The following is a 288,358-nucleotide window of genomic DNA, read 5'->3' on the forward strand; positions in this document are numbered from 1 at the left end:
TACAGAAACAGACACTGACTCAACCTTAAGAACATTTTAATATTAAATATATAATAAATAATTCCATATGAAAGCAATGAGGGGATGATTACTAAGATAATTGGCATAGTAGTTCTGAAGATTTTTCTACCATGAAAGCAGATGATGATACAACATACTCCCCTAGGAATGCCCAGACAGGTTAAGCTGTTGGTATGTGAAGTTCTTAAAGCAATATAACTTCATCCCCTTCCTATTCAACAAAACAAATGAAAATATGATTGAATATGAGAGTTGTTTTTACAGATCTGCTTTAGATCTGCTCTAAGTGATTTTTTTAAGTAAATCAACTGTGAAATTTTGCATTATTCATAATAAACTTCACCACCAATTATAACAAAACAAGCAAGTAGTGCTTATTTTTATAAACCACTAGTCTATGTTTTTGGCTTCCCTAGTGGCTCAGTGGTAAAGAATCTGTCTGCCAGTGCAGGAGACTCGGGTTTGATCCCTGGGTTGGGAAGATCCCCTGGAGAAGGAAATGTCAACTCACTCCAGTATTCTTGCCTGGGAAATCCCATGGACAAAGGAACCTGGTGGACTATATAATCCATGGGGTTGCAAAACAGTTTAGTGACTAAACGACAAACAACAACAATCCTAATAACTTATGAAGTAGATACAACGTGCACTGTCTCCATTCATAGATTTAAAAAAAAAAAGGCCTTAACAGGAAAAGATATCACACCAAATTCTATATTCTTTCAACTCTAAATTCATTGCTTTTTCAATTACTGCAAATGAACTGGCATGTAATCATTCCTAATGTGCTGTTTAATCAGCTGTTGTTGAGCCCTAATGTGTGTAGAAACTGCAAACTATTTATTCATTTTCTTTCAATGTATTTAGCTTAGGGAAAATGTTTAATTTCTACAGTAAAATTAGTTCTTTACCCCCTAGCAAATGTCTTGATAAGTTTGAGTGCAGTCAAATGCATAATAAAATGATTTGTTTTAAATTAAAGGACAATTCTACAAACAATCTGGAAAGCTAAAAATTAGGGCCCTTTAACTATAGGCAAGGAAACTGCATTGCTGAACAGTATATAGATGTCGAAGTGATCTGATTTCTATGAAGTAGTCTTCTGACTTTTATGAAGATTGACTGTAAATGTTAACTAGAACTTTTATTATTTACTTTATTTTTCTACTACTTACACAAAAGTAACTATGGTTATGAACATACCCTTGCATAGAATATTTAGTGTGGCTGTGTGTGTGTGTGTGTGTGTGTTTGCAGGCACTCATGACTAGTTTTAAAATAGTCCTTATATTTAAGTAACATGTCATTTCACTATTTACTCATAAGTTATCATACACTATGAGAAGTGTTTAATGTTTTAAAACATTAGATCTTACTGTTTAGTCATGCTGTAGGCTCTTAGCTCCAATTAAATGTTACATAAAAAGAAGTAAATTATAATTTTATGAGTAGAAGCAAGCACTTGTGTCTGAGTTCTGTTAGTCAATGAATTTAATATTGTTTTGTTTTGGTGTAGAAACTGGCTGACTTTTTTAAATTACTCTGCTATAAAACTTAGAATTTTGGATGATCTTCTTTTAACTATGACCCAGGGATCGAACTCAGGTCTTCCACATTGCAGGCAGGATTCTTTACCAGCTGAGCCACAAGGGAAGCCCAAGAATACTGGAGTGGGTATGAAAGGTTGTTGCTGAGCCATGAAAGATGCCAAGATTCTTGGCCTCCAAAGGAGAGGAATTCAATCCAGGGCCAGTGACAAGGCTTGACCACTCAGAGCTTTTGTGTAACAAAATTTTCAGTTCAGTTCAGTTCAGTCGCTCAGTCATGTCCGACTCTTTGCGACCCGATGAATCACAGCATGCCAGGCCTCCCTGTCCATCACCATCTCCCGGAGTTCACTCAGACTCACATCCATCGAGTCAGTGATGCCATCCAGCCATCTCATCCTCTTGTCGTCCCCTTCTTCTCCTGCCCCCAATCCCTCCCAGCATCAGAGTCTTTTCCGATGAGTCAACTCTTCTCATGAGGTGGCCAAAATACTGGAGTTTCAGCTTCAGCATCATTCCTTCCAAAGAACACCCAGGGCTGATCTCCTTTAGAATGGACTGGTTGGATCTCCTTGCAGTCCAAGGGGCTCTCAAGAGTCTTCTCCAACACCACAGTTCAAAAGCATCAATTCTTCGGTGCTCAGGTTTCTTCCCAGTCCAACTCTCGCACCCATACATGACCACTGGAAAACCCATAACCTTGACTAGATGAACCTTTGTTGGCAAAGTAATGTCTCTGCTTTTCAATATGCTATCTAGGTTGGTCATAAATTTTCTTCCAAGGAGCAAGCGTCTTTTAATAAAGTTTTAATAAAGTATAAAAGAGATAGACAAAATTTCTGACAGACATCAGAAGGGGGCAGAAAGGGTGCCCCCCTGCTAGTCTTTAGCAAGATGTTTTATGTCTGTTCAGTTCAGTTCAGTTCAGTCACTCAGTCGTTTCCGACTCTTTGCGACCCCATGGACCACAGCACGCCAGGCCTCCCTGTCCATCACCAATTCCTGGAGTTTACCCAAACTCATGTCCATTGAGTCGGTGATGCCATCCAGCCATCTCATCCTCTGTCGTGCCCTTCTCCTCCTGCCCCCAATCCCTCCCAGCATCAGGGTCTTTTCCAATGAGTCAGCTCTTCCCATCAGGTGGCCAAAGTATTGGAGTTTCAGCTTCAACATCAGTCCTTTCAATGAACACTCGGGACTATCTCCTTTAGGATGGACTGGTTGGATCTCCTTGCAGTCCAAGGGACTCTCAAGAGTCTTCTCCAACACCACAGTTCCAAAGCATCAATTCTTCAGCACTCAGCTTTCTTTATAGTCCAACTTTCACATCCATGCATGACTACTGGAAAAACTTGGCTAGACAGACCTTTGTTGGCAAAGTAATATCTCTGCTTTTTAATATGCTGTCTAGTTTGGTCATAACTTTCCTTCCAAGGAGTGTGCATCTTTTAATTTCATGGCTGTTAGAAAGCTATTAATCAGATAAGAGGGACAGCTCAAGGCTGAGGGAGTTTCACTAGGCCCCTCTCCCACAATATGCATTTTTGAGATAGGATGGCAAGAGGTGTGTCATACCCCAGCCATAAAACAATTGATATGAATACTGGTTTGCTGAACTATTATCAGCCCAAGGTTTGAGAAAAGAAAAAAAGTTAGGTAGAACCATTTTGAAGAAAGGCAAATTCTAAAGCAAATACGTAGTTTCATTAACATAGCTTAAGAAAAACATTTCCATAAGAAAAACGCATTGGTTAGCTCAAGGTTTGAGAAAAGTTAAGTTCAGGTGTCGTCGTCATGGCAACACAGAATTTTAAGAAAAACCTTTTAATTTTGTATAGAGAAGGGAAAATAATCTGACGCTTTGTAGTTTGTTTCCTCCTATGGCTTACTGCTACTGCTAAGTCACTTCAGTCGTGTCCGACTCTGTGCGACCCCATAGATGGCAGCCCACCAGGCTCCCCCGTCCCTGGGATTCTCCAGGCAAGAACACTGGAGTGGGTTGCCATCTCCTTCTCCAATGCATGAAAGTGAAAAGTGAAAGTGAAGTCGCTCAGTCGTGTCGGACCCTCAGCGACCCCATGGACTGCAGCCTTCCAGGTTCCTCCACCCATGGGATTTTCCAGGCAAGAGTACTGGAGTGGGGTGCCATTGCCTTCTCTTGATTGAGCTTAGGTGTTTTTAAATGGTTTATATGTGGGATTTAGAATGAAATTTGTACTGTCAACTCTGAGACTCTGTGAATTTAATGTATACATAAAACTGTCTTTGGGGACAAGGGCAAAATTTCCCCTTCTACGCCTCCTGAGTTCTTATGGCTGAACTAATAATAAAATTTACACACGAGAAATAACAGTAGAAAAAGCAACTTAATTTCATGCACACAGATCATAAAATGATGCTCTGAGTAACCCAGAGCAGGGAGTTTTTGTATGTCTTTTACATGAAAATTTCTGAGGATTTGACAGGACAAACTCAGGCTTAGGTTCTTAATTAGTAAGGAATTTAAGCAAAGTTTAGACTTGGATAGTAAGTTAGTAAAGAAGTAACAAGGTTTATTTATACAAGCTGTGGGCCCTGAACTCCCTGTCTTTCTGCCTCCGGGTACAAGGAGGGCACATTTAACATGGGAAATTTATTTCCTACCTTCAGAGAAACAGAGGAGAGGTCAATGTGTCCCTCTTGCATTGCTCATTTTTATAAGTAACTTTAATTCAAAATAGTCAATATGCCATTGAAGCATATTTTATGATGGCCCCAACACCAGATAAACATACATAGATACATACAAGTAAAACTACAACATATACGTCTCATATAATTGTAGCAATTTAATACTGTGGTCTGTAGCATTCAGGACACTATGTCAAACTTCTATCCTCCAAAAACAAATGGCCTAACTTAAAGTTAGTGGCAAAGGTGCAAGTGTACAATTACAAAAACTTGAAAAAGAAAGCTAATCTAGATAACATATACAACTGGTAGGATAGGATACTTTGGAATATATTTTTTTAGTTAGCTGGAAGTCAATCAGATTTGTTTTCTACATTTTGAGAAAGCTATTATTAAATGTATTGACATACTTTCCTGTTTTAGTGATCAGAGTAAATGAAAATTTTTATTTTCAACGATTTATAGTGCCTGAGGTGACAGTTATGCATGATTTACAATTTTAAAGAAATATAGCCAAGAGAACTGTATAGTTCAGTTCAGTCGCTCAGTCGTGTCTGACTCTTTGTGACCCCGTGAAGCACAGCATGCCAGGCCTCCCTGTCCATCATCAACTCCCAGAGTTTACCCAAACTCATGTTCATTGAGTCGGTGATGCCATCTAACCATCTCATCTTCTGTCGTCCCCTTCTCCTCCTGCCTTCAATCTTGCCCAACATCAGGGTCTTTTCAAATGAGTCAGCTCTTCGCATCAGGTGGCCAAAATATTAAGAGTTTCAGCTTCAACATCAGTCCTTCCAATGAACACCCAGGACTGATTTCCTTTAGGCTGGACTGGTTGGATTTCCTTGCAGTCCAAGGAACTCTCAAGAAAGAGTCTTCTCCAACACCACACTTCAAAGGCTTCAATTCTTCTGCACTCAGCTTTCTTTATAGTTCAACTCTCACACCCATACATGACCACTGGAAAAACCATAGCCTTGAATAGACAGACCTTTGCTGACAAAGTAATGTCTCTGCTTTTGAATATGCTGTCTAGGTTGGTCATAACTTTCCTTCCAAGGAGTAAGTGCCTTTTAATTTCATGGCTGCAGTCACCATCTGCAGTGATTTTGGAGCCCCCAAAAATAAAGTCTGACACTGTTTCCACTGTTTCCCCATCTATTTGCCATGAAGTGATGGGACCGGTCGGGAGCCACGTTAGGCATTACTGACAAAATGGAGGCACGGCCCCAACCACCTCTCCTCATCTCACAGGTAGGGTCCCAGGATGAAGGAGTTAGGCCTTGTGATTCTGGCTTGTTCTTTCCTTTCTTCAGTTGAGTTGGCTGGGAAGAATGTTAAGGTGCTTGAGAGAAGCATGATAAAGCACAAAGCCTTCTGCAGTTGTGCCCAGAAAATAATCTATAAAATAACCATTGACATTTGTTCAAGGATCTTTACAAAGAATGTCCCAGGATGAGCACGTAGGCCACAGCTTGAGGCCATGTGAAGCATTGTTTTCTGAGACCTGTTTGTGAGGGAAATATTTATGGCAAAAGAAGTTTGCTGAGTTTAGAGTTTAGGAATAATTAAGAATAGCTAGAAGCCTTTTTTTCACTCTCCTCTTTCACTTTCAAGAGGCTTTTTAGTTCCTCTTCACTTTCTGCCATAAGGGTGGTTTCATCTGCATATCTGAGGTTATTGATATTTCTTCCTGCAATCTTGATTCCAGCTTCTTCCAGACCAGGATGTCTCATGATGTACTCTGCATATAAGTTAAATAAGCAGGGTGACAATATACAGCCTTGATGTACTCCTTTTCCTATTTGGAACCAGTCTGTTGTTCCATGTCCAGTTCTAACTGTTGCTTCTTGACCTGCATATAGGTTTCTCAAGAGGCAGGTTAAGTGGTCTGGTATTCCCATCTCTTTCAGAATTTTCCACAGTTTGTGGTGATCCACATAGACAAAGGCTTTGGCATAGTCAATAAAGCAGAAATAGATGTTTTTCTGGAACTCTCTTGCTTTTTCCATGATCCAGCGAATGTTGGCAATTTGATCTCTGGTTCCTCTGCCTTTTCTAAAACCAGCTTGAACATCAGGAAATTCACGGTTCACGTATTGCTGAAGTCTGGCTTGGAGAATTTTGAGCATTACTTTACTAGTGTGTGAGATGAGTGCAATTGTGCAGTAGTTTGATGAAAGTGAAAGAGTAGAGTGAAAAAAATTGGCTTAAAGCTCAACATTCAGAAAACGAAGATCATGGCATCTGGTCCCAGCACTTCATGGGAAATAGATGTGGAAACAGTGGAAACAGTGTCAGACTTTATTTTTCTGGGCTCCAAAATCACTACAGATGGTGACTGCAGCCATGAAATTAAAAGACACTTACTCCTTGGAAGGAAAGTTATGACCAACCTAGATAGCATATTCAAAAGCAGAGACATTACTTTGCCAACAAAGGTTCGTCTAGTCAAGGCTATGGTTTTTCCTGTGGTCATGTATGGATGTGAGAGTTGGACTGTGAAGAAAGCCAAGCGCCAAAGAATTGATGCTTTTGAACTGTGGTGTTGGAGAAGACTCTTGAGAGTCCCTTGGACTGCAAGGAGGCACAACCAGTCCATTCAGATCAGCCCTGGTGTTCTTTGGAAGGACTGATGCTAAAGCTGAAACTCCAATACTTTGGCCACCTGATGCGACGAGATGACTCATTGGAAAAGACTCTGATGCTGGGAGGGATTGGGGGCAGGAGGAGAAGGGCACGACAGAGGATGAGATGGCTGGATGGCATCACCGACTCGATGGACGTGAGTTTGAGTGAACTCCGGGAGTTGGTGATGGACAGGGAGGCCTGGCGTGCTGCGATTCATGGGGTCACAAAGAGTCGGACACAACTGTGTGACTGACCTGAACTGAACTGAGAAGCCTTTTTATGAGATAGTGATCTTAAGATGCTAGGGGCAAACAGGATTTAGAAAGATAAGAAATAAACTGCGGAATGTAGCATGAGCTACAATGTAATCACAAGTTAAGTATAGGACACATAAGAGAAAGCAGATAATAGATAGTAAAGCCAATTCTGAGAGAATCGCTGAAACAGGAACTCTGTTTGTAGGGCAACAATGATTTCTGGAGACAGTAAATCTGGGTGGGGGAAACTAAAACTGTCAAACCTCTGACCTAATGCTTTTGTCAAAGTATAAAAGAAAACCGGAAGCTTGAAATAAACATGTAGTTCTGTACTATGAGTCAGAGGCTACATCATCGTCTGCTGACACCGCTCACCCCTTCAGGCTGATTCCCTGGCTGCTGGAGCTGGACTCTGGCAGGGACCGGATGCCATGATCTTAGTTTTCTGAATATTGAGCTTTAAGCCAACTTTGTCACTCTCCTCTTTCACTTTCATCAAGAGGCTCTTTAGTTCTTCTTCACTTTCTGCCATAAAGGTGGTGTCATCTGTATATCTAAAGTTATTGATATTTCTCCTGGCAATCTTGATTCCCACTTGTGCTTCATCCAGCCCAGTGTTTCTCATGAGGTACTCTGCATATAAGTTAAATAAGCAGGGTGACAATATACAGCCTTGATGTACTCCTTTTCCTATTTGGAAGCAGTCTGTTGTTCCATGCCAAGTTCTAACCATTGCTTCCTGACCTTGCATACAGGTTTCTCAAGAGGCAGGTCAGGTGGCCTGGTATTCCCATCTCTTTCAGAATTTTCCACAGTTTGTGGTGATCCACACAGTCATAGGCTTTGGCATAGTCAATAAAGCAGAAATAGATGTTTTTCTGGAACTCTCTTGCTTTTTCAATGACCCAACAGATGTTGGCAATTTGATCTCTGGTTCCTCTGCCTTTCCTAAAACCAGCTTGAACATCAGGAAGTTCACGGTTCACGTATTGCTGAAGTCTGGCTTGGAGAATTTTGAGCATTACTTTACTAGCGTGTGAGATGAGTGCAATTGTGCGGTAGTTTGAGCATTCTTTGGCATTGCCTTTCTTTGGGACTGGAGTGAAAACTGACCTTTTCCAGTCCTGTGGCCACTGCTGAGTTTTCCAAATTTGCTGGCATATTGAGGGCAGCACTTCCACAGCATCATCTTTCAGGATTTGAAATAGCTCAACTGGAATTCCATCACTTACATTAGCTTTGTCCATAGTGATACTTCCTAAGGCCCACTTGACTTCACATTCCAGGATGTCTGGCTCTAGGTGAGTGATCACACCATCGTGATTATCTGGGTCGTGAAGATCTTTTTTGTACAGTTCTTTTTGTATTCTTGCCAACTCTTCTTAATATTTTCTGCTTCTGTTAGGTCCATACCATTTCTATCCTTTATCAAGCCCATCTTTGCATGAAATGTTCCCTTGGTATCTCTAATTTTCTTGAAGAGATCGCTAGTCTTTCCTAATTCTATTGTTTTCCTCTATTTCTTTGCATTGATTGCTGAGGAAGGCTTTCTTATCTCTCCTTGCTATTCTTTGGAACTCTGCATTCAAATGTTTATATCTTTCCTTTTCTCCTTGCTTTTCGCTTCTCTTCTTTTCACAGCTATTTGTAAGCCCTCCTCAGACAGCTATTTTGCTTTTTTGCATTTCTTTTTCTTGGGGATGTTCTTGATCCCTGTGTAGAATGTGATCTAAATTGAAGACATAACCTTGAAAGTTGCTTATGACCAAGATTATTAATTTGTGCTTTTGTCTTCTGGATTGCGTTTTGTGTGTGTTCCTTCAATAACTATGATGCTTAAATAATTTTTCAAGGTAGGTGTAGGTGCTATTATTTTTCAAGTATAGTAAACCGAAGCATACTATATTATTATATTAAGGTTTGAATGAAGGTATCTTTATATTTATGGAAGTAGAACTAAAACTTCTAACTTCCCTGGTGGCTCAGACGGTAAAGAATCTGCCTGCAATGGGAGACCTGGGTAAACTAAGTAAAACTAAAGTCCAAATATCTGTCAGTGTTCACAAGCTAGGCCATTGTTAACTCTCAAAACGATTGGCTATGAAAATGAAGCCATATAATGTCATCCTTTAATAGTTTGTTATTTAAAGTTTTAAATGTCTGCTTATTCTTTTTAAGACTTAGTTTTAACTAATATTGACATTATCAAGAATTTAGACAACAGCTGCAACAGACTTCAGAAGGAGTGAAGACTTTCTAGTATCATGGAACTGTTTTAATACAGTGCTATTTCCAGACTTTTTTCCAATATATTGTAAGAAGAGTGGAAATATGTACATATCACATGAATATTTCAGTCACTTCAGTACTTAGAAGAGACAACATCATAAGCTATTAAAGATAATAAATGTCAAGCTTACTTTTTAAAGAGTATTATTTTCATGCAGGAAACAAAAGTAAAAACTTAGGTTGTGGTTAGATGTTTTGAAACTCAAAAACACCTTTAAAAAGTGAGGTATTTGTTTCTACTATTCAATCCTATATAATTTTGATCATTTATTTTCAATTATATTCAAAAATCAATACGGAATACTATTGTGAGCCTAGATGGGAAAAATCAGATGAAAACAAAGCACATTATTGGTATCCAAAGTAATGTTATTTATGTATGTGTTTGTGTTGCTTAGTGGTGTACAACTTTTTGCGAACACATGGACTGTAGCCCCCCAGGATCCTCTGTCCATGGAATTCTCCAGGCAGCAATCCTGGAGTGGGTTGCCATTCCCTTCTCCAGGGGATCTTCCTGACCCAGGGATCAAACCCAGGTCTCCACATTGCAGGCAGATTCTTTACCATCTGACCCACCAGTGAAGCCCAGTTGGTTATAAAGAAGCTTGAATTCCCTTGCTACATCATAAATGTTTAAGTTATTTTGTCTTGAGATCAGTTATTGATCTCAATAAATAAAATAAAACAGTTATTTTTAATAAAAAAATACTGTTTTATTTCCCACTGAATTTTATAATTTTATTATGTTTATGAGTCTTTTCATGATATTTGTGGGGGAAAGAACAAAAATGACTTTTAGAAAAATAACAAAATCAATCTACTCTACTAAATGAAGGTATAAATTATGTAAAAATATTAAAAACTTAAAAATTTTTAAAAATTAATGCTATTCCTCTGATATATTGGGTTGGCCAAAAACTTCCTTTAGTTTTTAGATAAAAATAAAAGACATATTTTTCATTTTCACCAAGAACCTATTGAACAACATATTCACCATTTTATTCCACTATCTTCTGCCATATTTCAGGCAACTTCATAATTCCATCTTTCTAAAACTTTATATTTTTGAGCAAAGAACTGTTCCAGGTGTCTTTTATAGTTTTCCAGGGAATTGAAATTTTTTCCATTAAGAGGATTCTGTAAAGACCAAAATAAATGGAAATCTGAAGGTGCAGTATCTGGTGAACACAGCAGAGAAATCAGAACTTCTCCAGCAAGTTGTAACAGTTTTTGCCTGGTCATCAAAGAAACATGTGGTCTTGAATTATCCTGATAGAAGACTATTCATTTTCTGTTGACTAATTCTGGATGCTTTTCACTGAGTGCTGCTTTCAGTTAGTCTAATTGGGAGCAGTACTTTTTAGAATTAATTGTTTGGTTTTCTGGAAGGAGCTCATAATCAGGACTCCCTTTCAATCCCACCATATACACAATATCAACTTCTTTGGATGAAGACCAGCCTTTGGTGTGGTTGTTGGTGGTTCATTTTGCATGCCCAACAATTTTTTTGTTTCACATTATTGTACAGGATCCACTTTTCATCACCTGTCACATGTGTTTTCAAAATGGAATGTTTTCATTACATTTAAGTAGAGAATTGCACTGTGGAAATGTGGTCAAGAGGTTTTATTTTATTTAACTTATGTGGAAACCAAACATCAAAGTGATTAACATAACCAAGGTGGCACAAATGATTTCCAGTGCTTGCTTTGGCTATTTTGAGTATGTTGGCTATCTCCGAGTTGTATAACATTGACTGTTCTCAGTTAATAGCTCAACTTGATAACTATCAACTTCAGCTGGTCTACCTGACCATGAAGCAGCATCCGCTGAGAAATCTCTGGCATGAAAGTTCATTTTTGACACATTTGATCAGTCACAGTACTTTCTCCATACACTGCACAAATCTTTTTTAGGGTTTCAATTGTGTTTTTACCTTTTGTGAAATAATGAAGCATAATATGTCAAAAAATTTAGTTTTTTTCCTTCTATCTTCAATATTAAAATAGTTACACAAAAATTCACCAATTTTTAATAAGTTCCTTTTTAAATGCACAATGATATGACAGTTATCACAATACAATGTAACAACAAAATTATTTTGAATGAAATTAGACAACCAAGCACTACTAGAGCCATCTTACAGAAAAAAGCTAATTTTCTGGCCAACCCAATAAATTCGCTTATATGTTTGGATATGTGATTGAGCTTACTATAGCTAAATGGCCTATGTGTTAAAGAATTAAGCACATGAGTAATGTTATAGCAGAGAATAGAAGATATACACTAAGAAAATAATGATATAAATAAAACTGTCCAGCTACATTGCTGCTGCTGCTGCTGCTGCTAAGTCGCTTCAGTCGTGTCTGACTCTGTGCGACCCCATAGACGGCAGCCCACTAGGTTCCTCTGTCCCTGGGATTCTCCAGGAAAGAGCACTGGAGCGGGTTGCCATTTCCTTCTCCAATGCATGAACGTGAAAAGTGAAAGTAAAGTCGCTCAGTCATGCCCGACTCTTAGCGACCTCATGGACTGCAGCCTACCAGACTCCTTCGTCCATGGGATTTTCCAGGCAAGACTACTGGAGTAAGGTGCCATTGCCTTCTCTGGATCACTTGGATCACTTCTATTTCATGACATCATAGTTTTATTATTCTATTTATAAAAGATGTACACATCAACATTTTAGAAACCAATCAGTTACATACAATCTCTTATCAAATTTTCAGATGATCAGACTATACTACAAAGCTATAGTAATCAAAACAGTATGGTACTGACATAAAGACAGACACAAAGATCAATGGAACAGAATAAGGAGCCCAGAAATAAACCCACATACAATGGTCAACTAATTTACAACAAAGGAGGTAAGAATATACAGTGTAGAAAAGATAGTCTTTTCAGTAAATGGTGCTGGGACAACTGGACTCTCTTTAGTTGCTAAGTTATGTCCGACTCTTGCAACCCCATGGACTATAGCCGACCAGGCTCCTCTATCGTGGTGTTCTCCAGGCAAGAATACTTGGGTGGGTTGCTGTTTCCTTCTCCAGGGGATCTTTCCAACCCAGGAATAAAACCCAGGTCTCCTGCACTGCAGGCAAATTCTTTACCAACTAAGCTATGATGGAAGCCCAGGGACAATTGGACAGCTACATGTAAAACAATGAAATTAGGGCATTTCCTCACATTAAAAAACAAACAAACAAACTCAAAATTGATTACAGACATAAATGTAAGACCTGAAAACATAAAACTCCCAGAAGAGAATAAAGGTGGAACACGCTGATGTATATTGTAGTGATATTTTTTGAATCTGTTTCCTAACACAAAAGAAATAAAGGTAAAAATAAACAAATGGGGCCTAATTAAAGTTTTTGCACAGCAAAGGAAACAACAAAATGAAAAATTTGTGAAATTAGAGAAAGTATTTGCAAATGATATGACCAATAAGAGGTTAATATCCAAAATATATAAACAGCTCCAATATAAAAAAAAAACCTAACATAATTAAAATATGGCCAAAAACCTAGGTAGACATTTTTCCAAAGAAGACATATGGATAGCCAAAAGACATATGAAAAAATGTTCAATATCACTAATCATCAGAGAAATGCAAATCAAAATCACAATAAGATATCACCTCATACCTGTCAAAATGGCAATATCAGGAAGTCTAAATATAAAAAATTAGATGAGGACATGGAGAAAATGAAACCCTAGTACACAGTTGTTGGGACTGTAAATTGTAGTCACTATGGAAAATGGTATGGAGTTTCCTCAAAGAATTAAAAGTAGAAGCTTCACTACTGGGTATATATCCAAAGAAAACAAAAATACTAATTTGAAAGGATATATTCACCCCAATGTTCAAGGCAGCATTATTTATATAGCTGCTGCTAAGTCACTTCAGTTGTGTCCGACTCTGTGCAACCCCATAGACGGCAGCCCACCAGGCTCCCCCGTCCCTGGGATTCTCCAGGCAAGAACAGTGGAGTGGGTTGCCATTTCCTTCTCCAATGCATGAAAGTGAAAAGTGAAAGTGAAGTTGCTCAGTCATGTCCGACTCTTCGCGACCCCATGGACTGCAGCCTACCAGGCTCCTCTGTCCACGGGATTTTCCAGGCAAGAGTACTGGAGTGGGGTGCCATCACCTTCTCCGATTTATATAGCTAATATGTTCTAATTAGCTATTATAAATAGCTAATTATTTATAATAGCTAATATGCTTCCACAACCTAAGTACCCATCAACAGACGGATGGAAAAAAAAAGATATGGGAATTTAAGGAATTCTAATTCCTTGTTTCTTACATTGCTATGGACAAAAAAGTTTTATTCTGCACAAAAAGAAAAGTGAGATTAGAACTAAGAGTCAACACAGAAGTTCCTGGCTCCCATCAAGAATCATACTGACTCCCCAGATAGAGATAACTGAATCATATATCTGGTTTTTCTCAGATGAAGCAGAAAATGCCAGAATTTAACATTTGCACACAATTTTTCCTGTATCTTCCATAAAGCATTTCAATCATTTTTTCAACCCACTGTTGAAAAGAATTTCTAATCAGGTTCATATTTATAGATGTTTGTTTCTAATCAGAGTATATAATTTTCCCCTGCATTCAAAAGACTGTGTGACATAATAAGAAATATATTTAGTCTTTCTCTCTGGCTCCTGTCATAAAGCTCCTAAAACCCTTGGAACTTCCTGAGTAATAGGAGTGTCTTTTGTCATTCATAAAGAGCCCCTTTAGAGCACCACAGAGTTTATACTAACAGATTACTTGGAGCTGAGTCCTGGATAGTTTACACTAATGAGATAACTTAAGGTGATGACCTAGGAACTGGTCACCAGAAAGACCAAGTAATTAGTTAGAGTTGGAACTTTCAAATCCATCTGCAACTTCTGGGAGAGAAAGACAAGTGAGCGTTGGAGATTAAAGATCTACAACAATGCTTTAACAATGAGGGTTTGATGAGCTTCCAGGTTAGTAAACACTTCCATGTGGTGGGAGGGTAATGCCACCCAGATCCATGAGACAGAATCTCCTGTGTTTGGGACCCTTCTGGACCCCACTCCATGTACCTCTTCATCTGTATCCTTTATAATGTCTCTCATAATGAACTGGCGAACATAAATGTTTCTGAGTTTTGTGAGCCACTCTCGCAAATTGATCAGTCCTGACGAGAGGGTTGTGGGAACCTCCAGTTTATAGGCAGTGGATCAGAAGCACAGGTAACAACCTGAAATAACAATTGGTGTTTAAAGTGAACACCCTTACCCTGTGGCACCTGATACCATCTCCAGAAAGATAGTGTCAGAAATGATTTCAATTTCTAGGACATCTAGTCAGTGTCTCCAGACAGAAATGCTTGGTGGTATGGGGGAAACAAACATATTGAAATGTGTGAAGAATACTGAAAGCTATCCAAATACCACAGTAATAATTATTGCTGATAAAAATCATCTATGGATACTAAAATTAGTAGATGGCAGAACAAATTTGTATATTTGAATGGTCTCTAAGAATTTCCCCACAAGATGCTTTTTCATTATAAATAGAAAAATAGAACCTTTATTGTAGAAAAACCTCGTAAACACCACTTTAAGTGGTCAGAGTTAACATCACCAACAATAAGATATGTCAATATCCTGATATGATACACTAATAAGGGTACAACATCAGCTCTGTGATATTCTTGCCAAAAATATATAACCTGATCATGAGAAAATATCAGAAAAACCCGAACTAAGAGATGGTCTATATATAAATGATCAATAACTCTTCAAAAAGGTCAAGGGTGTGGAATGACAAAAACTGGAGAACTGTCACAGATTGAATGAAACTAAGGAGACACAACTAAGTGTAATATGTGGGTTCTGGATTGGGTTTTGGACGAGAAAAACGACGTTAATGGGAAAACTGGTGAAATCTGATCAAGTCTGTAGGTTAGTTAACAGTATCATTATTGATTGCTCAGTTTCAATTATTCTGTTGTGTAAAATGTTAACTTTAGGGGAAGCTGAATGAAAAGAAATACATTATTTCTGCAACTTTACTGTATTTTTAAAATTATTCCTTTAAAAAAATAATTAGAAATCTGAAATATAAATTTTGAACAATGTTGCTGCTGCTGCTGCTGCTAAGTCGCTTCAGTCGTGTCCGACTCTGTGTGACCCCATGGACTGCAGCCCACCAGGCTCCTCTGTCCATGGGATTCTCCAGGCTAGAACAATGGAGTGGGCTGCCACTTCCTCCTCCAATGCATGAAAGTGAAAAGTCAAAGTGAAGTCGCTCAGTCGTGTCCGACTCTTAGCGACCCCATGGACTGCAGCCTACCAGGCTCCTCCGTCCATGGGATTTTCCAGGCAAGAGTACTGGAGTGGGGTGCCATTGCCTTCTCCATTGGACAATGTTACTAACTCTTAATTATCATTTTATTGATGCTTTATGTGTAGGAGTAAAACTATAATTAAGCCAAATTACCACTGTATTTCACACATTCTTCATGAAATTGGGGGTTCAGGAAGGTCTTAGGGATCTTCTGAATTTTATTTTCATATCAGAATCAACAAGTAATATAGTTTATTTCAAAATATGCCTTCCTTTCATGAGAACTTAACTCATTATGAAGTCATGATATTTTGAAAAAAACTGATTAGCAATTTTTGGTAAGGAAATTTAACCACTCTATTCAGGGAACTGAAATAAGTACAATTATACAATAAAAAACTTTATAATTACAAAAAGAAGATTTTTTATTATAAAAGAAGCACTATTTTGGGGGTTTTTTGTTTCAAGGTTTTACTCTACTAATTAATTGAACTAAAAAATCTATAAAGTAGTACTAGAACAAAAACCAAACTATGTCTTAGCTACAAAGATGAGAAATTAGTTAGTGACATAGCTTAGAAGAAGTGGTAATTGTGGAGGAGACAGTTAGTTACCACTCAGCATCTGTTCTGTCATTCTCCTTTAGTAGAAGAACTCATTATTAGAGAGGCATAGTGCTTCTCCTGCGTTAAGGGTGACTATTTGTTTTGGCCAGTGACATACATGGGCTAGTGTTGTATGGAAACTTCCTGAAAGTCTCCTTAAAAAGGAAAACAGTATCCCTTTCGTCCATCCTGTGGTATAGAATAAGAATATGATGGAAGAGCTCTAGCTGGATAAGGAGAGAAAAGACCATAGGGAGGATGGCATAATAAAATGGATGGACCCACCAGCCCATGTTCAGTGCAGCTCAGTTCAATCGCTCAGTCATGTCTGACTCTTTGTGACCCCGTGGATTGCAGCACGCCCGGCTTCCCTGTCCATCACCAACTCCCAGAACTTGCTCAAAATCATGTCCATGGAGTCAGTAATGTTATCCAACCATCTCATCCTCTGTCATCCCCTTCTCCTCCCTGCTTCAATCTTTCCCAGCATCAGGGTCTTTTCCAACGAGTCAGCTCTTCGCATCAAGTAGCCAAAGTACTGGAGTTTCAGCTTCAGCATCAGTCCTTCCAATGAATATTCAGGACTGATTTCCTTTAGGATTGACTGGTTTGATCTCCTTGCTGTCTAAGGGATTTTCAAGGGTCTTCTCCCAACACCACAGTTCAAAAGCATCAATTCTTCAGCATTCAGCTTTCTTTATGGTCCAACTTTCACATCCACACACTTCTACTGGAAAAACCATAGCTTTGACTAGACAGACCTTTGTCGGCAAAGTAATGTCTGCCATACTAACCCTGGAACACCTAAACCCAGATCTATTCTATATGGCAGAGAAATAAATTGATACTTTATTAAACCACTGTCACTATGATTTATCTGTTACATGAAGTTCAACCTATTCCTAACTGATTCAGGAACATTACCAGAAAAGAGATGCTAAGAACTTTTATATTAAATTTTAGCAGACAAATATGACTCAGTGATAATTGAGAAAGAAAGCAAAGAAGAAATGTAGATCTTAGGGAAGAGCATAAAATGGAGGATAAAAAATAAAGGCAGGAACTGGTTTTGAATAAGTTATATTAGAAGGTCACTGCAAAGTCCTTTAATATCAGTATAATGGGGGAGAGGGCATAGAAGAATAATCTCTAGAATTTCAATCTATTAAATAAGATGAAAAAGGAATCATCCTTAAATTCACCACTTTAAATTCTCTACCGTACATGGGGTTGCAAAGAGTCTGACATGACTGAGCAACTAAGCACAGCATATGTATGGATGTGAGAGTTGGACCATAAAGACAGCTGAGCACTGAAGAATTGAAGAATTGATGCTTTTGAACTGTGGTGTTGGAGAAGACTCTTGAGAGTCCCTTGGACTGCAAGGAGATCAAACCAGTCAACCTTAAAGGAAATCAGTTCTCAACATTCATTGGAAGGACTGATGCTGAAGCTGAAGCTCTAATACTTTGGCCACCTGATGTGAAGAACTTACTCATTGGAAAAGACCCTGATGCTGGGAAAGATTAAAGGCAGGAGAAGAAGGGAGTGACAGAGGATGAGATGGTTGGATGGCATCACTGACTCAATAGACATGATTTTGAGCAAGCTCTGGGAGTTTGTGATGGACAGGGAACCCTGGTGTGCTGCAATCCATGGGTTGCAAAGAGTAGGACACGACTGAGCAACTGAACTGACTGAACATACTATAAAGTGGGTATAGTAGACTATGAGCATTATTCCTTTTGTCTACCCAGGTAATTCCTTCCCCCCACCCCTTTCTTCAGATTCCTTTGGGAACTGCTCCTTGACTCTATGTGTTACTACTGGGACTGCTGATCATAGGGGTGGGCACACAGGACCTGAAATTGAGATACAGACCATGAGAGAGAGCTCTTTATTTCCTCCACAACAATTGCTTAACCACGAGGATGTGAGTCTGAAGCCTCTGAAGGTATTTGTCTGCCACTAGGAGAAAATCCCCACTCCAGTACTCTTGTCTGGAAAATCCCATGGACGGAGGAGCGTGGTAGGCTGCAGTCCATGGGGTCGTGAAGAATCGGACACGACTGAGCGACTTTACTTTCACTTTTCACTTTCATGCATTGGAGAAGGAAATGGCAACCCACTCCAGTGTTCTTGCCTGGAAAATCCCAGGAACGGGGGAGCCTGGTGGGCTGCCATCTATGGGGTCGCACAGAGTCGGACACGACTGAAGTGACTTAAGCAGCAGCAGCAGCAGCAGGAGAAAATCTATTTGAAGAATAAAATAAAGCAAACCAAGAGACGGATAAAGTCTTGACAGTGGTATTTGAGTCTCTGGTTGCAGTCTTTCCTTAAGATCTACCCTGGGACTTCTCAATTACATAAGCCAATAAATCTTTTTGAAAGTGAATAAGTGAAAGTGAAAGTCACTCAGTTATGCATGACTCTTTGTGACTCCATGGACCGCAGTCCACCAGGCTCCTCTCACCATGGAATTCTCCAGGCAAGAATACTGGAGTGGGTAGCCATTCTCTTCTCCACGGGTTCTTCCCAAGCCAGGGATCAAATCTGGGTCTCTTGCATTGAAGTAGGATTTTTTACCTTCTAAGCCACCAGGGAAGTCCAATAAATCCTTTTAGGGGGTTCAATTTCTCTCATTTGCAATCAGAAGTGTCCCGAGCGTAATGCAAAAGATCTAGAAGATAATATTGTCTCTATTTTGAGTCCTACAAAGAAAGTAATTTGGAAAAATATAATTCCCTCTCTTCCTATCAGGGAAGTAGAAAGGATATTTGGGCACCAATTCATAAAAGATGAAGCACTAAAAAAAAGTTCAAAAAGTAGTTTAGTTTTAAAAGTAAAGGAAATGCATCTTCTCTAAGCATCAAAGGAACTACGCTTGCGAAAAGTTGTGAAGTTAACAATTGCTTGAATAAGTCAAAAGCAGAAGTAAAGACTTAGATTTAAGCTATACCATAGGAAATTCATGTCTCATATAAGAATTTCCTGGGTTTCCCAGGTGGCACTAGTGGTAAAGAACCCACTGGCACCAAGACAGAAATATAGATCAATGGAACAAAATAGAAAGCCCAGAGATAAGTCCACGCACATATGGACACCTTATCTTTGACAAAGGAGGCAAGAATATACAATGGATTAAAGACAATCTCTTTAACAAGTGGTGCTGGGAAAACTGGTCAACCTCTTGTAAAAGAATGAAACTAGAACACTTTCTAACACCATACACAAAAATAAACTCAAAATGGATTAAAGATCTAAACATAAGACCAGAAACTATAAAACTCCTAGAGGAGAACATAGGCAAAACACTCTCCGACATACATCACAGCAGGATCCTCTATGACCCACCTCCCAGAATATTGGAAATAAAAGCAAAAATAAACAAATGGGACCTAATTAAACTTAAAAGCTTCTGCACAACAAAGGAAACTATAAGCAAGGTAAAAAGACAGCCTTCAGAATGGGAGAAAATAATAGCAAATGAAGCAACTGACAAACAACTAATCTCAAAAATATACAAGCAACTCCTACAGCTCAATTCCAGAAAAATAAATGACCCGATCAAAAAATGGGCCAAAGAACTAAATAGACAATTCTCCAAAGAAGACATACAGATGGCTAACAAACACATGAAAAGATGCTCAACATCACTCATTATCAGAGAAATGCAAATCAAAACCACTATGAGGTACCATTTCACACCAGTCAGAATGGCTGCTATCCAAAAGTCTACAAGCAATAAATGCTGGAGAGGGTGTGGAGAAAAGGGAGCCCTCTTACACTGTTGGTGGGAATGCAAACTAGTACAGCCACTATGGAGAACAGTGTGGAGATTCCTTAAAAAACTGGAAATAGAAGTGCCTTATGACCCAGCAAAGAATGCCAAGAATGCTCAAACTACCACACAATTGCACTCATCTCACACGCTAGTAAAGTAATGCTCAAAATTCTCCAAGCCAGGCTTCAGCAATATATGAACCGTGAACTTCCTGATGTTCAAGCTGGTTTTATAGAAGGCAGAGGAACCAGAGATCAAATTGCCAATATCCGCTGGATCATCGAAAAAGCAAGAGAGTTCCAGAAAAGCATCTATTTCTGCTTTATTGACTATGCCAAAGCCTTTGACTGTGTGGATCACAATCAACTGTGGAAAATTCTGAAAGAGATGGGAATACCAGACCACCTGATCTGCCTCTTGAGAAATCTGTATGCAGGTCAGGAAGCAACAGTTAGAACTGGACATGGAACAACAGACTGGTTCCAAATAGGAAAAGGAGTTCATCAAGGCTGTATATTTTCACCCTGTTTATTTAACTTATATGCAGAGTACATCATGAGAAATGCTGGACTGAAAAAAACACAAGCTGGAATCAAGATTGCTGGGAGAAATATCAATAACCTCAGATATGCAGATGAAACCACCCTTATGGCAGAAAGTGAAGAGGAACTAAAAAGCCTCTTGATGAAAGTGAAAGTGGAGAGTGAAAAAGTTGGCTTAAAGCTCAACATTCAGAAAACGAAGATCATGGCATCCGGTCCCATCACTTCATGGGAAATAGATGGGGAAACAGTGGAAACAGTGTCAGACTTTATTTTTCTGGGCTCCAAAATCACTACAGATGGTGGCTGCAGCCATGAAATTAAAATACACTTGCTCCTTGGAAGGAAAGTTATGACCAACCTAGATAGCATATTCAAAAGCAGAGACATTACTTAGCCAACAAAGGTTCATCTAGTCAAGGCTATGGTTTTTCCTGTGGTCATGTATGGATGTGAGAGTTGGACTGTGAAGAAGGCTGAGCGCCAAAGAATTGATGCTTTTGAACTGTGGTGTTGGAGATGACTCTTGAGAGTCCCTTGGACTGCAAGGAGATCCAACCAGTCGATTCTGAAGGAGATCAGCCCTGGGATTTCTTTGGAAGGAATGATGCTAAAGCTGAAACTCCAGTACTTTGGCCACCTCATGCAAAGAGTTGACTCATTGGAAAAGACTCTGATACTGGGAGGGACTGGGGGCAGGAGGAGAAGGGGACAACAGAGGATGAGATGGCTGGATGGCATCACTGACTTGATGGATGTGAGTCTCAGTGAACTCCAGGAGTTGGTGATGGACAGGGAGGCCTGGCGTGCTGCAATTCATGGGGTCGAAAAGAGTCAGACACGACTGAGCGACTGATCTGATCTATGACCCAGCAATCCCACTGCTGGGCATACACACTGAGGAAACCAGAATTGAAAGAGACACATGTACCCCAATGTTCATCGCAGCACTGTTTATAATAGCCAGGACATGGAAGCAACCTAGATGTCCATCAGCAGATGAATGGATAAGAAAGCTGTGGTACATATACACAATGGAGTATTACTCAGCCATTAAAAAGAATACATTTGAATCAGTTCTAATGAGGTGGATGAAACTGGAGCCTATTATACAGAGTGAAGTAAGCCAGAAAGAAAAACACCAATACAGTATACTAACGCATATATATGGAATTTAGAAAGATGGTAACAATAACCCTGTAACGAGACAGCAAAAGAGACATTGATGTATAGAACAGTCTTTTGGACTCTGTGGGAGAGGGAGAGGGTGGGATGATTTGGGAGAATGGCATTGAAATATGTATAATATCATATATAAAACGAGTCACCAGTCCAGGTTCGATGCACGATACTGGATGCTTGGGGCTGGTGCACTGGGACGACCCAGAGGGATGGTATGGGGAGGGAGGAGGGAGGAGAGTTCAAGATGGGGAACACATGTATACCTGTGGCGGATTCATTTCGATATATGGCAAAACCAATACAATATTGTAAAGTTTAAAAAAAAAAAAAAAAAAAAAAGAACCCACCTGCCAAAGCAGGAGACAAAAGGGACTCAGGTTCAATCCCTGGGTTGGGAAGATCCACTGGAGGAAGGCATGGCAATCCATTCCAGTATTCTTGCCTGGAAAATCCCATGGACAGAGGAGCCTGGTGGGCTACAGTCCATGGGGTTGCAAAGCGTCAAACACGATTGGAGTGACTTAGCACACAGCACATAGGAAATTCATGTTTGATGTAAGAATTTCCTAGTAGAAAATAAACAATTGAATGTTTCATAAGATTAATTTTTTAAAAAAAGATTAGAATCTGGCTTGCTTGACATAGTATAAAGTTTAAATAACATTGTAATAAAAGTAAAGAATCAGACACAACTGAAGTGACTTAGCACAGCACAAAAAGTAAAGGCATCCATTCTAGTCATGTTGGTCATTATCTATCTATATGATATTAAGTTCTCTGTACCCCTGGTTTTTCACCTCTAACACAAGAATCTCTTTCACCTCTAAAATTGTAACTGAGCATTCAAAGCTCATTTTGGACTCACAATTACATTTTTGTAAACTACCAACATATATGCACTTAGAAAATTATGACAAATAAGCAGGATAGATTTCAAATCATTAATTTGAGAATAATACTGAGTAGAATTTGGTGATGATCATTTTAAAAATTGTTTTTCCAACTACATTATGCACTTCATTTTTTTATTGTCATGTACTCTTAAATCTACTAACTCTACAAACTAACTCTCTTTTCAACTTCAGACACATATCTAGGAATCCATTCATAATTTGAGACCACTTCTTAAAAAGTTTTCATTGTAGTAGAATATACAACATGAAATTTACCATTTTAACCATTTTTATTTTTTAATTGTGGTGAAAAATACATAAAATTTACCATCTGAACCATATTTACTTGTACAGTGCCAGTGGCATTAAGTATGCTTACAGTGCTGCACAACCATCTATCTAGAACTCTTTTCACCTTGCAAAACTGATATTCCATTGTAATAATATTCCATTTTAATTATAGAACATATTTTGCCTATCCATTCATCTATTGATGGACATTTGGTTTGTTTCTACCTTCTGACTATTGTGAAATAATGCTGTTATGAACACCATTGTAAAAGTATCTGTTCAAGTCCCTGTCTTCAATTATTTTGGGACTACACCCAGAAATAGAATTTCTGAATCATATGGTAATTCCAAATTTAATTTTTCTGAGGAACCACCATATTGTTTTCCACAGCAGCTGCACCATTTTATATTCCAATCATCAATGCACAAGGGCTCCAGCTTGGGAATACTTTTATACATTAAAGTATTAATTATTTTTTAAATAATATACAGTGCTTCCAAAACAAATATCGAAATGATCATCTAAAACACCACCATGCTAATACAACTATCATTTAAAAAAATCCAAGTGTTTTCTCACTTGTATATTTTTACAGAATTACACTTTACATAACTTTTGTTTTCACATTATAAATCTAAGCATTTTCCATATTAGAGCACAATTAACATTTTAATGTTTGAATTATATTCAACTAAAGAGAAATATTTTCTTAATCATACCTTTGAATATTCAAATTGATTCCAATTTTATATCACAAGAAATATGCAATAAACACATACAGATATAAATCCTTTTTCTTCTGTTGAATATTTTCCATACTGCTGCTGCTGCTGCTAAGTCACTTCAGTCGTGTCCGACTCTGTGCAACCCCATAGACGGCAGCCCACCAGGCTCCCCCACCCCTGGGATTCTCCAGGCAAGAACACTGGAGTGGGTTGCCATTTCGTTCTCCAATGCATGAAAGTGAAAAGTGAAAGTGAAGTCACTCAGTCATCCCCGACTCTTCGTGACCCCATGGACTGCAGCCTACCAGGCTCCTCTGTCCATGGGATTTTCCAGGCAAGAGTACTGGAGTGGGGTGCCATTGCCTTCTCTGGAATATTTTCCATAGGAAGGTATTAATCAGCTAAAAGTTATGTACTTTTTATAGAAGTGTTGATAAATATCACTAATTTTTTTTTTTTACAAATTTTTTTTTTATACTTCTGCATTACCCCAGCACTCTCACCAGAAGGAGCTGTGATGGGTGGTATTGTTATCCTTCTTTGTATCACCAATTCTCTAACATTTATCACCTTATAAACACATAATACATGTTTACTAATGGCATTCATGAATAAATGAATGAGAATGCCATTTAATTGAATCCTATCTCTGAATCTTATTTTGTTTGTTAATTTAAGAGAAACCCCTTGTGGCTCAGCTGGTAAAGAATCCGCCTGCAATGTGGGAGACCTGGGTTCCTTCCCTGGGTTGGGAAGATCCCCTGGAGAAGGGAAAGGCTACCCATTCCAGTATTCTGGCCTGGAGAATTCCATGGACTATATAATTCATGGGCTCGCAAAGAGTTGGACACGACTGAGCGACTTTCACTTTACACTAGTACATTTTGGACTGGTTTAAACTATTTTAACACAATTAAAAATTCAGCCTTCAAGTCAGGAGGTCCATAAAAAATGACAATATGTAGCCCTTCTTGGCATTTAAACATTTTTCTATGCATTTCCAATATGTAAGTCGTCTTGGTATTTAAACATTTTCCTATACATTTCTAAATGTAATATAATTCCACTCAATTATAACCTTTCTTTTTAAACATAAAATATTATTGTGGGACCACTTTCCTAACTTCCCACAGTTTATAGTATTAGGTAGAAATAGATTCTATTTCAGCATTTATGTATAAGAAAATGAAACAGTATCAACCACACTCACCTTATCATGACCAAAATGTAATCGGCTCCAAGTTTTGTTTGTTCTTTGGTCTTGTGAATTTTCTATTGATTAAACGGTTGAGTCCTTTGACATTAAATGTGCTTCTTTCTATCTTTCTATCTGCAAAACTGACTAGCACAAAAAAGGATCTGCACATAGTAGGTATCAGTAAAAATTCTGGTATATTTATTATGCTACATATTTTCTACTTGATCTAATTGAGAATAGTTTTAAAGAATCAAGATAAAAATAAATTATATATGCATTAAAAATACACATGACAAAGATCCCCTCTTTATGTTAAAGTAGTAGAATAAAATTATCAGATGAAAAGGAAGCTTTAAACTCTCCTGACGCTCAAGGTAGTATTCAATTCTTCTTCATAGATTGTAAATTATAATGGGAATGTTACTAGAACTGTCAAATTCTTCCCAAAGCAATCTTCAAGCTAATCAACATAGACAATCACCCTTTTCATTTCTATAGCAATAAGAAAATGTTAAGCAATATCTTTTGACTATCTTGAAAATGGCTTAGTTGGAGGCTTTATTTTTAAATGCAATAAGCCTGAAATATTTAACATAATTTGCAATACAACCTAGAGAAAGAATGAAACATTCGGTAAATTTTTCCTAATTGTTTCTGATTGCTGCCTGGGTAGCTCCAGCACTTCTCCTTCTTGCAAATCACCTCTGAGGATTTCAAATCTTTTGACCACTGCTTTTAATCAAAGAGGCTAAACATAAAATAATTGGACTATTATGTGGCAAAAATCCTAACAACACTGGCTTTCACATTTTTATTTAATTGACCCTAAAGAGATATTCCTCAGAAAGTAAATTGTTGGCACTTAATGAACTCTGATAAAGGTGACATGTTACCTGATGTTAACATTGACAGAAATCTCTCTTTCAGGAAAAGTGGTCAATAATGAAGTTTTCCAATGATAATTTAGTTTAGTTTAGTTTTCCAATGATAACTGTTTGCTTAGGTCCACTTAACAATAAATAAAACTTGCTCTTTTGTTAAAGCATTGTTACCTACAAAACTCATATAGCTTAAAACAAAATGCACACACAAAATTATCATCGCCTGTCTTTATTTCCACCCATACCATGAGACTTTTAACACATAAATAACACAAAAGCAGAAATACAGAATTAAATGGAAATTTAAGAGATGCAGCCCAGTCTCTTAAAAGGAGGAAAGTGAAGTCTGGAGAGTTTATATGTCTTGTTCAATGTCAAGTTATTGAGTTTCTCACAGAGAGTGAATTATAATTCAGATCTCATTATTTCTGATTAAATATGCTTTCTATAGTTCATGAAAATCACTGGCCTTGCCCTTCACACTAAGAGCACTGTTTTCTTAATTTTCCACTATTTTAATCTGTAATAAAGTTCCCACATCCATTTATCCAACATGGAAGAAGAAAGCAGATATTGAGTTCATGCTTTGGTTAGGAGTAAGGAAAATATTGCTTTAGTAAATGGAGGTTATGAAAAGAGGGAAAAATATTTCAGAATGTTGTCAGGTAGAGCTGCTTTTATTTCTGAATAGAAGGAGTCATACTCTTTGGGAGGAGACAGTAATGGATGGAATATTGGTGCTATAATTGAAAGGAGGAGAAAACCAGCTCAACACCCTCCTCATTGTTCTTAAAGACTGTTCAGTCTAATAAGGCTAACCTATTCACTGTATGCATCAGGAGAAAAAGGAATAAATTCTCCTTCTGGAAGAATCCATATTACCTTCAGGTTTGTATTTTTAATATGTACTATAATTTTAAAGAAAAGGTATACTGGAGAAAAGAGACATATATGAACAAAGGAAGTCTTTATAGAGTAAATGTAACTTTGGGCATATCAACATACAGAAACAAGTGGCCAAGGGATCCTGGATTGTGGAATTCAGAGTGGATGCCTCTACACTAACTGGGCCATTCAGGGGAAAAAAAATGTTTCATTTAATTTTTTTTAGTAGAGAGTATGAGTATTTGCTTGGTTTTACTACATGTGTTAGGAAGGGCATATATGCATTTAAAAGAAAGCTTATCTCTAAAATTTTATTCATTATTGTTGCCTGGAGAAAACGTTATAAGGAAAAAATCCATAGTCTAGTTTTATATAAAAACCACAAATAAAAATGATTGTTCCTTAATAAATGGTTATTTCCACAAGTAAATGCATCTCTTTCTTGCATGCTGCTATTTACTGACATAGACATTTCTCACTAATTACAAAGTCTTTTAGGAGAAAAATTTCTATGTAAAAACATGAATCTAGTATTTGGCTTGAAAATTATAGACAGAATTTTTTAATAATTGTTCTTATATTCATTTCTATACACTTGGTTTTCATTTAAACCAAGAACCTAAAAAGCAGATCTAATAATATTTTAATGATTAGCATAAATTTTATTAAAAATTGTTATGTTTAAAATAATATTGCTAAAGACAACACATATGAAAGTTTCTTCCATTAATACCTAGTCATTGCTGGTTCAATAAAATAGGATTCCCATGTATTTTATTTTATAAGTTATATACAACATATACTTTTGATATATAAGTATTTTACATCTATATCTGTATGTATACACTAATATATGTATATTTTATGTATATACTAAAATTAGGATTTTATATCTAACATTATAAAGAAATCCTAATAATCTTGAGCATGTATTCATAAATTCAGTAAATATTCTCATTTAGCATAAAATGAACTAACTTTAAGGATTCCTATTGATATAATACCAAAATGGTCAATATTCTAGGCAGTCTCTGGGTATCAGAGCTCAAAATTTACCAGTATACCAAATGACTTATTGTAACTTTTAACTGTAATATAACACTAAAAACTAATATAGCTTTTCTCCCTAGGAAAGCATCATTGCTGTAATTTATTCACAGAAACTAGTAACTATATTTTTTAATTATTCTCTGGATAAAAGTGTTATTATAAAAACAAAAATCCACTATGCCAGTTTTCTAGTTATATAGCAGCTTGATGGGTTTGAGGGAGGGTATTTTTGATTGTCAATTTATTTTTGTTTGCTGGCTATTTTATTAAGATTATCAAAGCTACACATATTGATTAAAAATATATTACCAGCACAAGAGTAATGGTAAAAAGTAAAAGTCCCCTTCCTATCAAACCCCAGTTAGCCTCTTTAGAGGTTGCATTCTATCAGTTTCCTATGTGTCTATTAAAGGTAAGTATATACAAAGCATGCTCATGCATACATTTACTTTTTATATAAGATCACAGTAATTTAAAAAATTTTACTTAGAAGTTGGACATGCCAAAAATGTACATTCTTTTAAATTTATTTAAAACTATCCCCTATTTAAGAATGTTTTGCATTTTGCTATTGCAAATGTTCTAAGTACATCTTTGTACAAATATCATTACATACTTAGGTGAGATATCTGTAAAGGAAGATATCTGTAAGGTATTTCTATAGATAAAACTTTTATCAAAGGGAACTGCATTTAAAATTTTGCTTGATAAGGCCAAGTTTCATATGTACCTCTAAAATGCCATCCCACCAAAGTTGATTATTGTTGATATTGTTATTTATATTTGATGTACAACTGTATTTGCCAAATATGGTTTCATTTCCCCTAAATTATTTATCTGTGCTGCTAAGTCACTTCAGTCGTGTTCGACTCTGTGCGACCCCTTAGACGGCAGCCCACCAGGCTCCCCAGTCCTGGGATTCTCCAGGCAAGAACACTGGAGTGGGTTGCCATTTCCTTCTCCAATGCATGAAAGTGAAAAGTGAAAGTGAAGTCTCTCAGTTGTGTCCGACTCTAGCGACCCCATGGACTGCAGCCTACCAGGCTCCTCCGTCCATGGGATTTTCCAGGCAAGAGTACTGGAGTGGGCTGCCATTGCCTTCTCCAATGAGTAACCTCCAATTTTCATGTTTTAAATATGAAGAGGGCATATTTTAAACCTGAAGAGGGCATCACAATGCAAGCTCTAGGAAATAATTCTAATCAGTGGACATTTCCATTCAACAGCAATAGTATCATGAGTCTGGAGACACTATGCGAGGGTATATTACCTTTACGCAAATTATACCCAGTCTCCCCCACTGTCACATTCTTACTTAATTACAACTTCAAATGGAAATTTTATCAGAGAATTTATTTACTGCATTTCCTTACACTACATTCATTCTAGGAAACTGAAAATAATGTTCACACAATTCTAAACAATTGGTTCACTTATAAGCAAAAAAGTTAGCAGGCAAATGCCAGGAAAAGGACACTTATTTGAGGCTACCAACTTCAGTTCTAGCTTTAGAAATTAATATTACTAATAAGACATTGTAATTGTTGGTAAAACTGTCAATAGAAGAAGTTAACTAATGTTCCAAACTTAATACAGGAGACCAGGGATAAAGATTTTGAAATCTGCACAGTCAACACTTAATTATATATGCCAAAATTAAGGAAAATCATTATTAATTCATGTGGAATGTAATTTAATTTTCATAAAGAGTAAAATTGTAAATATGCCCATCGATATTTACACAGAGTTTGGTTACTCTTAAAATTTGATCTTTCAGTGAAGTTATATTCACAAACTTCTACAAAATGTAACAACTTGAAAACACTTTTAAATACTTCAATTTAGTGATTTTTCAGGCTACCAAAAATTGTTCTCTTTTTAAATGACTCTAAAGTAAGTTCCAGTGGTGATAGCTTTTTAAAATAATATTAATTGAAAAGTTCTAAAATTTAAAAAATCTAAGCTATGAAGTTACTGATGTGAAATAATTAAATTTAAAAACTGCATAATAAAATTCAAAATTCTTCATCAAAATCAAAACCTGAGAAATTTTATCTATTCACCCTACACTTCTCACAAGAATTACTGTAAGATTTTCAGAACTATAATTTAAAATGCATTGTCTTTTATAACAAAGCATAAAACCAATTAATGGCAAAGCTATGATTACATTATATATTATTTGATGATTCTACTTATAAATACTTATGTGGTCTGAGACTTTTTTCTAGAACAAAGGAAGTTTCAGTAGGAAACTGCAGCTAACTATTGGTTACTCCCTGTCTTTAATGTTGCCTAACCCACATGCCTGTAAATATGCCAGAACATTAAAATTTCTACCGATCACATAAACCCATTCACTTAGCCTTTGTATACATTTACATGCATATCATTATCTGTGATACAAAACCAATGAGATGAATTTCAACGGAAATCCATCATTTTATAGTCCCTTTCTTCTTCTCTCCTGATGCTTTTCTTTGCAGTCAATAATATCCAAACCTTGGCATTCTCTTCCAATCTTGTGATTTCAACTCTATTTTAAATGTAGAATACTCCCAAATCTCTATGTGTCTGTCTCTATGACCTCACTCCCAAAGTCCAATCATATGTTTCTAACAAGACATATCTCATAAGCCTATCAATCACATGTCTCAAAATGGATTATCTTCCTCTGTGCTTTACCTGAGTTGTTATTGCTATTTAGTTGCTACTCTTTGCAACCCCTAATCTGCAGCACACCAGGCTTCCCTGTCCCTCACTATCTCCCTGAGTTTGCTCAAACTCATTTCCATTGAGTCAGTGATGCCATCCAACCATCTCATCCTCTGTTGCCCTCTTCTCCTCTGGCCTTCAATCTTTCCCAGCATCAGGGTCTTTTCCAAAGTCGGCTCTTCCCATCAGGTTACCAGAGTATTGGAGCTTCAGCTTCTGCATTAGTCCTTCCAATGAATGTTTAGGACTGATTTTCTTTAGAATGGACTGGTTGAATCTCCTTGCAGTCCAAGGGACTCTCAAGAGTCTTTTCCAGCACCACAGTTCCAAAGCATCAACTCTTTGGCATTCAGCCTTTTTTATGGACCAGCTCTCACATCTTTACATGACTGCCAGAAAACCAGTAACTTTGACTATATGGGTCTTTGTCAGCAAAGTGATGTCTCTGCTATTAAATATGCTACCTAGGTTTATCATAGCTTTTCTTCCAAGGAGCAAGCATCTTTTATTTTCGTGGCTGCAGTCAATATCTACAGTGATTTTTGAGCCCAAGAAAATAAAATCTGTCATTGTTCCCACGTTTTCCCATTTTTTTACCATTAAGTGATGTGACCAGATGCCATGATCTTCGTTTTTTCAATGTTGAATTTTAAGCCAGCTTTTTTGCTCTCTTCTTTCACCTTCACCAAGAAGCTCTTTAGATCTTTCTTGCTTTCTTCCATTAAAGTGGTATCATCTGCATTTCTGAGGTTGTTGATATTTCTCCTGGCAATCACGATTCCAGGTTGTCAGTCATCCAACTTGGCATTTTGCACGATGAACTCTGCATATACATTAAATAGGCAGGGTGACAATATACAGCTTTGATGTATTCCTTTCTCAATTTTGAATCAGTCTGTTGTTCCATGTCCAGTTCTACTTCTTGACCTGCATACAGGAGGCAGGGAAGGTGGTCTGGTATTCCCATCTCTTGAAGAATTTTCCACAGTTTATTGTGATCCACACAATCAAAGGCTTTAGCATAGTCAATGAAGCATATATTTTTCAGAATTCCTTTGCTTTTTCTATGATCCTGTGGATGTTGGAAATTTGATCTCTGGTTCCTTTGCTTTTTCTAAATCCAGCTTGAACATCTGGAAGTTCTTGGATCACATACTGCTGAAGCCTAGTTTGAAGGATTTTGAGCATGACCTTGCTAGCATGTGAAATGAGTGCAAATGTACAGCAATTTGAACATTCTATGGCATTGCCTTTCTTTGGGATTGGAATGAAAACTGACCTTTTTCAATCTGTGGCCACCGCTGAGTTATCTGAATTTGCTGGCATATTGAGTGCAGCACTTTCACAGCATCATCTTTTAGGGTTTGAAATAGCTCAGCTGGAATTCCATCAGCTCCACTAGCTTTGTTCATAGTAATGCTTCCTAAAGTCCACTTGACTTCACACTCCAGGATGTCTAGCCTTAGGTGATTGACCACACCATTGTGGTTATCTAGGTCATTAAAACATTTTTTGTACAGTTCTTCTGTGTATTCTTGCCACCTCTTCTTAATATCTTCTGCTTATGTTAGGTCCATACCATTTTTGTCCTTTATTGTGCCCATCTTTGCATGAAATGTCCCCTTGGTATCTCTTATTTTCTTGAAGATATCTCTAGTCTTTCCCATTCTATTGTTTTCCTTTATGTCTTTGCACTGTTCAATAAGAAGGCTTTCTCATCTCTCCTTGCTATTTTCTGGAACTCTGCATTCAGTTGGGTATTATCTTTCCCTTTCTCCTTTGCCTTTTGCTTCTCTTCCCAGCTACTTATAAGGCCTTCTCAGACAACCACTTTGTCTTCTTGCATTTTTCTTGGGAATAGTTTTGGACACCACCGACTGTACCATGTTACAAACCTCCATCCATAGTTCTGCATGCACTCTATCAGATCTAATCCCTTGAATCTGTTTGTCACCTCCACTGCACAAGCATAATGGATTTGATTTAGGTTATATCTGAATTGCCTAGTGATTTTCCCTACTTTTTTCAATTTGAGCCTGAATTTTGCAATAAGGAGCTGAACATCTGAGCTCCAGGTCCTGTTTTTGCTGACTGTATAGAGCTTCTCCATCTTTGGCTATAAAGAATATAATCAAACTGATTTCAGTATTGACCATCTGGTGATATCCCTGTACAGAGTTGTCTGTGTGTTGTTGGAAGAGGGTGTTTGCTATGACCAGTGCATTCTCTTGGCAAAACTGTTAGCCTTTGCCCTACTTCATTTTGTACTCCATGGCCAAACTTGTCTGTTATTCCAGGTATCTCTTGACTTCCTACTTTTGCATTCCAGTCCCCTATGACAAAAGGACATCTTTTTTGCTGTTAGTTCTATAAAAAGTCTTGTAGGTCTTCATAGGACTGTTCAACTTCATCTTCTTTGGCGTTAGTAGTTGGGGCATAGACTTGGATCACTGTGATGTTGAATGGTTTGCCTTGGAAATGAATGGAGATCATTCTGTCGTTTTGAGATTGCATCCAAGTTCTGTATTTCAGACTCTTTTGTTGACTATGAGGGCTACTCCATTTCTTCTAAGGGATTCTTGACCACAGTAGTAGATATAATGGTCATCTGAATTAAATTTGCCCATTCCCATCCATTATTTACTTTAGAATACTTTATGGTCAGACTTTGTAGTCACCCAGTTTCAAAGCTGGGTTCATCATATTTTTTTTTTGGTCTCCTTACCACTGCACCCCATTCTTAGCCGAATGCAACCCTTTAACAAATTTTAGTATTCTATCCGTCTGCCCTGAAAGTTCAACTTTATAATTCCCAAGGCCATTTCACCTTCTCTTTAACCTGTGCTGCAGCCCTGCATGGTTTTTTCATACCCATGGTCAGGTCACGGTCAGAGATCTCTGGGAAATGGGGAAGAGTTAGGGGTTTATGTGTGGTAGCTTCCCCCCCACCCCGACTTTTAGGCAAGAGGAGTGACTTGGGTATAAACTGCTTTACACAGGCAATATCATCACACAAAAAAATGTATGCCATGATAATATATGGATAAACATCTTCTCTGGCTAAAGAAGCAGCTCCATATTGTTAATGTTTCATTTTATGTGAATCAGCAGAATAATAGAAAAAATATGGATCTTGGAGACATGCACATATGTGCCCAGTTCCAGATCTTAACTGTATTTTACTTTTCTGAAGCTTGGATTGCTTATTTAAAATGAAAAAAGCAATAAGCTACCTCATAAGGTAAAGACTAAATAAAGCACTTGTGTACCTGGCTCTATGTATGATTTCAATATTTGTTGAATGGAAACATGAATATATCCCTACCTGGGTCACCTCTGCCACACCTTCATCCAGCTAATTTCTACTTATCTTTTGAAACTCAACTGCATTCATCTCAATTTCCCCAGAATGATTTCTGTATTTCTGTAGCTCAGGTACATATCCGCTTATCATACCCTTTGTAATTACTGATGTCCTTATTGGTTTCCCAAGTCATATTTTGGTAAATTCCTTGAGGACAGGGGTAATTTTTATTTGACTTTGTATTTGCAGCAATCAGTGTTGTTTCTGGAAAATAGCATCCACTATTTCAACAAATACTGAATCAATATATACAAGTAACCAAAGACCTTGTACCATAAGTTTTACTAATTTTATTCTAAAAAAGTAAAATGTACAAATATATTGGGAAAAAAATTAACCACCAACTATCTAGAGCAGGTATTTCAACAACAAAAATGTTCATTCTGGTTGCACACATGCTGAGTCACTTCAGTCATGTTGATTCCTTGTGACCACATGTACTATAGCCCTCTAGGCTCTCCTGTCCATGGGATTATCCAGGCAAGAATACTGGAGTGGGTTGCCATTTCCTTCTCCAGAGGATCTTTCCAACCCAGGGATTGAACCCACATCACTTTGGGTCATATGTAATTTGGGTGACAAAAAATGGGAATTATAAATACAGCCTTTGTGCATCTAGACAATTGTCCATCAACTCAGTGATGCCATCCAACCATCTCATCCTTTGTCATCTCCTTCTCCTCCTGCCTTTAGTCTTTCCCAGCATCAGGGTCTTTTCTCATGAGTCGGCTCTTCACATCAAGTAGCCAAAGTATTGGAGCTTCATCTTCAGCATCAGTCCTTCCAATGATTATTCAGGACTGATTTCCTTTAGAACTAACTGGTTGGATCTCCTTGCAGTCCAAGCGACTCTCAAGAGTCTTCTTTGACACCACAATTCAAAAGCATCAATCCTTTGGTGCTCAGCTTTATGGAACAACTCTCACATCTATTTATGACTACTGGAAAAACCATAGCTTTGACTAGATGGAACTTTTTTGGCAAAGTAATGTCTCTGTATTTTAATATGCTGTCTAGGTGGGTCATAACTTTTCTTCCAAGGAGCAAGCGTCTTTTAATTTCATGGCTGCAGTCACCATTTGCAGTGATTTTGGAGCCCAAGAAAATAAAGTCTCTCACTGTTTCCATTGCTTCCCAATCTATTTGCCATGAAGTGATGGGACCAAATGCCATGATTTTAGTTTTCTGAATGCTGAGTTTTAAAACAACTTTTTCACTCTCCTCTTTCACTTTCATCAAGAGGCTCTTTAGTTCTTCTTCACTTTCTGCCACAAGGGTGGTGTCATCTGCATATCTGAAGTTATTGATATTTCTCCCGGCAATCTTGATTCCAGCTTGTACCACATCCAGCCCGGCATTTCACATGATATACTCTGCATATAAGTTAAATAATAAGGGTGACAATAAAGGAGACTTGACGTACTCCTTTTCTGATTTGGAACCACTCTCTTGTTCCATGTCCAGTTCTAACTGTTGCTTCTTGACCTGCATATAGATTTCTGAGAAGGCAGATAAGGTGGTCTGGTATTCCCATTTCTTTAAGAATTTTCCACAGTTTGTTGTGATCCACAGAATCAAAGGCTTTAGCATAGTCAATGAAGCAGAAATAGACTTTTTTCTGGAACTCTCTTGCTTTTTCAATGATCCAATAGATGATGGCAATTCGATCTCTGGTTCCTCTGCCTTTTCTAAAACCAGCTTGAACATCTGGAAGTTCATGGTTCACATACTGTTGAAGCCTGGCTTGGAGAATTTTGAGCATTACTTTGCTAGCATGTGAGATGAGTGCAATTGTGTGGTAGTTTGAACATTCTTTGGCATTGCCTTTCTTTGAGATTGAAATGAAGACTTTTCCAGTCCTGTGGCCACTGCTGAGTTTTCCAAATTTGCTGGACCTATTGAGTGCAACACTTTCACAGCATCATCCTTCAGGATTTGAAATAGCTCAACTGGAATTCCATCACCTCCACTAGCTTTCTCACAGTGATGCTTTCTAAGGCCCACTTGACTTCGTATTCCAGGATGTCTGGCTCGAAGTGAGTGATCACACCATCATGGTTATCAGGGTCATGAAGATTTTTTTGTATACTTCTGTGTATTCTTGCCACCTCTTCTTAATATCTTATGCTTCTATTAGGTCCATACCATTTCTGGCCTTTATTGTGCCCATCTTTGCATGAAATGTTACCTTGGTATCTTGAATTTTCTTGAAGAGATTTCTTCTTTTCCTTATTTCTTTGCATTGTTCACTGAGGAAGGCTTTCTTACCTCTCTTTGCTATTCTTTGGAACTCTGCATTCATATGGGTATATCTTTCCTTTTCTCCTTTGCCTTTCCCTTCTCTTCTTTTCTCAGCTATTTGTAAGACCTCCTCAGACAACCATTTTCTGTTTTTGCATTTCTTTTTCTTGGGGATGGTCTTGATCACTGCCTTCTATACAATGTCACAAACCTCTATCCATAGTTTTTCAGGCACTCTGTCTATCAGATCTAATCCCTTGAATCTACTTGTCACTTCCACTGTATAATCATAAGGGATTTGATTTAGGTCATACCTGAATGGTTGAGTGGTTTTCCCTACTTTCTTCAATTTAAGTCTGAACTTGGCAATAAGGAGTTCATGATCTGACCCACAGTCAGCTCTGGGTTCGAGGTAGGTAGTAAGTTAAATAACAAGTTTTGTTTATACAGATTTCTCTGCCTGTCTCTAGTGATAAGGATGTCTTTCTACTTTCTAGTACAGGGAGGGTACCTTTCACATGGGAGCTTTAGTTACTGGTTTCAGGGACACTGAGAGGAGGTTCAAAGGTCCCTCTGGCACCCACCACTCCTTTAGTAACTTTAATTCAAAATAATCAATATGACACTGGGGCATATTTTGAGGTGGCCTGCCCAAGGTCCAAGTAGTTTTAACTCAGGTTTCTGGATTGCAGAGCATCTACTCTTTACCACTCTATACTGACTTCCTAGGAGTAGCTGATGTGCTTCAAAGATGCTTAATGTGGTACCATGACCCATGATGACTGAACTTATATCTTCCCCAAAAGACTGTAAAAGATTAGGGATGAACCAAATACATACTTCCTCTTCAAAACAAACTAGGAAAAGTTCTATTTCCAAATTATATCCTTGAAAGCAAGTATGTATGTATGTTATTGAAATGGGAACTGAGTTCTTGCCCTCAGATCCGAAGAAGGAAATCCACAAACACTCACAGTAGCAAGTGAATAGGATTTTTTAAAGAGGAAGAAAGTACAAAGCTCTCAGCATCGACATTGAGATGGGGTAAAGAGTCCCCCACAAGGCCAGACTTACAGTAGTTTTTATATCCTTCCTTAAATCATGTTATTTCTAACCAATCAAGTTAAAGGTCAAGATACTTAACAACTTTGTGACTTCTCTTTATCCTCCACTGGGGAAACAATGGAAACAGTGACAGACTTTATTTTAGGGGGGCTCCAAAATCACTGCAGATGGTGACTGCAGCCATGAAATTAAAAGATGCTTGCTCCTTGGAAGAAAAGCTATGACCAATCTAGGCAGCATATTAAAAAGCAGAGACATCACTTTATCTACAAAGGTCCTATAGTCAAAGCTATGGTTTTTCCAGTAGTCATGTATGGATGTTAAGAGTTGGATGATAAAGAAAGCTGCGTACCAAAGAATTGATGTTTTTGAGCTGTGGTGTTGGAGAAGACTCCTGAGAGTCGCTTGGACTGCAAGGAGATCCAACCAGTTAGTCCTAAAGGAAATCAGTCCTAAATAATCATTGGAAGGACTGATGCTGAAGCTGAAACTTCAATACTTTGGATGAGAAGAACTGACTCATTGGAAAAGACCCTGATGCTGGGAAAGATTTAAGGCAGGATGGGAAAGATACAACAGAGGGTGAGATGGTTGGATGACATCACTGAGTCAAGGGACATGAGTTTGGGCAAGCTCTGGAAGTTCGTGAGAGACGGGGAAGCCTGGTGTGCTGCAATCCATGGAGTAGCAAAGAGTCATACAGGACTGAGCAACTTAACTGATCCTTGGATTAAGTCACCACTCTTTTTCATGCCTCCTGGCCATTTTACAATGGACCAGATGTATGGGTTTAAGATGAACAATCACCAGTTGCTTTTCCCTCACACATATGGAACAGAAGCTAATTACTGCCCTCCCTTGTGACTCAGCTAGTGAAGAATCCGCCTGCAATGTGGGAGACCTGGGTTCCGATCCCTGGGTTGGGAAGGTTCCCTGGAGAAGGGAACTGGCTACCCACTCCAGTATTCTGGCCTGGAGAAGTCCATGGACGGTACAGTCCATGGGGTCGCAGAGAGTCCAGCACGACTGAGTGACTTTCACTTTCCCTGGATCTGGATGTTGATAATTGATCAGACCAAAGACACATTCCAGAAATTCAGGACAATGGAGCAGGACGTTTATTGAAAAAAAGTCCAGAGGCCTCACAGTGCTACACTGACTGCCTAGTAACTTCTACCTCATTATCGCCATGGATGCTGCAAAGGGATTTCTTCCACAAGATTTCAATAAACTACACTATTCCTCTGGATAGATTTGTATCTTTTTTTTTATTAGCCTTGGCTTTCTTTTCAGTTCAGTCACTCAGTCCTGTCCGACTTTGCCACTCCATGGACTGCAGCACGCCAGGCTTCCCCATCCATCACCAACTCCCAAGCTTGTTCAAACTCATGTCCATGGAGTTGGTGATGCCATCCAAACATCTCGTCTTCTGTCCTCTCCTCCTCTTGCCTTCAATCTTTCCCAGCATCACTTCAGTCGTGTCCGACTCTGTGCGACCCCATAGACGGCAGCCCCCCAGGCTCCGCCGTCCCTTGTATTCTCCAGGCAAGAACACTGGAGTGGGTTGCCATTTCCTTCTCCAATACATGAAAGTGAAAAGTGAAAGTGAAGTCGCTCAGTCGTGTCTGACTCCTAGCGACCCCATGGACTGCAGCCCACCAGGCCGCTCCGTCCATGGGATTTTCCAGGCAAGAGTACTGGAGTCGGGTGCCATTGCCTTCTCCGAGCAGCAATAATAGTCCGCCATTATTTAAAAAATAGCTTTTTTAAAAAGATGGAAAACGGTAACTTTGGCTGACTTTATTAATAAACTGATACCTTGGTGGCATGTTTCACTTATGGGTACTTTGGTTCATAGTATTTAAAATGCAGTCACAAATCCACTCTTGGGGGAAAAATGCAATAAAGAGGCAACAGCGAACACGTATATGAAGTATCACTTAAACGCATTTATTACCGTCAGTGTATTGGGTGGCGACGGCCAAAGTGAGGCTGTGGTTAACGTAGGTCGCGGGACCCTGAGCGGTTGAAGTCTCTCTACACCCAGACTCGTCAGTCAGACCTCTTACCGCTACACGCTCTCAAAATGGCGCCGGCTCTTAAAATCTATCAGCCTGAGCGCTCTACTCTCCGGAGGAACGTCGCGTCACCAGGGCAACGACGCTCTTGCGTAGAGGCGCGACGCGGGTGAAAGTTCAGAGCTAGAGCCGCGATCCCCCACCGCCGTTTCTGGGCTCTAGGCGAGGTTCGAGCCCACGCAAGTCCCATAGTCTCGGATCACGCGAGCGTTGGCCCAGAGCTGGAGCGATCCGAGCGCGCCTCTCCCCACTCTCGGCCTTGCCTGGTCAGGCTGAGGCCCAGACGTAACCTCAGGCCGAGGGGCGGGACGAGCCGAGCGCGCGGCCCGCCCCCGAGGTCCGTTCCGCGGTCGGGGGCGCCTGCTGGAGTTGACGTTAGCCATGGAAACGAGGTGCCGGTCGCGACGCCACCGCGGTGAGCTGGTTGCCGTGGCCGCCACAGTTCCTCTGCCTTGGCGTTCGGACCGCAGGCAGCCTTCCGGCGGGATCGCGCACCCCGGGTATATCTGCGAAAGTGCCCTCACCGGGATGCCTTCGCTTCGCCTCTTCCCTCAGGTGACTCCAGGTACGTTAGATCCCTGATACCCACCTTGGCCGCCTTAATTTCCAAGCCTGTGCAGAGTGATGATTGCATTTTTTAAGACATGAGATGAGCTCTGTCTCTAGAGTTCATCAATCTGGTGTGCTTTTAACTTTCTTTCGTAAGGCTTCTTTAGACTGTTGAATTTTAGTATTTTATTTTTGAGAGATATTTGGGAAATGGAAAATGGCCCTTTCAGTCTTGGTTTAGGAATGGGCTTGTTATCCAACTAAAGATTATGAACTATGGCCCTTACTACTGTATTAATTTTCTCCTTTTCTCCACTTTTGCCCTAAATCAGTCAAATCACGGACTCCTCAATAGGAACAACTCTTTCCCCACCGATCTACACTGTCTCTCCACAATCCTGTGTTTATCAAGGACCAACATTTACTTCAGTGAAGTCTACTCCGCCAGAAGTTACTTATCAGGCCTCTGAATTGTTTTTTTCTCTTATTCAGCTGTATAATCTTAGGTGGGTTTTTTTTCTCATTTCTGCAATTAGAGCAGAGCCCATCCTTTATATTATTGGATGTCTACCATCACCCATGCCAAATCTTCACATCTTTATCATAGCATCCAAAGCCAGTTCAGATGTTGCCATTTTAGTCGTTTAATTGTTTGGACACCTGACCATCACTTTATTTAATTTCCGACTTAAAGAACTGCCTACTAGTTATTAGCTGCCACAGAAAGTACCAGGTGGGGGACCTTTTCTGTTTCTTTTTCTTTTGTAAGAAAGAACTTTATTGAGATTAAAATTCACATTCCATACAATTCAAATTTAAAACATTTTCATCACGCCCCCCAAAAGCTCTGTATCCTTTAGCAGCCATTCTCCCTGTCCCCACCAGCCCTAGGCAAACCCTAATCTGTTTTCTGTCCTTATAGATTTGCTCTGGATGTTTCATATAAATGGAATTGTACAGTATGTGGCCTTTTGTGATTGGCTTCTTCCACTTAGCATTCTGTTTTTAGGGTTCATTCATGTTGTATTAATAGCGTGCATCAGTATTTCACTGTTGTTTGTAGTCTTATTAATATTCCAATGTATGGCTATATCTGGAGAAGGAAATGGCAACCCACTCCAGTGTTCTTGCCCGAAGAATCCCATGGACAGAGGAGCTTGGCAGGCTGCAGTCCATGGGGTCACAGGGAGTCGGACACGACTGAAGCGACTGGGCATGCACCTATGGATATATCACATTTTATTTCATCTGTTGATGGCCATTTATGTTGTTTGCATTTGAGGCTATTAATAATATTTCTTCTATGAATGTTCATGTACAAATACTTGTGTAGACTAATGTTTTCTTTTCTCATGGGTAAGTACCTAGGAATGAAACTGCTAGGTCATATGGTGTGTGTGTGTGTGTGTGTGTGTGTGTGTTAGTCACTCAGTTGTGTCCAACTTGTTGAGACCCCATGGACTGTGGCCTGCCAGGCTTTTCTGTCCATGGAATTCTGCAGGCAAGAAGACTGGAGTGGAATATGATAACTCTATGTTTAGCCTTTTAAGGAACTGCCAGACTGTTTCCAAAGCAGCTGTACCATTTTACATTATCATTTGAGTGTTCTGATTTCTCTATAACTTTGGCAGTACTTGTTACTGTTTGTCTTTTAGATAGCCAGTCAAGTGGATTTGAAGATATCTCATTGTGGTTTTGGTTTGCACTTCCCCAATGAGTAATGTTGTTGAACATCATTTCGTATGCTTATGTTGGCCATTTGTATATTATCTATGGAGAAATGTCTATTCAGATCTTTTGGCCAGTTTTAAATTATTTGTATTTTCATTAAGTTGTAAGACATTTTTCTATATTTTCTACAAGTCCCATAATGAATATATAATTTGCAGAAATTTTCTCCCATTCTATGAATGGTTTTGCCTTTTTTCCATTACCTTTTACTTTTTATTTTATTCTACTTTTCTTTAGTTGGGTTATAGTTGCTTTATACTGCTGTGTCAGTTTCTGCTGTACAGCAAAGGGTATCGTCCATATATAGACATATGCCTCCTCTTTTTCGGATTTCCTTCCCATGTAGGTCACCGCAGAGCACAGAGCAGAGTTCCCTGGGCCATACAGTAGGTTCTCATTTGTTATCTGTTTTATATATAGTAGTGTATATATGTGAATCCCAGTCTCCCAATTCATCCTACCCCCACCCCTGCCTTGTTTTCACTTTCTTGATAGTGAGAACTTTTTCTTTTAGACACTTTCCCCTCTTGTATGTGTTTGTCTTATCAAGTAGTCCTACCTGCCATTGCCATGCTGGCTTAGGTAACAAAAGCTTCCTATTTTGACATTTGTAGATTTCTCTCAGGCCCACCCTTCTCTGAAAACCCCTTTTCCAAATTTATCCTTCTGTTTCTCAATTCATGCACAAAAAACCTCCAAAACTTCCATTTCATATGTCAGTAGCTTGGTGTGATTGAAAAACTCTTAGATGTAGGCCATTTTGTTTTCCCAACATGAAGTTTATTTTTTTTATTGAAAGATAATTTCTTTACAGAATTTTGTTGCTTTCTGTCAAACCTCAACATGAATCAGCCATAGGTATACATATATCTCCTCCCTTTCAACTTCCCTCCCATCTCCCTCCCCATCCCACCCTTCTAGGTTGATACAGAGCCCCTGAGCCTCTGTTTGAGTTTCCTGAGCCATACAGCAAATTCCCTTTGGCTATCTATTTTACATATGGTAATGTAAGTTTCCATGTTACTCTTTCCATACATCTCACCCTCTCCTCCCCTCTCCCCATGTCCATAAGTCTATTCTCTATGTCTGTTTCTCCATTGTTGCCCTGTAAATAAATTCTTCAGAACCATTTTTCTAGATTCTGTATATGTGCATTAGAAACAATATTTATCTTTCTCTTTCTGACTCACTTCACTCTGTATAATAGGTTCTAGGTTCATCCACCTCATCAGAACTGACTCAAATGCATTCCTTTTTATGGCTGAGTAATAGTCCATTGTGTATATGTACCACAACTTCATTATCCATTCATCTGTCAGTGGGCGTCTAGGTTGCTTCCATGTTCTAGCTGTTGTAAATAGTGCTTCAGTGAACAATGTGATACATGTGTCTTTTTTAATCCTGGTTTTCTCATGGTATATGCCTAGGAGTGGGATTGCTGGGTCATATGGTGATTTTATTCCTAGTTTTTAAGGAATCTCCATACTGTCTTCCATAGTGGCTGTATCAGTTTACATTCCAACCAACAGTGCAAGAGCATTCCCTTTTCTCCACACCCTCTCCAGCATTTATTGTTTGTAGACTTTTTGGTGATGGCCATTCTGACCAGTTTGAGGTGATATATCTCATTGTGGTTTTGATTTGCATTTCTCTAACAATGAGCAATGCTGAGCATCTTTTCCTGTGTTTGTTAGCCATCTGTATGTCTCCTTTGGAGAAATGTCTGTTTAGGTCTTTTTCACACTTTTTGATTGGGTTGTTTGTTTTTCTGGTATTGAGTTGTATGAGCTGCTTGTATATTTTGGAAATTAGTCCTTTGTCAGTTGTTTCATTTGCTATTATTTTCTCCCATTCCAAGGGTTGTCTTTTCACCTTGCTTATAGTTTCCTTTGCTGTGCAAAAGCTTTTTACGTTTAATCAGGTCCCACTTGTTTACTTTTGTTTTTATTTCCATTACTCTAGGAGGTGGGTCATAGAGGATCTTATTTTGATTTCTGTCATCAAGTGTTCTGCCTATGTTTTCCTCTAAGAGTTTTATAGCTTCTGGCCTTATATTTAGGTCATTAATCCATTTTGAGTTTATCTTTGTGTATGGTGTTAGGAAGTGTTCTAATTTCATTCTTCTACACGTAAATGTCCAATTTTCCCAGTACCATTTATTTAATAGGCTGTCTTCACCCCATTGTATCTTCTTGCCTCCTTTGTCAAAAATAAGGTACCCATAAGTACATGGGTTTATTTCTGGGCTTTCTATCTTGTTCCATTGGTCTATATTTCTGTTTTTGTGCCAGTACCATACTGTCGTGATGACTGTAGCTTTGTAGTATAATCTGAAGTCAGGAAGGTGGATTCCTCCAACTGCATTCTTCTTTCTTAAGACTTCTTTGGCTATTCAGGGTCTTTTGTGTTTCCATATGAATTGTGAAATTTTTTGTTCTGGTTCTGTGAAAAATGCCATGGGTAATTTGATAGGGATCACATTGAATCGGTAGATTGTGTTTGGTAGTATAGTCGTTTTCACAAAATTGATTCTTCGTACCCAGGAACATGAAATACCTCTCCATCTGTTTATGTTGTCTTTGATTTCTTTCATTAGTGTCTTATAATTTTCTGTGTACAGTTCTTTTTCCTAACATGAATTTTTTTGTCTTCCGAATTAGTAAAGGTGATTATGCTTAGAAATGTAGAACTTTTGTATATTTCCTTTCATATTTTAAAAATAATTTAATTTGTTTATTTTGGCCGTGCTGGGTCTTTCTTGCTGCACAGGCTTTTCTCTAGTTGCAGAGAGCTGGGGCAGCTCTCAAGTTGTGGTGCACAGGCTGCTCATTGCCGTGACTCCTCTTGTTGTGGAGCACAAGCTCTAGGGTGCCCAGGTTTTTGTAGTTGCCACACGTGGGCTTACTAGTTGCAGCTTCTGGGCTCTGGAGCACAGACTGAATGGTTGAGGCGTACAGGTTTAGTTGCTTCCCAGCATATGGGATCTTTCCAGACCAGGGATTGAACCTGTGTCTCCACTGGCAGGTGGATTCTTCACCACTTAATCACCAGGGAAGCCCCTCCTTTCAAATTTCAAAAAAAATACTTTTTTGGAAAATGGATGGGCACATTCTATTCATTATTGACAAAATTTGTGTAAGCATTTTAAAATATAACAGGAATTTCTTCTTCTTGACAAATTTAATTTTTTTAATATTTTTACTTGTAAACTAACTTTCTGTTCTTTGCTTACTCTGTGTTCTTGATAATGAAAATTAAAATAATTCCAGAGTTGCTTTTAACAGTAACAATTATTTGGGAGGAAAATTATCTCTCTTCTACTTGGTTGTAAACTCCTTTGAGTCAGACAGCAGTCTTTGTACCATCACCTAACACGTTGTAGATCATCAAAAGTTATTCCAGTGTTTCAGTTCAGTTCAGCTCAGTCACTAGTCGTGTCCGACTCTTTGCGACCCCATGAATCACAGCACGCCAGGCCTCCCTGTCCATCACCAACTCCCAGAGTTCACTCAAACTCACGTCCATCGAGTCGGTGATGCCATCCAGCCATCTCATCCTCTGTTATCCCCTTCTCCTCCTGCCCCCAATCCCTCCCAGCATCAGAGTCTTTTCCAATGAGTCAACTCTTCCCATGAGGTGGCCAAAGCACTGGAGTTTCAGCTTTAGCATCATTCCTTCCAAAGAAATCCTAGGGCTGATCTCCTTCAGAATGGACTGGTTGGATCTCCTTGCAGTCCAAGGGACTCTCAAGGGTCTTCTCCAACACCACAGTTCAAAAGCATCAATTGTTCGGCACTCAGCATTCTTCACAGTCCAACTCTCACATCCATACATGACCACTGGAAAAAACGATAGCCTTGACTAGACAGACCTTTGTTGGCAAAGTAATGTCTCTGATTTTGAACATGCTATCTAGGTTGGTCATAACTTTCCTTCCAAGGAGTAAGCATCTTTTAATTTCATGGCTGCAGTCACCATCTGCAGTGATTTTGGAGCCCAGAAAAATAAAGTCTGACACTGTTTCCACTGTTTCCCCATCTATTTCCCATGAAGTGATGGGACCGGATGCCATGATCTTCATTTTCTGAATGTTGAGCTTTAAGCCAACTTTTTCACTCTCCACTTTCACTTTCATCAAGAGGCTTTTTAGTTCCTCTTCACTTTCTGCCATAAGGGTGGTGTCATCTGCATAGCTGAGGTTATTGATATTTCTCCTGGCAATCTTGATTCCAGCTTGTGCTTCTTCCAGCCCAGGGTTTCTCATGATGTACTCTGCATAGAAGGTAAATAAGCAGGGTGACAATATACAGCCTTGACGAACTCCTTTTCCTATTTGGAACCAGTCTGTTGTTCCATGTCCAGTTCTAACTGTTGCTTCCTGACCTGCATACAGATTTCTCTAGAGGCAGGTCAGGTGGTCTGATATTCCTATCTCTTGAAGAATTTTCCACAGTTTATTGTGATCCACACAAAGGCTTTGGCATAGACAATAAAGCAGAAATAGATGTTTTTCTGGAACTCTCTTGCTTTTTCCATGATCCAGCAAATGTTGGAAATTTGATATCTGGTTCCTCTGCCTTTTCTAAAACCAGCTTGAACATCTGGAAGTTCACTGTTCACATATTGCTGAAGCCTTGGTTGGAGAATTTTGAGCATGACTTTACTAGCGTGTGAGATGAGTGCAATTGTGTGGTAGTTTGAGCATTCTTTGGCATTGCCTTTCTTTGGGATTGAAATGAAAACTAACCTTTTCCAGTCCTGTGGCCACTGCTGAGTTTTCCAAATTGGCTGGCATATTGAGTGCAGCACTTTCACAGCATCATCTTTCAGGATTTGGAATAGCTCAACTGGAATTCCATCATCTCCACTAGCTTTGTTCGTAGTGATGTTTTCTAAGGCCCACTTGACCTCACATTCCAGGATGTCTGGCTCTAGGTGAGTGATCACACCATCGTGATTATCTGGGTCGTGAATATCTTTTCTGTACAGTTCTTCTGTGTATTCTTGCCACCTCTTCTTAATATCTTCTGCTTCTGTTAGGTCCATACCATTTCTGTCCTTTATTGAGCTCATCTTTGCGTGAAATGTTCCCTTGGTATCTCTAATTTTCTTGAAGAGATCCCTAGTCTTTCCCATTCTATTGTTTTCCTCTATTACTTTGCATTGATCGCTGAGGAAGGCTTTCTTATCTCTTCTTGCTATTCTTTGGAACTCTGCATTCAGATGTTTATATCTTTCCTTTTCTCCTTTGCTTTTCACTTCTCTTCTTTTCACAGCTATTTGTAAGGCCTCTTCAGACAGCCATTTTGCTTTTTTGCATTTCTTTTCCATTGGGATGGTTAATCCCTGTCTCCTGTACAGTGTCATGAACCTCAGTCCATAGTTCATCAGGCACTCTATCTATCAGATCTAGGCCCTTAAATCTATTTCTCACTTCCACTGTATAATCATAAGGGATTTGATTTAGGTCATACCTGAATGGTCTAGTGGTTTTCCCTACTTTCTTCAGTTTAAGTCTGAATTTGGTAATAATGAGTTCATGATCTGAGCCACAGTCAGCTCCTGGTCTTGTTTTTGTTGACTGTATAGAGCTTCTCCATCTTTGGCTGCAAAGAATATAATCAATCTAATTCGGTGTTAACCATCTGGTGATGTCCATGTATAGAGACTTCTCTTGTGTTGTTGGAAGAGGGTGTTTGCTATCACCAGTGCATTTTCTTGGCAAAACTCTATTAGTCTTTGCCCTGCTTCATTCCGTATTCCAAGGCCAAATTTGCCTGTTACTCCAGGTGTTTCCTGACTTCCTACTCTTGCATTCCAGTCCCTTATATTGAACAGAACATCTTTTTTGGATGTTAGTTCTAAAAGGTCTTGTAGGTCTTCATAGAACCGTTCAACTTCAGCTTCTTCAGTGTTACTGGTTGGGGCATAGATTTGGATTACTGTGATATTGAATAGCTTGCCTTGGAAACGAACAGAGATCATTCTGTCGTTTTTGAGATTGCATCTAAGTACTGCATTTCGGACTCTTTTGTTGACCATGATGGCTACTCCATTTCTTCTGAGGGATTCCTGCCCACAGTAGTAGATATAATGGTCATCTGAGTTAAATTCACCCATTCCAGTCCATTTTAGTTTGCTGATTCCTAAAATGTCGATGTTCACCCTGCCATCTCTTGTTTGACCACTTCCAATTTGCCTTGATTCATGGACCTGACATTCCAGGTTCCTATGCAATATTGGTCTTTACAGCATCGGACCTTGCTTCTATCACCAGTCACATCCACAACTGGGTATTGTTTTTGGTTTGGCTCCATCCCTTCATTCTTTCTGGAGTTATTTTTCTACTGATCTCCAGTAGCATATTGGGCACCTACTGACCTGGGGAGTTCCTCTTTCAGTATCCTATCATTTTGCCTTTTCATACTGTTCATGGGGTTCTCAAGGCAAGAATACTGAAGTGGTTCGCCATTCCCTTCTCCAGTGGACCACATTCTGTCAGACCTCTCCACCGTGACCCGCCTGTCTTGGGTGGCCCCACGGGCATGGCTTAGTTCATTGAGTTAGACAAGGCTGTGGTCCTAGTGTGATTAGATTGACCGTCTTACTGGGATTTCTCTTACCTTGGACGTGGGGTATCTTCACGGCTGCTCCAGCAAAGCACAGCCGCTGCTCCTTACCTTGGACGAGGAGTATCTCCTCACCGCCGCCTCTCCTGACTTTGAACGTCCACATTGTTTACATTTGTGGAAAGTACTAATTTATCATTTAGCTGTTTCTCTGTGAAAGGAAGAATTTAGTCTAACAGCTATTAAAATGTAATGGTTAATCCTTGCCAGCATCTTCTAACAGTGCTTCAAGAGTAAGTTAACATAATGGGGGGAAAGGGTTGTAACATAAGTCACAGTTAATATCCTTCATATATAAAAAGTTTTTTAAAATAAGAAAAATGAATACTTCAGTTGAAAAGAGGCCAAGGACATGAGGCAATTACAAAAAATATGTGACATTTACCTATACACACAACATATATGCATATATGTAATGAATATTCTCAGAGAGATAGAGCATATTCATAAAATAATAATAGTATTCTATAAAAAGCAATATTTAGGGATGAAAAAGTGCTTTTAGAAGTTAAAAATAGGAGAGCAAAGATTTACTGTAACTTGATGTTCCTCAAAGTACAACAAAACTTTAGTAGAGGTACAGTGAACAAGTGCTCCTTGGATATCACCTCATACCTGTTAGGATAGCTGTTAAAAAAAAGATAGCAAGTGTTGGGGAGGATGTGGAGAAATTGGAACCGTCCCACTGTTAGTGGGAATACAAAATGGCACATTGCACAAAAGTAGTACAGTGCTACTGAAAACATTTTATGAAGAGTCCTTGAAAAATTAAAAATGGAACTGCCATGTGATCCAGTAATTCCATTTCTGGGTATTTATCCAAATGAATTGAAAGCAGGGTCTTTCAATATATTTGCACTTTCTTGTTTACTGAAGCATTATTCATAATAGCCAAAAAGTGGAGGCAAACCAAGTGTCCATCATCTGATGAATGGATAAAGAGCATGTGATATGTACATAAAGTGGAATATTAATAAGCCCTAAAAAAGAAATCCTGCCAGATGTGACAACATGGATGAGCCTTAAAGACATGATAAATTATATAAGCAAGTCACAGAAAGGCAAATACTACATGATTCCACTTACATAAGGTATCTAAAATCGTCAAAGTCCTAGAAACAGGGAATAGAATGATATGCCAGGCACTTGGGGGAGGAATAAATGGAAAGTTACTATTTAGCAAGTTTTAGTTACACAAGATGAATAAGTTCTAGAGACTTACTGTACAACATTACCTTGGTAGTTAACAATGCTGCATTGTACGCTTAAAAATCTAAGAGGGTAGATCTTATGTTAGTATCTTTTTCATTAAGAAAAAATTCTAATCTAGTAGAAAATAAATGTGTGGATTCAGTGAATGAAACCAACAATAAAAACAGTATGCTAGATTTTTTTTTTTTTTAAGTAACCTTTGCTAACCAAAATCAGGCAATTGCTAAAACTTCTATTTCTAGGAATTCTTTTTGCCAAATATAGAGAACTATGAATTCAGAATAATCCCCCCAAACTGCCACTTTTTGTTATCTCTTTCTTTGTTTTAAAGGATTTTCAGGCTGATATCTTGCATGATTACCAAAGTTAAGATTTTGGTAACTAAGTACTCCCATCTGTACCATTGCCAAATTGATCTCTGTTTCCTATTGGGTAACGGGTAAAAAATGTGACTCAGATTCCAAATAAAGCAACCTATTTATGGCTGTTTTGTCGGCCTGCTTTCAGAGTAGCATATGAAGAAAGCATAAGGCTTAAATCATTGTTGTGGCAACCATCTTTATCCCTTAGCTTCTCTTTTCACAGCTTTTACATTTTTTTCCCCTGAAGCCTTGAGCCATTATTCATTTTAACATATTGTAAGTAGCAGCCATATAAATACATTAGTCTGTCTTTAACAGTCTCTCAGAGTGTGCCAAATTTTCATTTAGGGAGTTAGTTTTAATCTGATTCTATTTTTCATGCTAGTAATCCAGATTAGGATTTAGAAAATCTGTCTATATAAATGTAACTGTCGTTTCATACAAAGATGTTTTTAAAGTAATCCAGGATCTGTAATAAAGTAAAAGCCAAACAGTACTAATTTATCATAATTTTTGCCTAAATGAATTTACAGCATTTGTCATGTAATACTCTTTTATTCTTACGGTATGAGAAAAAAACAACCTGATGTACTTGCTGCCTATGAAATTTCTATTTATTTATTTTTTCTTGTGTACCTTCATTCATGACATTCTTCTTTAAATGGTATATCTTTTTTAACTCCACCTGGCTAAATATTTAAGGTTCCAACTGAAGCCCAGGCCAATATTTCTGAAAGCAATTTCCATAAAACACTGCACACATGATCCGTTATTAGATATCAAGGGGAAAATAGGTTCCAAGGTCCAAATTTCCAAGTTTTCCACATAAGTTTGGAAAACTTAAATGATATATTTTAAGCAGATTTGAAATGGTGTTTTGTTTTGTTTTTAACTCGAAGATGTCTCAGAATCTTTGGTCTGCTGATATCCATTATGACTCTTCAAGATGACAGTCTGGTATAATAGTTTCTCAAACTTTAACCATAGACATCTGTTTAAGAAACATTCTGTAGGGCAAACAGTCCTGTATCTTTCAGCCTTTCTTTTTATATCCCTTTAAAATAAAGCGCCATCCCAGTGTCCTCCCCGTGCTTTAAGGCTTCTTGAGGGAACTTGTGCTCTTCATACTTTTTGGTCTGTCCTCACTTCAGCATCACTCCGGCCTTATTTTGTCCGTTGTGCCTGCTTGCTGTTCTTCCTCCGTTTTTCTCTCCCAGTAAGAACTAACTCCTCTTTCCTGATAATGAAGGAGATTAAAGTATATCATTAGACATGTAGCGAATTAAGACTTCTGACGTGTTAAAATTCTCTGGCCATTCCCTTCTCCATGGAAGAAACCCAGCCATATTTCTCCTTCAGGCTCATTCTGTTCCAGTATTACTGGGATACTACACTGCTCGAGGCAAAATCTTCTCTGAGCTGGTAGTACTATCATTAGATGCCATTATTTAGTCCGTAAGAGAAGTAAATGAAGATACTTCCAAACATTTAAAAACTTGAAATAAAGAGTTTATGGGTTTACTATTTTGAATGGGGCAGGATATGCTGGAAGAAGTTTTCAGAAACAATAAACAACATCCAACTTCCCTTTCAAACAGCAATATTTAATTTTCTTCAGTTTTAATCATCTTAGTTGAGCTATGCCATTAATGTACTACATGCCTTTCTGTGCCAGGGTATTTTACTAAATATTATAGAGACTCAGAAGTATCTCAAGATTTGGCCCTTACCCACAAATAATTTATTAATAGAGAAAAATATTTTTGAAAAGATAACATGTAAATACAAGAAATGCCCCCAGTTGATACATGCTACAAGATGAGTATATTATAAATAAGCCGTGTTTTGAGTATACAGAGAAGAGAGAGGCACAGTTTGGTCTAAGTGCTCTGCAAAATTTCAGAAAGGATTAGACTGAATCTTGAAAGTTGACTAAGATTACTGTGAAAGGAAGGGGAAGATAACCTGCTCAAAGGAGAGGGTATGAGCATGGCCACTTAGAGGCCGCAAGATGTGTTTGCAGGGCATGGGTTGAGAGTCCTATAGGATATTTGCTAACTTGAAGAGGTGTCACAACGTTGTATGTGAAATACAAAGGAAGCCTAGTGTTTGTATACTTACACACGTGGAATAACCATGTATACCTGGAAGTGTGCATACTTTTTTTTTCTATTACAAATGGGATCATCAATGTGTTTATTTTACTTTGCAATATATTGTGGGCATCTTTCCAAGTTTCCAAGTCAACAATAGATCTTCTTTAGACTATTCCACTCTTTGGAATATAATCACAGAATATTCAACCAAATAGGCGAGAACATTTAAATTTACAGAAGACTCAAAAGTACTAAAAGGTAATTGAATATGGGCAGTAACATGCAGCTAGATAATCTAGTTTATAAGGTATTTTCAATTTCTGGCTTCCTTTCCCGGCAAGTCATCTCACATTGTTCCTGACTTCCCTTAGTGGAGAAGGAGGGGTCAGCTTTTAAATGCCCAAGCCAGTCATCCAAGCTCGTTTTCCTATCTGAGAGCATCATCCATAGGTAGCTGAAATTAGAATCTTTGCCCACCTGCCCATGGTTCTGCTGAACAAGCATATCAGAACACAGTACACTGACATCAGTATGCAGGAGATACGCTCGTTCAGAGGGCGAGGAGGCAGTCTGCATTTTCTGAGGTTAAACTATCAACGAATAAGGTTCCCTCTGGCCCTCTGGTTCTGTTATTTTGTGAGTACTTGCAGGGCTGTGATGTGATTAAAAGCTATGACCTTCTGTGCAGAACTAAGACCAGTAGCTGGAAGATATAAGACAATAGGTGTTTACAGGATAAAGAACTTCCCAGCTTCCCGAGATGTGCTGTAAGGTCATAATTCTCAATGGTGACCCAAGAGCTCTCTCCAGGGCTGATACTGGTTGGGTAGGAGGAACTTTCAGAAAGACTCTCTTAAACTGATGGGAAGAAAAGTTACTTTAAGATGGCTTTAAGTTTTTTGTGTGTGGTAAAAATACATAGAACATAAAATGTACCATCTTCACCATTTCTAAGTGTACAGTTCAGTGGTGCTCTGTACAGTCACATTGTTGTGCCATGAATTGAGTCATGAAGTGGTTTGCATGTGGTAACCTAGGTAATAATATGCATGTAAACTGACCCTTAGAGTCTTTGGTTTCCAGTTCTTTCTACTACATGTTGAGTTGCAAATGGCTTTTTACTGAAATGCTACTATTTTAGCAGAATTTGACTTTTTAAATTAGCAGAAAACCTTAATTTACTATAATTGTTAAGAGATGCGACTACTAACAGTATCTCTATTTTCTCCCTCTATTTCCATTTCACTTCAAGGGAATTACAGAGAATATCCTTATTTCATAGAGCAGAGGTTGGCAAACTGTGGCCCACAGGCTCATCTGGCCCACAGCCTGTTTGGGTAAAGACTGTAAAGATATATTGAAACATGACTACTAATATCCACTTATGTATATATTATCTATGGTTGCTTTTCTGCAACAACAGCTGGGTTGAGTCACTGAAACAGAGACCATATGGTCCACAAAGCCTAAAATATTTACTATTTGACCCTTTATAGAAAAACTTTGCTCACCCTTGTAATAGAAAAGTATAAAAGAACAAACAACAGAAACACTCAAGGAAATAATCGGTTAAACCACTAGCAGATTTGAGTTGAGAGTACTGACTTTTTGAACTTGCCTTTGACCTTAGAATCTCAAAATGTGAGTTACTTAAGAAATTCTAAGTTTATCTAAGTTCTGTGTAAATTAATAGTGAATATTTTTTTTTCATAGTCACTTAAAAAGCACTTGGCAACTGTTTGTTTTGTGCCAAGTATGTGTCAGGCAATGGAAAGGAGATAGAGAAGTGAAGATACAAATCCTGCCCTAAGGAACTAACTAATGGAAATGTGGATTTTTTTCTCCCTTATGTTTTAAGTATGATGTTTTCAAATAGTGATTTTTTTCTTTTTCTTAGTGACTGCTGTGTTACAGAAAAGAAAGTGACTTTGAGAATAATCTGAGTGAGAAGGATGAGTCCAGATGTGCCTCTGCTGAACGATTACAAACAGGACTTCTTCCTGAAGCGCTTTCCACAGACTGTTCTTGGAGGCCCTCGACTCAAACTGGGCTATTGTGCCCCTCCTTACATATATGTTCATCAGATTGTCCTTTTTTTGGTACCATGGGTTTTAGGCGGAATAGGAACACTTTTGTACCAATTAGGCATCCTGGAAGACTATCACACAGCAGCACTTTCAGGTGGACTGATGCTTTTCACTGCATTTGTCATCCAGGTCACAAGTTTATACGCCAGAAACAAATCAGTAACAGTGGAGAGAATGCTAACCACAGACATCTTAGCAGAGGAAGATGAGCATGAGTTTACAGGTTGTGCTGGTGCTGAGACCATCAAATTTCTGATTCCTGGCAAAAAACATACAGCCAACACAGTTTTTCATTCTGTTCTTGCTGGATTACTGTGTGGTCTTGGAACATGGTATTTGCTCCCGCATAGAATAACCCTGCTGTATGGCAGTGCAGGAGGCACTGTTCTACTCTTTGTCTTTGGATGGATGACGCTGTGTATAGGAGAATATTCATTAATTGTAAACACACCTACAGAGTCTGCAACTTTCCAAACCCAGGATGCTTATGAAATCACTCCTCTTATGAGACCTGTTTATATTTTTTTCTTCGTTTCTGTAGATCTTGCACACAGGTAATAAACTGTCAAACACTTTATAACTTTCTTTATTTTTAAGCAATGTCCTTAGTATTAAAAAAAAAAAAGAATCTATGAATTAAGTCACCAAACCATTGAGAGATAAGTTGTTTTGATAATTAATCTCATAGGACTAATCTTTGTTAACAGTCATTCTAAAGCAGTAGTTAAATCTTATTGAAGAGTAAAAAGAAAATCCTTTATAAGTAAAGTTTAATTCCTGTATTTTACTTTAAATAAGGAGCCATGAATCTGTAACATAGCCTGGCTAAAACCTGTGAAAAGAGAACTTTCCTGTGAGGGGAAACAGAAATTTAAAATTGATACTGATAAATGTTATACATAGATTGAATGGATTTAAAATGGATAGAATAACTTACTTAATTTTGTTGTAACTATAGAAACTAATTGCTTTTTTAAACTCAATTTACTGTGGAAGAAAAAGAGAAAATAGCAATTTTAAACACAATTATTTGACCTCTTTTGCTTGCCTTTTCTAAATCTGACATTTCTTTCTATAGTTTGTAGTTTTCTCTTTCACCAATAGAAATGTAGAGGCACCACTTATGGCACCACTGAATGTTTGTGCCCGTCCATTCATATGTTGGAGAAGGAAATGGCAACTGACTCCAGTATTCTTATCTGGAAAATGCCGTGGACAGAGGAGCCTTGTGGGCTACAGTTCATGGGGTCTCAAAGAGTTGGACACGACTGAGTGACTGAGCACATTCATATGTTAAATCCCTAACCTGTATTGTGGTGGTATTTTGAGATGGAGTTTTTGGAAGCTGATTAGGACAATAAGGGTGGGGCCCTAGTGGGATGGGATTTGTACCCTTATAGGAAGAGACACCAGAGAGTCTGATTTCTCCCTTTAACATATGAAGGTAAAGGGAGAAGGCAGCTGCCTGCAAGCCAGAAAGAGTTTTCACCATACCTTAATCTTGGTGGCACTCTGATCTCAGACTTTAAGATCTGTAAGAAATAAATTTCAGTTGTTTAAGCCATTCAGACTATAGTATTTCTTTAGGAGCTAACTAAGATTTTGATACCAGGAAGCTGGGGTGAAAGTGAAAGTGTTAGATGCTCAGTCATGTCCGACTCTGATCTCATGGACTGTAGCCTGACAGACTCCTCTGTCCATGGAATTCTCCAGGCAAGAATACTGGAGTGAATTGTCATTTCCTTCTCCAGGGACCTTTCTGACCCAGGGATTGAACCCAGGTTTCCTGCAATGTGGGCAGATTCTTTACCATTTGAGCCACTAAAGATTCTTTTAGAAGATGGTGTACTCCAATAACAAATACCTTAAAGTATAGAAGCAGCTTTGGAACTGGATAATGGGTAGAGGCTAGAAGAGTTTTGAAGTGAGTGCTAGAAATATGGACATTAAAGGCAATTCTGGTGAGCTCTTAAGACAGCAGTGAGAACAGGTTATTGGAAACTAGAGGAAAGGGCAGTCCTTGTTAGAAAGTCACAAAGAATTTGTAAAGAACTTAGCTGAACCATTTTCTGAAGTTTTGTGAAAGGTATAACTTGAGAGTAATAAATTAGGTCACATAGCCAAGGAGATATCTAAGCAAAGTGTTGAATGAACAGCTTGTTTTCTCCTGACTGCTTATAATAAAATATAAAGAAGAGAGATGAATTGAAGTAGGAATTGCTAAGCAAAATGGAACCAGAGGTTGAAGGTTTAGGAAACTGTCAGCCTGTCCATATTGCAAAAAATGAGAAAGCATATTCTGAAGGGAACACCAAAGGTGTGGCCAGACTGTCACTCATTGAATTTAATGAGTTTCTGGGATTATGTGAGTAGAAACACGGAAACAAAGATATAATGAACGAAGGCTGTTCGGCTTCTTAAATTTGACAGGACAGGGATATTAGAGTTATTTGGCTGTGAACATGTGTTTTTCTTTAAGAAGAGAGAAAAGTGACCTCAAAAGTGATTCTGAGATTATCAGGTTTCAGCAGGCTAGAAGGTCTCTGCTGGAAGCGTTGGGTCTGGTACTGATCTGTAGAGCTATAGTGCATAGGACCCACACCTAGAGCTCTTTGGGTCACATGCCACTCTGGGGACCTGGACAGCAGAGTATGAAACCAAGGAGGATTATTCTCCAACCTTTAAATATAATGAAATTTGCCTTGCCAGATGTTGGACTTCTTTAGGACCAAACACCCCTTCTTTCTTTCCTGTTTCTCCCTTTGGGAATGGGAATGTCCATCTTTTGCCTGTCCCACCACTGGGTTTTGGAAGCACATGACTTGTCTGGTTTCATAGGTTCACACTGGAGAGGATTTTGCCTCAGGATAAGTCATACCTCAAGTCTTACCTGTATATGATTTAGATGATATTTAGATATAACTTTGGACTTTAGAGTTGATGCTGGAATGAGTTAAGAATTTTGTGGCTGTCGAGAAGGAATGAATATATTTTTCAGATAAGAAGAACATGAATTTGGGAGACTGGGGTGGGATGTTACAGACTGACTGTATGTCTCTTCAAAACTCATATGTTGAAGCCCTAACCCCCCAGTGTAGTGATATTTTGTGAGGGTCTTTGGGAGGTAGGTAGTTGGGGTAGTCCTAGTCCCTAATGGAATTGGTGCCCCTGTGGAGACACTAGAGAGTTTCATCTCTTTCTACCACATGAGGATGCAGTGAGAAATTGGCTTCCTGAAGCCAGAAAGAGAGTTCTCATTAGAACCCAATCATAATGGCATTCTGATCTCAGACTGTGAGAAATCAATTTCTATTGTTTGAGCTACTTGTCTTAGGATACTTTGTTATGTACCAGAACTGTGAGAAGTAAGTTTCTATTGTTTGAGCCATCTAGTCTATCCTACTTTGTTATGGTAGCCTAAAAGAAAACAAGGCATTTAAAAATGTGTAGCCAGTTTGTGTACTGAAACTGACTGATTCTTAGATGTCTGATGTTCCTTAGCTCTTAATCTTTTCTAATTGTGTTACATTGATGGACCAGAGGACACTATAAGAGCTTTATAGTTATTCAGCTAATCATATATGTAAAGAGAGAATTTATGGAAATTCTGTTATAATTGATTTCTGAGTACCACTAGAATTTCTAACTATAAAATATATTATGTTAATTGCTTGATTTTGAGAAGTTAACAAAATCAAGTTTACATGTATATTTATACATTTGACCCTTTTTAAAAGATTTTAAGTTTATAAGATTATTATTTTCAGAATGTAAATTATTGAGTTACTATCTCACTGTAGGTGAGATAACTGCAGATAAATACTATATGAAATGTGTATTCAAGTTTGGAGAGTTGTCAGATATGTCAAGTTGTATCTTAATTTCCTTTCAGAGAATATTAAAGTTTAAGAGATAAGCCATACAGTGTAGTAAATTTCTCTTTCTTCATCCTTTATTCTACCTAGTATAGTTGTATATTAATAATTTTTAAATGATTTCTTCTATACATTTTATTAAAGACAAATGTTAAACCTACAATTCTTAATTCATAGATTCTCAGGAACTGTTTGAATGAATGATACATATTTATATCATCTTATTCACTATGTATTAAGAACATCTTTTTCTAGGTACGTGGATTGTGAGTGAGTGTACAGAATTTGAAATATTTTTATGGTTGTTAGAAAAACAGGTTTTTTTCTTGCAGGCTTGGATTTTTTTTTTTTTCCTCTAGAAAATTCCTGTTACGTTATCAGAAACTTTAATATTTAAACATTTTTCTGTATAAAAGAACCACATTAATCATCTGTTTGATTATCCTGAATCATACACATAGGAAAGTAATCACAATGTTTGGTTACTTCAATTATGTGTTCTTATTTATTTGTGATATATTTATACCTTCTGTACTATTGCTTGTTGTTTACTTTAAGGACAAAAACAGATTGGAGGGGCAGGAATAGAACTTGGGTAAATAGTTCCTGAGTATACATTATTTTTATACAAATTATCCTTTCTTTGAATATGTTAGCAAGGGAACTGTTGTATTTTTTTAAAAAGAACAAAAATAGCTGTACAAATCTACACGTTTTCCTTGACCTTCTACGGCATATTGTTTGTGGTTTGATTTTCTTTTTTTGTTACTGGCGTGTTTTCATCTCAGAATGAAATGAATTTTATTTTAAAACTACACTACAGCAAGTATTATCCTCTAATGTAGCATCACATTGTTAATTAATTGTGTTCATTAATTCTCTCTGCTTATAAAAATTTGAAGGACATACATTATGAAGCAGAGTACATTAGCTTGCATCATCCTGGTATTTGTGTGAGGAAGCACATTTATACCATTATTATTATCGTAGTTGCTATGCATTTATTTCTGGGCTGTTAATTTAGACTAAAGTGGATAATTACTGAAGTTGCCTTTCTGCGTGACTTTGGTTCCTAGCAGCTCAGATATTCAAGTACAATTACTATTCTATAAGTTTTGAGATTTAGTTTTCTCTTCTGAAAATTGTCTTTGGAACTCTGTAAGTACTACAGCATTGTTGGTTTCCAGGCAAGGTGTTTGGTTAACTTTATTCCAAAAACTTAACAACATATAGATAATGTTTATTCTTCTGTGATTTGAAGTTTTTATCAAATTATTTGAAGCAATTTAATGGTAAGTGCTGTACCAAAAACCAGTTTCTCCACTTAAGATAGAAGACTTCACTCATTAATGAGATTGTGCTGTACAAGTTTCTGTTCCCAAATCTGTACCACTGTTTATTCAAAATAGAAATAGTGTATGCTGGTTAAGTTCCCAGGCTAAACCACAGAGATGTGTTCATAACCTCAGGTTGCTGACCTCTGATATTGAAGGATACTGACTTGAAATTCTAGGACCTGGGAGCAAGACAGTACAGGAAAGAGTAGGAGGAAAAGAAGAGCTTTCTCTCTTTGCTAGCTGCTAATGTATGAACCCTAGAAAGTCTTTGGCTTTTCTAGAGTTGCCTGCAATTTTAAATTAAAAAATTTTTAACTGTAAAAACTCATTAGTGGAATTGTAGCCAATGTAATTGGAGCCATATTTAAACATTTAAGGGAGAAGTATTTTTGCCATGGGCTCAGTTTAGTTTTACAAATCCCTAAACTCAGTTTTATTTAGTTCATTACTTAGTCCTTCTTTTCACATTTTAATACATATATTTTCTAAGTACTACACTTGTATACAATTGACTACTTGCTGGTATAGGAGAAGGACAGTGAGCACAGTTTGTGTTTTTGATCTTTTGCAGTTTGGTACTAGGACCTTTTTGTAAATGTATTTCTTGTTTCAGGGTGGAGGTAGGGTGTAGGGGAAAATGTATGTATGTATTGTTTTTCCTGGAAAGATCTTCTATTTATTGTTTTGTATGATTTAAATACTTTCTTTTTATTGTAGGTTTATGGTAAATATGCCAGCTCTAGAACAGATGAATCAGATTTTACACATCTTGTTTATATTTTTACCCTTTTTTTGGGCACTCGGGACCCTACCCCCACCTGATGCACTTTTCTTATGGGCAATGGAGCAGGTTTTAGAGTTCGGCCTTGGAGGCTCATCTATGTCAACTCACCTACGGTAATTATTTTCAGTATTAAAGCGATAGTGTAATTTATTCTCAAGGAACATTTTTTTTTCTTTTCAAGCAGATCTTTTTTTTCTTTCCCCCCTCTGCAGGTTGTTAATAATGTTCATCATTTCTGCTGGAACAGCTGTAGCATCTTATTTCATTCCCAGCACTGTTGGTGTGGTTCTTTTCATGACTGGACTTGGGTTCTTACTGAGTCTTAACCTAAGTGAGATGGTTCTTGTCTTCAAACACAGTGTGACCAGACACAGAGTTGGAACCAAATCTAATTCTTTATCCAGTGGTTCAGAAATCCAGTTTACTTGGAGGGAATACCTTTTCTACGGCGTTGTATTAGTCTTGGCCCTCTTAGAAACTGGTTTGTTGCATCACTTTGCTAGTTTCTCACAGATTTCCAAAAACAGTCCTCAGGCTGTTGTTGGCTATACTTTGATGATATTATTTATAATACTGTGGATACTTAAAGAAATTCAAAGTATCTATATCTTTGGAATTTTCCGGAACCCTTTCTATCCAAAGGATGTGCAAACTGTGACTTTATTCCTAGAGAAGCAGACAAAGCTTATGAAGATTGGTGTTGTCAGACGGATTTTAATAAATCTAGGTAGGCAGATAAAACATAATAAACTTGCATTATATCTAGGAAGTATACAAAAATATTACAGAATTCCTGTATTTGTATAATGTTATATTGCATATAGATATTCCTTTATGTTTTGGTTTGTTTGCTTATTCTTTTTTAATTAATTACTTGAATGTGCTCATAAAAATTCAGGCCAAAATTAAATATGGTAAAAGATTATTTTGCCTTCATTAAATTTGTCTCTTTTTTGTCTTAGTGTCACCTTTGGCTATGATAGCATTTCTTTCATTGGACAGTTCCTTACAAAGGCTTCACTCTGTATCTGTCTCCATTGGATTCACAAGAGCTTTTAGAATGGTAATACTAATATGCACTTAATAGTATGTTCCTGTTCCCAAATTATGATTTTGTTTAGCAGTTTACTTAAATTATCAAATTCTGCCTAGTAAAATGGTTAATTTGTGTACTGCAGGTATGGCAAAATACAGAAAATGCTTTATTGGAGACAGTCATTGTATCAGCAGTGCACTTGCTGATCTCCAATACAGACCTATGGTGGAGCAGAAGCCTGGATACAGGAATCAAACTCTTACTGGTGAATATGTTTTTTTAACCTCTTTAATGAGATATATTTCATATACCATAAAATCATTCACCTAAAGTCTGAGGTTCTGTGGTATATATTCAGAACTTTGCAGCCATCACCACAATCTAATTTTAGATAATTTTCAACATCCCAGAAAGAAACCTCATACACATTAATAGTCATTTCCATTCCACTCTCCATCCATTCTACTACTCCAGCCCCAGCAACTATTAATCTACTGTCTCCAAGGACTTTCTGGTTCTGGACATTTCACATGATCAAAATTATCTAGTATGTTGTCTTTTGCATTTGGCAAAAGACACCCAACAGTTGTCTTACTTTTTCACTACAGGATTTTCATTAATGTGAACTCTATTTTTGTGATTTTGATAGTGCATTTCTCTGAATGCTAATGGTTCATCTTTATGCATATTTATTGGCCATTTATGTATGTTTTTGAAGCAAATGTCTATTCAAATTCTTTGCCCATTTTTACCCGGGTTATTTGCCTTTTTACTGTTAAGTTTAATAAGAGTTCTTCATATATTCTGCATAAGTTCCTTGACAGATATATGATCAGGAAAAATTTTCTCCCATTCTGTAGGTTTTCTTTAGCTTACTTGATAATGTCCTTTGAAGCAAAAAAGTTTTAATTTTTATGAAGTTCTATTTATTTCTCTTGTTGCTTGTATTTTTTTGGTGTCATATCTAATAAACACTGCTTTCAAGATCATAAAGATTTACTGTGTCTTCCAGTTCTTACACTTGATTCTGTGATCTACTTGGAATTAATTTTTGTATATGTTATGAGGTAAATTTCCAAATCCATTCTTTTGTATATGGATGTACAGTGGTTTCAGTATCATTTATTCAAAAAGCTATTTTTCCCTCAGTGACTTCTCTTGGCACCTTGTTGAAAGTCAAGCAACAAATATAAGGGTTCATTTCTAGACACTCATTCTCTTTTCCATTCGTCTATATATCTGTCCTTATGCCAGTGCAACACTGTCTTGATTACAATACTAGCTTTGTAGTAGTTTTAAAATTGGAAGTGTGGATCTTATGACTTTGTGGGTTTTTTTCAACATTGTTTGACTATATTAATAATTCTTAAATGTTTATAGTATTCAGTATGTATCTTATTTTGTACTATGTAGTATTTTGTAGTATTGAAGCTATCAGCTTTTCTCTTTGGGAAGCTTTTAAATTACTAATTCAGTTTCTCTACTTGTTATATGTATATTCAGATTTTCTGTTTTTTCTTGAATCAGTTTTGGTAATTTATGTCTTTTTCTTAGAAGTTGTCAGTTTTATCTAAGTGACCTAATTTGTTGGCATATGGTTTTTCATAATATTCTCTTATTTTTTTTCTGTAAGAGAAAAAACAGTTTTTTGCTGGTAATGTTATCTGTTTCATTCCTGATTTTAGTAATTTACATCTTCTATGTATTTTTCTTGGTCAGTCTGGCTAAAAGTTTGTCAGTTTTGTTGATCTCCTCAAAAAAACAAAAAACAGCTTTTGGTTTCATTGATTTTATCTATAATTTTTCTATCCTCTATTTTATTAATTTCTACTCTAGTCTTTATTATTTCTCTACCTCTGCTTACTTGAGATTTAGTTGCTATTTGTTCTCTAGTGTCCTAAGATGGAAGATTAAGTTACTGGTTTAAGATACTTCTGTTCTTTTAATATATACAGTTGTAACTATAAATTTCCCTCTGAGGATTATTTTTGCTATGTCACAAGTTTTGATTTGTGTTTCATTCATCTGAAAATGTTTTGTTATTTATCTTGTGATTTCTTCTTTGACCTGTTGTTTATTTAGGAATATGTCTTTTAATGTCCACATTTCATTCTGTTGTTGATTTAATTCAGTTTTGATTGAAGAACATACTTTTATGATTGTATAAATATATTTAGTATGATTTCAGTCAGTTGAGATTTGTCATATGGCATGATGTATAATTAAGATTAAGATTTCTTAATCTGTAAAGTATTCTCTAAAATAAGGATAAATTAAGTATAGTTGCTTAGCTATTTACTACTTCTAGTTCTTATGACTTAACAAGCATGTAACACAGAGCTTAATCAACCATAAGATAGATGTAGCACTCTGTCATTTCTCTTTAGTACTACTTGTTTTTAAGAGAGTCTAAACTTTTAAAAATATAGTCTCATTTGCTAATTGTGGGAATCAATAAAATTATAACAGAGAATCTTACATTAGGGCAATCCTCTCAAAAATCTTGGGGCAATGATAAAATTATATTTATTGTGTTTCTTATATGATCTTGAAAATTCATGATAAGTATTTAAGAATAAAAAAGTCATTTTTATATCTCTCCAGGTTGGTATCATGCGTGATCGTCTGATTCAGTTCATCGCTAAACTGCAGTTTGCTGTGACTGTGTTTGTGGCATCATGGACAGAGAAAAAACGTAGAAAATCAGCCACCACTTTGGGTGTACTCAACATTGTCTTCTCTCCATTCGTGTTGGTCTTCATAGTTTTTTCTACACTACTCTCTTCTCCCTTACTCCCCCTCTTTACCCTTCCTTTGTTCTTGGTGGGGTTTCCTCGACCTGTTCAGAGTTGGCCAGGAGTAGTGGGCACCACAGCCTGTGTGTGTGCAGATACAGTGTACTATTGCCAGATGGTCCCGGGTTTAACCACTGCGCTGCAGTCTGCAATGGCAGCTGGGAGTTTAGGTAAGTGAATGGGTTGTACTTAAGACATCGTCAGTAATATATTTGAAGTATAGGAAAATGAACACACAGAAAAACAGTATTTTGATCCAGCTATTATACAGATTCTAATACTTTGATGTGCAGGCAGACAGACTAAATATGAAGAAGTATATCTTCTTGTTTTGAGGTAAATAAAGTCATAAAATAAAAATACTGAGTGAAAATTTCATTAACACCTTAATTTTGACAATTTTTAAGAAACATTTTCTTGACTCAAATCAGGTTATAGTCCCACCATGACGCATGAAAACACCTTATTTTCCAAAATGTTCATGAATTTATGATGAGTTCATGTCAGGTAGAAGTAACAGCTTAAGCCCATAGAGTGAAAACCAGTTTTATATATCAAATTGAAGAACTTAAAGAAGTGTGCTTGTGTCTTACTAGTTACTATAACCAGTATTACGTATCAAATTGAAGAACTTAAAGAAGTGTGCTGTGTCTTACTAGTTACTATCTACCAACTTCAGCAGTCTGACAAGGCTAGAGGCAAGGTAACATAAAAGCTTTGGTCCGTGATCCATAGCCTTCCAAAATGAAGTGCTGTATGAATATTAGCAAGATTTTTGATGAGAATGGACTAATATTATAATCATAATTTTGTGATAGCTTTCTAATTTCATCATACACTATGTAAGTTCAACTATTTTATATTTCTCAAGGTTGGCTTTAGAGAAGGTACAAACTGATGACAATAGTTCGTTGTCTCCTGCCATATACCTTAGCCATATATTTCGTTTAAATATGGCCAGTGACTTCCTAGCACACTGACTCCGCTAGCAAAGAACAGCAATTTAAAATTGAAATTGTTATGTTTACTTGGGTTGAGTTTTTAACATTATCTATTAAGTGAGAAAATTTAGTAAAAACTTTTTGTAATACAAATTTTTCATGAATAGTCATTTTCCTTTCTTATAGGAAATATTCTACACTTTAAATACTTTATCCAGTTCCAATTAATTTTTATTATTTAGTGCAGTGCCACTTTTTAAAATGCCTGTAAGGTTAAACTCACATCTGAAATAATAAATACCTTATACCTTATTATCAAATCAATTATATTCATCCAGTAAGTGTGTTTTAAGTATTTCCTGGAGAAAAAGCAAACAAACAACAGTGAGATAACATTTCACACACATCTGATTGGCAAAATGTAAAAAAAAAAAAGGCCTGGTATTAACAAGTGTTAGCTATGGAGTGGAAATAGGAACTCTCAAACCTTGCTGGAAGGGAATGTGTAAATTCATACAGCTATCTTGACGAGTAAATTTAACAGTCTGTAGTAATGATGTACATATCTCATGACCTAAGGATTCCAGTTTTAGATTTTATGGTCCAGTGATTCCAGTTCTAGAGAAACTCTTGCATATGTGTTTTGGGGGTCCCAGGTTTGATGATTTTCTAGGACACATAGGACTCAGCATACAGTTGTGCTCATAGCTAAGATTTAATATAGCAAAAGGATGCAAAACAAATACAGCAAAGGAAAATCACATAGGGTGAAAAGACTGGAAAGCTTCCAGGCATCCTCTCCCAGTGGGGTTACACAGAACGTGTTTAATTTCCCAGCAACTTGTTGTGACAGTATGTGTGATATGTTGACTACTGGGGAAGCTTATTTGAGACTCAGTGCCTAAACCTTATATTGAGGGGTGGTCGTGTAGGTCCCTCTGCCTACCACATGCCAAAATTCCAGCCTCCCAAAAGGAAAGCAAGTGTTCAGTATAAACTGTATTCTTTGCACAAACAGTTTAGGCCCAAAGAGAGACTGTTTATCAGTTAGGGTAGTGAAATACAAGTTTCCAAGGCCAACTTTGTAAGCAGGCCTTTTATTTGATAGCAGTACAAACAGATTTGTACAAAGTAATTTATACAGCATTATTTATAATAGGGAAAAATTGGAAAACATGAAGTGTTGATTACCAGGGAAATGAATATTTAAATTTAGCTACATTCATACAATGAAGTCTCAGTGCTGTTACAGTGAATGCGCATTGTAGTCAATAAAATATCTCAGAGACATAATGTTAAGAGAAAAACTAAGTTTTAAGAGTATTTGTATTATAGTCTGGTAGGTAGCATTTTATGTAAGTTTTTAACAGCACAAATCACTTTTATAGGCATGTATAAAAATGTCCAAAATATATTTGTTTTCCTAATATATTTAGCATGTATTTAGAATTTTATGTAAGAGGTTCTCATTGTTGTTTTTATGGAAAATATATTCTTAAATTCTTATTAATTATCACCTATAGTTTTCTCTTCCAACTGTTCCTGTAAAAAGCTTAATTTCTCCTGATATGCAATGGATAGTCATTTGTATTTTTGACATAAAAAGAGGGTAGAAAGAGTTATGAATTAGTTCCTAGTGTTTTATCAATTTTTTAAAGATTCACATGGCAAAATAAAACAAGCTTGAACAATTACTTACTTTTTTTTCTAATTTGTTTTAGGTCTCCTCTTACCTGGGTCTCATTACTTGGGCCGTTTTCAGGATCGTTTAATATGGATAATGATTCTAGAATGTGGCTATACTTATTGCTGTGTTAACATTAAGGTCATTGTGCATTTGAAATCTCTTTTACAAGTTAAAATTTTTGTTAAGCACACATCAGAGACTTAATAGCTCACTTTGAAAGAGTATCTTTTAATTATTTGTGAAACACCTAGGATTTTTAAAGTATATTTCAGTATGCACATATTGATAGACTAGTGTTGACTATATGATAGAGCATAATAACAAAGTATACTTGCCCCTTTTTTATCCAGTCTTATTCTTTTTATCCTTATCTGGTTGAGCATCTCAAAAAGGTGACTGAGTAATATTTTCTTCACTCCTATATCATATAAGCATTCTCAACTTAATAAAAACCTTCTTTTGACCCCACTTCCCTTGCCTGCTAACACTCTGTTTTTCTCCTTTCAGAGCAAAATGCTTTATTAGAATTGCTTATCATCATGTCTCCAATTTTCATTTCTCCCATTTTCTTTTCAATTACCCTAGTTTTTGACCCTTTCTATTACGCTACTGAAAAACCACTAACGTCAAGGTCTCCAATGACTGAGGATTGCTTAATCCAATGATCAGTTCTTACACCTGGTCTTATTTGACCTGTCAGAAGCATTTGACACAGTTGATCTCTTCACTTGTTTCATGGATTAATCCTTGACAGTCTCTTCTGATGGTACCTTCCCTCTTCCTTGACTTCTTAATATCAGACTGGCCCAGTTCTTGCTGACAATTCCATCCTTCAGCTCAAAAACATTTGGGCTTTAGTCTAGTGATATTTGATTCCTTGTTTATTTCTATACCCCACATCCAATCCAGTAAGAAATCTTATTGGCTCCGCCTTTGTCATCCTGTATCCCACTACTTCTCACCACCCCACCCTCAGCCCCTTTCATCCTTTTCATGGGTAACTGCAATTGCTTCCTAATTGAGTCTCTGCTTCTACTTCTGGTCCCACAACTAGCCTATTACCACCCAGAACGATCTTTAAAATCTAAGTCAGATCATGCCACCTCTCTACTCAAAATTCTACAGAGGATTTCTTCTTTTGTTGAGAGTAAAAGCCAAGGCCCTAAATGGTCAAGCTCCCTGTTTTCTGTTTTGTCTCATCTGCTGCTTTAACTGTCTAACTCCACTCCAGCATACTGGCTGTTCCTTCTGCCTGGAACACCCTTCTTTCAGGTAGCCACACAGCTAACTCTCTCATCAGCTTTAAGGCTTTGCTCAAATGGCACCTCAGTAAGGTCTACTATGACTATTCTGTTTAAAATTGTATACCCATTCCCATCCTGACTGCACCAATCCTCCTGGCTTGCTTTACTTTTTCTCTGTTTTTATAGCTCTTATACCTTCTAACAAATTGTGTAATTTACTTATTAATTTTATTGTTGATTACCTGTGTCCCCCCAATTTTCTAACATAAAAGTCACAAGACCAAGGATCTTTGTTTTTATTTGGAGACTATATCCTAAGCCCCTGGAACAGTGCCTGGCATATAGTAGGCCCTTACTAAGTATTTGTTGAATGAATAGTGAATGAATGAATTTTTTTTGTCTTAGCACAGATTGGATAAAATTTCTATGATTAGAAAGCTGTTCCTTTAGTCCAGTGGTTCTCAAAATCCAGTTCTTGGGATTAGTAATTTTAACATCTCCTTGGAACTTATTAGAAATGCAGTTTTGAGGCCTCAACCCAGACCTACTGAATCAGAAACTCTGGGTCAGTGCCCAGCAGTCTGTTTTAACAAGCCTCCCAGTGTTTCTGACTCACCTAAAGTTTGAGAACTAGCTTTCTAGTCTAACATGTACAAGTAGGAGAAGGCAAAAAATCATGCAAAATATGGAGGATATTTTCATTGCTTAGTTTAGTTCTATTTTTTAAATGGTATGGTTTTAAAATATCTAATTATGCAGGTCCTTTTATAATCTTTTGTGCTCCATGTAACACTTTAAAAATTTGACAAAGCACTTTCATTACTTAATTTAATCTTCACAGTCCTATATGCCAGGGCTATTTTTCTTTGAAGGAGAAGCAAAAGGAATCTCAGAGGTTAGTGACCTACTCAGGATTATGTACTAGCATCTGAGCAGAGCCATTATTTAAAAGTAGTTTCTAATGTCACATTCCATGTTCTTTCCCTGGATCACAGTACAACCTGCCAGCATTGCCTTTTATTAAAAACACTGGTAGTTTTGAGAAAATGTATAAATAAGTAAGCAATAATTACAATAATAATAGTAAAGAGTGACCTGATGTATCCTCTTCAGGTGATTCATTTTAGGGAGGTAATCAAAATGTGTTTAAAATTTATATAGGAATATATTCAAAGTATTCATTCTTTCAGTATATATTTGTTGCATACCTTCTGTGTGCCAGACACTGCTTTAGGCACTGAGGATATAGGAGTAACCAAAAGAGAGATGATTTATGGAGTTTATATTGTAGTTGGAGGAGATAGAAAATAATCAAATACATAAATCTATATTATTATCTTTATGTTATTATAATTTTAAAAAACTTGAACAGGGTACTGGTTAAATTATGACATCTATACAGTAGAATAATGCTCTTATATAAAGTAGAATGGAAAGGATACAAAATTATGTGCATACTGTATATTTCCAATTTTGCTCCTTCCCAAATCTTTATAGTTTAAAAAAGTTTTTAATAAGTGTGATTCAATTTTGACCTACAGTCTTAAAATTATGGTCATACTCATTAAAATTGTTTTGCCAATTTCTATTGGAATTTCTATAATGTCTTTAAAAATGCAGCATTATTTTTCATTTCCTTATCCAATATAAAGTGTGTCATTGAGTTTGATTTAAGATGTAGCTATCAGATTAAATAATTTTTTTTCATTTTACATATTTTTATTATGAGAATGCAGTCCATGAACAGTTATAAAACTGGTTACTTTTCTTTTTGTAAGAAGTGATCATAACCTCAAGTACTTTTTAATTTCCTCTTTAGGGGTTAGAATTGCAAGAGACATCCTGTCACACTGCTGAAGCTCGAAGAGTTGACGAAGTTTTTGAAAGTGCCTTTGAACAAGAAGAATATGTAAAACTATGTTCCGTTAATGAACACTTTGGAAATGTTTTGACACCCTGTACTGTTTTGCCTGTGAAACTCTATTCTGATGCCAGGAATGTCCTGTCTGGCATAATTGATTCTCATGATAACTTAAAAGAATTTAAATGTGACCTTGTTAAAGTACTTGTATGGATACTTGTTCAGTACTGTTCTAGAAGGTCTAACATGCTGGAGAATGTTCACAAAACTGAAAATAAAGGAAAAGCATCTCTAATAATCCTGCCTGCTTTGAATACTGAACCACAAACTGAATCTCCAGAAGACACAGATAGTTTAAACTCAGAAAATTTGGATGATTGGTCTGATGATGTTTTTGGTGAAGAGCCAACTATCAAAAAAGGAAAAGATGAAAAAGATCAGTTGAAAGTATTGCCAGGTATAAATTTGCCTATTCCCGGATCAGTAGAATCACAGAATGTTGATAGTCATTCTACAAACACTGAAAAGAGTCTTTACCAAGCAGTTGCACTTGGATACCCTGCCATTGACAAAGGAAAACAGGAGGCCATGGCATATATCCCTCTCATGGAGTTCAGTTGTTCTCATTCTCACTTATTAAGCTTACCTGAAGAGTGGATGTCTAACTGTTTGCCTAATTCCAAAATGAAGGAGATGAGTTCATTATTTCCAGAAGACTGGTACCAGTTTATTTTAAGCCAGTTGAAATGTTTTCCTTCAAAAGAAAATGCCTCAAATGTAGTGGAAGAAATTGCAAAGGACAGAGTTCTAAAAGACTTTTATGTTCATGCAGTAATGACTTGTTACTTTAGTTTGTTTGGGGTAGACAATATGATTCCTAGTCCTGGTCATATATTGAGAGTTTACAGTGGTGTTTTGCCTTGGTCTCTTGCCTTGGATTGGCTCACAGAAAAACCAGACCTGTTCCAACTAGCCCTGAAAGCTTTCAGGTAATTTATTTTGATTACATACAAGTTTTAATATTGGCGGGAAAATGTTGATTTTTTTAAAAAATAACTTAGAAGGAGATGCTCTTCCATTTTTAATTTTAAAAAATGATCACTTTCCTAAAAATGAGAAAAAAATGCTTTGTATGTACTATGATTATATCAGGAATACACTTAAACATTATATATTACTTTTTTTTTATGTGGAGCATCTATGTTTTGTATGGCTTTCTGGATTTTTTTGCTTTAACTCTTATCATGTCTCTTTTTCTCTGAAATATGTATAATTGTAATTTAATATCTTAAAAATATTGATCAAACTTAAAATTCTTTGTGTCTCCATTTTTTAAGGTACACTCTGAAACTAATGATCGATAAAGCAAGTTTGGGTCCAATAGAAGACTTTAAAGAGTTGATTAACTGCCTTGAAGAATATGAAAGTGACTGGTACATAGGTTTGGTATCTGATGAAAAGTGGAAGGAAGCAGTTTTACAAGAAAAACCATACTTGTTTTCTCTGGGATATGATCCTAATATGGTAAGGTTAAAAATGTGTTCTTAAACATTTTTGTATATAAATCTTAAAGAATAGAAATCAGTTATAAAGTATTGAACCTCAGTGATGGAGATAACATTCTAGGTATAAATATATCGATTATATTGGGACTTCCCTGTTGGTCAGGTGGTTAAGACTCTATACTCCCAATGTAGGCAGCACAGGTTCGACCCTGGTTGGGGAACTAAAATCCTACATGCCACACAGTACAACCAAAAATTAAAAGAATAAATAATCAACAGCCTAAAAGAAAGGGCAGATTCTTAGAAAGGTACAATCTCCCAAGACTGAACCAGAAATACAAACTATGAACTGAGATTGAAACTGTGATTTTAAAATGCACAAGAAACAAAAGTCCAAGACCGGATAGCTTCACAAGTAAATTCTGTCAAACATTTAGAGAAGAGGTCACACCTATCCATCTGAAAGTCTTCCAGAAAATTGCAGAGGAAGGAACACTGCTAAGCTCATTCTGTGAGGCCACCACCTGATACCCAAACCAGACAAAGATACCATTAAAAAAAAAAAAAAAAAAAAACAGGCCAGAATAAAAACTCTAGATTCCTGGTTGGTGACCTCATCAATGCACTGGAAGGATAAGGCACCTTGACTCCATAGGGAGAGGGCTTGGAAGCTCTGCAGAACCTCCCAGACCTCACCCAAAACTACAAGTGTCTTTAACAAGATTCTCCCTCTTCCAGTGGTAATGACTGGGACACCTTAACAAGGAGGAACCTCCACAATAAAGAAGAACCACAATAAAGAAGAACCACAAACTTCCAGCATACAGAAAGGCCACCCCAAACACAGCAACCTAAATAAGATGAAAAGGCAGAGAAATATTCAGCAGGTAAAGGAACATGATCAAATCCCACCAAACCAAACCAAAGAGGAGGAGATAGGGAGTCCAACTGAAAAAGAATTCAGAATATTGATAGTAAAAATGATGCAAAATTTTGAAAACAAAATAGAGTTACAGGTAAATAGTCTGGAGACAAGGATTGAGAAGATGCAAGAAAAGTTTAACAAGGACCTAGAAGAAATAAAAAATAGTCAGTAATGAATAATGCAGTAACTGAGATCAAAAGCACTCTGGAGGGAACCAACAGTAGAATAACTGAGGCAGAAGATAGGATAAGTGAGGTGGAAGATAGAATGGTAGAAATAAATGAAGCAGAGAGGAAAAAAGAAAGAATTAAATGAGGACAACCTCAGAGACCTCTGGCACAATGTTAAATGCCCCAACATTCGAATCATAGGAGTCCCAGGAGAAGACGACAAAAAGAAAGGCCATGAGAAAATACTTGAGGAGATAATAGTTGAAAACTTCCCTAAAATGAAGAAGGAAATAGCCACCCAAGTCCAAGAAACCCAGAGAGTCCCAAAGAGGATAAACCCAAGGTGAAACACCCCAAGACATATTAATCAAGTTAACAAAGATCAAACACAACAAATATTAAAAGCAGGAAGGGAAAAGCAACAAATAACCCACAAGGGGATTCCCATAAGGATAACACCTGATCTTTCAATAGAAACTCTTCAAGCCAGAAGGGAATAGCAGGACATACTCAAAGTGATGAAAGAGAAAAACTTACAAACCAGATTACTGTACCCAGCAAGGGTCTCATTCACATATGAAGGAGAGATCAAAAGCTTTACGGATAAGCAAAAGCTCAGAGAATTCAGCACCACCAAACCAGCTCTTCAACAAATGCTAAAGGATCTTCTCTAGACAGGAAACACAGAAAAGGTTTATAAACTCGAACCCAAAACAACAAAGTAAATGACAATAGGATCATACTTATCAATAATTACCTTAAACGCAAATGGGTTGAATGCCCCAACCAAAAGACAAAGACTGGCTGAATGGATACAAAAACAAGACCCCTATATATGCTGTCTACAAGAGACCCACCTCAAACCTAGGGACACATACAGACTTAAAGTGAAGGGCTAGAAAAAGATATTTCATGCAAATGGAGACCAAAAGAAAGCAGGAGTAGCAATACTCATATCAGATAAAATAGACTTTGAAATAAAGGCCGTGAAAAGAGACAAAGAAGGACACTACATAATGATCAAAGGATCAATCCAAGAAGATATAACAATTATAAATACATATGCACCCAACATAGGAGCACCACAATATGTAAGGCAAATGCTAACAAATATGAAAGGGAAAATTAACAGTAACACAATAATAGTGGGAGACTTTAATACCCCACTCACACCTATGGATAGATCAACTAAACAGAAAATTAGCAAGGAAACACAAACTTTAAATAATACAGTGGACCAATTAGACCTAATTGATATCTATAGGACATTTCACCCTAAAACAATGAATTTCACCTTTTTCTCAAGTGCACACGGAACCTTCTCCAGGATCACATCCTGGGCCATAAATCTAACCTTGGTAAATTCAAAAAAATTGAAATCATCTCAAACATCTTTTCTGTTCACCATGTGGTCAGATTAGATGTCAACTACAGGAAAAAAAAAAAAATGATTAAAAATACAAACATATGGATCTAAACAACACACTTCTGAATAACCAACAAATCACAGAAGAAATCAAAATATGCATAGAAACGAATGAAAATGAAAACACAACAACCCAAAACCTATGGCATTCAGTAAAAGCAGTGCTAAGGGGAAGGTTCATAGCAATACAAGCCTACCTCAAGGAACAGGAGAGAAAACAAAATAACCTAACTCTACACTTAAAGCAACTAGAAAAGGAAGAAATGAAGAACCCCAGGGTTAGTAGAAGGAAAGAAATCACAAAGATTAGGGCATAAATAAATGCAAAAGAAACAAAAGAGACCATAGCAAAAATCAACAAAACTAAAAGCTGGTTCTTTGAGAAGTTAAACAGACAAACCATTAGCCAGACTCATCAAGAAACAAAGGGAGAAGAATCAAATCAACAAACTTACAAATGAAAATGGAGAAATCACGACAACACAGAAATACAAAGGATCATAAGAGACTACTATCAGCAACTATATGCCAATAAAATGGACAACTTCAAAGAAATGGACAAATTCTTAGAAAACTATAACTTTCCAAAACTGAACCAGGAAGAATTAGAAAATCTTAACAGACCCACCACAAGGACAGAAATCGAAACAGTAATCAGAAATCTTCCAGCAAACAAAAGCCTAGGACCAGATGGCTTCACAGCTGAATCCTGCCAAAAATTTAGAGAAGAGCTAACACCTATCCTACTCAAACTCTTCCAGAAAATTGCAGAGGAAGGTAAACTTCCAAACTCATTCTATGAGGCCACCATCACCCTAATACCAAAACCAGACAAAGAGGCCACAAAAAAAGAAAACTACAGGTCAATATCACCGATGAACATAGATGCAAAAATCCTTAACAAAATTCTAGCAAACAGAATCCAACAACATATTAAAAAGATCATACATCATGAACCAAGTGGGCTTTATCCCAGGGATGCAAGGATTCTTCAATATTCACAAATCAATCAAACCACATTAACAGAAGATAAAAACCATATGATTATCTCAATAGATGCAGAGAAAGCCTTTGACAAAATTCAACATCCAAAAAAAAAAAAAAAAAATTCAACATCCATTTATGATAAAAACCCTCCAGAAAGTGGGCATAGAAGGAACATACCTCAACATATAAAAGCCATACATATGATAAACCTACAGCAAACATTTCCCCTAAAGTCTGAACAAGACAAGGATGCCCACTCTCACCACTACTATTCAACATAGTTTTGGAAGTTTTGGCCACAGCAATCAGGGCAGAAAAAGAAATAAAAGGAATCCAGATTGGAAAAGAAGAAGTAAAACTCGCACTGTTTGCAGATGACATGATCCTCTGCAGAGAAAATCCTAAAGACTCCACCAGAAAATTACTAGAGCTAATCAATGAATACAGTAAAGTTGCAGGATATAAAATTAACACACAGAAATCCCTTGCATTCCTATACACTAACAATGAGAAAACAGAAATTAAGGAAACAGTTCCATTCACCATTGCAATGAAAAGAATAAAATACTTAGGAATAAATCTACCTAAAGAAACAAAAGACCTATCTATACAAAACTATAAAACACTGATGAAAGAAATCAAAGATGACACAGATAGATGGAGAAATATACCATGTTCATGAATTGAAAGAATCAATATAGTGAAAATGAGTATACTACCCAAAGCAATCTATAGATTCAGTACAATCCCTATCAACCTACCAATGGGATTTTTCAGAGAATTAGAACAAATAATTTCACAATTTCTATGGAATTACAAAAAACCTCGAATAGCCAAAGCAATCTTGAGAAAGAAGAATGGAAGTGGAGGAATCAATCTGCCTGACCTCAGGCTATACTACAAAGCCACAGTCATCAAGACAGTATGGTACTGGCACAAAGACAGAAACATAGATCAATGGAACAAAATAGAAAGCCCAGAGATAAATCCACGCACCTATGGACACCTTATCTTTGACAAAGGAGGCAAGCATATACAATGGAGAAAAGACAATCTCTAACAAGTGGTGCTGGGGAAACTGGTCAACCACTTGTAGAAGAATGAAACTAGAACACTTTCTAACAGCATACACAAAAATAAACTAAAAATGGATGAAAGATCTAAATGTAAGACCAGAAACTATAAAACTCCTAGAGGAAAACATATGCAAAACACTCTGACATAAATCATAGCAGGATTCTCTATGACCCACCTCCCAGAGTAATGGAAATAAAAGCAAAAATAAATAAATGGGACCTAATTAATCTTAAATGCTTTTGCACAACAAAGGAAACTATAAGCAAGGTGAAAAGATAGCCTTCAGAATGGGAGAAAATAATAGCAAATGAAGCAACTGACAAAGAATTAATCTCAAAAATATACAAGCAACTCCTGAAGCTCAATTCCAGAAAAATAAGTGACCCAATCCAAAAATGGGCCAAAGAACTAAACAGACATTTCTCCAAAGAAGAGATACAAATGGCTAACACATGAAAAGAGGATACTCAACATCACTCATTATCAGAGAAATGCAAATCAAAACCACAATGAGGTACCATCTCATGCTGGACAGCATGGCAGCTATCAAAAAGTCTACAAATAACAAATGCTGGAGAGGGTGCGGAGAAAAAGAACCCTCTTACACTGTTGGTGGGAATGCAAACTAGTACAGCCACTATGGAGAACTGTGTGGAGATTTCTTAAAAAACTGGAAATAGAACTGCCATACGACCCACAATCCCACTGCTGGGCATACACACCAAGGAAACCAGAATTGAAAGAGACACGTGTACCCCCAATGTTCATTGCAGCACTGTTTACAATAGCCAGGACATGGAAGCAACCTAGATGTCCATCGGCATATGAATGGATAAGAAAGTTGTAGTACCAAAAAAAAGAAAGCTGTGGTACATATACACAATGGAATATTACTCAACTGTTAAAAAGAATGCATTTGAATCAGTTCTAATGAGGTGGATGTAACTGGAACCTATTATACAGAGTGAAGTAAGTCAGAAAGAAAAGCACCAAAACAGTATATTAACTCATATATATGGAATTTAGAAAGATGGTAATGATGACCCTATATGCGAGACACAGATGTAAAGAACAGACTATTGGACTTTGTAGGAGAAGGTGAGGGTGGGATGATTTGAGAGAGTAGCATTGAAACATGAATATTATCATATGTGAAATAGATCACCAGTCCAGGTTTGATGCATGAGGCAGGTGCTCAGGGTTGGTGCACTGGGATAACCCTGAGGGATGGGATGGGAAGAGAGTGGGAGGGAGGGTCAGGATGGGGAACACATGTACACCAATGGCTGATTCATGTCAATGTATGGCAAAAACCACCACAGTATTGTAAAGTAATTAGCCTCCAAAAAAATAAAACAGGCCAGTATCAATGATGAATATAGATGTAAAAATTTTCATTGAAATACTAGTCCACTTATCCCAACAATACATTTAGAAGATCATATACCATGATCAAGTGGGATTTTTCTGAGGAATGCAAGGATTCTTTAATATCCACAAAAAATAAATGTGATACACTACATTAACAAATTAAAATATTTGATAATCTCAATAAATGCAGAAAAGGGTTTTGACGAAATTCACCATCCATTTATGGTAAATACTTTCCAGAAGGTAGGGGTATAGAGGGAACATACCTCAACGTAATAAAGGCCACATATGACACTCAGAGCTAACATCATACTCATGGTATCAGGGAACATGAAAAATGTTCAGTATCGCCAGTTACTAGAGAAACACAAATCAAAACTGCAATGAGATATCACCTCAGACCAGTCAAAATAGCAAATATCAAAAAAATCCACAAACAGTAAATGCTGGAGAGAGTGTAGAGAGTTCAAGGAACCCTCTTATATTGTTGGTGGGGAGGTAAATAGGTACAGCCACTATGGAGAGCAATACAAAAGTTCCTTAAAGAGCTAAAAATAGTTACCATATGATCCAATAATCCCAGTCCTGGACATATATCTGAAAGAAGACAAAAACTCTAATCAAGAAGATCCATGCACCCTAGTGTTATAGCAGCACTCTTTACCAATAGCCAAGACATGGAAGCAACGTAAATATCCACTGACAGCTGAATGGATAAAGATGTACGCACACACACACATGAATACTACTCAACCATTAGTGGTTGCTTATGACTGGGGGAATTAGGGATAGGAGGGTGATAGCTTAAGAGTACAGAGTTCTTTTTGAGGTCCTGAAAATATCCAGAAATTGTGGAGATAGTTATACATATCTGAATATACTAAAAAGCCATTAAATTATTTGGAATATGAAATATATCTCAATAATTAGATGATTGTTCACTGACTAATATTTATGACTTACATTTTGCTGAGGCCACATGGAGTGAGGGAATAGAGAAGAAAGTAAGAAGTGAGTACAATGTCTGTCAGGAAATTTTTTTATTTCACGCTTAGTCGGAGAGCAACCAAATAGAAGTGATTCTTGATTTTGAAGACAAGCAACTCGTGTACATTTTGATATACTACTTTCTATTTAAGTTTGCTTAACTACAATGGAGTTTTTCTCTAAGTTTATAAATAAAGGCCTGAATATAATCTTCTCTTCTTTTTCTTTGCCTCCAACCTCCTTTCTTCTTTACAGGGAGTTTACACTGGGAGAGTACTTACCCTTCAAGAATTATTGATCCATGTTGGGAAGTTAAATGCTGAAGCTGTTAGAGGTCAGTGGGCCAATCTTTCATGGGAATTGCTTTATGCCACAAATGATGATGAGGAACGTTATAGTATACAAGCTCATCCACTACTTTTAAGAAACCTTACAGTACAAGCAGCTGATCCTCCCCTGGGATATCCAATTTATTCTTCAAAACCTCTCCATATACATTTGGTTTAGAGGCCATTTGACTTGTAAATGTATTGTGAGCAAATGAGATGTGTTTATTTTTTCATTCTAGAAAAGTTATCATTGTGATTCCTTGTACTTCACTGGACTTCCCTCTCTCCTCCCACAAGTCAGATGCCTGAGAAAAGCTAAGCTCTATAAAGTTGATTTTCTTAGATAACTTAGTGGTATAAAACAACAACTTTATGTATAACATAAAAGTTAGAATTAGTTGGCCAATATTTGTGCCCTATGGATTGTGGTAGGCTTTGGTAAATATAAAACATTTGTATAAGATTATAAAATGAATTTTTTAATGCTTTCTTTAATGTGTGATAGGTGACTTGCCTTAGAGTAGTCAACAACTATGTAATTTTTACATGCTTAAAAGATATACATATCAGTGTTTTTTACATAATAATAATGATCCTACTGAAGGTTACAAAATGTATATATATTTATTTGAAATATATTAAATTTTATAGTATTTTCAAACTTTGTGCTATTTATTTTAACATTTAACATGCTCTGAATGTTTTCATATAATCTATTCAGTTTCTTTTCATATACTTCAATTCAGAAACCTTAAAAACTTTGAATAAAATCTCTTCCAAAAATTTTTTTAATTTTTTTCCCATATATCCTTTTGATATATTTAAAAGGAAAAGGGTTCATCCCATTCATCATGTGAATACTTAGCAGAATTAGCAACATTAAGGTAATCTGATTATGACTGTTAGAGGCCATTCTGTAGATCTGGCTTATTGTGCATTTCTTTTCCACTGAATATACTGATTCTGAAGAATGACTTGCCCAATACGACTACCAGTTACTATTGTCTTAAGTTGTTTGAACTCAAGCCAAAAACAGATAAGAGAAAAATTTTCATAATGTGATCAGGGTTTTATTTTCATTCTTTTGCTGCTTAGGAACTTTTTACAGGAACTTATAAGGAGGATAAATAATGAATCTGCATCATTTGAGATGAATTTTCTCTACACCTTTTATTTTCCTCTATGTTGTTGTTGTTCAATCTCTTAGTCGTGTCCAACTCTTTGTGACCCCATGGATTGCAGCATACCAGGCTTCCCTGTCCTTTAAAAACTCCCAGAGCTTGCTCAAACTCATGTCCATTGAGTTGGTGATGGCATCCAACCATCTAATTCTCTGTCATCCCCTTCTCCTCCTGCCTTCAGTTTTTCCCAGCGTTAGGGTCTTTTCTCATCAGTCGGCTCTTCACATCAGATGGCCAAAGTATTGGAGCTTCAGCTTCAGCATCAGTCCTTCCAATGAATATTCAGGACTGATTTCCTTTAGGATGGACTGGTTGGATCTCCTTGCAGTCCAAGGGACTCTCAAGAGTCTTCTCCAACACCACAGTTCAAAAACATCAATTCTTTGGCACTCAGCCTTCTTTATGGTCCAACTCTGGAAAAACCATAGCTTTGACTATATGGACCTTTGTTGGCAGAGTAATGTCTCTGCTTTTTAATATACTGTCATATTTTTAATATGGTGGTCATAGCTTTTCTTTCAAGGAGCAAGCATTTTTTTAATTTCATGGCTGCAGTCACCATCTGCAGTGATTTTTGAGCCCAAGAAAATAAAGTCTCTCACTGTTTCAGTTGTTTCCCCATCTATTTGCCATGAAGTGATGGGACCAGATGCCATGAGCTTAGTTTTCTGAATGTTGAGTTTTAAGCCAACTTTTTCACTGTCCTTTCACCTTCATCAAGAGGCTCTTTAGTTCCTCTTCACTTTCTGCCGTAAGAGTGGTGTCATCTGCAGTTCTGAGGTTATTGATATTTCTCCTGGCAATCTTGATTCCAGCTGTGCTTCATCCAGCCCAGCATTTTGTATGATGTACTCTGCATATAAGTTAAATAAGCAGGGTGACAATATACAGCCTTGACGTATTCCTTTCCCAATTTGGAACCAGTCCATTGTTCCATGTCTGGTTCTAGCTGTTACTTCTTGACCTGCATACAGATTTCTCAGGATGCAAGTAAGGCAGTCTGGTATTCCCATCTCTTTAAGAATTTTCCACAGTTTGTTGAGATCCACACAGTCAAAGGCTTTAGCGTAATCAAAGATGCAGATGTTTTCCTGAAATTCTCTTGCTTTTTCTATAATCCAACGAATGTGGCAATTTGATCTCTGGTTCCTCTGCCTTTCTAAATCCAGCTTGAACATCAGGAAGTTCTTGGTTCACGTACTGTTGAAGCCTAGCTTGGGGAATTTTGAGCATTACTTTACTAGTATGTGAAATGAATGCAATTGTGCAGGAGTTTGAACATTCTTTGGCATTGCCTTTCTTTGAGATTGGAATGAAAACTGACCTTTTCCAGTCCTGTGGCTGTTGCTGAGTTTTCCAAATTTGCTGGCATATTCAGTGCAGCACTTTCACAGTAGCATCATAGGATTTGAAATAGCTCAGCTGGAATTCCATCACCTCTACTAGCTTTGTTTGTAGTGATGCTTCCTAAGGCCCACTTGACTTTGCATTCCAGAATGTCTGGCTCTAGGTGAGTGATCACACCATCGTGGTTATCTGGGTCATTAAGATATCTTTTGCATAGTTGGTCTGTGTATTCTTGCCACCTTTTCTTAATATCTTCTGCTTCTGTTAGGCCCATACTGTTTCTGTCCTTTATTGTGCCTTTATTCTACCTTTATTCTGTCCTTTATTATTTTCATCTATAGTACCCTTTATTTAGTCTGTAGTAGCCTCTTGGCTTGGGAGTACAATAATACATTGTCTATAGTAAAGACTGAAATTATTTGAAATGTACCAATTAGATTTTTATTACTCTTATTCCTTTATTATGTGGAACAGTTCAGTACAGCAATGTTAAAGGATACTTTTTTGGACTAATTTCAGTTAATGAATTCACAAGATTTGTGTGTTAGTCATCTTGGGGAAAGCAATATAGTATAGTTATTAAAATGGGATTTGGTGTTACATCTGAGTTTGGATCTCAGGCTTATGATTTATGTAATTGAGATGTATTAGCTGGAAAAAAAATACATATATATACATATAGACAGAGAAGTCTGGCGGGCTACAGTCCATGGAGTTGCAAAAGTTGAACACGACTTAGTAACTAAACAGCAACAGTACATACATACACACACACATATATTTATTATGTATATATCTTTTTTGTCACTGACGGAAATTTTCTCATATCATTAAGAAACACTAATTATCCGTTTTAGTGATCATATAACTTTGATAGATATAAATAACAGAGTATTAGAGTATCCCTCAAATAATAGGCATTTTAAGTTGTTTAAAGATTTACACTATTATAATAGTGCCATGCCATGCTTTCCCTTTACCATGGATTCTTCTCAAACTGCCACAATGTCTCCATTCATTCATGGCCAAGTTTTCTCACCTTCATTCACTTATCAAAGTGTTCCTGTTTGGGTTCCATTTCTACTGTTCCCCCAAAATAAAGTTTTTATTAAAGTCATTATTTACTTTCATATTATCAAACCAACTACAGTTGACCCTTGAACAACGTAGGTTTGAACTGTGCAGGTTCACTTGTACATGGATTCTTTTCATTAGTAAATGCTAAGCTACTACAGGTCTGAAATCGTTTTCATGGAAACATAGGGCCTACTATAAATTATATACATATTAAAACCCCAGCACTGTTCAAGGGTCCACTATAGTTACTTTTATGTTCCTGTCTTATTTGGCAACCCACTCCAGTATTCTTGCCTGGGAAAAACCCATGGACGGAGGATCCTGGTAGGCTGCAGTCCATGGGGTCACAAAGAGTCTGATATGACTGAGCAACTTCACTTTCTTAAGCAGCACTTGACACTTTTGACAACTGCTTGAGTCACCTTCTTTATTTCTTTTGGACTTCCCTGACACCACATGATCTTTATTTTCTTCTTGTCTCCCTGACTACTCCTCAGTCGCTTTTGCTGCTTTTCCTTTTCTGTCTGACCTCTGTCTGAATTTTGGAATTTCTTCATAAATGGCTCAGGCCACCTCTTCTTATTCTACATTTCATCATAGACAATCGCATTCACTCCCAAAACCTTACATATCATCAATAAATGAATGATGTTCAAATACATGTACTCAACCTCTCTTAGCACTGCATCTGTGTATGTAACCATTTATCTCCATCTGATACAATCAAAATAGCTTGACCTTATTGAACTTGCCCTAAAACCAGCTTCTCTGACTTCCACTTTTAGTAGTGCACACATAATTCACATCAAACTTCTCACAGAGAACTGTGGAAGCTGTGCAAAAAATTTTTAAATCTGTGTCAAAAGTATCAGTGAATCAAGAAGACAGTGAAGGATTATATCACCAAGACCCAAGGTAGAATGAAACTTCAAGACCTGAGCTCAGCATTTGAGCTGCTTTTCTTCTAGGAACATTGGCTGATTCAGGAGGAGGTGGCTGGGAAGACAACTAACACTTTTGGCAGACTTCCTACTAAGTTAAAGCATTAAAGATGGAGTCCGGGGCTCTCCAAAGAAGGAGGGTAAAAAAAAATAGATCAATTTTGAATCTTTGCAATCTTGTCAAGGGGGCTTCCCTGGTAGCTCACCTGGTAAAGAATCTGCCTGCAATGCAGGAGACCCTGGTTTGATTCTGGATCGGGAAGACCTCCTAGAGAAGGAAATGGCAGCCCACTCCAGTATTATTGCCTGGAAAATCCCAAGGACAGAGGAGCCTGGTGGGCTCCAGTCTATTGGGTCGCAAAGAGTCAGACACAACTGAACAACTAAGCCCAAATCTTTTCAAAACTGGATTAAGGTGATCCTGGATTTGTACTGTACCTAGCTACTACCCTGAGCAAATATAAATCTTCTCTGGACCTTTTAATTATTTTTATAATTTTTCATATTTATGTTGGAAAATCTAAAATAAAACACCTGAGAAGATAAGACAACATGATCAAAATCCAAGAAAAACAACAGACAATAGGAACAAGCCCACAGGGGTTTATAACTAGAGGTTTGTACCTCTGAATCCCCTTCACCTATTTTGCCCCCTCCCATCAGTCACCTGTTTGTTGTCTGTGGCTATGTGTCTGTTGTTTTGTTTTGTTTTTTAGATTACACATATAAGTGAGATTATGTGGTAGTTTTCTTTGTCTGACACATTTCACTTAGCATAATACCCCTCTAGATCCATCCATGTTGTCTCAAGTGGCAAGATTTTGTTAATGGCCGAGTTATTGCATTGTATCAATATTTATATACCACATTTTCTTTATCCATCAATGGACACAGGTTGCTGCTGAAATTCTCCATCTTGTGTTTCAAAATCTTTAAATAAACCAAACATAGTTTTCCAGCCTGTGTCTAATCCCATTATCTGGGATTCCCTGTGGGCAAAATGAGCACTATCTTCTATGCACATAAATTTAAGTGTATCTAAACAGAATTGTGTTATAGTTCATCATTTGCTTTCTTCACTCATCACTGTGCTCTAGGATGTTGCCATGTGTGCCTTTATTCCATTGCTTTTACTTGCTTTATGTTGTACCCCATGCTGTACTCCATGGTGTCACTCTACCATTTACACGTTCCACATTTCCCAGTGGTAGCCACCAGGGTGGCTTCCAGCCTCTCCAACAACTATTCCAGTTATTTTATGGTGTTAATCAAGATTGCTGGGAGAAATATCAATAACCTCAGATATGCAAATGACACCACGCTTATGACAGAAAGTGAAGAAGAACTAAAGAGCCTCTTGATGAAAGTGAAAAACTCAACATTCAGAAAACTAAGATCATGGCATCCGGTCCCATTACTTCATGGCAAATAGATGGGGAAACAATGGAAACAGTGTCAGACTTTATTTTGGGGGGGGCTCCAAAATCATTGCAGATGGTGACTGTAGCCATGAACTTAAAAAACGCTTGATCCTTGGAAGGAAAGTTGTGACCAACCTAGTAGTGGTGGTGGTTTAGTCGCTAAGTTGTGTCCGACTCTAGTGACCCCATGGATTGTAGCCTGCCAGGCTCCTCTGTCCATGGGATTCTCCAGGCAAGAAGACTAGAGTGGGCTGCCATTTCGTTCTCCAGGGGATCGTCCCATCCCAAGGATTGAACCCAGGTCTCCTGCATTGCAGTCAGATTCTTCACCAACCTAGACAGCATATTAAAAAGCAGAAACATTACTTTGCCAACAATAGTCATGTATGAATGTGAGAGTTGGACCATAAAGAAACCTGGGTGCCAAAGAATTGATACTTTTAAACCGTGGTGTTGGAGAAGACCCTTGAGAGTCCCTTGGACTGCTAGGAGATCCAACCTTAGGATTTAGTCAATCCTAAAGGAAATCAGTCCTGAATATTCATTGGAAGGACTGATGGCTCCGGGACTTTGGCCACCTGATGCGAAGAACTGACTCATTGGAAAAGACCCTGGTGCTGGGAAAGATTGAAGGCAGGAGGAGAAGGGGTGACAGGGGATGAGATGGTTGGATGGCATCACCGACTTGATGGATATGAGTTTGAACAAGCTCTGGGAATTGGTGATGGACAGGGAAGCCTGGCGTGCTGCAGTGTGTGGGATCACAAAGAGTCGGACACTACTGAGTGACTGAACTGAACTGAACCTTGTCTATAACTAAAATGTGAACCACTTATCAGTGAGAACCATGTTTTTCTTCCCCTGTTCTTCTCCCTTGATAGTAAATAGTCAAGGAACGTTTGTTGGTTTTCTCTTGTAGCCTATGCATGTTTTCTACTGTAAGACACTAAAGGTTAAAGTAAAATTAACAATAATAACTAAAGAAAGTCACCAATGGAATCTTCCTGAGCTGAGTTTAACCCAGTCTTTACCCATTACTAGCTCTGTGACCTTGGGAAAGTAGCATCTACTTGCTTTGGGCATTTCTTTCTTCATCTACAAAGGTGGATAATACCACCTACCTTAGAGGGCTGTTATGAGGAATAAGTTAATTAACTAATTACAAAGCACCTCAGTACAGTAAATGACATATAACAGGTTTTTAAAAATAATGGCTGCTATGAGTCCTACCTACGGTGTCAAATTCCAGTCATTTGTACCTGTGAATTCTTCCAAGAGAGTGTAAGCACCTTGGAGGCAGGACCTTTTCAGACACTTCTTTGTATCTGCCCGCTATCCACACTCTGCTTCATATAATAGCCCATGCATTTATGGTAAATGGATTACTGTAATTCTTGGGTTAGCATTCTGCTAACCTAGATTTTAAGCATATATACTAGAGTATGTTACCCAGAAATGTAATATGTGTTAACATATTTATTGAAAGACTCCTGTCATTCTTGTTATTACATATTGAAAGGAAAGTTGTGTCTATTAAGAAATAAAATGACAAATTATTCTTCAATGTGTAAGAAGATCACTGTTTTTCGTATTTTCCATTTCTCTTTCCAGTGGCTTGAAAAATGCAAATACTCCTTCAGTCATGTTTTTTTTTCACGCTTCTAAAATAAGAGGAATCTGCATCCTGTAAAAGAATAACAGAAACATGAATCAGTTTCTTCTACCCCAGGTTTTGACAATTAATTCCTTCTGTTTTGAGGAGCTATATCATTATGATTCACTGGAGAATCCTTATAAATCCTTGGAAAAATACTTAAATAGGAATAAAAATCATAGCCAAAATTCTCAAGCTACGCAAAATATCTCTAAGGGGCTTAGCAACATTATTTCCCTGTCATTTGTTAACATCTGAGTATGCCATTTCATAAATGCTGAAATTTCTACTATTACTCTTCTGATCAGCATGTTATACCTACACTGGCTTGCTTTAATAAATACAAAGAGTCTTTAGAATTAAAATACTTGAAAGATAACTCCAAAATCATTTGTGAACTTTTAGTATATTGCTTAAAGAGTAAAACAAGGCAATTCAATAATTTTTAAGAGGTGACATTTCATCTGGGAAGATGCCCATTTACCACTCTCAAGAATATATACTAAATAAGACAAAAGCAAATTATAACACAAAATTGAATGATGTTATTGTTTTTGATGCCTAAAATTAATAACAATTCATCAAAACAAAGTTCCAGACATACTGTTCCTAGCCTAAAGAACAGAAACAAATTTGTGCCTAGACAACCTCATGGACAGTATGAAAAGGCAAAAAGATAGGACACCAGAAAATGGGCCCCCTAAGGTCACAGAGGCTTCCCTGGTGGCTCAGACAGTAAAGCGTCTGCCTACAATGCGGGAGACCCGGGTTCAATCCCTGGGTTGGGGAGATCTGGAGAAGGCAATGGCACCCCACTCTAGTATCCTTGCCTGGAAAATCCCATGGACAGAGGAGCCTGGTAGGCTACAGTCCATGGGGTCGCAAAGAGTCGGACATGACTGAGCAACTTCACTTCATTTCAGGGTCACAGGGTGTCCACTATGCTATTGGGGAAGAGCAAAGGGCAATTACTAATAGCTCCATAAAGAATTAAGTGGCTGGGCCAAAGTGGGAACAACATTCAGTTGTGGATGTGTCTGGTGGTGAAAGTAAAGTCTAATGCTGTAAAGAACAATATTGTATAGGAACCTGGAACGTTAGATCCATGAATCAAGGTAAATGGAATGTGGTCAAGCAGGAGATGACAAGAAAACAACAGAATGATCTTGGTTCATTTGGCGATGCCAAAGAATGTTCAAACTACTGTACAACTGTGCTCATTTCATGTGCCAGCAAGGGTATGCTCAAAATCCTTCAAGCTAGGCTTCAGCAGTATGCAAACCAAGAACTTCCAGATGTACAAGCTGGGTTTCAAAGAGGCAGAGGAACCAGAGATCAAATTGCCAACATTTGTTTTATCATCGAGAAAGCAAGGGAATTCCAGAAAAACATCTATTTCTGCTTTACTGACTACACTAAAGCCTTTGTGTGGATCACAGCAAACTGCAGAAAATTCTTTAAGAGACCACCTTACCTGTCTCCTAAGAAAGCTGGATGTGGGTCAAGACGAAACAGAACTGGATGTTGAACACCTGGTTCCAAATTGGGGAAGGAGTACAACACGGCTGTATATTGTTTATTTAACATCTAAGCAGAGTACATCATGTAAAATGCTGGGCTGGATGAATCACTAGCCAAAATCAAGATTGCTGAGAGAAATATCAACAATCCCAGATATGTAGATGATACCATTCTAATGGCAGAAAGTAAAAAGGAACTAAAGAGCCTCTTGGTAAAGGTGAAAGAGAAGAGTGAAGAAACTGGCTTAAAACTCAGCATTCAAAGAACTAAGATCATGGGATCTGGTCCCATCACTTCATGGCAAATAGAAGGGGAAAAAGTGGAAGCACTGACACATGTTCTTTTCTTGGGCTCCAAAATCACTGTGGACGGTGACTGCAGTCATGAAATTAAAAGACTTGCTCCTTGGAAGGAAAGCTATGATGAACCTAGACAATGTATTAAAAAGCAGAGACATCACTTTGCCAACAAAGGTCCATATAGTCAAGTCATAGTTTTTCCAGTAGTCATGTATGGATTTGAGAGGTGGATCATGAAGAAGGTTGAACACCAAAGAATGGATGCTTTCAAATTGTGGTGCTGGAGAAGACTTTTGAGAGTCGTGTGGACTGCAAGGAGATCAATCCAATCAATCCTGAAGGAAAGCGACCCTTAATATTCATTGGGAGGACTGATGTTAAGGCTGCAGCTCCAAGACTTTGGCCACCTGATGAGAAGAGCTGACTCATTGGGAAAGACCCTGATGCTAGGAAATATTGAAAGCAAAAGGAAAAGGGGGCAACAGAGGATGAGATGGTTAGATAGCACCACCGACTCAATGAACATGGATATGAGCAAACTCCAGGAGATAGTGAAGGACAGAAAAGCCTGGGGAGCTATAATCCATGAGATCATAGAGTCAGACACAACTTAGTGACTGAATAACAACAACAACGTTTAGTTTGGGAATAGTAGTGGCATTCTCTTAACTGAGATTCTTACAAACAAATTTCAATAAGGAGATGAATATACACAATACAAAATAACAGTAGGGAGGAAAGAGCAATGAGGAGAGAAGTAAAAAAAATGAACAACTTTTTGAAGTTTCTAGGGTTTTGTGTAAAGAATAAGATATATCTCAGAATGATTTGGGGAGATGAATGGATGCCCAGTTTATCATAAAGTGATAAAGCAGTGAGACCATGTAATAAGCAATAGTTCAAATATGTTGGTAGGAAGAGAGAAGTCATGATTTTTAGCAAATGTTAGATGTAATGCAATGCCTATATTTACACTGCTGTTTAGTTGCTAACTCATGTCTGACATTTTTTGCCAGGGTCCAGCCCCGGCTGATCCAGGGTATTTGAAGGGGAGACGGTGCCAGTGACTATTTATTTATTTATTCATCAAAGATATAAAGAGTAATAGAATGAGGATAGCTCAGTAGGAAAATTCAGTGGAGAAAAGAGGCTGAGTAGCTTGGTTTACGCGGAAAATCAATATAACCTGTGACACCAGGTTAGCTCTCACCACGGAGGCCGCAGGCGCCCTCTCGAATAGCGGAAGGTGCCCCACCTTAGACACCTTCTCAAGTGGGTCTTAGAAGCCCAGGCAAATAAATGGTCGCAGAGGACCTCTGTGCTCCAGATGGAGACTCAGCTGGAAGTTAAGGAGAAAAATGACATGGGGAGACCAAGCTTTGGTGAGCAAGGCCAGTAGCTTTATTTTCAACAGGGGTTTTTATACCCTAAGTTACACATAGAGGATAATAGGGGATGCAAAGTCAGCAGTCTTTGATCCTTATCAAAAACCAGGGTTTCTTTCCTGCAAACTTATCATATACAAATGGTTTAGGTGATTTACATCATCTTCTGGCCAGAAGGCCTATTAACATTTTATGACTCTTGACAAAGACTTATTCTCTAAGAGTAATTATTCTAAGGTTTGGCGCCATCTTCCGAAGGTGTTAGATAAAATTGCATCCCTATAGGGCAGATGTGTAATGGGTCTACAACAAAGGAAAGAATTTATTACCTTAAGGGTCTAAAGTTGCTAACACTAAGGCCACTACTTATTTTTTCTACATACCAACTATATTAATACACATTAAAGTATACAATTCAGGGGATGTGGAAACTTGGCAGCAAGCATTGGCTCATCAATGAAATCTTTTACTAGTTTTATTCTGACAGTTTCTAACTCTCTGAGAGGCTCTAAGCTATTTGAATATCTTAAGCTTCCCGTGCCTCTCGAGGCTGGGAGACTGTAAAAAATCATATGCATAGCTGTAGGAGACCGGGTAAACTTGTCAGACGAGTTAGAGAGCTATCTGAGGGGTTTGGATTTAAACACTCCAAATTGCCCAGGAACTTTATTAATTGGAGCTGTAAGTTAACTCTTTGACAGAGCGAGATGGTGGTGGGGGACAGCCCCCAGTAAAGTCAGAGGTGAGAGCACAAAGCAATAAAGTAGGCAGACTCTGGTTTTTTGGGGGTAGATGCTCAAGAATATCCAGGGGGACTCCTGGTTCGATCCTACCTTTGCATATGCCAAGCCTCCTTCCTCATGACCTTTGTCACGAGTGGAATGCCTCACCGGCTCCCGGCAATTTTTGTTACCCCATGGTATATAGCCCATCAGGCTCTGCTGTCCATGGGATTTCCCAGGCAAGAATACTGGAGTGGGTTGCCATTTCCTTCTCCAGGTGATCTTCCTGACCCAGGTATCAAACCTGCATCTTCCACCTTGGCAGGTGGATTCTTTACTGAGGCACTAGGGAAGCCCAAGATTTACATTAGGTATTCTGTTGGTATTCTGTAAACAAAACAAAATAACCTTCTTATGAACAACTGCTACAATGGGAATGAAACTCTAGCCCCTAATCCTTCTTTCCCCTCGGAAACAGTGATTTCTATAATGCATTCTCCCTCTGCCATATTATTTAATTCTTTAATCTTTACTGTCTGTTTGCTAAATATCCTCCTGCCATCAAAACAAAAGCAGTAACAGCTAATACTTAATGAGTATAACACACCATGGTATGTTTTAAGAGCTTTCCACATACTAACTCATTTAATCCCCATAACAATCCTATGACTAGGTGCTACTATCAACAGTAATCTTCCATTTTGTAGATGGTTCAGTTCAGGTCAGTTCACTCGGTCGGGTCCGACTCTTTGCAACCCCATGGACTGCAGCACACCAGGCTTCCCTGTCCATCACCAATTCCCAGCTTGCTCAAACTTATGTCCATTAAGTCGGTGATGCCATCCAACCATCTCATCCTCTGTCATCCCCTTCTCCTGCCTTCAGTCTTTCCCAGCATCAGGGTCTTTTCCAATGAGTCAGTTCTTCACATCAGGTGGCCAAAGTATTATAGATGAGGAGATTGAGATATAGAGAAATAACCTACCTGGGATCATATGATGAGTACGGGGTAGAGCTGGGATTTCAGCCTAGGTAGCCCAGCATCGTGCTCCATGCTTTTAACCAGAATGTTGGTTCACCTCTTTAGTAAGGTGGCCTTTCCCCTCAACTCTTATCTATCACTGGGCACAGTGCCACTTTATCTGCTGTCCTCTAAATTTCAGACTCTGATGCAATATTTGATGAAGCTCTACCTTTAAAACCACCCCACAGTACCAAGTTCCAGCATTATGAAATCACTTATAAATGTTTTGACCCAAAACAAACTGGTTAGTATAAAATGAATAGCCCTCTTCCTGATTTTTCAAGTTTTAAACATGTTAGTGCATATTGAAAGTTTTATAACCTTTAAGTCTCTTTAAGTATTTTGTTTGGGTTTTTGGGTTTTTGCTTCTTTTTTCACCAGTTCATTTAACGTTCCTCACTTTTCTGGAAAAATGAGTGCTGAAAGAATAAGCTATCAGCAAGTTTTCCTAAACACCGACACAGGCACATTTCAGATGTGCAAACTGACCTTCTAGAACAAAGTCGAAGGAACCAGTACTACAGGTGAGACTACATCTCTTAATAGTGTGGAAGTGCTTTGACAGAGGGCTGACGTGCACCTAGTCCTGGGGAGAAATGGGGCGGGTGGGGAAGCCAGGTATTAACCCAAGGAGGTAACACAGAATGTAGAGACTTGCAGGATGCGTTGGAGTTTGTGGGAAGACATGGTGGAGAAAAAGCATTTTGGCACATACACTGGCCAGACAGCAACATAGAAGAAAAAAATGGCAATCTTTGATTTAATTTTTACCTTGTAGAAAACTTTCCCCAAGACAAGTAGTAATTTACAGTAAACCAACAGATATGCATTGGGGATGGAAAACTTTTTATATCTTTTGTATTTATTTTTTTGTATGTATGTATTATTTTGTATGTATGTACATATATGTATGTATGTATTATTTTGTATTTATTAATATATCATGAGATTGGCAGACAGAAAATTTTTAAGTATTGGAAAATTTCATGCTTTCCTACAAGATTGATATGAATTCAGAAATGTATAAATTGGACTTACCACACCACTCTTGAAGTTCTCAATCCTTCTTTTTGCTGCTTTGTTGGTTAACCACCAGGCCAAAGTTGGCATATATTGCCACAAATAGATCATTAGCAAAAAAGGCTGATCAGCGATCCAAACTTCCTTCAAATCATTGGCCATGGCGACTAACGTCAGCCGCACACAACGACTGGTTGCCATCTTGTAGGACTGGTCTGCAGTGCTGCCTGTAGACTAAGAAAATTTTGAAAAATTCATGAGTGATAAGTATTTATCTAGAGTATCTCACAGAACTTTTAGGAGACATCCAGTTGAATGATTCCCTTACTGTGACCGCATGCCCCTCAGGAGTCCCCATAGGCACTAAGGGGTGCCTGTAAACTATTTATGGGCTTCCTAGGTGGCACAGGACCTGCCTGCCATTGAAAGCAATGCAAGAGATGTGGGTTCGATCCCTAGGTCTGGAAGATGCCCTGAAGGAGGAAATGGCAACCCACCTCAGTAATCTTGCCTGGAAAATTACATGAACAGAGGAGCCTAGTGAGCTTCAGTCCATGGGGTCGCAGAGTCAGACCTGACTAAGCATGCACACATAAGCTATATATTTCAGAAAACCTAATGGAATTCATATATTTAACCAGATAAGTGTGCAGGCTAACTAAAAGATAACAGTTATTCACTTTTAGTTAGTATTGTACCATCTTAAAGTACTTAATGATAACTCTATGTCATTTTAATAATAAAAATTTTAAAACAAATTATTAATACATACATTTAGCAAATGAAGTTCTATAAAACATGAAGCCCGTGAGGATGAAATAGAGAAAGAAGATAAAAGTGGTTTTTTGATATCGAAAAAATTTGGAACTGCTACTCTAGTTAACCCACTACTGTTTTACGAATAAACTGAGGCCCAGAAATACAGTAACTTTTATCTGTGCTCACACAGACCATTTAGTAGTAACCAGTTCTATATTCTAGGTCCCCTGATTCCTGTAACATTGTGCTCATTCTATTTTACTATAGTGCCTCCATAGAAAATGCAAAATATAAATTGTATATGTAAACATTTACATGGAAACATATAGATTTATATCTCAGTAGAAATATTAGTGGAGAAGAAGGAGATTTTCATGGTCTTTAAAGAGTTTTTTATATTATGGAGTGATACTGGATTCTTCATGAGACATTTATTATTCATTTGGTAGATTAATTACTTGTAATCTATGAGCTGAGGGAAGCACAGGCCTGGGTGAGGCCAACCTAAAACTATTACATCTCAACAGGGGGGTTTTTGCTAAGTTCCTTCACCATAATCCCTTTTAAAATCCCAGTAAAGTTTAATTTACTAAAATTCAGCCACACAGAACTTTCGACATTGCTATGATTTGTGAATTGATTAAAACTGGGTTTTTAAAATATTGATAGCCCACATAATAGTGGATCACTTATAAGCAGTATCTTAGTAATTTCTTTAGCTATTACTAAAGCTGGATCCCAAAGCACTATCAACTAACCTTAACAATTTTCCTAATGCTGAGTTATGTAAATAATTCATAAGGGATTCTAACATGAAAATCTTGAGGCATAGTGATGTAAGGCCAGGGTATGACTACTAAAGCATTCAAATCATTTCCCAACTAGAAATTTTACCTTTGTGACTTCTTCAGTTAGGGCATTTTTCACAATATTTGATTGCACAGGTCCCGGGCAAATGTTAGAAATTGTTATACCTGGGTAGGTGGTAAGTTCACTTCGGAGGGTATTAAAAAATCCCTAATAGACAAAAATAAATAAATAAATAAATACAGACACATATCTCATGTTTAATAGTACAAAATTACTTTTCTTCTACTTTTTATGAAGGACAATAGCAGCACATTATCAAAATGTGTTCTGAAATGCCTGAGTAAAGGACAGGGAATGTAATTACACAAGATGAGGCATTTTTAAACATAAGACCACAGGCAATCTATAACAGGCATTCTTAACTCCTGCCAGGTATGAGTGGTTCATCCCCCTGATGGCAGTGGTTTAGCTTGTTCCATCAGTGATTTTGCACCGGTTTAGTGAGAGACTACCCTTGAAGAGTCTGATATCCAGTCGCCAGCTCCCCACTCCAAAAGGGTTGCATGTTCACTGAGCATCATTGAGGCTGGATTTCTTTTGATGATCCCTCAAAGTGGCCTAAAGTACAGATGGTAGGGCAACAGGGAGCAAGTTGGAATTAATACTTAAAGGAAACTATCATAGAGGAACAGTTCCATTTTTTCAATTACTATCTGAAGAGACTATTAGTTTCAGCAAAAATTTTTATTTTAGGTGTAGTAAGAGAGTACACGGCTAGTTAAAAATGTAATATGATTGCTTACTCAGTGACTTTTGTAAAAACAACCTAGACCCTCTAGACTTAAAAGATATTGCCCATTTCTAAACCAAATAGGAAGTAAACATCTACTTCTCCTCATCGCTTCTCCTAAATCAGGAAATATCCCAAGACTACATTGTGATAACCGAGTTAACTTTGAAAAGCCTAAGCAGCCAACATAGGTACATTTATTTATGATCCAATAACATTAAACAGTTACCAGCCTTTAATGCTGATGCCTAACAAACACAAGGCCTTTGAGGGTTTGTGCTGTCTGAGACTAATGCAGTGCCTGACTCAGATGGACAGGAAAAAGGCTTTGTAAATGGATGCATGAACTTTAACCTTCTGCCCCTCTATAGCAAAAGAGGGGAGAGGACACCATGAAAGCCAATACTCCAGACACTAAAACCTCTCCTTGCTTGAAATCACATCTAGTATAGTGTCTGGCCTTTTCAACAAGTAAGTTCACTCTCTAGCTTGCTGAGTATCAGGGAAGGAAATGTGCCCTTCAAAAAGAGACTCCTGGTTTCAGTGTTCGGCTACTGGTATAAGTAGATCTCAACTTGACACATGGTATCAGACAATCAAATCCAGTACAAAACAGTATTGGAGGGCAGGCCAGACAACTTCTACTGTGTTTGAAAGTATCCTGCATGTCTTATGGGATACTGGGTACCAAACAGAGGGGGTGGCCACCTTCCCTCATGTGCCTGCCTGAGAGTTGTCCAACTGACACCCTATTACCAAATATGAGAAAATCATCAGTGCAGTATTTCATTTCATCACTCACTGCAATTGTCTGCTCTTCACAGCAGAAAGAGGATCCTATGGAACCAAAGCTTCAAATTTTCATGAAACTGATGACCATTCAGCTATTGCATCTTATTATTCCAATGGTGAAACATTCTACGTAAACTGACCTTCAGTGGCATTAATTATATATCACATGTCTCTATTAATCATTTTCCTCCTATTGGCCTTACAATTTAATTTGCTCCATGTTATAGTGTATATAGTTACAGTTTCTTCTTATCCATTCTTATGCCAACATTAAAAATTTATTCATTTCTAGTACTCATATCTCATAAGTTACACAAGCCAAATTAAACTTTCTCCTAGACTCTGCCTTAACTAGATTTTCTTCTTCTAATGAAGTCAGAGTAAACAGAATCAAGGCTAGACCCAGTAAGGATTTGACACTCAGGGCTAATCACCCAGTGGGAAGTTGCTATTTCTGACAGGCATGTACATTTAGAAATTCAGGTAAAATAAACACCAACAACAAAGGGGAAGGAAACAAAGTCACAGAAATGAGAAGGACAAGTAAATGTATGTAGAATCCTGAAATGTGTGTAGAAGAAACAGGGTAGACCCCAAATTTGCCATTAAGATGTGGTAGAAATGAGGACAAGGTAAAGGGTGACATGTCAGCTAGACTATACAGTTAGTAAGGGCAGGGATCATATCATCTTTATACTCCCAGGATATGTTGCAGTGTATGACACAGTGTAGGTACTCATTGCATATGTGCAGAATTAGGAAGAGGCAGGTGGGCTCAAGTCTTTTTAGCATCTTCTGGGTGAGTCTTCTACCCAAGATCTTCTTAGGTCTCTCTGTCTCCAAACATGACTACCTAGTTCCAATGATCTCTTGCAGTAAATGTTCCATACACACGTTCAGGTCAGTTCTATCAGAGTTAAGTTTTGACAGCCTTACCCGAAGAGCATGTTTGCTGGCACAGTATCCAGTAGAAAGGGGTGCAGCTATAATTCCCACCATGCTATTCACAGTAACAATTTTTCCTTGCTTCCTCTCAATCATGTGAGGCAGAACACACTTTGTCAAGGACACCGTCCCTAAGTAGTTAAGCTCTATTAGCTCCTTGAAGACATCCAGGCTGGTGTCCACACACAAAGCACGCTGGGATACTCCACCATTGTTGACCAGAATGTCGATCTAAGTAAAGAAAATCAGAAAGGGGGTACTTTAGGGATGACTTAGATGGATTGTTGGAATTCCTAGGGATGGTTGGTTATATTGTTAACTTGATGAATCAATGGAACAGGACAGTACATTTCCAGAGGTCAGCAATGGAAAAGATAAAACCAAAATTCACCTATGGAATTAAATTCCCACCTTAAGTTACTTTTTATGGAAAATAATGTAACAGAAATAAAAGGCACAGTGAATCTTTAGCTTCTTTTGTTCTACATGGAGGAGTTAATTTATTAAGGTAGGAAAAATTCCAATTATTAATACATGAAACCACAGATTCAGAGATTAAGAGACCCAGCTGGGCCCTTGAGATGAAGTGAGATGCTTCATGAACCCATTTGCCTACAGCACCACAGATGGGAATCTCTTTTACAGCTACTTCAGAGCAAGATTCATGCACTCAAAATGCTACTTACTCTGCCAAACTCCTGGAGAACTGCTTTGGTAGCCATTTCATGGGAACTTCTGTTAGTCAGGTCAAGGGGCAAAATGAGTATATCTTTTTCTTTCAAATTACCATTCTCTAAATAAAGACACTTAAAGTTAATATGGAAGTCATGTGCTATTCACATTACATTTAACACCCACCCTACAACCACACTTAGCAATGAGCTCATTTCTGGGTGAAGCCCTGTGGATGAGGTTCTCTTTAAGGACCAACAAGTGGATTGACAGGGATATGGGCAACATCTTATCAAACAAAAAACTGGCTGGGTACACAGGAAACAGAATTCCTCTCTTCTACTTAAATATATACAGCCTAACATTGGACCAGGCTTCCATGACAGCTCATTTGGTTGGTAAAGAGATCACCTGCAGTGCAGGAGACTCCGGTTCGATTCCTGGGTCAGGAAGATCTGCTGGAGAAGGGATAGGCTACCCATTTCAGTATTGGAACAGCCTCTAGAAGCAATCAAGATTATACTACAAACTAAAAAAAGCAAACATTTTAGATCAATTCCTTTAGAGGTACACAGTTATTTCTATACATCTGTTATATGATAGGTTCACGGCTTGATTTTTAAACACAATTTTAAAAAATTTATGCTGAAAATCAATGAGAATTTGGGTCTTCCAGTCATGTGACACAGAAAAGATTCCTTTCAGAGGCTAAGGATTCCAGGAGGTGAATAAGGAAAAGGACACAATTCTGAAATTCCCAACCAAGAAACACATTGGGCTGTAATGGCCTCTCTATTTCTGTTATCAAAAGAACAGTTCAAACTAATTTCCTTGAATTCTAGCCCTGAAATGCAACAAAGTTGTGTTTTGGTGAGAAAAACAAGTAAGTGGAGAAGAGGTGAAAAGGCTTTATGGGCACAGGAGTAAATTGTGAAATATTAACTGTTTTCCAAAAGCAATAGAAAAGTCTGCACCCATGATATGACAGATAAAAGGAAAACAATCTTACTCAAGCTAAGAAACACTGTTACGCTTCATTTCTTCCCGTGCAAGTCTCAACAGCAGAGGAGCAACCGTCAAAAGAAGTGGCCCAGTGGAAAAACACAAGAGGCCTTTAAGAGCAATATCGTGAAAGAGGGCTTGTGGCCTTATCAGCTAACTCCATATCTGGGTGATTAGTTCCATCAGCAAAGTGAAAGAAAGATTTTTAAAGAATGACAAGTAGATGACAAAAAAAAAAAAAGATCTTCTGGAAATTTCAAAATTATTTCAGTGTAGATATTAAATTTCCTATGAGAAATAATAACTGTATTACTTGAGACTGCTTTTACTGTGAACTACACCAAAACCCAAACAGATAAACAAAAACACCATTGTCCTGTATATATGAAAAATATTATATCAAGTTGCATTTCTCAAACTTAATTCTACTCTGGGATTTCCCTGGTGGTCCAGTGGTTAAGACTCCACACTTCCACTGCAGGGGCCCTGGTTCAATCCCTGGTCAGGGAACTAAGATCCCACATGCTGCACAGAACGTGCAGAAAAAAAATTTAATTCCACTCCTGTTTTTTTGTCCTTTACAACAAAAATCTTATATTATTTCATATGACTTTAATATCGGACATTTTAACAAAATATCAATTAAATTTCTATGGTAACATATATGTATGCCATTCATAAGAACCAAATTGTTCTTTGTCTAAGATAAAAATGTAAGACATTCATGTGGTCACTAAAAATCCAAACCAGCATTTGAGAGAACTGATGATCAATCCCTAATGCTAAGAATTAGTGTAAAAAAAAAAAAGGTAGAAAGATGGCAGAAAAAGAAGAAAAAGGTCAGGCCAGCTAACGCAGAAGTGACAAAAGGAGTTGGATCAAAGCACTCAGCATTTGGAACCAGAGTCTACTGCCCATGAAAATCCCCCTCTTCCCTCTAAAATTCCCAAATTTTGACTCTGGGCTCTGATTTACTTCTAGGCAGCACTGCTGGTATTTTAGATTTACTCACCAAGGCACTTTCTTTTCACCCTTTCCAACTCATGCACTCTTCTGGCTGACAGCACAAGAGAAACTCCTAGTTTGGACAGCTGGTAAGCCAGTTCCTCTCCAATCCCACTTGATGCTCCAGTCACCCACACCACCATATCAGTCAGCTCCCATTCTATTGAAAAGGGGGTGGGGATTGAGGGGGGAAAATAAGCTATGGGTTACATCCATAAATCAAAGATTGACCAAAGGAAAAAAATAGTTTTAAACAATATGAAGACATAATATGTGGAACTTAAAAATTTAAGTATCCTGTTTACAGCCCTGATTGTGGTGATGATCTCACAGGTGTATACTTACCCCAGACTCATCTAGTTGTGTACCTTGAATATGGACGGTTTCTCATATGACAATCATACCTCAATAAAGTGGTTTTAAAATGCTTTAAATTAAATATCTTAAGGAAACACTTTCTACCTAGTGTTAGAAATCATATTAGTAACAGTTTATTACTAACTATTATTTTGTGTATTCTAGACTCTTTGAGAGTTTTCCAGACTTTACTTCAAGGTAAGCCTTACAACTCCATGGTCTGACTCTAAGGCTCTATTTATCTTCATATTTGATCATGAAAAGTAAGGGTAAGTAGATAGAAAGTATCTGGACTCATTTTCTCACCTTCCTTATTCATAAATGAGGGCTTCAGATAAGATGATCACTTATAGTTCCATCCAGTTTTCTATTCTATTATTCTAATTGCTCACATTGGTGGTATTGATGATAAATCTGAGTATACCAAGTTCTACTCTATGGTATGGTAGAATCACCCTGAATTTTTGAAGTCATGTTTTCCCCATTTGTCAATCATAATCTGATGCCTAGCAACTAACTAAAGGTCATTTTGTAGAAGAGCTTTCCAAATGCCTGAGCCTTCATCTTAGAAGAATCTAGTAGTTCACCCAAGATGAAATACATATGAGAGTGAGATGAAATGTTATACTCTGCTTGCCAGGTATCATCTTGTTAAAGATTGTAAAAATGTGAAATAAAGCACTGACAAGTGGTTTATTCTCCAACGAAAAACTTATTTGTACTGCAGCACACGATAGCCACTGTCCATCTGAATCCATCGAGTCAGGGCAGTGCAATGCTCCTGTGTACCTTATTAAAATGTGTTATTTGTCAAAAATAGGAGACAAGGTATTATTTAAGATACACATTGCTGATTTTGGATCAGAAAAGTTAAAATCAGGAAGCCAGTTGACTGTTTTAGTCAAACAATTCTCAAGTCTAAGTGTTGGTGAGTCAGTATGTGCTCTGGTGGTTTTAACTCCCAGGGTTCAAGCGCCAGCTGTGTCACACACAGCGGTGAAATTCTCCCATGTGGGAACTCAATGCCTTCACTTTCCAAAAGTGGAAAATTGAATTAATAGTAAAACCTCCTTCATAGAATTGTTGAGAGAAATGAGTTAAAACATGTAAAGCACTCAGAACAGTGACTGACACACGTGTGGGAGTGTGAGCTAAGTTGCTTTAGTCATGTCCAACTTGTTGCCATCCATGGACTGTAGCCCGCCAGGCTCCTCTGTCCGTGGGATTTTCAAGATAAGAACACTGGAATGGGTTGCCATGCCCTCCTCCAGGGGACTCAGTGCATAATAAAATGTCAACTCTAACTGTTGCAAAATTATTTAACAAATGGATTTTGGCAGCAAAACATTGAATGTTCTAATTTCTCCAGCCAGGGTCAATGGGTTTACTAACTTCAATGGCTTAACATTTTTCCATTGCTTCCTATGTGCTTAAACATATTACCTTATTAAAATCTTCACAAGAACTTTATGAAACAGGAATTATCTCAGTTTTACAAGAAAGGAAACTGAGGTTTACAGAGATTGATTTACACCACTAGACTGTAAATTTCCTTAAGGCTGGGACCCTGTCTCCTTTATTCATTGCTCTGTCCTCAGTGCCTAGCACAGAAACTCGCTTAGAGAAAGGACTCCACCCAAGAATCCTGGCAGAGCTAGGATATTTTTCGAGGTATGTCTGACCTCTAGCCTAAGCTGCCACATTTTAATATGGTCAATATTGTAGACCCAACTATCTTAGCCATTCGAGAAAATATCCTCAGGAAAGCGATTTCATGTAAATATCTAAACAAAGGACAGAAACATCCCAAATACTGTGTCTGGGCTACAGTGCTTTCCTATCATCTATTGCACTATGTATTTTGTTTGTTTTTTAGCTTGTGAGATTTCAGTTTCCTGACCAGGAATTGAACCCAAGCCACAGTAGTCAAAGCTCTGAGTCCTAACCACTAAACTACCAGGGAACTCCTAAATCTGATGCACTTTTATGGAAAGGCTCAACTGAGCAACTCTGCAGATTTTTTGGGAAATTGTTGTTCAGTAGCTAAGTTATCTCTGACTCTTTGCGACCCCATGGACTGCAGCACACCAAGTGTCTCTGTCCTTCACTGTCTCACTGAGTTTGCTCAAACTCATGTCCGTTGAGTCAGTGATGCCATCGAACCATCTCATCCTCTGTCACCCCCTTCTCCTCTTGCCCTCAATCTTTCCTAGCATCAGGGTCGTTTCCAATGAGTTGGCTCTTTGCATCAGGTGACCAAAGTATTGGAGCTTCAACATCAGTCTTTCCAGTGAATATTCAGAGTTGATTTCCTTCAGGATTGACTTGTTTGATCAACCCCCAACCCAGGTTAAGAATTCTCCCCTCAAGCTATTGACCATTTAACTCCCTCACAGGATGAGTAATCTAGTTACCTCTGAGGCACCAGCTCATTTGGGAGGGGTAAGTCTAATCATTGAGTTAGACATTGAGTTAGAGTTAGACATTGAGTTAGAGTTAGACAAGGCTGTGGTCCTAGTGTGATTAGATTGACTAGTTTTCTGTGAGTATGGTTTCAGTGTGTCTGCCCTCTGATGCCCTCTTGCAACACCTACTGTCTTACTTGGGTTTCTCTACCTTGGACGTGGGGTAGCTCTTCAAGGCTACTCCAGCAAAGCGCAGCCGCTGCTCTTTACCTTGGAGGAGGGGAATCTCCTCACCGCCGCCCCTTCTGACCTTGAATGTGAAATAGCTCCTCTAGGCCCACCTGTGCCCGCGAAGCCACCGATCCTTGGAGGTGGGGTTGCTCCTCCCGGCCTCCGCCCCTGACCTTGGATGCAGGGTAGCTCCTCCCGGCCACCGCCCCTGGCCTTGGATGTGGGGTAGCTCCTCTCCGCCGTTCCTGCGCCGTCACAGCCTGGCACTCTCGGCCACTGCCCCTGACCTCGGACGTGGGGTAACTCCTCTTGGCCGCCTCCCCTCGGGCATGCGGTCCTCCCAGCTTCCGCCCCTGACCTCGGACGTGGGGTAGCTCCTCTGGGCCGCGCTAAGTGCGCGGGTCACAGCCACCCACGCAAAAAATTAGTCAATCTAATCACACTAGGACCACAGCCTTGTCTAACTCAATGAAACTAAGCCATGCCCATGGGGCCACCCAAGACGGGCAGGTCATGGTGGAGAGGTCTGACAGAATGTGGTCCACTGGAGAAGGGAATGGCAAACCACTTCAGTATTCTTGCCTTAAGAACCCATGAACAGTATGAAAAGGCAAAATGATAGGATACTGAAAGAGGAACTCCCCAGGTCAGTAGGTACCCAATATGCTACTGGAGATCAGTGGAGAAATAACTCCAGAAAGAATGAAGGGATGGAGCCAAAGCAAAAAGAATACCCAGCTGTGGATGTGACTGGTGATAGAAGCAAGGTCCGATGCTGTAAAGACCAATATTGCATAGGAACCTGGAATGTCAGGTCCATGAATCAAGGCAAATTGGAAGTGGTCAAACAAGAGATGGCAGGGTGAACATTGACATTCTAGGAATCAGCGAACTAAAATGGACTGGAATGGGTGAATTTAACTCAGATGACCATTATATCTACTACTGTGGGCAGGAATCCCTCAGAAGAAATGGAGTAGCCATCATGGTCAACAAAAGAGTCTGAAATGCAGTACTTGGATGCAATCTCAAAAACGACAGAATGATCTCTGTTCATTTCCAAGGCAAACCATTCAATATCACAGTAATCCAAGTCTGTGCCCCAACCAGTAATGCTGAAGATGCCGAAGTTGAACGGTTCTATGAAGACCTACAAGACCTTTTAGAACTAACACCCAAAAAGGATGTCCTTTTCCTTATAGGGGACTGGAATGCAAAAGTAGGAAGTCAAGAAACACCTGGAGTAACAGGCAAATATGGCCTTGGAATATGGAATGAAGTTGGGCAAAGACTAATAGAGTTTTGCCAAGAGGAATACACTGGTCATAGCAAACACCCTCTTCCAACAACACAAGAGAAGACTCTACACATGGACATCACCAGATGGTCAACACCGAAATCAGACTGATTATATTCTTTTCAGCCAAAGATGGAGAAGCTCTATACAGTCAACAAAAACAAGACCAGGAGCTGACTGTGGCTCAGATCATGAACTCCTTATTGCCAAATTCAGACTAAAACTGAAGAAAGTAGGGAAAACCACTAGACCATTCAGGTATGACCTAAATCAAATCCCTTACAATTATACAATGGAAGTGAGAAATAGATTTAAGGGACTATATCTGATAGATAGAATGCCTGATGAAGTATGGACTGAGGTTCGTGATATTGTACAGGAGACAGGGATCAAGACCATCCCCATGGAAAAGAAATGCAAAAAAGCAAAATGGCTGTCTGGGGAGGCCTTACAAATAGCTGTGAAAAGAAGAGAAGTGAAAAGCAAAGGAGAAAAGGAAAGATATAAGCATCTGAATGCAGTGTTCCAAAGAATAGCAAGAAGAGATAAGAAAGCCTTCCTCAGCGATCAATGCTAAGAAATAGAGGAAAACAACAGAATGGGAAAGACTAGAGATCTCTTCAAGAAAATCAGAGATACCAAGGGAACATTTCATGCAAAGATGGGCACAATAAAGGACAGAAATGGTATGGAGCTAACAGAAGCAGAAGATATTAAGAACAGATAGTAAGAATACACAGAATTGTACAAAAAAGATCTTCATGACCAAGATAACCACGATGGTGTGGTCACTCACCTAGAGCCAGATATCCTGGAATGTGAAGTCAAGTGGGCCTTAGAAAGCATCACTACAAGCAAAGCTAGTGGAGGTGATGGAATTCCAGTTGAGCTATTTCAAATCCTGAAAGATGATGCTGTGAAAGTGCTGCACTCAATATGCCAGCAAATTTGGAAAACTCAGCAGTGGCCACAGGTCTGGAAAAGGTCAGTTTTCATTCCAATCCCAAAGAAAGGCAATGCCAAAGAATGCTCAAACTATCACACAATTGCACTCATCTCACACGCTAGTAAAGTAATGCTCAAAATTCTCCAACCAAGGCTTCAGCAATACGTGAACCGTGAGCTTCCAGATGTTCAAGCTAGTTTTAGAAAAGGCAGAGGAACCAGAGACCAAATTGCCAACATCCGCTGGATCATGGAAAAAGCAAGAGAGTTCCAGAAAAACATCTATTTCTGCTTTATTGACTATGCCAAAGCCTTTGACTGTGTGGATCACAATAAACCATGAAAAATTCTGAAAGAGATGGGAATACCAGACCGCCTGACCTGCCTCTTGAGAAATTTGTATGCAGGTCAGGAAGCAACAGTTAGAACTGGACATGGAACAACTGGTTCCAAATATGAAAAGGAGTACGTCAAGGATGTATATTGTCATCCTGCTTATTTAACTTATATGCAGAGTACATCATGAGAAACGCTGGACTGGAAGAAACACAAGCTGGAATCAAGATTGCTGGGAGAATTATCAATCACCTTAGATATGCAGATGACACCACCCTTATGGCAGAAAGTGAAGAGGAACTAAAAAGCCTCTTGATGAAAGTGAAAGAGGAGAGTGAAAAAGTTGGCTTAAAACTCAACATTCAGAAAATGAAGATCATGGCATCTGGTCCCATCACTTCATGGGAAATAGATGGGGAAACAGTGGAAACAGTGTCAGTCTTTATTTTTGGGGGCTCCAAAATCACTGCAGATGGTGACTGCAGCCATGAAATTAAAAGACGCTTACTCCTTGGAAGGAAAGTTATGACCAACCTAGATAGCATATTCAAAAGCAGAGACATTACTTTGCTAACTAAGGTCCATTAGTCAAGGCTATGGTTTTCCCAGTGGTCATGTATAGATGTGAGAGTTGGACTGTGAGGAAAGCTGAGCGCCGAAGAATTGATGCTTCTGAACTGTGGTGTTGGAGAAGACTCTTGAGAGTCCCTTGGACTGCAAGATCCAACCAGTCCATTCTGAAGGAGATCAGCCCTGGGATTTCTTTGGAAATGATGCTAAAGCTGAAACTCCAGTACTTTGGCCACCTAATGGGAAGAGTTGACTCATTGGAAAAGACCTTGATGCTGGGAGGGATTGGGGGCAGAAGGGGACAACAGAGGATGAGATGGCTGGATGGTATCACTGACTCCATGGACGTGAGTCTGGGTGAACTCTGGGAGTTGGTGATGGACAGGGAGGCCTGGCGTGCTGCGATTCATGAGGTCGCAAAGAGTCGGACACGACTGAGCGACTGAACTGAACTGAAGTCTAATCATTCAAGATGAGTTTCCCGGATGGCTCAGGGTAAAGAATCCACCGGTGATGCAGAAGACACAGGAGACCCAGGTTCTATCCCTGGGTTGGGAAGATCCCCTGGAGGAGGGTATGACCTCCCACTCCAGTATTCTTGCCTGGAAAATCCCATGGACAGCGGAGCTTGGCAGGCTACAGTCCATAGGGTCACAAAGAGTCAGGCATGACTGAAGCGACTGAGCAGTGAGCACAATCATTCAAGGGCTTCAGGAATTTTCTTATACTGATACCTTTAACTTCTACAGACCAGCAGCAGCTGGCAGCAGTTCTGCCTTGTGGTATCAGGAAGGATAAATCAGGCCTGTCTTGCACATGACAGTGTCTCATCTGTTTGAAGCCTCTGTCCTCCCTAAGTCCTTTCATCTCTTGCTTCTCTAAGGCTAAATAAACACCTCCAATTTCTGCTACTTTCCCTCAGATGACACGACATCTGGTTTTGTCACCCTTCTTCTCACACCCTCTGTACAAGCTCCCACTGGTCAATGTTCTATTGAAAGGAGCTGGCCAGAGCAGGATACAGGATTCCCAGGGGTCTAAACAGCTCCAAGTAGGGTGACTTGACTAAACCACTTCCCTTGTCTTTCAGAAGGGACATGCCATGAAGACCCAGACAGTGGCTGGCTCAGTCACTGCTGTGTCCCCAGTGCCCAGCACAGAGGCCAACACAAGCAGGTATTCAGAAAACATCTTTTGTTGTTTGCAGTTTGTTCCATAAGACACGAAACAGCTCCAACAAGGTTGCCTAATCTTTCCTGGCACTGCACAGTTGACCCTCATTGAGGTCACTGTAAAATAAGAGCTGTTTTCCTCACATATGTTCTGCTGTTGAGACTTTTCCTACTCTGGACTGGTGCTATGGATTTTTCTAGATCTATGTGCAATACCTAAAATTAGTCACTCTGAAATTTTACCATGTGAGATACATGCTTGGAGACACAGAAGGTATCTCTAGATGGATACATAAAAGGCAGGAAATGGTGGTTGCCTCCAAAAAGGCACACTGGGCAGCTGGGAGACAAGGGTGAGAGAGAGCTTTACTTGTCACCATGTATCCTTTTGTATTTTTAAAAGTTGCCTTATGTGAGTATATTGTCAACTTTTTAAAGTGACACTTCATGGCAAATAGATGGGGAAAAAGTGGAAACGGTGACAGATTTTATTTTCTTGGGCTCCAAAATCACTGTGGACAGTGACTGCAGCCATGAAATTAAGATGTTTGCTCCTTGGAAGAAAAGCTATTTGTTGGCAAAGACATTGCTTTGCCAACAGAGGTCCATAGAGTCAAAGCTATGGTTTTTCCAGTAGTCATGCTTGGGTGTGAGAGCTGGACCATAAAGAAGGCTGAGTGCTGAAGAATTAATGCTTTCAAACTGTGGTGTTAGAGTCCCTTGGACTGCAAGGAGGTCAAACCAGTCAATCCTACAAGATATCAACCCTGAATATTCACTGGAAGGACTGATGCTGAAGCTGAAGTTCCAGTACTTTGGCCACTTGATGCAAAGAGCCGATTCACTGGAAAAGACCCTGATGCTGGGAAAGATTGAGGGCAAGAGGAGAAGGGGGCAACAGAAGATGAGATGTTGGATGGCATCACTGATTCAATGGACATGAATTTAAGCAAACTCAGGGAAATAGCGAAAGGCAGGGAAGCCTAGCATGCTGCAGTCCAGGGGGTTGTAGAGAGTTGGACATGACTTCACAACTGAACAACAACAACATAAAAATGAAAAAGAGGATAATTTTTTTTTAAACCTTAATAGAGTCTGCCCATCTTTCCAATCTGAGCTGTTTTTGGAACTTGAATCTATCTTCATGTTCCTTTAACGCTATTTCATTATCTCCCTCACCTCCCTTCCAACTCTCTCACCCCCTAATATCCCCCTCCCGGAGCCCCTAGAAGTCTTTTTAGTCATTTTTCCTAATAACATCCCTATAACATTTTAATTTCACAAATATACTGCATATCTGTTTATGTATCTTCATATATCTGCGTGCCAAGTTGCTTCAGTCATATCCAACTCTTTGCGACCCTATGGACCATAGCCTGCCAGTCTCCTTTGTCCATGGGATTCTCCAGGCAAGAATATTGGAGTGGGTTGCCATACCATCCTCCAAGGATCTTGCCCATCCAGGGATAGAACCTGCAAGACATTGGCAGGCAGGTTCTTTACCACTAGTGCCACCTGGGAAGCCCTTACATGTATGTATCTATGCTTTAGACATAAAAGGAGTTCTATAAAGTTTATTCTTCAGTAAGTGCAGGTTTAAGCATGGTGAAATTGAAAAGTTAAAAGTTAAATTAAAATTTAAAAGCTATTAACATTTAACTTTACAACTGTAAATTTACAAAAGTTATTTTACTGAATAACATGTATTTACATGAACTGCAATGTATCATATTACATTTGTAAATCAGCAAATTATATAACTACATGATAATAATAGCAAAGTAATTAAATGTTTAAAAATCCTTCAAAACTGATATTTTTCCAGCAAAAGTAAAACACTGAAAACACCAAATGAATTTCTTCACAGTTATCTTTAGTCACCTTAACTTTTTGCTTGATATGTGAAAATAACTTTTCATTTAACTAGCTGCTAGATATTGTCAACGTTTTTTCTCTTTAGCACTTGACATCAGTTGAGTAACTTTTGTAGAACAGTAAAATATAAAGTATTTTTATGTAATTCTCAAAGTCCAAGTTAACACTAAGCACAAATAAGATCAAACACTAAAGTCAACCAAGCAGCCAACAGGTGCATGCATTCCATCTGCTGAGATGGGCCAATGACCAAGAGAAAGTCTGCCAATCACAGCCATCTATTTGCCATAGTTTTGTAACCCTGATCTTGCACATGTTTTACATATTTTCCGTGAACTCAGTGTAAGTGCTACACCCCCCTCCAAGAAAAGAAACAAGAAAAATTAAATACTAAGGAATAATACTTTGTCAGTTAGGGTTGAGCTTAGGAGGGGCATAAAACATTTTTCCATCTAAGATTTTTTTCAGTCCCCAAGAACCAATTTTCACCCCCATGTAAGTGATAGGGCTCCCCTTCCCTCTCTGGCTCCATTTTTAAAGTTATCACTTCCAGGGCTTCTCTGGTGGCTCAGACAGTAAAGAATCTGCCTGCAGTGCAGATCAGGAGTTTGATCCCTGGGTTGGGAAGAGACTCTGGAGGAGGGAAGGGCAACCCACTGCAGGATTCTTGCCTGGAGAATTCCATGGGCAGAGGAGCCTGACGGGCTACAGTCCATGAGGTCCCAAAGAGTTGGAAGCGACTGAGCAACTAACACTTTCACTTTTTCACTTAATCACTTCCAAGCAAACCTCCTCACAAGATTTAGATATTTTCATGCAGGGAAACTAGGTCCAGGGAAACCCCACTTCCTGCTGGCCCTTGTAGACCCAAAGCCTAGGTCTGGACAGCCCACTGAACTTCTCTGAGTATTATGAAAATAAGATTAATAATGCCTACTTTATAAGAGTCATTGTAAAGGTGAACAGTCACAAATGAAAAGGACCTAGTGCACTGCTTAGCACATAGAATGTGTTTAGTAAACGACCATCAAATATTAAGCTGAGCATAGATAAAAGGTAGAATGTCTTTTAGTATGCCAATAACGTGTGTGTGTCTTTTAGTATGCCAATAATGTGCTTTTCCTTCAGGCAAAGCACCCAATCCAGTTCTTTATTTTTATCCCAATGGGTAGGCAGCTTTGTAGGTGACTGTATTATCTCAAATTCCATTTCATTACTCTTGAGTAGAGTGAGAGATGGCAGATAAACAACTTCAGGAAGTAGCCTCAAAAGGACACTCCTTTACAAGCGCACAGTTTCTCCAAGTACTGCCCTCCCACGCTGCTTCAGAATCCCTGGGAGCCAGGCAGAGAACTCAGAGACCTGAAGGCGCTCCCGCCGATTCCAAGGCTCTTTTACTTCAGCAAGTAAAAGGCAAGTCCGTAGGGACCAGGACGGAAGACAAAAGGCCCCGGCCCCTTCCACCCCGAACCAGAGCCCTTGAGAAAGGCGCAGCCTCGCCGCCCGGAAGCTCCACGCCACCCGGAGGAACGCAGGGGCAGCGGAAATCCGACCGCACGGAACCCGGGCTCCCAGTGCAGAGAGGCGGCAGCAGGTCCTCACCTGGTCGTCGCCCCTGCCACTCGGCCCACAGCAGGGTGAGGTCCGCGTCGGCCCGTAGGAAGCGCAGTAGCTGCACCACGAGCGCCAGCAGCGCGCAGAGCACCAGCAACCAGAACAGCAGCTCCCAGCTCATCGCGCCCTGCTCCAAGGGAGGAAGATAGACCGACCCCCCAACTCCAGACTGCGCCTAGGCCGCCTGACAGCGATCTCGCGTCCGCACCACCGCCCTCCTCGCGGCCCCGGCCAGCCCAGAGAGCAGGCAGGAGGGAGGAGCCGCAAGGCGCGCCCCGAACCCCGCCTCGGGGAGCCCTCCCCCGTTCTGCCCGCGATGGGCGTGGGGCGCCCAGCTCGGAGATCGCTGCCCAGGTCTTGTCCGCCTGGGCGCCCAGTAAGAGGTTGCAGTGGGAACAAACGGCGTCGGTCACTTAAGCACTTGGAGATATTCCTATTCGTAAGGTAGTCACAGCATTTGTAATCTCAAAACCGATTCTTTTACAGTTGTTTTGAGATGCAAATAGTTTTCGAAGCTCAAGAAGAGTACAGATATTCCAGCCTATGAATTCGGGCTCCTCCTCTCCCTTCTTATCTTTAACCACAGGGACCTAACAGACCACCCGTGTTTTTGTTTTGTTTTGTTTTCCACCCCGCGCTATCGCCACTCCCTCACCAAATTAACCAAGTATACGAGTAGGATTGGCCCTGTGTCTACCAACATTTGGAAAGCACCTTGCAAGTGATTCTAGTGTGATTGTTGAATAGGAAAGTGCAGCTTGGGCAACACTTGCCCTTGAGCCTAGTGCCAGGAGCCTTTTCTGAGGACTTCAGTTCAGTTCAGTTCAGTCGCTCAGTCGTGTCCGACTCTTCGCGACCCCATGAATCGCAGCACGCAGGGCCTCCCTGTCCATCACCAACTCCCGGAGTTCACTCAAACTCACGTCCATCGAGTCAGTGATGCCATCCAGCCATCTCATCCTCTGTCGTCCCCTTCTCCTCCTGCCCCCAATCCCTCCCAGCATCAGAGTCTTTTCCAATGAGTCAACTCTTCCCATGAGGTGGCCAATGTACTGGAGTTTCAGCATTAGCATCATTCCTTCCAAAGAAATCCCAGGGCTGATCTCCTTTAAAATGGACTGGTTGGATCTCCTTGCAGTCCAAGGGACTCTCAAGAGTCTTCTCCAACACCACAGTTCAAAAGCATCAATTCTTTGGCACTCAGCTTTCTTTATAGTCCAACTCTCATATCCATACATAACCACTGGAAAAACCATAGCTTTGACTAGAGGGACCTTTGTTGGCAAAGTAATGTCTCTGCTTTTGAATATGCTGTCTAGGTTGGTCATAACTTTCCTTCCAAGGAGTAAGTGTCTTTTAATTTCATGGCTACAGTCACCATCTGCAGGGATTTTGGAGCCCAGAAAAATAAAGTCTGACACTGTTTCCACTGTTTCCCCATCTATTTCCCATGAAGTGATGGGACCGGATGCCATGATCTTCGTTTTCTGAATGTTGAGCTTTAAGCCAACTTTTTCACTCTCCACTTTCACTTTCATCAAGAGGCTTTTTAGTTCCTCTTCACTTTCTGGCATAAGGGTGGTGTCATCTGCACATCTGAGGTTATTGATATTTCTCCTGGCAATCTTGATTCCAGCTTGTGAAGTCTGAGGACTTCAGCCAACTCCAACTAGGTTGGAGTCCAGGTAGCCCAGCCCTCAGTGACCCTAATTTTTTTCCTTATCTGTACCCACGAAGAATATATAATTTAAATGAAAAAAAAAAAAAAAAGCCTGTGAAGGGCACAGTGGCTCATACACAGTAATAATATTTGTTTTTTCTTTTGTAGTTCTTAGAATTAATTAGTATTATTTATTATTTCTATTATAAATATCATTTTGAGAGAGTCAACTCTTAGGTAGGTTGATAAGAAGTCCAGTGCCCCAAGGAGGAGAAAGGGGTTTGGGGCTCTTGAGGAGAAAAGGACAAACTTTTTTCTACATTGCTTTCTCTTAGTCACATAAAACATTTTGTTTTTGTTTGTTTTTTTTCTTTAAGCCCAAAGCTAATGATTACACAACAAAACAACTCATTTTAAACTCTGTTCAATTCAGTTCAGTTGCTCAGTTGTGTCTGACTCTTTGCAACCCCATGCACTGCAGCACGCCAGGCGTCCCTGTCCATCACCAACACCCAGAGCTTGCTCAAACTCATGTCCATCAAGTTGGTGATGCCATCCAACCATCTCATCTTCTGTCATCCCCTTATTCTCCTGCCTTCAATCCTTCCCAGAATCAGGCAGAATCAGGGTCTTTTCCAATGAGTCAATTCTTTGCATCAAGTGGCCAAAGTATTGGAGTTCCAGCTTCAGCATCAGCCCTTCCAATGAACACCCAGGACTGATTTCCTTTAAGATGGACTGGTTGGATCTCCTTGCAGTCCAGGCGACTCTCAAGAGTCTTCTCCAGCACCACAGTTCAAAAGCATCAGTTCTTTGGCTCTCAGCTTTCTTTATTGTCCAGCTCTCACATCCATATATGACTACTGGAAAAACCATAGCTTTAACTAGATGGACCTTTGTCGGCATAGTAACGTCTCTGCTTTTTAATATGCTGTCTAGGTTGGTCATAGTTTTTCTTCCAAGGAGCAAGTGTCTTTTAATTTCATGGCTGCAGTCACCATCTATAGTGATTCTGGAGCCCCCAAAAATAAAGTCTCATTGTTTCCACTGTTCCCCATCTATTTGTCATGAAGTGATGGGACCAGATGGCATGATCTTAGTTTTCTTAATGTTTTCACTCTCCTCTTTTATGTTCATCAAGAGGCTCTTTAATTCTTCTTTGCTTTCTGCCGTAAGTGTGGTGTCATCTGCATATCTGAGGTTATTGATATTTCTCCCAGCAATCTTGATTCCAGCTTGTGCTTCATCCAGCCTGGCATTTCTCATGATGTACTCTGCATATAAGTTAAATAAGCAGGGTGACAATATACAGCCTTGATGTACTCCTTTCCCAATTTGGAACCAGTCTGTTGTTCCGTGTCCAGTTCTAACTGTTGCTTCTTGACCTGCATACAGATTTCTCAGGAGGCAGTTCAGGTGGTGTGGTATTCCCAACTCTTTCAGAATTTTCCACAGTTTTTTGTGATTCACACAAAGCCTTTGGCATAGTCAATAAAGCAGAAATAGACATTTTTCTGGAACTCTCTTGCTTTTTCTGTGATCCAATGGATGATCCAATGGATCTCGTGTTTGACCACTTCCAACTTGCCTTGATTCATGGACCTAACATTCCAGGTTCCTATGCAACATTGTTCTTTACAGTATCTGACTTTGTTTCCATCACCAGACACATCCACAACTGGGTGTTGTTTTCACTTTGGCTCAGCCTCTTCATTCTTTCCTGAGCTATTGTCTGCTCCTCTCCAGTAGCATATTGGGCACCTACCGACCTGGGGAGTTCATCTTTCAGTGTCATATCTTTTTGCCTTTTCATACTATTCATGAGGTTCTCAAGGCAAGAATACTAAAGTGGTTTGCCATTCCCTTCTCCACTGTAAACTCTGTACTAAGGTTTATATAACAACAAAGTATCCTGCTTTAGAACTTGTTTCTCCTTCTTAAGAACCTTCTGACTAATCTGTTATCTTAAAATGTGTATTATGGGAGTGGGTGTAGTAAGGTCTTTCTATTGTTAGTTCTAATCCCATTGTCTTAAAATGTAAATTGTGGGAGTGGTTCTGGTAAGACCTTTACAACCTTGAGACATTCTTTTGATTTACTGTAATAACCAATTGAAAAACTAAGATTAGCAAATTAAGCACTCTCCGTCCCCCTTCTGATGTCTGTGTCAGAAGCTTTCTCTGTCCCTTTTCACTGTAATAAAACTTCTGCTACACAAGAGACCTGAGCCTGGTCCCTGATCCTGAAGCTAAATCTTCTTCTTTAGAGATTACGAATCATTCACTGTAAGTTATAAATTTCTTAGACTCCAACATGAAAGGCAGGGGCTTTGTTTATAAACTCTATATCGTGCACCTAGAGTTACACCCTTACACCTGAAAGCCATAAAAATGTTTACACTGTGTGAATCAGAAATTGTATATTATTCTGTGTTCCTGGAGAAAGCTGTGCCCTACTTAGCTAAACCTTGACCCTGACTGATGGTTTATCCCAGTCACAACTTGGAATAATGTTGCTCAAGAGTTACCCTTATTGCCTTGTCACCTTTGCAATATAGGTGTTCTTTTCCTTATGATAAATGTAAATGATTTTTCAAATAAGGTGCTTTAAAATACTATTGCCAGCTGGAGCTGGAACCAAACTGAGGTTTAACTACTCCTGCTCAGAGTTGGTAGAAATAGGTGCTTTATTCAGGAAGCCAGTAACCTGGGGAGATGGTAGACTAGCACTCCCCAAACCATCTCCCAGTTGTCAGTTAGAGGGAAAGGGTTTTAAAGGGAAAAGGGGGAAGTTTCAGGAGTGTGCAGAACAGCAGTCAACTCCAACAATTCTCTTGAAACTGGTCATGTGATAGTCTGGTCAGTGTCATCTTGATTGTTGTAAGTGCAGTTGATCTTCAGTTCCAGAGTTGGTTTGTCCCCTTTTCCTTGAAGTCAGTTCTTGGAATTGTGCAAGATGGATAAGCTTATGTCACAGCTATAGTCCAGTCATCATGCAGTTAGCTTTTTCTATGTGGTGGTGGTTTTAGTATCCTGCAAAAAACAACTCAGGAATAGACATCAGGCGCTATTATCTATGTCCTTCAGAGAGGAACTAAAGATTCTGTGATACTATCACCCTAACCACAAACTGCTTGAGCCTGCTTTTTTGTGACTCAGTGAGGCCAGGGAGACTACAGCTTTACCACAAGTAAGAAACAGGGAACATGGAGGCTTTATTGTACCTGGGAGGGCCCCACCGAGTCCTGTTCTGTTTCAGTACTACACTGAGTCTCACTACTGTGAACAAATTCTAGTCAAGTTTCCTCTGTGCCTTTTCCCCTTCTGTAAAATGAAAGGCTTGAGTTAGACTTAGTGTCCCCAGCTAGATCATCCCATGGATGGGTACACTCTATTCTCCATCCCAAACTCCAGCTGTGGGAGTGGTTGTGAAAGGGGATAGATCTGCAAATGGCAATTGGATTGGGAGCTGGGACAGCAGGCCCAGGATTGGGAAAACTGGCCCAAAGAATATAATCTCTGTCCATTCCTGGAGAATATGAAGTCTACATGAGCTCTGAACATCTAAGTCTCAAAAAATATGTCTTTGTCTTTTTTCATGGAAGAGCATTTTATTTTAAATATAGCAGGGTGCGCATGTTAATCCCAAACTCTCAATCTATCCCTATGTCTTTGTCTCTTAATTTGATGATTTGGTCTAATGTGAATATCTTGTTCATTCCAGGGTATGTACTTGTAAACTTGTGTACATTTATTATCTGACAAGATATAATGGTTAACTTTATGTGTTGACTTGGCTAGGCCATGGTGCCCAGTTTCTGGTTAAGCATTCAGCTAGATATTGCTATGAAGGGATTTTTTTCTTGGTACACTTTATATAAAGCAGACTAGCCTCCATAACATGGCTGGGTCTCATCTAATAAGTTAAAGACCTTAAGTGAAAAAAGACAGAGGTCCCAAGAAGAGAGAATTCTAACTCCAGAGTGCCTTTGAACTTGGGCACTGTCAACTCTTCCCTGAGTCTCCAGCCTGCCAGTCTGCCCTGCAAATTTCATACTTAGTCCCCAAAATTGTGAGTTATTTCCTTAAAATAAATCTCTCTCTCTCTGTCTCTCTGTATATGCATAGGTATGTGTATATATACTAGATTGGCCAAAAAGTTCATTTGGGTTTTTCCATAACCATTTACCAAAAAAAAGCAAACAAAAGTTTTGGCCAAAGCAATGTGTGTGTGTGTATCTCTTATTGGTTCTGTTTTTATGGAGAACACTAACTAACACACAGGTATAATAAAACCACATAGTCATGTCATCTCACCAGCAGTTCTTGCATTGGAAAATGAAAACAACAAATTAATGTACAACTTTCCATATCAGAAATTTTATTTTACCTAAACAGAAGTATTTTTAGAATTCAACTATACGTATAAAGATTCAGTTAGCCATCATCAGAAAAAATAACTATTATAACTAACATCTTTGCAGTATAAAATGTCCTCATCTGTTCTATTCTCCAGTGAGAAAAATCTACTTTCAGAATCTTCTACCTCAGTAAAGATACTCAGCAAGTTCTTCTCATAAATAACATCCATTCCAGTTGCCTCTTCCCATTGTACAGAATTTACCTTAAAACTTGGAGCCAAAGCATTCAAAGCAAATGAAGGACAGATGAACAGATGAAGGCATTCTTCTGAGACCAGTGGGGGATAGAGTCAGAGCAGTGGAAATCTGGCCTCTCCTGAAGCAGCCCATCCATGAGCTGACCAAATTTCAACCATTGAAATATAATATTCCAATAGTGTTTTTAAAAAATCTTATTTAAATATAAGCTGATGAAGCACAAGCTGGAATCAAGATTGCCAGGAGAAATATCAGTAACCTCAGATACGCAGATGACACCACCCTTATGGCAGAAAGTGAAGAACTAAAGAACCTCTTGATGAAAGTAAAAGAGGAGAGGGAAAAAGTTGGCTTAAAACTCAACATTCAGGAAACTAAGATCATGGCATCTGGTCCCATCACTTCCTGGCAGATAGATGGGGAAACAGTGGCTGACTTTATTTTTCTGGGCTCCAAAATCACTGCAGATGGTGACTGCAGCCATGAAATTAAAAGATGCTTACTCCTTGGAAGAAAAGCTATGACCAAACTAGAAGCATATTAAAAAGCAGAGACATTACTTTGCCGACAAAGGTCCATCTAGTCAAATCTATGGTTTTTCCAATATTTGTGTATGGATGTGAGAGTTGGACTATAAAGAAAGCTAAGCACTAAAGAATTGATGCTTTTTAACTGTGGTGTTGGAGAAGACTCTTGAGAGTCCCTTGGACTGCAAGAAGATCCAATCAGTCAATCCCAAAGGAAATCAGTCCTGAATATTCATTGGAAGGACTGATGCTGAAGCTGAAACTCCAATACTTTGGCTACCTGATGCAAAGAACTGTCTCATTGGAAAAGACCCTGCTGCTGGGAAAGATTGAAGGTGGGAAGAGAAGGGGATGACAGAGGATGAGATGGTTGGATAGCATCACCGACTCGATGGACATGAGTTTGAGTAAGCTCTGAGAGTTGGTGATGGACAGGGAAGACTGGTGTGTTGCAGTGCATGGGGATGCAAAGAGTCAGACACAACTGAGCAACTGAACTGAAACATAAGCTGCATTATTTCCTCTATGAACACAGCAACTTAAACAATTGCCGAGAGACAAAGAAAGTATTACTGTCACTTCAGACCCCTTTCCATCCCCATTTTGGAAGAGCAGTGGCTGCTCCTTTTCTCAAGTCTCAGTATAGTCTTATGAGGCCAGGACAATGCTGCTGAGTGGTAAGTGCAGGACAGTGCTGCTGAGTGTTAAGTCCAAGCCAAGGCAATGGTCCTTCAAATAGGTCAGGGACCTTTCAGGATTAAAGAAAAAAGAGTGAAGCCATATACTATATTTCAGCACCTTACAACATGATTCTGCAAACACTAACTTGCTCTCGGCCAAAGTATCTGTTTCGGCAAATAAATCCTATTTGGTACTAAATCATCCCCTACTTCATGTCCTCAAGTACATGATTCATGTACTCTATGATTCATGTCCTAGAGTACACAGTGCAGTGAAAACAAAGTAATCAAAATACCACTGTCTAATTCACAAAGCATTAAAATACTGTTCTTGATTAATTTGTACTAGGAATATGCTTCAAAGCATTTAATTGTTTCTTCCTAAACACCTACATCGGAGAAGGCAATGGCACCCCACTCCAGTACTCTTGCCTGGAAAATCCCATGGATGGAGGAGCCTGGTAGGCTGCAGTCCATGGAATCGCGAAGAGTCGGACACGACTGAGCGACTTCACTTTCACTTTTCACTTTCATGCATTGGAGAAGGAAATGGCAACCCACTCCAGTGTTCTTGCCTGGAGAATCCCAGGGACGGGGAGCCTGGTGGGCTGCCGTCTCTGGGGTCGCACAGGGTCAGACACGACTGAAGCGACTTAGTAGCAGCAGCAGCAAACACCTACATAGGGCTTCCCAGATGGCTCAAGTGGTAAAGAATCCACCTGTCAATGAAAGAGATGCAAGACACTTGGGTTTGATTCCTGGGTCAGGAAAATGCCCTGGAGGAGGAAATGACAACCCACTCCAGTATTCTTGCCTGGGAAATCCCATGGACTGAGGAGCCTGGTGGGCTTCAGTCCATGGGGTTGCAAAGAGTTGGACAGGACTGAGCATGCAAACATACACAAACCCAGATACCTACAAGTGTTAGACAAGCAACAGCAGGAACTTTCTTATTCTTATGCATTTAAAAGCAAAAGAGTTTGCAATTCACAAGCCACATGAAGACCCAGTTCTGGTGCAGAGAAACAAGGTTATAGGCGATGACAGTAGTCAAATGGAGAATATTCCAGGCATGGATACAACAGAACTTCCATTCTCTCTAACTTCTGCAATGCGTTGTATTCTCTGACATCAAAGGCTGCTCTTCGGTAGGAGCCAAATATAACTTTAAAAGAACCACAAAAGTGAGATTGTGGCTTCCCTCCTCAAGGTTTCATTTTCCAATTACAAAACTTCCTTTTCTTTCCTCTTGAAATAGTTTGAAGAATGTTGCTTGTAATAATTAAATTTCCTTAAACAGCTCTTTCTTCTCACTTTCCAGTCCCATTGCAAACGTCCTCCACCAACCCCTCGCACTTCAGTCTTCCTCTTGAAAGTTTTTTCTGGTTGGAGCCACATCACCTCCTCCCTAGTCTTACCTCTCTTTACAATTACTTCTGATGGGGACTGTGTCTGATAGCTCAAGTTTTTTGTGGGGTTAATATAGTATTGCCTCAACAAAACTTTAAGTTCCTTGAGATAAAGTAACAAAGCCAATGTTTCTTTTGAAGGATCTATGATATTTAGCTATGATAACAAATGATAAACTCAAATTGAATTAAAATTTCCTTTCTTTGAAAGTTAGACCTCCATGAAATTCTCAGGTCAGGTCTCTGAGTGTCATTAACATGCTTTGAATAACATTTCAAACCAGGCCTTTTGTATAATCTGTAACCTTAGTTTTCACTCCAGCTGTGGTAGAATGATACCCAACCTTCCCTCCTTTTAGTAATGATCACTTTTGACGGTATGTGGTCAGGACCAGTCAACATAGATCAGCCAAGATGGAAGCAGTGGTATATAAGAAAATTGTCTCCTTTCATAATAAAAGCATATATTAAAAATAACTTAGAAAATCCAGATCATCCAAGATTGGCAGTCTCTGGGAGAACAGAAGGTCAGGAAAGGCGGCGGTGAGGAGATACTCCTCGTCCAACGTAAGGAGCAATGGCTGCGCTTTGCTGGAGCAGCTGTGAAGAGATACCCCACGCCCAGGGTAAGAGAAACCCAAGTAAGACGGTAGGTGTTGCAAGAGGGCATCAGAGGGCAAACACACTGAAACCATACTCACAGAAAACTAGTCAATCTAATCACACTAGGACTACAGCCTTGTCTAACTCAATGAAACTAAGCCATGCCCGTGGGGCAACCCAAGATGGGCGGGTCATGTTGGAGAGATCTGACAGAATGTGGTCCACTGGAGAAGGGAATGGCAAACCACTTCAGTATTCTTGCCTTGAGAACCCCATGAACAGTATGAGAAGGCAAAATGATAGAATACTGAAAGAGAAACTCCCCAGGTCAGTAGGTGTCCAATATGCTACTGGAGATCAGTGGAGAAATAACTCCAGAAAGAATGAAGGGATGGAGCCAAAGCAAAAAGAATACCCAGCTGTGGATGTGACTGGTGATAGAAGCAAGGTCCGATGCTGTAAAGACGAATATTGTATAGGAACCTGGAATGTCAGGTCCATGAATCAAGGCAAATTGCAAGTGGTCAAACAAGAGATGGCAAGAGTGAATGTCGACATTCTAGGAATCAGCGAACTGAAATGGACTGGAATGGGTGCATTTAACTCAGATGACCATTATATCTACTACTGGGGGCAGGAATCCCTCAGAAGAAATGGAATGGCCATCATGGTCAACAAAAGAGTCCGAAATGCAGTACTTGGATGCAATCTCAAAAACAACAGAATGATCTCTGTTCGTTTCCAAGGCAAACCATTCAATATCACAGTAATCCCAAGTCTGTGCCCCAACCAGTAATGCTGAAGAAGCTGAAGTTGAACGGTTCTATGAAGACCTACAAGACCTTTTAGAACTAACACCCAAAAAAGATGTCCTTTTCATTATAGGGGACTGGAATGCAAAAGTAGGAAGTCAAGAAACACCTGGAGTAACAGGCAAATTTGGCCTTGGAATATGGAATGAAGCAGGGCAAAGACTAATAGAGTTTTGCCAAGAAAATGCACTGGTCATAAACACTCTCTTCCAACAACACGAGAGAAGACTCTATACATGGATATCACCAGATGGTCAATACCAAAATCAGATTGATTATATTCTTTGCAGCCAAAGATGGAGAAGCTCTATACAGTCAGCAAAAACAAGACCAGGAGCTGAGTATGGCTCAGATCATGAACTCCTTATTGCCAAATTCAGACTTAAATTGAAGAAAGTAGGGAAAACCACTAGACCATTCAGGTATGACCTAAATCAACTCCCTTATGATTATACAGTGGAAGTGAGAAATAGATTTAAGGGCCTAGATCTGATAGATAGAGTGCCTGATGAACTATGGAATGAGGTTCATGACATTGTACAGAAGACAGAGATCAAGACCATCCCCATGGAAAAGAAATGCAAAAAAGCAAAATGGCTGTCTGGGGAGGCCTTACAAATAGCTGTGAAAAGAAGAGAAGTGAAAAGCAAAGGAGAAAAGGAAAGATATAAACATCTGAATGCAGAGTGCCAAAGAATAGCAAGAAGAGATAAGAAAGCCTTCTTCAGCGATCAATGCAAAAAAATAGAGGAAAACAACAGAATGGGAAAGACTAGGGATCTCTTCAAGAAAATCAGAGATACCAAAGGAACATTTCATGCAAAGATGGGCACAATAAAGGACAGAAATGGTATGGACCTAACAGAAGCAGAAGATATTAAGAACAGATAGCAAGAATACACAGAAGAACTATACAAAAAAGATCTCCACGACCCAGATAATCACGATGGTGTGATCACTGACCTAGAGCCAGACATCCTGGAATGTGAAGTCAAGTGGGCCTTAGAAAGCATCATTACGAACAAAGCTAGTGGAGGTGATGGAATTCCAGTTGAGCTATTCCAAATCCTGAAAGATGATGCTGTGAAAGTGCTGCACTCAATATGCCAGCAAATTTGGAAAACTCAGCAGTGGCCGCAGGACTGGAAAAGGTCAGTTTTCATTCCAATCCCAAAGAAAGGCAATGCCAAAGAATGCTCAAACTACCGCACAATTGCACTCATCTCACACGCTAGTAAAGTAATGCTCAAAATTCTCCAACCGAGGCTTTAGCAATATGTGAACCATGAACTTCCTGATGTTCAAGCTGGTTTTAGAAAAGGCAGAGGAACCAGAGATCAAATTGCCAACATCCGCTGGATCATGGAAAAAGCAAGAGAGTTCCAGAAAAACATCTATTTCTGCTTTATTGACTATGCCAAAGCCTTTGACTGTGTGGATCACAATAAACTGTGGAAAATTCTGAAAGAGATGGGAATACCAGACCACCTGATCTGCCTCTTGAGAAATTTGTATGCAGGTCAGGAAGCGACAGTTAGAACTGGAAATGGAACAACAGACTGGTTCCAAATAGGAAAAGGAATTCATCAAGGCTGTATATTGTCACCCTGCTTCTTTAACTTCTATGCAGAGTACATCATGAGAAATGCTGGACTGGAAGAAACACAAGCTGGAATCAAGATTGCCGGGAGAAATATCAATGACCTCAGATATGTAGATGACACCACCCTTATGGCAGAAAGTGAAGAGGAACTCAAAAGCCTCTTGATGAAAGTGAAAGTGGAGAGTGAAAAAGTTGGCTTAGAGCTCAACATTCAGAAAATGAAGATCACGGCATCCAGTCCCATCACTTTATGGGAAATAGGTGGGGAAACAGTGGAAACAGTGTCAGACTTTATTTTTCTGGGCTCCAAAATCACTACAGATGGTGACTGCAGCCATGAAATTAAAAGACGCTTACTCCTTGGAAGGAAAGTTATGACCAACCTAGATAGCATATTCAAAAGCAGAGACATTACTTTGCCAACAAGGTTTGTCTTGTCAAGGCTGTGGTTTTTCCTGTGGTCATGTATGGGTGTGAGAGTTGGACTGTGAAGAAGGCTGAGCGCCAAAGAATTGATGCTTTTGAACTGTGGTGTTGGAGAAGACTCTTGAGAGTCCCTTGGACTGCAAGGAGATCCAACCAGTCCATTCTGTTTGAGATCAGTCCTGGGTGTTCTTTGGAAGGAATGATGCTAAAGCTGAAACTCCAGTACTTTGGCTACCTGATGCGAAGAGTTGACTCATTGGAAAAGACTCTGATGCTGGGAGGGATTGGGGGCAAGAGGAGAAGGGGACGACAGAGGTTGAGATGGCTGGATGGCATCACTGACTCAATGGACGTGAGTCTGAGTGAACTCCAGGAGTTGGTGATGGACAGGGAGGCCTGGAGTGCTGCGATTCATAGGGTCGCAAAGAGTCGGACACAACTGAGCGACTGATCTGTTCTGATCTGGGAGAATAGAAAAGAAAGGTAGACAATATGAATGAAAACAGAGACTGAGGAAGTCTAGGGAGAGAATATTCTTCCTCAAGAACAAGAAGGGATTTGTGGCTTTTGATTGACGACATGATTACAATACCCTGGATACTTTTGGAAATGTGTTGGATATGCTTTGCTTTCATAGTGCCTGGTGGCCACGGATCAGGTGTGCTAAAATCTGGGCAGCATGTAAAGGCAAACCTAATAAAGAGTTGTCTGGGCCCAAATGCCCACAGTTCCTGTCCAGAAATACTACAGCCTGACTGTGGTGGAGAGAGGTTTCATGGTCTATTCCCTGCTTAAGGGAAGGATTCCTGCATACTCTCCGCATCTGTGGGCCATATTGCATGTACAGTTCAGTTCAGTTCAGTTGCTCAGTTATGTCTGACTCTTTGAAACCCCATGGCCTGCAGCATGCCAGGCTTCCCTGTCCATCACCAATTCCCAGAGCTTACTCAAACTCATGTCCATCAAGTCGGTGATGCCATCCAACCATCTCATCCTCTGTCATTCCCTTCTCCTTCCACCTTCAATCTTTCCCAGCAGCAGGGTCTTTTCCAATGAGACAGTTCTTCACATCAGGTGCCCAAAGTATTGGAGTTTCAGCTTCAGCATCAGTCCTTTCAATGAATATTCAGGACTGATGTCCTTTAGGATGGAGTGGTTGGATCTCCTTGCAGTCCAAGGAACTCACAAGAGTCTTCTCCAACACCACAGTTCAAAAGCATCAATTCTTTGGCACTCAGATTACTTTATAGTCCAACTCTCACATCCATACATGACTACTGGAAAAACCATAGCTTTGAATGGATGGACCTTTGTTGGCAAAGTAATGTCTCTGCTTTTTTAATATGCTGTCTAGGTTGATCATAACTTTTCTTCCAAGGAGCAAGCGTCTTTTAATTTCATGGCTACAGTCACCATCTGCAATGATTTTAGAGCCCCCAAAAATAAAGTCTCTCACTGTTTCCACTGTTTCCCCATCTATTTGCCATGAAGTAATGGGACTAGATGCTATGATCTTAGTTTTCTCAATGTTGAGTTTTAAGCCAACTTTTTCATTCTCCTCTTTTACTTTCATCAAGAGGCTCTTTAGTTCTTCTTCAGTTTCTGCCATAGTGTGGTATCATCTACTTATCTAAGGTTACTGATATTTCTCCTGGAAATCTTGATTCCAGCTTGTACTTCATCCAGCCTGGCATTTCTCATGATGTACTCTGCATATAAGTTAAATAAGCAGGGTGACAATATACAGCCTTGATGTACTCCTTTCCCAATTTGGAACCAGTCTGTTTTTCCGTGTCTAGTTCTAACTGTTGCTTCTTGACCTGCATACAGATTTCTCAGGAGGCAGGTCAGGTGGTCTGCTATTCTCATCTCTTTCAGTATTTCTCACAGTTTCTTGTGATCCACACAGTCAGAATCTTCAGTGTAGTCAATAAAGCAGAAGTAGATGTTTTTCTGGAACTCTCTTGCTTTTTCAATGATCCAATGGATGTTGGCAATTTGATCTCTGGTTCCTCTGCCTTTTCTAAATCCAGCTTGAACATCTAGAAGTTCATGCTTCACGTTCTGTTGAAGCCTGGCTTAGAGAATTTTGAGCATTACTTGGCTAGCTTGTGAGATGAGTGCAATTGTATGATAGTTTGAGCATTCTTTGGGATTGGAAGGAAAATTGACCTTTTCCAGTCCTGTGGCTGCTGTTGATTTTTCCAAATTTGCTGGCTTATTGAGTGCAGCACTTTCACAGCATCATCTTTCAGGATTTGAAATGGCTCAACTGGAATTCCATCACCTCCACTAGCTTTGTTCATAGTGATGCTTCCTAAGGCCCACTTGACCTCGCATTCCAGGATGACTGGCTCTAGGTGAGTGATCACACTATTGTGATTATCTGGGTCATGAAGATCTTTTTTGTACAGTTCTTCTGTGTATTCTTACCACCTCTTCTTAATGTCCTCTGCTTCTGTTAGGTCCATACCATTTCTGTCCTTTATTGTGCCCATCTTTGCATGAAATGTTCCCCTGGTTTCTCTAATTTTCTTGAAGATGTCCCATGTCCAAGGGCAAAGAAGAAGCCCCGCAAGATGGTAAGAGGGACAAAATTGCTTTTAGACTCAAACCCCATACCTGTCAGAGATACTCAGAGGACTCAAACAAACCTGTGCACACCAGGACCCAGAGACCCCACAGAGACTTACACAGAATTATGTTTGAGTGTCTCCTGTGGAGGTACGGGTCAGCAGTGGACTGCTGCAGGGGCAGGGGCTCTGGGTGCAGTAGACCTGGGTATGGCATAAACCCTTTTGGAGGAGGTTGCCATTAACCCCACAGTAGAGCTGCCAGAACTTACACAGGACTGGGGAAACAGACTCTTGGAGGGCACAAACAAAACTTTGTGCACACCAGGACCCAGGAGAAAGGAGCAGTGACCCCACAAGAGAGTGACCCAGACTTCCCTGTGAGTGTCCAGGAGTCTCTGGTGGAGGCATGGGTTGGTGGTGGCCTGCTGCAGGGTTGGGGGCACTGAGTGCAGCAGTGTGTGCAGGGGACCTTTTGAAGGAAGTTGCCATTATCTTCATTATCTCCACCATAGTTTGGCCTCAGGTCAAATAACGGAGGGAAAACAGCTCTGCCTATCAACAAAATTGGATTAAAGATTGCATGCACAAGCATTGGGTACTGTTGAGGATCCTTATATTCTACAGACAGACAACATCTTACCTGAAGAGTCTTGGATCTCTTATATAAGTTGCCTCCTTCTCTTTAATAATTTCAAGGGATTCCTCAATAGGAACTTCTCACTGCATTGCTGGCCACGTGTTGTTCTGCATATCAGTGCACTAACTGTTTCTTTGGGTTAGCTGATTTCAACATTATCTTGAGTCTCTGAAACATGAAAAGTTCACCATATGGTTGGTTCCCTCTGTCTGTTTCTCTTTCTCTTTCACGCTCTCTCTCATTGAATGCCTCATTTCAAACTTCTTTTTACATATCTCAGTAAATGATTTAGTCAGTGGTGCTGGTTACTCAAATATACCCATGTGGTAAAATTATATAGAACTACGTATGTATGCCTGAACACACATACACACTTGCATATATGTTAAGCTGGTGAAATCTGAATAAAGTCCCTGGATTGTACAAATATCCGTTTGCTGGCTCAGTTATTGTTCTGAAATTATGTAGAATGTTACCAGTAGGGAAAAACGGGTTGATGAAGTGTTGTATACAGAACTTCTATTTCATTTTTTTCAACTTACTGTGAATCTATAATCATATTAAAGCAAAGTAGGAATATTTTGTAGTTATAAGGTGTTTGCCCTACAGTACAGTGTTATTTGAAGATAGACTTGGATTGATTATAAATGTGTATTGCAAATTATAGGGCAACTACTTTAAAAAGTTGTTTTTTTTTAAGTCATATAATTGATATGCTAATAAAGGAGAGAGCATTAGGCAGTTCTCCAGAGAAACAGAGCCAACGAGATGTGTGTGTGTAACAGGAAATTTATAATGAGAATTGGCTCATGCAAATGGAAACCAAGAATTCCCATGATCTGCCAGCTGCAAACTGGAGAACCATGAAAGCCAGTGGCATAATTCAGTCTTCGCCAGAGGCCTGAAAACCAGAGGAGCAGATGGTGTAAGTCCGCATCCAAGTCCAAATGCCCAAGAGCACTGATATCTGAGAACAGGAGAAGATGAATGTCTCAGCTCAAGCAGAGAGCAAATTCACCCTTCCTCTACTTTTTTGTTCTGTTTAGGCCTTCAATGGATTGGATGATGCCTACCCATATTGGAGAGAGTGATCCTTACTCAGTCTACTCATTCAAATGCAATCTCTTCCAGAAACAGCCTTACAGACACACCTAGAAATAATGTTTTATGAGCTATGTGGGCATCCCCTTTAGCCCAGTAAAGTTGATACATAAAATTAACCATCACAGAGGGAAAATAAACTTGTATAAAATGCTTAGTTAAAAAAGGCAGAAATGGTGTGGGAGACAAAATTAGGAAAAAAAGTACAAGTTTTTGTTACTTACTAACAATAAGTAAGGCAATAAACAGTAACAGAACAGATATGGTGGATATTAATCCAATTATATCAGTAAGCACTCTCAGTGGTCTAAAAACAAAAATTAAAAGTCACAGATTGAGGATATTTGCATCTATGTTTGTTAATGATATTGGCCTGTAATTTTCTTTCTTGGTGGCATCTATATCTGCTTTTGGTATACATTTCTGTGTGTAAAATAGATAGCTGGGGGAATTTGCTGTATGATGCAGGGAGCTCAAATCGGGTGCCCTGTGACTACTTAGAGGGGTAGGATGGTGTGGGAGATGGGAGGGAGGTTCAGGAGGGAGGGATATATGTATGCCTATGGCTGATTCATGTTGATGCATGGCAGAAACCAACACAATATTATAAAGCAATTATCCTCCAATTAAAAGTAAATTTTAAAAAAGTCACAGATTGTCAGAGGAGATCAAAAAACAAGACCCAGTTAAATGTTATCTAAAAGAAACTCACTAAATTTAAAGACACAGTAGATTAAAAGTAAGAGGATGGATTTGACAATGTTTTTTTGGATATGACACCAAAAGTACAGGAAACAAAAGCAAAAATAGACAAATGAGATGGCATCAAACTGAAAGGCTACATGGCAAAGGAAACCACTGAAAAAATGAAGTCAACCTATGGAATGGGAGAAAATATTTACAAAGCCCTATCTCTGATAAGAGGTTAAAATATACAAAACAAATCCAAACCAGTTAAGAATTCGTATATCAAAAATATACAAACTAAACCCAAAACAATTAAGAAAATGACAATAAGACCACGCATATTGATGGTTGCTGCTGCTACTGCTAAGTCGCTTCAGTTGTGTCCGACTCTGTGCGACCCCATAGACGGCAACCCATCAGGCTCCGCCGTCCCTGGGATTCTCCAGGCAAGAACACTGGAATGGGCTGCCATTTCCTTCTCCAATGCATGAAAGTAAAAAGTGAAAGTGAAGTCGCTCAGTCGTGCCTGACTCTTAGCGACCCCATGGACTGCAGCCTACCAGGCTCCTTCATCCATGGGATTTTCCAGGCAAGAGTACTGGAGTGGGGTGCCATTGCCTTCTCGGTTGCAACAACCTACACATGGTTTATTTACATCCTGTTAAGTGTGATGAGTCGCCTAGAAACAATGTTGCGTATATGGGAGGATGTGCTCTACTGCTAAGCCACTTCAGTCGTGTCCGACTGTGCGACCCCATAGACGGCAACCCACTAGGCTCCTCTGTCCCTGGGATTCTCCAGGCAAGAATACTGGAGTGGGTTGCCATTTCCTTCTCCTATTGATGGTTACCCTAAGTGTAAATGGGTTAAATTCTCCATCCAAATGACATAGACTATCTGAATGAATACAAAAGCAAGACCTGTATATATACTGTCTACAGAAGACCTACTTCAAACCTAGGGACACATACAGACTGAAAGTGGGGGGATGGAAAAGGGTATTCCATGGAAATAGAGATCAAAAGAAAGTGAATCTTTTTCAATCTGTCTCCCAGAGTAATGGAAATAAAAGCAAAGGTAAACAAATGGGACCTAATTAAACTCAAAAACTTTTGCACAGCCAAGAAGACCATAAACACAACAAAAATACAATCCATAGAATGGGAGAAAATATTTGCAAATGATGTGACTGATAAAAGATTCGTCTCCAAAATTTATAAAAAGGTCGTGTGGCTTAATATCATCAAAACAAGCAACCCAATCCAAAAAATGGACAGAAGACTTATATGGACATTTTTCCAAAGAAAACATTCAGATGGCCAAGAGTCACATGAAAAAATGTTCAACATCACTAATTATTAGAGGAATGCAAATCAAAACTACAATATCACTTCCCACCAGTCAGAACAGATATCATCAAACAATTCACAAACTATAAATTCTGGAGAAGATTCAGGGAGAAGGGAACCTTTGTACACTGTTCACGGGAATGTAAATTGATACAGCCACTGTGGAGAATAGTTTGAATGTTCCTAAAAAAAACTAAAAATAGACTTGCCATATGATCCAGCATATCCACTCCTGGACATATACCCAGATAAAACTATAATTAAAAAGGTACATGCACCCCTATGTTCACTGCAGCACTATTTGCAATAGCCAAGACATGGAAACAACCTGAATGTCCATCTACAGATGAATGGGTAAAGAATATGGTATATATATACCACATCTTCTTCATTCAATGAAACATTACTCAGCCATTAAAAAGAATGGAAGCAACAACATGAATGGACCTAGAGATAATCAAACTAAGTGAAGTAAGTCAGAAAGAGAAAGACAAATACCATATGATATCACTTACATGTGGACTCTAAACTACAAAACAAATGAACATATCTATGAAACAGAAACAGATTCACAAGAGAGCAGGCTTGTGGTTTCCAAGGACAGGTCAGGGAAAGTGTGGAGTTTGGGATTAGCAGATGCAAACTATTATATACAGCAGCAGTCCTGCTCCACCAGTTTCCCTGGAGCACAGACTGCCTCACTCTCCACCTTGAATTCCCCTCAGTGGCTGAAGGTCAGCAGCTGCAGCAGTCACGGGACTAAATCTCTGAGAAGGCAGATGGCAAATGTCCTTGTCATTGTTGTTTAGCTGGCAATGCTCTTGGCAAGTGAAATTTGTAGTTGAATATATATATATATATATATATATATACACATACATATACATATACCTTATATATATATATATATAAGATGGAATGCAATTGAATGTTATTCAGCCATACAAAAGAAGGAAATCCTGCCATTTGCAATAATATGGATGAAACTTAAAGGGCTAAGTGAAAACAATCAGATAAAGAAATACAAATACTGTATGATCTCACTTATATGTGGAATCTAAAATAAAAAGAAACAAAAAGCAAACTCAGATACAGAGAACTGATTGGTAGTCACCAGAAGCAGGCAGCAGATAGTCAAAAATAGAAACTTCCACTTATAAAATAAATAAGTCATGAAGATGGAGTGTACTGTATGGAGACTATAGTTAGTAATACTGCTATATTTGTATATTTATAAGTTGCTAAGACTGTTGATCTTTAAAGCTCTTGTCAGAAGAATAAAAATTGTAACTGTGTGGTGATGGATGTGCATAGATTTATTGTGGTGATCATTTTGCAATATATATAAATGTTAACTTATAGAGGTGGACCATAAAGAAGGCTGAGTGCTGAAGAATTGTGGCTTTTGAGTTGTAGTCCTGGAGAAGACCCTTGAGAGTCCCTTGGACAGCAAGGACATCAAACCAGTCAATCCTAAAGGAAACCAACCCTGAATATTCATTGGAAGGACTGATCCTGAAGCTGAAGCTCCAATACTGTGGCCACTAGATGCAAACAGCCGACTCATTGGAAAAGACCGCGATGCAGGAAAGACTGAAAGCAAAAGAAGAGGGCAGCAGAGTATGAGATGGTTAGATAGCATCACTGACTCAATAGACGTGAATCTGAGCAAACTCCAGGAGATAGTGAAGGACAGGGAAGCCTGGCATCCTGCAGTCCACGGGGTCACAAAGAGTTGGACCTGACCTAGCCTCTGAACAACAACATCTGAAACTAATATAATTATATCTCAACTTGTTAAAAATATGATGAAATACTAATCCCCCAAAAGAAGCTATCTCTCACCTATAGTTGGGTGTCCCAAAGAAAGAGATTCACATGAACCCACAAAGCAGAGTGTCAGCAACAATTACAACTAATCTGCCCTCATCTTTTACCTCTATTCCCACTTGTCCTTAATGATTCTTGCAGGATGAATTGTGGAAACCTCACTGCTTCCACTCACCATTACAAGAACATCAGGTTTGGTATCCAGGCTTCTGTTTCCAAGGTTTCTATCTATAGGTTGCAAGACTCTCCCTGGTTTCCTGAAGAAGGAAGGAAAACATTTCCTCCCTCCCCCATGCCTTATGTACTGTTCTCTGTGCTCAGTCTCACAAAGCTAGCCTTTAAGTCTACCAGATCCTATCAGCCTCAAATCCTTCTCTCCATAGAAACTGGAACCTAGTCTGAGGACCAGTTAAAGACAGCAGATACCATTGCTACCCTGAATCATCTTCCCCAGCACAAGTCCCCAGCCAAAGTCTATGAAGGGACACTATTGGGGGCTAGGACTGGGGCGGGTCAGGGATGGGGGAACGTGGTGTCTACACCACATTGGTCTAGGCTCAACAGTCAGAAATGTACTTTTTCATCACTACCTGGGCTGAGTTCAGTTCAGTTCAGTCACTCAGTTGTGTCCAGCTCTCTGTGACCCAATGGACTGCAGCATGCCAGGCTTCCCTGTCCATCACCAACTCCTAGAGCTTATTCAAAGTCATGTACATCAAGTTGGTGATGCCATCCAACCATCTCATCCTCTGTCGTCCCCTTCTTCTCCTGCCTTCAATCTGTCCCAACATCAGGGTCTTTTTCAATGAGTCAGTTCTTCCATCAGGTGGCCAAAGTATTGGAGTTTCAGCTTCAGCATCAGTCCTTCCAATGATTATTCAGGACTGATTTCTGCCGGGAGCCGGCGAGAGACATTCCACTCGTGACAAAGGTCATGAGGAAGGGGGCTCGGCATACGCAAAGGCGGGATCGAGCCTCGGGAGTGCCCCCGGATATTCTCGAGCATCTACCCCCCAAAAAACCAGAGTCTGCCTACTTTATTGCTTTGTGCTCTCACCTCTGACTTTACTGGGGGCTGTCCCCCACCACCATCTCACTCTCCCTGTCAAAGAGTTAACTTATAGCTCCAATTAATAAAGTTCCTGGGCAATTAGGAGTGTTTAAATCCAAACCCCTCAGATGGCTCTCTAACTCGCCTGACAAGTTTACCCGGACACCTACAGCTATGCATACGATTGTTTACAGTCTCCCAGCCTCCAGAGGCACGGGAAGCTTAAGATATTCAAATAGCTTAGAGCCTCTCAGAGAATTAGAAACTGTCAGAATAAAACTAGTAAAAGATTTCATTGATGAGCCAATGTTTGTTGCCAAGTTTTCACATCCCTTGAATTGTATCCTTGAATATGCATTAATTAATATAGTTGGTATGTAGAAAAAATAAGTAGTGGCCTTGGTGTTAGTAACTTTAGACCCTTAAGGTAGTAAATTCTTTCCTTTGTAAACCCATTACACATCCACCCTATAGGAACGTAATCTTATCTTCGGAATATGGCGCCAAACCTTAAAATAATTACTCTTAGAGAAAATAAGTCTTTGTTGATAAGTGCTTGTCAAGAGTCATAAAATGTTAATAGGCCTCTGGCCAGAAGATGATGTAAATCACCTAAACCATTTGTATACGATAAATCTGCAGGAAAGAAACCCTGGTTTTTGATAAGCATCAAAGACTGCTGACTTTGCATCCCCTATTATCCTCTATGTGTAACTTAGGGTATAAAAGCCCCTGTTGAAAATAAAGCTATGGGCCTTGCTCATCAACGCTTGGTCTCCCCATGTCATTCTTCCCTTTAACTTCCAGCTGAGTGTCCATCTGGAGCGTGGATATCCTCTGCGACCATTTATTTGCCTGGGCTTCTAAGACCCACTCGAGAAGGTGTCTAAGGTGGGGCACCTTCCGCTATTCGAGAGGGCGCCTGCGGCCTCCGTGGTCAGAGCTAACCTGGTGTCACGGGTTATATTGATTTTCTGCGTAAACCAAGCCACTCAGCTTCTTTTCTCCACTGAATTTTCCTACTGAGCTATCCTCATTCTATTCCTCTTTATTATCTCTAATTAACATTTGAATAGGTCGCCTAGCCGTCTCTCCTTCGAATACCCTGGATCAGCTGGGGCTGGACCCCGGCAGATTTCCTTTAGAATGGACTGGCTGGATCTCCTTGCAGCCCAAGGGACTCTCAAGAGTCTTCTCCAACACCACAGTTCAAAAGCATCAGTTCTTCAGTGCTCAACTTTCTTTATAGTTCTACTCTAACATCCATACATGACTACTGGAAAAACCATAGCTTTGACTAGATGGACCTTTGTTGGCAAAGTAATGTCTCTGCTTTTTAATGTGCTGTCTAGGTTGCTCATAGCTTTTTTTCCTAGGAGCAAGCATCTTTTAATTTCATGGCTGCAGTCACCATCTGCAGTGATTCTGGAGCCCCCAAAAATAAAGTCTCTTGCTGTTTCCATTGTTTCCCCATATATTTGCCATGAAGTGATGGGACCAGATGCCGTGAGCTTAGTTTTCTGAAGGTTGCATTTTAAGCCAACTTTTTCATTCTCTTCTTTCACTTTCATCAAGAAGCTCTTCAGCTCTTCGCTTTCTGCCATAAGTGTGGTATCATCTGCATATCTAAGGTTATTGATAATTCTCCTGGCAATCTTGATTATAGCTTATGCTTCATCCAGCCTGGCATTTCTTGTGATGTACTCTGCATATAAGTTAAATAAGCAGGGTGACAATATACAGCCTTGATGTATTCCTTTCCCAATTGTCTGTTGTTCCATGTCCAGTTCTAACTGTTGCTTCTTGACCTGAATACAGATTTCTCAGGAGACAGGTCAGGTGGTCTGGTATTCCCATCTCTTCAAGAATTTTCCATAGTTTGTTGTGATCCACAGAGTCAAAGGCTTTGGTGTAGTCAATAAAGCAGAAGTAGATGTTTTTCTGGAACTCTCTTGCTTTTTTGATGATCCAATAGATGTTGGCAAGTTGATCTCTGGCTTTCTAAATCCAGCTTGAACATCTAGAAGTTCACAGTTCACATACTGTTGAAGCCTGGCTTGGAGAATTTTGAGCATTACTTTGGTAGTGTGTGAGATGAGTGCAATTGAGTGGCAGTTTGAACATTCTTTGGCATTGCCTCTCTTTGGGATTGAAATGAAAACTTACTTTTTCCAGTCCTGTGGCCGCTGCTGAGTTTTCCAAATTTTCTGGCATATTGAGGGCAGCACTTTCACACCATTATCTTTTAAGATTTGATATAGCTCAACTGGAATTCCATCACCTCCACTAGCTTTTTTCGTAGTGATGCTTCCTAAGGCTCACTTGACTTTGTATTCCAGGATGTCTGGCTCTAGGTGAGTGATCACACCATTGTGGTTATCTGGGTCATGAAGATATTTTTTGTATAGTTCTTCTGTGTATTCTTGCCACCTTTTCTTACTGTCTTCTGCTTCTATTAGGTCCATACCATTTCTGTCCTTTACTGTGCCCATCTTTGCGTGAAATGTTCCCTTGGTATCTCTAATTTTCTTGAAGAGATCTCTAGTCTTTCCCATTTTATTGTTTTCCTCTATATCTTTGCACTGATCACTGAGGAAGGCTTTCTTATCTCTCCTTGCTATACTTTGGAACTCTCCATTTATTGGGTATATCTTTCCTTTTCTCCTTTGCTTTTTTCTTCTCTTCTTTTCACAGCTATTTGTAAGGCCTCAGAGAACCATTTTGCCTTTTTGCATTTCTTTTTCTTGGGGATGTTCTTGATCACTGCCTCCTGTACAGTGTCACGAAACTCTATCCATAGTTCTTCAGGAACTCTGTCTATCAGATCTAATCCCTTGAATCTACTTGTCACTTCCACTGTATAATCATAAGAGATTTGATTTAGGTCATACCTGAATGGTCTAGTGGTTTCCCTACTTTCTTCAATTTAAGTCTGAATTTGGCAATAAAGAGTTCATGAACTGAGCCACACTCAGCTCCTGGCCTTGTTTTTGCTGACTGTATAGAGCTTCTCCATCTTTGGCTGCAAAGAATATAATCAATCTGATTTCAGTATTGACCACCTGGTGATGTCCATGTATAGAGTCTTCTCATGTGTTGTTGAAAGAGGGTGTTCATGGGCAGGAGCGATCCTCCATGCTAGGGTATTGGCAAGCCATTCTGTGTCTGTATATATTAGGAATGATTCTTAAAACACAATGTGGCTGGAATTTTTTAAAAAGTCATTTACAAATGTATGTAAATGTACGGTGGATGAAGATGGTGGTATAGAAAGACGTGTGCTCATCTTCTCCTGTGAGAACTCCAAAATTACAGCTTGCTGCTGAACAACCATAACAGGAGAATGTTCAGTTCAGTTCTGTCCAGTTGCTCTGTCATGTCCGACTCTTTGCGACCCCATGAATTGCAGCATGCCAGGCCTCCCTGTCCATCACCAACTCCCGGAGTTAATCCAAACTCATGTCCATTGAGTCGATGATGCCATCCAGCCATGTCATCCTCTGCCATCCCCTTCTCCTCCTACCCCCAATCCCTCCCAGCATCAGAGTCTTTTCCAATGAGTCAACTCTTCGCATCAGGTGGCCAAAGTACTGGAGTTTCAGCTTTAGTATCAGTCCTTCCAAAGAACACCCAGGACTGATCTCCTTTAGAATGGACTGGTTGGATCTTCTTGCAGTCTAAGGGACTCTCAAGAGTCTTCTCCAACACCACAGTTCAAAAGCATCAATTCTTCGGCGCTCAGCTTTCTTCACAGTCCAACTCTCACATCCATACATGACTACTGGAAAAACCATAGCCTTGACTAGACAGAACTTGGTTGGCAAAGTAATGTCTCTGCTTTTGAATATGCTATCTAGGTTGGTCATAATTTTCCTTCTAAGGAGTAAGTGTCTTTTAATTTCATGGCTGCAATCACCATCTGCAGTGATTTTGGAGCCCCCAAAAATAAAGTCTGACACTGTTTCCACTGTTTCCCCATCTATTTCCCATGAAGTGATGGGACCGGATGCCATGATCTTCGTTTTCTGAATGTTGAGCTTTAAGCCAACTTTTTCACTCTCCACTTTCACTTTCATCAAGAGGCTTTTGAGTTCCTCTTCACTTTCTGCCATAAGGGTGGTGTCATCTGCATATCTGAGGTGATTGATATTTCTCCTGGCAATCTTGATTCCAGCTTGTGCTTCTTCCAGCCCAGTGTTTCTCATGATGTACTCTGCAGTACATGATGCTTATTAAGTTAAATAAGCAGGGTGACAATATACAGCCTTGATGAATTCCTTTTCCTATTTGGAACCAGTCTGTTGTTCCATGTCCAGTTCTAAGTGTTGCTTCCTGACCTGCATATAGGTTTCTCAAGAGGCAGGTCAGGTGGTCTGGTATTTGATCCCACCAAATAAAGATATCCCACATCCAAGGGCAAAGAAAAAGCCTCAGCAAGATGGTAGGAGGGGTGAAATCGTGTTTAGAATCAAAACCTCTACTCACCAGAGGTGCTTGGAGGCTTCAAGGAAACCTTGTGCAAACCAGGACACAGAGACCCCACAGAGACTAAGCCAGAACTGTATTCGAGTATCCCCAGTGGAGGTGCAGGTCAGCAGTGGTGTGCTGCAGAGGCAGGGGCTCTGGGTGCAGTAGACCTGGATATGGCATAAGCCCTTTTGGAGGAGGTTGCCATTAACACCACAATAGAGCTGCCAGAACTTACACAGGACTGGGGAAACAGACTCTTGGAGGGCACAAACAAAACGTTGTGAGAAAGGAGCAGTGACCTCACAAGAAACTGACCCAGACTTGCCCCTGAGTGTCCAGGAGTCTCCAGCAGAGGCATGGGTTGGTGGTGGCCTGCTGCAGGGTCAGGGGCACTCAGTGCCGCAGTGCATGCATGGGATCTTCTGAAGGATGTTTCCATTATCTTCATTGCCTCCACCATAGTTTGGCCTCTGGTCAAAGAATAAGGAGGGAACACAGCCCCACCCATTAACAGAAAATTGGATTAAAGATTTACTGAGCATGGCCCAGCCCATCAGAATAAGACCCAGTTTCCCCTTTAGTCAGTCTCTCCCATCAGGAAGCTTCCATAAGCTTCTTATCCTTAGGGCCAACAGAATGAAAACCACAGTCATAGAAAACTAATCAAACTGATCACATGGATGACAGCCTTGCCTAACTCAGTGAAACTATGAGCCGTGCCATGTAGGACCACCCAAGACAGATGAGTCATGGTGGAGAGTTCTGACAAAATGTGGTCCACTGGAGAAGGGAATGGCAAACCACTTAAGTATTCTTGCCTTGAGAACAGTATGAAAAGGCAAACAGATAAGACACTGAAAGATGAACTCCCCAGGTCGGTAGGTGCCCAATACGCTACTGGAGATCAGTGGAGAAATAACTCCAGAAAGAATGAAAAGATGAATCCAAAGCAAAAACAATACCCAGTCGTGGATGTGACTGGTGATGGTAGTAAAGCCCAATGCTGTGAAGAACAATATTGCATAGGAACCTGGAATGTTAGGTCCATGAATCAAGGCAAATTGGAAGTGGTAAAAAAGGAGATGGCAAGAGTGAGCATCAACAATTTAGGAATCAGTGAACTAAAATGGACTGGAATGGGTGCATTTAACTCAGATGACCATTATATCTACTACTGTGGGCAAAAATCCCTTAGAAGAAATGGAGTAGCCATCATAGTTAACAAAAGAGTCTGACATGCAGTACTTGGATGCAATCTCAAAAAGAACAAAATGATCTCTGTTCATTTCCAAGGCAAACCATTCAATATCACAGTAATCCCAGTCTATGCCCCAACCAGTAATGCTGCTGAAGCTGAAGTTGAACAGTTCTATAAAGACCTACAAGATCTTCTGGAACTAACACCCAAAAAAGATGTCCTTTTCATTATAGGGGACTGGAATGCAAAAGTAGGAGGTCAAGAGATACCTAGAGTAACAGGCAAATTTGGCCTTGGACTACAAAATGAAGCAGGTCAAAGGCTAACAGAGTTTTGCCAAGAGAACACACTGGTCATAGCATACCTGGGCTGAGGTAGCCCAGAAACCTGGGTGTTCAGAGGGTAAAGCTGATGACCTTTCTTTTTCTTCCCAACAGAGGCATTTTTGCTGAAATCAATGCATATAAGGTAAAATTACCTATTGTCTATCAGGGAATTCCTTGGAAAAAAAAAAAAGGCTTTCATTATTACATTTTGTGTCTTCTGTCGAAGGTATCCATGGATAAGTCAGCACTGCCCTCTACTGGATAATCTGTTTACTACTCTACTGTGTCTGTGCTTAAGTTGCTCAGTCGTGTCTGACTCTTTCTGACGCCATGGACTGTAGCTCACCAGGCTCTTTTGTCCATGGGGATTCTTCATGCAAGAACACTGGAGTGGGTTGCCATGCCCTCCTCCAGGGGATATTCCCAATCCAGGGATGGAACCCAGATCTCCCACATTGCAGGTGGATTGGTTTAAATAGAATCTTTTATTTCTTCCTGGCCCCTGGCCCCTTCCCCCTCCACCACTGAATTTCAGAGAAAGATGCATGGAAACCAAGATGTTCAAGCTGTCTGGATATTCCTCCATGCTTATTAATATGGTCAGATAATATGTTTCTCAAAAGGGGGGCTTCCTTCTTTAATTTTGAGAATTGAAAGTTTAAAAAATTAATTCCAATCCATTAACATCAAAGAGAAAGAGTCAGAAAGACAGAGATAGAGATGAGGGAAAGAAACAGAGAGAGACAGGGAGGCAGAGACAGATAGAGAACCAGAGAATGAGAGCCAGTTCTCATCAGAGTAAATGAGTACTGGTTTCCTACTTTGGCAACCTCAAAAATAAACTCAAGTAAATGCTTTCTTTGTGACATCACCAGCTGCGGTTCTTATAATGTGTACACTAATTCTAGCTCATGAGATTAACATTTTATCTTCTTGAGACAAAATTTAAGTTGTGAGCTTGGTCAACTATAATGATCAGTTTTCCTGCTGTGAAAATGTTACACTTCTACCAAAACAGGTTAAATTACGGTTGATTGGGAGTCAGCCAGCAACCTGCTGTATCCGACATAGTAACAGCATGAAAAACAACTGATACTGAGTCCAAATTCAGATTTACACAAAAAATAGTAATTAAAAGATGCTACTACACAAATAGTTCTTACAAGGGGGAGAAAAAGGAAAAAGAAAAGAATACCTAATCAAATTACAATATATGCCTACATTATCCCAACAAGAACATCTGGATACAGCCTTAACAAGACAAATGCAAACCAGAATAAGCCATCATTTCTGGGTTAAAGATCCCAAACGAGGCTCTCCAACCCTGACCCCCATCATCTCTCCCAGAAGCAGTCTCAAATCCTGGAAGGATCATTGCTTTAGCCTAAAACACCTGGATTCAAATTCCAGCTCTGCCATTATGTGGCTTTGAGAAAGACCTTGTTTTCCTTATCTGCAAGGTGGAGGTAATAAGACATAAATCATAGAGTCTGAGGAAATTTAAATGAAATGAAACATGTAAATCACTTAGTATCTGGCATATATTTGGGTTTCAATAAAACTATGGTTTTCCCTTGTCCCTCTTCCTCCAAATTCTTTTAGCAACCAGGTTACTAGACAACTCTGGGTGCCACACAGGTCATCACTTGAAAGCGAAATGTCTAAAATTCTTCTCCCTCTATGTCTTCTTCCCTAATTGCTGCTACTGCTATTCACCTAGTTGTCCAAATGAAACACCTGAACATCACCCCAGGTGCTATGTTCTTGCTCACTTCCATATGTGTATTATAAAACTCCTCTGTCAGCTTCTCTGGAGGCTCAGTGGTAAAGAATCTGCCTGCCAGTGCAGGAGACACAAATTCCATCCCTGATCCAGGAATATGCCACATGCCACCGAACAGCTAGGCCCACGTGCTACAAGCATTGAGCCTGTGCTCTAGACCCCGGAAGCCGCAACAACTGAATCCATGTGCCACAACCACTGAAGCCCACATGCCCTAGAGCCCACCACGGTGAGAGAAGCTACCACAATGAGAAGCCTGAGCACCACAGTTAGAGAGTATCCCGGGCTCTCTGCAACTAGAGAAAAGCCCATGCAACAACGAAGACTCTGTACAGCCAAAAAGACACAAATAAATAAAATTATATAAATAAATAAAATAAAATTATATTAAAAAAATATCCTCTGCCTTCATGACTCAGTAGATGTTACCTCTCCAGGGAAAAGCCTGGATTTCTCTGATCCTCTCAGGCTAAGTTAAGTTCTTGATCTGGTCCCATGTTCCCATAGATATGTCTATTAGAGAATAGGTTTTAATATGTTGTGACTTGTTTCTCTTTTCCACTGGGCTGTGAGTACTCTTAGAGCAGAGATTGTGTCATTCAAAGTTTCACTCCCAGGTACTAACATTGAACTTGGCACGTGAAGATGCCAAAAACCATTTGTGGAATAAATGAATAGATTAATGAATATGTTCTTGGAGCTGCCAGAATGGTACCTCTTTCCCTTATGGAGCAACAGCATTAGGAGTCAGATGGAGAATGTCATAGGAACCCACAAGCCAGGATCAGGCTTCCTATTCCTCCCCCAAGTTTAGATTTCTAGACCCTGGAAGTCAGACAAGAGCAGACATCATCTCACAGGGGAAGTGGTCATCTGCCTCATGTCTATTACATGTAGAGTAGAGAGTCTGCTTCCAGAAGCTTGTCCATCAGCCTTGACCCGGGTGTGCTTTCCCACAGAATCCAGGGCAGAGGGAAATGTATGCTTTTTGCAGGGAGGCCAGTTCTAAAACTGAGAATGCATGTATTAGTGCAAGTTGTTGGTGCCAGCTGCGGAAGGCAGTGATGCTGAAATCCAGCTCATACTCTACTTGCTAAGCCGGGCACGGTAGCTTGAATCTGTGTTGAATGAAGATGCCATCTGCTTGGTGAGCCCTTTGTTTAGAGGGCTGTGTCCATCCAGAGTGGGACCTTTGTCTCATTTGCACAAAAGCTCTGTGTGGACACATGGGACCCTATTATATATCCTTTCCTCAAATCTCGCCAATCAGATGTATCTTTTCCCCTCCCTTGGAGAAGATGTTAACAGACAGAAGAAAGGGTGGAAACTCCCTTCTCAATGCTTCCAAAAGGATGGATGTCTTATTTTTTTATGAGTGAGGAGAGGAAGGGAAGAGTTCTCCCTAAGAAAAATAGGTGGGGAGAAGAGAATTAGCATTAAATGAACATCTACTATGTGCCAGATATTGGAGCACATGATTTGGATAAATCATTTCATATTCAAGCAAGTCTGTAAAGGGACTTCCCTGGTGGCCCAGTGGCTAAGACTCCATCTTCTCAATCCAGGGGGCCCAGGTTCCATCCCTGGTCAGGAAACTAGATCCCACATGCCTCAACTAAGAGTTCACATGCCACAACTAAGACCCAGTGCAGCCAAATAAACATTAAAGGGTCTGGGTTGGGGGAGGAGCAAGTCTGTAAAAACTGGTACCTCCAGATGATTGTCCTGAGGATTAGAGCCAGGAAGACCACATACCCAAAAGTGATGACAGTGGTCCCAAAGCCCACCATCTTACCCCAGCCCATGACCCTTCATCTTCAGACAGAGATCTTACTAGTAGAGACTCATTCCTAGTAGTTCAGGAGCTAAAGGGCATGAAGCTGAACAATGCAGACACCTATATTTTCCCAACGACCTGAACCAAGGAATGCCATTGAGGCAGCACCCAGTTTTCAAACAGGTACCTTCTAAAAGTTCATTCCAAGACTAAGACTTAACAAATACTTTTTCTAAGTTATAAATGAAGGTTAGATTCTTGGACTAGCTTACAGAACTGTTTTTAATATGGTTTGGAACCTGAAGCCCTGAAATAGAGCTTCTCTGGTCCTCTGTGAATGCAGAGGCCTGTGGGCACCCTTATGAGCTGGTAAGCTCCAAGATGGACTGACTGTTTATGTATAAAGGAGGTTTGTAAGGCAAGCAGCATAGAATGAAGGGCTTATGTAAAAAGTCCTACGAAGAATGTTTTGAACATCTTTATTGCAGGCTTTCTCCATCCCAGCACAATCAACATTTGGGCCATATAATTCTTTTTGTAGGGGAGCTGCTCAGGGCATTCCTCAATTGTTCAGGGAACTGTTCACATTTAGCAGTATCTCTGGCCTTAGCCCACTAGATGCCAGTAACAGCATCCGAGCACCAGTTTTCTGTTTACAGGCAAGGAACTGTCCCCTGAGGGACCAAAACCACTCTTCACCGAGGCTTTGGAATTCAGTGATCTCTGAATGATGGCTGACAACCACTTCAGTCCTCTGTAGCTCTCAAAGGCTAGAAACCCAGGCTTCTGTGGATAAACTACTAATGTGCAAAAACACATAACATTATTAAAGGAAAACACAATTTTAAGGGTAGTTGAGGATTATTTGCATTATCTTTAAAGCTTGAATACCTTTAAAGACCTAGGTATTTTAATACCCTGGAAAGATTTAACACCATTTTCTTAAATAAGGGATGTTTGAAAATTGCTTTTCAGTTTCAAATAAAATATACTGTTCCTCAGAAGAGTCTAAGACGTTTTAGGCGAATTATGATACATTTGTTTTCAGGTGCTGATTTGGCATCAACAATGGGCCTTTTCTTTGGCTGTAAACAGAAAAATGTGGGTGTGGGCATAATGAAGCAATTGTACCGTTGGAAATAGTGAATAACCCACATCCTTCATAGAGAGGATCATGCTACCTTTACAGCGCAGGCCAAGAAAATTCCCACGATGCCCAGTCACAGAGAAGAGTTTCAGATTCCACAAAATACTCTGAGTCCTGTATTCCACTATTCTCTGCTTTCAAAGGAATGAAAAGTGAAGTTTCCTTCACAGGTCCTCATGCTAATGCCCAACTGCCCCCTGGGGAGGGTTCACCCTCTCTTTTATATGAAAATTAAAATTCTTATGCGATCAACGTCAAAATCTCCATTCACAGATGACTACAGAGGCAGTGAGTTGCTCTCAAAAGGTTACCCAAAGCAGAGGAAGGAATCAAATTCCAGGACTTAGATCTCCCGACTCCTCTGTAGACATTATTATATAGTCTCCACCTGGACATTATTATATTTCCTCCACCTGGGGGCAGAATTCTGGGAGTTAGCTATCACCATTAACCTGACCCCACTCCTCTTCTGCATCCCTTACCACCAAGTTGAAACCATTCATAGTTTGTATACGAGCAGAGTGGATCAGTCAAGAGCAGGGATTCTGGAGCCAGATCTGGACCTGGATCCAGAAGTTCAGTTCTGTCACTTCCTGGCTCTGGAAGACCTTTCGTACCCTCACCTCAGCTTATGTGTGCCTGTTTCCTCATCTCTCCAACTGAGACCACAAAAATGCCTATTTCCTAAAGTGGTTATGAGACATAAATGAGCAAATATTTGTAAAGTGCATAGAACAGTGTCTTACATCTAGCAAGTGCTATGAAAATATTTGTTAGACAAAATTATAAAATAAATAAGGCAACATGAGGCTTTGGTTCCATTATTACAATCAGGCAATGCCCTACAAGAAAAATTCAGAAATATGCTTTTTGTCTCCTACTGTACGACCTTCTTTCAATCCCTTCTTCCTTTTTCTATGTTCATCTTGAGCCCCCTTTCCAGCTTCCTACCAGGGTGTTCAGTTCAGTTCAGTTCAGTTCAGTCACTCAGTCGTGTCCGACTCTTTGCAACCCCATGAATCGCAGCATGCCAGGCCTCCCTGTCCATCACCAACTCCCGGAGTTCACTCAAACTCATGTCCATCGAGTCTGTGATGCCATCCAGCCATCTCATCCTCTGTTGTCCTCTTCTCCTCCTGCCGCCAATCCCTCCCAGCATCAGAGTCTTTTCCAATGAGTCAACTCTTCGCATGAGGTGGCCAAAGTACTAGTTTCAGCTTTAGCATCATTCCTTCCAAAGAACACCCAGGGCTGATCTCCTTTAGAATGGACTGGTTGGATCTCCTTGCAGTCCAAGGGACTCTCAAGAGTCTTCTCCAACACCACAGTTCAAAAGCATCAATTCTTCGGCACTCAGCTTTCTTCACAGTACAACTCTCACATCCATACATGACCACTGGAAAAACCATGGCCTTGACTAGACGGACCTTTGTTGGCAAAGTAATGTCTTTGCTTTTTAATATGCTATCTAAGTTGTTAGCAGATGACAACTGGTAATGTTTGAAGGTGCCTTCAATGAAGAAGTCTAAGCTTCTTCTCGGAGAGACCTTTGAATTCTACAGAGACTATGAAAGGCTAAGAAGTTATCAGAGCTTAAAGAAATGAAGCTCCAACACTGACACATCAGTGAGGAGTTGTGTTTTCAGTACAGGAGATACTTCCTTTATCTGGTCTGTACACTCCTGAGGCTGTCCCTGGGGCAAATGGTAATGTAAGTTAATAGTTCTGTGCTTAAAAATTAAATTTTAAAAATAAACAGCCTCAAATTTCTGTATTCCAGCATATGGCAATTGTGGTACTGTCTGAAATGAGTCATCCTAAACCCAAGTTAGAAGCAAACATAAGTTTCCAGATGTTGAAAATGTTTTTATTTTTTACTAAATAAAAAAGCAAGATGAGTGTGTTTTTCATACTGCTTATTTTTACTAGCAGTTAATGTTTACTCACTTCTGATTTTCCTAAGATGATCCTCTTGTAAGCTGTGGCCTAAATGCATTTAAATTGCCTTTGAATATTCTAAGCAACCCTTACTACCATGGAAACAGAACCAAGGATATGCAAGATGTCTCCTCTGCAATGGAATTTGGTGCTTTAGATATTTTTGATTGGTTGCCCTTCTCTGAAATGCAGTCCTGTCAGTTGGATTTACTTTTATTATCCATGGGAGCACACAGTTCACCACATAGTGGAAAATGCCATTCATCTGATAATGCCTTCCAGAGACATTCCCAGTCATGGGCAGAACTAGTAGGGCCAAATCCACATGTGTCAGAAAACATGGGCAGGTCTAATCCAGAAAGATTTAGGCATTTGTCCAGTGGTCTATGAGGTAACCTGCACCTTCTGTACTTTTATTAGTAGAGGAGAAAAGATGATGTTCCAGGGCCCCAAAGAATGCTGTGTAATGCCCTGGCTCTTGAGGATGTGATTTGGCTGTTGTATAATTCTGTATAAAGGGCATATGAGATAGTAATAGTACAGGGTCAAAATTGAGAAAGAGACAATTTCTACCTCTGTTGATAAAGTGTTTATAAGCTTAATAAAATAATTTAGCTGTTCCTCCCATATGTAAAATGATTACTTATAGAGTGTAGACTTAGAGCTTGGGTTCAACTTGAGGTCAATGTTTGTAAACTAATGATCCTTTGGAGGAAAGATGAGACATAAAGAACAAAAAATATAGTTTCCTTTGTTTCATCAATCCATGATGAAGATGGGAGAAAAATGTCAAGGTAAAGTCTGTCTGGTTCAAAAAATACCACCTGAGACATGATTAGAATCCATCTCAGTTATTTAAACGCACAGTGTTCCCATGCCTCCTAGAATAACTAGATCCATGAAACGTGCAAAGGCTTAAAACAAATACTTGTGATTTTTTTATTCATTTTTTCTTCTCTTTCTAGAGTTACGTGGAATTCTCTGGACATGTATCAAGAGACTAGCTGTTTATTAGGCTAAATATCATGGCAATAAAAGGGCACAGAGGCCAAATAAGCCGAGTCTACCTGCCCTTTGCCCTGCATAGAAGTGATTGTGATGTTTAGATGTTGAAAGATGAAAACACTGACAAGAAAGGTTAATCACTATTGCATATAAAAGGCCTGGCGTGCTGCGATTCATGGGGTCGCAAAGAGTCGGACACGACTGAGCAACTGAACTAAATTGAACTGACACATCCATGAGAAATATATTAATAAATATATTCACAGGTTCTAAAAGACGAAGGTGCACAGATAGTTTATGTGAATGGATATAAAACTGGTGTATAGAAACTTGAAAGGAAATTTAATAAGTAACAATGGCATCCCACTCCTGTACTCTTCCCTGGAAAATTCTATGGATGGAGGAGCCTGGAAGGCTGCAGTCCATGGGGTCGCTGAGGGTCAGACACGACTGAACGACTTCACTTTCACTTTTCACTTTCAGTTTTCACTTTCATGCATTGGAGAAGGAAATGGCAACCCATTCCAGTGTTCTTGCCTGGAGAATCCCAGGGACGGGGGAGCCTGATAGGCTGCTGTCTATGGGGTCACACAGAGTTGGACACGACTGAAGTGACTTAGCAGCAGCAGTAGCAGCAACCCAATAAATGAAAAAAGAACTATTTTATAACTGATTACCAAAAGCAATTTAATTATCTAATGCTGGTAGTTATGGAAGGTAAGACATATTTTGTCTGTGGCCACCAGCATCTTCGGAACTATCTTTGTACATTAGAGGAAGTTGTCAAGTTCTAAGTCCTACCTCTTAAGGAAAAATACAGAACTCATTTCCCCAAGTTCCTTTGCAACAAAGATATAGACATGTAGCTTACAAATACATCCAATTAAGAATTTGATATAGAAGAGGAAATGTGTATCCATATATTCATCAATCCGTGATGGAGATGGGAGAAAAATGTCAAGATAAAGTCTGTCTCGTTCAAAAAACACCACCTAATACATGATTCATTTTCACAGAACTTACTTTCTGATGGAGATGACAGCAGAGGTGAACAGCTTTGAGGACAGCAGAGTTTCTATCAGCCAGTACACTGACTCAGCATGTGGGGTGCAGTGGTGTCTCCTGATCACAACAGAATCTCCTCTGGAACCGATGCATAGTGTGGTGTAGGGATCCTTCATGGCTGTGGAGCCTCCAAGACATATTCACTGAACCTCTGGAAGGGCCAATAAGTTCTTTAGTTTGCAACTAAAGACCTTGGTTAATGTAGTGTGTGCATCCATACATCCTTCATGCAAATGCAAATTGCAATGCCCCTTTTGTAAAGTGCGGTAGTATTGAATATCATTTATCAAGATCCATTAAAAACACTTATCCCTGACTCACTAACCCTCTTCTAAGTCTTTATGGTAAGGAAATAGCCCAAAGGAAGGAAAATGGCCCTGTGAATGGACATGATTTAAAATTTCAAAGGATTAGGAACAATCTGAAGGCTCAGCAACAGGGGACAATTGAGTTACAGTATACCCTTGGTAGTCAATAGAATCGCAGCATTGCTGCATGGTCAGGGCTTGTGATACACAATTTTGTTGGAGGGAGGTGAGGGGACTTAAAGCTGCATTTAGATAAAGTGTGTGCTCTTCTTCCTTTGACTGAATATTTATTTGAGGCTTTCTGTGGGAAATGAAGAATGAGATTTGTGCTTTTTGTGCTCAGTTGCTCAGTTGTGTCCAACTCTTTGCACCCCCATAGACTGTAGCCTGCCAGGCTCCTCTGTCCACAGGGATTCTCCAGGCAAGAATACTGGAGTGGGTGGCACTAAAACCTGCCTCATTATCTCCTCCAGAGCTGCCACTATTGGCAGATATTGCACAGTGAATAAAGTAATTGTTAGGAAGCTTATGTAGCAAGGTATGAAAAAATGCTCATGGTATCTTGTCAAGGGAATAGAGTAAAGCACAACATTATATCTATGTTGTGACCACAGTTATGTAAAAAAATGATAATAGTAAATCGACCCAGGTCTGGAAGGAAGCACAGAAAGACAGTAGGATTCACTGAGTGATAGAATTGTCAACAAATATTTTGTTCTTATTTTCTGTGAAGGCCATTTAATGCAACGAATATTTTTATGCTTTACAAAATTATCTTCTAAGTGTTAAAATTATATCTTCTCTTTGACCGCGTGTCCATGATGTCGTGTAGTACTGTCACCTGCTCAGTGAGGATGGCTTTGACACCTATTGTTTTTTGGCACAGTTAGATTCAATCTGGGCTCTGGGCAACCTGGCTACTTTTGATGTGCATGGATCCATAGGAGCAAAGGAAAAAGGCACCACTCTAGAAAATCACTAGCCACATAGGCTTTTCCATCAGAGCTCTAAAAATATAACTGCTCACATAAAATGATGGGGACTGCTGGTGAGAGAGGAAACTGGCAAATCTCTTTGGCATTATCTACTAAAGTTGGAGGTATCCTTACACTGTGACCCAGAAATTTCACTCCTCGTTACTTACTTTGGAGAAACTATTGGCACATTTGCAGCAGTAAATATGTACAAGAATCTTTATAGTGTATATTCCTATTCACTAAAACTGAAAAAAATGCCAGTGTTCATCAATGGTAAATGGGTAAAAAAAAATGAGTAAGTGCATAGCATCATCACATAGTACGGTATAGCAATGAATGTATACAAACTACATTTAGAGTCAACAAAATGAATGAAGCTCATAAACAAGCAAGATATGCAGTATGGCTGTTTATAAAGAGTTTAAAAGTAGGCAAAATTACTCTATGCTATTTAGGGATCCATACAAAATTGGTGAAACTCCAAAGTAAAGTAAGGAAAAAGATGGACTCAAATGTCAAGAGAGTGGTTCCTTCTGGGGAGGGCAAGGAGTTGTGTTTGGAAGGAGGCATAGCGGGGCTTCTGGCCTAGCAATGTTCTTCCCTGATTAGTGGTGTTTGGCAGATTTTTCACTCCTTAATTTCACATTAAGCAGTGGTACATTTGTGTTTTGCACTCCTTTCTTTATGTACAGGAAAGTTTATGTTTTGAAAACAGAAAGAGAGGAGACACTCATGTGTCAGTGAGGCGGTTATAAGAAGACATTTCTTCTAGAAACAGAAACCACTTTCAGTTCATCCAAGTAGAAATTAGAGAGTGGAGGAGTTTGTTGAGACCTTCATTAATGAAATGGAGCCACCCCCAGGATCTATTTATCTAGGAGCATGGTTCAGAAACAGTACTTAATGAATAAATGTAAGGTTTGAATTCCCCAAAGCAAGGTATTAGATGGACCACCAGGAACTGTGCCTTTGAAAAGCTCCAGGTAGTGGAAATGAGAGCCCTCTGGAGGCTGGTGCCCCAAGAGAAGGAGACCTCTTTAAGTTTCGGCCACGGCCTTCTCTGGACAACAGAGAAGTTGAGGTTGCAGCCTCTGGATCCGAATTAGGGTTGGGTTGTCCCTCACTGTCAGGGATGCAGGCATGTGTGTTAACTGACCGATCTCCATAGGGCTTGGTGGCCCATGAAATTGATCTGAGATGAAGGAGGAAAGGGTCTCAGGGACTGCTAGCCTGAAGGCAGGACATCAACAATTTTAAATGGAACCTAGAATGCCAGAACAGTAAGAAGAGAGTTTTCACTACATCTTTCCATAACCACTGAGGACACCTGGCTCACTGCCCTGCTTATAAACTTCTGCCCTGGAAAATTTAAGGGAAGTCTATCGAACCCTCCTCAAACTGACTTGGAAAGCAAATACTTAGCAATTTGCTCCTTGATAGGTCAACATCAACTGGAGGGTCTGCCCTAAACTAAACAATCTACTAAGAACCCCGAGTTTGTATTGATTACCTGTGCATTTGAAATCTATTGTCTGGGCTACTTACAAATCTGTAGGAATGGAGGTGAATTTATACATTCTTGTCTGGTGGAGATGCAAATAATTTCTATCTGGTGGAAAAGATAATCCCAAAGGTTATGGTATGGCCTTTTGGACATTAACCAGTTTTGTGTATAACCCAGAAATTTTACACTAGCATTGTCAAAAAAATACCTAGTTTCTTAAATGCTTCTTGTGCTCAGTTGCTCAGTCACATCTGTCTCTTTGCAACCCCATGGATTATAGCCTGCCAGGCTCCTCTGTCCATGGAATTTTCCAGGCAAGAATACTGGAAAGGGTTGCTATTTCTTCCTCCAGGGGATCTTCCCAATGGGGGATTGAACCTGTGTCACTTGTGGCTCCTGCATTGGCAGGCTGATTCTTTAACACTGCGCCACCTGGAAAGTCTCAAATGCTCTTTGGACAAGTTTTAAAATAAATCGGAGGTGAAAGTGAAAGTTACTCAGTCGTGTCCCACTCTTTGCGACTCCATGAACTATACAGTCCATGAAATTCTCCAGATCATAATACTGGACTGGGTAGCCCTTCCCTTCTCCAGGGGATCACCCAACCCAGGGATCAAACCCAGGTCTCCCGCATTGCAGGTGGATTCTTTACCAGCTGAGTCAGGAGGGAAGTCTAAGAATACTGGAGTGGGTAGACTCTGCCTTCTCCAGCAGATCTTCCTGACCCAGGAATCGAACTGGGGTCTCCTGCATTGCAGGCAGATTCTTTACCAAAGACAGCCTTCAGAATAGGAGAAAATAATAGCAAACAAAGCAACTGACAAAAAATTAATCTAAAAAATATACAAGCAACTCCTGCAGCTCAATTCCAGAAAAATAAATGACCCAATCAAAAAATGGGCCAAAGAACTAAACAGACAGTTCTCCAAAGAAGACATACGGATGGCTAACAAACACATGAAAAGATGCTCAACATCACTCACTATCAGAGAAATGCAAACGCAAATCAAAACCACTATGAGGTACCATCTCACGTCGGTCAGAATAGCTGCTATCAAAAAGTCTACAAACAATAAATGCTGGAGAGGGTGTGGAGAAAAGGAAACCCTCTTACACTGTTGGTGGGAATGCAAACTAGTACAGCCACTATGGAGAACAGTGTGGAGATTTCTTAAAAAACTGGGAATAGAACTGCCATATGACCCAGCAATCCCACTGCTGGACATACACACTGAGGAAACCAGAATTGAAAGAGACACGTGTGCCCTAATGTTCATCGCAGCACTGTTTATAATAGCCAGGACATGGAAGCAACCTAGATGTCCATCAGCAGATAAATGGATAAGAAAGCTGTGGTCCATATACACAATGGAGTATTACTCAGCCATTAAAAAGAATACATTTGAATCCATTCTAATGAGGTGGATGAAACTGGAGCCTATTATACAGAGTGAAGTAAGCCAAAAAGAAAAACACCAATACAGTATACTAACACATATATATGGAATTTAGAAAGATGGTAACAATAACCCTCAGAGAAGGCAATGGCACCCCACTTCAGTACTCTTGCCTGGAAAATCCCATGGATGGAGGAGCCTGGTGGGCTACAGTCCATGGGGTTGCTAAGAGTTGGACATGACTGAGTGACTTCACTTTCACTTTTCATTTTCATGCATTGGAGAAGGAAATGGCAACCCACTCCAGTGTTCTTGCCTGGAGAATCCCAGGGACGGGGAAGCCTGGTGGGCTGCCATCTATGGGGTTGCACAGAGTCGGACATGACTGAAGCGACTTTGCAGCAGCAGCAGCAACAATAACCCTGTATGCGAGACAGCAAAAGAGACACAGATGTATAGAACAGTCTTTTGGACTCTGTGGGAGAAGGCGAGGGTGGGATGATCTGATAGAATAGTATTGAAACATGTATATTAAATATATGAAACAGATTTCGAGTCCAGGTTTGATGCATGAGACAGGGTGCTCAGGGCTGGTGCACTGGAATGACCCAGAGGGATGGGATGGGGAGGGAGGTGGGAGGGCGGTTCAGGATAGGGAACACATGTAAACCCATGGCTGACTCATATCAATGTATGGCAAAAACCACTACAATATTGTAAAGTAATTAGCCTCCAACTAAAATAAATAAATTTTTAAAAAATGGAAGAAATGATGAAAAAAAAAAAGATTCTTTACACACTAAGCCATCAAATTCCTAAGGAAAAATAAAAGGAAGCTTCATGACAGACCATGTGAATCAGTTAAACAAGCTACAAATTGAAAGCGAATATTAGCAAACCACATATCCAGCAAAGACTCATATCTTAAATACATATAAAAATAAAAATTCAACACAAAAAAAATCCCCCAAATAATCCAACTAGAAAATAGGTCAAAGTCATAAACATTTATTTCACTGAAGATGGTAAATAAGAACATCAAAAGATGTTCACCATCATTAGTTATTGGGGAAATTAAAATAAATCACAATAAGATATTACTATACACCCATCAGAATGGTGAAAATAAAAATCAGTGACAATACTAAATGCTGGTGAGGAATGCAGAGAAGCTGAATTACTCGTACATTGGTGGTGAGAAAGCAAAATGGCACAACCCCCTGGAAAACAGGTTAGTAGATTTTCAGAAAACTAAACACACAGATACCACAAGATGTAGCAATTCTATTCTTGGGCATTTACCCCAGAGAAATGAAAACTTATATCTAAATGAAAACCCATACACAAATGTTCACAGGAATTCATAGATTTGTGTACCCATAACATTTGAGTTCATAATGGCCCCAAACTGGAAACAGTCCAGATGTCCTTCAGTGGCTTATAATTCAACAAACTGTGACACTGCCTTACCGTGAAATACTACTCAGCCAAAAAGAAAGAGAAAGCTACCGATACATGTGACAATTTGGATTCATCTCTAGGGAATTATGCTGAGTGGGGGGAAAAAAAGAAGCCAGTCCTAAATGGTTACGTACAGTATGATTCTATTTATTTAACATTTAAATGTTAGCATTTAGCATTTCCATATTCAATACATACATTTTAACATTATGAACTTTTAACATTCATTTAACCTTCTGTGTTTTACGTTCTTTAACAAATCTAAACATTTATTTAACTTATTTAATATAACATTTTAGGAATAGAGAACAGATTAGTGATTTTCAGGGTTAGAGATCAGGAGGGTGGGTGGCAACACTCGGCAACTAGAGAGGAGCCCCCACTTACCGTAACTAGAGAAGAGCCAGAGCAGCAAAGAAGACCCAGCACAGCCAAAAATAAAAACAAACAAACAAAAAAGAGAGGAGGGATATTTCTTACAGTAAAGAAACTGTTCTGTATTTTGCTTGTGGTGGTGGATACATGAACCTACAAATGTGATAAATTATATAGAACTAAACACACACATGGAAGAGGATATGGCAACCCACCCTTGCCTGGAGAATCCCATGGACAGAGGAACCTGGTGGCTGCAATCCATGGGGTCACTAGGAGTCAGACACGACTGAGCGACTTCACTTTCACTTTCACTTTCATGCATTGGAGAAGGAAATGGCAACCCACTCCAGTGTTCTTGCCTGGAGAATCCCAGGGACAGAGGAGCCTGGTAGGAGGCCATCTATGGGTCGTACAGAGTTAGACACAACTGAAGCGACTTGGCAGCAGCAGCAGCAAACACACACATGGAGGAGGATATGGCAACCCACCCTTGCCTGGAGAATCCCATGGACAGAGGAGCCTGGCAGACTACAGTCCATAGAGTCGCAAAGAGTCAGATATGACTTAGCACAAAACACACACATGCAAATGAGTACAACAGAATAAGAATTCCTGGTGGTCCAGTGGCTAGGACTTGGTGCTTTCACTACCAGAGCCCAGATTTGCTCCCTGGTCAGGAAACTAAGATGCTGCAAGAATACAATTATCTCAACTAACATTTCAGCCAAAATAACACCACTGAAGTGACTTAGCACACATGCATGTCCTTTAACCAGTTTTTTTGTTTCATTGTGCACTGTCTTTGCCTATTGATTTGTAAATGAGCTTTATGTATTAAGGCTCTTAACCCCATATGCAACAGTTTTTCCAAATTTTTATTTTTTTCATTTTAAGTTATAATATTTTGTGAAAGATCTTTATTTTTTTTTATACAACTGTAAAAATTATATATTATACATTGCATGCCTGCTCAGTCTGTGGGATTTCCCAGGCAAGAATACTGGAATGAGTTGTCATTTCCTACTTCAGGGCAAATGTTTATTTTAATTAAAAAATTTTAATGTACAAATACATCTTTGTGTATTCAAATTAAACTATTTTTTGTAGCTTCTTCCTTTTGTTTCAAGGTTATTAAGTCCTTTCTCATCCCAATGGCTGAATAATAGTTAACTTTGTCATTCATATTTGTTTTTTGTAATTTTATACTTTCATTTTTTTACATTTAGCTCTCTAATCCATCTGGATTTAGCGTAACTTGTAAAGAATAGATCTCTTTTCTTATTGTTTACTATTTGTCTCACCACTATTTCGGGGGAAGCTAAGTGTTTCTTACAAACTTTAAATGTCGATTTTCTCAGATACTAAATTCTTGTGTGTTTGGGGATTGCTTTCAAAGATCTCTATTCTGTTCCATTGTTCTGTTTATTGTTGCAGTGGTCTCACTTTCATTGATTGTATTGATGAATTTATTTATATATTATAATATATAATTATATACACTATATTTTACATTGCCTGGAAATTTAATCCTTCATTTTTTTACTGTTCATTTAAAAGTTCTCCTGACTATTTTTGCCAATTACGTATTGAATATATTTGCCAATATATTTAACAGATTTTTTTTTTTTTGCTCAAGCATCCAACTAAATGCATATGTAGATATAATCTGTGCTTAGATTTCTTTCAGTTCAGTTAAGTCGCTCAATTGTGTATAACTCTTTGCAACCCCATGAACCACCACATGCCAGGCCTCCCTGTCCATCACCAACTCCCAGAGTTTACCCAAACTCATGTCCATTGAGTCGGTGATGCCATCTAACCATCTCATCCTCTGTCATCCCCTTCTCCTGCCTTCAATCTTCCCCAACATCAGGGTCTTTTCAAATGAGTCAGCTCTTCACATCAGGTGACCAAAATATTGGAGTTTCAGCTTCAACATCAGTCCTTCCAATGAATACCCAGGACTGATTTCCTTTAGGATGGACTGGTTGGATCTCCTTGCAGACTAAGGGACTCTCAGGAGTCTTCTCCAACACCACAGTTTAAAAGCATCAGTTCTTCGACACCCAGGTTTCTTTATGGTCCAACTCTCACATCCATACATGACTACTGGAAAAACCATAGCTTTGACTAGATGGACCTTTGTTGACAAAGCAATGTCTCTGCTTTTGAATATGCTTTCTAGGTAGGTCATAACTTTCCTTCCAAGGAGTAAGCATCTTTTCATTTCATGGCTGCAATCACCATCTGCAGTGATTTTGGAGCCCAGAAAAATAAAGTCTGACACTGTTTCCCCATCTATTTGCCATAAAGTGATGGAACTGGATGCCATGATCTTAGTTTTCTGAATGTTGAGCTTTAAGCCAACTTTTTCACTCTCCTCTTTCACTTTCATCAAGAGGCTCTTTAGTTCTTATTCCTTTCTGCCATAAGGGTGGTGTCAAATGCATCAGATCAGATCAGTCACTCAGTCGTGTCCGACTTTTTGCAACCCCATGAATCACAGCACGCCAGGCCTCCCTGTCCATCACCAACTCTCGGAGTTCACTCAGACTCACGTCCATCGAGTCAGTGATGCCATCCAGCCATCTCATCCTTTGTCATCCCCTTCTCCTCCTGCCCCCAATCCCTCCCAGCATCAGAGTCTTTTCCAATGAGTCAACTCTTTGCATGAGGTGGCCAAAGTACTGGAGTTTCAGCTTTAGCATCATTCCTTCCAAAGAAATCCCAGGGCTGATCTCCTTCAGAATGGACTGGCTAGATCTCCTTGCAGGTTATTGATATTTCTCCCAGCAATCATGATTCCAGCTTGTGCTTTATCCAGCCCAACATTTCTCATGATGTACTCTGCATATAAGTTAAATAAGCAGGGTGACAATATACAGCCTTGATGTACTCCTTTCCCTATTTGGAACCAGTCTGTTGTTCCATGTCCAGTTCTAACTGTTGCTTCCTGACCGGCATACAGGTTTATCAAGAGGCAGGTCAGGTAGGCTCGTATTCCCATCTCTTTCAGAATTTTCCACAGTTTATTGTTATCCACACTGTCAAAGGCTTTGGCATAGTCAATAAAGCAGAAATAGATGTTTTTCTGGAACTCTCTTGCTTTTTCCATGATCCAGCAGATATTGGCAATTTGATCTCTGGTTCCTCTGCCTTTTCTAAAACCAGCTTGAACATCTGGAATTTCAGGGTTCATGTATTGCTGAAGCCTGGCTTGGAGAATTCTGAGCATTACTTTACTAGCGTGTGAGATGAGTGCAATTGTGCGGTAGTTTGAGCACAGTTTCTTTAGCTGCTGATTATAATAGTGAATATCTATTGAGTGCTTTGTGCCAGGCACTGTTCTAAGTGTCTTTATTGCATCAGATCATTTAGTGCTTAGCAGCGACCCTATCAGGAGAAGGCAATGGCAGCCCACTCCAGTACTCTTGCCTGGAAAATCCATGGATGGAGAAGCCTGGTAGGCTGCAGTCCATGGGGTCGCTAAGAGTTGAACATGACTGAGAGATTTCACTTTCACTTTTTACTTTCATGCCTTGGAGAAGGAAATGGCAACCCACTCCAGTGTTCTTGCCTGGAGAATCCCAGGGACGGGGGAGCCTGGTGGGCTGTCGTCTATGGGGTCGCACAGAGTCGGACACGACTGAAGTGACGCAGCAGCAGCAGCAGCAGCAGCAGCAGCAGTGATCCTATCAAGTGGGTACTCTTACTGTCTATGTCTTATGGAAGAGGAAATAGAAGCATGGAGAGGTGAAGTAAACTTGCCCAAGGTCACAAAGCTGGCCTGTGACTCAGCTAGCTGTCACTCACCAAATCTAGGCATTTTGGCTCCAGAGCTCACTATCTGTCACTTTAGCAGGGATTAACATTATCTTGCATTTTTTTGCTTTAAATTGGAAATACTAGTATAATGTGATAAAACTTTGAGATTCCACGATGACTAAAAACACTGTTCAAATCAGCTTTATATGCATATTCTATAGCAATATATGGAGAAGGCAATGGCACCCCGCTCCAGTACTCTTGCCTGGAAAATCCCATGGATGGAGGAGCCTGGTAGGCTGCAGTCCATGGGGTCGCTAAGAGTTGGACACGACTGCGCGACTTCACTTTCACTTTTCACTTTCATGCATTGGAGAAGGAAATGGCAACCCACTCCAGTGTTCTTGCCTGGAGAATCCCAGGGACAGGGGAGCCTGGTAGGCTGCCGTCTATGGGGTCACACAGAGTCGGACACGACTGAAGTGACTTAGCATAGCATAGCATAGCATAGCAATATATTGTCTCCCTTTAACGTCATGAAAGATGCAATTTTCTTTAAATTATAAAATAGTGCTAAGAGTACTGAATCTTAACGAAGGAGAAAACAAGAGGCAGTGAACTATTACCAGAAGGGTCTTGGGCTGGGCAACAGGGAAACAAGGATTCTAATCCTTGTTTTGTTGCTAACTAGCTTCCCCCCAACCCCCAAAATATCTTTCCAACCAGTCTGTAACTCTGGTTAAAATTTCACTATTAGAGATTGATTACTCCAGGTTAACTCTCTAATGAAACTAAATCTAGTGACATAATACTTGCCAGGGTATTGATTATCTACACTAGTGTGATTTCACTTGTTCCTAACCAGGAAACTAGCCCTGAGATAATAGGAGGTGCTTTGTACTTTAGTCCCACAGGGAGATAGGAATAGAAGGCACTGCTACTTTGGAGCCTGGAGAGAAGGTGGGGCTCTTAGAGGAAGGTACATGGGGTGGGAGATCACCGCTGACAAAAGCAGGCAATTTGAGCATAGCCTTAGGTGACAGAGGCTTCCCTGCTGGCTCAGACAGTAAAGCGTCTGCCTGCAGTATGGGAGACCCGGGTTAGATCCCTGGGTCAGGAAGATCCTCTGGAGAAGGAAATGGCAACCCACTCCAGTACCCTTGCCTAGAAAATCCCATGGACAGAGGAGACTGGTATGCTACAGTCCATGGAGTCGCAAAGAGTCAGACATGACTGAGCGACTTCACTTTCCTTTCCTTTAGGTGACAGAGGGTGGTGAGAGAGGAGATTGGGAGGAGGAAGAGGGTCCGTGGTCCATGGAGAGGATGTGGGGAGGGCCTCCTCTACTCAAGCTTTTCCCAGGACTAATGCTCGGTGTAGCTGAGTATTCTAAAAGGAAGACTTCCTCTGGGATCAGGGAGGGAGGGAGGGAATGTGAAAAGAGTCCACTCCCTTGACATTCACCCAGAGGCTCTGAGGTTCACTGGAAAACATGCATGAGAACCTATGTCTAAGGGCATGCAAACATACATACACAGCACCATAAAAGGCAACAGCATTTTAGACTTTCCTTAGAATCTCAGGCCTGTGAATTTCTTCAACAAATTTCTCGGAACATCATGTCTTTACCAAGCCTTCCCCCATTTGCCGCTGCCACAGTGGTGCAGACCTTGGATTCCAATATCAGGGATAAAAGGTGTAACTCACTTTTCATGTAAATGCTTACTAGCTCACGCAGACCATTTTTATTTCTTTTGTGTTATGGGGGTTGTGAGTGGAAAAATGTAAGTGGTTTTGCTGACTGTCAGAGCAATGAATGCTTATTGTAAAAAAATCAATGACATAGAAAAGAAGAAAGTGAAGTTCTCTTCTTATCCTACCACATTGTAGTGGGTCTCTTCTAGATTTTTCAAAATTGTATCACACTGTTCTTTCATCAGCGTTTTTACTTAACGTAATACTGTGGACACCTCTTTGTCTCAATAAATGTAGCACTCCATCATCTTTATTAGTGGTTCCATAGTATTCCACTATATTTGCTGTACCATAATTTATTCAACAGACCCAGTTGATGGATATTTAGGTCATTACAATTTCTTTCTATTATACATTATCCTTGAACTGATTGCTCCCAAAATATTAATTTCCTTAGAAAATACTTGCTAAGCCAAATCATACGCATATTAAATTTTACTATATGTTTTTATATCTCCCATTCTTATTTATATCTTTTGCCGTGACTTTTGATGGTGTTCAGCTTTTATCAGGAAGCATTTTAAACTTCTCCTATTGTTCTTGATTGCATTTCTCAATTTGTGGAACATTTGTTAGGTTAATATGGAACTTGAGAGGTTTTCAAATTTTCTTTAGCTCTTAAGTAAGTCTTTCTAGGAGATCAGATAACAAGTTCTGGCATGTGAGAAACGTACATGAAAGGACTACCACAAAGGAGTGAAGCTCTATGTATTTGGAGCTTGTTGTCTTATAATTAAATCTTTCTCAAGAATGTTTCCAGTAGTCATGTATGGATGTGAGAGTTGGACCATAAAGTAAGCTGAGAGCCAAAGAATTGATGTTTTTGAACTGTGGTGTTGGAGAAGACTCTTGAGGGTCCCTTGGACAGCACGGAGATCCAACCAGTCCATCTTAAAGGAAATCAGTCCTGAATATTCACTGGAAGGACTGATGCTGAAGCTGAAACTCCAATATTTTGGTCACCTGATGTGAAGAGCTGACTCCTTAGAAAAGACCCTGATGCTGGAAAGATTGAAGGCAGGAGGAGAAGGGTATGACAGAAGATGAGATGGTTGGTTGGCATCACCAACTCGATGGACATGAGTTTGAGCAAGCTCTGGGAGTTAATGATGGACAGGGAGGCCTGGCGTGCTGCAGTCCATGGGGTCGCAAAGAGTCAGATATGACTGAGTGACTGAACTGAACTGAACTAAGACTGTTTTGGTGAAAATGAGTTAGGAGAAAAGTGCCGGGGTCCAGCCCCAGCTGATCCAGGGTATTCGAAGGAGAGACGGCATAGGCGAGGGTCAGGAAACAACTGCTTAATTACACGTTAATTAAGGATACAAAGAGTAATAGAATGAGGATAACTCAGTAGGAAAATTCAGTGGAGAAAAGAGGCTGAGTAGCTTGGTTTACGCGGGAGACCAATAAAACTTCAAGACAAGAAGTTTGCACCACTTACGTAGGCCGCAGGCGTCCTTCCGTTCTCCCGAAAGAGAGGAGACACTGAGGCCTCCCCGGTCAGATCTTAGAAGCCCAGGCATAATTAGCAAGCATGGTGGGTTCCGCGCTCCAGATGGAGACTCAGCTAGAATTTGGGAGACAGAGTGACATGGGGAGACCAAGTTTCAGTGAACAAGGCCCGCACTTTATTTTCCAAAGTAGTTTTTATACCTTACGTTGTGCATAGAGGATAATGGGGGAAGGGGTGGAGTCATGCAAGGACAGCAGTTCCTGGTTCTAATCGAAGCCAGGCTTTCAAACTTATCATATGCAAAAGTTCAGGTGAATTACATCATCTTCTGGCCAGGAGGCCTGTTAACATTTTAAGAAACTTATCTTTCTGTAAAGGTGATTATTCCAAAGTCAGGCACCAGCCTCCAAAAAAGCATTGGACAAAGCTGCATTCCTATAGGGCAAAGGTGAGGTGGGCTCAATCAAGAAAAGAATTAACTCAAGGGTCCAACGTTACAAACATTGAGGCTACTACTTACATTTCTATACACCCATTATATCAATCAATACACTGCCAAGGACACAGTAGGTACGGAGTATGGAGACTTAGCAGCAAACATTGGCCCAACAAGTGAAAAACCCTTCACCAATACAATTTCTAATCAATCTTTTAACTACTCAAAGGAATCTGTGTTTAGGCAGTTTAGAACATCTCCTGCCTCTCACAGTTGGGAGGCTCTGAACAATCACATGTGGCCGGAAAAACCTATTCAGGCAGGCTAGAGGATTTCCAAAGGAGTTTGTAGGTTGAAACACTGTCACACCCAGGAATTATTAACTGGAGCTGTAAGCTAACTTTTTTTTTCAGAGAGAGGTAGTGGGGGACAGCCCCCTGTAAAGTCAGAGGTGTAGGTGAAAGCACAAAGCAGAAAGTAGGCAGACTCTGGTTTGGGGGGTAGATGCTCGAGAATTTCCAGGGGGACTCCTGAGGCTCGATCCCGCCTTTGCGTATGCCGAGCCTCCTTCCTCATGACCTTTGTCATGGGCGGAATTCCTCACGCTGGCTCCCGGCAGTGATAGAATTCCAGTTGAGCTATTCCAGATCCTGAAAGATGATGCTGTGGAAAGTGCTGCACTCAATATGCAATACGCACTCAATATGCAATATGCCGGCTCCCGGCATCGAAAAGTATCCCTCTTTTAGGCTTGATTATTTTGAAACGCATAATTGAATCTTGTTCAGAGCTTCTGAGACCAATGACTGCCCTTCTCCTTTGTGCTGCACACAAAGTCTTGAGTGTAATCTCTTCCTGGACCACTTAGCTGAATTTTCTTCCTCAGTTCCTATTATACCTTTAAACCTCACCAAACTTAATAAATGAGAGCTGGAGACTAGGAGAAGCTCAACCAAGATTATCTGGATGGCACCTGGCAAGATCTTCTGACCCCACTCAAAGAGTGGCAGCATAAGGTCAGAGCAAATCCGAACTCGTTATGCTCAGTTCATGGACTGCAGGTTGAGCTGGACTAGACTGAGAATCAGGCCATGGTACTTACTGTAAAATCAATAGGAGAAGGGGGGAAAAAAAGAACTTGAAATGTGCTGAGTCAGGGGAGGAGGATCTTCAAAATCCCAACCAAAAGATTGGTCATACTTGACAGTGTTGAGGTGTGGCTGCTGAGGAAATTCACAAATTCAGCTGATGGGAATCCAACAAATATGTGCTTAACATCAACTGCATCTTCTTTCCTCCCAAGTAGACTTCACAAGTCTATGCATCTTTGTTTCTTATGGCCCTTTTTCTTTCTCTTCTTGTTCTTCCTTCCACCCTCATTCTTCCTATTCTGTGTGTGTGCTTATTTGCTCAGTCATCTCGTGAACTGTAGCCTGCCAGGCTCCTTTGTCCATGGGGTCACCCAGGCAAGCATACTGGAGTGGCTTGCCATTTCCTACTCCAGAGGATCTTTCCGACCCAGAGATTGAACCTGCGTCTCTTGCATCTCCTGCATTGGCAGGCAGATTCTTTACCACTAGTGCCGCCTGGGAAGCTCTCTTCCTATTCTAAGTTCTGCAAATCCAGTGGCAAACGAGACCTGCATCACTTCTTTCTCTCTATAAATACATTCTCCCTTGCATACAAACTGTTTCAGGCTTTCACCATTCTAAAGAATTTCTTCTTTCCATTTTGCCCTCCCTTTTGGGGGATAGTTTATGCCAAAGTAAAGAATTCCTTAGTATGCATTCACTCTTTAACCAGACTTTGTCACTAAAGCCTTTTCTGAAATCATAGTTTCAAATGTCCCAAGTGATATATGATGGCCATTTCAGGATATTCAGCACAGAAACAGCTTCATGTGTGAGAACTCTCCCAATCATATGGATTGATGGATGTGGATGTGGACTCCTTTGGCCTTTTATGAAAGTTGAAGAGGACCACACTTTTCTTTCTCCCTGTTAGAGTGTGAGTACATGATCTGGGTTTGGCCAATAGGATTGGCCAAAAAATGCAAAAGGAACTTTGATTTTGGAGAGCAGGAGGCAAGAACACAAGCTCAGTTAGAGATTAGTCATAGCAGCAGGGGCAACACGAAGTTTCTGGTGAATGCAGTGACTACCCCAGAGTGGGGAGCCAATGGCGATATCTTCACCAGACAATTTCTTGGACAAGACCTTAGGCATGTTCCATGATTCCAAGTTTCTTCGGTTCCTACCAGGTTCTCAGCCTAGTCCTCCATTCTTCCTGTCTTGAGTTATTCAATATTCTTCCAATACACCTTTTTCTGCTGAAGTTAGCCAGAGTAGGCTTCCATCGTTTGCCATTAAGAACACTGCATTCATCACTGGGCAAGACACCTTCTCAGTTGTATCATTCTTTGGCTCTTTGCCAGAGTTTAAAGTAAATCCTCTCCCTCCTGAAATGTCTCTTATATTGCCCTTAGCAACCATACACTTTCTGAATATTCTCTTTTCTCTCTCACCGATCCTTCTCTATCATTCTCCATAATTCTGCCCTGGCTCTTCATTTCTCTATTTAAGATGTCCCCAAAAATATCACCTCTCCCCTGACTTCAGTGAACCTTTAAATTTAGCCTGTAGTCCATGCTCCACAATAAAGACCCAGTGCAGACTCATAAATAAATAAAATATTAGTATATATGTATATATCATTGACAACTGATTTGCTTAGCGTCCTCCAACATCAGTGAATCCTGGACCATCTGTATAAAAACCACCTATTGTATCTGTGACAATGCAGACTCTTTGACCCTGTCTCAGAGCTAATGAATCAGAATGGGAAAAGAGGGGAAGGCTCAGGAATCTGTATTCTATAGAGTCCCCCCAGAAGATTTCTACATTCATAATTGTCTGAACTCTGCACTCTCGCAATCAATTTACCCCAGTGAGGATCAGCAGCTTCCCATTATAAACCTTAGAAAGAAATGTGTCTAGCTCTGAGCAAAGCAAGAGGGCTTCCACGGCCTAAACAAACATGCACCTCCTCTATCAAGCCCTTGCCACTAACCTGGACCTCACAGTCCATATGCCCTGTCTTCACTGTAGCCTGTGAAAAGACTCTGATGGCTTTTCACATGCTGAGAGCATCTGCTGTTGCTCATGGCACTTTTGTAATTGTAGCTCAAGAGAAAATCTGAGAGTGATAACACCTTGAGCTCTGCTCCTTGGACGCTAAACAATGAAATGGAAACCCTCAGCTTGGCACTCCACCTCCCTCCTGACCAAACACCAACCAAAAGCACAAACAGTGACTTCTCAGTGAGGTTGCAGGATAGCAGGTGACTGGAGTGAGTGAGTGTGTGTGTGTGTGTGTGTATGTGTGTGTGTTTAGGCACCATCTGCTGCATGCAATATAGATGAGATCTCCCCTGTGAGTTAAGCTGGAGCTTAGGCTTTAGGGCAGGGGTTTTCTACCTTAGCTGCTCATTAGAATCACTTGGGCAGCTTGAAAACGTCCTTAGGCCCAGGCTGTATCCCAGACCAGTAAAGTCAGAATCTCTTGAGATGAGACTTGGCATCCAAACTTTTTAACAGCTCCGTGGCCATTCCAATGTATGGGCAAGTTGTAAAGCCTCTGCTCAAGGGAGAGTTAATGAACTAGTTAACCCATAGAAAATAACAACCTCCACTCACTGTTATCATTATCAGGTGGAAGCCAGGACATCTTACACTGAAGCACCTACCTGCTGAAAAATGCAGAATTCTGACACTATTGACCGTAAACCCGTGGCTTTCTCAGTTTCAGGTAAAGCATTTCACCAGTAGAACCCTAATTCCGTTAGACAGCTAAATTATACTGCTGGTGCTCTGAACAGCTCATTCCTTAGTAAAATGGAAAAAGCCTTTTGTCAGAGAGGTTACATGAACCTGACTGGCTGTCAGGGCTCTCCACTTGACCTGTGGATTCACAGATTTGTGTGTATATGCATGTGTGTATTTCTATATGCTTTGTCTTCAAAGTGTTACTGAATTTGACAATAAAAGCAAGGAAGGAGTAATGTAGTGCTATCAGTCTTGTCTCTTTCTACTTTAATAATGATTTTTCCATGGCAGCATGGTATTTAATAAGCACTTTTTGTTAAATACTATATGGATATTATCTCACTGAATTTCAACAGCTCTGGGATAGGTATTATTTTCACTCTATAGATGCGGAAATCGAAGAGCATCGAGATTAGATTTGCCTGAAGTCCATTTGAATCTAAATCTATCTGACTTCAAAGTCTAGGCTCTTAGCCATATTATACTGCCTCTGGGAGCATTTTTGTGATCATCCACCTGCTCCTTATCCAATGTCAAATATTAATAAAATGTGCTTTTTACCTTAAGGAATACCAGAAATTATCTTTACAGATCAGACCCACAATGACAGTTTATACAGCTGTGTTTATAGACAATGATCTCAGTTTTTAGACAATGATCAAAGTTGCTAAGGTAGTCTGTGTTCAAATTGGATGCTTAACAAATATTTGTTGATGAATGATTAGTGTTAATTGCTCAGTCATGTCATGGACAGAGGAACCTGGCAGGCTACACAGTCTATGGGGTTGCAGTCGTGTCATAAAAATCACGAAATCAGTCCAGATTGGTATTGCAATAAAGTTTCAGCTACAGATTTCAGAGTGTGGTCTACATGGCAGCAATCTTATTTTTGTTCTCTAGCAGAAGTAGTAGTGAAAGTAGCTCAGTCGTGTCCAACTCTTTGCGACCCCACGGCGTATATATAGTCCATGGAATTCTCCAGGCCAGAATACTGGAGTGGGTAGCTGTTCCCTTCTCCAGGGGATCTTCCCAACCCAGGGATAGAACCCAGGTCTCCCGCATTGCAGGTGGATTGTTTACCAGCTGAGCCACCTAGAAGTCTTGACAATTTATCTGACTCCTTCCCCCTCACTCCCAGAGAACCACCTATTGTAAATATCGAAGATTTGCCGTTGTTCAGAATCCTATAATTTTATTTCAGTGACACGGAATCACATTTAGGCTAAGCCTATAGCTTTTAACCAGTATTATGTGAACTTTCGGGAGAACACAAAGACTTTCTAAGGGAATATCATCACAGATTTGGAACTACCTTTTGTAAATTTTCCTGAGCTGATTCACCTGAAAAATGTTCTATTGGTCCTCTGTTCCTGCTTCCCGTCTCAGGATTCAGTTCAGTTCAGTCCCTCAGTCGTGTCCGACTCTTTGCGACCCCATGAATCGCAGCACGCCAGGCCTCCCTGTCCATCACCAACTCCCGGAGTTCACTCAAACTCACGTCCATAGAGTCGGTAATGCCATCCAGCCATCTCATCCTCTGTCGTCCCCTTCTCCTCCTGCCCCCAATCTGATGCCCCAGCATCAGAGTCTTTTCCAATGAGTCAACTCTTCGCATGAGTTGGCCAAAGTACTGGAGTTTCAGCTTTAGCATCAGTCCTTCCAAAGAACACCCAGGACTGATCTCCTTTAGAATGGACTGGTTCGATCTTCTTGCAGTCTAAGGGACTCTCAAGAGCCTTCTCCAATACCACAGTTCAAAAGCATCAATTCTTCGGCACTCAGCTTTCTTCATGGTCCAACTCTCACATCCATACATGGCTACTGGAAAAACCATAGCCTTGACTAGACAGACCTTTGTTGGCAAAGTAATGTCTCTGCTTTTCAATATACTATCTAGGTTAGTCATAACTTTGCTTCCAAGGAGTAAGTGTCTTTTAATTTCATGGCTGCAGTCACCATCTGCAGTGATTTTGGAGCCCCCAAAAATAAAGTCTGACACTGTTTCCACTGTTTCCCCGTCTATTTCCCATGAAGTGATGGGACCAGATGCCATGATCTTAGTTTTCTGAATGTTGAGCTTTAAGCCAACTTTTTCACTCTCCTCTTTCACTTTCATCAAGAAGCTTTTTAGTTCTTCTTCTCTTTCTGCCGTAAGGGTGGTGTCATCTGCATATCGGGTGATTGATATTTCTCCCGGCAATCTTGATTCCAGCTTGTGTTTCTTCCAGCCCAGTGTTTCTCATGATGTACTCTGCATAGAAGTTAAATAAGCAGGGTGACAATATACAGCCTTGACATACTCCTTTTCCGATTTGGAACCAGTCTGTTGTCCCATGTCCAGTTCTAACTGTTGCTTCCTGACCTGCATACAGGTTTCTCAAGAGGCAGGTCAGGTGGTCTCACGATTACCCTTCCTTAATTTTGCAGAAGAAATGAATACATTTCACCTTTAAAAAATGGGAAATTATATAGTGATATAAGCTCTGATATGCTTAATCAAGAGATATTTCAAAATCTTGATATCAGAGAAGCTTTCCTTAATTAAGGCACCATAAACTCCTAATAGGGATTCATATCTTTATAACATATTTCCATTAAGAGTGAAGCATAATTTTATTTTTTATGTTGCTTCAGTTGTTTTACTTTGAATAGTAATAAAAGAGGCAAAATTATCAAAACTTTAATTATCTATAGCACCAGTCTCTAGAAACAGCAAAATATTTATCTTTCAACATGATGTTTCATTTTTTTTTTTTAAACTGAAGGATACTTTGCTTTACAATTATGTATTGGTTTCTGCCATACATCAGCATGAATCAGCCATAGTTATATATACGTTTGTTCCCTCTTGAACCTCCCTTCCACCTCCCATCCCATCCCACCCCTCTAGGTTGTTACGGAGCACTGGGTTTGAGCTCCCTGCATCATAGAGCAAATTTCCATGGGCTCTCTATTTTACATATGGTAAAGTATATGTTTCAAGAGAATGAAGCATCATTTTAGAAATGGGGCATTTGGCCTATATTGACATGACTATATGAATTCCAAGACAGAAATCCTAAGCCTTGCCATGGACAAAATAAGGTATACCATCTTCAGTATTTCTTCCATATCATTAAATGACAAAGTTCCAGTATTCATGTCTTGGAATCCATGTAGTCAAGACTGCGAAGAGCATGCTAGCAGACACCAAGCTTCATCAGAGCTAGTCTCTGAATCTTCACCATTCACACCAGTAAGAAAGTGTCAGATGAATACTTTCCTTAATTTGTGTCTATGATTGTGTCTCAGTGGCATCTTTTGTTGGATTTCAAGGAGGAAGAGGTGACAAGTTCCATGCTGACCTCCCACAGGTAAACAATACAGCTTAGAGTAAAAGGAATGTGGATCAAAGTTAATGTGTGTTGTTTTTTTTTTATTCAGACTGGTAGGAAAAAAATTATACAGATTATTGGATATTTTAAATCCACATTCATTTTTCCTTAAATGAACATCTCCTACTGGCTGTCAGCAACAAACACTTCTTGCTAATTTATTTATACCTACCATCCTCTTCCTTGGGTTGAACTGTCCCCACAGGCTTTGTAGCTGATTCTACTATGCACCTAACAACGAATGCTGCAACATTGCACAGCCCCCTAGGCAGCCATGTTAGCAACAATCATTAATGATTCTTTTGTAAGACTGAATTTACAAGAGCCCTCTATCTTCCACCCCTCTTTCTCTCTTACTTTCTGTAACTATTCACAAAGTACATTCAACTGCACTCTGAAAAGTAGAATTTCTAACTATATGCATGTGTAGGACAATAAGTTCAATAAATGCAGCCTAGGGTATAAAGCTGGCTGCATCATTTCAGATGATGATATTCAATTCTAACAATTGTAGCAATTAAACTGCTCGGTAATGGACTTTATATTAAGGGAGAAAAATAAACCTTTGTGTTTCTTGGGCTGCTTTGGGTTGGGTATTCTATTTCTTGCAGCCAAACCATGCAAAACTGACTCACTTTGCATTCATCAGACAGTAACTGCCCACCATCAATTCCGCAGAATTTCTTGAACCCACACACACTCTCTCTTTCCTTTTGCCACAATGGAGAAGAATATCCCTCCTCTGATCCAAAGCTATTCAGCCACCCATGTTTGCTTTCCATCTGAGGACGTTGCTGTGGTTTATTCCTCTGTTTTGCATCTTTAGCTTCTTATTCTCCACCCAGACCTTCCAAAGAGCATTCAAACATCTTCTTACACCTCAACCGACCAACCAACAAAAATACCTCCCTTGATTATACATTCTTCTCTGCCAGTATTCCCATTGCTCTTCTCTCCTTCCCAGCCAATGTTCACAGGAGTTGTCTACACCCACTATCTCTACTTCCTTTCCTTCCTTTCTTTCTTCTACCCCACCAATCTAGAAAAAACAGCTCTTGATAAGGCCACTGTGACATTTGTGTTACTAAATCTAACAGATGCTTCTCAGTTTCATCATCTCTAACTTCTTAGCAACATTTGACACTGTTGATTACTGACCAGTTCTTAAGTCATTCTCTTTATTTGTCTCCTATGAGACCACATACCCCTGGTTTATTATCTGTGGCCATGGTTCCTCCTTCTCAAGCTGGTTTTGAATATCAGGGCTCCTCATGGTTCCATCCTGGGCTCTCTTCTTGTGCTCTGCTCTGTCATCCCAGAATGACCTTGACTGTATAGGCTGCTAACTCTCAAATGTATATGTCCAGTCTGATCTGCTTGCCGAGCTCTAGCTTTGCACAGATAATTAATAACTTGATTTTTCTATTTGGACAGCTCACAAGCATCTCAGACTTAAGATTTACAAAATGAAACTCTTCATTTTGACTCACTCAGATGTGCTCCCACTTTGGTCTTCTATATCAATAAGTTTCACCTTCATCTACTCAGATGTTCTTGCTAGAACAGTGGGTGGGTCATCCTTGACATAGCCCTTATCTTCAATCTCATCTCCCTCCTTCAACCTCCACTTAAATCCCAAATAAGGTATCCCTAAGTCCTATAGACTATACCTCTAAAATATTCCCTGTATCAATCTACTTCTCTCTGCTTCTACTCTAACCACAGTCCAAACCACCAAAGGCTTTTACAATAGCTTCTTAACTGATTTTCCTCTATCCTCTTTCTGACCCGTTCTTCACTAAAGAACTGGGGCAATGGTTGTAAAGATAAGTTGAGCATGCCATTTCCCAGTTTAAATGCTTCAGTGGCTACCCATTGCACTTGGATAAAAATCCATTATCTTTAAAATTGCCTTTGAAACATTGCGTAATTTATCCCCAACCTACCATCACAATCTCATCAGATGTCTCTCTCCTTGACCCAACCACATTAGCCTCCCTCCATTCTTTGAGGGTGCCAAGTTCTTTGCTTATTCAAGGCCTGCTCAGTGTACAATACTCTTTGCCAAGCTTTGTCTTCTAGTCTGAATTTAAATGTCATTTCCTCAGAAAGCCCTTTCCTAATATCAACTGCTGCCAGTGCTCTATACACAATGTTGATTATTTGCCATATGCACTTTCCCACTTTTTTTTTTTTTTTTTGCTTTTTGTAACAGTGTTGCTATAAATGTTTTTATATATGTTACAAGAGTTTCTCTAAGGCAGTGTTTTTGAAACTGTGGGTCCCAAGTTGCCTGTGGTTAGTAATGTCAATTTTTTTTTAAGAAAAATAAGAAAGTAAAATAAATAGAAGTGAATACAATAGAAAATACTAAAGTATACAGCATGTAACAAGAATAAGCTTTGTTTTATGAAACTTTGATTTCAGGTGTGTTGGGGGGGATCATAAAGTAAAATAGATTTATTACTACAGGTCAAAGTCAAAAAAGATTGGAAGTCTATTACTTCAGGGTATATTTTAGGAAGCGATATCTTGGGTCACAGTGTTCTATTGTAGTTTTAAGCACGAATCTAGGAAATCAAGAGCTTCAATGGGGAAAAAAATGAAATAAATCTATACATATACTACACTTTGCCCTTAGTTTACTCATGTTAGTTTCCATAAACTTCAGTTCATACTAACAGTATCTTTTGAGAAAGGGGAAAATTCTTAGAGAAAAACATCTTACAAATATTGTATAAGAGGTCAGTTATTTATGTAGAAATCAGTGTTGTTTAAGTATACAGAGCAGTGACAGAAACCAGGAGGTCTGAAGGTTTAGCATGCCTTCTCTTTTCGTAACTTTCCACATCACCAATTTACATTATGGCTGGAAATAAATCCTCTATGTTTATTTAAACACTAAAAGTGTAGAACACATTTATTTTATTGTATAAAACTCTATTGGAAAAATTCTGGCTTCTTAGAATAGTAATCCCCAATCCATGGACAAAATACCATCTCCATGCGCTGTTTTCTATTCTCGTTGCCTTTGGTGCCCTGTTGCCCTTTAACCTACCTTTACGGCACAGCAAAGAGCTGAAGCTGAGCCAGTTCTACAAGCCAGGGCAGACAGCTGCCTCTGGGCAGGGCCTGAGGGCAACTGAAGCACAGTCTGCTGTGAAGCATCTATTCTATTGCCTGACTTGCCACTAGAGTGACTCGCCGGTTTCAGCCAGAAGATTCTTGTTAAAATCCAAATATTTTACGGAGGAGCAAGTCACATGTTCAAACCACTAGTTTTAAAAGCAGTCAGGACCTTGAATGAAGGGGATGGAAAGAAGTTAGCTGCTAAGGCAGGCTGAGGTGGGAAACAGCTCCCACCTCTTTAGTGAGGGGGTAGGCTGAGTTCCCCAGCTGAATGTGGAAAAGAGGGCCTGAAGACAAACTCTTCCTACTTTTCAGTTTTGTGCTATCTGTAAACACTCTCCCTGATACTGTGGGGACATCTTGGAAGCACCAGGGATCAGAGCCAGCATTTCAGCTCCGTTCTGTGTAGCCTCATTTACACGCTGCATCCACTGTGAGATCTCAGGCGTTGCCCCATGCTCGCATTCAAACACAGCTTCTCAGAAGCCAGTATTTGAAACACGGAAACCAACCCAGTTTTGGATACCCATCTGGTTTATGTGTCAGCCTTTTGTTTCTATTGTAATTATCTCTAGTCGTGCCTGACCCTTCTTTTAGCCAGTTTTGTTTTTTCAATCATCTCCAAATAGATATTCCACTTGAGCAAAACCAGTATTGTCCTGTAGCCAGCAACGAGAAGAGGAACGTTGGATTTCAAAAGCAATAAAAGAAAACAAAACCAGACAGAGACCAGGTCTGTTTCTTTAGGACACATCAACCTTACACCATTGCCAGCATCGCTTTTTATTTAAGATGACAAACAGATAAAATCCCTTCATCGCTGATGTAAGATGTCTCTTGGTAATAGTAGTAAAGAGAACTAGGGTCCAGGTTGACATTTACTGGGCCAAGATTCTGCTGTTGGGGGATTTGTGGGTGAGAAGTGAACAGCCCACCTGATTCAGTTATATGAGACTTGACTTGATTTTGCTCCCAGGAGTCCAGGGGCTTTGGGGCAGGCTGGTGATAAGCAGAGTTCCTTACCTTCAGAGCCCATAATCTCTATGCCTCCATTACTCACTCTCTAGGTAAGGTTTTTTTTTTTTCTTTTCTGGGTCAGGTTTTGATTAAACTCACTCCCAATGAGGCATAAGTGGTAAATGTGGTTGCTTGTTGGGTTTTGACCTTCCTCCTGGAAATTCACAATCCACATTAGGTGTTGAGAAGCCCCACATAGAAGGAACCTGTCTAACTTTGTTTCACTGTAAGTGTTTTATCCCAACTTTGTGTCTTTAGAATAACTTAACATTTTCAGGGGGTGCTAGCACTATGGCAGACATGTTTCTTTAAGTGAAATGAATGTATCTCTTATACATTCATTCTTTCAATAAATGGCTACTGAGGCCTAGTATGTGCCAGGCACCGATGAATAAAATAATCACCTTCATGAAACTTATATTCTTTAATTAGCTTGTCTCTCCTACATTTATTGTATAGTTAATTAACATAATTCACTGATAAACATTAATAAAATAATCACACCAGCAAGGATATGGCTGAACCAGGGTGGCCCTGAAAGAGTCTCTTCTGGATGACTGAGGACACCTGGAGGCAGGTGTTAACCCGATGAATGGGGAAGAGTTTTGAGGAGAACAACGTTCTAGAAAGAGGGGCCACAGGGACAGATATTGAGCAAGAGAAGAAAGCACGGTGCTATTCAAGAAAGCAGAGTGACAGTCTTCTTCCTGGTTGAGGCTGAGGAGGTGGGTAGAGGCCAGACTATGTCAGGAAGCTGGCTGGGGAAGGGTTTGTTTTGGCCCCAGGGTCCCTCTCAGTGCTGCTGAAATCACACCACCTCCGCCTTGGGCGTTTGCCAGGTCCCAGGCTGCACAGCAGGCATTAGTGCCCCATTTTCCAGGAAAGGAAACAAAGGTCAGAGATGCAAGTGACCTTCCCAAGAGCGACTCAGGGGCAGAATCAGGATTTAAACTCAAAGTCTGTCTGAGTCCAAAACCATGTGCCAAACTAACAGTCCTGAAGACAGCTGCCTGTCCATAAAGCCTGACACCACGCATTCCCTCCCCGCGCACCTGGCTCCTGAAGGTTTTGTCCCTGGGGGAGGCGTGGCCAGAGGATGACCAACACAGATGCCACGTTCAGGGTCAGGAAGCACGGGAGTAGGACAGCAAAAACCACCCTTCAGGACTCGACGTACAATTCTAAGTACAAAAAACGGACACAATTTTCCACTTCATGCTGTAGATTAGGCTGTACTACCAAGTGGAAAAGGGAAGCCCAGTGCCTTTCTGAGGTTTTGATTTCTGTATGGTTCTGAGTTCTGAAAGGCCTTTAAACATCTCAGGACTATAAGCCTATGGCCTTCACGCCAGCACAGCAGACCCCAGACCCTTTCTGTGAGGCTCCACCGCCTACAGAGGGATTGGTGATATGCATGTGGCCTGAGGGGATTCTTAGCTGCCAAAGTGTGCTTGCTACTGGAGGGTGAGAAGAGGGGTGTTGATTTCAAGGCTTTTTAGAAGATCTCAGAGTCCTGCTTCATCTGTAGAGTAAAAACAGGTCCTCAAAGAGCCTTAATTCCTCTCTGGACTTAAATGTAGAGTGGTGGTCAGGGCCAGAACCCAGTGTCCTGACATCCTGTACCCTGTACAATTGTGTGCCTGTGTGTGCGTGTGCATGACTACACACACACACACACACACACACTGCTTTCCATCTCAGCAGTGTACATTGTGCCTGCTGTAGCCTCAGTCACTTGAGTTCCAGGAATCCTGGAGGCTCTTATATCTGGTAATGATTCTGGTTGGAGATGCCCCAATGATATGTCATCTTTGAACATGCATACATTTGACTTTGATTCATGGCTTTATTCTGTGACTGTGGGTAAGATGTTCAGCCTCAGTATCTACGTCTGTGAAATAGATCTAATACCTTCCTGCTGGTATTGTTGTAGTGATTAAGTGACATCACATAAACCAGTTCGCAAAGCACATGGTAAGTAAGCCCCTAATAAACAACCGCAATCATTTTGTCAGTCCAAGAGGTGAAGGGCCTGAGGGTAAGCAGGAAGGTCTAGCAAAGAAAGTCTGCAGCAGTGTGTCTCTGGTTGTGGTGACCCCAGCCCTTCACTCTCTGACCTCCAACTAGACTTAAGGGTCTCTGAATAAACTGAAAAGTGGCCTAGGCCGTCAGCCACCTTCCTGGGCCAGTGCACGTCTTCAGATTTGAGGCCACATGGAGGAGTAGATCAGGAATAATCATTAGGTTAGTTAGTCCTGCCTTCATCTTTTCTGGTTATTTGATCTTAGGCAAATCATTTACACTCCCTGCATCTCACTTCTCTCATTTGCAAAATGAGAATAATAATGACATCTGTCCCATAGGACATGTGTGCCGATTAATGAAGAAATGTAGAAAGCAGTTTTAGGGTATAGTTATGTTTTATGATGAAGGAAGAGGAGTAACTGTTCATAAATTTGGCCTCTGCTGGAAAACTTCCAGTAACAATGAGTTCACAGAAAGGATTGCATTATCGATCAGTTATAATTGTTTGAAGTTTCTCTTTATATTAAGTGGATGCCTGTGCTTCATCTCAACTCTGACACATAGAGATTTTGCTGGACCAGCCTCAGACTCCTTTATCAGCAATTGCGGGGACAGGAACTGGGCTTGTATAGTTAAAACCCCCCACTGCAGACTGTCTACCACTGATTTAGGGACCAAGACCAACCTGGAGTTACAGCAGAGCACTCTGGGGCTAACATTGATGTGATCATGTTCTATGGATGACAAGGACAGAAACCTACCCAAACTGTACCCTTGGACAGGAGTTTGTCTGGCGTTGGAAAAGTTATATGAGGAAACTCCCCAAATGGATTAGACTTTCTAGATTTAACTGCATTATCCTCCAAATGACCCAAAGTCAATTTATTCCTCTAATGGTTGCCTCCAGGTATCTCTGAAAGGATGTTGGGGTGGGAGTGGGAGAGATCAAGGAGAATGGCCAAGCAAGTTTGGCTGATAGACTAGAGAGACTGAACAGCCCCGGGCTCAGGAACTGTCAAGCAGTCTAGGCAGAACAAAGTGAGAAATGAGTGAGAAGACTTCTGGACTGTGCCGGCCATAACTGTGCCTGTATGTGCTTGAACCAAAATGCACACGTGTTAAAGCAACATGAAACTTTAGCCATGATTGGTTGTGGGTACATGAGAGTTTCAGCCTGTAGGTCATGAAAGTGTCTTGCCACATAATGTGCCTTGTATAAGTTATTTATTTTTTTTAATCTTTTATACAATTTTATTTAAAAAATCTTGTTAATGTAAAGGCATTGGCACATTTTAAAAACAAACTACATAAACAGATCTTTCCTATAACCTAGGAAAGTGGAATGTCAGAAGTCAACAAAATGTGATAAACTTAAAGTGCTAAAACAGAAGGCACTTCACAAACTCTGTTCACTGAAACAGTTAATATATCCTAGTTTACACCCTTCACTTTATAAGTGGCAGTGAATTTCTGGATTGGAGGACACAAAGGAACACGGACAGTCTTGTGGCAGTACAAGTGGAAGACAGAACAAGTGATAAGCCCTTGGACAACTTCCTTGTTTCTCATGACCTGAAGTCTACTTTAACGTTCTTCTCATATAAGGGGAAGAAAACAGAAGGGTTCAAAATGGGAAGAAAAGTTGAAATTTCAGAAAGTAATTACTTGAGGGTGGAGGGTTGGTGGATGTGAAATCATTTTTTCTCCTGAAACAGTCAGAATCCTTTGTTTTTATGGTTGAAGTTTTGTGAAGCAAAAATAAAGTATTAGGGAAGAACATTTCAGAATCAGTGAACTAAAAAGGTGTTACATTCATTATTTTAAATACTTAGGTTATTAAGAAGTCTAAAATGTTACACAGTTAGAGGTAGATAACAGTCCCAAGTTTCCATGGAATCTAATAATTTAGTATCTGAACATCAAACAGATCACAAACGCCTTCATTATCATCTAAATTAAAGTTGTAGTCATCTGCTGGGGTCGGAGAAAGCCGTAAGAGCGGAAACACATCAGAAGACATTAACTCATCAGTGATATCTCCACTAATAGATCCTGAAGACAAGTCTGTGGCCGGCGTGTGCTGGAGAGGCTGGCTTCGTTCAGAGACAGGTGGCTCAGGCAGGCTCTGGACGGCCGAGCTGGGCTTGTGTGGAGGCACTGGGGTGGGGGGCTGAGAGGGAGGCTGCGCGAGGTCGTCTGGGGGGGGGGGGCACCGGGAAAACCACGGGCTTAGATGAGCTGGACTCTTTATTTATAAGCAGCACGTGGAGAGGTCCTGAATGACTCTTTAGATTGATCTGGTATTTCTTTTGTCCATTCTGACCCATTTCTGGAATAGGTACCTCCAGTTGTGTACCAGAAGGTGCTTGAATGGCCAAAAGTGTATCACCATTAAAACAATTACAGATGTCTTCATGAGTTACATAGGAAAATCTATTATTAATGGAGTCGTCCATCACATTTTTGATGCTTTGCTGTAGCCACAACTTCTGCTGATCAAGTTCTCTTTCCTTCAGTTCTAGATCTTCAATTTCAGCTTTGAGATATCTTAATCTATCTATGACTTCTTTAGTATTACAGCCAGCATCTACACCTTTCCATACTGTTTTTTGACTTTTTTTCGATTAAGTCAATTCCTTCCAAGACATTGGTGATATCATAAATTCTTCTTTTTTGCCTCACAGCCAAAGTATCTGCAGCCGCCTTGAGGTCCAGCACGCCGTCCTTGGCCTCCTGCAGCAGCGACACGAACTTGGCGGTGAGCAGCCCCAGGCTCTTTTCGTGCAGGCTACTGCCGGCCCCGGGCGGCGCGCAGCTCGCGGGCTCGGCCGCCGCCATCGCGTCCCCGCGCTCCGCCACCTGCCGGGCCGGACCCGGGGCGGCCGCGGCCGTCGCCGCCCGCCAAGGGCGGGACGAGGGGTCCTGTATAAGTTATTTAAAGTATAGAATGTAAGCAATATACAGTTGTTCTTTGGCATTCTCAAAGCTTTGATTTCAGGACCTCTGTGGATACTAAAATCTGTGAATGCTCAAGTCCCTTATACAAGCTGACATAATATTTGCAAATAACCTATAAATATCATCCTGTATACTTTATATATCTCTAGTTTATTTATAATACTTAATATAACATAGGGGCTTCCCTGGTGGCTCAGAGGGTAAAGCATCTGCCTGCAATGCGTGAGACCTGGGTTCGATCCCTGGGTCGGGAAGATACCCTGGAGAAGGAAAAGGCAACCCACTCCAGTACTCTTGCCTGGAAAATCCCATGAATAGAGAAGCCTGGTAGGCTACAGTCCATAGGGTCGCAAAGAGTTGGACATGACTGAGCATAAATACTGTGTAAATACTTCTAAATACAATATAAATGCTATGCAAACATAGTTGTAAATACAATGTATACTATGTAAATAGTTGCCAGTGTATGGAAAACTCAAGTGTCACTTTTCAAAACTTTTTGGAATTTTTATTTCTGATTGTTTTCAATTTGTGGTTTGTTAAATCTGTGAATGTGGAGCTGGCAATACAAAGGGCCTATTGTAATTATAGGAAAAACATGCTATATTTTCCATGTTCTTCATCCTGGAAAATATTTACATACTTGAAATTTCTTTTTCGTATAAAATTATGCTACTTTCCCAAGATTAGGAACTCCTTTGAGGAAAGGGATTCTGTCCTATATGGAATTCTGGGTATGTGGTAGGGGCTTATCAAATACTTGATGAAATATTGAATAATGTGGTACCTTGTGCTTTATGCTGCTAACTATGTGTCCACGATAGGGCTGCCTTGGAAAGTACCGCCCAGCACCTTACGTCAAACTATGACACAACATCCCTGGGAAGCCCCCAGAAATTTCTGTTTGCTTTCTATTGAAGCCATCACCTAAGTGACCGGATATGTGGGTCTCTAGAGACCAGGCTGATGGGATTAATTTTCTCTTCCTCAGTGCAGCATGTACATTGGTGACTACTTTTTGTAGAAGGCAGGTTAAGTTGCAGACAGACACTGTCTCCACTACTCAATTCACTGGGTGTGGGTGTTTGGGGCCATAAGCAGCCTCCTGACTGCTACCATGGGTGGGATTCATCTTAATCATCTGACTCCAAATCCACTTTTTCCCCTTTCTTCTATTGTTTTTTAACTGACATACGACATTATATTTGTTTCAGGTATACAATCTAATGATTTAATATTTGCATATATTGTGAAATTGTAACAGGAGGGAAAGGGGCAGGGCGAAACTTTTGAAAGAATGACATAGCCCAAGGACACAACATAAAGCAATTAGAATCAAATGGGACCAAGATGACAGACAAGACTAGACCTTAATCCTCAATCAACAAGTGAAATGATGTACCCAGAGGTGCCATGACAGTTCCAAAGTGAAAGTGGCTCATTCGTGTCTGACTCTTGAGACCCCACGTACTATTCAGTCCATGGAATTCTCCAGGCCAGAATACTGGAGTGGGTAGCCGTTCCCTTCTCCAGGGGATCTTCCCAACCCAGGGGTCGAACCCAGGTCTCCTGCATTGCAGGCAGATTCTTTACCAGCTGAGCCACTAGGGAAACCCATGACAGTTCCAAGGCACTGTTAAAAGGAGTAGGCGGTGGCCTAAATCCAGGAAATCTCCACTCCTTCCCAAAAATAGTTGGAATAATCCTCCCACTCATTAGCATATGAAATTACCCAGCCTATAAAAACTAACCACACCAAATTTCGAGGCTGCATGTGCCCTTTGCGATGGCCCACATTCTATCTGTGGAGTGTGCTTCTCTCTATATCTGAATAAGTCCACTTCTTACCTATCACTTTGTCTCTCACTGAACTCTTTCTGCAATGAGACATCAAGAACCTGAGCTTCATTAGGTCCGGAAACCAGATACTGTGGGTTTTGGCTGGGTTCAAGTCCCAGCCACATGTGTTCAAGTCCCAGGCAGGGTTTTGGTTGGGTTCAAGTCCTAGCCACCTGGGTTCAAGTCCCAAGCAGAGTTTTGGCAGGGTTTGAGACCCAGCCATGCGGGTTTAAGTCCCAAACTGGGTTTTGACTGGGTTTGAGCCCTAGCCATGTGAGTTCGAGTCCCAGTCTGAGGTAAACGGATTCAAAATGATCATCACATGAAGTCTACAGACAGTCTCTGAGTTATGATAGTTCAACTTACAATTTTTTGGCTTTACAATGGTGAGAAAGTATTACAAATTCAATAGAAACTGTACTTTGAACTTCTCCTGGACTACAGCTCCCAATCAGCCATGTGATCATGAAGGTAAACGACCCACCAGCCTATAACTATTGTATACCCTGCAGCCATTCTGTTTTCTGTATTCAATAAATTATATGAGATACCTAACACTCTGTTATGAAACAGGCTTTGTGTTAGATGATTTTGCCCAGCTATAAGCTAAGTGTTCTGAGCACATTTAAGTTAGGCTAGGCTAAGTTATGGTGTTTCTTAGGTTAGGTGTCTTAAACACATTTTTTGACTTGTGATATTTTCAATGTATGGTGGGTGTATTGGGACATAACCCCTTGTAAGTCAAGGAACATCTGAAGTTTACACTTATCCATCCATCCAGCTATACCTACATACTATACATAGTTACAATTTTTTTTTCTTTTTATGAGAACTTTTAAGATCAGCTCTTTTAGTAACTTTCAAATATGCAATACAGTTTTATTAACTATAGTCACCATGCTGTACATTATATCCCTAAGACCTGAAATGACCAGAAGTTTGTACATTTTAATCACCTTCACCCATTTTGCCCACACTCTACCCCTCTCCCAACTTGTCTTAATAATCTGTCTTGCCTCTGTCATTTTGCTTTGAGACCCCTGATTTCTGAAGGTATAAATTGACTTCTGTCCAGGACTCAAGTTTCTTAGAATTTTCTCTCCTTCTAACCACTAAAGCCTACCATCAACTAATGTCCTGAAGTGCTATTGTGGTGTAAGGCTTGAAATTAAGGCTCAATAGTATATACTGCCTTGACATCTTGTAAAATCCAGGAGTTCTCAGATAGCCTAACTACAAGTTCCCCTCCCTATGCTAATCTTGGGGACAAGGTCGCCTAGCCAAACAACACTCCTTATCAAAGGGACCCAGCACAGTGCATGGTTATCCGTGAGTAGCAGGTTTCAGTTCCCTGCCAGCTCACAGAATTATCCAAACAAGCCAATCACATCTTCCCGCGGGAATCCAGAGGCACCACACCCACTTGATACCACAAAGCCTGTTTCTCATAGACACTCTGTGGCTGGTTCACTGTGTCCTCAAGTGCGATCCCCGTGTGGCCCTACCATGGCAAGCAGTGTTCTCCTCCCCCAGGCTTTCAGTATACAGTAAATCCCCTCTATACGCACCTTCAAGTTGCAAACTTTCATCAAAGATGCCAATGTGTGTTCACATGTCCAATCACATCAGGAGTGAGTGAAATTGCAGCTTGCCCTCTGTCTTCTATTGCTAAAGATCCTTCAACTCTACCATCGCTCACCTCCTATCCATCCTCCAGTCAGTAACCCTTCATGCCTGCTCATTCAATGCCAGCCCCTGTATGTCAGCTGCTATACTGTACTACTATACTTTTTAAGATACTGTACTATAAGATTACAAATGTTTTCTTTATTTTTTGTGTTTTATATATTATTTGTGTGAAAAGTATTATGAACCTATTACAATATGATAGTATATAGCCAGTGTTATTTGGGCACCTAGGGTATCTTCGTTGGACTTAAAAACACTTTGGATTTACGAATGTGTGCTTGTATGTAGGAGACTTACCATAAATGACTAATAAACTGTGGTTGATCTCATCTGTACAGTGTAGAGTGTCAGGTGTTCCGCCATCTGCATAATCCCAGGGTGGGAATCCCTCCCTCACTGATGGGGTGAAAAGGGAGTGATTAAAACAGTTATGCCCATACCACTCTTGAAATGGATTTTATGAAGTTGTTCTTGTGCCCCTTTCTCAGCTCTCCTAAGATGCAACTGTTCCTGCAGATTTCTCACTCCTTTTGCTGCCCCTCTGGAGGGCTGTGGGCTGCATTTCCCCCTATTTCCCCACCTTCATACTCAGCATGTTACCAACTCTTAAATACCACCAACAACATGGGCAAAATTCAGAAGCAACCTCTTCCAGGTCTGTACAAAATAATATTTGAGTATTTGCCTTTCTTTCTTTGGCAACATTAGTGTTCTCCAAACCCTCTTTAATATTTTACTACATCTGCCCCACCATCCTGAGGGTCACCCACACATCTCCTGAGAGTAAAGGGAGTTTTTGCCATGGAGATTCAAATGTCAGTTATATGGTAGTATGCCTTAAAAAAAAAAAAAAAAAAAAAAAACTACTCTGAGTAAGAAGCCACTTATTTTTTCACTTTCTTGCAATACTTAAGTTGACTAAAGTATAGTCATAGTAGAATGCATTATTAACTGATCAATCTACTTCTGGTGCGAGGTTTCTGCAGGGGTTTTGACATGCCATCAGGAGCAGCAAAAGAGAAAAGACATCCTTCCTGTGTTGCTTCTACTGAATTTTAGTGGATTCACATTCTAGGATTCTAGTGGAAACACATTCTAAGATGTAGATCTCCTTTCTGCAACTTAACCAATTCACCTGAAGATGTAGAAATTATATTTTTTTGGATTAACTAGAAAATGTAGATGAATGTTTATCTGACACCTGATTAGGGAAGGCATAAGTTTGAATGGAAAGTAAGAAAACATAATGGGAAAAGGTTATAGACCTAACTTTATAGAATACGTAAACTTCTGAAGGCTAAAATTTAAAAGTCCTAAATGAAGTTAAAGGTCAAATTGGGAAAAAGATGAAACATATATGGCTGTCAAAGAGTTTGACAGTCTTACTGTTAAAGAAACGCTCACAAAAAGGATATTTTTTCCCTGGTGGGCTTCCTTGGTGGCTCAGACAGTAAAGAATCTGCCTGCAATGCAGGAAGCCCAGGTCTGATCCCTGGTGAAAGGAATGGCTACTCACTCCAGTATTATTGCCTGGAGAATTCCATGGACAGAGGAGACAATAAACATTTATTTCTCAACATTCTGTAGCAAAGGAGAGGAGACTGGCGGGTTTCAGCCCATGGGGGCCCAAAGAGTTGAACAAGACTAACACTTCCACTTTCACTTTTATGCTCCAACTGAAAAGTCATCAAAGGATATGATTAGGCAGTTAATGAAAAAGGTATCACAGAATACCAATAGTTCAATCCAAAATGTCCATCCTCTCTAGCAAACAAATAAAACTAAAATAAGACTGAGGTGCTAATTCTTGTCCATAAAGTTGGCAGTGAGTGGACTCACCTTTAAAATCCTGGTGGTAGACAGGGCTCATCTCTCTATGGAAGGTACAAACACCAGATGCTCTCATCCCCAGCCCCTAGGCCGGGGCACTCAGATGTGATGCCCCATGTCACTTGCTTGTCATGCTGAGAACCTGGGTGAGAACAGAACTCCTGGCTGCAGCAGCAACATTCAGTTTCCAGGAGCTGCTGGGGCAGTGGTGCCAGCATGGTATCTGATGTCCAGTGTCCTGGGTCCAGGCCTGGTGCCAGTAGTCGTGGCAAAGCAAGGGTAGGCTCCCTACAGCCTCAAGGGTGACGCCAGAGGGGTCCTGGCTCACTGGCTCTGTGGGAAGGCTTGGCCTGGGGCTCTGGCTGCACAGACTTCCTCCACTCCTGCCTGTTAGCTAAGCTTCATGGTGTAGCTTTCCTGACAAATTTGTGGGCTGACCAGTACCTAAATTCCTGCAGTGCTTTCTGCTGCTTGACTTGTTTAGTAATACATAAAGAAAGCTCTCCAATCTAGTAATTTTACTTCTCAGGACATATCCCATAAGTAACAAGAAACGTGCATATTTAGATAAAAGGATATTCTTCTAAGCCCTGTTCAGATTAGCAAAAACACAGATCCAAATGTTCTACTGTAAGGAATTAGTTAAATTCTGAAGTACAGAATATTATGCAGTAATTAAAAATCATGTTCTTAAAGAATTTTACAAGATGTAAAAATAGTACTTATAATACTAGTTAAAAAGCAAAATGTTTGGTGAAAGTCCAACTTTTCATAAATAATCAAAATGTAAACAGCCACTTTCTCTTGGAAATAAATATGGAATATGGGTTTACTGGTGAGGTCTTTCTATTTATTGTATATCTTCTAATCCTTTATAATGAACATGTACTTTGGCCAACATCAGAAATTTAAACAAAAGCTAAATCAGAAAAAAAAGATGTATGTGAAAATTTTATTTATTGTCCAGTGGGTTAATTGATCTTTTGTTTGGTTGCGTGTTTGGTTTTAGCAGCTTAGTAATACATCTTCAACTTACAAAGGACACGAACATTTTAACAAACTTCTAAAGAGACCTAAACTCTATTCTCTGTACACTATTGACAGAATGTTTGTGTCCCCTTAAAATTCATCTGTGGAAATTCTAAGCCTGAAAGTAGTGGTATTTGGAAGTGGAGTTTTTAGGAGGTGACTCGGTCATGAGAGTGAAACTTTTATGAGTGGGATTAGTGCCTTTATTTAAAAACAAAAACAAAAACAAAAACACACAGAGCTCTCTTAATCTTTCTGCCATGTAGAACACAGTGGAAAGACTGTCAACCAGGAAGTAGGCCTTCACTGGACACCTAATCTGCTGATGCCTTGATCTTAGACTTCCCAGGCGACAGAATGTTAGAAATAAATGTCTGTTGTTTATAAGCCACCTTCCCTGGTGGCTCAGATGGTAAAGAATCCGCCTGCAATTCAGAAGACCTGGGTTCGATCCGTGGGTTGGGAAGATCCCCTGGAGAAGGGAACTACTACCCACTCCAGTATTGTGGCCTGGAGAATTCCATGGACTGTATAGTTCAAGGGGTCACAAAGAGTTGGACATGACTGAATGACGTTCACTTAAGGTACTTATAGCAGCTTGAACTAAGATACTATATTTTTTTCACAATTGCCAAAAGAACTGTCTCAATAAAACACTAGTTTTAACTTAGGAAACTTTTTTGTTTTAAGTATTCAGTTAAATACTGAATGAATTCAGTTGCCTACTCAAGGCAGAAGTTCGATTCCTGGGTCATGAAAATCCCCTGGAGAAGGGAATGGCAACCCACTCCAGTATTCTTGCCCAAGAATTCCATGGACAGAGGAGACTGGTGGGTTATAGTCCACAGGGTCACAAAGAGTCGGACATGAGTGAGCAACTAACCATCATTATCATCATCACTAAAGGCAGGAGGTCTGAACTGGTGGGGAGATCAGAAGATAGATGTACATGGGCTGTTGGAGAGCCCATGTAGGGAGGGTGGATGGTCATAAAATAAACATAAACACTAAAAACCTAGGGAACATAAATATATCATCATTCTCCACTAAGAACATGTTAATTGTCTTTCTCTTATGCTGATGCTGCTGTTAATAACATTTATTACCATGGCAGAATGCTTTACAGTTTATGAAGTACTTGTACTTGCCCAGATATTATTATTAGGCTCATTTTACTGGAGAGAAAACTAAGCCCTAGAGAAATTAAGTGATTTATTGCCTGTCTCATGCTTATTATATGGCAGTGAATAAAGTAAAAGTCACTCAGTTGTGCCCGACTCTTTGTGACCTCATGGACTGTAGTCTATGGAGTTCTCCAGGCCAGAATACTGGAGTAGGTAACATTTTCCCTTCTCCAGGGCATCTTCCCAACCCAGGGTTGAACCCAGGTCTCCCACATTGCAGGCGGATTCTTTACTAGCTGAGCCACAAGGGAAGACCAAGAATACTAGAGTGGGTAGCCTATCCCTTCACCGGGGGATCTTCCCAACCTAGGAATTGAACTGGAGTTTCCTGGATAACAGGAGAATTCTTTACCAGCTGAGCTAACAAGGAAGCCACTGAGCCTAGAAACCGGGTCTTCTGCTCTTTCAACTATTCTTGGAGATGGCAGAGCAAAGTGATGAAAACCTTGGGCTTTGGAGCCCGACAAACCTGGGTACACACCCAGCTCTGGCCCTATCAACTGTGTGAACTCAGAAAAACTGCCTAGCCCCTCTCGGCCTGTTTCCTCATCTCTGAAGCTGAACCAAAGACACCGACCTTGGAGAGTACCTGTGAGAATGGAAAGTGTTAGTCACTTGGTTGTGTCCGACTTTTCGTGACCCCATGGACTGTAGCCTGTCAGGCTCCTCTGTCCATGGGGATTCTCCAGGCAGGAATATGGAGTGGGTGTCCATCTGCTTCTCCAGGGGATCTTCCTAACCCAAGGATCAAACCTGGGTTTCCTACATTGCAGGCAGTTTCTTAACCATCTGAGCCACCTGAGAAGCTAGCTGTTATCACTGTTCCGCCCACCTCCTTGGTAAGCCTTGTTTCTAGTCTCCCGGAACTAACATCCCTATTGTGGGTTGAATTTTGTCCTCCAGAAATTCGAAATCATATGCTGAAGTCCTAACCTCCAACAGCTCAGCGTGTGTGTCATGCTCAGTCACTTCACTCACGTCCAGCCCTGTGCAACCCTATGGATTGCAGCCTGCCAGGCTCCATGTCCATGGGATTCTCCAGGCAAAAATACCAGGGTGCGTTGCAGTGCCCCCCTTCAGGGGACCTTCCCGTCCCAGGGATCAAACCAGAGTCTCTTACGTCTAACTTGCACTGGCAGGCAGATTCTTTACCAGTAGCGCTACCTGGGAAGCCCTCCGGTAGCTCGGAATGAAGCCTTATTAGGAAATATGCCAAATGTCATGAGTTAAAGTGAGGTCATGCTGAAGTAGAAAGGGCCCCCCAGCCAAAATGACTGGTATCTTCCTAAAGAGAGGAAATTTGGAGATAGACACACACAGGGAGAACATCCTGTAAAGACTGGAGTGATGCTGCCATAACAAGGAATTAGCAGATGCTAGAAGAGAGGCCTGGAAGAGATCCTTCCCTCCAGACTTCAGAGGGAGCATGGCCCTTGATTTTGGACTTGAGGCCCCCAAGCTGTGAAACAACACATTTTGGTTGTTTCAGCTAGCCAGTTTGCGGTACTTTGTCATGGTAGCCCTGGAATCCCTCTCCACTGTGGCTCTGGTACCACTGTATCTATTCACTGTCCCCCTGAAGTATGTTTTACCATCACTGGATTGTAATCAGCTTCCCCTTGTGATGCTTTCTTGCATCTAAGTTCACTCATCAGAGAAAGATGATGATAAGGAAAGTCTGTGAATGTTGGAGAAGTTCAGATCCTAGGTTTAAAAAATGTCTCACTAATTATAAAAGTCTTATGATTGTAAAAGTTGCATTAAAAATATACCCTGACCACTAATGAGCTTAAAGTTGCCATTCACACTTTTACTATATAAAGTTCCTTTTACTATTTGCAATTTCCAAGGATTAGATATGACCATTTTGGCAGGGCCATGACCCTGTTTACCTGAGTTTAAGAATGTTTTCTTTTCTTTTTTTTTTCCAAAAAATTTGCATATTTATAAATATGTATTTTCTGAATTAAAGAATTATCCGGGTAAAATACTAAGGACCTACATTCTCCTTATTTACAATTCTGAACTCTTTAGGTCTATGGTAACTTGTAGGAATGTCCTTACTACATTTTGATTTTCAATTAAGAACTAGCAATTTGCAAGTGTCAATTTTGGACTCAACATTCTAGTTAGTTAGACATCTTTGGAAAAGAAGAGACAGTCTATTTAGTCCATTTTAGTTTTCAAAAGTATAGACCCTGGGTTTAGGACACTACAGAATTTCTCTAACTACTTCAAAAAATGTGGTTAAATTTTTAACACTGCATCAAGATGAATTTATTTTTATTTACCTTAAATTAAAAAAATATGTATGTTGTATACATTTGGGGAGGTAGAAAGATCTTTGTTGCAAAAAAAAAGGTTTCAAGCATCAATACATTATAATACTGCTAGGAGAAGGGGCAGAAATTATGGGCTTAGATGCTATATGAGTTATCTATTGCTGTTTTAAATTTAGCCACAAATTTTTGGGACTTAAGCCAATATTTGTGTCTTATCTCACAGTTTCTGGTCAGTTATCTGGTGAGGTTTAGCTGGGTGCTCTGGCTCTAGGGTTCTCAGTCTTCAGTCAAGGTGCTAGCTTATCTCAAGGCTTGTCTGGGGATAGATCTTGTAAGCTCATTCATGTGGTTGTTGGCTGGATTTAGTTTCTCGCAGCTGTTAGACAGGCTTCGTTCCTTGCTTGCTATTGGCTGAAGGCTGTCCTTAGTTCCCTGCCAAATGGACCTCTTTATTTGGAGGATGGCTCACACCATGATGATTTCCTTCTTCAGTGCTAACATGCTAGAGGGCAAGAGAGAACTCCAGCAAGACAGAAACCACAGTCTTTTGTAACTTAATCTTAGAAGTGATATCTCATCACTTTTGTCACATGCTGTTTGTTAGAAAGCAGTCATTAGGTCCAGCCCACTCTCAACGGGAGGAGATTACACAAGATGTGAATACCAGGATATGAGGATCCCTGTGGCATTTTAGAAGGCTGACTGCTGCAGATGTTAAGCATAAAGATAGTGATCTGGTTCCAATGGCTTCTTGAGATCCTCCTGTTCATTTCTTTATGACTTTTTCCTTAATTGTGGTTGACAGTCACTGGGTTTGTCATTATCACTACAGGAATGAATGCAACTTGCTTTTTGGCTCTGTCATTTCCAATATGTTTTTAGATGTTTATAGACTCCTCAGTGACTTCCAACTATGTGCATAATGTTAAACCTCCAGGATTGCTGCCTTAAAGTGAAAATTCCATATTTCCATCAGTGTAATCTTTCCAAAATGCTTACTAAACACTTGCATGGCTCATCAATGCCCTTCAGAAAAACCTGAACATAGAATGCAAGGACCCCAGTTAGCAGCAAGCTCCACCTTTCCCCCACAATTTTTTACTGTTGTGCCCACCCTCCCACACAAAAATACCAGGCACTACTGAATTACTTAAAGTTGCTTGAGAACACAATTTCTTACCCAAGACTTAGAACAAATGCTATTTCTGCTCAAAATCATTTCCCGCTCCCTGCCAGCCTCACACCACCACTAACTTCTTTCTCCCTGTTAACATGATTCAGTCCACAGTTTATGTGAATATTTCTGTCAAGGGACTTCATATACTAATTGTATGCTTAAGTGTCTGACTTATTCTGATCTCAGAAGAGTCTGCATATTCATTTTACAATGTTCCTGTGGTACTCACTTTTTCCCCATTTTATCACAGTGCACGTATTATAGTTGCTCATTTATTCATCAGTTACTCCTCTACAGCAAGGTTTTTCAACCCATTAGTGGGTTGTGAAACCAAATTAGTAAATTACACCAAAAGTGTTTAAAATAATTTCTTATTGTTGTTAAGTCACTAAGAGATGTCTGACTCTTTTGCAACCCCATGGGCTATAGCCTGCCCAGCTCCTCTGTCAGTGGGATTTCCCAGGTGAGAACACTGGAGGGAGTTGCCATTTCCTTCTCCGGGGGAATCTTCCTGACCCAAGGATTGAACTCACATCTCTTGCATTATAGTCAGATTCTTTACCACTGAGCAGCAGGGAAGCCCTGCTTAAAAGAAAAAGATAATACCAAAAAAAAAAAAAAAAAAAAAATCAGAGTTCTACTGTGTATCAAATATCCTTCAATTAAAAAAAAGAAAAAAATTGAAGTTCATTTCCTATAGGAAGGGTTTCTGTATGTTTCATTTTTCTTCAGTTTATTTATATAATATACAAATTGATAAACTTAAAATGTCATATATTACGTGTAAAGTGAAGCAATTGTCTCTCTCTCTTTCTGTCTCTCTTGCTCTTTCCATACTTATATATCCATATACACACGTATTTGTGCTGCTGCTAAGTCACTTTAGTCGTGTCCAACTCTGTGCGACCCCATAGAGGCAGCCCACCAGGCTCCCCCGTCCCTGGGATTCTCAAGGCAAGAACACTGGAGTGGGTTGCAATTTCCTTCTCCAATGCATGAGAGTGAAAAATGAAAGTGAAGTCGCTCAGTCGTGTCCGACTCTCAGCGACACCATGGACTGTAGCCCACCAGGCTCCTCCATCCATGGGATTTTCCAGGCAAGAGTACCGGAGTGGGGTGCCATTGCCTTCTCTGATATTTGTGCTAGGTCACTGTCAAAAATGATTTGAAAACCACTGCTTTTAAGTAAAAGCTCCATTAGACTGGGAACATGTCTTATTATTTATAACATGTCTTATTACTTATAACATGTCTTGATTATTTCCTGGCCCTAATAAAAATTTATGACCAACTCTATGGACAAACAAATGAATAAAAATTATATACATAAAAGTTAGCCATGGAATTCTGCATTTCCATGTGATTCTTAAAATTACATCTATGTCTAATATCCTGGACCAGCTACATAATTTGCTGGGCCCAAGACAAAATGAAAATGTGGGGCCCTTATTAAAAAGTTATTAAGAATTCCAAGGTGATGATAGCATAGCATTAACTCAAGCACAGGGCCTTTTAAAAAACTTTTTATTTTTTTTTAATTGAGGGATAATTGTTTTACAATATGGTACTGGTTTCTTCCATACATCAACATGAATCAGCCATATGTATGCATATGTCCCCTCCCTCTTGAACCTCCCTCCCACCTCCCATCTCATCCCACCCCTCTAGGTTGTCACCAAGCACCAGTTTGAGCTCCCTGAGTCATACAGCAAATCCCCCCAGGCTATCTAGTTTACATATGGTGCTGTGTATGTTTCAGTGCTGCTCTCTCCATTGGTCTCACCCTCTTCTTCCTTGCTCTATGTCCCCAAGTCTAGTCTCTATTTCATCTCCATTGCTGCTGAAAATAGGTTCATCAGTAATATCTTTGCAGACTCCGTGTATATGATACTTGTTTTTCTCTTTCTGACTTACTTCACTCTGTATAGTAGGCTCTAGATTCATCCATCTCTTTAGAACTGACTCAAATACATTCCTTTTTTGGGCTGAGTAATATTGCATTGTATAAATGCACCACAGCTTCTTTATCCATTCATCTGTTGATGGGCATCTAGGTTGCTTCCATGTCCTAGCTATTGTAAATAGTGCTGCAATGAACACTGGGGTACATGTGTCTTTTTCAATTATGGATTTCTCAGGGTATATGCCCAGTAGTGGGATTATTGGGTTATATGGTAGTCTTATTCCTAGTTTTTTACTGTCCTCCATAGTGGATGTATCGATTTACATTCCCACCAACAGTGCAAGATGGTTCCCTTTTCTCCACACCCTCTCCAGCATTTATTGTTTGTAGGTTTTTTGATGGTGGCTATTCTGACCAGTGTGAGGTGATATCTCATTGTAGTTTTGATTTGTATTTCTCTAATAATGAGTGAGGATCATAGAAAAAGCAAGGGAATTCCAGAAAAACATCTACTTCTGCTTCATTGAATATGTTAAAGCCTTTGACTGTGTGAATCACAACAAACTGTGGAAAATTCTTAAAGAGATGGGAATACCAGACCACCTTACCTGCCTCCTGAGAAACCTGTATGCAGGTCAAGAAGCAACAGAAGCAGACATGAAACAACAGACTGGTTCCAAATTGGGAAAGGAGTATGTCAAGGCTTGTATATTGTCACCCTGCTTATTGAACTTATATGCAGAGTACATTATGTGAAATGCTGGGCTGGATGAAGCTCAAGCTGGAATCAGCATTGCTGGGAGAAATATCAACAACCTCAGATATGCAGATGACACCACCTTTATGGCAGAAAGCAAAGAGGAACTAAAGAGCCTGATGATGAAGGTGAAAGAGGAGAGGGAAAAAGCTGGCTTAAAACTCCACATTCAGAAAGCTAAGATCATGGCATCCGGTCCCATCACTTCATGGCAAATAGAATGGGGATAAAATGGGAACACTGACAGTCTTTGTTTTCTTGGGTTCCAGAATCCCTGGATGGTGACTGCAGCCACAAAATTGAAAGCCACTTGTCCTTTAGAAGAAAAGCTATGACAAACCTAGACAGCATATTAAAAAGCAGAAACAGCACTTTGCTGACAAAGGTCCATATAGTCAAAGCTATGGTTTTTCCAGTAGTCATGTACAGATGTGAGAGTTGGACCAAAGAGAAGGCTGAATGCGGAAGAATTGATACTTTGGAACTGTGGTGCTGGAAAAGACTTTTGAGAGTCCCTTGGACAGCAAGAAGATCAAACTAGTCAGTCCTTCCAATGAATATTCAGGAAATCAACCCTGAATATTCATTGGGAGGACTGATGCTGAAGCTGAAGCTTCAATACTTTGGCCACTTGAGAAGAGCCGACTCATTGAAAAAGAGCCTGATGCTGGGAAAGAATAAAGGCAGGAAGAGAAGGGGATGACAGAGGATGAGATAGCTGGATGGCATCACTGACTCAATGGTCATGAGTTTGTGCAACCTCTGGGAGATAGTGAAGGACAGGGAAGCCTGGCATGCTGTAGTGTATGGGGCTGCAAAAAGTCAGACATGACTGAGCCACTGGAGAACAAAAGCAATATGGCAAGTCTAGAAATCAGATTTGTTGCTCTTCCCAGGTTGTTTTTACAGCTGATTGTTGTTTGTTTGTTTAACAACTTTCTGAACTAGTTGTGTAAAGTCTAAATATATTATTTGTCATGTGTACTGAAGTCTCTGCTCAGCTAGCTTAGTAGTCAACTAATCATTGGACAGAAATTTCCTTAAATGCCTGGGACTGGTAAGTCTTCCAGTGTTTGCTAAGGGTCTGTACGCATACTGGGGCACACTCAGTCAGGCAGTAAACAGCCCTGCCATTGGTTTACTGCCTGCTTTTGAGGAGATTCAAAGTTAGCAAGAGGTGACAGTTTAGGGCTTTCTTGGATCTTTCCTGAGCATGCAGTTACCCCTGGGCAGATGCATAATATGCAATTATATATCTGGTTGGACGTCTAGAGTCTTAGGAGTATGTTGGCACTTTTCGAAGCCCCCTTATGGACATTTCACTCCCAAACTGTTCGTTTTAATCTTTTTTGATTGGCCTAATGTTCGTTCCAGCTCTTACCAACTGTTTCAGATTACCATGGTGTTAAAAAATTGTTGTTGAGGGGAGGGTGGTGGGAGGGGGGTTCAGGGTGGTGGGACACGTGTACACCCATGACTGATTCACGTTGCTGTATGGCAAAAACCATCACAATATTGTAAAGTAATTAGCCTCCAATTAAAAGATATATATTAATTTTAAAAATTGTTGTTGATTATTTTTGACAAAATTCCCCAGAGAAAAAGCTGTTTGTGCTGAGCAAACTTTGAGTCAGGTCAAATAAAGGCAAAAGGTGAGATCTAGGGAAGCAACATGCAGGTCATTGATGACAATTCTCTGGGAATTGGGCTTTGAAGGAAGTAAAATTCTGACCAGTCTGCTCCATTCTGACCCCCGTCAGTGGTTGTCAGGCTGCTAATTTTTGCCATAATTGCATGGTTGTTGGTATTCAAGCCACCATGGAGCTAGAGAGGAGAATATGGAAATACAGTGAGTTAAAACATCAGAAAGCTCACGATTCTTACCAAGATTCAATAATTTTTCTTGAGTAAATATTCCTAAGATCGTTGGCAAGCCTTTAGTTTACTTTCAGAGTCGTGAGAAAATCAGAGTCCTGATTCTAACAATTTTCCCCAGTGTTCTCATTGCTTTTATAGAGGAGATTTTCAGAGGTCCTTACTCCATTTTCAGTGGCGTCTTGTAGCACTTTCTAAAACCTAAGGTCATCATTTTAATCAATAGACTTAGTATCATTACTGCCGTATTCTCTTGTTAAGACTGTTACAAAATCATTACCTATTTCAAGGAAAAACTCTTTATGGGGGGATGGTGGGGTTCCAAGGGAACATGGGACTGGAAATACTGTTTTGGTCATTTCAGGAAAATGCAATTTGCCACAGTCCATCCTCTAACCACAATAATTCACAGCTCTTCCCACATGCAAAATTCCCTAACCCCTTCCCCAAGAATCCCTAAAATATTATACCATTAAGGCAGCAGCACCAGGTTCAAAGTTCAGCATTTCATGATCTAAATCAGCTCTGGGAATGAATGATGTTTCTTGTGTATTGTTCCTTGGGCATATAGGTTCATGAGTACCTTTGATCCTTTGATCTAAAGACCTGCAAACAGTCAAGTTATCTACCCTGAATGTATCTCAAATACAATGTTAAGATAAATGCCATAGATACTCCATTCAAAAAAGGAGAAATAAGAACAAAGTTGTCACTGGCCCATATCAATACTAAAATCCATTTGGGCACATGTTGCCAGTTCTTTAATTATGGCTTTGTCATTGTATCTAGAAATGATGCTCCACAGCTCTTTGCTTTATTCCCTAAGCTCTCAATTCCACTCTCTGTATTACTCTTGCTTTTTCATAACTAACTTGAATTGGCAGATAAATAATTTTCTCAGCTTGCTTCTGGCCCATAGTAGTTTGGGCATGCAGAGTTCTCTCTTAATTTTTTGCTACCTTTTTTAACAAGCTCATAAAATTCCATTAAAACTTTGTGGATTTCTATGTATCAGTTTGTACTGGAATCCATTTCATTGAGCTAAGTCTCCCTACATTGGGCTCCCTGTATGCCTGCTGTGGAAAACACCCTTAAGCTTCTTGGACACTATTTTTTAATGGAGAGGATCTATGGGGCAGGCCATTAAGATTCTTAGAAGGACTCGTGATTATTGTAAATTGTCTATGAGGCACCACATTAGATCTTTCTGAATTCTTAAAAAAAGGTTTAAAGGTACACTTTTGACTTCTTTTGTAGACAATCTCTTCCTAAAAGAACCCTTGATTAGATTTCTTCCAAGAAACTATTTCTTACTTTGGCATCATTTGCTGTCTGGAGAGACTAGGAATGAAAAACAGTTTTGTCTTTTTTTAATCCAGCAATCCTGGCTCTTCCTTTATGTTACAGATCTTTCTTTAGCTTATCTCTCTCCTCTCACATTTTACTAAGGCACCTAGAAAAAGCCATGGGTCATATCTATCATTCTGCCTGGAAATTTTCTTAGCTAGATAATCCAGTCAGTTAGGTAAATTCCCTGTGTTCTACTTTACTCCAGTCAACAGTGTTGCTAAATTTTTTGCCTTCCCATGAAAAGAGTCTGTTTTCCTCTAACTTCCGATAACATTTTCGTCACTTTCTTTTAACCTTTATCAATAAGCTCCTTGAGGATCGCAAACTTCCATTAACAGTGTCTTCAAGACTAGACGTCAGCGCTCTTCATTGTCCTTTCCCCTTCTGCCTGCCACGTGGTCTGAAAGCTGTCACCTTGTGTTCTGAGTTTTGTTACAATTCCACACCACTCACAGGTACAAAAATACGTTCCAGTTATCTTTTGCTCTGTAAGAAATTTCCCTAATATGTAGTGACATAAAACAATAATTTGTTATGCTGATGGGTTCTATGGGGCAGGAATCTGGGCAGGATACAGTTGAGATGTATCTGGGCTATGTTGTCTAGGACATCAGCTGGAAGGCCTGAGGTCCTACTTTACCTGGAAGGCCTGATGTCCTACATCTGGTCCATGTAGGACATCTGGTCTATGTTTTCTGGTCTATATTGTCTAAAACATCAGCTGGAAGGCCCAAAGGTTAGCAGTAACTTGATGACTAGGAAATTAGCTGAAGGCTTATTGACTCACACATCTGATGACTGATTCTCTTGATGTCAGCCTGCACTTAAGCCACAACTTATAATGACTTCAGATACCAACTACTCAAAGTTGAACAAACCTTAGAGGTTAAGGGCATAGTTTTCCATAATACTATACTCACTTCAGATACCAGTCATAAGCTTGGGGATCTCCAGGTCATCTTCACTTCTGACCAGCTGGCTACAAATTCATAGGTTCCCATTAACACCCCCAGAATGAATAATTCACTTGTATGACTCACAGAGCTCAGGAAGGTGCTATACTTATGATTAAATTAAAGCATACAAATCAGAACCAGCCAAAGCGAGAGACATATAGGTGAGGCTTAGGAGAGTTCCAGATGTGAACTCTCCCTACGGAGTTAGGACATGTCACTCTGCCAGCACGTCCACATGTGAAAATATGCAGAGTATTGCCAACTGTAGAAGTTTACCCAAACTTCAGTGTCCAGAATTTTTATTAAGATACCATTACAGAGGCATAAGTAATTAAATCATTGGCCATGTGACTCAAGCTCCAGCTCCCATCCACTCCCCTTAGGTTGACGTTGCGTGTGTGTGTTTAATTGTTCAGTCGTGTCTGACTCTTTGTGACCCCATGGACTGTAGCCCACCAGGCTCCTCTGTCAGGCAAGAATCTTGGAGTTAGGTTGCCATGCCCTCATCCAGGGGATCTTCCCAACCCAGGGATAGAACCGAGGTCTCCCACATTGCAGGCAGATTCTTTACCATCTGAGCCACCAGGGAAGCCCATAGGTTGGCGTAATATCACCCAATTCAAAACTCCAACCCCCTTATCACATGGTTGGTTTTTCTGAATGGGCAGCTTCCATCCTGAGTCATCTAATTTATTTAAACTATCTAAGAGCCGACCATTAGTCACTTCATTAGCATAAGATATCAAGGAACATGATGAATAATAAAAACTGTCCTATCACTTGGGAAATTCCAAGGTTTTAGAGACTGCTTCCTAGGAATGGGGAACAAAGGCCAAATTCTTTTTTACATAGGCTGTCAACTAGAAAACCTACACATGGCCTCTCCAGGTTACCTGGGCTCCTTTACAACATGGCTGTGTGGTTCTAAGGGTAAACACGCTGAAAAAGAGAGAACTAAGTAGAAACTGTATTGCCTTTTATGACCTAGCCTTGGAAGCAATGCAGTGTCACTTCAGTCACATCCTATTTGTTGGGGCAGGTGTAAAGACTCACCCAAGATCTCGATGGGAGAACAGCAAGACTTGGAAGAGGACAAATAGAACTTTTTTCAAACAAACTTTTATGAAAAACAAGTCTGACATAACCATCAAGTCTAGAGTCCCCCTGAAAAGCAAAAGTGTTAGTCGCTCAGTTGTGTCTGACTCTTTGCAACCCCATGGACTGTAGCCCACCAGGCTCCTCTGTCCATGGAATTCTCCAGGCAAGAATCCTGGAGGGAGCAGCCATTCCCTTTTCCAGGGTATCTTCCTGACCCAAGGACTGAACCTGGGTCTCCTGCATTGCAGGCAAATTCTTTGCTGTCTGAGCCACCAGGGAAGCCCATTAAATTCTCCTAGAGGTTTTCAAAATCTTTGACAAATTGGCCTCCTACTACTTTTCCTTTGAGATATCGAATTGCTTTTTCACACTTTGCTTCCAGTTCAGGTAAGAGAGTCATTCCCATCTCAAGGATTCTGGACATAGCTTTCTCCTCACTAAAAAGTATCCTCCCAATGAAAATCTAACCCATCCTTCAAGGATTACCTTTATCATGACATTTGTGAACCAACTAACAGAAACCTCCGTTTAAACTAGCTTAACAAAACAGAGAATTTATTGCCTCAAGAAACTGAATGCTCCAAGAAAAGGAGCTGGCTTTGGGCATGCCCCAGGTCACTCCAAACTCTCCTCATCATTACTTCTAGCAATCACAGAGAAATAGTGTCTTTCCTCTGTCTCCCAAACAATTCCTGAGATTTGCTCTAACTGTTCCACCTTGGTCATATACACAAACTGGCACTAGATTCTGAGGTCAGAGGAAGGAGTTATACTGAGAAAGGAAGAGATTTTGTTGTTGTTGTTCAGTGGCTAAGTAGTTTCTGACTCTTCGTGACCCCATGGACTGCAGCACACCAGGCTTCCTTGTCCTTCATTATCTCCGGGAGTTTGCCCAAATTCACATCCATTGAGTCAGTAATGCCATCCAACCATCTCATCCTCTGCCACTCTGAGATTCTGAGGTCAGAGGAAGGAATTATACTGAGAAGGGAGGAGATGGTCTTTCCTAAAGAAATGTGGATTACTGTTATCAGTCTGCGGAAATGGACGTCCATTTGTAGAGTCACAGTTTTTTTCTTACTGGAGTGCTGGAATGCTGAAGCTGGAAGGGACTGCAAAGATTATTTTGTTCCCCACCTTTATTTTACACATGTGGAAACTTGAAATTCAAAAAGATGGGATGACTTTCTTGAGTTGTACCCAGTGAAATAGCATCAAAGTCAAGACTTAAACCTGTGTTCTGTCTTCCCAAGCCAGAGGTTCTTTGTATAACTTGATGTCTGAGCAGACACCAACATTATATGCTAACTTTCAGTTTTACATTATTAAAAAAAAAAAGCAAAAAAAAAAAATGCAGTCACATAGGGTTCAAATTGGAGAAGGCAATGGCACCCCACTCCAGTACTCTTGCCTGGAAAATCCCATGGACGGAGGAGCCTGGTAGGCCGCAGTCCATGCGATCACGAAGAGTCGGACACAACTGAGCGACTTCGCTTTCACTTTTCACTTTCGTGCTTTGGAGAAGGAAATGGCAAGCCACTCCAGCGTTCTTGCCTGGAGAATCCCAGGGACGGCGGAGCCTGGTGGGCTGCCATCTGTGGGGTCACACAGAGTTGGACCAGTCGGAAGCTAAATCGGAAGCTAAGTCTGAAGCGACTTAGCAGCAGCAGCAGGGTTCAAATTTGAGAATTTGGACAAGTGACTTAATTCCTCTAAAGCCTCCATTTCTCATTTGTAAAATATAGTAAAAACAGCTATCTTGAGGCGATATTGTCAGGATTATAGACATAAAGATTCTAGAAAACAAAGTGCTCAATAAATGGTAAATATTATTTGTATCTCTTGCCATATGTAATAGTGTTTATCACATACTATGTTTTTATTCTATACTTGGTGTTTGACTAATTTAATTCTTTTCATAGGTGGTGGGTTATTTATTTTATTTTATAATTTATTTTATTGAGAGGTCAGTGAAAGTTCTAGCCCTTAATGGGTTTCAAGCAAATATCAAATAACCAAGATGGATCTAACTAATCCAAATTAGATAGAATTACAACCTTGGGCTTTTAAATACCCTTTTGCAACATTGCCTTTGGGAATCTAAGTGTAGACAGAAGAAAATTTATATGTTGTCAATTCCATGCGTTTCTGTATTTTAGCTTTTGCTTTTGAATTCAGGCAGGACTGACATGTGATGAGTTTAGTGATGACAGTCTAAATAGTTTGACTGCCTTTAAGCCAGTGTTTATGGGTACATAACCCAGATATGATACACATGACTCACCAGGCCGTATAAGTCACTGGTATTTTATATCAAGCCAAGATTTTTCTCTAGGCATCCCATGTTTCAAGTACTCACATTGTTCCCTTTAACCTTTCCATCATTTTGTTGTGATTAACAACACAAAAGAGTTTTGTATGTCTTGCCTACTTGGATAAAGGTCAGTAATTTTACTGACCCCCAAGAGATGTATACCCAGTGCTTTAAAAGTACAGGGTCATGTATTTTATTAATTATTTCTTTCAAGACCTTATGATAGTCATAAAATGTAACTTGAACAACAAATTATTTCTAACAGATATTTTTAATAGAACTGATATGTTGTATTTAAAAGGCTGGTGAATAGGAGGTTTGTAATATATTACAACAGTGATTGTCTGCATCCCTTTCCATGTTCAATGGAGTTTGATACATAGTAGGTTTTTAACCGGCACTTGGTTTGGAATGATGGATTATTCTTTCCAGTGGTGGGTGCTTATACCATTTAGTACCTAGGCTCAATTTGGCACTGTAGGCAGAAATTATCTGGCACATCAATGTGGCAACTACAGATTCTACAAATGCAATATATAATATATGTAATGTACAATATGTAATAACTATAATAATTTTTATTATGAAGTTATTTTTGGATATCTATTTGTTGTTGTTGTTCTTGTTTAGTTGCTACATTGTACGACCCCATGGACGGTATGTAGCCTGCCAGGCCTCTGTTCATGGGATTTCCCAGGCAAGCATACTGGAGCGGGTTGGCATTTCCTTCTCCAGGGAATCTTGACCAAGGGATTGAACACGTGTCTCCTGCATTGGCAGGTGGATTCTTTACTGCTAAGCCACGAGGGAAGCCCTGGATAAATATAATGCACTAGTCATAACATTAACCATAAAATTAGTCATGGTCCTTTCCCAAAGGCCTATTCTAGGTTTACTTGGAAAACTACTAATACATGGCCATTAAGTTAAATGAAGAAAACCTGGTAGCCAATAAGAAGACTAAACATGTGTATTTCTTTCACAGCTCCCTGAGCAAGAAGATCAAACCTGGGTATGGTTGTAGAAGGAGAATTCATCTTTGGTGTTATTGAGGAAAATCCTTTCTTACATTTCTTTTACATTATCTCACCAATATGTGTCAAGGCAACTTTCCTCTAGAGTATTAAGACTTTACTTTTACGAAAGATGTAAAAACTTTCACATTAAGATGTAAATGTCTGCCTTAAGTTATGAGACACCTAAACTATCATCCCCACTGGATAGCACAAGGTATAAATTAACTAGCAGAATTTTATTCTTCAGCTTTCAGGTGTGTGTTGGGAGAATGGTGAGTGGAGAGGGGGAGAGTACTGAGGTTCTTAGAGAATATTTTTGAGGACAGTAAGTATTCACCTGAAGCTGAACCACTTAAAAGAGGGTCTATTTTACCTACTCTTAATGTGGCTTTTCCTTCAAGGTACTCTTTGCTACATTTCACTGAACTTACCAAGTAAGGTTACTTGATGAGTCATTTGTAAAAATATCTAAGTATAGTTCCCAGGGAATGAAAACATGAGCCCCAGCAACAAGAACTCTCTAAGAGACATTCCTACCACCAAAATGTAATCACTCTGAGCCACTTAAAGCTGAAAGCTAATTTCACTTCCTCTTTAAGGATTTATGAAACTGAGATGAAAGGATTTTTTCTACTTCCATTTTTGCTTTTCTGAATCTCTTTTCCATACTGCGGCAAGAGCAAAACAAATTAGATCACATCACTCCCCTGCATAAAAACCACCAGTGGTTTTTCCATCACACTTAAAATCAAAATCCTTACTGTGGCCTAAAGGTACCCTCTTACATAGCATTCCCTCCATGACCATGCCCCAGCCATCCCAGAGTTTTGTCTGGTCCTTGACATGCCTTCCACCCCCAGAGCCTTTGCTTTTGTCTGGGACACTCTTCCCCTAGATTTTCACATGGTGGCTTCCTCCTGTCATTTAGGCCCGGCCAACTGCCACTTCTACTAAGAGGCTCTCTCTGATCGACTAGTCTACCATCCTGCTTGCCCACATCATACTCTTCTTTACCTCCTTCATGGTATTTACCCCTGTGCAATGATCTTGTTTGTTTTTTATTGACCCCAGGTAAAATCCATGAAAATTGCTTTTCTTTTTCACCCCAATGTCCCTAGGATCGAGAGTAGTGCCTAGCATGTTCCAAGTGTTTTATTGATCAAATAAAATACATGACCTAAGTATATAATATAAAAATTAGAAATACTATAACACATAAAATACATAGGGCTTGGAGTCCTTTTGAAGCACTATAAGAAGAACAATCTAGGGCTTCTCTGGTGATCCAGTGTTAAGAATCCACCTTGCAGTGCAGGAGAGATGAGTTAGATCCCTGTTTAGGAAAGATCTCATATGCTGCAGACCAACTAAGCCCAAGCACCACAAGTACTGAGCCCACGCAAAACTTTACAGTAAGTGATCATTTTTCATGGAAATATTTCTTAGAAATATTTTGCCATGTAACATACAATATAACTCCTCTCCCATCTCACCAAGACATCTTCAGTTAGAACATCATTGTTGAAATTGTTCTGTTTTCCTGGATAAGAAAATGCAATGGAAAGGACCTCAAGGAGAAGGCCCAGTCTGCTTCTGTAACAGAAAAGGCAGCCCTGAGGAATTAGAGGTTCCTAGGTCTGCAAACAATCACTTTTCTTAGCCATAGTTTCCTCTTTTATAAAATGGACAAAAGGTATCTCCTTTGCAAAGTTATTGTGAGAATTAAATAACACTCATAAGGGGCCTTGTATGGAGTTTAGCACATTCTAGGCCAAGATCTGTATGCAGGTCAAGAAGCAACAGTTAGAACTGGAAAACTGACTGGTTTGAATTTGGGAAAGGAGTACATCAAGGCTATATATTGTCACTCTGTTTACTTAACTTATATGCAGAATACATCATGTAAAATGCCAGGCTGGATGAATCACAAGCTGGAATGAAGATTGACAGGAGAAATATCAACAACCTTATATATGCAGATGATACCACTTTAATGGCAGAAAGTGAAGAGGAATTAAAGATCCTCTTGATGAGGGTAAAAGAGAGTGAAAAAGCTGGCTTGAAACTCAACATTAAAAAAACTAAGATCATGGCATCCAGTCCCTTCATGGCAAATAGAAGCCACTTTTTTTCCCCAAAAAAGTAGAAGCAGTGCAGAGTTTATTTTCTTGGGTTCCAAAATCACTGATGAAGGTGACTGAAGCCATGAAATTAAAAGACACTTGCTCCTTGGAAGGAAAGCTATGGCAAACCTAGACAGTGTATTAAAAATCAGAGACATCACTTTGCCAACAAAGGTTGGCAAAGCTATGGTTTTTCCAGTAGTCATGTACAGATGTGAGAGTTGTAGCATAATGAAGGTTGAGCACCGAAGAATTAATGCTTTTGAACTGTGGTGTTGGAGAACACTCTTCCTGAGAGTCCCATGGACTGCAAGGAGATCAAATCAGTTAATCCTAAAGGAAATCAATCCTGAATATTCATTGAGAGGACTGATGCTGAAGCTGAAGCTCCAATACTTTGGCTACCTGATGTGAAAAGCTGACTCTTTGGAAAAGACCCTCATGCTGGGAAATATTGAAGGCAGAAGGAGAAGGGGATGACAGAGGATAAGATGATTGGATGGCATCACTGACTCAATGTACATGAATTTGAGCAAATTCTGAGAGATAATGGAGGACTGAGGAACCTGGGCACTGCAGTCCATGGGGTCCCAAAGAGTCGGACACGACTGAGTGACTGAACTGTTCAACAAAGCCAAATTTATTCCCCTGATACTGAGCTAAAATTGTCTTCTCTGTAATTCCCAAGCACTGGTTCTAGGACTGCTCTGCAAAACATAAAAGGATTATGTCATCTTTCAGGCAACCGAGCTCTAGTTTCCAAGATCCTTCAAGAAAAGAAAATTCATATCAACATCTCTGTGTCCAGTTGCCCTCAAGCTTTAAATGACTTCATTTTTCAATTACTGCTTTTAGTACCCAATTTAATTCATGTTTAAGCAAGAATCAAGATAAACTTTAAAGGTGAACCATAAGTAGTGAACAAATCCCTCAAATGTTTAGAGAATAAGTTTACAGCTGACCATGCTTTTTCTATAGGCTAAGGATTTTCTCTGATTATTAGACAACCGTACTGAACACTCACTGCATGTTGGGGATGTACCACCTCTTCTAGAGTATTTGGGTGCTTGTGCTTTTAGCTACGATGCATGCGTGCTAAGTTGCCTCAGTCGTGTCTGACTCTTTGCAACCCCATGGACTGTAGCCTGCCAGGTTCCTCTGTCCATGGGATTCTCCAGGCAAGAATACTGGAGTGGGTTGCCATGCCCTCCTCCAAGGGATCTTCCCAACCCAGTGATCGAACCCATGTCTCCTGCATCTCCTGCATTGACAGGCAGGTTCTTTACCACTAGCACCACGTGGGAAGCCCTTTAGCTACAAGCCGCCGAGGAAACCCCAAATACAAAAAGAAGAGTGGCTTAAACAAGGAGGAAAATTAATATTCCCCTTAAGTGTAAGTTTATAGTATGCAACCGCTGTGATGGCTCAACGGCTCAACAGGGTGGAGCATCAGACTTTTGCCATCATTCGCCTTCTCCTCATCAGCCGGTCCTTTACAAGGCGGCCCAGAGGTTCCAGGCTCACCTATAGAGATAACAACACACCTAACGGTACTTTCTCTTGTGTGACTCTTTTTATTAGGGAGGAAAATCAGTCTGAGATCCATCCCCCCAAGACTTTTCCTCAGGTTCCATTGGTCAGAATCGCGTCACCCATCCCTGCCTTAAGGCAGCGCTACCCAACTCTTTTTACAGTGACAGAAATAAAGCAATGTTTTTATGACATAGAGAGTGCCTGAGTAGAACTGCTTTTAGCCAGATGGGACCATCTCAGGTTTCAGCAGCTGAGCCTCACTCAAATGTTCTGAAGGCTTAAGGGATCGATACCTTGTCACATCTGTAACCTATTTGAAATACAGCAGTGTGCGCTGACATACAGGCTGGGGTGCTGCCCTAGGCTGCAAGGGAGACTGAGAACGAATGTATCTATATACAAACTCTAGTGAGAGAAGGATCTGCCAAGGAGGAGGAAGAAGGGTGTGGTGGTCAAGAGCACCTCATCTGTTTTAAATATCACAATACATCCTGAGAGGAAGTATTCTGTGAAGAATGAAACCAAGGCTAATAGTGTAAGTGACAAGCTTAAGGTCACCAAATCTATAAGTGGCCCAGCTGGCATAGTGCAGCAGACCCAGTGGTATGCTGGTAAATGTTTAACAACAGCTCTCCCTTGTATCCTATAGACCACCCAAATGTAGTTCTGACATCAGTCAGTTCAGTTCAGTCGCTCAGTTGTGTCTGACTCTGCAACTCCATGGACTGCAGCACACCAGGCTTCCCTGTCCATTGCCAACTCCTGGAGCTTGCTCAAACACAAGTCCATCAACTGGTGATGCATCCAACCATCTCCTCCTCTGTCGTCCCCTTAATATTTTCATCTAAGATAAAAGTGACACAATAAAGATGTATATGGGAACTTATTCACCAACAATATGACTTCTTTGCTGAGTTGAATGTTCTTGTGCCATTCACCACCTAACAGCTTTAGCAACATTCTTTTTACATTTAATTTGCATTATTAACAGTTCCTCTGTTACTTTCTTCTATCTAGACCATCAACAAAGCAATGTCAGTTCTTGATTTGTGGCATTTGCCGATTGCCATCATGTAAATGCTCCCTCCACGGCCAGTTTCAAGCTCCCAAAGTGAAGTCACTGAATGTGGCATTGGGAAGAGATGTGCAGTAACACATCATAGAGTATTTCTACCATTCAGGCACAATACACGTAAGTACCTCAAGAGCAGAGATAATAGCAGCATGTATTTAGATATTTTTAAATATGTGTTTCTAATATATATTATCTTTTTCTTATTTTAGATAAGAAGTATAGTTGATTTACAATGTGTTCGTTTCATGTGTACAGCAAAGTAATTCAGTTATAGATAACGTATAAACACATACATATGTATATTTTTTCAGATATTTTTCCCTTATAGATTATAAGATACTGAATATAGTTCCCTGTTCTATACAATAGGTCCTTGTTGGTTATCTATTTTTATTATAGTAGTGTGTGCATGTTTATCCCAAACTCCTAATTTATCCCTCTATCCCCTTCCCCCCTTGGTAACCATAAGTTTGTTTTCTATATCTGTGAGTTTGTTTCAATACCATATATCATCTTTGTTTAAAATATAATTGGAGGTTTATATAATTTAATTTTTAACAGTGGCTGTGTTTAACAAACTGGCAAAATTCGTACAAATTTAACAGTCTGCTCTCAGGAGATAGTATAAACCAGTTTTGAACACCATCATTGACTCTAAGTCCATGCTCTTTCTACCCCTGACTCTCCTGACTACTTTTATTACTACACATAAAAGCTAGGGTTGGTCTATAGGATACAAGGGAAAACCTGGGTACCAGTCATTACTTTTGATGACCTTGGGCAATTGCTAGCTAGCTCTCTGATCCTCAGTTTTCTCTTCTGTAAAGGATGAGAGCAGTTCTTGCCTTGCCCAAGGGTTATTTTGATGATAAAATTGGCTGGTCTAAGTGACAGGGCTTTGTAAACTGTAGAGTCAGATACAGAAGAAAAAAAAAAAATCTTTATTATGACGGTCATTCCATCACTAGTTTTCAACTAGGCATCCATTGTTCAGTTCAGTTCAGTTGCTCAGTCGTGTCCAACTCTTTGCGACCTCATGGACTGCAGCATGCCAGGCTTCCCTTTCCATCACCAACTCCTGGAGTTTGCTCAAACTCCTTTCCATCGAGTCAGTGATGCCATCCAACTATCTCATCCTCTGTCATCCCCTTCTCTTCCAAAATATGTTGCAGCTTTCAAAAGTATGCTTTAGTGTGAGATCTTCTGTAATGCCCACAACAGACAGTTAACTCCTGGAAAAATTGTTCTCAAGAAGTCCAAATTTTTGTTAAGTCTTATTAAGAATAGCTATCTAAACTGGGAGAAAAACATTTTTTTCTAAACTTTAGTTTACTCATTTCTAGCTCCCGTTGGACAGTTTGAAGGGACCTCTTTATGGTATTGCAGAATGCTTCTTAATTTCAATAGCTGAATAAAAGTCCTTTGATTTTTAATTTTGATTTCTCAAAGCTGCTTTGCCTTTTGGGACTAGATCAATTCAGCAAGTTATTTTGTATGAATTGTGCCCCTCTACTCAATGTGGTTTCCTAGCTGTAAACTGGATTAAGTATCTCAAATATTTTAAGTTATAATTCTAAACTTGAGCAACTTTATAAAATATTTGCCTGAGCATGCTGAACTTCTCTTTGGTCTGCAGACAATTATTCTCTCAAGCCCTTTCCCACATCAGGCCCTTGGTTTCTGGTGATCCTTCAGCCTGTAAAGCTCTTCCCTGGTTGATTACAAAGCTGACTCCTCATCCTTCAGCTCGAATGCTGCCTTCTTAGAAAGGTCTTCCCTGTATACTTGTTTCAAGTCCTCTCGCCAGTCTATTTCCTTACTTATTTCCTTCACAGCACTGATCACAACCTGTAATTTCCTTGTTCATTTGTTTACTTCTTTGTCTATATCTTTCATTATAACATCAGGTGCTTGGGGCTGAGAGTTTGCTCATTGATGTCATAAACTACCCCTAGTATCCAGCACAGTGCCTAGCACATAATAGGCAGCTGTTGAACAGATGAACTTGTCTAATAAGGTCCACATCAATGGTGTGGGGCTGGGGCCACCTACAGTCTCTTAAGGCAATATCCTACCCTGAAGATTAGCCAGGGCTTGACCTGTGACACTCCCAGTGGCCACATTTCTCTAGGGTCCAGGAGTAGCCACAATGGCAGCTCCAACCTGCTGGCTCCTGTCTGCCCCACCCCAGTGGGGCCACCTCAGTGATGTCATACAGGACAAGGTTCTCTAATCCTGTTCATTCTGTGACCGTCCTTTAAACAGCTGATTTTCATGACCTGCTATGGTCAGAGAGGATGGAGCAAGGAGGGTCAGGTGAAGGGGGTTCACCCCTCCCAACAAAATTAGTATAGGGGCCCAGCAGCTCATATGTATGTCTTCAGGAGAAAGTGGGTAGCAGAAACTGTAATTTCTACTAGGCTCAGGAAAAGTGAGAAAAGAAAAATGAAAAAAAGAAGAGCAAAGGAGACAAGAAGAGAACAGAAGAAAGAGAGAATAAGAAGGAGAAAAGAGAGAAGAGGAGGACATAAGAAGAGGATATCTGTGAGAAAAATACGTGCAACAGGTAGTGAAGGAGCAGGAGGAAGGGTATTGAGTGTATGTTCTGCTTGGCTTTGCGGCTCTCGGGTAGTGACTGGCCTCAGTGTGAACGGATGGATGATTCAGCTGAGGGGTTCACAGGTCCTCACCTGAGGGCCTACTTACATCACTGAGATCATTTCGAGAAGCCCAAGCCAGGCTGTCTTAGGTAACTGTCTTGGATGGATTCACAATAGTAATTTGGCTTTACAAAAAATGTAGACCTTAAGAAAAAATCCTGATTGTGGAGGAAAAGACAGGAGTACTGCTGACCAGAGTAAGCTTCCAATTCATCACTGCCTGTCCTCATCCCCAAGCCTCTCAGTTAGTAGTCTAATGGCACACAGTTAAATCCAGGACTTGAAAACTAACCTTTCAGAAAATCACCTTCCTCTTTAGTAACTGAAATACAAACAGATTTCTGAAGCAGAGTAGAACAGTTTTACAATATACCTGTAAAAATTACCGAAGTACAATTATGGCAATATATTCTCACTGATGTTTTGCCAAAACTGACTATGAACATCCCAAATGTGTGTAGGAGGCCCAAGCAAAGCCTTGTAGTTGAAAAGAGAAGAAAATTTTAACCTTCTTTTTTCAATGTCACTTTCCCCTCTTCTAATAGTTTAATTTTGTTTGCCCTTAGCATAATATTTAGGGAATATTTAGGGAATATAAAATGTAGTATAACATTAAAAATAAGGAAGAGGCTATTATATCAAGCACATTTAACATTTAACATCAAGCACATCTAAACATTTATTTAGATAGTATTAAGATATCTTTCTTCCAAATTCTAAACTGTTAATCTTACAACCTATGAGTTTCCTCATGAATACCTTCAATACCTGAATGTTCCTGCAAACTGTACTCGGAAATAAGAAATAGTGGGAAGGTGCAGCTTAAATGGCAGTCTATGGTACACTACAGACTCCTTAAAAAATTATTTATGCTCATATTTCCTATTTTTCTACCTCTTCTGTTATAATTGACTCAGATTCTTCTGTAAGTGTAGAACAGAGAGAAGAAAGATGTGGAAGCCTAACAGAAGGAAGCAGAATGACAGGCAAGACCTTCGAGCTCTTTCTAGTCCAATAGTGCCACTGGTGACCCAGGTTCTGTCTTATGAATAAGAAAATTTGTTTTCTAAGGGTGCTCCAAATAGGGGTAGGCACATGGGCTTTCCATTTTAGAATGGTAATGAGTCCACTAGCATGCCAATCATGCTGTGAGCATGTGGATGTTAGCATGGATGTTAGCAATCCATGCCTGAAGCATTATGGATTCCAATTAGGTAGAATTTCAAAGATATTTGATCTAATTTCCTTCTATTTTCTTTTAGCAAATGTGGGGAGAGTTAATTAGGAAATATGTCCTCAGATAATACTGGGACCAAATATATAAGTGAACTTTATTTTTACTTTGTATACCTGGAAATGATCTTCATCTTACTCTAAGAAATTCTAACCCCAAAGATACTTGGTAGAATAACACTGAAGTTCCTTGAAGAAGTGGCCTGCCAGTGATCTTTGGGTGATATTGTTTGATACTGTTATTAGGTCCCAGACCTGAAAGTGAAAGGAACAGAATCTTCCCAAAAATGTTGAAAAAACTCCAGACAGCTTTTACAGCAGCTATGTGAAAGTCACTCAGTCATGTCTGACTCTTTGCAACCCCATGGACTATACAGCCCATGGAATTCTCCAGGGCAGGTACTGGAGTGGGTAGCCTTTCCCTTCTCCAGGGGATCTTCCCAACCCAGGGATAGAACCCAGGTCTCCCATATTGCAGGCTGATTCTTTACCAGCTGAGCCACAACGGCAACCCATTCCAGTACTCTTGCCTGGAAAAATCCCTTGGACAGAGGGAGCTTGGTGCAGGCTACTGTCCATGGGGTCGCTAAGAGTCAGGCACGACTGAGCGACTTCACTTCACTTTATGTGAAAGTCACTCAGTCGTGTCTGACTCTTTATGACTGTTAAGTCCATGGAATTCTTCAGGCCAGAATACTGGAGTGGGTATCCGTTCCTTTCTCCAGGAGATCTTCCCAACTCAGGGATAGAACCCAGGTCTCTGGCTTTGCAGGAGGATTCTTACCAGCTGAGCCACCAGGGAAGCCTAAGCTAAATGACAGGGTCAGAATAAATGGGTTGCTTTTGATCTAAGAGTTGGAGCAACAAAGTGGTTTTAGGAGATACAAACTAAGCACTTGTATTTTAGGAGATACAAAGTAGGGTACAAGCTCCTGGGATAAAATAGAGAGTCCCCATCACAAATTTACCTTCTTATCCACCAGAACACTATTTGGATAATATTTTCAGTTGTACTTTTTAAAGTACCTGCCTCTAATAATGAAGTGTTTAGTTTTTCTTTGTATTTACCAGAGCATCTTTTTAAATCTCAGATCTCAAATCTATCTTTTTTAAAGTCTCAAATCTTTAAAAAAATTTAAATCGCAGATCTTTAAACTTCTGTTCCTGCAAATGTGGTGTAGGTCAAATCTCCAAACAGGTTAAGTTTCTGACAAGAGAAAGGAAGGACACCCCAGCCAATAGGAGATCCTGCTGGTGATATACTGCTCCTCAGTTCTGATTCATTGGCCGCCTAGGGTTTGTCATTCTATCCCCCGCGTCTGCAAACAGCGTGGGTCCGGTTTTCCGTGGTCTAGCTAGCTGAGCTGGATTTTGGTCACCTAAATGTTCAGTTTCAACTAGGTTTAGCAGATCTCCAACTCTTAATATAAGCAGCTGTTACATTTTTATTGTCTTCCGGAATTTGAAAAATCTTTCGTTTCTTTAACCTCACTGGAGGTCGTTGTAAGTCCTCAGTGACAGAATCACGTGACTGTCTAACAAGTGCAAATAAATACAATGTGGAACCTTACGAGCTACAGACTGGAAACCGGCCAGAAACTCAGAGCATGTGCCTCGTGTGTGTATCAGTTGCACTCGCATGTGGGTGGGTGGCAGTACGGTGTACGGGTAGTTGCCCTTCGAGATGCGAGGTGTGTGGCTGGGGTACCTGCGAGTGTCTCCAAGGGTCCCTGGGGGTAGGGTGGCTCTGGAGGCGTGGAGCCTTAGAGGAGGGGGTCTGGCGGCGGCCTGACACCGAGTTAACTTTTGAGCAGCAGCAGCCAGGCCTCGACCAGGCCGCGATCGTGCCCGAGAGAAGTCGAAAGCACGGGGTTGTCCTCCGGCTTCTGTGGACTGCGCCTAAGCAGAGAGCGGTTTGTGTATTTGCAGACAGATGGTAGCGCCGCGCCGGGAGGCCGGGATGCCCCTGGGGAGCGTCCGAGTTCCCGTCGGCAGACTGCCAGGCTTGGAGGGCATCTCGATTCCTGGGGCTCCTAACAATCGCACACTCCGTCCAACCCAGCGCCGGGGGGATTAAGGCCCCGGTTCCGGTTCCTATCCGGGATTCGCGATGCTCCCTTAAGCCTCGGTCTGAGGCTGGGGTAACAAGCCGACTGCGGCGAAAGATACCGGGTAGGGCAGTGACGTCATCTGCGCCCGCCCCCCCCTCCCCTTCCCCCCGCCCGCTTGCCGCCCGGCGCTGCGGTTCCTGCCCAACGACATCCGGGTCTCTCCAGCTGCTCCACCGCGCCGCATCTGTAGCTAGGGCTGAGCCGACGGGGAGGGGTGGGGCGGGGCGGGGCAGTCGGAAGCGTGGGGGAGGGTCAGCACGGCGCCGTCGAGAGCGCGCCTGCGCGGGGACGCGCTCGAGGCGGCGGCGGCGGCGCTAGGGGCGGGAGCGCGCGCGGGAGGGAGGGAGCTGTGGTCTCGGCGCCCGCCCTGCTTGCAGCTTCGGGTGCTTCGGCGGCTGCAGCTCGGGAACCGGTGGTTGGGGAGGGGGGGTGGGGGGCGCCAGGCAGGTGGGGCGCGAAAGCTATGACTCTTCGGCTCTTCCTCCTCCCGGACCCGCTCTCCGCCTCTCGCTCCAACGCCCGGATGATCTGAGCCGCGAGGGCGCCGAGAGCCGGGGGCCCGGACGCAGCCCGGCTCCTCCCCTCCTCCGCCCCCTCCCCGGCCTGACCTGGCCGGCCGCCGCCGCGGTGACCCCCCTCCCGCCCCCTCCCCGGCCGCCGTCGCTGCCGCCGCCTCGGCGGACCAGGGACTTGCCCGTCCGCGGCTGCTCCGGGTAAGCGCGACGCTCGGGCCGACGGCGGGCGGGAGGGAGGGCGGCGTGGGCCTGCGCGGCGGTGGCCAGGCCTGGGGCCTGGGGCCTGTAAACAAGCCGGGCGTCTGCCCGGGCGCTCCCGGGAGGAGACGCGACAACTCCACCCCCTGGCCCGGCCTCCTCCCCGGAGCCCGGCGGCGGGCGGCGAGGGGTTAACGCTCCGCGAGGGCGGTGGCGGGGAGGCGGGGGCGGGGTGCTTGTGGCGGCAGCCGGGGGAGGGGTCGCGACCCTTCGGCCGCAGAGGCCCGGCTTGATGTTAGTAGCGGCAACGCGGACGAGGCCCGCGGCCCGGCCTGTCCCGAGAGCAGCCGGCGGAACTTTTACCGAGCGGGGAGGGGGTGTCCGGCCCCGTCCCCCACCCCCACCCGCCTGGGCTCCAACCCTTGGAGCGAGGCCGAGAGATAGAAGCGGGGGGAGGCTTCATTCGGACCGGACTTGGCCTCGAAACACTAAATTTGGGGGAATTTGCTTCAGGTTTTTATGGAGACCGTGCTGAGAGTGAGGTTCCTTCAGAACTCAAGTCAGTGATGCCTCCAGTTCATTCATTATTTAGGCATCGGACAAATCCATTGAAGTAAATCGAACTGATTTCTCTTTTTAACCGTATAAAAGTTCCTGATGCTAGAGTTTAGTTGAGGTGTGGTTCTGCTCTGCTTGTACATGTTAAGTATTTTCTTGAAGGACAGCTGGCTGTGGAGAGCCTCTGCCAACCGCAGTTTTAGATATGTTTTGAAAATCTCATCACCTGAGGTTTGTTTTTGTTTTTTTGTTTTTGTTTTTTTTCCCCAAGTACCGCTTTGCTTAAAAATCCACAAAGGTCATACTTAAGTTGTGCAAGCCAGGAAGTCTGTTCGCCCCCCACCCCACTCCCAACTCTAAATTTTCTTCTGATTGGAGTAATAAACCGAATGCATCTTAAGAAGTGACTGGAAGAGTATGGGAGATGTAAAAACCCATGGGAGGTGGTTTTTGTTTTCCCGGAGTAGATGATTTTGACGTTACTAAAGGAAATTAGAAATTTAAAAAAAGTTTTTCCAAGGAAAAGGTTTAATCTTTTCAAGCTTGCACGTTGGGGTTTTAAACGCAACCACTTTTTAGGTGCAAAGAACTCTGAACAGAATCAGAGATTTTTAACAGTGCTCTTCTGAGCCTTAGGAGTGCCAGAACTCTCAGGAGTTCAGCAGGGAGTGCTCCCCACCTGCTCTTTAACTCGGACAATTTCACTTTAATGTTTTTATATTTTTACATATTGGGCCTTTTCCAAAGTCTGTGGTTCTGTAACTCTTTAGAGATTAGGAAACTGACTAGGGCAATAGTGACCCACCCCACTCCATGTTTTGTTAAGTGTATTTTATTTATTTTGATTTTATTGATTGATTTTGGTTTTTTTTTTTACAATTTGAAGCACAATCTTGTTTGATGTTTTAGGTCTGTTCTTATATGTAACTCACATGTATCTGTTTAAACATTCAATCATAAAGTGGTGATTACTTTTAACCTGCAAGGTACAGCTATACTACATTTTGGAAACTATAATGAACCGCACATAAGAAGTTAAGACATTTTTGATTAGATATCACTAGATATTTTTCACATCAGTGAAGTAATTATTTTATGGGAGAGGTGTATTAAGACTGGTAGACTTTGGCTAAGTACTTCAGTATATATTTGAGAAATAAGATGGTCGAATACTTGAGTCATCAGAATTTCTTTTCATGTGATGTGTGTGTTAACATATAAAAGTGGTTTATATTTTAGTTTGAAGAACAAAATTGATGTCTGTAAGTACAGTATAAACTGTTGAAAGAAACACTGCACTAGGAGACAGGAATTGTTTGGTCGTGGTTGTGTTCCAAACATCAGCAAAGCCAAAGGGGTAGATTATCAAATGTTTCTTATTCTCAACATTGTGTGTTTAATAGGCTTTGACTCAATGCCTGTTATGTGCCAGGCACTTAGATGTTTCAGCATTCTGGCACTGATTTTCTTTCAGGGTTGTGTCTTTCTTGAAAGAATTTTAAGTCAGTGATTGTTATTTAGGAAAGATATTCCTATGGGTGGCCTTTGCTGATTTTTCTGTTGGGAGTGAGAAGTCTAGAAAAGCTCTTGGGAGGAAGGCAGATGGAGATTCCACAAGAGACAAAGGATGGTTGAGCCTACAGGTTTGAACAAGCACAGGACCCTTGGTAATTTGATGTGAAGGGCATTTTAAGAACACATTGTGCAGGTTTTCCTGTCAGTTCAAGCTGGGCCTTGCTTATCTTGACTCGTTAATAAACCTTCATTTGAAAATTTGTTCTCTAATATGCAGGTTTTTTGAAAAAATTTATAGTACAGTGTATTTTCACGTGGTAAATATTGCTAAGCAGTTAGTAAAAAACCTATACAGTCTTTGAATGTGTTTACATAGCACTTAGACTTTATTAGAATGGCTAATAGCATGTGTAGCTGATTCTGGTTTAACTGCAAATGCTTATTTGTTTTGAAATTTAAAACTAAAGACTGACATATATCCATAGGGAACTTGTTATCCCTGAAATGCTCATGCCTGAGTGCTGGATTAATCTCTTAAGATGTGAGTTGGTGATCATGTAGTTACAATTAAATAACTAATTGTAAGGTGATATTTTGATGATCCCCTGAATGACACGTGGGCACCTGACTCTGAGTGGTCCTCTTGACTACTTTCCGTCCTTACCCAATCAGAGGAAGGAGGCATCCCTTTAAGAATATTTGTGCAAGTGGAGTCCTGTAAGAGTCAAATAGAAGATAAAACAAGGTGTGGCCCTGTGAAATATATGGACCTTAGGGGAAGGAAAAGGTATTGTGAAGCAACTAGGTAAAAGTTTGTGCCTTCCTGTACCTTGGTTAGTAACTTTATTCCAGAATATGTTCTGTCTTGCATCTCATATGTTGGTGACAAACTTTTAAAGATTGAATTGCTTCATTTTCTATTTCACTGTTAGCCAGGAAATTTTCTGACTTGGGATTATTAACTAGTGTTATATGAAAGTAATTTGGGTTAAACTGTACCAGAAGGAGAAGGGGATGACAGAGAATGAGATGGTTGGATGGCATCACTGACTCAATGGACATGAGTTTGAGCAAGCTCCAGGAGTTGGTGACAGAGAGGGAAGCCTGGTATGCTGCAGTCCATGGGGTTGCAAACAGTTGGACACGACTTAGCAACTGAACAGAACTGAATATCAAAATCACAAGTTTGATTACCTATATTCTTTCTTTTGTTCTTTCCAATGCCTAATTTGCTCTTATGCACAAGGAATAATTTTATATTTTATTATGAATCTCTAGAATATATTTCTTGATGATTTTGACTTTTGTATGTCCTAGCTATCTGTGTATCTTTACCTAACTTTTCTTTTGCTGAGGTAGGTAGAAGGAGCTAGAGAAAGTAATTAAGAGAGGTGAGCTTCTGTATACCTTTATCTAAAATGTGATAAGAGTTTTTAGAATTTTTGTAGAAAACTGAGGGAAAGATAATGAATATTAATGTTCACGGATTGTTGATACTGTGTTTATAATATAAATTAAGAGATGTTTTAAACATTTGTTGAGTAAATGTGATAAAGAAGGGAGTTTCAGTTTTTATATTTCTTAATATGTTTATTTGGACTCCATTTTCTTAGTTTATGTAGTATTCATATTTAGGATATGGATTGAAAGTCACTAGACTTTTTTCATGTCTGATATGATTTGAATTAAAATCCTATGAAACCAAACTACTTCTAGATACATAGGAAAGTGAATAATAAAATCTGTAATTTATTGACCATTTATTTGCGTGAGGCTTTAATTTTCACCAGAACCGTCTAAAGCATATAATGTTATCTCTGTGTTGCAGATGAAGAAATGTAGGATTAGAGAGTGTAAGTAATGTGCCAGAATCAGATCTGTAAATACAAAACTCCTGAGCAGACTTTTCCCAGTTAGATTATCCTTGTTGTTCCTAGGAATCAAAATTTGAAAAGCTGAATGTTACGCTTCTGATACACATTCCTAGAATTAAAAGAAAGCTTACAAATTTATGTCGTATAAGTCTTCCAGTGCAAGAGTCCCTTTTAAAACATTCCATAGAAATTTAAGAAGTTAATATCATTTTTTCATTCCCAAAGTTTCAAAGTCAACAGAGATAAACAGTTTTATGTGTTCAACTATCATTGTTCAGACTAAGAAATGGAATCAATATTAATTGTCAAATAGTTGATCACCTGTAATGAAGGACTTGGGGAAATGTTTCTGAGTGCATACAGTCAGTGGAGCTATATTGAAGGCTCTAGAGAACATGGTGGAACTTACTACTGGGGTGATCTTCAGCAAGCTACTTGATTTTTCTAAGCCTCGGTTTTCTTCATCTGTCAAAGTCAAACGGAAAAACCTTTTTCATTAGGTAATCTTTGTTTCACTGCGCTGAGTCTTCACTGTTGTCCGCTGGCATTCTGTAGTTGTGGTGAGCAGGGGCTACTCTCATTTCTGTGCTCCAGCTTCTCTTTGTGGTGGCTTCGGTGTTGCTGAGCATGGGCTTTAGGCACATGGGCTTCAGTAATTGCAGTACATGGTGACTCAGTAGTTGTGGTGCACGACTTAGTAGTGTGTCTGCAGCATGTGTGATCTTCCCAGACCAGGAACTGAATCCATGTCGCCTGCATTGTCAGGAAGATTCTTAACCACTGGACTACCAGGGAAGCTCTGTCATTAGGTAATCTCGAAGATTAAATGAGATGATCATGTAAAGCACATGACATGTTTTCTACTGTGAAGAAATAAATGGTAGCTGCTATTATTGAGTATATGAAATCTAGAGATTCTTAGGGGAATAGAAACTTAGTATGAGAGGGTATATGTATGAGGGAGTGGGAGTATGAGAGGGTGGTCTTTGAGTATAGCTTTAGCAGTGAGCCTGAAAGACCAACTAGGAGACTGAGTGGAGACTTTAGAAGAGGTTGTAAATGTTGTGGGCATATAGACTTTGTATATGAGTACACTAAAAATTAAGAAGTAATAGAAAAGAAAGTTGCGTATGAGTAGATTTATTTGACTCTATGAAGCTGGAGATAAATTAGGTTAATAATTAGGTGGGAGTTGATGGTTAAGTAGAGAATAAAGAGAAAGTAATAAAGCAAAGGTGAATGTTCAGACAAGAATGATCAGTAAATGACGGAGGACATGGGTTGGAGTTTTAAAAAGGAAACAGTTCATGATTAGAAATGGGCAAGAGGATTATTACTACAGAAAAGATGCAAAAGAGAGTAAGAGACATAAATTATTCTAAGTAACTCAGTTCTTCTTATGAAACAAAAAAAATAGTCTTCAAAAAAGGCATTTAGGCTTTGTATGTGGGTCCTGGGTTATTTAAGATTGAAAAATTGTATTGGAACAGTTCAGGTCTTATTAATTCATACCCAAACCATGTTTAATACTTCAAAACTTGTCTTTCCTATTAACATCTTGTACTGCATCTCTCTCCTCCATTCATTAAAGCATCACGAAATTCTTCCTAAAATACTGTTTTCATCACATTATTTCTCTGCTCAATATATTTAGTAACTTCCTTTTGCCTCTAGAATTAAGTTTAGAATTCTTGGTTTGGCTTTGACACTTTCCATAGTTGGACTCAGGACTGATCTATTTCAACCACACTGGTACCCTTGCCATCTCTGGACCACACCCTGTACTTTCTCCCTCTCAGTGGATCTTTGCTCATGCTAATTAATAGTTCAGAATTCTTACCCTCCTTCACCAGCTTTTGTTTTCTTCTTTATCAAAGCTCATTTCTAGTATTTTCTCCCCCACAAAACCTTTCCTGATCATCAGAATGTTTCATTTCTCCTCTCTTTGTACTTCCATAGTATCATCTATTATTTGTACAGCTTTAATCATATACTTTTCTGTGAAGTATTTGTGTTCTAATTATAATTGTGTGCTCAATTTACTTATAAAATTCAGAAGGGAAAAATACAATATCTTTACTGTATCCAAAGCCTGGCACAGGGCCTGTGGATAGTGGACATTCAGGTATTTTTTATTAGGCAAAATCTACCTGGAGGTAGGTGTGATTGCTGTAGCAGAAGTAGAAGAAGTTAAAGGCTTTCTGGTGGCAGGTATTTCTGACTCTCTTCTCACTCTCTTTTTAAATATTATTTTGGTTGAGCTTATATATATATATTTTTTCCTGCCACATTACTTGGCTTGCAGGATCTTAGTTCCCCAGCCAGGGATTAAACCTGGGCCCTGGCAGTAAAAAAGACGAGTCCTAACCACTGGACCACCAGGGAATTCCCGAAACCTACAATTTTAACTGCATGAAGATTGTGCAAATCTGAACGGTGTCAGAGTTGTTATGTTAGTGTAGAAAATTATGTTGATTCTGAATCTAAGGATTTCATCTTACCTTCCTGTGTTTTGGCTTTGAGGTTTAAATAGGACTCATAGCCATCCCATTCATCCCTTTCCAGAGTTATATTTGCAATTATTGTAATCAGGCATTCTTTTAAACAGAAAGGAATTGTGGAATCACAGCAACTAGACAATGTTATCAGTTTAAAAAGGGAGATAGGAACTTTCCTGGTGGTCCAGTAGTTAAGAATCCTCCTACCAGTGCAGGAGACATGGGTTCAGGAAGATCCCACATGCTGCCGGGCAACTAAGCCCATGTGCCACGGTTACTGAGCCCAAGCTGTAGAGCCCATGGGCGGCAGCTACTGAGTTCACATGCTGCAGCTACCGAGCCTGATGCCCAGAGCTCACGCTTCGTGACTAGAGAAGCCCCTGAAGTGAATGAGGCCTGCACAGTGCAAACAGTAACTAGAAAAAGCCCGAAGCAATGAAGACCCAGTGCAGCAAAAAAATTTTTTAATTAAATAAAATATTTTTTAAATAAGTAAAAATGGAAATAACTATCAACTTTTAATTTGACTTTTAAACAAATGGCTAATATATGAATAGTCTGTATTCATATAAATCTCTAAGCTAAACTTAAGCTTTATCAAATTGTTAACTGTTTCTAGAATTTAGAAAATAGTACAGTTTTCTTTATTGATTTTTTTTGAGTGGATAATTGTATATAAGGAGTCTGTGATTGCTTAGATCCATTTATTGGAGCATGATATTAATGAGACCAGAATCACGAATTTGATTCTTTGTGTGCCCCTTAACTTTTTCTGGCCTTGGCATTAGCTTGTAATAATGAGAGCTAATGTTACTGACCACTTATATGCCAGTTATTATCATAGACATTTTGAAGTACTAGCTCATTAAATCTTTTATAACTGTCTATATGAGATAGATATTGTACTATTACTACTTGTATCAACAGGTGAGGAAGTTAAGACAAAGGTTCATTTTCACGGCTAATAACAGAAGCCAAATACATGTCCTTGGACTTTTCAAGTAATTATATATGTGTGTCACTGCAGTTTCATTGCTTCCTGGTGAAAATAACTTTAGACAATTGTGAATTCACAAGAGTGAATCTTGTGATTGAGTTACAATCTGAGGTGTAAGTATAAACTAGAGTTGAAAACGACAGTATCACGTCATGTCAGCTCCCTTTAGAACTTTTCATCAAAAACAACCATTTAATTTTTTATATAAAAAGCACTTGTAAGTTAAAGCTATAATACAACTAGTACTACAAGTCATACATAATTTTGTCTTATGGCTTATTTAATTCATGTTCACTTCTGTGACACCCACTGACATAAATGATTTCATCAGCCCTTTATTCAAATTAAATTCTTAGTTTAAGAAGATAGACTTAAACACAAGGGCTCATAATAGAGATTATACTATAAATAGAACATTTTGTAATAAGGTTTATTAAAGGTAAATTCCTTGAAAACAGGGGCCAGGTTTCATTTGTTTTAAATATGCGCTCAATATATGATTATTTATTCTTTGTAGTCTCCCTGCTCATTTTCTGATGAGCATGTGCGTGTGTGCTCAGTCGCTGCAGTCGTGTCTTTGCGACCCTGTGAACTATAGCCCGCCAGGCTGCTCTGTCCATGGGATTCTCCAGGCAAGAATACTAGAGTAGGTTGCCATGCCTACCCACAGGACAAAGAAAATTGAATATGAGCCAGAAATATAGCAGACTATGAGACAGTATAGGTCACAGATAATCCAGTTTAAATTTAGGCTGGTGCTTTGTGTCCATCTGTGATAATACTCTTGTCAGGCAGGGATGTAGATAAATAGGTTTTTTGTGTGTTTTGTTTTGAGTCATGCTGTATGTGGCTTAATTATTTAATTTTAAAATATGCTATATAGGAACTGTTGTACTCCCTCAGAGAATAAGACCATAGTTCATTACCAACTTTGAATGTCTTGGCTTTTTAGCATTGCTCCTTGTCTTTCATTATGAGTGGTAGAAAATTGTGTCATATTTGGCATGTCTATTTGAGATGCAGGTTTCCCAGGTTGCTCAGTAGTGAAGAATCCGCCTGCCAAGCAGGAGATGTGGGTTCAATCCCTGGGTCAGGAAGATCCCCTAGAGAAGGAAATGGCAACCCACTCCAATATTCTTGCCAGGGAAGTTGCAGGGATAGAGGAGCCTGGCAGGTTACAGTCCATGGGGTCACAAAAGAGTCAGACATGACTTAGCGACTCAATAACAACAGCAGCTATTTGAGATGCAGCTTGCTTATTTTGTTAACAAAATTTAGTAATGAAAATATTAACAATGAGGCTAAGCATGGAGTGGCAACGTATATATGTTTTTGTGTGTTTTGTTTTACAAACAGAATTGCAAAACTTAACCAGACTGTTGGAAAACATTTTTGCAGTATTCTGTCATGCTTCAGAATATAAATAGATAGTAAACAGAATTTTCACTTTTCATAAAGCTACTGCTTTGCTACTGCTTTTTACTTTTCTACTTCTTTTCATAAAGCAGTAGAGTATTATCTTTGCCAGGAGTCTTTAAGGCTGTTTTGGACATCAAGGGGCAGATCTTAGAAGTGGCAGCTTTTGTTTTGTGGTCAACCCATAATTTAATTCTGTTACTCCATATCTGTCATCTTCATTTTCTCTGTCTGTATAAATACTTCCTGATACTGTTAGCAAGTACTTTAACAGCCAGTCAGCCATCTAGAGTGATCTTGTACTGGTGTACTACAGTCAGTAGAATAAGGATCTCTTTAAATGCAAATGGGATTGTTCCTTTTATACTGTAAAACTCCCAGACTAAGTTCAAGATATTTTTGTCTGAAATCACACTTGGCTCCCAGAAATTAATCCTTTGAGTTTAAATTTCCTTATACTTTGCTTCTCACATAGAAAAGTCTTTTTTAAAAATGTACCCATATACGAATGTTGAATGAGCAAATGAATAACCCAGGGAAAGAGAATGTATAGACTATAGCTTCTAGTCAAAACTACATCTTTTCTCTTATCTCCTTTAGCATATCTCATGTGGCATTTTAGTAATGAATGTGTATCTAATGATGTTGAGAAGCCTTTAAAAGTCATTAGTGAACAGTAATCTGAAAATCAAGTTTTTGACTGGTAAATTAGAACTATGCATTCTGTAGAATAACAACGGAAATGGTAGGATACAATTTGTTTATAGGTCAACTTCTATGAGAATACCTTTTCCTTGGCAGAAAACAGTTTCTAGTGCTGTTGACAAGGGAGAAGTCATGATAATGATGTCATATATTAATCAGATGTCACTATGTAATGCTAAATATTGATACCTAGGAACAAAAGAGACATGTTTCCTTCGAAAAAGTAATGAACTGGCTGAGGAAGTCAGCTATTGTTTTCTGGGCCAGTGTGTGAATCTTCAAACATGCAAGGATTAAAAAACAGCAAACTGGGAATTGAATCCACTTCTGAATATATAGACAAGTTACCCAAAACTGAGAAATTTAAAATGGTTAACAGATGAGGCAAATTGAGATTGTGAATACCAGAACAGTCTTAGGAAACTTTAAAAACTAAATAGCTCTATGCCATCTAAATCATTTAATATTTTTCTTATACTATAATGTTTAGTAGAAATAGCTCAGTATCTAATTTTATAGTCACTAAATCCTCTAAGTCACTGATTATTAAGCTTAGGTATTCTTCAGGCAATTGTGTACTTCTAAAGTTTACTTTAAAAAATTGTATAGTAATTTCTACATAGCTTTGTAGAAGTTTAAGAAGAGTATCTTATGGAGAGTGTGATTCACATCATAGCATGTCTAGAAGATGGTGATAAATTAAAAAATCATGAAACATGAAGGAAACATTAAAAGTTGCAAGCTCTGTCTCACACTTTGTGAAATTGAAACTGCTGCTAATATCTGTGTAAACTGACTGTAGTTTGGGTACTAAATGACTTGTGTTATGAGCTTTATGGAAATACTATTTAGCATAAGAGCTTTATCTGACTAGTTTTCATTGGTTTGATTAGTCAACTTTGATTTGCTTTGTGAAATTTAATTTTTAAGATTTTAATTTGGACTTTTAAATTAGGGTATATTTAACTCAATTAACAATATTTTGTATTAGAATTCATTTGGGTGAAATTTAGTTTGTTGACAGAGGTTAAGTAATTATTTAGTTGAAAGAGTGAAGTAAATATTGAAGCTGTAAGATGAAGAGATACTGAACAGCTGAGAAACTTTCAGATAACTTTTTTAATCTAAAAAAAATTTAATATAGTCTTTTTCATGTTGCTACAAATAATGTCATCTTTTTAAACCTTTTTATACAAAATAAAATATACAGAAAGCCATATAAAATCATAGTAATTCTTTAAAATTTTTTTTATAATTATATTTTTTCTTTAATTTTTTTAAAATTTATTTATTTTAATTGGAGGCTAATTACTTTACAATAGTATAGTTGCTTTACAATGCTATGTTTAGCTTCTGCTGTACAGCAAAGTGAAGCAGCTATATATATGCATATATCCCCTCTTTTTTGGATTTCCTTTCCATTTAGGTCACCACAGAGTACTGTGCTATACAGTAGGTTCTCATTAGTTATCTGTCTTATACATAGTAGTGAGTGTATGTCAGGCCCAATCTCCCACCCGCCTATGTCTTTATCCATTCCTCTGTTGAGAGACTTTTAGGTCGCTTCTATGTCCTGGCTGTTGTAAATAGTGCTGCAGTGAACATCGGTGTGCACGTAACTTTCTGAATTATGGTTTTCTTTAGGTATATGCCTAGGAGTGGGATTGCAAGGTCATATGGTAGTTCTGTTTTTAGTTTTTAGAGAAACCTCCATACTGTTCTCCATAGTGGTTGTACCAATTTACATTCCTACCAGCTGTGTAGGAGTTTCCCTTCTCTCCACACCCTCTCCAGTGTGTGTTTGTAGACTTTTTAATGATGGCCATTCTGACCAATGTGAAGTGGTACCTCATTTGTTGTTTTGATTTGTTTTGCTCTGATACTTAGTGAAGAGGAGAAGGAGAAGGGGGCATCAGAGGATGAGATGACTGGATGGCATCACTGATGAAAATGGGCATGAACTTGGGAAGACTTCAGGAGATGGTGAGGGACAGGGAGGCCTGATGCGCTGCCGTCCTTGGGGTCACAAAGAATTGGACATGACGCGGCAACTAAACAACAACAATAGTTAGTGATGTTGAGCATCTTTTCATGTGTTTGTTGGCCATCTGTATGTCATCTTTGGAGAAATGTCTATATAGATCTTCCACCCAGTTTTTTGGACTGAGTTTGTTTTTTTGATATTGAGCTACATGAGCTGTTTGTATATTTTGGAGATTAATCTTTTGTCCGTTGCTTCATTTGCAAATATTTTCTCCCATTCTGAGGGTTGTCTTTTCATCTTGCTTATGATCCTTTTTGCTGTGCAAAAGCATTTGTTTAATTAGGTCCCATTTGTTTATTTTTGTATTTTCATTACTCTAGGAGGTGAGTCCAAAAAGATCTTGCTTTGATTTATGTCAAAGTGTTCTATGTTTTCCTCTAAGAGTTTTATAGTTTATAGCCTTACATTTGGTCTTTCATTCATTTTGAATTTATTTTTGTGTATGGTGATAAGGGGGAGAAGGCAATGGCACCCCACTCCAGTACTCTTGCCTGGAAAATCCCATGGATGGAGGAGCCTAGTAGGCTGCAGTCCATGGGGTCGCTAAGAGTTGGACACGACTGAGCGACTTCACTTTCCCTTTTCACTTTCATGCATTGGAGAAGGAAATGGCAACCCACTCCAGTGTTCTTGCCTGGAGAATCCCAGGGACGGGGGATCCTGGTGAGCTGCCGTCCATTGGGTCGCACAGAGTTGGACACGACTGAAGTGACTTAGCAGCAGCAGCACTGAATCTGTAGTTTGCTTTGGGTAGTATAGTCATTTTCACAGCATTGAGTCTTTTAGTCCAAGAACATGGTATATTTCTTCATCTGTTTGTGTTTTTTATTTCATTCATCAGTATCTTATAGTTTTCTAGGACTTTTGCCTCCTTATGTAGGTTTATTCCTTGGTATTTTATTCTTTTTGTTATAGTGATAAATGGGATTGTTTCCTTAATTTTCCTTTTTTAAAATCTTTTTTTTTTAATTTATTTATTCTGTTTTTGGTTGAGCTGGGTCTTTGTTGCTGCTCACAGGCTTTCTCTAGTTGCAGTGTGCGGGTTTCTCATTGTGAAGGCTTCTTTTGTTGTGGGACATGGGCTCTAGGCACACGGGCTTCAGTAGTTGCTGCACACAGGCTCAGTAGTTATGGTTTGCAGTTCAGGAGTTGCGACTCACGGGTTCTAGAGTGCAAGCTCAGTACTTGTGGCACACAGGCTTACTTGATCCACGTCATGTGGAATCTTCCTGGACCAGGGTCGAACGCATGTCCTCTGTTTGGCAGGCAGATTCTTACCCAGTATACCACCAGGGAAGTCACGAGATTTCTCTTCCTAATCTTTCATTGTTATTATATATAGGAATGCAAAAGATTTCTGTGGGTAAATTTTGTGTGCTACAGCTTGACCAAATTCACTAATGAGCTCGCTCTAGTGGTTTTCTGGTGGCATCTTTAGGATTTTCTGTGTATTGTATCATATCATGTGCAAACAGTGACAGTTTTACTACTACTTTTGCGATTTGGATTCCTTTCATTTCTTTTCTCTGATTGCCATGGCTAGGACTTCCAAAACTATGTTGAATAATAATGGCGAGAGTGGATATCCTTGTGTTGTTCCTGATCTTAGAGGAAATGCTTTCAGTTTTTCACAATTTAGAATGGTGTTTATTGTGGGTTTGTCATATATGGCCTTTATTATGTTGAAGTATGTCCCCTCTATGCCTACTTTCTGGAGAGTTTTTATCATAAATGGGTGTTGAATTTTGTCAAAAGTTTTCTTCTGCATCTCTTGATCATATGGTAAAAAATCATAGTAGTCTTTTTAAATGGCTTTATTAAGATGTAACTAAAATAACATAAAACTCACCCATATGAAGTTTACCACTCTGTAGTTTTCAGTGTATTAACAGAATCGTGCAGCCATTACCACAGTTTAATTTTAGAACATTTTCATCACACCCAAAAGAAACCTTGGTTTTCGTTAAGAGTCACTCCCCATCCTCTTCTCCCCCAGCCCTTATCAATCACTCATCCCCTTTCTGTCCCTGTAGGTTTGGATATTTCATACAAATGGGATCCAGATAACTTTTTGATCAGTGATTTCTAGCCTTGATAAACATCTTGTATATCTCATGAGATAGCCAGCTAGAAATAATTTAACCTCCTTTTATAGCTTAAATAATGACTGTTTCCTCCTTCTATGACCAGGACAAATTATTCAATAATTGTAAACACTATCCAAATGTAAACCAAAAATCAGACTCTTCACTAGTAACTTCAGGGAATACATGGTCCTCACCTCCAGAAGTGCTTTTCACTGTGGGTTGCTCAGTAGCCCCTTAGCTTCCCTAATATGTTGATCTGATAGCCATTTCTCTCTTACCTCATGAACTCAGACTTGCATGAATTCATTGAAATATTTTCCTTTGCAGCTGGCTTGCCTGTACCCTGCCTTCTTACTCTGTCATAAACATAAGAATGAGGAAGAATTAAAAGCAAGAAAGGGAAAACAGATAGATTCTCAGGCTTGGGAGGGACAAAGAGCAAGAATAGAAATGGTATAAAATTTTCAAGGAGATTGAATTTGTGGGCAGAAGAATAAAAAAATTGGAGGTTGCTTAGAAGAGAGTAAGATCTAGAGGGAAGAAACAGAAGGTAAAAATGTTATATTAAAAGATAAGAAAAGTGAAAAGTATAGGAAATTCTCAGTTCTAAATTTTGAATTTTAGTCATATGTCTGTGAAACACAAATGATGAATCCATTTTTTGATGAAGTATAATGCCCTTATTTTCTTTCCACAACTTCATAGAAATGTTGAACTTGAACCATAGTCATAGGTTTCTTTTGGGTTGTTCGAAGATCCTCAAGTTTGAACCTGTGCAGACTGGGAAATTCCTATCACCTTGGAATTATTCTTTAGAGAAATCCCACAGAGAATAAAAATCTCACTGTGCCCCTGGGCTTTCTGGATTGAAGAAGCAGCATTCTATTGTGAGTGCTCCCCTATTGGGCTGCTTCTGAGTTTTAGAATTAGCTAGAGAATGGCACTAATTGAGAAATTGCTACTGCCAAAGAAAATCTTACTTGATTTGATAGAGCAGACCTTCTGGTTGAATTAGAATTGTTAATGAGATTTTAGGGGTACTCAGTCCTCCCAAAGATCTGGACTCCCATATAATAGCTTTAAAGTCAGTAAAATCCTGTAATGAAGCAGGAAATTTTGCTGGGAAGGGGACACAAACTAATAGGAACTGTTAGTACCTGTGCTTGACCACTTGGCTGATATGTTTAAAATCCTCTATCAGAAACATGCTTATAATAAAGCATAGAAATCCTTATCAGAAATATGCTTATAATGCTTTATATATACATTTTTTAAAGAAACAGCTGATGAAGATAAGTTCAGTAAGTTCAGTTCAGTTCAGTCACTCAGTTGTGTCCGACTCTTTGCGACCCCATGAATCGCAGCACGCCAGACCTCCCTGTCCATCACCAACTCCCGGAGTTGACCCAAACTCATGTCCATCGAGTCGGTGATGCCATCCAACCATCTCATCCTCTGTCATCCATTTCTCCTCCTACCCTCAATCTTTCCCAGCATCAGGGTCTTTTCAAATGAGTCAGCTCTTCGCATCATGTGGCCAAAGTATTGGAGTTTCAGCTTCAACATCAGTCCTTCCAATGAACACACCCAGGACTGATCTCCTTTAGAATGGACTGGTTGGATCTCCTTGCAGTTCATGGGACTCTCAAGAGTCTTCTCCAACACCACAGTTCAAAAGCATCATCTTCAGCGCTCAGCTTTCTTCACAGTCCAACTCTCACGTCCATACATGATCACTGGAAAAACCATAGCCTTGACTAGACAGACCTTTGTTGGCAAAGTAATGTCTCTGCTTTTCAATATGCTGTCTAGGTTAGTCATAACTTTCCTTCCAAGGAGTAAGCATCTTTTGATTTCATGGCTGCAATCACCATCTGCAGTGATTTGGGAACCCCCAAAATAAAGTCTGACACTGTTTCCACTGTTTCCCCATCTATTTGCCATGAAGTGATGGGACCAGATGCCATGATCTTAGTTTTCTGAATGTTGAGTTTTAAGACAACTTTTTCACTGTCCTCTTTCACTTTCATCAAGAGGCTTTTTAAAGTTCCTCTTCACTTTCTGCCATAACAGTGGTGTCATCTGCATATCTGAGGTTATTGATATTTCTGCTGTCAATCTTGATTCCAGCTTGTACTTCTTCCAGCCTAACGTTTCTCATGATGTACTCTGCATATAAGTTAAATATGTTTTCTTTATAACAGTTGAGATTTCTTATTAACAGATAAAATGTGTTATCTGATTTATGTGAATGATTTTAATATTGGAAACCAAGTTTAGAAAATGACTGTGTATAATTTGCTTTAATAGCAAGTATTCTTTTATTTACAAAGAATTACTGTATATGTAATATATGACTGTTTTATAGATTATTTATACTGTAGAAGGAGAAACTTAAGAGTACTTGTTGATTTAACTACTAGTCTATAAATTGAGCTTTATTACAAGAATATTTAACCAGAGATACCTGTGAAAGTATTCTTGAGCAAGATTGGAGTAATAGTCTAAAGACCTTGATCTGTGAACTGCAAACTGATGTACCATGTACGAAACTTCTATCTTTAAAGGCAGATGTGAAAATTTAGATTGCTATTGTTTAAGTATATTTAGAAAATATGAGATACCAGAAGAGCATTTGTTGAATGAGATTAAGCCTTACTGTATAGTATAAGGTACCATTATTTTGCTGATGTCTTCTGATCCTCTCAGTGGAATAAATGTTGATAATAGGGTCTAGGGAACTCTACAACTCCTATGTTACAGGTAGTTGACATGAACAGAGAGATTAGTTAATAGTTCCTGAGTTTCCAGGAGCACTGCAATGTCCAAATCTTAAATTTCTTAGAGGACTGTTTATATTTATACTACTGATTATCGTTGGAGAATTTAGTTTTCTTTTTCACTTTTCTCTCATCCATTGGTTGTAGGTTTTTTGAAGTGAATGTAATTTTTCACATTTCCTCTACTCAATGAGCTAATTTACTTCATTTCTTTATAATCGGTTTTTTAAATCGTCCTTTGAGTTTTTAATGACAACAGTTCTTTTACTTTGATTTCTTTTTATTCTATTGAAGTTGATTTATAATCTCCCAGTCCTTCCCTCCCCTACCCCGTCTCCCCCTTGGCGCCACAACTCTGTTCTGTGTCTGTGAGTCAGCTTCTGTTTTGTAGATGCGCTTGTGTCATTTTTTAGATTCCATGTATAAGTGAGATCATATGGTATTTGTCTTTCTGAGTTATTTCACTTAGTGTGATAATCTCTGGGTCAATCCATGTTGCTGCAAATGGCATTATTTCACTCTTTTTAATGGCTGAGTAATATACCATTTCATATATTCATGTATGTATATTCCACATCTTCTTTATCCATTCATCTGTTGATGGACTCGTAGGTTGTTTCCCTGACTTTGCTATTGTAAATAGTGCTCCCTGGTGGCTCAGATGGTAAAGAGTCTGCCCGCAATGCAGGAGACCCAAGTTTGTTGCCTGTATGGGGAAGACCCCCCCCTCCTCCCCGGAGAAGGAAATGGCAACCCACTCCAATATTCTTGCCTGGAGAGTTCCATGGACAGAGGAGCCTGGCAGGCTATATAGTCCATGGGGTTGCAAAGAGCTGGACACAACTGAGCTGCTAACACTTTCACTGTCGTGAACATAGGGGTGCATGTATCTTTTCAGATTATAGTTTTGTCTGAGTATATGCCCAAGACTGAGATTGCCGGATCATATGGCAACTCTTATTTTTCGTTTTTTGAGAAACCATCATGCTGTTTTCCATAGTGGTTGCACCAAATTTACATACCCAACCAATTAAAAAACAATCTTTATAACTTCCAAAAGTGGCATTTAATTCTTTACCAATTTGTTTGGTAATTTTTAAATTTCTTATTTTTCATTTTCTGTTTTTTTTTAAATCTTATTAAACATTTCATATATAGTTATTTTGTATCTTAAATTCACTAATTCTATTATTAATATGTGAAGTCCTTACGAGACAGGAAGGAAGCGGGCAGGGCACAACCATTAAAAGAATGACAGAACCCTGAAGAGCAGGATACCACAAACACTGGTTGGAACCTAGAAGGCCCAAGAGGGGTAGGTAGAAGACTCAACTCCGAGAGACCTCGCGCCTCCTTATACACTCACTGAAATACATTAGCATGTGCTAAATGGCACACCTACAGGCACGGTGATAGTTCTGAGGGTGACCTTAAAGGTCAAACAGTGGATGGTACCCCAGTTCCTAGAAATATCTGCCACTTCTCAAAGATAGACTATTCCTTCCACTTCATAGCCTATGAAATTACTCAGCCCATAAAAACTGGCCACCCTCACACCCCGAGGCAGACAGTTCTCACCTTTTCACACCGACCACATTCTGTCTGTGGAATGTGTATCTCCCAGAGCGGCTCTCACTTTCCTAGAGGACCCCATGCCTTGGGGCTGCCTCTCTCACCCTCAGGGACAGCCTGTACTCTGTGTGTGGAGTGTGTATCTTTCTAAATAAACCTAATTTCAGGCTCATTCTTGAATTCTTTACAGTGAGAAGCCAAGAACCCTTCACTTGGTGGCCTGTCCCACAGACTCACTCGAGACCTGGAATATGACCATCCTCTCACACCCCATTTTTCCTACAACACTAAGGGAGTTATATATGCTATGTTAATTCCTATTCATGACAACTTGTTTCCTTGTATGTTTGACTTTTTTATGAGCTTATATTTGATTAAACACCAAACATTCACTCCATCATGTGTATAATTCCCTACAATTTTATTTCCCCTTTTGTAGCATAAATTTCATTTCCTTATTTATAGGGCTTCCTTGGTGGCTCGGACTGTAAAGAATTCACCTGCAATGCGGGAGACCTGGGTTCGATCCCTGAGTTGGGAAGATCCCCTGGAGAAGGGAACAGCTACCCACTCCAAAATTCTGGCCTGGAGAATTCCAGGGACAGAGAAGCCTGGCAAGCTACAATCTATGGGGTGTATTTTACTAGATTTTGTACTTACTGTTCCTTGTATTTAAAGGATTTGCCTTTCTTCTTGCTGAAGTGTATCCTTTAGTAATTTTTTTAGCAACAGAGTATGGCTTATAAATGTCCTTAGTTTTTGTCTGAAAGTATATTTTACACTTTTTTTTTCAAATAAAAATTCTTGATTAATAGTTTCCCCCCTTCCTGTCAGCACCCTCAAGATATTATTTCATTGTATTATGAAATTTGGCAAACTTGGAACTCTGAAAGTCTGGTCTCTACCTAATTGTTATGCCTTTGTATGTAATGTTTTCCTCTGGTAATTTAAAAAAATATTCCTTTTCCATATCCTGTCACCACTATTTACTCGGTGACCTTGGGCAAGTTCTCAGCAGAGGTGATGAAGTAGTATCTACCATAGGGACTGTCATGATGATTACGTTCATAGAAAGCATGTGGAGCCCTGCATATTTCAAGTATGATGTAGATGTTAGTATTTGTTGGTTGTTTTACCATACTTGATATTCTGAACACATTCCCATGATATTCCTAGGTGTGTGTATGTTGTGTTATCTGTAGGCATTCTTTTAAATAAATTATTGATCTGAAGACTCATCTTTCTTCAGTTCTAGAAAATTTATTAGCTTTTATATCTTTACATACTGCTTTTTCCTAATTCTCCTTAATTTCTGTGTTATTTTCTAGGTAATTCCTAGGTACATTTTCCAGTTTACTAATTACACTTTGACTTTGCTCAGCCGATTTATGTGACCTTGGTTGTTTTTATTTCTCAGTGAATTCTTTCTCATGTTCAGGTTCTTGCTTGCTCTCACTCACTGCACCTATTCTGGTTTGGTTTCTGGCTGTTTTTTATCTTTTTTCCCCCTTCATGTCTATTGTTTTTGTTTGTATTTTAGCTTTGGAAGGATACTAAACGTGCACATTTTATTTTCTGATTGCTACTTTTTCTTCTATGTTGAATTCCTACAATTGTTGGTGTTTGTGGGCTGTACATCTTAGTTTAGTTGTCCTGGTGTGTTTTGGTTTCATATTAAGTGGGATTTGTTTGTTTGTTTTCTTTCTTTTCACCCTTACCTAGTGTGTTTTGCATGTTCCAGCCTGAAACCATGTCTTACATTAGAGGGTTGGTTCCCTTGATTCTTGATAACATCAGGATCAGGCTTATGTCTCCAAGAAACACAAAGCAAAAGAAGGTCTGTTCTTCTGTTGAAGGAACATGTAACTACATGTAAACTAAATTTCCATGCAATGGTTAGGAAGTAGCTTTCCCCTGCTCATTTTACAGGCAAGGAGCCCCTCCACCTCAGGCGTTTGTTTCAGTGAGCCTGGTTTCTGCCCCAGCCTTGCACGGGGGCATTTGTAGTTTCTGTTACTGTCCTTATGGGATATAGCCTTCTGTGCATCTCTGTTACTTGAGCCTGGGAGACTCACAGTTTCAGCTTCCTCAGGTGCTTTGTATTGCAAAAATTTATCTTTAGCAGGTGGCTTGCTCCTCTTAATTTTCTGTTTTATAGTAATGTATTTAAAAACACAACTGGAACAGAGGAGCACTTCAAAGGATGAATATACAAAATGATTTTAATGGAAGTCATCATTTAAAATTAATGTATATGGTGCATATCTTTCAAAAAAGTACCATTTTGCTCCCCTACCTATGAGAAGTATATATTTTTACTCCTTTGCCAATAGTTATGAATTTTTGATCTTTATTAAAGTAATGTGTGAAAAGCAAATTTATTTTTAATGGCTAGTTAGATTTATCATTGCTCCATATATTTATTGGCCACTTGCATTATTTCAAGAATTTCATTGTCCATGTTCTTTGTTCCTTTTCCCTTTAAAAAAATTTGTATCTATTTTTATTGAATTACTTATATTTGGTTGTGCTAGGTCTTTCGTTGCTGCATGCCGCCTTTTCTCTAGTTGCAGAGAGCAGAAGCTACTCTCTAGTTGCAGTGTGTGGGCTTCTCATTGCAGTGGCTTTTCGTTGCAGGGCATAGGCTCTAGGCGCTTCAGTAGATTCAGTGCACACATGCTGCTATATGTAAGATAGATAACCAACAAGGGCCTATTATATAACCTAGGGATCGCTACTCAATATTCTGTGATAACCCATATGACAAAAGAATCTGAAAAAGAATGAATATATATATATATATATATATAATGTTTAACTGAATCACTTTGCTGTACACCTGAAGCTAACACAACATTGTAAAATCAATTCTCTGTGTGTGTGTGTGTGTGTGTGTGTGTGTGTTTGTGTTAGTCACTCAGTCATGTCTGACTCTTTGTGACCCTGTGGACTATGGCCCACCAGGCTACTCTCTCCATGGAATTGTCCAGGCAAGAATATTGCAGTGGGTGGCTATTCCCTTCTCCAGTGATCTTCCTGACCCAGGGATCAAATGCAGGCCTTTCACATTGCAGGCGGATTCTTTACTGTCTGAGCCACCAGGGAAGCCATAAATCAACTATACTCCAATAAAGTTAAAATATTTTTTAAAAACGAAAATGAAAATTTAGACAAAACATGCCAAGAATAAAAAATAAATGCGGCTGGCCTCAAACTTCTTTTCAATGTCAGATGATAGGCGATAGTGAAGTAATACCTGTAAATGCTGAGGATAAAGAAATCTAGATCCTGCAAAGTTGGCATTTATTATGAAGATAATTGAAAGATATTATCAAATATACCAGCACTGAAAAGGGGTATTATACATGTACTATTCCTATAAAATCTGTTTAAAGGCAGGTTAATGCTACCAGGAGATTAATCAAAACAAGAAACTCATTGGATAATATGTCCCAGTATATAGAACTTTGTGGTAAGCAAAATATACTAAGTAAATAAAAGAGAAGTCAAAGGTTGAAATTTTAATACCAGACAAAGGCAAGCATAAGGAATAAAATAAGATGAGCATCTTTTTTTAATTCGTGAAGGTGTTGTCTAAAATGATAATTTACACATATTTATGTGCTGTGAATATTTTTATGCCAGATAATGACAGAAAACTTATAAAAAATACTATATGCTTAAACCAAAACTATATATTATATTCAACCACACTTGAAACATTAAAACTCAAGCATTTATTGGATTATATAATGAAAAACAAAGTTTTACTAACACCCTCCTACACACCTCACCCTGGGGACTAAAAACAAAAAGAAACAAATGATACCATATTATTTGACTTTAATACAGCAAAACAGTAGGTAGCCTCTCTATTTTTTCCGTCAGAAAGCCTTACTTTTTATGTTTATATTTATTCCCTGGGTGTACTCTTTCTATTAGCAAACTTTTATTATTTGCATCTGCTTTTTTCTTTGGAGTTCTTTTATTGTGTTTGTTGAAGGTCTGCTGTGTGCTCCATGCTGAAGGAGCTGATCCAGGGTATTTGAAGGAGTCTCGCCTGAAGACCTAATACTTGAGTTAAGATCTAAGAATGAGTAAGAGGGAAGGATTGGCTTTTTAAGTAGAGGGGGTGGCATTTATTTGTTATTTTGGAGGAAGGAACCGGTGAAAAGTGCCAGGTACTTTAAGAAAGCCATATGGTTGGAGTAGAGAATGTTGTTGGGGTGGAGTGGTTATGGAGTGGGGAGGATTATGAAGCAAGGTAAGTCTGGAAAAGGTTGATGAGCTCCTGATCACTCAGGGATTTCATGCGAGCCATAATAAGCAGTTCATTATCGCCCCTAAAGAGAGGATAGTCATTGAATAACTTTTAATACAGAATGATATGGTGAAACTTGTATTATCTTTTTCTTCCACTCTTATTCATATATAATTGACATACAGTACTGTGTAAGTTTAAGGTGTACACCATAATTTGACCTACATACATCATGAAATGATAATCACAGTGGTAATGTTTAGCTGAACATCTGTCATCTCAGTTCAGTTCAGTTTCTCAGTCATCGCTGACTCTCTGCGACCCCATGAACTGCAGCGCGCCAGGCCTCCCTGTCCATCACCAATTCCCAGAGTTTACTCAAACTCATGTCCATTGAGTCAGTGATACCATCCAACCATCTCACCCTCTGTCGTCCCCCTTCTTCTCCTGCCTTCAATCTTTCCCAGCATCAGGGTCTTTTCAAATGAGTCAGTTCTTTGCATCAGGTGGCCGAAGTATTGGAGTCACAGCTTCAGCATCAGTCCTTCCAGTGAAGATTCAGGACTGATTTCCTTTAGGATGGACTGGTTGGATCTCCTTGCTAGATTTAAAAAAAGAAAAAAAAAATTTTTTGTGATAAGAACTTTTAGGATTTACTATCTTAACAACATATATATATATATATATATATGCATAAAACACACAGTAGCATTCATTATATTAATCATGTTGTACCTTACATCCCTAGTACTTATTTATCTTGTAACTGTTAAACAGATTGTATCATTCAACTGCCTTCATCCAATTCCCTTTCTTACCACTCCTAGTGACCACAAATATGATATTTTTTTATGAGCTTGTTTTTTTGTTTTGGGATATTTTGTCTTATTTTGTGTTGTTTTGTTTAGAATACAATTGACCTAACACACACTATGTTGGACTTTTGTGGTGGCTCAGATGGTAAAGAATCTGCCTGCAGGGGAGGAGACCCAGGTTCAATCCCTGGATTGGGAAGATCCCTCGGAGAAGGAAATGGCAACCCACTACAGTATTCTTGCCTGGAAAATTCCATGGACAGTGGAGCCTGGCGGGTTACAATTCATAGGGGTCACAAAGAGTCAGACACAACGGAGCACACACTACCTCGAAGAATAACGCATTGAGAGAGAATGATAGCTTGAAGACTAGTGTTAGAGAAGAAACTGGGCAGATTTGAAAATCTATGTAAATAATATATCTAAAATATATTTTAAATAATATAAGTAGTACAATCCATGGAACTTGATGATGGACTGATGGGAGATGAAGTAGAAAGAGATATCAAAGGTATGTCCTTGGTTTCTATTCATTTTGATGAATGATGGTAACATTCACTGGCAAAAGCTGTGAAAGAAAAAAAAAAGATGCATAAAGGTACCTCAGGAGCCAGCATAGAGTGAGAAGAGAATCTAGATCTAAGCCTTGAATGCTTATATTTAATGGCTTGAGAGGTAAAGGAGACATGGATGGAAGAGCTTAGGAGTAGGAGGAAAGCTTGGAGTGTGTAGCATCTTGAAAAGCCAGTGGGAACAGTGTTTAAAGAGGGAGTATTTTGTTGATCACTGCTGTGAGCAGCCAGCCAGATGTCCATTGGATTAAGTTTGGAGGAACTTGTTTTGATGGAATGGCCAGACAACAGTTTGGAGCGTCAACACTTTTAAAAAGAGTCTCAACTGTAGAGAAAGAAGCAGGAGGTAGCTAAAGGGAGTGAGTCATCTAAATACTTTTAATGGGTAACGTTTGAATATCTTTAAAAGTTGTACTGCAGTAGGAAGGGAGAGGAATAAAAGGAGTCAAAGAGAATAGTAGTGTTGGGTTCCTGGGAAGACATATAAGTCATATAAGATTCCTTTGAAGCCTAGTCTCCAAAACTATAATAGAAGGATTTAACTTAAGTGAGAGGATGGAGTACTCTAATATAAGAAAGGTCTGAGGGTAGGATGGGTACATATGGGGGTGGGTTTGTATGTTTGGAATCAAGATGAGGAAAGAACTTCTCAGTTCTAAAAGAATTCCTTGAAGTGATCTCATTTATTGCTTTTCTGTTTATTGTTTTAACTGTGGTATCTAGCTATTCATTGTCTCTATTGAAAATTTTAGTTCACTAATTGTTTTTCATTTCCATGAACCTACTTTCAGAGTGGTTTGTTTCTTTTTGCTTTGGTTGACAGCCTGCAATTGTTTTACTCATTCGGTGTCATCTCATAAATTGATGGGTGTTTTCTAGTTTGGAGCTAATGGATAGTGAGTTCACCACCCTCCCCTCCTGCCCATTCCCACCTTTAACTTCTGAATCTTTAAAAATATATCTTCTTATTGTTCTTTGCTTATTAATATATTTTATTGAGCTTGAGTGTTTGAGATCAGCGTTGCCAGAAACTGCGATTAGTGCCCTATTGTCTGCTGTTAGTCCCAAAAATAAAAGTTAAAAGTTGAGATTTTTTGCTTTTCTCCCTTTATTTTCTCTTCTTCTTTACCTCTTCTTTCCTCTTTTTTTTGGTCATTTACCCTTGGTAGTTTAGAAATTTACAAAACAAATTAAATAGAGTAGGCACAGGAAAAAATGACACTAAAAGAAGTTTCTGCTTTCCTTGGTGACTGTCTTCCATGCCTGTCTGCCTTTTATGTTGTTTTTTTAAAGCCTGCATTTTGGCCTACTTTTATTTAGTCAACTCTGAGCACATGCTAGGTTGCATCACAACACTAGCATTATTAGCCGATCTGAACATTTCAATACAAAGTACTATGACAGTTATGAAGATACTTATATATAATTTCTGATAAGTATTATTTTTATATAACTGTTTCACCAGACTTCTGCAGATTATTCAGAATTCAAGGAGGTAAGATTTCTAAATAGCTTTTTTTCAGTATGTGAGACTCCAGACACAAAATTATTAATTTGTTAATAATTATTAAATTTTAATATTAACAATTATTAATTTGTATTTTTGCATTTGCAGCAGAGCTGGACCTAAAATTTTATCATACGATTGACTTGGTTTGTTATATTTTTACATTCCTAATATATATTTTTTCAAAAGTTTCAATGAATTATTTGTTTGGTAGTTTCATGTGTATATTTAGAAAATAACTACTGGCCTTTTCTATAAAAGTGTAAGGTCCCTATTAGGTAATAACAGAATCTAGATTGGCTGTGTATGTGAGAATGTAGTAATAATTAAATAGTTTCCATTTGCAGAGTTCCTCATTTTTGCTATACTCAATGTAACTACTTTGCCCATTACCTCATTTAAACTTTTGCAGCAACATTCAGAGGTAAGTGTTAATATGCCCACTGTACAGATGAAGAAAGAATGCTAGATTAGTGATACCAAGTGTCTTAAGTATACCGTTGTCCAACATTATTCACAGGGAGTGATTCCAGGAGCCCCTGTGGATACCAAATGTGTGGATGCTCAAGTCCCTTCTATAAGGGTAGTACAGTGAATATGGTGAGCCCTCCGTATTCACGGATGTGAAACCCGAAGATATGGAGGGCTGGCTGCAACCCCTCCCACCTCCCCTTTAGCCTCGCTAAAGGAATTGAGGTACAGAGATGAGGCAACTTGCTGTTGACCTTCAGCAGATGACTTAACCTCACCACAGCTCTGTCATCTTCTATCTTCCTAATCGAGGCTTTCCATCTCTCTAATCTTTACCAGCGGTACACAGATGCCTAGGTTGCAATCCTACTTTGGAAATTCTATTTTTTTTTTTTTAATTTTATTTTTTTCTAAAGGTCCACAGATAAGTTCTTTTGCACAACCATGTCTGAGACCATCGCCTTAGTAGTAAACGGTGCTTTAGAGTGAGGCAGACTTGAATTTGAGTCCTAATTCCCCTAATTTTTTCTGATGAGTGACATTGGCCAAGTTTTTTAGTCTCAATAAAATTCATCTATTAGGTTGGTGCAAAAGTAACTGCAGTTTTGCATTGTTGAACTTTGCCATTGGATATTGGAATACATTCTTAAATAAATGTAGTTATAATGCACATTTCTTACTTTGTTTTTTTGCTAATGACTTATTACTTACTGTTTATTTTGGACTATAGAAATGATGTTAGACAAAAAGCAAATTTTAGCAATTTTTTGATTTGAGTTCAAATGGGTCATAAACCAGTGGAGACAGCTCACAACAACTCGTTTGGTTCAGGAGCTGCTGGCAAAATGTACAATGGTGGTTCAAGAAGTTTTGCAAAGGAGACGAGAACCTTAAAGACAAGGATGCCAGCCACGGGAAGCTGACAGTGACCATTTGAGAGCCATTGTCAAAGCTGATCCTCTTAAAACACATGATAAGTTGCTCAAGAACCCAGCATTGACCATTCTATAGTCATTCAGCATTTGAAGCAAATTGGAACAGTGAAAGAGCTCAATAAGTGGGTACCTCATGAGCTGACTGAAAACCAAAAAAAAATCATCATTTTGAAGTGTTGTCTTCTCTTATTCTATGCAACAACAATGAACCATTTCTCCACTGGATTGTGACATACAACGAAAAGTGGATTTTTTATGACAACCAGTGACGACCAGCTCAGTGGTTGGACCAAGAAGATGCTCCAAAGCACTTCCCAAAGCCAAACTTGCACCCAAAAAAGGTCATGGTCACTGTTTGGTGGTCTGCTGCCCATCTGATCCACTACAGCTTTCTGAATCCCGGTAAAACCAGTACATCTGAAAAGTATGCTCAGCAGATTTATGAGATGCACCGAAAACTGCAATGCCTGCAGCTGGCTGGCAGTGGTCAACAGAAAGGGCCCAAAGTTTCTGAAAAACTTACTTCAGAAGTTGAATAAATTGGGCCTCATCTGCCACATTCAGTTGACCTCTCACCAACCACCACTTCTTCAAGCATCTTGACAACTTTTTGCAGGGAAAATAGTTTCCACAATCAGCAGGAGGCAGAAAATGCTTTCCAAGAGTTGATTGAATCCCCAAGCATGGATTTTTCATTATTATTTATTTATTTATTTATTTTTTTGACTGCTGGGTCTTCATTGATGTGTGGGCTTTTCTCTAGTTGCGGAGAGCAGGGGCTACTTTCTAGTTGCAATGCGGGGGCTTCTCATTGTGGTGGCTTCTCATCGTGGAGCACAGGCTCTAGGATGCACAGGCTTCAGTAGTTGGGTCACGTGGGCTCAGTGGTTGCAGTTCCTGGGCTCTAGAGCACAAGCTCAGTAGTTGTGGTACATGGGCTTAGTTGCTCTGAGGCGTGTGTGATCTTACCAGATCAGGGATAGAACTCATGTCTCCTGCATTGGCAGGCAGATTCTTTACCACTGAGCCACCAGGGAAGCCGCCAGGCATGGATTTCTGCTTGGCGAATACACAAACATTTCTTGTTGGCAAAAATGTTTGATTGTAATGGTTCCTATTTTGATTAATAAAGATGTGTTTGAGCCTGGTTACAATGATTTAAAATTCAAGGTTCGAAACCACAATTACTTTTTCATCAACCTGATGTAAACTGAACATAATATTATACCCTACCTCAGAGTTTTGTTGAGAATAAATTGAAGTAACGCTTGCAAAACTTAGAATGATTTAGAGTTCATCTTACACATTGTCTGCTATTAAGATGTCATTACTATTGTATCTTTTGTCCCATCAAAACACTCACCCTTGCCATATTGTGTATCAGTTTGATGAAAACCACCTTAAGAAAGGAATAATGGCTAGTTTTCGTTATTTAACTTCCATTAGTGGAACCGTAATGGAAGTGGACAAGTAGGCAGGAGATCATTTTATCATACCAATCAGCCAGACTTCTCTGCTGTGTATTAGTTTGGCTTTAGTAGGATAAAGGAGGAGGGAGAGGTTGCCGGGAAATGTTCCTGAGTTGTTTTTCTTCTTCCTCTTTCTCTTCCAGCTTCTTCTCAGACCTTAGCATCGTAGTATCACAGATTCCCAGTTTCCTAAGTTCATCCTAATTTACCTAGGTACTTTCCCCACTCCTACCCATCTCTCTTCACCTTCATTAAATCTCATCCTATCCTCCTTTCAGATTGCATTCAGTTGTGACTCATTTGATGACTTGGACCCCAAGTCTCTACATTCCTAGGCTATTACTCAAGTAAAGACCAACTTGAATCCTGAACACTGTCTTCCTGCCTTGTAAGCCCATTCCAAGCCAGGGGTTTTCGCTTTTGATTATTGGGAAAGGTTAGCCAAACTTTCAGACTTGTCCACAATGCTGTCCTAGACCTTTTAATCTCCTTTACTGTTTATACTGAGTGATTATAAAGTGCTATAATAATGATACGTGTTATTACCACTAGGTTAGGTTACAGTAGATAAATTTTGCTATATGTGTGTATAATGGCTTTGCAGCTTGAAAATTGAGGCTGAACCACTTACAGTAATTTAATAACTTATTGGCTTATCAAAGACTGAAAAACCTATGGAAAACATAGAATTTGAGCTAGAATATAAAGGACGGGTATACTTACTTATATAAGGAAGGAGGAAAGGCGGGAAATCCTAGTTAAGGGCACTGACCTGAGGAAAGGCTTAAGGGAAGGAGCATGCAAATTTGGATCATTGTAAGTAGATCTTGTTGTTTGTTTGTTTTGTTTTTTTTGTTTTTTTTTTTTTTTTTTTTACTTTTTCAGCGGTTCCTGTAATAGGAATAAAACTAGATATTTGGAACCAAACTTTGGAAAATCCTGAATACTCAACTAATATTTAAGCTTTCTTTGTATTTCCTTCATTCTTAAAGGTTGTTGGATATGTATTGATAGTTTGTTTATAAGACAGTTATTAACTTTTTTGTTTCTCTTCCTTTGCAGACCTAGAGAATCAAGACATAATGGGAGCATTTTTAGACAAACCAAAGATGGAAAAACATAATGCCCAGGGGCAGGGTAATGGGTTGCGATATGGGCTAAGCAGCATGCAAGGCTGGCGAGTTGAAATGGAGGATGCACATACTGCTGTGATCGGTCTGCCGAGTGGACTTGAAACATGGTCATTCTTTGCTGTGTATGATGGGCATGCTGGTTCTCAGGTTGCCAAATACTGCTGTGAGCATTTGTTAGATCACATCACCAATAACCAGGATTTTAAAGGGTCTGCAGGAGCACCTTCTGTGGAAAATGTAAAGAATGGAATCAGAACAGGCTTCCTGGAGATTGATGAACATATGAGAGTTATGTCAGAGAAGAAACATGGTGCTGATAGGAGTGGGTCGACAGCTGTGGGTGTCTTAATTTCTCCTCAACACACGTATTTCATTAACTGTGGAGACTCAAGAGGTTTACTTTGTAGGAACAGGAAAGTTTACTTCTTCACACAAGATCACAAACCAAGTAATCCGCTGGAAAAAGAACGAATTCAGAATGCAGGTGGTTCTGTAATGATTCAGCGTGTGAATGGCTCTCTGGCTGTGTCGAGGGCCCTTGGGGACTTTGATTACAAATGTGTCCATGGAAAAGGTCCTACAGAGCAGCTTGTTTCACCAGAGCCTGAAGTCCATGATATTGAAAGATCTGAAGAAGACGATCAATTCATTATTCTTGCATGTGATGGTATTTGGGATGTCATGGGAAATGAAGAGCTCTGTGATTTTGTAAGATCCAGACTTGAAGTCACTGATGACCTTGAGAAAGTTTGCAATGAAGTAGTCGACACCTGTTTGTATAAGGTAGCTAGACTTTTTTTTTTTTAAGACGAAATGATTTTATAGCATCTTAATTACTACTATAGTATAAAATCATCTTAGAGCCTATAGCTCAGAAATAAGTTTTTGGTACAGTTGCAGGATACTTTTCATCAATTACAAAAATAATATAGAAATACTTCTTAGAAATAAATTATCCAGTTACCATAAATGCAAGAGTTATCTGGATGTTTAGTCTTTTTTAGTAACCATAATTACTTGAGTTTTTTGATATGGAATATTATCAAAGGTAAAAAGACTGTATCAAAGTGAATGTTTTCAAAAGAGGAATGGGGAGAGTTAAGCCTCATTGTCTATAAATGAAAGGCATTTTAGAATTTTAATATTTTACCATGTGATATCTCAGTATATTTATGGAAATATGAATCCGTAGCACCAACAGAGAGAGGATTTAGTGATGATTTGGTGTTATGTAATAGAAATAGCCTTGGACATGGAGTCAGAAGAACTTGGTATGAGACTGTGTATGACTTCAGGTAAGCTCTTTAAACTATCTGGAAAATCAGTTTCTTTAATTGTTCAAGAGAGAGATATTATTACCCTGTCTTATGGGGTTGTCTGGATAATCAAATGGGATTGTGTAGAAGAGCAACAGAAGGTTCTGCAGACTTAAGAGTCAGAAAATGAAAGTGAAGTCGCTCAGTCGTGTCTGACTCGTGTGTGACCCCATGGACTGTAGCCCACCAGGCTTCTCTGTCCATGGGATTCTCCAGGCAAGAATACTGCAGTGGGTTGCCATTTCCTTCTCCAGGGGATCTTCCCAACCCAGGAATCGAACCCAGGTCTCCTGCATTGCAGGCAGACGCTTTACCCTCTGAGCCACCAGGGAAGCCCCTTGAGTCAGACGTGGAATCAAATCTTACCTCTGTTACTTTTGTACTGTACAGTCTTGAACAAATTGTTCAGCCCCTCTCAGCTATTTGAATGGAGAAAAATATTATCTAACTCATAAGACTGGGGAATGAAATGCATGAGCTAATGTATACGTATAAACGTGCTGCTCCCTTTTTAAGCAGGTTAAAATGTTACACAGCTTACTCCTTCAGCTGCAGCACTAGCACCAGAATCCAAGCCCTTGACTTGGGTGCGGTGTTCTTTGCCACACTGTTGTATTTTGTCAATAATGCGTACTAATTCTTCGTGGGTTTTCTTTTGTTTGCTTAAAAAATGCTGATTTTATAAAACTTTGGAGGCTATATATTTGATTTTCTTTTAAAACTCAGAAATAGTAAGTCAGCATAATACTGTTTGTAGTTTTATATGCACAACTGCCAGCTATACTTAAAATCTTAATTAAAAATCAGGTTTATGTAACATCCAACACAAATCAAGTTTATGTAACATCTAACAAATATGTTTTAAAAAAATCAATAGAAGGACAACTTGATAGTGCACACTGTCAATTTCTGAATTTAGGAGGAACAATACAATGTCGCTTATGTTCTTTGTCCCTTTTAGTATAAAAAAGGGACAAAGTAGCATTCATTTGCTAGGTTTATCCTTTAGCACTTGAGAATTCAATACTTTGTTAACTAAATTAAAAGCTGTTTTCTTAAGAGACTTATCAGATTCAGATATTAGTAAATTATGACTCAGATTCCACTTTATCTGTTCTGCATTATGCTCTATAGAAGGTAACTCCCAGTTATTATTAATAATAGGAAAAGTCTGATTTGTGGGGAGGCCAAAATTGATTCAAGTATTGTAATTATAGTATTTTGAATATGTAGGTGTCTAAATGAATGTACTTCCTAAAAGTTAAGCCTTTTTTTTTTTAAATTATGAAAGTTAAAAGTTGGTTTATAAACTTTATATATGTAGTTTTATTTCTAATTCTATATTTCTACTTATTATGAAGCAAATCAATTAGTCTCACAATTTATTTTAAATGTAAATTTGTCAGGTATATGTGTAACTACAGATGAAATCATGTTGTAAAGAATATCACTAGTATTTTCTACCTTGTTGAATTCAATGTATGTGTGTATGTGTATTTGTGTTAGGTATCACTTCATGTTAAGTAGGCCACCAGTAAATGTTCAGAAATATTTATTTTATAGAACTTTAAAAAATTATTGTTGCAGTAGAGTTTAACCTGTAGTGTTTCTTTCCTGTCTTTTGGAGTGTTGGTTATTCTATATACCATAGGTACTATATATATATGTATTTGGGGGGGTGCCCTTCCACATGTGCATATATATTTTTCTCTCCTTATAAACAATATATATTTTCACTAGAACAAGCATAATTGACATGGCTGTAAAGGTTCTCAAGGCTTTGAAGAGCAAAAAGGAAACAAAATGTTTTCTCAAACTTTTTTCTTCCCAGGGAAGTCGAGACAACATGAGTGTGATATTGATCTGTTTTCCAAATGCACCCAAAGTATCGCCAGAAGCAGTGAAGAAGGAGGAAGAGTTGGACAAATACCTGGAAAGCAGAGTAGAAGGTGGATCATTTAACAAAAAATAAGTAGCTTTATTAAAGAAAAACCTCAGCATAATCAAACTTTTATAACGTGTTAACTTTTAGATCTTTACATACATGACTTCGACATTTGGTGTTTAGTGTACAGAAGTGGGAAAGGGCATTTCTGTAGTAGCTGTTGAGGTATTTGTTACTGTCCTATTACAGTTATATTAGAAATAACAAGTATGGCCCAGTACATTCTGTTCAGGATACTTGGTAAAGTGTTTGTATACTTTCAAATTCTTGATTAATTCACTGGCATGAATAATTTTATGCCAGGAAAGTCTGATTTATGGTTTATTATAAATAGATTATTTATGATGGTGATAATTTGAATGCCATCTTTTGTGTAAAGCTGTGTTTATGAATTTAACATCTTTGGGACTTTTAAAATAAGAACTTGAAGATCATAGCCTGGTTATTAATACCTTTCATGTGCCACAGCTTTTAAAAATTCATTTTAAACTATTTCAAAGCTTCTTGCCTAAGCCATGAACTGCCTCACCTAGACAACATAAACCTGAATAGAAGACATACTAGGTCTCTACCTGGCAGAAATGTAAATACTGAATAAAATCAAGAAATTAAGTTGGAAATTACAGAAGTGTATTTATCATAATTCTGCAGATTACTTTGAGACAATTAGAAAGGCTGCCTTCAAATATTTGAAAAATGTTAAAATAATTATTGATGTAGCTGCTATTTGGTATAAATATTAAGTATCCCCAGAGAATTACAGTTTATTGCATATATGCAATAAGTATGTAGATTATACAGTTTCTTTAAGCAGGAAAAACTTGACATGCCTATGATAGTGTTAAAATGCATTTTTGGGGGGGCTCCTAATGTTATTACTTTGCACGTTAAAGACCTTTAATAGCATGTAAACATTGATACACTATTAAAGACCTTTAATACCATGTAAACATTGATATACTATATACTTAAATCCTGTTGTGCCTGCATTATTAAAATTAATATGCACTTTAATTTTGTTTTCTCTCTTTACTGTTTGATACCAGTTATAATTAGTCTGGTGTTAGAATGGTGATTGGTTTTGATTTCCAGTACTGTCTTAGAGTTGCTATTTTGTTTTTTACTTCTCTCCCCCACTTGATAGTGATATATCTATTAATAGTATATACGTAGTATTTACTATTTCACTTACTGAGCATACTATTCAATGAGTTTGTCTCCTCACTATTACCAAGGGTCTTGGAAATTCTTGGTTTTAAATAATTCATATCAGTTTGAGTTATTTATACATAATACAGTAAGAAAATATTTAGAATGCTACCAAGTTATAGCACATTGGTTCACACTGCTTGTTCTTGGAAAAATACAAAATCTGAAGAGGAATATATATTGGGATATGTTGATATTTAATTTATTGGCACTTTAACTTGAGTGTACATGTTTTCTTATTGATTTAAAGAAATACCGACTTTAGTTTTATTTACTAAGAAATGGAGTCAAATTTTAGAAATGAATTCCTGCTTTTTCTCTTTAGTGTGCACTCTTAAGTTTTTGATGCAATTATAAATAATTGCTTTAGATAGGTAATTTTATGTTATAATGTTAAGTTTTATATTGCCTATTATCAAGCAAGAATTGCCATCTGAACAAAATTTACTTTAATACTCAATATTTTGGGTATGCTGAAGTTTTGTTATAGTTGTACTGTTCAATTGGAGATTATTATGTCAGAAATACAATATTCTTTACCAAGGTAGATTTGATGAGCCTGCATCTAAATATTATATTAATTAAAATCACTACTATATTTAAAAACATAGAATGTAGCTATTTGCGTTGTAAAAATTGTTTTGTGTCTTAAAAAGTGATAAATACTGCAGTCAGCTTTTAAAACACGCACTGAATATCTTTTTCTATTTTTCTTTCTTTAAATACATGCCTTCACTAAATTGCTGTGACCTACTAAACCTCATTTTATTTGCATTGAATACTTCTGGCTTCTCTGACCACACCACAGAAAAGGACAAAGGCTTAAAAGCTCTCCTCCTATGATCTACGAAATATACTTGACTCTCTAGGGTTGTGAAAAGATGTAGCTCATAATTTAAACCATACCACTTAAGGCTGTGGTCCTTCTAAGTCAATTTAAGAGGATATCTGTGTCGTTTATATATTTTTATTTGCTATTGACTACACAAGCTTTAAAGTTTCTAATTTGGAGATAACTAATAAAATTTCTCAGACTCAGCAGAGGAAAGTGAGGAGGAGCAGCATATATGAGCATGTGAAACATAGATCTTCTGTACACATATATTCTTTAATAAAAGCATTCAGTCTTTTTACAATTCTAATTGAAATGTATGGTCCAAGAACAGTTAAAGGACTATTTCTTAAATATTCCTTTTTCTTTATTTTTTAAAGCAGAAAGAAGTAAGGCTAGTGTAGTGTTAAATGCTCAGATAATTTAAATATATTGTCCCATGTGAAATAGGAGATATGACTGTTTTTAAAGTCTTATTTTTTTAAAGAATTTGTCTTCCTGTAATTTTCTTCACAATTAAAATATCCTAACTTTTATATTTTAACAAAAAAGGTATATAATACATCAAATATAGATGATTCAAGGTAATGTTTTTAGACTTGAAAGCATCAATTGAATTTATCATCAGTGTTCATTTATATTGTATCTAGTTATCTGTCCAATAATTGTACTGGCTTAGCAGAGACTGTATGTTAAGTGTATTATAGCTTTAGATTGTGAAATTGTGCAGTTTAGGTAAACATCAAATTCCTTTATTTTTGTACAGCAAATTTCCAGCATTAGAATCATGTAGAATAAATATACTAGATGTTAAAGATTATACAATAAAGGAACTTGGCAAACCAAATCTGAGATCCTTGCTTTTTGTTCAGATTTAAGACTGGTTTAAAAAAAGAGATGGTAAAATTTGGCCTTAATCCTAAAAAGGACAATTTGAGCCATTTAAAGAAGTATGGGTAGCAGCGTCTGTCTTTTAATATGTGCCTTTAATGATGAATTAATATTTTGAAACTTGATAGAAGAATGAAAGATCTTTACATGCATTGTTATTTTCAATGGTATTTACAGATTGAGAACTACAACAATATCCAATGATAATAAAGAAAATTTCTTAGTGTAAATAATGGAAAACAAAAAATAAAACATATAACCACAGATACTCTTGGCATGATCTTATGCTTAGAATAAATATGCTAAAACTCCAGGTAAAGACTTCTTGGACTTAAAGTGAATAATTTGAGCACTCTTTAAGTTGTGCATAATGGGTTGGTATTCTGTGGTATGAATGACAATATGCATCTGCGTGGCAATACTGTAGATCATATCACTCTCCCATTTAATAACAATGTTTTAAAATTAACAATTTTAAATACAGTTGTATGGTTTATCAAATTTTTTCTTTTTAAAAAAACATCATGAAATTTAGACTTTTTTCCATTCTGTAGGCTTTGTTCAGATAATCAACAGGAAATGGTATTTATCTGTTTATTGCTTAAAGATACTTTAGACAGAAGTTAAGCTGCGAGAAGTGTCCAAGTGTATGACCTATTCTGCCCATGCTACTTAAGTATCATTTTGTAAATATAAACATGTAAATATGATTTGTGTTAGTGTATCATCAGTAAATCCCACATACTTATAGGGTTTCTTTTTTAAGATCTTGAAATTGTTTGTTTTTTTTTAATCTGTGTATTGTATTTTCAGGGCAAAATTCAGGAAACATGTTTCCAGTCTAATTAGAGGAGTTAATCTCCTCAGAAGTAACTAGCTGGCATCTTAAGAGGAATATCCTCATGTGTACACACGTATCCCTGATTATGTAATATATTGATTTTAATACGAAATTTTTTCACATTTTTAATCTTGTTTATATTTGGTCTTTGAAGTTAATCTGGAAAGTATTGTATCTCTTGTATCATTTTATACATCCTTTTGTCATCAATTTTCAAAGTTCAATTTGATTTTTTTTTCCTTGTACTAGGTTAGAAAATCTCAGATGTGGTATATGCCATCTTTAAAAACCTAAGTTATCTTTGTTTCATTTTATTATTATTATTAAGTTTGAATAACACTTACAAAAAAAGTACTTCTGATTCCCAGAAATCATAAAGAAGCAGGGGGAAGGCGTCCCTGACTTAGTCCATGTGATGCGCACATTAGCGAGTGAGAACATACCCAGCCTCCCACCAGGGGGTGAACTGGCAAGCAAGTAAGTTACATTTTGAATACTCATAGCATTTGTCTCAGTACATGAAAATGTTTGGCGTCCATAGGTCAGATGCGTATTTACATAATTTCTAAAGTGACTTGAGAATGTTTAACTTGTGGTTCATTGCTTTTCAGTGTTAATGATATATGGTGCTTATCTAGAATAGGTATCAGAATATCATTGTAACTAATTATACTGAAGACTGTCTTCAGTGGAGGCTTAGATTACACTGATTATTTCATATAGTGTAAATGAGATAATACGGTAAAAGAAAATTTTAAACTAAATTACATAGTACTATAAAATTCCAGGTGTCAGTATTATTCCTACTATAATTTGATTTTGTTAATTCCTGGATAACTAAATACCCCATGGATGAGCATCTGTCTCTTCCTGCACCTGGACCATTTCTCTGTATCTGATTTTCCCGATGTTTTTGGATGTCGATGCTGGTTACTTGGGTTTTGGTGTGAAGGAAGATAGGTAGATGCATTTCTTGTTTTTTTCTCTCTGCACTTTAGTTCATAGAACTGGACTTAATCTGTGTTAAATATTAACCTTACATCTTTGTAAACTGCAGTGGAGACTATACAGTTTTACAGTTCAAGGCTTAAGACATTTTTACCTCAGATATCCATGTAATTGATCTACAAAGATATATTGACAAATTTCCTTGTTTATCTACTTGTTCTGTGAGTGTAGCCATGTTTTTAAAAATTTCATGTAATTGTTTAAAACTTCGTGTTTGAAGCATTTATATCTTGGAAATTGTTTCTTCCAATAAGATATTCTGTGAAATGATTGAATATAAAATTGCTTCAAGTCAGTTTTGTAAGTAGGGAGGCTATAATTCAGAAGTACCACTGCCGATTCTTATTTCTAATAAAATTATTATTCAAAAAGTAATTACTAGACTTGCCAGGGAAATGTCATATTTGACATTTCAGTTTTAATAGAGCTTTTTTTAAAGGGACATTATGAAAAGCAGAAACCTATATGTAAAATATCTAAATTATTTTACTATAACAGATGTTGAAGTTATATCTACTTCAAAACATTCAACTCTTAAAACCAGAATATATTATTTCTTAAGAAATGTATCATCATTTTTGACTTATAAAAACTAAATGCCAGTTCAAATAGACATAGACCATATAGACTGAATTTTTTTTTCCAAGCCATGACTTTTTTCTTCTATTAATTGTATTAGTAGAATGGTACATTTTAGAATAAATTCACCTGTACTTTAACAATGGGGCCCAAATATCTTAAGATAAGGCTCAGTTATTGGCAGTAAGAAATATAAGTAAAATAATTTGTGAATGATTATCCTTGACATTTTAATGAACGCCTGGCTATGAGTTATTAAGCAGTCTTGTGCTCTGAAGAATTAACTTTCTGTATTTTTTTTTTTTCTAAATTTAGGCGGAATGTAATTGAAGCCGTTTACAATAGACTGAATCCATACAAAAATGATGACACCGTAAGTAACATTTTAGCTCCTCTGCTTTCCCTTCCCTTCCACTCGAAATGCATATCCTTGCTACCTGTTTTTGCAGAGCTGTTTATTGTACCCATTCTCTTACACACACCCCTGATTGATTGCTCTGAACTCTGCCTGCATCACAGTTCTAGTGCTTGAGGACATTAATCATGGTCAGTGGCCATTTAACTCAAACAGGAGGAAAGTCCCTTTTAATTATTTTTTTAAGCCTCTTCAAGCAATCAACTTCAGAAGTTTTTTCCCACTAAATATTTTTTTTGAAGCTGGGAGTATCTCTGCTCAGTTTCTTGAATTGATTCTGAGTTTTGTAAGCAGCTGCAACAGAACCTCAGAATGCCCATCTCCATTAATACCCATTCTTTGCCAGGAACCCTACACATTTCATTTAAATACTAAAGTAGAGAATTCTGTTTATATAAAGATGTTTAGAATGCTGTATTCTCCAATTAGGGCTTCCCTGGTGGCTCAGCAGTAAAGAATCCGCCTGCCAATGCAGGAGATGCAGGTTTGATCCCTGGGTTGGGAAGATCTATTGGAGAAGGAAATGGCAACCCACTCCAGCATTCTTGCCTGGGAAATCCCATGGACAGAGGAGCCTGATGGGCTGTAGTCCATGGGGTTGCAAAAGAGTCAGACACGACTGAGTGACTAAACAACAGCAACATTCTTCAATTAAGTTTTCTATTACAATTCGATTGTACTGTTGTGATTACAAAAAACTGGTAAATCATTTTGGCCTGGCTCTGAAATATATTATATTCTGCATTATGAAGCATCCTCAAATCTCTTGTTACTTGAGGTTTTCATGCAATAAAAATTTATAAAGATAATATTCTAAAAATAAATTGGGTTTATTGAAGGGAAAAATAAAGTTCTTTCTGGTAATTTATTGGTTTAGAAATACATTTGGTCAGCCTCATCGTAAAATCTTATATTAAATATTTTACTCCAAAACCAAACCAAAAGGTTCTTGTTGTTTAGTCTCTAAGTTGTGTCTGATTCTTTTGCCTTGTAACAATTCTTGGAACAGATTATATATTGATATTTCATAAACACATGTACATATATACTGTAGAAAACATTTATATTCTAAAGATCAGTCTTACAAAACTTTATCTTTTTGCATTACTCAGAAAATAATGCATCTTTAAGTTTTAATTTAGTTCATTGTTTTGCTTTGTTTCCTTCTATAAAGGACTCTACATCAACTGATGATATGTGGTAAAACTGCTCATCTAGCCATGGAGTTTACCTTCACCTCCAAAGGAGAGTACAGCTCAACTTCATTGAACCTTTTAAACATCCATCCTCAACTTTAAAGAAGGGCGTATATGACATGGGTGAGAATGATTACACCAGAGAACTTCAGCAGTACAACAGCTAGCCCAGAACTGATTTTTTTTGTTGTTGTAAATTTGAGACTTATGTAAACGTGATTTCAAACCATAATTCATATGTTGTAAATCAGACTCCAGCAATTTTTGTTGTATGATTTTGTTTTTTGTAAAGTGTAATTGTCCTTGTACAAAATGCTCATATTTAATTATGAACTGCTTTAAATCACTATCGAAGTTATAAGAAATATTTGGCTTATTGTGTGATGCAACAGATATATAGCCCTTTCAAGTCATGTTGTGTTTGGACTTGGGGTTGGGACAGGAAGAGCAGCAGCCGTGTCAGCTAGACACTCACGTGTGCACCTGATTATGGAGAATTATTCCAAAATATTATTACAAAGCTGAATATCCAGGGAGTTAATTGAAAACTATTTTAATGTTCTTGGCAGTGGGATTGGAATTGTTGATAAAGTTGATCCCTTCATTTAACTGTCTTTTAGGTTCTCTCCTTGTTGCCATGAGTATTGCAGGTAATAGAATATATTCATAAGAATATCAATCTTGGGGCTAAAATGCCTTGATTCTTTGCACCTCTTTTACAAGTCCTTACATTTAATTACTAATTGATAAGCAGCAGCTTCCTACAAATAGTAGGAGACTGCCACATTTTTGCTATCATGATTGGCTGGGCCTGCTGCTGTTCCTAGTAAGATATTCTGAATTCCATTTTATCAATAAAGCTTGATTTAACAAACAAGAAATTTAATCATGTATGTGTAATTCCTCCTTTACTCCGCCCTTATTTTAAAAAACCATACCATTGTAAATGAGAAGTTTCTTATGGGGAAAGATGTTAGTCTCTTAATTGGAAAATACTGTTACTCAAGGCATAGATGGAACTGGTTCCCTTCTATTAGAAAGACTATAAAAGATTTAAGTCTATGTTGTTCCTTGATCTATTTTTAAGTGGGTTTCTTTCTGGCTACTTATTTTTTCATTAAGATGTGTATCAGCTTGAATTTGCCTACTGTATAATTAAAATAATTGTCAAAGCTTGACAATCTAACAGTGGTAGGGGCGTGTGCGTTTGTGTGTATGTGTGTGTGTGTGTGTGCACGCGCGCCTGTGACTTTAAGTGGCCCATGTCTTTAGAATCCAGGTAGTTAAGATGTATTTAGTGATTTGAAATACTGCATGTTGATGATAATTAGCAGTTGGCCTTTAAAAATAAGTTCCAACAGCTTAAAGAGTTGTAGATATAAAAATAACCTAATTTAGGTTTCAATTCCTCTGATTAAGCATGTGAAAGTATGTTTTAAAATCTGTCACATTGAAAAGACTACTGCTCTGTGCCCTTCTGTATTTTTGTCTCTTTGGGTTGAATATTGTATTTACTCACCATTTAATTTAATCATTCAGTAAGCAGACTCCCCACTCAGTTCAGTTCAATCGCTCAGTCGTGTCTGACTCTTTGCGACCCCATGAACCGCAGCACGCCAGGCCTCCCTATCCATCACCAACTGCCGGAGTCTATCCAAACCCGTGTCCATTGAGTCAGTGATGCCATCCAACCATCTCATCCTCTGCCGTCCCCTTCTCCTCCTTCCCTCAATCTTTCCCAGATTCCCCACTACAAACCTCTTAAAATGTAAGATTTAAATACAACACCAAATATAAAATCAAAACTGTATATAAAAAGTAGTATAATTTTGTTATATTTGGTTTTTTTCCTAACTTGGAAATATACATATTTGTATATATAACCTTCAAAACTAATGTAAGGTTAGAGAAGTGTTGGAAACAATAATGTGATATGTCTCAGACTTAAGTAGTTACATACCAGCAAAATCTTTCCATTATTCATCTTATTTGTGAGGTGATTAAATGTAACTTAATTGTATTTAATTTATGTCTTAAGCCAGCATGAAGAAAAACAAGTATTATTTATATTTAGAAATCCATAACAGTTGAAATTACAGAAGCAATTCTGTACTTTACTTACACATAAATGCTTAATGTCTAAATCTGTGGTAGGGTACAAAGTATGATAATGTTGTAAGTTACAACTTTGTAAGCATCCTAATGTACATTTAATGAACACCAGTGCTTCTAGTGTAGATTACGAGTACTGAAAATTAAATTCCTATTATAATTCCTTAATTTTTTAAGTAGACTCAAGTTTTTAGTTATGGAAATTTCAAAAACTTGAACAGGATTTTGAGATGCAAAATCTTAAATCATAACTGAAATATGTGATGGAAAGGTATATTTCAAACCATTGTAGTATATTTAGTGACTTTTTAATTTGAGAGTCTTTTAAAAAGAGGAGGTTAAAAATTCCTCTGTTAGAATTATTAGTACTGAAATTAGGCCTGGAAGTGAGAGAAAACTGTATTAAGTATGATCTAAGAAGACTAAATCTTTTCCATGTGAGTCAACATTGCCACACTAGATAGAATTTTTCATTATAAAAGTACAGGAAGGAAGTATGCATTATAACGGCAGAGCGTGTGTTTTCTTGATTCCTGGGGCTCATGGTGTGTGGGGAACCAGCACACTTTTTAAAGGCACTTTTGCACCTCTGTCGTGCATTTCACTTTTGTACCACTTAAATTTTTGACCTCCTATCCCCTTTTGTGTGCTAATTAGCGACTCAGGGCAATGCCTCTATTTTTTTATATGTTTGATATTTTCTTTGGAGGGAAAAAGTTCTTGTGTGATGATAACATACTATTCAAATGTACTTTCATTTAAATGTTTTAACTTTGCTGCTTTTAATAGGACGTTCATTTTGTATAGCAGATTCTTGCTACCCTAATAACAATAATTTCACTGATCTCTTGCTATATTTTAGCAAGGTAGGCTCTCTTAATTTCCACTTTCTTAGGGAGTATACTTTTACAAATAACAGAAGCAGTTCTCAATATTAGCATTAATTTTAAAAATCTAAGTGGTATTTTTCTTACTCAGCTTTAGAACTGTTTCAAACTCATTTTTAATTATGATGCATTAATTTGTTATTAGAGTTCTGTGCAATTAGTGTACTGCTCAAACACTTAATTTTTTTTTTTACTAACTTCATAAAATTAAGAAATTTGGGTTAAAGAACAAATCAACTATGTAATTCAAATAATGTGAATTGTAGCAGTACTTTCAGTGATCATCCATCCATTCACCTTTTTTACAAAATTAAGTATTAATTGCAACATGCTCTTCTAGGGTAAGCACCTTGGAACTATCAAGAAACGAATAGGTCCTTGCTCTCAAGGAGTTTACATTTGAATAGAATTTATAATCTAATGTATGTTAATATCATAACTGGATCACTCATCCAAAAAATAGCTACTGCCCACCTGCTCTCTGCCAGATACTTTCCTGAACAAGGTGGGTCTGCCCGAAGAGCTTATCTGCAGTTCCTTAGTCACTTGAAAACCCTTTTGTTTTATTCTCCTCAGAGTTAAAAATCTTATTTCAAAAGAAAATTTTACTTTGCATAGGAATAAAATTGGATTGATGAGGCTCATGTCTCTTCAATGTGCTTGACTGCCTTTCACGAATGGCTTAGACTTCCTGCTGACAGCAGCAAATCATAGAAACAAGGTTAATGTATTTCTTAGAAATATCCAACCCTGGGAAAGGAGTTTAAGGCATTTGAAAACATATATCTAGGACTTCCCTGGTGGTCCAGTAGTTAAGACTCCAGGCTTCCAATGCAGGGTGCGTGGGTTCAACCCCTGGTCAGGGAACTAAGATTCCACATGCTACATGGTGCAGACAAAAAAGTTTAAAAAATAAAAAGTAAAAACACATCTATCTAACCTTATTTTACCAAAAATCTGTATTTTCTTGAAAAAACACTGCCAGTGTTAATATCTAATTTTAGCTAAGTGATTACTGTGTTTTAATTTTTTCAAAATAATTTTACTGACCATCTTTACAGAACAAATTCATATAGAAATTCTATTTGTAGTTTCTGAAGGAACTGATGAAACTGGTTACAGGGTTTTTTTGTTTTAATTTTGAATTTCATGGTGTTGTATACTTCTAATTCATAAAGTTTGAATGAGAGGTTTAAACCTTTAATGTTTTGATTGCCATTTGTACAGTATTCTGTTAGGATTTGGAATTAGAAAATATTATGTAAATATTTCCATATATAAATGTTTCTCATTAGATTTTTCTTCAAAGGAAACTTTCAGAGTTGCATATACTTTTGCTGTCAAATACTGCTGGTGAGATGACCATTTATAAATTAAGTGATCTAGTCTTCTAATTAAGTTTTTCTTTTAGGCAGTAGAAAGACTTTATAGTTTAAAACTCGAAGCTTAATTTTACTTCTTTCTATAATGTGGTATGAGTTTAGAGTTGTATTTAATTTTTATATACAATACTTCAGAATATGCTTGAAAGATTTAAGAATACATTTTCTAAATATTATGAGAATAATACTGTATTTTTTCATTGGGTCAGAACAGTAAGTCTCAGTTACGTATTATTACCAATAGAATGCTACACAGAGATGATGGAAGGCATTTGGCTCCACTTTTGTTCCCTTTGACACAGATTCTTTCCCTTTTCCCTGTTTTATATATTTAGTGTCCTCTGCTCTCATATTTTCCTAATTATATTACCAGCAGGTAGGAGTATGCCAGTTAGAAACACTCTGGTTAAAACTGAAATTGTAGTTGACAGCTTACACTTTTATAAAAGTGGGGGAAAAGGTTAACTTGATATAACAACAGAGTGACATTTTTTTCTCCTCTATGGAAATGTTGCTTCATTTCCTCTACTACCCTCTTGGTGGCTTCTTTTTTTTTTTTTTCCAAACCAAAACAAGCCAATTCCATTTTCTTGAGCAAGAAAGGTTAGTGCATTACCTCACCAAGCCAATTAATAACTGTGTAAACGTGGGCTGAAAATGGGAAAATGTGGGAAAAGGAGTGGGAAGATGCCAATGAGGAGGACAGAGGAAGATTACTCTTAATTATTTAAAAAGCCATAGAAAAGTCTTCCTTGGACCCAGCTTATATTAAATAAGAACTGTTGCATCACATAAACCAGCAAGAACCAATCTTTGTTTTTGCAGATTGTTTGATTTTTCTAGCAAGTCAGATGATAAAAAAAATACTGCTTCTCCAGCATAGAAACAACTGAGAAAAAAAAGTCTTTCAGTTCTCTTCATTGTTCCAAAAGCCAGTGTTCTATAATAGCTTTCTCACTGAACTGAATGTTTAGAAAAATTGTTTAAAAAAAATTTTTTTTAACATAGTCCTCCTCATCCAGTAAAGAACTTTTAGTAACATTCGTGTTTGTAAGGTACTATCTGAAGTTAGATTTGTGTAAGAAATTGGGTAGCTGCAGAACAAAATTAGTACTATTTTAATTAGGTATAATGAATGGCACAAATTATCACAATGCTTCTAAACCTTTTAGGGTCACAGGCCCTTTGAGAATGAATAATCCTAGGAATTTGTCACCCAGGAAAATGCATAGAATGCAAATAACTCCTCAAAGTTTCCAGTATTGTAGTGGTTCATGGGGTCCTGGTTGAGACCCTATACTACAATACAACAGGGCACATCAGCCTTTCTCCTTCAAAGCCCATAAAAAATACATCATGGATGTCAAAATAATTTGAGTCTATTTTAAAGAATAGTTTGCATATTTAAAAGGTAGAAGAGGTAGACAGGGGTCTAGGCTAGGATTAATTGATATTAATTATGTTAACATCAGTATTAACATATTCTTTTAAAAATTTGTATCTTGAGGGCTGGAAAGAGAATGATTAGTATCCGGGCTAGTTTTGGAGGATAACATCATTTCTAAATTTGCCACTTTTGAATCTCAGCAGACAAGAGGTAAAACAAATGTTTATGGAACATTTCTGACCTGTGTAGTATAGATTTAATATATTCACAAACAGCACATTTGACTGTCAGATCTCACTCAGGTTTTAAGATTTCAAGCTTCCTTGTGTCAGAGTTTATTAAGTATTTAATTCACTTCAAATTCTGAGGAATTAGGTATTTACTGATACAGAATTTTAAAATAGGACCTAACATACAGCCACCAGTGTACAGGATTATGAGATTTCTTTTAAACATAACTGCCATGAAAAATGGATTAGCTTGTTGCATTTGTTGCCAAAATTGGATGTTTGGTTACAGTATATGTAATTCCCATTTGTGGGAATTTTGAAACATAGAGACTGTTGTCTTACCTGGTTAGCCCTTACCTAAGTCAACAGCATATCTGCAGCAGAACAGCTTATTTATAGTAATATGCCCAAATACTGGTTGGTTTCACTCTTGAAATTATTTCAGTTAATTTGTATAAATGTTATGAGTGGAGAGACCATGTTAAATGCATGTTGCATTATATATTTTTCAAAATCCATACATGTAAAACTAATACAGAAGTATTTCCTAAACACAGTGTGTAACAAAATTCTCCACAGTAATTCACCTACTGTTTGTAGTTTATGTGATCCAGACTCTTAAAGAAATTCCATTAATGTATATGTTGTATTTTGTACATTTCCTGGTCCAAAGAAAGTATGTAAATTCAGTTCTAACTTTTAAGAATGTACTTTTTGTTTTCAAGTCCGTTGAAGAAATCACATTCAACTTGTGAGTGGTTATAGATTGTATGAAATGGAAAGTAGAAATAATTCTAGCTTGCAAAACTGGTGCCACCAAATAAACAGGCAATTGCATAATGTGTGTGTATCTATGATTGTTTGATACTGCAAGCAGCATTTTGTTTTGCCAAGAAACCTGGAAATTTTGAATTGATTCATTAGGAGACCTTAAGAAAATTTTTGTTCAATTGAACTTGGTTAATTTGCTTAAAAGAACATAGATCTGATAGTTAATGATTTGAACTAGAATTGTCCCTCCCTGATTTTAGGAAGATGACTGAAAGCCTGGAAGTTCAGATTGATGGTTATTTTCATGAAAACATCCCAGAAATAAAAAAAAGCCATAAGTTGTTCCTCTTGGCAAGAGCATCCCATTTGTCATGTTGTGAATGTGTATTTCTTACTCCCTTAAAGAGTTGAGACTGCGTGGGGAGTGGCCTGGAAAAGGACTTCTCCACCTAGCTAGTATCCCTGGTGTAGTGCCCTTCTTAGTAGACACTTGGGTGTTTAGGGTGCCTGCTTCCTCTGCTCATTCTGAAAATTGGTTGAACTACCTCTGCCCTGTAGTTCATTCATGTCTGAAAGTGTGACTTATTTTATAAGCTTGCATAATTAGAGGGATTTTAGAGTACATTGAATTGATGATGTGAGTGAAGTTCTATGAACTGCAAGAGCTTATTTTGTTCATTTGCAATTTGTAATGAAAACACAATAATGAGACATCAAAACCAAAGGCAGCAAGTCTTATAGCTAAGTAAAATTGAAGTTAATAAGGATTAGTTTGCTTTATGCGTTAACTAGTATCCGTTCACTTGTCAAAGTGTGTTCTGCAGTTTTGTTTTTGTTTTTTTGTAGTTATTCTTTTGAATGTTGAACCTAGGTTTTTGTGGGGTCTTTTGTGTTTTTTTAGTAAGAAATGTTGATTTCAGTTGTCTCTCTCATATTAGTCACATACTGAGAAACTGATACTGCGGTACCTCCTTTTTTTCTTTGTTATCACTTAATAGTTCAGACTTGAAGTTCCCATCAAATCACAGACGTTTTAATTCTAGTTAAAAAGTCTATTCTTAGATGTGAAAGTGAAGTCACTCAGTCGTGTCCACCTCTTTGTGACTCCATAGACTGTAGCCTACCAGGCTCCTCTGTCCATGGGATTTTCCAGGCAGTAGTACTGGAGTGGATTGCCATTTCCTTCTCCAGGGCATCTTCCCAACCCAGGGCTCGAACCAGGGTCCTCCCGCATTGCAGACAGACGCTTTACCGTCTGAGCCACCAGGGAAGTTCATTATTAGATTAACTACCCTGAAAACCTTGGCATGAATGCCCTCTGTAGAATTTGGTTTTCTTGCCTCAAAACCACACAGTTAACCAGAAACTGGTAAAAGATTTGTGTTCTGCTGCCTATTGTCCTCATGAGACTCATATTTATTTTCATACCTAATATAACGCTATTCAGAGTATTGACAAAGCTTTTTGTAAGATTGTGTTTCATGTTACTGTTACCTAAATAGTGCATTAGCTAAACACACTAAATGTGTGTCATTCTCTGCTGTAGTTGGGGTACCAGGTTGGGTCTTTCAGATATATCATTTTCTCTATGGCTGTCCTTATAGCTACACAGATGTTTTTCTAGACACTTGATTCAGTGAAATTGCCAATATTTGATCATTTTTGATCTACCAAAATGGCCGTTTTTATCTGGCTCAATTTAATAGTTTCTGAAATTACTTCCTAAATGATCACATTGCACGTCAGTATAGTTGACCCTTGAACAATGTGGCAGTTAGTAATCGTGACCCTCTATATAGTTGAAAATCCAAGTATAACCTTATAGTTGGCCTTCCAAACCCTCGTTTCTGTGTCAGCAGACTCAACCAACCAGATTGGGTAGTACTGTAGCACATAGTGGGGGAAAAAATCCGCCAAAAGTGACCTGTGCAGTTAAACCTGGTGGTGGTCAAGGATCACCTGCACTTCTCATTGATATTTCAGTTAAATCATATCTCCTTAGAATTGATACTTAGAACTGGATGACAAGTTTAAAGAAAAGCTATAGCATTGAAAACATTTGCAAATATGAAGTTTGTTGAATATAGACAATACCAAATTTATAATTTCTACTTTGAAATTAACTGACAGCTCTTAAGATAACATTCATATTACTAACTTATTCTTTGTCACTCCCACTTTTCATAAAGCCCCTATAGTTGTTCTAGGATAGATCCAACTTGCTGCCTAGACATTGGTATGAGAAATGTTATTCTAGCAGTGACCCAGAAAGGGAGTAAAGTTGAATTTAAATGTTCAGGCAGAATTGCAATAAAGCATAAAAGATAAGGTGGGGAAATTATATTACATAATTGAGATAAGTGAAGAGTTCCTTTCAAACATTTTATTAAGGCTGTTGAAATGTATGGCTCCAACTCGGTCTTTGACTGTTGGATCCATACAATCAATTAAGTTTCCGAGAATCATACTCTTTAAGTTCAGTCCTTGTTAAAGGTGGATGAAGGCTCTAATTTAGTTCTAGGTGATGACCAGACTCTGACTTAGGTTGTAGTCAAGCTGTGACCTTCCTAAGGATCTTTTTGCTATTTGTGTTTGTTTTGTTAAAAAGTGGCTAAAATTGCCTAGTATTTAAAAATCAAAAGGTTTGTTAGAAAAGTTTTTGTTCTAAGTCAAAGGGATTATGTATTTTCTTCATATTAGCATCCTGAAACCATTCTGGGATTGTCTTTTAAATTCTCAGTGTTAACATTTTGAATGTATAGTTGGTTTATTTAATGAAGAAAACAATGTTTACCTCTATGTCATTGTCTTCCTTGGTGGCCCAAAGTGTAAAGAATCTGCCTGCAATGCAGAAGACCCTGGTTCGATCTCTGGGTTGGGGAGATTCCCCAGGAGAAGGGAATGGGCTACCCACTCCAGTATTCTTGCCTGGAGAATTCCATGGACAGAGGAGCCTGGTGGGCTACAATCTGTGGGATCACAGAGAGTCGGACATGATTGAGCAATTAATACATTTCATTTTTCCTTTCATTATGAGAGCAGAGTTATTCTCAATTATTTTAGCCATTGGTCTTTTAACTGCCTACTAACAAAACTGTATGGTTTTTTAAGACTTAAAGTCTCCAGAACATTCCTAACAAAAACTTAAAATTTTCTAGTGATTGAAGTAGAAGCACATGGGAAGTAATTTTTTTAAACTTTGCATTAGACAAATAAAAGTCCCCCTAATGGACATTCAGTTTTTATAGCTGTCTGCCTTTTTTGATGTATTTTGCCAAACTCTGCAGCAATGATCCTTAATGGAAAGAGGTCTTTTTAAGGGTAATGAAACTGTTTCTGTGCCTAGGTCACAGAAAGGAAGCTTGCTTGATGTCCTTCCTCAATATTTCCTTTTCTATCTGAAACCAGAATGATTGCCTTGTTTTTTTTCCTTTGGTTTTGTCTTAAATATCCTAAGTTCCTAGCATCATTCTACTTGAGGACTTCTGTAAATATTTTTTAGAAATATCTGAAAGCTTTGAATTCTGTATTCTTGGATATCATGAAGGTTTATCATGTGTTCTGACTTTTAAAACATACAGACTGGACAATTTAATGATAGTGAGATGATTATAAATGTGTCATATATGCATGTATAAATACCCTGGTTCAAGGTCCACTGCACCGTGCCCATCGGTACTGTTACTGGTTCAACCTGACCTTCAGAGAGGTTTGCCTGCTTCACCACCAGATGGATTTGACATCTGACAGGACCACAGTGTCAATAAATGCTTCACCTCAGAAGGATCAGGGCTCCAGGAAAACTTCCTAGAGGGCAAGTCTCCATAATTGGAGATAAGGAAGAATGAAGTAGCGGTTTTTGAGGATCACATATTTGGTGCTCTAAATCTGTTGGAACTGTCTTGACACTTTAGTTTCTTGGACTGAAAGTTAACACTTTTGTTCAGAAATCATTCATTCAGGTATAAAAATTGGAATACTTCATGTAAAAAGAATTATAATTTTTAATCTTAGAATCTGATTTTTCTTTTAAACATTAACTTGCAGTCATTTAACGGAGTTGGCATTTTTCTTTTTGGCATGGGAGGAGGAAGGGAATGTGGAGGAGGGGCAGAAAAGTAGACGAAAGGCAACAAGAGGAGGTTATTTAAAGTAAAGTATCTTTTTTAAGTTAAGAAAATTTTGTTTTGAAATTCCAAATAGAATTAATCAATTTAGTCCCTATAAATCATCTTTGTTTTACAGTAGTCAATGATGCATTACAGTTGATGAATTAGTCAAGTCTCTTTGCTCTCCATTAAGTCCCTCCAAAGGCCCTGTATTAGGAGAAGGAAATGAACCAACTTCAGGTGTTAACTGTCACTTGTAGGTCCCATTGGGAAAGCAATCAAAAGGAGGTTTATGATAAGGATTTCCCTTGTACAGTATTATCTGTTCCTGGCCTTTCTGAAGCAGTGGATTGCAATCTGCCAGCAAGATAGAATTACTTGGGAAGCTTAAAAAAATTCTTCAGCAGTGCGGGTTAGGTTGAAAGGTTCACACTTAAAATTACCCACCCACCCCCCGCCCCCAATCCCCAGTCACTGGCTCCCATTTCACTCAGTAAGAATCAAAGGCCTTACATGATCTCCCTACAAAGCCCCCTAAATAACCTGGTCCCTGTGACTTCTCACACACCTCTTCCTCCTTCGGCTTCCATACTGGTCTCCTGGCTGGTCCAGATCATGTCTGTCTCACCCAAACTCGAGGGTCTTACAGACACTTGATTTTTTTTACCTGTTCCCTCTACCTGGTTTGTTTCATTGACTAAAATGAGTCACATCTAACTTCAAGCAGACTTAAAAAGACCGAACCATTATATTATGAACAACCCTACTTATTAACATGGGGGCACAATATAATATGGATAAATAAGCCTATGCATGTGTGTGTGCCTGCAGAAGATGAGGTTGGTATGACATACACTCTAGGAGATGTGGTCTCTTCTGAACTGTGCCCTTTGAGAGGAGTACTGGTAGCAGAATGGCTGGGGCCACATTAGCATAGACTGTCATATTGTAAGAGTTCAAAATTATTAAGAGTCAACGCGATTGCACCTTTGGGGATGAAGTTGGAATACATAATGTTAAGGATGAGATTAGACATCTGTGCATGCTAAATCACTTCAGTCGGGTCTGACCCTTTATAATCCCATGGACAGAAGTGCACCAGACTCCTCTGTCCATAGGATTCTCCAGGCCAGAATATTAGAGTGGGTTGCCATTTCCTTCTCCAGTGGATCTTCCCAACCCAGGGATTGAACTCAGGTCTTTTAAGTCTCCTTCTTTGGCAGGCAAGTTCTTTACCTCTAGCGCCACCTGGGAAGCCCAAGATATCTGTACACAAAGCTAAGTAGGAAGAATCTTCCAAGCAAAGGAAAAGAAGTATCAGGAAAGGCAGCTGAAGCCAGTGAGACTGTTGGTCTTAGTGGGAACTTTCCCAATTATATAAGGGGAACTTTCCCAATCCCCTTTATCCTAAGGGGGATAAGAGTGAAAGTGAAAGTTGCTCAGTCGTGTCCCGACTCTTTGCGACTCCATAGACTATACAGTCCATGGAATTCTCCAGGCCAGAATACTGGAGTGGGTAGCCTTTCCCTTCTCCAGGGGATCTTCGCAACCCAGGAATCAAACCCAGATCACCCACAGTGCAGGCAGATTCTTTACCTGGTGAGCCCAAAAATACTAGAGTGGGTAGGGATCTTCCCAACACAGGAATTGAACCGGGGTCTCCTGCATTGCAGACGGATTCTTTACCAACTGAGCTATTAGGGAAGCCCAAAACAGCCAGACATCCTGGAATGTGAAGTCAAGTGGGCCTTAGGAAGCATCACTACAAACAAAGCTAGTAGTTCAGTTCAGTCGCTCAGTTGTGTCCGACTCTTTGCGACTCCATGAATCGCAGCACGCCAGGCCTCTCTGTCCATCACCAACTCTCGGAGTTCACTCAGACTCATGTCCATCAAGTCAGTGATGCCATCCAGCCATCTCATCCTCTGTCGTCCCCTTCTCCTCCTGCCCCCAATCCCTCCCAGCATCAGTCTTTTTCAATGAGTCAACTCTTCTCATGAGGTGGCCAAAGTACTGGAGTTTCAGCTTTAGCATCATTCCTTTCAAAGAAATCCCAGGGCTGATCTCCTTTAGAATGGACTGGTTGGATCTCCTTGCAGTCCAAGAGCTAGAAGAGGTGATGGAATTCCAGTTGAGCTATTTCAAATCCTCAAAGATGATGCTGTGAAAGTCCTGCACTCAATATGTCAGCAAATTTGGAAAACTCAGCAATGGCCATAGGATTGTAAAAGGTCAGTTTTCATTCCAATCCCAAAGAAAGACAATGCTAACTAAAGAATGCTCAAACGACCACACAATTGCACTCATCTCACATGCTAGCAAAGTAATGCTCAAAATTCTCCAAGCAAGGCTTCAACAGTACATGAACCATGAAATTCCAGATATTCAAGCTGGATTTAGAAAAGGAAGAGGAACCAGAGATCAAATTGCCAACATCCATTGGATCACTGAAAAAATAAGAGAGTTCCAGAAAAGCATCTATTTCTGCTTTATTGACTATGCCAAAGCCTTTGACTGTGTGGATCACAATATACTGTGGAAAATTCTGAAAGAGATGGCAATACCAGACCACCTGACCTGCCTCTTGAGAAACCTATATGCAGGTCAGGAAGCAACAGTAGAATTGGACATGGAACAACAGACTGGTTCCAAATAGGAAAAGGAGTACGTCAAGGCTGTATATTGTCACCCTGTTTATTTAACCTAATAAGCATGATGTACTGCAGAGTACATCATGAGAAACGCTGGGCTGGAAGAAGCACAAGCTGGAATCAAGATTGCTGAGAGAAATATCAATAACCTCAGGTATGCAGATGACACCACCCTTATGGCAGAAAGTGAAGAACTAAAGAGCCTCTTGATGAAAGTGAAAGAGGAGAGTGAAAAAGTTGGCTTAAAACTCAACATTCAGAAAACTAAGATCATGGCATCTGGTCCCATCACTTTTCATGGCAAATAGATGGGGAAACAGTGGAAACAATGGCTGACTTCATTTGAGGCCTCCAAAATCACTGCAGATGGTGATTGCAGCCATGAAATTAAAAGACGCTTACTCCTTGGAAGGAAAGTTATGACCAACCTAGACAGCATATTAAAAAGCAGAGACATTACTTTGTCAACAAAGGTCTGTCTAGTCAAGGCTATGGTTTTTCCAATAGTCGTGTATGGATGTGAGAGTTGGACTATAAAGAAAGCTGAACGCCGAAGAATTGATGATTTTGAACTGTGTTGGAGAAGACTCTTGAGAGTCCCTTGGACTGCAAGGAGATCCAACCAGTCCATCCTAAAGGAGATCAGTCCTGGGTGTTCACTGGAAGGACTGATGTTGAAGCTGAAACTCCAATACTTCGGCCACCTGATGCGAACAGCTGACTCATTTGAAAAGACCCTGATGCTGGGAAAGATTGAAGGCAGGAGGAGAATGGGACGACAGAGGATGAGACGGCTGGATGGCATCACTGATTCAATGGACATAGGTTTGGATGAACTCCGGGAGTTGGTGATGGACAGGGAGGCCTGGCGTGCTGCAGTTCATGGAGTCACAAAGAGTCGGACACGACTGAGTGACTGAACTGAACTGAACTGGAGGAGGTGACCAAAGAAGACAAAGAGGGATAAGAGAAGTTTAGAGAAAGATAGATGTCTAAGAAAGCCAAATTCTTGGGTCCTTTGCTTCTTGAAAAGAGCTTCCATGAAATTTATCTTATGAGTACAACATCGCTTATCTCAAATCAGCTTTACTCAGTGGCATTTCAGTAACACATGGAATTGTCCTTCCCTCACACACCAGTCAGGGCAATGTTGCCCTGAACCTCAGTCTTTAAATAATTTTGGCTGATTGTCCAGTCAGAAAAATCTATCTTGTTATGTCTTTCACCCAAATGGAGTATTCTGGAGTGTCCGGAAAAGAGATGGGCTGCGGAGAGCCTTGGCAGTAGCTCTGGCAGCCCTTCGGATTCATGTAGAAGGTGTTCTTCACAACCGTAGCTAGCCGGGCTTCTACCCGCCCAGCATGAGCCAGGAGCTGTGGTCTAGAACCGTGCACTCTGAGGCGAGTTACTGGGAGCAGGAGGCGGGACCACATGAATTGCTGTTTGAGGTTTCCTGTTTGCTCTCGCTTTGCTGCTGCTGCCCTTTGCCACCACCTCCCTCCAAGCCAAAACAAAGTAACACTGACATTGAGAATGTGGAGTCAGTTAAAAGCAATCAACCACCTGATAGTTTATCATTCTCCAAGTTTTTAAGATGGACAACGTATACAATTTTAAAAACATTATAAAACAATCTCCAGTTTGTCAGCAACTCATCTCTGAAGTGACTATCTTCAGATGTATAATTATGTGCATATTTTTGAGCTGCTTTTAAAGCTATTACCCAAGTCAATTCATGATGAATGTGATAATTTGTATGCAAATACTGTTTTATTCTCTCAGAAAGCTTCCCTTCACCCATGGTGCTCTGCTTGATTCCATTCTAAAGCAGTTGTTACTCTACCATTTGTGGCTCGGACATAAGTGATATATTTTTCTTCCTGGTAAATGTGATGTGTTTAGTAGAAATTCTCTGAAGGTAAGTAGTAAGCAAGAAAAACAAAAGCAAAACCTAACAGCATGGGCTCTGCCCACCTACCGGATGCTTCATCTTCCTGCTGCTCAGCTGTCCCGCCCAGTGTTGCTGGGGAGAATTGTTCCCCAACATTAAATGAACCCCTGCCTACAAAACCCTGCTGCTAAGTTGCTTCAGTCGTGTCCGACTCTGTGCGACCCCATAGACGGCAGCCCACCAGGCTCCGCCGTCCCTGGGATTCTCCAGGCAAGAACACTGGAGTGGGTTGCCATTTCCTTCTCCAGTGCATGAAAGTGAAAAGTAAAAGAAAAGTCGCTCAGTCGTGTCTGACCCTTAGTGATCCCATGGACTGCAGCCTACCAGGTTCCTCTGTCCATGGGATTTTCCAGGCAAGAGTACTGGAGTGGGGTGCCATTGCCTTCTCCTGAAATACCCTAAAACTGCTCCTGTCAAAGGCCCCTCCACTGAGGTCCACACCTGTGACTCGGGAGGCAGTGTGCATGGAAACCATCTGCCGTCTCTACTGCATGTTCCTGGGCACAAGCAGATACTTAGGGGATCATTACCCAGAGGCGAGACGGAGGCCCATCTCTCTGAGGTGTTTCCAGGACCACCAGAGTGTGTTTCACATTTGCCACAGGCCTGTATTTTGAGTTAGACTGCACTAAACCTCCAGACTTGGTGACAGTCTTTCCAGTCATTTTCTTGTGGTGCAGGGAAAAGACAAATCAAATAAAGGTTCTCAGGTATATGGATTATTGTATAAGTTAAAAAATATTAATTAAAATATAGTAGATTTACATCCTACCATAATTTAAAATAACCTATTTTTTAAAAGTCCTTAAGCTGGAAAAGAAACCAGTATTTTTTCAAACTTTGGTTCATCTGAGCCACCTGGATTAACCTATCAAAGAAGACTGCACCACCTTTATTATTTTTTGACGAATTTGTTACTGTAAAATACACATAACAAAAGTTAGCATTTAACATATTCAGTGGTATTAAGTACATCCACAGTGTTGTTTAGCTGTCCCCACTATTTATTTCCAGAGCATTTTCACCATCCCAAACAGGAACTCTGTACCCATTAAGCAATAACTCCCCATTCTCCCCTCCCTTTGGCCTTTGGCAACCTCTGTTCTACCTTCTATCTCTAGGAATTCGCCGATTCTAGATACTTTATGTAAGTGAAATGATACACTATTTGTCCTTTTGTGTCTGGCTTATTTCACTTAGAGTAATGTTTTCAAGTTTCATCCATATTGTAGTGTTTATAGGAATTTTCTTCATTTTGTGGTTATTCCAGTGATGTATGTACCACAATTTGTCTAGCCACTGATGAACACTTGGGTTTTTTCCATCTTCTGGATCTTGTGGATAGTGCTAGGAATGGGCATACAACTTTGAGTCCCTGTTTTCAATTCTTTTGGGTATTTAGGAGTGGAATTGCTAGATCTTATTGTAATTATTTCTTCAGCTTACTAAGGAACCATCAGACTGTTTTTCCACAGTGGCTGCACCATTTTTCATTCCCACCAGCAATGCATGAAGGTTCCAATTTCTCCACATCCTCACCAACACTTATTTTCTGTTTGTTTGAATAATAGCCATTCTAATGGGTGTGCAGTGATATCTCATGGTGGGTTTGATTTGCATTTCCCTTATGACTAAATTCAGAAAACTAAGATCATGGCATCTGGTCCCATCACTTCATGGCAGATAGATGGGGAAACAGTGGAAACAGTGGCTGACTTTATTTTTCTGGGCTCCAAAATCACTGCAGATGGCAGTTGCCACAATGAAATTAAAAGACGCTTACTCCTTGGAAGGAAAGTTATGACCAACCTAGACAGTATATTAAAAAGCAGAGACATTACTTTGCCAACAAAGTTCCATCTAGTCAAGGCTATGGTTTTTCCAGTGCTCATGTATGGATGTGAGAGTTGGACTATAAAGAAAGCTAAGCGCTGAAGAATTGATGCTTTTGAACTGTGGTGTTGGAGAAGACTCTTGAGAGTCCCTTGGACTGCAAGGAAATCCAACCAGTCCATCCTAAAGGAGATCAGTCCTGGGTGTTCATTGGAAGGACTTATGCTGAGGCTGAAACTCCAGAACTTTGGCTACCTGACGCGAAGAGCTGACTCATTGGAAAAGACTCTAATGCTGGGAAAGATTGAGGGCAGGAGAAGGGGACAACAGTCATCTCCGACTTATTATGACCCCATGGACTGCAGCATGCCAGGCTTCCCTGTCCATCACCAACTCCTGGAGCTTGCTCAAACTCATGTCCATCACGTCAGTGATGCCATCCAAGCATCTCATCCTCTGTCGTCCCCTTCTCCTTCCACCCTCAATCTTGAAATGTTCCCTTGGTAACTCTAATTTTTTTGAAGAGATCTCTAGTCTTTCCCATTCTATTGTTTTCCTCTATTTCTTTGCACTGATCACTGAGGAAGGTTTTATTATCTCTCCTTGCTATTCTTTGGAACTCTGCATTCAGATTGATATATCTTTCCTTTTCTCCTTTGCCTTTAGCTTCCCTTCTTTTCTTAGCTATTTGTAAGGCCTCCTCAGACAACCATTTTGCCTTTTTGCATTTCTTTTTTGGGTGTACAGTCTTGATCACTGCCTCCTGTACAATGTCATGACCTCCATAGTTCTTCAGGTACTCTGTCAAATCTAATCCCTTGAATCTATTTGTCACTTCCACTGTATAATTGTAAGGGATTTGATTTAGGTCATACCTGAATGGTCTAGTGGTTATCCATAAGTTCTTCAATTTAAGTCTGAATTTTGCAAGAAGGAGTTCATGATCTGAGCCACAGTCAGCTCCCGGTCTTATTTTTACTGACTGTATAGAGCTGTCCATCTTTGGCTACAAAGAATATAATCAATCTGACTTCAGTATTGATCATCTGGTGATGTCCATGTGTAGAGTCTTCTCTTGTGTTGTTGGAAGAGGGTGTTTGTTATGACCAGTGTGTTCTCTTGGCAAAACTCTATTACCCTTTGCCCTGCTTCATTTTGTTCTCCAAGGCCAGATTTGCCTGTTACTCCAGGTATCTCTTGCCTTCCTACTTTTGCATTCCAGTCCCCTATAATTAAAAGGGCATCTTTTTTGGGTGTTAGTTCTAGAAGGTCTTGTAGGTCTTCATAGAACTGTTCAGCTTCTTCAGCATTACTGGTTGGGGCATACAGTTGGATTACTGTGATATTGAATGGTTTGCCTTGGAAACAAACAGATCATTCTGTCATTCTTGAGATAGGAATGTGTTTAAATTATTTGAAACCTTTAGATATGTACACACTACTATTTGTTGTATCAACAACACTATTTCCTCTTAATGGTCTGTGTGAATTGTTCCCACGATTGTATTTTGTTCAAAATACTCTGTGGCTCTCTCTAAAGAGGACTTCATGTGGACCCTCCATTGGGAAGATTACACACTCCCATGCCATTAGGCTGGCCACGTGGTTTTCTTTCACCAGTTGAGTGTGAGGTTAAGAGATTTCCACAAAGAAGCTTTTGTCATGTAGTTCTGCCCTTTTCCCTCTGTCATGAGCTTGGCACTGCCCCATACACTGGCCTATACCATCATCCTTGGTCCCAGAGTGAAGAGGACATGAGCAGAGCTGAAACTACTGACCCATAATTGACACATAATGCAAATGAAAAATAAACCTTTGCTGTCATAAGCCACTGAGAGTTGGGAGTCACTTGGCAAGTGCTACTTAAAAAAAAAAAAAATGAGTCAACAATGAAATCAAAAAAATAAAAAATACCTCAAGACACATGACAAATGCAAACATGACCTTACAAAATCTATGGGATGAAGCAAAAGCAGTTCTAAGAGGGAAGTTCACAGCAGTACAGGCCTGCCTCAAGAAATAAGTAAAATCTCAAACAAACAACCCAATCTACTACCTAAAAGAATTAGAAAAATATGAACAAATAAAACCCCAAAGTGGTATAAATGAACCTTTTTCCAAACAGAAATAGAGTCACAGATGTAGAAAACAAACTTATGGTTACCAAGAGGGAGATTGGCAGGGAGGGGAAGGAGGGATAAATTGGGAGATTGGCACTGATATACAGATACTACCAAATAAAATAGACAATAAGAACCTAGTGTTCAGCACAGGGAACTCTGCTCAGTACTTTGCAATTCCCTAGGAAAAGGAGTACGTCAAGGCTGTATATTGCCATCCTGTTTATTTATATGCAGAGTACATCATGAGAAACACTGGACTGGAAGAAACACAAGCTGGAATCAAGATTGCTGGTAGAAATATCAATAACTTCAGATATGCAGATGACACCACCTTTATGGCAGAAAATGAAGAGGAACTAAAAAGCCTCTTGATGAAAGTGAAAGTGGAGAGTGAAAAAGTTGGCTTAAAGCTCAACATTCAGAAGACGAAGATCATGGCATCCAGTCCTATCATTTCATGGGAAATAGATGGGGAAAGAGTGGAAACAGTGTCACTCTATATTTTGGGGGGCTCCAAAATCACTGCAGATGGTGACTGCAGCCATGAAATTAAAAGACGCTTACTCCTTGGAAGGAAAGTTATGACCAACCTAGACAGCATATTCAAAAGCAGAGACATTACTTTGCCAACAAAGGTTCGTCTAGTCAAGGCTATGGTTTTTCCTGTGGTCATGTATGGATGTGAGAGTTGGACTATGAAGAAGGCTGAGCACCGAAGAATTGATGGTTTTGAACTGTGGTGTTGGAGAAGACTCTTGAGAGTCCCTTGGACTGCAAGGAGATCCAACCAGTCCATTCTAAAGGAGATCAGCCCTGGGATTTCTTTGGAAGGAATGATGCTAAAGCTGAAACTCTAGTACTTTGGCCACCTCATGCGAAGAGTTGACTCATTGGAAAAGACTCTGATGCTGGAGGGATTGGGGGCAGGAGGAGAAGGGGACGACATAGGATGAGATGGCTGGATGGCATCACTGACTCGATGCACTTGAGTCTGGGTGAACTCTGGGAGTCGGTGATGGACAGGGAGGCCTGGCGTGCTGCGATTCATGGGGTCGCAAAGAGACACGACTGAGCGACTGAACTGAACTGAACATGGGAATAGAATCTTAAAAAGGGTGATATATGCATATGCATAACTGATTCACTTTGCTGTACACCTGAAACTGATACCACACTGTAAATCAACTGTACTCCAATGAAAATTAATTTAAAAAAATTTCCTCCAAAATTTTCTCCAAAAAGTTCAGAACCTAACAAATTTACTGGGAATTCTACCAAGAAGAACTTACATCTATCCTTCTCAAAATATTTACAAAAATTGAAAATGAGGGAACCCTCCCAAATCTACTCCATGAGGCTACTATCACCCTGATAGCAATACCAGATGAAGATATTATAAAAAAAGATAATTATAGGTCAGTATCTTTGATGAATATATAGGCAAAAGTCCTCAACAGAATATTAACAAACCAAACCTAATAATACCTTAAAGGGATCACACACCATGGTCAAGTGGGATTTATTCCAGGGATGCAAGAATTTTTCAGTATCTACAAAATGAGATACACCACATTAACAAATTGAATAAAACCCACTATCATTTCAATATATATACATTAGTCGCTCAGTCATGTCCAACTCTTTGTGACCTCATGGACTGTAGCCCACTAGGCTCCTCTGTCCATGGGATTTTCCAGGCAGAATATTGGAGTGGGGAGCCATTTCCTTCTGCAGATCATTTCAATAGATGCATAAAAAGCTTTTTACAAAATTCAACATCCATTTATGATTAAAAAAAAAAAAAAACTCTCCAGAAAGTGGACACAGAGGGAACCTAACCCAATATAATAATGGCCACATACCCCATGGATTTGCACTTCCAAAACCATGCTGAATAAAAGTGGTGAGAATGCACATCCTTGTCTTGTTCTTGATCTCAGAGGAAATGCTTTCGGCTTTTCACCACTGAGTATGATGCTAGCTATCAGTTTGTCACGCACACATGCTAAGTTGCTTCAGTTGTGTCCAACTCTTTGTGACCCTATGGACTATATTTCGCCAGGCTCCTCTGTCTGTGGAATTCTCCAGGCAAGAATACTGGAGTGGGTTGCCATGCCCTCCTCCAGGGAATCTCCCGACCCAGGGATGGTCTCCTGCTTGGCAGATGGATTCTTTACCACTGAGCCACTGGGGAAGCCCGTGGGTTTGTCATACATGGCCTTTATTATGGTGAAGCAGGTTCTCTCTATGCCCACTTTTTGGAGAGTTTTTATCATAAATGGGCAGGCTGTTGGGTGGGGCCAAGTCTCAGTGCCAAAAAGGTGACCTCTGGGAGAGTTCATGCTGGAGAACATTCCCTGGGGCCTCTGGCATCAGTGTTGCTGCCCCTACTGTGAGCCACAGTTGACTCCCAACCTTCCTAGGAGGCCCTCCAAGACGCACAGGTAGGTCGGCCCAGGCTCCTATGAAGTCACTGCTTTGCCCTGGGTCCCAGTGGACATGAAACCTCGTGCATCCTCCAAGAGCAGAGTCCCTGCTTCCCTCAGTCCTGGGGAGCTTCTGCACTCAAACCCTGCTGGTCTTCAAAGCCAAACGCTCTTGGGGCTCCTTCTCCCAAATACCAGATCCCCAGACTGGGGAGCCTGATGTGTGGCTCAAAACTCTCACTCCTATAAGAAAATTCCTGTAATATAATTATTTTCTGGTTTGTGGGTCACCCACCTGGTGGGTATGGGATTTGGTTACATCACAAAAGTGCCCCTCCTAGCATCTCATTGTGGCTTCTTCTTTGTATTTGCATGTAGAGTATCTTTTTTGGTAGATTCTGTGGTTTTTGTTTGTTTTTTGTCAATGGTTGTTCACCAGTTGTGATGTCACAAGAGGAGTTGCATGTTTGGAAAAAAATTAAATACCTAGGAAGCAACAAAGCACATTTACACATTAGAAGGCGTCACTGTTTGGCATGACAGGGAGACAGTAGCCCCCATGCTGGACCTGCTGCAAGCAGGGACTGCTCCTCACAGCCAGTCACAACTTATCCAAAGAGCTTGATTTCTTGACCCGCAGTCCCTCTGGAGGGCAAAGCAGTGCCTATGGTTGAGGAATAGCGCCCTGCGTGGCCAGAGATCCCATTCCAGTCAGCGATGTGAGGCCATGGAATTGGGTAAGGAAGGGAAGGGAGACGGAAAGGTGCAGGCAGCAGAGTGTTTGGCTTTGTCCTGAATTTCAAAACAATGTGCTCAGCTGGTTTTCATTTTAGTTCGTGTTCCAAAACTCTTAAGAGCATTTATACATTTGGATGATGGTCACAGAAGAGTAAACGTGTTCCTATATGTAGCACGTGATTTTAGGTAGACAAAGCCTGAGGGTGACATCATTTGAGGAGACAAGAGCTCCAGCTTCTTGCTCACGGGCAGCTGTTGCTGTTTGCTCTCAAGGCCCCACCACACTGGTGATTCTACTGGTTTCTACACCTTTGCTGCTACCAACTGATGAACTCCCTCCACAGACTAGTAATCCAAAGAGAGAGACTCTGATTGGCTGGCCAGTCAATATCCATTTTCAAAAGTCTTGTTGGGCTGTGGGATAGCTGACTTAGATTCAGGTGCCAACCTCTGACCTAGGGTGGCGAGGTCACGTGGGTGAGTCAAGGTCATCTTCAAGCGTAGCAGGGACTCAGATCACAGCCAGCACGTTAGTGGAGGGTTTTACTTAACATTTTCAACAGTATCGGCAAGCCCTTGAGCTAATCTGTGTAGGAGACAAAGGTGTGGAAAAGACTTGATTCCTGACATTCACGAGTAGGAATCAATCTTAAATATTCATTGGAAGGACTGTTGCTGAAACTTAAATATTCATTGGAAGGACTGTTGCTAAAACTAAAGCTCCAATACTTTGGCCACCTGATGTGAAGAGCCGACTCATTAGAAAAGACCCTGATGCTGGGAAAAATTGAAGGCAGGAGGAGAAGGGGGACAGGATGAGATGGTTGGATGACATCACCAACGCGATGGACATGAGTTTGAGTAAACTCTGGGAGTTGGTGATGGACAGGGAAGCCTGGCATGCTGCAGTCCATGGGGTTGCAAAGAGTTGGACTGAACAACAATAATTCATGCCTTACACGGTTATGAAGAGGAGGGGAGTGAAGAGTGACAGAGTCCACCTGATGGTGAGTGATGGTTCTGCCCTCAGTAAAGCATGCAGATCATAACTCAGGGCCTCCTGCCTAATGAGCTCAGTAGGCGATAGCTGTTACTATGGAAGCAGCAGATAAAGCTCTATACCGGAGCCTCCCAGGCATGGTCTTATGGCCCACCCAGTTTTGCTGGACAAGAAGGTTGAGAAGTGGGCACAGCCAGTCTGTGGATGTGCAGCTGCTTTAGCAAATGGGAGTGAGCAGGGCAGGGGCAGTGCCCACAGAGGCAGCACCCAGAGGGACTGCCACCGTGTTCAAACAGCTGCTAACCCTTCCCTGAGGGCTGCCCTGGGCCCAGGTGAGTGCTGTGACTGGGCTAGTCGGAGTCTCACCAGGGACTTGGGAAAGCTTTGGCTGTTCTCAGCTCTCCAATCTCCTCTCCCTCCCTGGTTTGTTAGCAGGTCAGCTTGATGCCACCCCTTCATGGGCGCAGCTCCAATGTCTGTCTCGAAATGGGTGGATCCAGATGAACTTCTCCTGCTGTGTTCTTTGTGACACCTTCAACTTCTCCAAAGCCATAAGCCACAGTGGTTAGCTGGAGGATCCTCCTGAACAGCACATGGCTGTTTCCCTGGGTGTCCCCAGCCCTGGCAGCCAGCCTCGTGGTCCCTGTGGCCAGAGGAAGGTTTATGTGGGTGCTCACGCCTACCGCATGGCAGGCAGGGTGAGGCCTCGGCCTCAGACATATGCTTCCCAGGTCAGGGTGAGTCAGTTGAATAGCAAGGATTAGTTTATGTCATATAAACTCTATTTGGGTCTTTAGTCAAATTGGCCAAGTAATCTTTTCACCACAAAGACTCAAGATCACCACCTAAGCATGACTTTGGAAAAATCACCTTTGAGATACATTCTGGCAGGCTCTCAGCCTTTGGGAGCACAAAAGCCATCACCATGGGCTCACTGGGGTGGAACCAAGAGCAAGGGGAAAGGAGAGGCGGTCCGTGTGACTGTTCTCTGGCTGGGACGCTTTTCAAGGGCCATGAACAAGTTGTATCTGTATGACTAAGGCTGGTCTAATTGCTGATGTGTCAACCATGATTGTTATTTTTTAAGTGTGGAGGGTAGGTGGTGTTTTCATCTGTTGCCAGGGGCTCAGGTGGATTCTCACAGGCTAGTTAGGGAAGGTGGGTTGTGGTTCATCATTGCGCTTTGCATCTGAGGGCAGGCGTCTGATGCTTCCTCACGTCCTCTCCTTCCTAGAGACCTGCACCGCCACCCCCACTTCACTCCCTAGTCCTTGACCGAGGAACATGGTTAGGAAACTAGTATTCCTACAAACTCCTCAGAGGCAACGTAGGCCACAGAGGGGCAGGTGGGGATGCGTGCAAGGGAAACCTGACTTCTCAAATAGGATTGTGAAGATCCACACACACAGAAAACAAACTCTTGGTGACCAAAGCGGAGAGGGAAAGGGGAACGGCGAACTAGGGGCCCAGGAGTAAAAGATCCAACTACTCTGCATGAAGAGGATAAGCAACAGGACATATTGTCTAGCACAGGGAATTAGAACTTTTATCTTGTAATAACTTTTAATTGAGTAAAAACAGTAAAAATACTGAATCATTGTGCTGTACAACTGAAACTGATATTGTAAATCAACTATACTTCAAAAAACGAAAAAAAATCAGATTGGTGAATCCTCCAGAATGGGCTCCTTAGCAAATGCGCTAGTCTTGAAAAGACCAGAGACCCTGCCAGGGACCCTGGGATTTGTACTCAACATCCCTGCCCTGTGACATGTAAAGGCATAGAAGGAGGGAGTAGTCTTTTTGTCAGCCCATCTTCCTAAGGAAAGAGACATGTATGGAGGCCCCTAGAAGCAAGAGATGCATAAAACCAGCTTCAGATGCAACATTCCCTCTTCAAGAGGGAACGTGACAGGTTTAGAAGGCTATTCCCCAAGGAACACAGCTACTGTCTTCCACAACCACTTCACGCAGGGCCAGGCAAAGCCTATCAGAGCAGCACCACCCCGCGATCAACAATGTGTGCCTGCTCTGAGCCAGGACTTACCCTGAGGACCTCCCGTGCAGCATCTCACTTCAATCCTCAAAATAATACCGTCACATAGGCTTCCCTAGTGGCTCAGATGATAAAGAAACCGCCTGCAATGCAGGAGACCGGGGTTCAATCCCTAGGTTGGGAAGATCCCCTGGAGAAAAGCATGGTAACCCACTCCAGTATTCTTGCCTGGAGAATTCCATGGACAGAGGAGTCTGGTGGGCTACAGTCCATGTGGTCGCAAAGAGCTGGACATGACTGAGCGACTAACACTATGGAACTATAGGCTTAGTAATCATCCTACTGCTCAGATGAAAATCTGAGGCTTAAAGAGGGAGCCTGACCTGTGCTCACTAACTCATTGAGCCAGGGAATGAACCCAGAAAGTCTGCCTACAAATCCAGGTTCCTAACTACTCTGTGGTCCACATGGGCAATCTGCTGAGTGCACAGACCACAACCTTTTCTTTCCTTGCCTTAATCTCAGTTTGGCACCGGAGCAAATCCCCCTCTTGGAGCTTCTAACCCCAGAAACTTCTCCTGCAACAAGACACTTCCCTGTTCTGGGCATAGCTTTGTACCCCAAAGCCCCACAGTCAATCCCACAGGGTTATCTAGGGCTAAAGAAAAGTGAGCTGCAGACTCCTTTGTTCCCTGGGTAAATTCCATTTCCTTTTCTATTGTCTAAGGATTCCTAGTGATGTAACGTTACACCCAAGCATATCCTCCTTTTAAAAAGAAGCTTCCACGGAGGTTGGCAAATAACCCCGCACAGCTCCGTGAATGATGAAGTCACAGGAGATGAGCGGAAGCCGCACACCTGGTGTCAGTAATTACAGGGAGGACAGAGGGATGAGGGCAGGCAAGCACAGCTGGCTGTGGGAGGCTGCCCAGGCCACGTCTGCAAGTGCTGGGGAGTGGGAAGCCGGGCAGCTGGGGATGTTATATCACCTCCCGCCCCAACCCTGCTCTCTGGGTTTTTTTATGATCTGTGTTTTTCCTCATCTCAGATCTTTGTCCATCTTCCCACATTAGCACCAGATGGCCTGTGAGGATCAAAATAAAAGCTCTTGGGGCATCCTCATGTCAAACAATCTGTGTTCTGCTTCTTCATTTGGGTTCTGTGATCTGTATTATGTGGGAGAATCTGCCAGGAACACTCCAGGAATTTACTCCAGAGATAAAATGGAAGGGACTAGAAAATAGAGGTCACCATGTCCATGACCCCTCAAACTGGACTGCCTCAGTTATTACTTTCAATTTTAAAGTGGTATTAGTACATTTGATACTGTACTAATATCACTTACAAATAGCTTACAAATGTACTTACAAATGGCTGAAACAAGAAGAGAAGCTAAAGGCAAAGGAGGAAAGGAAAGATATACCCATCTGAATGCAGAGTTCCAAAGAATAGCAAGGAGAGATAAGAAAGCCTTCCTCAGAGATCAATGCAAAGAAATAGAGGAAAACAATAGAATGGGAAAGACTAGAGATCTCTTCAAGAAAATTCAAGATACCAAGGGAACATTTCATGCAAAGATGGGTACAATAAAGGACAGAAATGGTATGGACCTAACAGAAGCAGAAGATATTAAGAAGGGATGACAAGAATACACAGAAGAGCTATACAAAAGAGATCTTCAGGACTCAGATAACCACGATGGTATTGTGATCACTCACCTAGAGCCAGACATCCTGGAATGCAAAGTCAAGTGAACCTTAGGAAGCATCACTATGAACAAAGCTAGTAGAGGTGATGGAATTCCAGTTAAACTATTTCAAATCCTAAAAGATGATGCTGTGAAAGCGCTGCATTCAATAAGCCAGCAAATTTGGAAAACTCAGCAGTGGCCACAGGACTGGAAAAGGTCAGTCTTCATTTCAATCCCAAAGAAAGGCAATGCCAAAGAATGCTCGAACTACCACACAATTGCACTCATCTCACACACTAGCAAAGTAATGCTCAAAATTCTCCAAGCAAGGCTTCAACAGTACATGAACTGTGAACTTCCAGATGTTCAAGCTGGATTTAGAAAAGGCAGAGGGACCAGAGATCAAATTGCTATCATTTCATGGCAAATAGATGGGGAAACAATGGAAACAGTGACAGACTTTATTTTGAGGGGCTCCAAAATCACTGTAGATGGTGACTGCAGCCATGAAATTAAAAGACACTTGCTCCTTGGAAGAAAAGTTATGACCAACCTAGACAGTATATTAAAAAGCAGAGACATTACTTTGCCAACAAAAGTCCATCTAGTCAAAGCTCAGTTGATAAAGAATCTGCTTGCAACGCAGGAGATCCAGGTTTGATTCCTGGGTTGGGAAGATCCCCTGGAGGAGGAAATGGCAACCCACTCCAGTATTCTTGCCTGGAGAATCCTATGGACAGAGAAGCCTGGCAGGCTACGATCCATGGGGTCCGCAAGAGTCGGACATGACTTAGCTACTAAACCAACCAACCAAGTCAAAGCTATGGTTTTTCCAGTAGTCAGGTATGGATGTGAGAGTTGGACTATAAAGAAAGCTGAGCACCGAAGAATTGATGCTTTTGAACTGTGGTGTTGGAGAAGACTCTTGAGAGTCCCTTGGACTGCAAGGAGATCCAACCAGTCCACTCTAAAGGAAATCAGTCCTGAACATTCATTTGAAGGACTGACACTGAAGCTGAAACTCCAATACTTTGGCCACCTGATGCGAAGAACTGACTCATTGGAAAAGACCCTGATGTTGGGAAAGATTGAAGGCAGGAGGAGAAGGGGACAACAGAGGATGAGATAGTTCGATGGCATCACCAACTTGATGGACATGAGTTTGAGCAAGCTCCGGGAGATGGTGAAGGACAGCGAAGCCTGGCATGCTGCAGTCCATGGGGTTGGAAAGAGTCAGACATGACTTAGCAACGGAACTGAACTGAGTATATTTGATACCTGGAAATAATTTAATCTTAGAGCTGTATGGTTGATATTTAAATTACAACTTGAATAAAGGTGAAATAAAATTAGAAGTTCAGTTCTTCAGTTGCATGGCTATAGTTTAAGAGCATGTGGTGAATAGCAACCACGCCGGACAGTACAGATATAGAATATTTCCATTACAGCAGTGTTGGGCCATGCCTTGCAGATCTGTAAGCCTTATAATCGCCCAGCCAAGAGAATGAAGAAAGTGCCTGGAGACAACAACAGAGACATCAATGGTTTATTGAACAGGGACTCTTACAAGTCTGAAGCAAAGTCCTGGAATGACACCGACCGAATATGGCAGACAGCAGGCCTGACATGGCATCCCAGGGAGGAGAGGGTAGTGGAGAAGGAGGTTACCATTTATATGGGAATTCATATCAGGTTGTCTCATCAGTTTCCAGGGAAACCAGCAGAGGAACTTGTTCCTCACGGCAACCTGTGATAACTATCCTCCCTAGGGCAAATGTTTGCCTTTGATAGCCTAGGATGGTAGTTCTTTCTGGTCTAAGGATTAGAACAATCAGTAGCTGAGAGGAGGGCAAACACACAGGCAATTACTGATTAAGCTCTGTAATTAAGAGGAAAGGCCAGGGACTTCCCTGCTGGCACCTGCCAGTGCAGGGGACACCGGTTCGATCCGTGATCCAGGAAGATTCCACAAGCGGAGGAGCGGCTAAGCCCATGTGCCACAACTGTTGAGCCCGCGCTCTAGCCCCATGAAACACAGCTATCTGTGCTTCACAAGGAAGAGTAGCCCCCACTTGCCACAGGCAGACAAAGCCTGCGTAAGGCAATGAAGACCCAGAGCAGCCATAAATAACAGTCCATACAGTCTCCATTGCAAACATTCACCTCTGCTGTTCTAGTGCAAAAGTAGCTACAGATAATACAGCAACAAATGGGAGTGACCGGGTTCCAATAAAACTTTATTTACAAAAGCTTCACCCCTACAGGCTGTAACTTGCTGAGCCAAAGTTAACAGAATTAAGTCTAGACTCTAGGTCCTCTTGTCTTTGGCCTTTAGTATTGAGAATCAAGCTTTTAGAATTGAAACATGAAACACTACTCAAGTACCTGGCTCTTACATTTGCAAGTCAGATAAATTTGCAATAGATTAAAAAAAAATTTTATCTTTGAACTCAAATACCAAGAATTTCCTTCTTTCTTCTAGGATATTGCTCCCACCTAGGGGAGGGCATTTAGAAAGTTCCCATGGATATTTGAATGGTGAGAGAAAAGATATGAATAAAAGATTAGAAAATAGTTAAAATCATAATAGTTCTCAGCTATGTTACAAAATGGACTAGCAGTTCTTACCTGTGATTGTGAGGATTCGTGAAAAAGGGTATTTTGTAAAATACATCTCACACATTGTCAGGCACATTCCTTAAATGCCCATCCCTTTCCATGACTAAACCTCTAGGGTCAACACTGATGTCATGGGAGCAACCTCTGGAAGACTGGCTCTCTCCTAAAGTACCTGCACCCATCAGCTTATTGAGTTGGAAAACATTCCTTTTTCCACTCTTTAAAAAATATATATGGATTTTCCCTGAAGGAGAAATTTTGAAATTCTCCCTTTTCTTAAAGCCACATGGCAGAAAGCTGAGAGATACCTCCTCTGGGAAGCAGCTATCAGCCAGCTCATTTCGGAATGGGAAAGAAACAAGCAGTATCCCTTGCAGAAAGGTACTGCTTGCCCATTTTAGAGGAGAGGACACTGAAAATGAAGAGGAAGGCTAACATCACATTTCACACACTTCCCCTGCATGAGTCAGGGCTTTCTCGGTGGCAAGTGATAGAAACTTAACCAAACTAGATTGGGCAATTGTGGCTGGTCAGGAACGCAGACGGCCTGCGGAACACCCGAGCACTCTTCCTACCTCTCTCTCCCTGGCCTTTCTGATCCTCTGCGCTGGGCAGACCGGGTTTCTTCTGGTGGGAGGCAAACGGGCTGCCGACAGCTCCTAAGCCTCACTCACTCCTCCACTGTCACTGGGAGGGCAGAGATTCCTTTCTTGCTTATAGTTTTCAAAATTCCAGGGAAAGACTCTGAGTGGCTCCGCTGGGACCTCGAATCCACCCAGCTGATGATAGTCATCGTTGTTCCCGTCCCAGCCACATGGAGGTGGCAGGCCCCGGGGAGAGTCAGCAGACCCCCATCTTTATTCTAGACAGGCCCAGGACAGTAATACTTTGCTTTGCTGGACACACATTAACATAAAGTTGTTTGCTACCATGTTGACTCAAAGCTGGCAGATTTTTGTTCTCAGGCAAAATCTGCATTTTCGAATGACATCTTGAAACTCTAACTGTGCTTAGGAAAGTGTCCTCTGAACTGGGGGCCTTTCCTGCCTCGTGTCCTTGGTGCGGCTCTGCGGTGGAGGTGGCCAGTGAGCGTGTGACGAGCCCACCCTTTCTGGCGACAGAATCCAGCTCCTGTCACGCTCTGTTTCTCTCGTGGGCATTGAGTCGGCCTAACGCAGCCCCTCAGCAGCCAGCCTGGTGTTCCCCAGGGCTGCGGATCTAATGTCAGTAGGAGACGATTCAATTCACATTGAAGATGGATATTAAGTCTTTTTACTCAGGGTCTTGTCAAAAAAAGCAAATCCGCCTGCTATCAAAGGCAAAGAAAATGCCCCTTCCCATAACAGCGGTTGTCTGTGTTCACTGAAATCGAAGAGCTTGTCTGTCCCCAGGCCTCTGAGGCGGTTTTTGTCAAGGTCAATTCGGCTGATCTTTTTCAGTGATAACCCAAAGAGGATTAAGTTAACATCCGACCTTTAAAGAGTTTTATCTTTGGGGAACCAGGCTAATTAAAAAATTAAAAGGCTGTTTTTAAAAAATATTTAGTCCACAGCCTAGGGAAAACACACTGCTTCTAGTGGCAGAAATATCTGCAGAAAGTTCCAAACATCAAGCTAGATCTGTTATCACCTGGATGAACTCAGGGTGGGGTTCTGGAGTCAAGCAGGAGTGGGTTCCAATATTGCCTCTGATGGTTTTGAGTCGTGTGACCTCAGGTAAGTGTCTCCTCTGCTCCATCTGTTGTCTTACTTGTAAATAGGGATGATAATAGTGAACAGTCCATAACGTTATTGAGAGGACTAAATGAGATAGAACACGTAAAGCCCTGCCATTTGGGTTAGCTCTTAATATCCCTTAGACGTATTTACATCTTTAAAATTTTGCTTTACTTGCTTGCCGCACCATGTTGACACCTGGATGGGATCTCTTGACAAAGTGGCTGGTTCTCCTACACCCAGAGAAGCCTTTAGGTTCTGGGATGGCTCCACTTTGGACTCGAGCTTACCAGCACGGATAACAGCAAGGCCAGCCCCCTCATTGCCCCTGTACTTGGCCAGATACCATTATGACAACTCGGCTACCACCAAAGGCGTCTTGAGGAAATAGTAACGTGAAAAGAGGGATGCTCGTGCTGTTTAGGAAAACCAGGAACATTTCTGTCCTTTAAGTTTTGTTGCTACTTTTCCATTCAAGGAGATACTGATCATTGTTACAGATTTTCATCCAAAGCAGTGTCCTTTTTTTTGGCTGTGCTGGGTCTTCGGTGCTGCATGGGCTTTTCTCGAGTTGTGGTGAGCGGGGACAACTCTAGCTGTAGTGCTCAGGCTTCTAATCGTTGTGGCTTCTCTTGTTGCAGAGCGCGGGCTCTAGGGAATTCAGCCTTCAGTAGTCGCAGCTCCGAAGCTCTAGAGCACAGACTCAATAGTTGGGGCGCATGGGCTTAGTTGCTCCTCAGCATGTAGGATCTTCTGGGACCAGTGATCGAACCCATGTCTCCTGCTTTGGGAGGCGGATTCTTAAGATGAAAGCAGTGTTCTTGATACTGGTTTTCTTTTTATCAGTTTATTTGACACCTGAAGTTATTGCTTTTGCATGTTGACAAATACCATAAAACCACAGGGATCCTGAGATGGTCTTAAGATTACGGACTTTTCCTGGGAGAGAGTTTGGTCTAGTTCCAAAGGCCTCTAGCCTCTGGCTTCTCAAAGCCTGGCACAGGCACCAAGCTTGGACATTACCTGAGCATTTGATAGAATTGTAGAAGCCCTGGGCTCACCTCAGACCTAGGGGCTTCCCAGGTGGCATAAGTGGCCAATGCAAGAGACACAGAAGACTCAGGTTCCATCCCTAGGTCGGGAAGATCCCCTGGAAGAGGGCATGGTAATTCACTCCAGTAGTTGGACTGTGAAGAAGGCTGAGCGCCGAAGAATTGATGCTTTTGAACTGTGGTGTTGGAGAAGACTCTTGAGAGTCCCTTGGACTGCAAGGAGATCCAACCAGTCCATTCTAAAGGAGATCAGCCCTGGGATTTCTTTGGAAGGAATGATGCTAAAGCTGAAACTCTAGTACTTTGGCCACCTCATGCAAAGAGTTGACTCATTGGAAAAGACTCTGATGCTGGGAGGGATTGGGGGCAGGAGGAGAAGGGGACGACAGAGGATGAGATGGCTGGATGGCATCACTGACTCGATGGACATGAGTCTGAGTGAACTCCGGGAGTTGGTGATAGACAGGGAGGCCTGGTGTGCTGTGATTCATGGGGTGGAAAAGAGTCAGACACGACTGAGCGACTGATCTGATCTGATCTGATTCTTGCCTGGGGAATCCCATGGACTACAGTCCACAGTGTTGCAGAGTCTGACATGACTAAAGTGACTTAGCATGCACCCCAGACCTATTGAATCAGAATCTGCAGTTTAATGAAATCCCCAGGTGGTGCCAACGCACACTACAGTTGGAGAAGGAAGCATTGTTCTCATTCTCAGCTGCACATCAGAATCACCTGGGGAGCTTTAAAAAATACTGCTGCCTGGGTCCCGCCCACAACGATCTCAGCATAATTGGCACTGGGATTTTTAAAACCTCCCCAGGTGACTGTAATGTGTAACCAAGGTGGAGAACTTGTGCTCCAGAGACATTCTTTTCTCTAGCCATTCCTATAATATTTATTTCTCTGAAACCGAAAATCTCTCAGGATGCAGTGAAGACTCATTTCACGTTGTTTATGTCAATGAACAGATGACCTTTTTCTAATTAATGCTGCACAATTTGAAGATTCACGGTGAATTTTAAAAATAACCTTTAGGAATTTCTTCTGAACCCCTGCCAAGGTCTCCACATCCTTCTTTTATTGTGAAGTTCAGAACTAAACCTAGTCCTCTAGCACCCCTTAAAGCGCTGAGCATCAGCATAAAGGACTTTTGTGTCCATCTGAATGAAAGGTAGTGTTATAAATAAAGTCAGACCATTTGAATGAGGGGTGGGGAAGGGAGCAGCTTAAATGGCCAAGCAAAAGATTTTTCTCATGCCTACACTCAGTCTGGGAGTGAATGTGCCAGTTCATTTAGGAGAAAATCCACCTTCCTCGTTATGAGCTTCCCTAATGGAGCAATACATGTGGTGTTATTTGACCAAATAATTCATAAACCTTTTTGTTTATGTCATTCACATTGACCAAGCAGATGAACTCACTTGTACCAAACTTTTAAAGACAGTTCTATTGATTTAAAAGTTTGGCTGATGTCACGAACATAAAAATCACCTGAACCTTAGACTTTAGAGACCAGTGATCTTCAAATCTAACTACTCAACTGATAGGAATCACCTTGGCTCCTTACTAAACACATGTGGATGTTTGAGCAAAGGTATCTGTAGTTTTAAAAAAGAACAGATCTTCTCAAACTTCTTGCTAAAAATTTAGTTTCCCTTTCCATAGGTCGTGCTAGGGCCTAAGAGTCTGCATTTCTAATGATCTTGCAAAGTGATGCTGTGCAGTTGCTTCTTGGACTACACTTTGAGTGGCAACGCCCTAGAAAATTCCAACAATCTGTCAGTTGGGGAACCAGAACTTTAGGCATCTCAAATGTTGCCTGAAAGATGAAAAAGCTCATCTCCACTTCAGTGTTTATCAGGCGCTCAAGCAGTGTGGAACACAGGCTGATGTAAAGTGTCAATGGGACAATTCAGTTTCAAATGGTGGAAGAAATCTGGATGAAACTGTTTAATTACATTCATGCTTTGCCAACACAAGAAGAGACTGGCATCTCAGTTCCTTTATTTCTCTAGTAATGTATTCTTTATAGAGTTCATCAGCAGGCACAAAGGCAGGAGGAACCCTTACTTTGAATCCATATTATTTTAGCTGATGTATCTGGAGCACGGTGATAAATTAATCATGACGTCTGGGCTGATTCACAATCATATTCTAGCCCAATTTACACTTCGCATTTGCAGAACTGAAATGTGATGCATTAAAATGGTGCACACATCCCAGATTTTTCTCTTCACTGAACCCATGGACAGAAGCGCCCTCTCAGCCTTTTCATTGAAGCACCTGCCGGTAGGCCCAGGCCCTCAGTGAATCTGGCCTCCTGCCGCTGAGCCGGAAGATGGGGAGAAAGAAGGATTCGGCGCTGAAGACGCAGCGGCTGCGCACGGGCAAAGCCTGCTCTCGAGAGGGAGTGGGAGTCGTTAAAAAAGAACTTCCTGGCTTAAAGACCGAGGCAGGCTTATTCACCGGGAAGGGGGAGCGGCGCGGGCTTGTTACTAAACATAACAGATGGCAGCTGTCTGCAGCTATATAGGGCGCACTGACAAATCCCCCTGACGGCCTCTGGGCGCTCGGGGTGCGCGAGGGAGGCGGCGGGCGTGGGTGCAGATGCCCGCCCGGCTCGAGGACTAGGAGGAGGCCGCCCTCCCGCCAGGCCCCGGGAGTGCGGGATTCGCCGCCGGCCCGCGCCCGCCCCGGCCCAGCGCCGAGCCGGACGTCGCTCGCTAACCCACGGGCCGGCAGGCGGGGCTCTGGGCGTCTCCGCTGGCCCGCACCTGCCGCACCCGCCCCAGGGGGCGCTCCGGCAGGGCGTGGACCCCACCCCGCCCGCTCCGCTGGGCTTGTTAACCGCCCGGCTAGTATTTATCCCGCCCGCACGCCCGGCGCCTAGTAGGTGTGCGCGGATGAGATAAGACTTGCTCTCCCGCCGTCAATCTTCAAAAGCCCCGCGTGTGGCTAGTGAAGTGGCCGGCACGCACACACAAAGGATGACACTGACTCACGTCTGCAAGCTAATTTTGTGGGAAATGGGTCCTAGTCATGATTTCCATGTGGTACATCTATTTTCTAAACCCTAAATCAACCAGCCATACACCACATTTTGATATCTGTCAAATGTCTTTTTTCTATGATTTGGACATTTTTTTCGGACGGGGAAAAATCTTACAAAGCTAGAAAGGTTGTTCTTGGAGATATGTTTAAAAAATTAACTGAAATAAAAAAAATAAAAATTGGACAGCGCTAGCCCTGGGTACAGAGAAGGCAATGGCACCCCACTCCAGTACTCTTGCCTGGAAAATCCCATGGACAGAGGAGCCTGGTGGGCTACAGTCCATGGGGTCGCTGAGAGTCGGACACGACTGAGCGACTTCACTTTCACGTTTCACTTTCTTGCATTGGAGAAGGAAATGGCAACCCACTCCAGTGTTCTTGCCTGGAGAATCCCCGGGACAGGGAAGCCTGGTGGGCTGCCGTCTATGGAGTCGCACAGAGTCGGACACGACTGAAGCGACTTAGCAGCAGCAGCAGTCCTGGATAAGCTTCCTGAAAGACAAGGTAAGGGAGTTAGGTTTCCAACCTGTGGCTGGGCGTGGGCCAAAAGCGAGGGCATTTGGGAGTCTGAGGACTGAATAGCCAGTTATTACTATAATTTTCAAACTGCAAAGACCATTGAAAATTGAAGGCCAGACAAACCGTATACATCAGACGTGTGTGCTAAGTCGCTTCAGTTGTGTCCGACTCTGTGCGACCCTATGGACTGTAGCCTGCCAGGTTCCTCTGTCCATGGGATTCTCCAGGCAAGAATACTGGAGTGGGTTGCCATACCCGCCTCCAGGGAATCTTCCCAACCCAGGGATTGAACCCATGTCTCCTGTGTCTCCTGCATTGCAAGCGGATTCTTTATGACTGAGCCAAAAGGGAAGCCCATACATCAGCCCATATCTCTAAATAAATGGGAACAGTGGGACCAAGAGCAAAGGCACTGTGTCTGCAGTCTGGGGCTAAAGTTCTAAGTTTCTGAAAAGGGCTGCAAGAATGGCCACAGGGGATGGTGGTGCATATAATGGAGTTCACTCTGGCCTGTGCGACAGAGTCCAAGGAAAAGTCTCCTAACCCCACCCCTCATGGATTTCTAGCCTCTCCATCAATAAATGTCTGGGACCCAGGCTTCCTTATTTTCTTCTCAGTTGCCTTGTAGTGCTGTTCACTGAAGTTGGGAAAGCCTACAGTTCATACATTCATTCAACAGATGCTTATTAAGAGACTTCTATGTGCTAATAAGCCCGGGTGTTTAGACTTTTCAGCAAAGCAGGTGAGAATCCCTGACCCCTTGGCCCTTGCAAGAAGCAAGATAAGTCCATAAAATCTATGGACAGTGTTAACCTGACTATCCTCTGGCACTAGTTTCCTGTAAATAGAATCCTTCCTTTTGAGTTAAGGAGAATTCTGACACATTGAGGGTCCTCCGTACATGTGAAGCTTTTATTGTATTCAGTAATAAAGAAAAAGGCTTAGCTGATGAAGGAACCCATGTATTTGAAAGACTAGAGGAAATGTCTAAGTTCTATTAACTTATCTGGTGGAGGGGTCTCTGGCCACATGCAAACCACTCCAATGTGGGTCTGAGAATAGAATGCAAGTTTGACTGTGAGGCTTAAAAGAACTTGGACTTCATGTCTCCGTTCCTGGGAACTCTTAGGTCAGCCAGGAAATGCAGGGCCTCTGGCACTCACCTTCACTGGCAATACAGCCTATACAGTTCAGTTCAGTTCAGTCGTTCAGTCGTGTCCGACTCTTTGCGACCCTATGAATCGCAGCACTCCAGGACTCCCTGTCCACCACCAACTCCTGGAGTTCACTCAAACTCACGTCCATGGAGTCAGTGATGCCATCCAGCCATCTCATCCTCTGTTGTCCCCTTCTCCTCCTGCCCCTGATCCCTCCCAGCATCAGAGTCTTTTCCAATGAGTCAACTCTTTGCATGAGGTGGCCAAAGTACTGGAGTTTCAGCTTTAGCATCATTCCTTCCAAAGAAATCCCAGGGCTGATCTCCTTCAGAATGGACTGTTTGGATCTCCTTGCAGTCCAAGGGACTCTCAAGAGTCTTCTTCAACACCACAGTTCAAAAGCATCAATTCTTCGGCCCTCAGCTTTCTTCACAGTCCAACTCTCACATCCATACATGACCACAGGAAAAACCATAGCCTTGACTAGACGGACCTTTGTTGGCAAAGTACTGTCTCTGCTTTTCAATATGCTATCTAGGTTGGTCATAACTTTGCTTCCAAGGAGTAAGCGTCTTTTAATTTCATGGCTGCAGTCACCATCTATTAACCCTGTTTAACTCTCCCTTGTCCCTCTCATGTTCTCACTTCCCTCCTTCCTCACCTTCAACTCCATGGCCAAGCATTAAAATTATTCCCTTCTCTCTGCCACAGGATCTGTTTCAAAGGTTTTCAAAAGCCTAAAAGAAATTGTATACCCACCCTAGACAAGCTGGAATAGAGTAACCCATATGTCAATTGTCTTTGCTTTTGGCTATAGCAATAGTAACTCATTATGGTGACGCTGGCTATTTCACCAATTACTTATTAAGACGTATTTGGGGGCCTCCCCTGTGGCCTGTGGTAAAGAATCTGCTTGGCATTGCAGGGGACTTGAGTTCGATCCCTGATTGGGGAACGAAGATCCCACATGCCACGGAGCAACTAAGCCAGTGAGCCACAACTACTGAGCCTGTGCCACAGCCAGAAAGTCCATGTGCCACGTGGAAAAGATCCCGCACGACACAACAAAGGTGTGGGCCACAGCTAAAACCCGACGAAGCCAAATAAATAGCAAGTGAACACCAGAATGCCACATCAGACCACAATGACTATTAGATATAATTGACTGCACACCCACAGACACACACACACAAACTCACACATTCGCACGCATGCTTAAGTCAACTCTATCATAAACTTACACATACCAATTTTACAAATATGGGTTTATTTATTCTCTTTTAATCCCTCTATTTTCTATATAGAGTCTGGATTTCTAAAAATCCTCTTTGTTTTTGTTATAGGTTATGGTTACACTTATTCAAGATGATTTAAGGTAATATATGGATGAACTTCCCTGGTGGCTCAGAGGGTAAAGCATCTGCCTGTGATGCGGGAGACCCAGGTTTGATCCCTGGGTCAGGAAGATCACCTGGAGAAGGAAATGGCAACCCACTCCAGTATTCTTGCCTGGAGAACCCCATGGACAGAGGAGCCTGGTGGGCCACAGTCCACAGGGTCACAAAAAGCCGGACACGACTGAGCGACTACATTTCTTTCTTTCCTTATGGATGAACTTAAAGATTTTTTAATAGTTATGCATATATTTTAAAGTATATTTGAAAAATACGAATCACTTATCAAAGCATCATTTCACAGAAATTACTTAGGCTGCAAACAAGGTTTTAAAAAGTGAGTTGATAAGAAGTATTAAGTTCATTATAATGCACATGGTACCCAGATATGACAAAAACAACATAGGCAATAAGGTATGCCTAAAAATTAATCCATAGGTTCTTAGATGATCCGGGGGACTGAAAAAGACAACTGCAGCTGGCCATACAGAAAAGGGCCCTAAAGAAGTCTGCTGCAGTCTGACTCTGCCAAACGTTCCTTCCATCCTCACTAGCAGACAAATAAAATCAGGTACTCACGGCTTGAGAAAAAAAATCTTTTTTCCCCTGAAACTCAAGAAAATTATGCCATACAATTTTATCAACAGAACCCTTTCTGGCTCACAGGACATCTGTGTTTAGTGTGATCATGGTTTTAGATCTTTAGAGCCCGAAGGCATTAGAAACATGCCAGAAATCCTCCAGTCACAGCAAAGCTGTTTCCTTTAGAAAATCACCCAGTATTTAAATGCCTGTTTGGAAAGCTCTGTATAAATCATGAACTATTTTTCACTTCCCTTGAATGTTTTAACGTTCAACTCTAAAGAAGCCAATTTAACGGAACTTCAAAACTTAAAGTGGATTTACCT

At 39.8% G+C, this 288,358-nt stretch overlaps 4 protein-coding genes, 1 long non-coding RNA gene and 1 pseudogene across 9 annotated transcripts; 2 read left to right on the forward strand and 4 right to left on the reverse strand.

The window, feature by feature from the left end:
* The first annotated feature begins 39,677 nt into the window (after nucleotides 1-39,677).
* On the forward strand, nucleotides 39,678-79,843 carry PCNX4 (pecanex 4). 3 transcript variants are annotated; one of them, XM_055538238.1, is made up of 12 exons: nucleotides 39,678-39,817; nucleotides 40,134-40,307; nucleotides 53,729-54,472; nucleotides 59,848-60,027; nucleotides 60,127-60,641; nucleotides 60,877-60,977; nucleotides 61,093-61,215; nucleotides 63,555-63,915; nucleotides 66,408-66,511; nucleotides 69,437-70,467; nucleotides 70,816-71,002; nucleotides 78,182-79,843. In XM_055538238.1, exons 3-12 carry the CDS (start codon nucleotides 53,784-53,786, stop codon nucleotides 78,431-78,433), a joined length of 3,543 nt encoding a protein of 1,180 aa, XP_055394213.1. In that variant the 5' UTR covers nucleotides 39,678-39,817; nucleotides 40,134-40,307; nucleotides 53,729-53,783; the 3' UTR covers nucleotides 78,434-79,843. The 3 variants fall into 3 exon arrangements, with proteins under 3 accessions (XP_055394213.1, XP_055394214.1, XP_055394215.1); XM_055538240.1 differs by lacking the exon at nucleotides 40,134-40,307 and adding an exon at nucleotides 41,879-41,918 and having other exon boundaries at nucleotides 39,702-39,817; XM_055538239.1 differs by lacking the exon at nucleotides 40,134-40,307 and having other exon boundaries at nucleotides 39,679-39,817.
* A 1,389-nt stretch (nucleotides 79,844-81,232) lies between these two features.
* Nucleotides 81,233-109,666, reverse strand: DHRS7 (dehydrogenase/reductase 7). Of its 2 annotated transcripts, none has more exons than XM_055538242.1 (7): nucleotides 101,596-101,720; nucleotides 98,630-98,782; nucleotides 96,630-96,736; nucleotides 95,935-96,174; nucleotides 93,501-93,623; nucleotides 91,866-92,081; nucleotides 81,233-85,906 (listed from the first exon to the last, which is right to left on the reverse strand). In XM_055538242.1, the coding sequence occupies exons 2-7, from the start codon at nucleotides 98,763-98,765 to the stop codon at nucleotides 85,859-85,861; spliced, it is 870 nt and encodes a 289-aa protein (XP_055394217.1). In that variant the 5' UTR covers nucleotides 98,766-98,782; nucleotides 101,596-101,720; the 3' UTR covers nucleotides 81,233-85,858. The 2 variants fall into 2 exon arrangements, with proteins under 2 accessions (XP_055394217.1, XP_055394216.1); XM_055538241.1 differs by lacking the exon at nucleotides 101,596-101,720 and adding an exon at nucleotides 109,413-109,666 and having other exon boundaries at nucleotides 81,235-85,906.
* A 4,325-nt stretch (nucleotides 109,667-113,991) lies between these two features.
* On the reverse strand, nucleotides 113,992-158,949 carry LOC129621618 (uncharacterized). Of its 2 annotated transcripts, none has more exons than XR_008699566.1 (4): nucleotides 158,692-158,949; nucleotides 145,661-145,853; nucleotides 124,979-125,143; nucleotides 113,992-114,116 (listed from the first exon to the last, which is right to left on the reverse strand). It is a non-coding gene; the product is annotated as an uncharacterized LOC129621618 (long non-coding RNA). The 2 variants fall into 2 exon arrangements; XR_008699565.1 differs by lacking the exon at nucleotides 113,992-114,116 and adding an exon at nucleotides 117,452-117,628.
* A 14,779-nt stretch (nucleotides 158,950-173,728) lies between these two features.
* Nucleotides 173,729-175,424, reverse strand: LOC129620630 (transcription factor E2F5-like; annotated as a pseudogene).
* Nucleotides 175,425-208,752: 33,328 nt separating this feature from the next.
* Nucleotides 208,753-218,573, reverse strand: LOC129622120 (translation initiation factor IF-2-like). The gene is made up of 5 exons (XM_055539015.1): nucleotides 218,570-218,573; nucleotides 215,662-215,757; nucleotides 213,482-213,625; nucleotides 209,109-209,545; nucleotides 208,753-209,028 (listed from the first exon to the last, which is right to left on the reverse strand). Exons 1-5 carry the CDS (start codon nucleotides 218,571-218,573, stop codon nucleotides 208,753-208,755), a joined length of 957 nt encoding a protein of 318 aa, XP_055394990.1.
* PPM1A (protein phosphatase, Mg2+/Mn2+ dependent 1A) lies at nucleotides 208,854-249,535 on the forward strand. Its single transcript, XM_055538243.1, has 6 exons — nucleotides 208,854-209,213; nucleotides 238,352-239,205; nucleotides 241,570-241,687; nucleotides 245,825-245,933; nucleotides 247,359-247,416; nucleotides 248,633-249,535. Exons 2-6 carry the CDS (start codon nucleotides 238,372-238,374, stop codon nucleotides 248,660-248,662), a joined length of 1,149 nt encoding a protein of 382 aa, XP_055394218.1. The 5' UTR covers nucleotides 208,854-209,213; nucleotides 238,352-238,371; the 3' UTR covers nucleotides 248,663-249,535.
* The last annotated feature ends 38,823 nt before the right edge of the window (nucleotides 249,536-288,358 follow it).

The sequence above is a fragment of the Bubalus kerabau genome, chromosome 10 (genome assembly GCF_029407905.1).
Source record: "Bubalus kerabau isolate K-KA32 ecotype Philippines breed swamp buffalo chromosome 10, PCC_UOA_SB_1v2, whole genome shotgun sequence".
NCBI classification, from domain to species: Eukaryota; Metazoa; Chordata; class Mammalia; order Artiodactyla; family Bovidae; genus Bubalus; species Bubalus kerabau.

What these genes read in the sequence shown, in the direction of transcription:
- LOC129622120 (XM_055539015.1), bottom strand. An exon ending in CAAAGCCAAAACACAGGAAG is followed by an intron (nt 213,626 to 215,661) that starts GTAAGATGAAAT and finishes TGACTTTGACAG; the next exon opens with ATGAAGAAAACCGAGGCTTA. An exon ending in CCCCAAGTCCTTCATTACAG is followed by an intron (nt 209,546 to 213,481) that starts GTGATCAACTAT and finishes CTCTCGGGACAG; the next exon opens with GCCGGGCCGCGGGCCTCGTC.
- PCNX4 (XM_055538238.1), top strand. Translation starts at nt 53,784, where the DNA reads ATGAGTCCAGATGTGCCTCTGCTGAACGATTACAAACAGGACTTCTTC. An exon ending in ATTGCTGTGTTAACATTAAG is followed by an intron (nt 66,512 to 69,436) that starts GTCATTGTGCAT and finishes TTTCCTCTTTAG; the next exon opens with GGGTTAGAATTGCAAGAGAC. An exon ending in CTAGCCCTGAAAGCTTTCAG is followed by an intron (nt 70,468 to 70,815) that starts GTAATTTATTTT and finishes CCATTTTTTAAG; the next exon opens with GTACACTCTGAAACTAATGA.
- PPM1A (XM_055538243.1), top strand. Translation starts at nt 238,372, where the DNA reads ATGGGAGCATTTTTAGACAAACCAAAGATGGAAAAACATAATGCCCAG. An exon ending in TCGACACCTGTTTGTATAAG is followed by an intron (nt 239,206 to 241,569) that starts GTAGCTAGACTT and finishes TTTTCTTCCCAG; the next exon opens with GGAAGTCGAGACAACATGAG. An exon ending in GGGGGTGAACTGGCAAGCAA is followed by an intron (nt 245,934 to 247,358) that starts GTAAGTTACATT and finishes TTCTAAATTTAG; the next exon opens with GCGGAATGTAATTGAAGCCG.
- DHRS7 (XM_055538241.1), bottom strand. Translation starts at nt 109,545, where the DNA reads ATGAGCTGGGAGCTGCTGTTCTGGTTGCTGGTGCTCTGCGCGCTGCTG. An exon ending in GGTGAAAAGAAAGTGCCTTG is followed by an intron (nt 96,737 to 98,629) that starts GTGAGTAAATCT and finishes GTCTTTATTTAG; the next exon opens with AGAATGGTAATTTGAAAGAA. An exon ending in TTCTCCAGGAGTTTGGCAGA is followed by an intron (nt 96,175 to 96,629) that starts GTAAGTAGCATT and finishes TTCTTTACTTAG; the next exon opens with ATCGACATTCTGGTCAACAA.